We start from the raw sequence: 274,343 nt of genomic DNA, 5'->3' as shown, positions 1-274,343 counted from the left end.
GGGGCGGACCCGCGCGGAGTTTCAAACCCGCCGGGTGGGCGCAGAGCGGCTGCTTGGGGCTGCGGCCTGCGCCGGGGGCTGCCGGGTGAGCGCAGTCCGGGGCCCGGGGGCCCGGGGACCCTTGTGTTCCGACGGGACCTGGGCGGAGCGTGGGGGTGGGGCGGGTGTGCCAGTCAGGATGGGCACGCAAGTGGGGACGTCTGGGGACTGCGAGCTGCAAATCGGGGGGCTCTGGGCGACGGGAGAGGGCCCCGGATGGGGCCCTGGCCAGCCGAGGCTCGGCGAGGCCCTGTCCTGACCCTTCCTTCCCTCCCGCCTGAGGCAGAGAGCTGGGAGGGCTGGGTGGGAAGATGGACACGCAGCTGTTGCGGACAGTGGCCGCCAGGGACCGCGGGAAGCGCTGACCCCTCCTCCGGGAAGCAGCTCCCTTCCCACACCCACCGCTGCCACGTGCCCCCACGCCCAGCCCGGGCGACCTGTGTCTCCGTGGAGCCTGGGAGGGGGAGAGGGGATGGCTTGCTGACCTGCTTTTGACCTCCTCCCCAGGATCTGGTGGGCTGAGCAGACTCCCGACCGGGCAGATGGCTTCTAAGTGGCCGGGCGTGGGGGTCTCCGTGCGTCGGGGGCCGCTCCAGGAGCGGGAACAGCTGGCAGAGGAGGCGGAGCAGACTGCGGGCGGCCATCCGGAGCCCTCCAGCGGGGCCCTGGGCTCCCTGTGCAGACACTTCCAAAGGAGGCTGCCCCTGAGGGCAGTCAGCCGCAACCTCGGCGCGGGGCCCTCCTGGAAACGCCTGGAGAACCCAGAGCCAGCGCAGCAGGGCCTCCAGGCTGCGGCTCGCTCAGCGAAGAACGCCTTGGGCTCCGTGTCCCAGGTAATGCCGACCGGCCCTTAACCCAGGGCTTCCTCGGTGCCCGCAGCCGGTGCCTTCAAGGGGCCCCTGAGGAGGCCGACCCCATGAAGACGGGGACTTTGGCGTGTCCTCGCTGCGTCTCCTGCCCTCAACCAGCCGTGGGACGAACGGATGGGAAGGGCGTCCCGGAGGCCGAGCGGAGCCTCGCAGTATAAGATGCTAGAGCTGTGGTGTCACAGCGTGGCGAGCACGGGCGTCACGGGGACACAGCAAACACAGCGAGGCTTGCAGGGGAGGCCACCCCGCGGAATCGCCCGGGAAGGGGGAAGGAAGTGGGAGGAGAGCGTAGGGCGAGATGGCGCGGGTCCAGATCCAGAGCGGAGGGAGCGTGGTCTGGGGAGCCAGGAGGGGAAGGGCAGGCGTGCCGCGTGCCGAGGGTGTCTGGTTAGACTCTCCCAAGAGCCACCGGGGGCCAGTGGGGAGGATGTTCAACCTGGTGGGAATCCAGTCCGAGGAGCATTTAAGAGCTCGTTCCCCAGCCACCTGGTGGAAAGGGGGTGAGAAGCATTCGCCACTGGGGGGCCTGGGGGCCTGGCCCGGCAGAGGCGTGGACCTCGAGAGGTGCTCAGAAGGCAGGTGTGCGAGGATCTGTGTCAGACGACACGTGTGGGCACAAAGACGCCACATGGGCAGGCGTGAGGCGCCTGCGGCCTTGCAGGTGAACGGGTCCTCCAACCCGAAAACGGGGGCAGGTGTCCCCCGGAAAGGACCGACGTCATGGCAAGCAAAAGCCTCCGAGGAGAGAAGGGGGTGCGGGTACCTCCTTGGTGTCGGGCTGGGAATCTGAACCTGTTTACAGACCCTCTGCTCTGGGGTCTCTGAGCCAAAGGTCAGTACCCGACTAGGAGTCCCGGGACCACCTTTGTCCCGAAGGGATCACAGAAACACAGGTGCGCCCGCGGCCACGTACCTCACCAAACGTAACTCGTCCCGGCCTCTGGCCTCTGGTTTGCCTGGGCCGACATTCTGGCCTCGAGGAGCCAGCACAGCCGCCCGAGCCAGTGGGAGGCGCCCAGGAGCTAGGGCCTGCCCCCCACCCCCACCCCAGGCCCTGAGGAACCCAGAGGGGCTTTGAGCCGTCGAGTGTCGGGAGAGCTGCCCCTCGAATCCGCACCAGTGCGGAGGGCGACTTAGTGAGACCCGAGGCAGGTCCTGGGGGGCCTTCCAGGGGGCGCCAGGGTCTTTCCGTGTCCCGAAACGAGCGTGGACTCCACAAGCCGCTGGTTGGGCTGCTGACCGCCGCACCGGTGCCCTGGGTGGCCCTGAGCCGGCTCCCCGCAGCGGACTCGCTTCTCAGGGACCCACGCACCCCCCTCACCCCCGGGGCTCCGAGCCGTCTGTATTTGCGCGGCTGGGGCGCTGAGGGGCGGGAGGGGCCCAGAGACTCTGCAGGAGCTCGTCCTTGGCTTTGCGCTCACCTTCCGCGGTCCCGTCCCAGAGAATCCAGGAGTCCTGCCAGAGCGGCACCAAGTGGCTGGTGGGGAGCCAGGTGAAGGCCAGGAAGAGGAGGAGAGGGGCACAGACGGGCAGTCGTCCCCCCGCCCACACCCCGGGCCAGAAGAGCCCCCGGCTGTGTGGAGCCGCCCCAGCCTCCTCAGCCCTGGGCCCGCGGGAGAGACCCTGTCACCGACTCTCTGGGCACGTGGGCCCCCGCGCCCACCCACAGTGGCGGTCCCGGAGGGAGCCCACCTTCCGGAGCCCCTACTCCTCAACGGAGCCCCTGTGCTCCCCCAGGTAAGAGGAGGGGTGCCTTGCCCCCAGATCACTAGCTGGGCCCCAGCGGCTTCTGACCCCCTCCTGGGGCTCCCCGGGGGCATCTGGGTCCTGACCCAACTCTCCCCGTGACGAGGGGGAACCGCAGGGCTCACCTGTGCAGGGTCCCCGCCCTGGACCTGATGGGCCCTGGGCCACGTGTTCTGTGGCAGGTGCTCCAGGTCGCATGGGCTGTCACCTCCTGGAGGGCAGGGAGGGCCCAGACAAGGTGCTCCCGGCCCCCTCGGGGTGTCTCCGGGCCTGCGCGCACCCGGCCCAGCACCGGGCGGGAGGGCCTCGTGTGGCACATTTCCGCCAGTCGCTGCTGCGGCTTTCCTCTTTCAGTGAGTCTGACAGTGACCCGGAGCCTGTGGGAGCGGGACTTCAGCACCTCCAGAAGCTGTCCCGGCAGCTGGACGAGGCCATTGTGGCTGAAGACAGGTGAGCTGGCGGGTCATGCTTCAAAACGGAAGAGCTGAGGCAGAGGTCCCGTGCTCCTTGAGTCCGGCCAAGTTTTTACACCTCTCCGACTCGGGCCCTGACCTGTTGTGTGACCCCGGCCCGTCCGCGGCCCTCTCTGAGCCTCAGGCTGCTCACGTGCAACACGAGGGGGCAGAAAACATAGATCAGGATGGTGTCTGGAACGCATCCTGGATGTGAACGGCCCCCCGGGAGCCCCACCAGGCCAGGCACCTGGTTTCCGGAAGACCTGCCCTTCCCCCAGCATTCCCCATGGCTCCTCTGCGCCTGCCCGCCCATGGGATTGGGAAAAGGCCCATGGCCACTCTGGAGCGTCTGGCCTGACTGCCCAGGACCCTCTGGAGGCGGGGCCTCGGTGTGCGGCCCCCCCTAACTTGGGGCCTGTTCCCCATTCATACAAGGGCCCGGATGGGCTCTGGGGCAGGGCCCAGCCAGCTCTGACTGCGGGGTGGTAGGGCCCCTCCTACAGGTGACACCAGTCCCTCCCGCCTTCCTGTCTCCAGCGGCGACATGACCATGACCGTTTCTCTCATCCGTGACTGAGGACAGCGCCTCCAGGTGACGCCCGCCTCCCAAGCCTTTTCTCCAGGTTCCTCCTCCTCCTCCTCCTCCTCCTCCTCCTCCTCCTCCTCACCACGAACGTGTGGAAGAACGTAGTCTTTTCTGGAAAATCCTGAAGAGCGGATGGGCCCAGCAGCGTAGGAAGCATGCAGGCCTAGCCCACCTGCCTAGAGCCAGCCAACCTCACTGACCGCGTCCCCAGCCAGGCACGCCGGGCCGTCGGCGAGCCCCCTTCCATCCCCTCGTTCTGGGGAACCTGCCCCCGCTCTGAGCCCAGCCAGGGGCACGAAGGGGGCTCCGCACTGCAGGAGGCAAGCCACGGCGGACACCACGACCTCACAGCGGGACCCACGCAGCCCCACGAGCTCCCAAGGAGGCCCCGGGTGGGGACTCCCCCGGGGCCACACCTGGTTCTGCCAGTGGCCACCTGGCCCAGCCTGAGAGTGACCAGGGGGACGGGAGGTGGGGGGGGGGGTTCACTCTACTCCCCTTTTGGGCTCGGAACTCACCTGCACTTAGGCCACGTGGCTGTGTCCTCTCCAACGTGAAGGCGGAGGCATCAGAAGGGACTGGGGACCCAAGGGTGGGACCCCCGAGGGATTGTGCCCGGGCTCTGGGGAGCCCAGCCGCCGTCCCTTCTGCCCCCACCACAGCCCTGCAGGGAGGGGCGGGGGAAGAGATTCCCGGCCCCGAGAGCCTGGGCCCGCAGACAGCTCTTTATGCTCAGCACGGGGACCGGGGGTGTGCAGGGACAGGCATCACTGTTGACTAGCGACTTCTGCGCTTGGCCAGTTATCTCAGAAATCTGCTGTGTCATTTTATTAGAAAGAAACCCGCGTGTGACTTCCCCGGATAACACTGCTTTTTCATAATAAAGGCCGCTTCTGCGTCTGACACCTGTTCTGTTACGCACGCGCATGCGCAGACACGTGTGCACGCCCAACCACACAGGCACACGCACCCACGTGCCCGTGCGCACGCGTACACGCGTGAACGCAGCCGTGCACACACGCACGCCCACTTGCACACACACGTATACACCCCCACGTGTGTGTGCACACGCACCCCCGCTCCGGGCGACGGGTCTGCTTCGGGGCCGGGCTCCGCTCCTCTCGCCTCCCGCCCCTAGCGGCCGGCCCCCAGCTCAGGGAGAAGACACCCCGCACCGGGAAGGCTTCCCCGCTCCGCTCAGAACAAAGCACACTTTAAAGGCAAATCAGGTTTTTATTTCAGTGACGACGTTCAAGAGTTAAAAACCAGCTCACGTCAAAATCAAGACCAGTAGTAAAAATCTTTTAACCCCGTAGTGCTGTGTTGGTCGCTTTAGAAATCTGATATTTTACATTTCCTTTTCTAACGGATTTTGTACAAGGCAGCCGTGAGGAAGGGAGTAACCCTTTTTCACCACAGAACCGGCTGCCACTGGCAATACCGAGAGTCACACATTTGGGAACAGTCGGACCACGGACAAGACGGGACGGGCTGCCACCTCGCAGTAAACAGAGGACAGGGGTTCGAGGGTGGAGGTCCCCAGGGGCGAGCCGTCCTGCCCCTCCTCGGTGACTCTACTTCCCACCCCCCCCCCCCACCGGCCACCCTGGTGGGTTTCTCCACGGGAAGAGCAGGCCCCGGCCGGGCCTCCCTGCGTGGACTTAACCCCAGCTGTGTCTTAAGGTTCCCCCAAACCCAGAGGGAGGGGAAGGAGCGAGGGGTTACGTGTTTCGGCCGAGCCAGAGAATAGGTTTCCAGAGCACTTGGTGCCCAGACCTGGGGGATTCGGCGGGGAAGCTGGTTATTTAAGGCGGGGTCCAGCCTTGAGGCTCCTTTCCAGCTAGGGCCCCCCCTCCCTGGCGGGGCTGTGCCCATGCTTAGGGAGGGTGTCCACGGGAAACCAGAGCCGCCTGCTCGGGCCTCTGGCTTTCATTTCAAGATGCACGCCCTGTTTTGCCTGTAGGACACTCCCAGGCTGCAGACCAGGGGCTCCAAAGTGGTAAAAACAGTTCAAAAAGCCGGGAGATCCAGCCTCCCCTCCTTCCGGGGACCCACGCCCCCGTAACCTCTTTGGAATACGGGGTTCAGACGCGCTTTCTGTGGCCCAGCACCCAGACAGGAGGGCCGTCCGTCCAAGTGCATAAAAACGGTCCACTTTTTTAAACGCATGTTTTGTGGAGCCCAAGGGCAGGTCGAGATCTTCAGGAAAACCCCACGAAGCCAGAAAGGTAGGCCCCCGAGACCCCCTCGGGGCGGGCGCGGGGGAGGGCGGCAGCCAGGCCCTCCGACAGGGACGGCCACCAGACAGGGAAGAACGAACATGCCACGCGAGAAACGAGGAGCTCTGATCAGGCGGGAAGAAGGATGCTCCAGGTCCCGGGAGAGGGCGCACCGGGGACCGGAAGGGTTCTCTGGGAAACAGCCAGGCAGGCTCACGGACCCACTCGGGGAGGGGCGGCGGCACCCCCTCCAGGGAACAACGCAGCCTGCTCGTCTCCCTCCAACTTCAGCGCACGGACAAAGCCGCACAAACCATTCGTCCGGGAGCGCGCGTTAACCAACGCCAAGGCGGAGGGGCGCTCGCGCGCATGCGCACACGCCCACTAACCCGAGAGGCGGGCTCAGGACGCCGCCTTTCATCTCCCCAATCGCAGGTGTGAGTCGTCCGGTTCCACAAAGGAGAAGGGGTGGCCTCCTGCCCCCACATCCCAGCTCCGGACCCCCATAATCACAGCACCCTCAGAACCCCAGCAGCCTCAGAACTCTGCACCCCCAGAACCCCAGACCTCCAGAACCACGGCACCCCCAGAGTCCCAGCATCCCCAGAACTCCAGCACCCCCAGAACCACGGGACCCCCGGAATCCCAGACCCCCAGCACCCCCCCCAGAACCATGGCACCTCCCAGAACCCTGGACCCCCAAAACCACAGCACCCCCAGAACCCCAGATCCCCAGCCACAGTACCCTGCTCACTGGGACTCCAAACTCCCCAGGGTCCTGGTGTTCTCTCTCTGTGTCTCTCACTCCCAGCCTGGGGCTCACAGGGCAGAGGGAACCTAACTCGGGAAGACATAACTCCACTAAATTTATCAGTGGAGCCTGACGGCAGGGGCTTCTGGAAGGAAAGGGGATGGCGGAGAATACTCAGAGAATCAGAGTAAGTCCGCCCGACTTCAACGCAGGCTAGATTTCGGGAAGGACAGGAAGGCCTGGGGTGGCAGTAGCTGTGCCTGTGACCTCGTACCTTCTGGGGAGCCCCGACGACCAAGTGTGGAAGGAGGGATGGGCACCTGGGAACCCCGGAGGCAGGGCCGGAGAGCACACCCCCAGGGTACCTGCCCCTGCCTACAGGGGAGCCGCAGGGCTGGGGGAGGGGGGTGCCGCACACTGGAGAGAGCGGGGTGGGGGCCGGGAGCCCGGACCCCTCCAGCCCCAGCAGGTCTGCTGGGCAGGTCACAGCAGCCGCTGCGGGGAGGACGCCGGCCACACGGGAGCCGCGAGAGGTAGACGCGGAGCAGAAGCGACACGGGCCCACGCAGGTGCCTGGACTCGGGCACAGCCCCACCTGGAGGAGCCGGGCCAGCCTCAGGGGCTCCGAAGCAGGCCGGGGCGGGTGTGGGCCTGGGCTGGGCTGCAGGAGAGCCCTGCCGACCTCACGGGACGGCCCAGGAGGAGGGCGTGGGCCCCAAACCAAGCTGAGTGGCAGGCGGAAGGGAAAGAGTACAACAGTTTGAGCCAAAATGACACGCGCCCCCGGAACGCTGGGATCTCAGCTCTACGCCCTCCAGGAGCCAAAACAGAGTCAGCGTGAGCAGCGCTGGGGAGGGCGAGCCCGGCCCCCGGGGTGGGGGGTGTCCCTGCTGCCGGGACGCGTGGTTTTGGTTTGGGCATCAGTGCAAAGCACACTGCCTCACGGAGCCGGGACCCCTTCCCATCCCCCTCCCTCCCCAAGCGGTGGGGCGACAGTGAGGGCCCCCCCAGAGCCCCGCTCTCAGACAGTGTGGAAGGTGGAGCCGGGGTGGACTGAGGGGCCCTGAGGCCCAGAAACCCCAGGGCACAGAAGTGCAAGACAGAAGACAGCCCAGGAGTCAGAAACCGCGCACCAATCTCAGCCGGGGGGACCTTCCAATTCCGTAAGGAAGCCAGGGCCCAGAGAGGGCGACGAGGGGCTCAAGGGCTCTCAGCCAGCCCAGCCGGGCCAGCGCCCAGGGCCGCAGCCTCCCCAGGGAGGGCCCCAGGCAGGACCCCGGGAAGAGGAATGGCCGTCCTCTCGGGCCGCGGGTGAACGGCAGGAATACCGAGGACAAGACGGGGACAATGGACAGCCGCAGAAGGACAGACCGTCAGCACCAGACCCCGCCACCTCCCCCCACCCCCGCAAGGGCCGTGGACAGACAACGCGGACACAGGAGGAGCCCCGGGGGATGTCCCCTCCCTCCCAGAAAGTGGCCACTTTGCCACAGGAAAGCCAGGCCCATGAGGCTGACCCAGGATGTCACAGGGGGGCCGGCACGATGCCACTTGTCCGTCCCCCAGGCCGCTGGGAGGCTGCACCTGCCGGCGGCTGCTGATCCCCGGTCTGGCGGCTTCTCCCTTTAGGGCCTGCGTGGACCCCAGAAAGGTGGTCGACTCTGTCAGACCAGCCAGCTCGGGGCAGGCCTGCCCCCCAGGACTCCAAGGACACCGCCCCTGACGGGCTCGCGGTCCCAGGTCCCGCACAGGGAGGCAGCCGCGGCTGCGGAGACCCTGGGGTCTCACCCCCTCGTGGCCCAGGGAGCCCCCTCCCCGAGGCTCGGCAGGGTCCCTCCCCGCTCTGCTCGGACACCGCTGGACACACACGGGGGCGGGGAAAAGCAGGAAACGGCTCATCTCGGGGAGCAGCACCCCCCACCCCCGCCCGGCCCCGGCCCTCTGCGCGCAGCCCGGCTCTCAGGGCACCGACTCGAACTTGGGGGGCCCGCGCGCCCAGCTGAGCGCGGGCAGGGGCCGCTCCTGGTCCTTGTCGGACTCGGGCTGGCTCTGGGCCCGCTCGGGCTTGGGGTTGGCGGGCGGGTGGGGCTGCTGCACGGACATGGTCCTGCGCAGGTGGTTGCGCTTCCGCAGGAACTCGGGCTGCGCGTGCAGGCCGAAGCTGCCCTTGCGCAGCACCATCCGCGAGTTGTTCTTCTTCGGGCGCGAGCGGTGGCCGGCCTCCAGCGTCGCCAGGTGGGCCGCGTAGCCCTCGCTCAGGAACTGCGGAGGGGACGGGCGTCAGCCAGCGGGGTGGTGACCCGGTCCCCACCCCACCCCCCCCCCCCCCCCCGCCAAAATCGTTGCCGGGGAGACGGGGAGCTCCCCGCCCGCCTCTGAACGTCTGAGCTCGTCCCTGGGAGCTCCCTGCCCGGCTCTGAGCGTGTGAGCTCGACCCTCTGTACCCGCGGGGCACACCGTCCTTGTCACCTGTCACTGAGATCCCCAAACGCAAGTCTGCGCCATGTCCGGCTTCCGCCCCGCGGAGCTCCGTCGGGTGCTGGCCCCGCTGCTGTCCTCCCTGCCCATCACCCCCCCACCGGGTCCTCAGGCCCTTGCCCCCCCCTCCACCCCAGAAGGGGGCCGCGGACCAGCAGCCTCAGCGGGACCAGGGCCCTGACAGGCAGAATCTCAGCCACCGCCCCCCCCCCCCCCCCCCGCCCCCACCAGGCCTATGGAACCAGAGTCTGCACGCACGCAAGCCCCCGGGGGCCACGTGTATGCATCAGTGTCTCCCGTCTGCACCTGCCGGTGGCTCCCACGCCCCGCACTCAGCACGCCCCCAAAGGGGTCGTCACCTCCCACCCCACCCCTCCTTCTCCAACCTGCTCTCAGTCCCCGGAACAGCACCCCCGAGCTGATCACGCTCCCAGAAACCAGGCGCCACCCCTGGCCTTCGCTCCCGCTCAGCCCACACCTCTGACCCGTTCATTTCCAAGTCCAGTCCCTCCGTCCTGCCTCCGAAGTGACTCTGGGGCCCTTCACCTTCCCGCCGGCCACCGCCTCCCCTTGCTTCCCTCCCCCCTTCCTCTGACGGGCCTTCCCCCTGCAGCCTGGGGACCGCAGGAATCACGACTCACCCCCCAAGTCCCAGCCCGCCGAGGCTGCCAGGCACTGCGGGCCCCCCTCTCCTGCTCCCGCCCGGGGGGGACACCAGCTCTGTCACCTCCTGACCTTCACTTTCGCGGCGACCTCTGTCACAAATGCTCCTCCCACCTCAAGCCCCCCGGACAGTTCCCTCGAACCCCCCGAAGCAGCCTTGCCCCCATCGTCTCTGTTCCTCCCCGGGGGGGGGGGTCACGACCCCGTGCCCCCCATCATCCATTAGGCCTCTTGCCACGGGCACTGCCGCCTGGATGACGGGACATCCGACGGCACCAGGGCCTGGCCCAGGACCGGTGCCCATGGTGCACGTGGAAACGGCGAACGAACGGATGAACAGATGAGTGAGTGGGCAAATGAAGGAATGAACAAAAACGACTGAATGGACGGCAGACCCCGCCCACGCCGCCCCCACCCGGCCCGGCGCCCCCACCTGGCACTGGGCCTGGTACTTCTTGGTGGGCCGGCCCACGATGAAGATCTGGGAGGGCAGCAGACCCAGCACACTGTACACGGAGATGTCCTTAGTGGAGCCGTAGGCCGCGCTGATTCTGATGAAACACTGAAACACAGGGCAGCCCGTGGAGGGGCGGGCGCACACGGGGTCAGAGGACCCGATTCCGCACGGGGGGGGGGGGTGGGGGGCGCCAGGTCCCGGGGCCACCCCGCGGCAGGACGCGGCCCTGCAGGAGCTCCCCTCCCGCCCCGCCCTGCGCCCCAGTTCAAGGGCTCCGTCTGGGGAGGTCGGGACCACACCACCTGCTGACCCCGTCGGCGTTCCTAGGTCACTGGGTGACGGACAAAGACACGGACGAGGGAACGAGGGGCGGCTCTACGTGTCACAGGACTGGAGGGGTTCTGTCTGGGCCTGACCCCCCGCCCTGTGCCGTCCGCACCACCCCAGACTGGTGCGGAGTGCCTCCGTCCTGTGGCCGTGTCCCAATGCTCACTCGCCCCCCAGCCCCTCGCCCTCCGGCTGCTCACCTTGAGCCCCACCCTCTGGTCCCAGGTCACAGTTTCCCTGCCTCCTGAGCCCCATCAGCCCCAGGGGACCTCCCGCTCGCGGGGTGACCCATGAGCACCTCGGCCTCCCTCCTGCTATCTTCACGGCCAGCGGCCTCCAGGACCAAACCCAGAACCGCCCCTCTGGACTGCACGTCCCATCCCCACGCCAACCCTGCCCCTTCCCTCCCGTGCCCGCCTGGCCACGCCCTGGCCCGGGAGACTGCTCTCTCGCCACCTTCCCGGTTCCACGGGCTGGCCGCTGAGAGCCGCTGGAGGGCCACGAGGCTCCGGTCCTGAACTTTCTTTCTGCTGCCCCCAGAACATTCTTCCCCAGTTCTACCTCCTGCTGGGGGGCCGCCACCCAGTCCCGAGCATGACCTGACAATCCCCGCTCCCGATGCCGTTTTCTCCATCCCCGTGGCCGCCACTGGATTCCGGTCCGCCTCTGCCTCGCCTGGCCTCCCTGCCTCTCTTGTCTCACCGATCTGGTCTCCACACAGCCACCACAGGGCTCTTTCTGCAGCCCTAATCAGTCACTGCCGCTCCCCGGCTCCCCACTGCCCTCAGCGGAGTTCACGGTCTTGGCCAAGGTTTTCCAACGTCTGCCAACCCTCAGGCCCCCGATGACCTCCAGGCCTCTGCTCCCACGCGACCTGGGTCTGACCCTGTGCACACCAGCATCCTGCATGCCCGCAGCTCTAAGAACATCCGAGGCTCTCTTCTACCTCAGTGCCTTTGCACGTTCTGTTGGTGTCTGCCAGGCAAACTCCTATTCCTGATTCAAGACTCAGCTCAAGAGTTACCAACCCCTGGAAGCCTTCTCTGCCCTCCCCAGGCCAAGCTCCTCTGCATGACAAGAGGCCTTTACTAATCGCCCACTGGTAAAGATTTACACATCTTTCTTCCTCTGGATCAGGGATTGGTTGGCGTTGTTGCGAAAGACCAGATAATCGGTATCTCAGGCTTTGCGCTGTGCTGCAACCACACTCTTCCTTTGTGGCTCCGAGCAGCCATGCACACCGTGCCAGCAGGGAGCGTGGCCAGCAGGGAGCGTGGCCGTGTCCCAACGCATCTGCCTTCGCAGGCAGCGAGATCGGACTTTCGTACCGCTGTCGCATCATGAGATAGCATTCTCCTTTTGATCCCCGCCCCCAACCCCCAACCATTTAAAACTATAAACACCGTTCTCAGGCCAAGGTCACGTAGAAGAAGGGCTACCGGCTGGGCTCAGCCCCTGGGCCACAGATCACTGGTTCTCAAAATGTTACCATCATTGAAATCCCCCCGGAGGGTCTGTCAAGATGCAGACCGCTGGGCCCTTTCCCCAGTTTCTGATGCAGCGGGTCTGGGGTGAGTGGGGGCCGGGGGTGGGGGGCAGGGAATCGACATTTCTGAGCAGCTCCCAGGGGACACCGTGCTGGGGCCACAGGTCAAAGCTCCGGAAGGAGAGCAGGTGCCAGCCCGTGCCGCCGACGCCAGGACCCCGAAGGAGCGTGGCGGGCACGCGTCGGCTGAACGAATAACCGCGCGCAGAGACGGAGTTCGGGCTTTGGGGTCAGGAGGTAAAGGAGGAGATGCGGACTCGGGGATCGTGGGGGAGTCACCGAGCCTCAGGGAGCCTCCCCGCCCTCCTCTGTCCCCGCGGGTGACAGTGCCCACCTCGGGGTGGGGGTGGGGGCCGTGGAGGCTCCCAGCACCTGCAGGTGGAGGGCGGGTCTGGCCTCCGGCCCGCACTCACCTCCTGCACGAGGTTGCGGAGGAAGATGGCCTTCTGCCGCAGGGGGTCGTGCACCAGCCCGTCGGAGAAGAAGATCATGCCCTGTGGAAAGTTGTGCTGGCACAGCCAGGACACCACCCGCTGCTTCTGCATGTCCGGCCGCCCCGTGATGTAGAGGATCAGGTAGCCCAGATCCTGCCAGTGCCTGCGGACGGACGGCATCGCAGGTCCAGCCCCCCCGCCCCGCAGCCGCCCCCGCCCCCCCCCCCCCCCCCCCCCGCAGCCATCCTGAGCAGCGCCGGGACCCCGGGGGAAGGACGGTTGAGCCACACGCGGGGGGGCGGAGCCCCATGAGTCGGGACGTGTCCCTGGACGGCCCGCAGGCACCGCTCGCCCACCACCAAACTGGCCCCCGTCCCAGAGGCCTCCACGTCACTTGGGCTTCCCTGCCGAGGACAGGCCACCTCTGCCTCCTCGGCTGTCCCCGTCGCCCTTCCTGCTCCCGTGAGCGGCCTCCCGTCCAACCAGCGACCAGCAGGACCCGACCCCTGACCCCCTCCTGCTTCGGCGCCCTCCTCGGCCTTCGCTCACACCCCCACCCGAGTCCAGTCCGACCTGGGCCGTGCAACCCCCTCCAGGCCCCACCCGTGACGGGGGGACAAGATCTGAAACGAGGGCCGTCCCAAGGCGGGAAAGGAGGAGTCCAGACACGACCAGCATAGTGTGTACTGGACAGAGGCCGTGGCGCTCCCCCTGGTCCTGTTTCCATGGTGACCATCGCTCCTGTGCCCAAAGCCGTCCCTGGCTCCCCAGCGTCCCGAGGTGTCCAGCCCTCCGTGCACCTGTGGCCCGTCACGCTCTACCCCCGACCACCGTATCACCCCGGCCACACGGGGCTGCTTTGCTGCACCCACGGGCCTTGAGCTCCAGCTCAAGCTGGGACCCCAGCCGCGGACCCCTCGCCTGGACGCCCTTCAGGGCTTCATCTCCTCACGTTCCCATCCCCTCTCAAGGCCCCCTCGTGCAGGAAGCCCTCCCAGCTTCCCAGGCGTGATCAGTCCCTCCCCTGTCTGCTCCCGCAGCACGGTGGGATTGTGCTGTCTGTTGACCTCACACGGGACCTGCCTACAAGATGCCAGATGAGCTCGGGCCTGTCAGGGGCTGCTGTGGCACCGGCCACCCCCGGCTCACCGTAGACTGGGGGGCTCCAGACCTGGAGAGCGCCCCGAGGGGTCGGGGGGATGTTCCATAATCCCACACAGGCTCAGACGCCACCCTGGGGACTCTGGCTAGTTCTGAGCTGGACCCGGTAGTCCGTTTATCAGCAGCAGGGTCTGTGGAACACGGCAGGGACTCAGGAGCCCACGTGAAGACCACGGTGTGGGTCCCCGGGGGAGAGGACCACACCCCCCCCCCCACTCCCAGCTGTGGAAGGGGGGCGCTGATGGGCGGGGCGGTGGGAGACGTAAGAGGAATAAGCCACCCACCCTCACAGGGCGAGCTGGACACTTGCCAGGAGCTCGAGCCTGTCCATCCAGGGCCTGTTCCCGCAGGGCCAGGGGCGTCTGGAGGGGAGCTAACCCTGGGGTCCCCAGTCCAGGCTGGTCTGCTCTCCCCAGAGGGATCACTGCTACTACGCTGAGGCCCGGCATCGGTCCTGCTCACCTGGAGTCCGGGGTTAGTTTCTCATGCCTGAGACTGGTTTTCCCCGTGGGGCTGCCTTGCTCCTGGGCCTGGCCCTGAGTCAGCCTCACAAAAGGGTGGAGGCAGGGAGGGAGGGAGACAGGAAAGGAGGCAGGGATGGAAGGAGGGGTGGAGGCAGGGAGGGAGGGAGGGATGGGGGAGGGAGGGAGGGGGGCAGGGAGGGAGGCAGGGGTGGAAACAGGGAGGCTGGTAGGGAGGCAGGGAGGGAGGGAGGCAGAGAGGCAGGAACTGGGGGAGGCAGGGAGGGAGGTAAGGAGGGGGGTAGGCAGGGAGATAGGGACGGTAGGAGGGAGGGTAGGAGGGAGGCAGGGATGGGGGGAGGCAGGGAGGGGAGGAGACAGGGAGGGGGTAGGCAGGGAGGGCGGGATGGGGTGGGGGGAGGCAGGGAGGGAGGCAGGGGTGGAAACAGGGAGGCAGGGAGGGTAGCAGGGAGGGAGGTGGGGAGGGGGAGGCAGGGGGAGGCAGGGAGGGTAGGAGGGAGGCAGGGATGGAGGGAGGCAGGGAGGGTAGGAGGCAGGGAGGGGGTAGGCAGGGAGGTAGCGATGGGGTGGGGGAGGCAGGGAGGGAGGCAGGGGTGGAAACAGGGAGGCAGGGAGGGTAGCAGGGAGGGAGGTGGGGAGGGAGGCGGGGAGGGGGGAGGCAGGGAGGGTGAGAGGGAGGGATGAGAGGGAGGCGGGGAGGGGAGAAAGTGGCTCCTCCCTCACTCTCCTATGGTGACACCCTTCTACACGGCTGCTTCCAGCCCCACCTCCGGCCCCGTCCTGGTCTGGCCTCCAAAACCCAGCCACCCTGACCCCGTCCCACCACGTGCTCTGCTCTTCCTGTCCTTGTCGCCCCGCGGCCTCCTTCCTGGCCTATCAAAATCCGTTTTCTATTTTCCTCTCGCTTCCCCACGTTTGCTAATCTTTGTGCAGCGGCTTGGACTGAACCCGTCCACCCCTCGGGGACTCTCTCTGACGCCACCTCTCTCAGGAAGCCTGCCCTGCTCTCCCCAGTCAGCTGTACGAGCCCCAATCTTCCCCTTATCACTGCGCCTGAGTCAGGCTCAGAGGGTGGCCCCTGGGAGCCACGTGTCCCGTATTCACACGTTTAGGTGGTCCCTTCCCCGTGAATCCGGGCGGATCCTGCCACTACTCACGACCGGCGGAACACAGCGGAAAGGTCACTGTGACGCCCCAGGCTGGGTTCTGAGAAAGCCTGCGGCCTCCACCCGGGTCTCCACGAGACGGCCCAGGCTGGCCCCGCGGACAGAGAGAGGGCCCAGCCACCGCGAGTACAGAGGCCATCTCGAACCCCGGGCCCGAGGGGAGCCTGCGGATGAGCCCCGCCCCCAGCCCAGATGGCCACCCGGCCGTGAGTCACGGGAACACCCCATGTGACGACATGCGAGCAGAGCCCAGCCCACCCACGGAACCGCGAGAGATGGAATAGTATTCTTTTCGGCTGCTACATTCGGAGCCATTTCTCCCAGAGGCCACCAGAACACACCGATTGGACCCCGCCTGGAGTCAGAACTCGGGAGCCCAGGCTTGGCTGGCTGCAGAGATTAAACGGAGGCGGGAGGGAGGGGGAGCTAGCGTCCAGACGGTGGCAGGGCGTTTCTTGGGGACCCTCGGTACACGTGACCGGGACTCCCCAGTTCCTGCCCCGGAGATTAGTGGAATTCCGGAAAAATACACGGCCCGGCTCTCCCGGGGCCTCTGGGAAGGGACGGGAGGGAACACTCACCGGACAACGTCCACGGCCCCCGGCCGGACCTTGGGGTCACTTCCCATGATAGACACACTGGCCGCGAAGGACCCGTCGATGCTGAACACCACGCACTCCATGCCCCGGGGCAGCACCGTGAGGTAGCTCATCGCAAAGGTCTGGTCGCCCCTAAAAGGCACCTGCCTGTGGTCGGCCCGCGTCGCACTCAGCCCGTAGCCTGAGGCCAGGGGTCGGCCGGGGCCCCGGCTCAGGGAGCAGCGGGCCGGTATCTCCTGAAGCCACAGCTGGCCAGCTGGTCCGTCTTCCTCTCTCTCCCCCCCGCCCCCCATAAAGCACCCCCAGGGCTCCATCACCCGGCCGGCCCGGCTGGAAGGGCACCGAACGGCACAATCCGCCTGGGTCTTACCTGACGACCATCTTCACGGGGTAGACGCCCACCCCCAGGCGCCGGGGCCGCGGGACGCTGTAGGTGATGCGGCCGCTGCTGTTGGTGATCTCGGTGTCCAGGTGCACCCAGCGGCCCGAGGACGGCTCCGCCATCACCAGGATGTCCACCTGCACGCGGTGAGGGGCCAGGGGACGCCCTGAAGGCCGGGGGCTGCAGGCGGGGGCCAGGGGCCATTCGGCCGGCTCCTCGGCCCCCACGCCCAGCCCTCGGGCGCACGGACTTCGGGCCCTCCCCACCGCTCACCCTCCCGGCCCTGCTCCGCCCCACCACCCGGCCCGGCCCTCGCACCTTCTCTCCGGTCAGAGCCACCATGTCCAGGGGCCCGTACATGAAGCGCCCCACCAGGACCTGCGGGCCGTCTTCCGCGGCGATCACGTCGTTGGCCCGGTGGTTCGCGGTGACGTTCTGAAAGCAGAGATCAGCTCGGCCTTTGCCACTGGGGCTGGACTGTGAGCTTCCTCCCGACGCTGTCCTTAGGACCGCAGGGCACACGTGTCCCTGCCGCGTCACCCCTTCTGAGCCATGTGCTGTGGACCCCGGGTTCCCGCAGACGGACAAGCACCCTGATCCTGACCATCCCACGCACCCTGGGGTGGCGGCCGGGCCCCTGGCTGTCCTCCTCCCCGGCTCCTGGGCCGGACCCTGCCAGGATGCCTCCCGTTCTGCCTTCCACATCACAGGTCCCATCCCACAGCCACTTACCGTGTGTCTTCTTACTGGGAAATGTAAACGTGTCAGAGCGTGGAGAAGTGCGTGGGGACCCCGCCTGCGCCCCGCACCAGCTACGGCCTCCCTTGGGGTCCCCCATCCCCCACACTGCGGATCATTCCAGACACGGAGTCACTTTGTCTATAAGCATCCAGGGTCCCCAGGTTTCTCCACTTCTGGTTTCAATTCACCCCACAGCTCAAAGGCCCCCCTCGGCCCCCAGCCTCGCTCCAAGACCGAACCCCTCAAGCCGGTGACCGTTCCCATAGGCGTCTGTCCCCACCCACTGAGCTCCCCCTGGCCGGGGCTCTGCTTACAGCCCTCAGTGGGGACCCTCAGTCAACACAAGCCATGTCAAAGCACAGAACTGCCGATGCCCAGGCCCCCGCGGTGAATTCCGGATCCTGAGCTGGGCGTCACGTGCCCGGTGACCTGTCTATGGCCCCCAGTTGTCATGGGCCGGGCACTGCAGGGCCCCCCCGACTCTGTCTGCCCCCACCTCCCAGCCCACCCGCTACGGCCTGGCCCGGCCGCGTCCGAGAAGCGCCCTGTGGACCCCCGCCCTCCATTCTCACGGTGTCTGCATGCAATTCAGCGGACCCCCCCCCCCACCTGCACCGGCCCCTGGACTGGGCTCAGGGGACCCAGACCCACAGACGGTCGGGAGGGGGCACGGGCCACACCGCCAAAACTCCAGGGAGGAGAGACTTAACTCGCGGAAACAGACACACGGGAAGACGCCTGTGTCACCTATCTGCGGGGAGACGCGAAGCAAAACCACACGGAGAACCCGCCTCGCACCCGCCGGGGCGGCTGGATCCCACGAGAGACGAGGACACACGGGAGCCCAGAGCGTCGCCCACGATAGAGAAAAGGTGCGAACCGCCCGAAGGCCCACAGGTGACGACTGGGTAAACGGAACGTGTCCGTCCGCGGGAAGATCCTTGGCCGTCAAGCGGAATGAGGTACCCATGCCTGCCGCAACGTGGGCGCGCACCCAGAGCACAGGGCGGCGAGAAGGAAGCCGGACGCAGAGACAACACGCCGGATGGTTCCGTTACACGGACGGCCCAGAGCAGACAGACAGCTGGGGCCAGGGGCAGGGACCACGGTCGGGGGACGGTTACGGGGAAAGGGGCCTCTTTCCAAAGTGATGAGAAGGTCCTAAACTTGGCCGTAGTGATGTTTGTGCGCATCCGTGAACACGCTCACATCCACCGAACTGTCCCCCTTCAGCAGGCGAGTTGTAGAGAACGTGACCGTAGCTCAATAAATACGTTTGCGAGAACTGGGTTGATTCGCGGAGCACCGGTCCGCGCTCAGGGTCCTCAGCGTCCACGTCTGGTGCTCCCACCAGACGGCCCACTGGAGCAGTGGCTGCGTCTGTGGACCCGGCACAGGGGGCCACATCCACAACTGATGATGCTTTGCTGAGTACATACATGAAGTGACGCATACCACGCTCCTATTCATCCTTCAATACCCTACGGAGGCGACTCTCCTTCAGGGAAGCCCTGCCTGGTCTGCCCCAAGTCCTTTTCTCCGTTTTCTTCCTAATCTGCGCTTCCCTCTCTCACCGCAGACACCACCCCGGGCCGTACGTACTCAGAGGCGAATCATCAGACTGTGAGCCCCACGGTCATGGGCAAGACCCTGACTCACATCCGCGTCTCCAGAAGCCTGACATACAGCAGCCGCTCCACCCCCAGCGTCCTGGACCCCGCCCTGGTGCTCCCCTGGAGCTGGGCCTTCGGGAACCAGCTCCCCCACCCCGCGTAGCCCTGACCCCACCCCCACCTTCCCTGCCACCCGCAGCCCTCCCCTGCCACGCGGGTGCTCCAGCCCCCAGGGCACCCCAGCTGAGACCCCCACCCCCACCAGGACACGGTGCCAATGAGCACATACCCGCAGCTTGACCTGGGTCCTCTTGCGAAGCCACTTCTCACGGGGGTTGGCGGGGCTCAGTGCCGCAGGATCCACGCCCGCGTTCTCCTTGACGGTCACGTTCTCGTAGCGCATCACCTGACGGGCAGCCGAGCAGGGCTCCAGGTCGGCCGGGCCCACCCCGCTCCCTCCTTCCCAGAAGGCTGTCAGGGCCGGCAGCCTCCCCCCCCCCCCCCCCCCCCCGCCCTGTCTCGGGAGGCCGGGAGCCCCGGGACCCGTCTGCCGCCATCCTGACAGCCAGGGCCAGGCCGCGGGCTCTCAGATGCTCTGCCAGGGAGCAGCCTCTGTGCACGGCGTCCAAACCGCCCCCCCCCCCCCCCCCCCCCGCTCGGATCCGTTCCCTGCCCGCGCTGTTCCAGCAGCTAGCCGGTCCTCCCTCCCACCCAGCCCCGTGGCTCTGTCCCTCCCCCACTGGGTCACGCCCTTCCGCGTCCCCAGGACTGACCCTGTGCCTGTCGGAGCCACGCCCCACGGAAACCTCGTGGCTCCCACCCGCCTGCTCCCCTCGCACCTGCCCCACGCGGGCTTCCTCCAGACACCCCCGCAGCCCCTGGACTTTGTCCGGCCCAGCGCAGGGGCTCGCGCCCTCTCCCGGCTCTCCGGCACCTTCCAGGGCTCCTCCTCCACCCCCTGGGTCCCCGTCCCTGCACTTCTCAGCCTACAGCGACACCCTTGGCTCCCACGTGGGAAACCCAGATCCGGTCTCAGAGCTCCCAAAACCTCTGGAATCTCCTCGATGCCAGAGAGCCCTCAAGATGCCTTTTGTTAGTGAGGTGGCATCTGGACCCCACCCAAGGGGGGGCCGTGGACAGGAGCAGACCGCACGTGACCAGAGGCTGGCACCTCCAGTCCCACCCCCTGACTTCTGGGGACCCACAAGGTCCAGGTGGGAGGCATTCTGGAGGCCGCCCCAGCGGACGGCAGGACCCGAGGCAGGGTTGCCGGACCGTCCGTCTCAGGGGCCGGAAGCCCGGGCAACGACCTGCACCCGGAACCGGCGGGGCCGACGCTGCCGTGGGGTCGGCGGGGTCACAACTGGGCTACGCTGCAGGATGCCCCACTGGCGGGGAGAGCCGCTCAGTGGGGGCAAAACCCACCTCAGCATCGGGGTGCCGCGCCCGTCACCGGGACACCCACCACCGGCGACTGTCGAGCCCCAGCCTCCACTCGCCTCCCTTCGTGCTTCTCAGGCCCAGACCCAAGACTCGGTTTCCCGCACCCCAGCCTGGCCCTGCTCCTCCCCAACCCCAGGGAGCCCCCCAGGTGCTCAGGCGGGCGTCAGGCCCTGCAGCACGGCCCTCGGTCCCTCACGCCCAGATGCCAGCACGCCTTGCTGTCGCCCCATCCCCGGCCCCCTGGGCCTCCGCACCAGCTCCCGGCCCAAAGCCGGGCCCCCAGGTTGGCCTTGTAACGGGCCTGGGGCTTTCTCTCTGGCCCCTCAAGCAGCAGACACAGGACTCCCTTCCCAGAACATGGTCAGGCACGAGCTCTCTCTTTGCTCAGCCCTGCGGTGGCTTCTCGCGGGACACAGAACAGAATCAAACTCCCGCCCTTGGCCACCGACCCCGCCTCCCGGCCCCCTTCCCCGCCCTAGGCCCCCCCTCAGTCACCGGCCTCTCCGAGGACACCGAGACCCTCAGAGGAACAGGCATTTATGACTCGTCTCCAGGCGGAACACGGGTCCATTCTCCTGTGCGGTTTCTGTTTAATTTTCCAGAAAGTGCCATGCCATTGACCAGAAGCCAGTGCTCTCCATGAAACCCCCCGTGTGGCCTCGTAACCCCCACGCCCTCCCAGGGTGCAGTGTGGCCCGCAAGATACCCTGTTCCCCAGAGAGCAGGACGGGCCCTCCCGAGGGGTCCGGAGAGGGACAGCAGTACCTGTCTCAGGATGAAGGCTACCACGTCCGTGGACTCCCAGTAGCTGGCGTGGAAAAGGTGGGGCAGGGCCACGGTGGGAAAGGCCGTGAGGACGTCGGGGCAGTACAGGGCGTAGTCGATACGCTTGGCGCCCCACCACTTGGCCGTGACTGCGGGCCCGAGATCCAGGTGAGGACCGTGTGGCCCGGCCGGGCCTTGACCCGACAGCCAGCGTGGGGCCCCGGCACACGGACCCCGCGGTGAACGGGCCACTCGGGGCGCAGGCCCGGGGTCGGAGCCCCGGACGTGACCACTCAGCTTCCCGTGAGCCACCAGCCCCTTCTCCTGCCTGTCCCCAGGACGAGCCCTGCAACCCGGTCCCCAGCAGCGGTGGGGGCTGGCCCCGTGGAGACAAACGCTGGGGTCAAGGCTCGGCCCCGGGGCTCAGTCTGGATGGATTCCTTTTATCGCTCCCAGCCCGCCCTCAGCAGCCCCGGCGTGGACCAGCGCCCGCCCGGGGTGGGGGGGTCCCTGTCCCTCAAAGCAGGCAGCGCCCCGAAAACCCTCACTCACTGTGGGAGACGCCCGCGGGGGCCAGGCTGTCTGAGGAGTCTGAGCTGTCGCTGTGTGAGCTGTCCCGGCTCATCCTCCGTGCAGGGCACTGGGCCCCCGGGGCCTGAGGAGGCGGGGCGGGGGCGTCCGGGGGCGGTGGGCTGTCCCGTGAGCCGCCCTCCAGGAAGAGGCCGCTGTGGGCGTGCAGAGCGTCAGCTGGCGGGGGAAGGTCGCGGTCAGGGCCGGGCCGTGTGTCCGGAGCTGCCTGTACCGGGCGGGAGTCTGGGCTCCCCCGGTCCGCTCACCACCACCCCCACCCCACAGGCGGCTCGTGCCCCTAACCCCCCGGGGCTCGACGGGGCGCCTGCACCCCAGGGCCCGGCTGGGTCTCACCTCCTCTAAGTTGTGGGTCCCAACCATCCCCTCCGTCTGTGGCAGAACTGCCGAGGGCACCTCCGGAGGCGGACGGTCACCACGTGCCCCTCCACGGACCCCACTCCCCCCCCCCCCCACCGAGGCACAGAGGCCTGCGGCCCAGCCCGGGTGGGAACAGTCGTGTCAGCCAAGGCGCTAGGACGCTCTCCGGGGCTGGGCCTTGCCCCGCCCAGAGCAACGCATTTTCGGGTGCACGGGGGGAGACCTTCTGTGGAGGCTCCTGACGAAGCAGGACTTTGGAAATTAAGTTTCCATTAAAAATGGGGGGGGGGGGTGCTGTTTTTGGATCCTGAATGAGCCTCATGTGCGGCAGCCCCCCCCCCCTCCCCCAGTCTGGCCCAAACTGCTGAACAGGCTCTGACCAAACCTCCTCATCCAGGGTGTGGAACGAAGGCCCTGATTTCCCAGCCCCGACCGCCAACGCCGGCCTCCCCGGCCCGTGCCCGGTTCACTCCGTGTCAGCCCTGGAGACCACTGGCCTCCCCCAGCCCCACCTGCCCTCTTCCCGCTGCTCCTTCCACCTACAAGGGCCCCCCGACCCTCACCCTCCAGCTCTGCTCCGCCTGTCCAAATGCCGTGGCCAAAGGCCCCCTCTTCCATGATGCCCACCCGGATGACACATTCCTGGCCCCGCACCTCCAGGGGCGAGGCTGGGGAACAACACCCAGCACAGACCCCCGGGCTTGCGCTCAGGTCTGATGGCCCGAGCAGCGTGCCGGCCCCAGGAGCCCGTCAGGGGCGGAGCCTGGCCTCTGGGCCCCAAGACACCCCCGACAGAGCAGGGGTGCACACAGGTGAGCAGCTGTTTCCACCCCCTCCTCCTGCTCTGGAGCACGTGGCCCCTGGTCGGAGGGGAGTCTAGTCCCTCCTTCGGCCAGCGCGTGGAGAGCCTGGACCAGAGAGGGTGGCCCTGGAGTGCCACCCGGCGGGGCCCAGCCCCTGGCTCAGCACGCTCACACAACCGCCCCCCCCCCCCCAACCGCGGAGAGCCTACCCAGCAGGAGGGACTGCCCGTCGCCCAGCGGGAACCTCTGGTAGCGGGGCACGCTGACGGGCGGCACCAGGTGGAACTTGGGCTCCAGCAGGGGCTCCAGCCGCGAAGCAGAGGGGTCCGCGCAGTGGAAGAAACTGTAGACCTGGCTGCAGGCGGGACGCATCTGGAAGCCTGAGGGGGACAGAGAGGACGTGGGGGAAGCCCCTTGCCAGTTCCTGCTCCCTTGGGCCCAGCAGGCTTCCTTGAGTGCGGCTTCGGGTGGCCCAGCCCTCTGCTCGAGAACATGCCGTGGCTCCCTGCTACCAACAGGACCAAAGCCATCGTGCTGCGTTTGGCATTCAGGGCCTTGCCAACCTGCCCCACCAGGAGCGGCGCTCTAGGCCCCAGGGCTGCGGCCGGCGCTCCTCTGCAGTTCCCCACCCCGGCCTGCCGGCTGCCCCTCTCTATGCCTTTGCTCAGGCAGCCCCTCTTCCACGCAGGCCTTCCCTCCACTGTTTCCCCTGCTCGGTCTCCTGCAAATCCTTCCGGCGTCCGCGAACTCTCCGTGTGATCTACCAGGCAGACCCAGGTCTCTCAGTCGGAATCAGCGGCCCCTTCCCCAGCCGCTCAGCCCCCAGGCAGGCGGCAGACAGGGCTCGAGGCTGGCCAGAGCCGCAGGACACCTCTCCCCCCAGCCCGGCAGGTGTCTTCCCCCGAGGCCTCCCCGTGTCCCCCTCCCCCAGGGTGGGGGGACTGAATGGTCCGGAGTCCGGAGTCCTGGGAGACCCAGGTCCCCTTGCCAACTTGGAGGCGGCGTGGGATTCCGCCTCACCCCTCCCCACTTCAAGGAGAGCCCCTCCCTTCTCTGTCCCACGGTGGCGGCTGCTGGGGAGCGCTGTGGAAAAGGACTTTGAGAAGCCCTGACGTGTGGGCCTCGAGGTGCCCCCGCCTCTTGTCCCCTCAGACTCACTGCTAAACCACAGGCCGGTGCACATCACCTCACTGTGTATCTCAGAGCACTGGGGGCAGGCGCTCAGGCCGCGGGCACTAAGGTGGGCCTGGGACTGTGCGGGGGTCGGGGAGGTCGCCCCGGCCGCAGAAGGTCTGCCTGGGGGTGCCGGGGAAGGAGGGCGGCAGGAGGGTAAATGTGGCTTCTCCTCCTGTGGAGCATAACAACTGCCCACGTGGGGCATGTGACAGGGAGGTGAAACCCACCGGGGCTGGCTCACCTTTGTCCCACCCGGGGAGGCTGCCCCTCCCTCCCCCTTCCCCATGCCCCACCCCTCCCTGCCCCCCCCCCCACGGTCCCCTAGCCGGAGGCCCCGACACCGTGGTCCAGAGACACAAGGCCTCTCAGGCCCCGGCAGCGCCACCCACCGTCCAGTCCCGGCAGCACTGTCCTCCGCATGGCCAGGACCAGGCCCAGGGGCGAGCCAAAGAGGAAGAAGTCGGACACGTCGAAGTCCAAGCGACCCAGGCTGACCTCGGGCGGCGGGAGCCCCCCGGCCGCGGGGGGCTCGGCCTCGTCCTTCAGCACGTTCGAGTGGATGCTGCCCAGGGGAGAGAACCCCGGGAGGGCAGTCAGCGAAGGAGCGGGGGTGCGTAGGCTGAGCGGGGAGAGCCCAGCCCGCCGCCTCCGCGGCGGGGCCCGGAGTCAGAGCCCGCCGGCCAGCCCGGAGAGCTGACGGCCACCCTGGCGCGGGCCACCGGGGCCCGGCCGACAGCCCTTTTCCTCTGAAGGGCCAGACGGTAAATGGTTTAGACCGCGGGGCCGTTCGGCTTCCGTCACATCTACCCAACTCTGCCGTTGTCACCTGCCGGCAGCCAGAGACCGTACTTGGACAGACGCTCATGGCCACGATCCGGTAAAACATTTTCTCAGCTGGGCTGAGGGCCTAAGAGCACCTAAGCATCCTGCAGGCTGGCAGGCCTGCCCCATCGGGCCGGCTTCACAAGGGCCCCCGGTGAGCTCCCGCGCTGTCTGCCGGCGGAGCCTGGCCTGGCCGGTACGCAGGCCAGCCGGACGGAGCCGGTCCTGAAGAATCGGGCAAGTTCATTGTCACCCGGGTCCCAGGCCACCTGCAGAACCAGGTGCAGACAGCGTGCGCTTCCCTCCCGCACCACCTGCACAGGGAGCAGGGCTTGAAGAGAAAGGTGGGACACACAGAACTGCCCCCAGTCCCAGCCCGGGCGCCGCTGCTCCCGAGAGCCGGGCCGATGCTGTTCCGGACCCAGAGCGGCCACCGAGGCCTGGCGGGCAGGAAAGCCGGGCGCCCCTGGACCGTCCAGGTGGCACTTAAGTGCAGCTCAGGGTGTGTGTGAGACGATCCAGTGGGATCCCGTGATCTACGAATCAAGTAACTGAATGCAAATTCAACTAGAATATTCCAGATGGAGGAGAGAGGGAATTTGAGAAATAACAACGGAAAGAGCGCGGGCCAGTCCCCCGCCGGCCGTGCGTGAGGGGTCCGGGTAGCCGGATCTGAGTCCTCGGGCTCCTGTCTCTCCCCGCGAGGACAGCGCCGGCGTCTGACGAAACTGCCATCTGTCCCTACGCTAGAGGGAAAAGTTGGCTGTGCTGAACCGGCTACCAGAAGCCTCCAACTCCTTGTCGCCCTCCGGATTTGGGGCCTTCTTAAAGGACTTTTCAAGGGTGAACCAGAAAAGTCACGACCTCACCCTGCAAGCCTGATGCGAACTGAGGCTGACAGAGGGGCTTCGAATAGTCAGAGATTTGAATGTGCGGGGCCTTTGATGGAAGGATTTCTCTTCGGGAAACGAATGCACCCGAATGAAACAGGCCTACACACGCGCAAACGTTTACGCACGCTGTAACTTCCCAGAACTGGAAGGAGCCAAGTATCCAATTACTGGGATGAAGGGAGCTGTCCGCTCACCCAGTGAAACGCTCCCCGTTAAGAATATTTACCGAATACGTATCACATAGAGAAAGGATCAGAAAAGATCCCGGTAGCAGGGTTCTTTTTCCAAGGAAAACTAAACACAAAGGATGTACAAAATACGTACAAAGAGGAAGACCCCAAAGCGGTCACAGGGGACCTATTTTGCAAACCTCCTGATAGCCCCGTGACACTTGCCACTTGGGTAAGAAAGGAGTGAGGACAGACAGGGCAGAGAACGGAGGGACAGCGTGGAACAAGGCCTGCTTTCCTAGATGGGTCCCTTGTGCCCTGATGAGTGTGCCGGTAACTCACTCAACTCTGCAGAAGGGACCGCACCAGGGACCAGGAGTCGGAGTCCGGCCCCAGCTGCTCGGCGCTGGCCGTGTGATCCCAGGATGCTTCCCGGCCTCCAGGAGCCTCCACTGCCCCGTCTGACAAACAGAACGACCCCCGGAGCGGCTCGCAAAACACACCCGCATCCGCTTTTCCACCGCCTTTTCTTAAGCAGCAGTTGAAGCGGGCCGGGCGTAATTTTGCCTTTGCCAGAGCTTGACACTGAGCGTCTGCGACGCTGGAGGGCCGTCCCCTCCCTCCGCAAGTCGGGGCGGCGCAGGGACGGGGCGCAGGGCCCACGGGGAGTGGCCGGGGTCCCAGCCTCTCCGCGCCCGTCTACAGGCCTCCCGAAAGGGCCTGGGACCCAGGGCCGGTCCTCGCCGCCCCGGACGCCGCGCTGGAAGGAAGACGGGGCCCGGGAGGCGGTTACCTGGACAGGAAGGCATGATGCTGGCCGATGGCCTCACAGTCGTAGGTGGAGGAGTCGCTCTGTTTCCGAGGCAACGGCCTCTGGGGCTCCGAGGCGTCCTCGTCCGGCACGCCGGAGACGTCAATGCTGCTCTTGCTGAGACGCTTGCTGCCGGCCAGACCGCACGCCTCGTCCGCCACGACGGGGGCGTCCTTTGGGGTCACGCAGAGGACAGGAGAGCACTGCAGCCACCACAGACTCCGGGGCCCCGCGTCCTCCCCCGGGCGCGGATGAACCCCTTTCTCCCCAGACGTCAGGTCAGCACTCTTGCGAAGGAGCGCGGGAGCCACCGGGTCACGGCGGGGTTTCGGCCCGGGGCGACCCACCGGGGATCCGGACGTAGGCGCCCGACCCCGGCCTAAACCCGCCCTCCTCCCGTAGGGCAACACTTCGGGGGTAGCGACCGCGTACCGGGGTGAAGGCCCGCCTCACCTCCCCAGGACAGGCCCCTCCCCGCCCCCCACCGGCTGGCCCGCACCTGGGTGCTGCTGATGCTGCCCTTCCGGCTGCTGCCGCCCGGACTGTCACCCGAGGGCCCCGCGCTGTAGCAGATGGCATCGAAGGCCAGGAGGCCCCCCACACAGTCCCCGATGAGACACACCTGGGGCACACACAGCTGGCGCTAAAGGCCCGCCCGCCGCTGACCCACCGCCCCCGTACCCGGCCAGAGCACCAGTCCCCTGTCCCTGGCAGAATAAGGGACCTGTCCCGGAGAGCCACTGACAGAACCCCTGTGGGGGATGGGTGTTCATGCTGGGTCAGGGTCGGCCTGAGGGCAGCAGTCAAACTAGGGTCAGGGTCAGCGTAAGGATAGCAGTCAGGCCAGGGTCAGGGGTCAGACTCGGGTCAGGGTCAGCCTGAAGGCAGCTGTCAGGCCAGGGTCAGGGGTCAGACTCGGGTCAGGGTCAGCCTGAAGGCAGCTGTCAGGCCAGGGTCAGGGGTCAGACTCAGGTCAGGGTCAGCCTGAGGACAGCAGTCAGACCAGGGTCAGGAGTCACACTCGGGTCAGGGTCAGCGTAAGGACAGCAGTCAGGCCAGGGTCAGGGGTCAGACTCAGGTCAGGGGTCAGACTCGGGTCAGGGTCGGCCTGAGGACAGCGGTCAGGCTAGGTCAGGGCTGGTTAGGGAGGCAGGCTGTCATACCTGCCCACTGAAGCCGATTCCGTCAGGGGACTTGAGGAACTCTGTGTAGACCTGGTTGGCCCGCTCGATGACGGTGGCCACCGCGTCCTGGTACCGCGGAGAGGAGATGGCCAGCAGGGGCAGGGCGGCCAGGGGGACGTGGTCCTGGCTGTTGCCGAGACAGCCCTCATCGTGGCTGTAGGGGTTCAGGCTGCAGACAGGGTCAAGGTAAGCCCGGCCGGGCTCAGGCAGGGGCAGGTCTGGGGCTACGCACCGGGCAGAGGAGAGCACGGGCCGGCTGTGGCTAGGCCCCTGCTCGGGGCCCTCGAAGCAGAACCAGGCAGGAGCCACAAGAAACAAAGTGCAGGTGGGGGCATCGTCCCCGCGCCAGCCCGGGATGTGGGCCTGGTGTCTCCTGGCCGGCCACCTTCCCCTGCCCTCTTCTGCACGGCCCCAAGGGACACCCCGATTTGGAGGAAGCCGCCTGGTGTGGATCAGGGTGGGGACGTATCATAGCAGACTTCCCGGAGGAGGTGCAATCAGGACTAGGCCTCAAGGAAGGCTTTACGGACGCTACAGAGGAGGAGAGAGAGGGTTCCAGGCAAGGGGACCCGCGTCAGCCACAGCTTGGAGATGGACACGTAGCTGTGCGCATGACATGGTGTGCACCGTCCTGGGGCGAGGGTCCAGGGCCGCGGGCTTTGCAGAAAGGTATGAGCCCAGAAAGGACTGAGAGCTTGCTCTACGGCTGCCCTGCTTCCCCACGTGCAAGCCCTTCCCTCTGCTGTAGCTCAGACCCCTCGGGGACCAGCTCCTGCCCGGCCCCCACCCCCACCCTGCCTGCCGTGGTCCCCTGGGGCATCAGAGCCAGCTGGCTGGAGCCCCCGCCCCACCCCACCCCCACCCAGGGCCCAAACTCAGGTTGACCAGGGCCCGACATGACCCCACTGGGGACGGGAGGCGGGGGAGGAACCAGGCCCGGGGAGCTTGATGCCTTATCCCCTGTGGCCGGCTTCTCTGTGGGGACCCGGACACCCTCTCCCCGGCCCACTGTCCTCGAGAGAGCGCCATCCACGCTGGAGGACGAAGCCGCGAGTCACACTAGCACTCAGCGTCCTCACAAACACTCCACGCGGTGCTCCCGACGCGATCGTCCCCACGTTACAGATGACACAGGCCGGGGAAGGTTCCCTGGCTTTTCCCGGGCGTCCAGAGCGCATGGCCCGCCCGCATCAGAACACACACCCGCACCGGGCTCTGACCGTGCGGCGGGAAAGCCAGGCTGCCCGGGTTCGATTCCCGGCTCCATTCTCTGGGTAACCCTGGGGGCAACTGCTGGGCCTCCCGGGGCCTCAGCGTCCTCGGGGCCAGGGGACCGGGGCCTACTGAGCACAGGGAGCCAGCACCGCCGGGCTCAGCAGGGCAGGGCAGGGCAGGCCGGGTGCACACCTACTAACTGCTCGGGACCCTCGCTGACCACTCCCCGCCAGTGTGTTCATGGCCAGTCAGCGCCTGACATCCCGTGGACGCCCCGGCAGGCCCCCCCCCCCGCCCCCCCCCCCCACCAGGACAGCACTCCCTCGTCAACCCCACCAACCTTGGCCAGTCCACGTGGGCAGAAGGGACTCACTTAGAGACGAGCGAGAAGGCCTCTGAGCAGACGGCAGGACAGGGCACGAACTTGATGAGGATGTGGCCCAGGGCCGCCGGGAAGTGGGCGCGCGTGACCTTCTCCAGCACGGAGCCGAAGGTGTGGATGTCGGCCGCCTTGCAGGCCGGGTCCCCCGCACCCGTGTCCAGGACGTTGCCCCCGTGGAGCACCAGCAGGAGCACGTGCGTCTTGCAGGAGCGCCGCGGGCAGCCTTCCTGAGGAGGACATTGGGCGGGGTAGACACGGGAGGCAGGGAGAGGGGGCGCAGGTGCGGGGACCCTCGGCCCCTGGTGTGGCCCCCTGTGCACGCAGAGGGGGCCGCCCAGGCTGCTGGCGGAGCAAGCCCCTCGCTGTCAAGGCCCCAAGGGCCCCAAGAGACCCTTCTTGAGGGGGTCTGAGCCGGAGGCCCAGAGACAGACAAGGACCTGCCCAGGGTTGCACGGCAAGTCCGGTGAAGAGCAAGTCAAATGTCCACTGGCCTGGGGGTTCCCCTGAAGTCCTGACCACAGGGAGCCCAGACACCGCCAGGAGCCCCGCCCACCTCATTGTCTTCGTGGATCTCGATGCTGCCCTGGGCGGGGAACCTCTGTCTTCTCAAGGAAACCCGATACAGTTCTCCTGCGGGGGGACAGAGGACTCAGCACCTGCAGGCCTCCCTCCCTGGGGCCCCAGCGTCCCCGGGGCCCCAGCTGGAACGACAGCGTCCAGCCCCCGCCTCCAGACCAACACAACCAGAAGCCGTTGTCCCCCCAGGGCCGGGCCAGCGCACACGCCGTCCCTGAGGCCAGGGAGGGTGTCCCGGAAGATGCTGTCCTGCTTCCCTCGCCAGTAACAACAGCAACCATGTGCGTGCCATCGGGGGACCTCTAGTGAGGAACGGAAATGGGGGCCGAGCACCCTCCTGAAAAGTGGAGAGCTGCATATTTTAAAAATGTCTGCTTGGAGCCATCAGAGCCGTAGCAAGGCCTTGAATGAGGGGACCCGGGGCCCAGGGCAGGTGGACCCCCAGAGAGGCAAGGCAGCATTTGGGGGCCCTTGGGGTGAGGCCCCTGTCACCCCCCCCCCCCCCGCCAAGAAAGGCTGTCCTCATTTCCTTCAGCTGCCACCCCTCCTCTGGGGCCTCCAGGCCTGAGCCCCTGGTCCCTCTAATGCAGGGACCCGCAGGCGACAGCCAAGAAGCAAATCTGGCCTGCGCCCATCGCTGTTAATAAAGTTTTACTGGAACACCACTGGGCTCTCTGGTTCACATCCGTCTGTGGCTGCTCGCACACGGGCCTCAGCGACAGAGTCACACAGTTGCATGAGTCCTCACAGCCTGCCAAGCTGGGAGTATTTACCGGCTGGCCCTTACAGAGAAGGCTGTGTGATCTAACACCTACATTCCCAATGTCACCGTGCTGGGCTCTCGGGTGGAGAGAGACTTCAAAGACACCCCGCGGCCCCCTCGCTGCCCACCTGGGGCCGCCTGCCATCCTGAGGAACCCACCCACCCACCACGCTGACCTTGCTTCCTCTCTGTTCTCCCCACAAGGAGGATGTTACTTTGTATGTGTCTGGACCACGTGGTGAGACTGTGGACCACTCGTGTGCTTTCAGTGACGGGGAACTCACTCCCTCACTCCTAAAGCAGCCGGCTGCATGCTGGGACGGCCCTTTCCTTCTTTGCCCCCCCTCCCTCACCCACCCCACCCGAACCTGCTGCACCTCTTAGGGGTCATGTGGGGGAGGGTCCTTCCGGGGCTCTGCGGGCAGGGGTGCAGCAGGTGTGGGTGGAAGCCTGACCGAGGGTCTGGGTCAGGACACCCTCCCCCCACCTTCCTGGCCCCAGGGTACTCAGCAAAGAACACGAAACCAGAAGTGTAATTCTGAATGATTTGGTCCTTCCGGTTACCGCCCTGGTCTAAGGGTAACTGCTTTATGGGCTCAGGGCTCCCGCCCACACAGACAGGAATCCGTTCCCTAAAGGATGGAGGGGTGGCCAGGAGGAGGAGGAGGAGGCAACGAGGCCAGGCTTGCCCGGGACTTCCCCCCGTTCCTTCCAGCGGCTCATATCCTGGGGACCTTGCCCTGGGCCCCGTGCTCAGGACAGGCTCCTGACAAAACACAGAACTGGCTTGGGTTTTGCTGAGCACGTATTACGTCCCAGGCACTGTCACCAAGTCCCCACACCGCCCCTGAGCTCTGGTCCTCTGGGTATCAGCCCCATTTGCAGACGAGGAACCGAGGCTCATACATCCTGGCTCACGTGCCCCAGGCCGCAGGGTTAGGCTGAGCGGCCGGCACCCAAGTCCCACGCCCAACCCAGGACGGTGCTGGCGAGTGGTACCTCTAGGCCTGCCACACACACACCGCCCCAGAGCAAAGCAGCCACGTTCCGTGGGGCGTGTGACCTCGTGCGCGGCTCCAGGGCCGGTAAGACCAGGAGCTGTGTGCAGCTGAGGTCCCCTCTGGCCCCAGGGAACCCCTCACTCCTGAGGCCGGGAGACACCCGGTTCGGACAGCGCCCGCGTCCACATCTTGCCCCCGCCCACGGTGTGAGCGGACCCTCGGCTTCTCGGTTTCCTCTTCTGGACGCGAGGATGACAGAGGCCACCCCCGGGGCGGGGCCGAGGATAAACAAGCTCATACACACACAGGCCTCAGAGAGGGGCTCCTGGCTCCAGGTGGGGGAGGGGGGGCTGGGACTGACAGGGTCGTCCTCAGCACCCCTCGCCCCTTCCCTGGCCACGGCAGCCAAAGACATCTTGCTCGGGGGACAGAGGAGGGGAGGCCTCGCCCGCAGACCTAGATCCTGCCCCCGGGAGTGGGCTAACGTGACTGGAGGGCCCTCCAGGAAGGCGCGTCTCCAGCGTCAGCAGAGGCCCCTGTGGAACCCAGAAAGGCGGCCCTCGCCCCCCGCCCTTGCCCTGCCCACAGCGCTGTGCTCTCGAAGAGCCAGGCGTCCCCACCACAGTAATGGAGGCCACTGGTTCGCCCACCAGACACGGCAGGCTCGCTCCTCCTTGACTCGTGCTGAGCCCTGTGCCTGGGACGGCCTTCCTCCCCGGGCAGACCAGCAAACTCCTACCCGTCCTTCAAAACCCTGCTCAATCGTCCTGACATCTGGAAAGCCTTCTCAGAGCCACTGAGGCAGAGATGGAGACCTCACAACATGCTCAGCAGGGCCCGGCTCACTGTCATTGCTGCGATCAACTCGGGGCCCCTTGACAGCCGCGATCCCCTGCTGTCACGGTCCGGTGTGGCGTTTTTGGGAAAACTCGCTCCAAGCAAAGATCCCAGGGTGCACACGGCCCGTGAGGTACCCCTCTGCTCGTCAGCGCCGGGGAGAAATCGGGTTCGGGGAAGTGTCACCCGCTGGGATGTGCGTCTCCTGAAAGTCCCGGGGCAGCTGGCGTCAGGGGAACCGAACGAGTTCTGGGCCTGGGCCTCGTCGGTCCCCCTCCGCAGGCTCCCCCAGAGCCCCCGGGGACACAAGCCGCTGGCAGGGTTGTTTCCGCCAGCATGGCCCTGTCCAGGCGGGTCCCTGCCGAGCCCAGATTTGGGGCGGGGTGGGCCCCCGGCCGTCTGCTGACCCCGGCGCCCGCCCCCAGCACTCCCACCAGCTGAAGAGCAGAGGCTGCTTTTCCTTAATCGCAACCTTGGAGAGGCACACACTGGGATCATCCTTCTAATGACCCAAGTGCCACACCCCTCTTGAGACAGAGGCCGAGGTCGGCACCCACGCGCTTGGCACGAGGAGCAAAGCGGCACCGGCTTGGTCGAGGGGCCCACTGCCTCTGCCCCTCCCGCTGCCGGGCCGCGGGGACCCGCAAGGGCTGGGGGCTGGGGGCGTCCCTGGCTGGAGCCGGGCGCCCCGTCCCGTCACCCCTGCCCTCCAGGGAGCACAGCTGGGCCCGGCTTGTGACCGTGTGGCCCACAGGAGCACCCGGTCCTCTGTGAGCTCACGGACGCACACACACCACACGCTCGGCCGCAAGCGCGAATCCCGGGGAAGAACCCAGTGGCTCTGTGACCTCGCCCTGAGTGCGACGCGGGACGTGTCCCTCCCTGGGAGCTCACAGGAGGAGGTACAGCCTCACTGCACGGCCAGCGGGGGCTCCGGCCACGGCCCCAGGCCCCCAGGCGAGCGTCCGGGACAAGCACACGCAGCACGCGGGCGTGGACGGTCCAGGGGCGGGGGCGGCCGGCCCAGCCCGAGGGTGGTTCTTGTTGGATGGTGGGACAACAGCTGGTGGTTTTCCTAACTGTCCTGTATTTTCCAATTTTTCTCCGGCGAGTGAGCCCATATCTAAGTCTAAAACCATTCACGAGCACGTCCGCTGAGCACACAGCACAAATGTCTGTCACACTTACACCAGGAACGCCTTAGACAAGCCGCGGTCCCCTACTTTGCCCCACGCGAACCCCTTAGACAGAACAGGGAAACGCCCTGCCCTCTGGGAGCTGACGGCCGGCGGCGAGGGGACCCGAGAAGGACCGTCTGCGGACGGAATACACCTGAAACACAATCAGTGAACCAAGATCCTGCGTTTGGGCTCCAAAACCGGGTCGACACCATGGAGGCCTCCTGGTCCGCCGGCTGGGCCCAGAGACACCTCGATGAGCCTGAGGACCTCGGGGCCCTGGGGTCGTGTGACACAGGCCTAGGCTGGGCAGGGCGCCTCCGAGGCTGCGGGCACGTCCCTGCCCCCACAGCTCAGGCCGCTCTGGGGGCTCACGCGGGGCCCCGCCAGGGGGAAAAGCAGGCTCGAGGACCGTGGCACCTGCCCGCCAATCCCCAGGAGCTGGGTCTGGGTCACCAGACAGAGGGCAGAGCCCCGCCAACGGGGTGGGGCGGTTTCTGGGGGGTTCCGAGTCTCAGTACTCAGGAAAGGTTCACAGTCATCCAGGAGGGGCCAGGAGTAAGGAGCGAGTGGATGCGGGGCAGTGCAGGATGCGGGTGGACGCTGAGGCCCCGCCGAGACAACTTAACCCTTCCAGGGTCAGAACCCAACCCAGTCAGCCTGGATCCACCAGCCCACGGGGCCCAAACCCCGGAGGGCCACTCAGCACCCCACGGAGGCGCTGTCCCAGACTAAGATCCCAGAGGGTCTGGGCCCCAGATCCAGCCCCTAAAAGCACACCGTCGGGGGCCGTAGAGGGGCCACACACCCCGGGGGGGGGGGTGCCAGGCTCAGACTGGGGGAGGCACCATCTTGAGTCAGGCCCCAGGGAGAAGTCAGACACACTAGAGACCCTCCTGGCCCGGGCAGGGCTCAGCACCCCGTTCCAGTGCCTCCTCGGCATGTGCCCGGGGTCCCGGTCCTCCTCCCGGGTCTCAGGCCTCCCTACACTCACAAGGGAGCAGGGTGCCCTCCCTGGTTTACAGATGAGAAAGCAGGGGCTCAGGAGGGGCCGTGATCCCCGTGTGGGTGAAGCGCTGGGGACGTGGGCCCAGGCATGGCGTCGGCACAGGACAAGGCACCCAGAGCAGGGAGTCGCTCGGCGAAATGACCCTAAAAGGCCTTTTCCTCACCCCCCAGATCAGCAATCACCGTGCCGCCCAGCGTGGGGGGGACAGCCCTTCCCCATTCATGGTCGGTGACAGGAGAAACCGTTCGACCCTGAGCGGGGCGGTTTGGAACGTCATTCGAAGCACCGAGCACCCGCGACGCCCCGGGACGGAGCCTTGGCGCGGAAAGGCACACGTGCACGCTGAGCATCGCCACGCCGCTCGTGACACCAACGGAGAACCACCTGCGTGCCCAGCCCTGGGGGACCGGCCGGCGCATCCACGGCAGTGAGCCAGGACGCGGGTAGGGAGACCGGTGAGCCCCCCGCGGCCCGAGATGTGGACGTCACCCCGTGTGTCGTCCTCCTAGGGGGGCCGGGAGGGAAGGCGCCGTCTGCTGCCGTCTGCTCCCGTCTGCGTGCGGCACGAACAGAGACACGCACAAACGGGTGTTCGTGGAGGTGTTCGGTTCCCGGGGAATCCCGCTGCCTCTGGGAGGGGCCAGGTGAGCCCACGCACGCGTCGCGTCTGTTCCGCCAGGAATCCGACCGTCTCCCTGCGCTGCCCGCTCAGAAGAGCTTCCAGTGCCCGTGTAGCGGGCGGCGACTTTTCTGAGACAGTGATTCCGATTTCTTCCCGCTTGGGCTTCTGTGCCGCTGGGGAGGTCTGCCGCACGGCTTCCTGGGCTGTTTCCAGAAGCTCTTTTGTTCCCAGGAGAAAGGGATTTGGGGAAACAGATTCTCTCAGGCTGAAGACAGACCCCCGCCCCCACGCACGTTGGTCTCAGCCTCCCTACGAGGGCTCCGGACGGGGCCGGACCGCCGGCCGGGGCCGCAGAGCAGGACGCCGGGGACCGCCGGCTGGGGCTCCGCGGTGTGGACCGACGGTGGGGCAGGGTGCTGGGCCGCTACCTGCGTGCCCGTGGGTTTCCCTAAGCCTGTGAACAAGATCCTTTCAGGGGACCCTCCCCCAGTCCTGTGTTGGCACAGCCTTCCTTTCCCCGCCGGGACCCTGACAGAGTCATGCACTAAATTCTAACAGCTCCACGCAAATCGTGTGCTGTGGTCCCACCTCCCCTCGGAGCTCAACCCCTGAGCCGCAGGATGGCTTTCAAACCTCTCCTCCCTCTCACCAAGGGGCCTTTGCACAGTCTGCCCCCCAAGCCTGGACTCTCCTTCATGCTGCTGTGCCCAAATGTTTCCTATGAAACTTCCGTCCTTCCTGTCCTCCTCCCAAAGCAGCTGGCTTTCCTTCCCAGGGGGAGTCCTCATACTTAGCTCTGTGGTCACTCCATCTGCCGTCTCCTCCACCCCCAGGCCGCGAGGTCCTTAGAGGCTGCAGCCGGGCTCATTTACGTTCCATTTTATCCCCAAAGACTATGAAGATGCTGGCACATAAAAGATGCTCGTGAAATATTTTTCAAACAGACGAGGGAACCAACAATCTGTTCCCGTCTTAGACCCTTACGAGTGTCAAAAGCCGCAACGTGTCCCCAGCAAAGCGCAGACACGACACGGATAGACCCACGGGAACACACACGTATCCTCGTGAAAATGAACGCGCCGACACGTTAACATGCACACTGATGCACACACGCGCACGGGCACACGCTTACGTACACACGCGAGAGCGGACACTGTCGAACAGACATTCGCGCGCACACGCGAGAGAAAAGCTCCCAAGGCGGCCGTCTGCCACCCTGAGCTCATTAAATCCGGCTAAATATAGCACGTCTGCAGCTGCGCTCAGCAAGCTGCCCACACAGGCGAGGAAAAGACACCGGTTAGTGGGAGGGAGCCGGGAGGCCAGCTGTGGGCGAGGGGCCGCGGGCACACGGGAGGGGAGCCCTGAGGTGGCGGTCCCGGCATCTGAGCGGCTCCTCTGGTCGCCGGCCCCAGGCGGTGGGACGTGAGGTCAGACCCACACACACAGTGGGGGTGGGTGGTTCTGAGCATCCACGTCTTCTCCGTCCCCTTGGGGACGTTTTTCTGACAGGTGATGGGGCCTAGGAGCGGGGTGGGGGGGTGGGGAGTCAGGACGCAGCCCTGGACAAAGCCAGGCTCGCTGGCGGCCAGGGCAGGACGGAGACCCGTGGGTCAGACGGGAGCCTGTAACGGCACTCAGTCCGGACTGCGGTCTCCGGGTCCCGGTCTGGGGACAGGAGAAAGTTCAGAGTCCCCACCGAGTGGGTGTGGGGGGGAAGGAGAGCGGCAGGGAGGGTGGCCGGGGGGCCGGAGGGCCGCGTGGAGAGTGCGGCTGGTGCGGACCATGTGTCCGGGGCCCCTGCGCCGAACTCCACGTCAGACGGCTGGCCGTGCGCTGGGGGTGCTTGCTGAGCTCAGGGCAGCCGGGACCCGCAGACAGAGGAAACCAGGAGGCACAGAGAGTGCTAGAATGTCAGAGCCCACGGGGCTGCGTGGGCTCCACGTGCACGCAGGACGGCGCCTGTGGGCCGGGGGACCAGACCCTCCGTCCTCTGCCCCCAGGCAGGTCCCCCCCACACAGAAATCTGGTCCCAAATAACAGGGAAGCAGCAGGCTGCGGGCCGTGCAGCTGCGGGATGGAGTCTGAGCGCCCAGGCCGGCCCCCTCCCCGCTCACGTCCTGGAGCCTACACAGGACACACCTCTGTGCGGGGACAACCGAGCGGCCACAGCACCGGACGAGCGAGAAGACGGATCTCCGGAAGCCCCTCCGCCTGTCTGCCATTCTGGGAAGAAGACATTACGGTCCTCTCTCCACGAGGGAGTAAACTGAGGTTCAGAGACGCTTGGTGACCTGCCCAGAACGTCACAGCACTGAATGAAGGAACAGGGCTTCACCCCCAGGCCTGGCTCCCTCCCAGCTCAGAGGCTGCAGCAACAGCCCCGGGGCCTCCTGAGTCCTGGTCGGGGGGCCACTCGCACCTCCCCTGCATCTGGCCCCCAGTGAGGCTGCGTAAGGCCGGCAGAAATACTGGAACGACCGTGCGCGCGGAAGAACACGGCGAACGCTGAAGCGCGTCACGGGGTCACAGGCGCCAGGCGGACCTCCGCGTCGCCAATTCTGGATCAAGAGTAAACCGCGGCCGTCAACAACCCTCACTCCACAAACACAGAGGCAGCGAAATGCCGAAATCTGCGGGCGGCACGCATGGAACAGAACCAGCAGACCCGTCGGCCGGCCGTGTGGACATCGCAGGGAGGGTTGTCACAAGGTCGTCCTTCCCACTGTCCACACTGCTGGCCGTGTACTTAGGGCCACTGGCCCCGTTGTTATTACCCTTAACTCCCCGCTGGCAAGACGACCCTCGACAGGTAGAACCACAGAGGAGCCTTCAGCAGTGGATTCTGACGTCCATAACCCTAGTTTATTCTATTTTTTGAAAAAAAATTTTAATGTTTATTTATGGGGGGGAGGGGGAGGAGAACAAGTGGGGGAGGGGCAGAGACAGAGGGAGACACGGAATCCGAAGCAGGCTCCAGGAGCTGAGCTGTCAGCACAGAGCCCCACGCGGGGCTCGAACTCGTGAACTGTGGGATCATGACCTGAGCCAAAGTCGGACGCTTAACGGACTGAGCCCCCCGGCGCCCGCACAGCCCTAGTTTAAAGACAACAACAAACAGATTTTGTGTCTCTACTAAATATCCACGTTGCTCAGCCAGGTCCAGCCTGGAGCAGAGGTCTGGCCCCGGGTGGGCGGTCACTCTCCCTTTGAGGCTGGGGTCCTCCCTCCCTCCTGAGGACAGTGGCCACACCTGAGGGATGTGACGCAGGGCCTCTTGGGGGGACCGGGCTAACTAATCCCTAGAGAGGACACACAAGGTGCATGGGAACGGGCCCTCCACCCGAAGGCCACTAATCTCCAGCTCCGCCCTCCTCCCTCACCCCCTGAGCCAACCCTCCTCACCCAGGATGGGCTGAGGACACCCCGAAGGCCCACACTTGTCAAACCAGCCGCCATTCCCTAGGGAGACAGCACCCAGGCTCCGGCCACGCACACCCTGGCTTCCTCCCCCTCGGGCGCAAACCTGGCGCCTCCCAGTGGCTCTTCCTCTCAGGAAATGCAAACGCATTGCTCTCTGGGTCTTCGTTCAGCCACTGAGATTAGAATCCGGGGGCACACTGGACACACCCCGCTCCTGCTGAGCTCAGTTCCTTGCACGGTGTGAGGATGCCCTCCACCTCCCCCTGCCCCGTGCCCCCGCGGCCTGAGCTGTGGGGTGCCCCTGACAGAGGCGCCCAGGCCTCCCGGCCCCCGGCACACATTCCCAGTGCTGGCCCCGGGCCGGGCAGACCCCCTCCTGCAGCCGAGGGATGTGCGAGCCTGGAGATGGGTGGGCAGGGCGGGCTCAGCCCCCAGATTCCAACCACACCTCCAAGCGGCAGGAGAGAGAAGGGGGTTCACGCCCATCACGCGCCAGACCCTCCCCGACCCCGGCCTGCTGAGAAACTCAACGCTGCCGACCGCAGATGCTTGGCTGAGGCCGCCCACCAAGTCTGCCGGAGCCTCCGGGGAGGACTCCCCGATCGCGGTCGGCCCGCGGGCATCTCTACAGGGTGCCCCGGGTCCAGGCCTGTGGGAGGAGTCTTGACCCTGGCACAGCCTCGAATGAGGAGCCTCTGACCTCAGCACCACGTCACCCGGGACACACGGCGTCAAAGGCTGGGAAGGGCCCCCCCGTTCCCGTGCTCTCTCTGCCCGCACACAGATGACACTCTGCAGGGTCCCGCCCCCACTCTGGCTCTGCCGCCCCTGAGCTGCCCGGCGGGTGGGAGCCGGGGACCCCCAGGAGCTCAGCTCACGGGCGGGGGGGGCCCCAGGCCCGAGGAGGCTGGACCCACGGTGGCGGGGTGGGGTGGGGAGGGACAAGCCTCCTGGCAGGTCAGGGGAACTCACGCTGCTTCTCCTGGAGGGCGCTGGACGTGCACGGGGTGCTCCCATCTCCTGCGGAGAGAGAGAAGGCACATGAGCAGAGTCCCCGGCACTGTGGCCGGACGCGGGGAGGCCGCTGGTGCCCTGTCCTGTCCCTCCCGGCACTGGTGCCCTGCCCCGGCCGTGCCACTCCGGGCACTTCAGGCAGCACAAAGCACGAGCCAGGGAAAGCCAGGCCTGACCCCCCGACGGTCAGCGTGCACACCGCCAGCCCCTTTCCCGACTCCTGACCCTCATCGGCCGCTGCTCCCCCCCACGTCCGCTCAGATGTCCCCTGACCTGTGTGGGTCCATCCCCAGCCCTGCCTCAGCAAAGGCACCACCTTCTCCCTTCTCCCCCTGGGGCCCTTTCCCTCCCTTGGGCCCCCGTGGTCCCCAGGTCCTGGGGTGTCTGACTCTGAGAATTGGACCCCTCGCTGGAAGGGACGACTGTGCTGCCAGCTGGTGTCCCCACACCTAGAATGCGCTTCTCAGCCGACATTTGTGCAGTGCACGAAACGCACACCCTCCCCTCGTGCAGAATCCGCCCCTGGACTATGGAACTAGTTCTTTCCCGTCTGGGAACAGCTTTTTTCTGCAATCGTGAAAGTCGTACAAACTCCTCACTGAAAATCTGGAAAACACCGAAAGACATAAGGAAGGAAGAAAACGTCTCATAATCCCGTCACTGAGAGAGAACCCGCGATCCCCTCACGCCTGTTCTTCCGGGCTTTTCCGTGTTCCGTCTGGGCTTACGCCACCCGTCTCTGAAGTCCCACCAGCCAGACTCATCGCAAACCATCGGGAAGCACAAAACACACTCTCTGAACCGCGAGGTTGGGCGTAAGTTATTCCCCGAGTCACGAGGCCCCGTGTGAGCGAGGACAGACCCGGCCCACCGTGACCTCACCTGCTCCCGTCACTGCCGCCAGCCCCGCTCTCCTGGCATCCTGAAGCCCGGTCAAGGCGCAGGGACCCCGCACGAGGCCCCGTGGGTGCCGGCAATGCTTTGCAGGGAGGGTGGCCCCGACCCACTCCCCCCTCTGCAGGGGACGCTGGCTCTGCCCCGACCTCCCTCCCGCTGATGGGCCTGCAGTGGCTCCCCTCCTCGGGGTCCCACGTGATAAGCAGGCCTCTCGGGAAAGCGGCCCCCTCCCGTCCCCACGCCCTCCGCCCGCCAAGTCCCCTTCCCCGAACGCACCCCTTTCCTGCACAGGTGAGGCCGTGCCTGGAGCCCCACCCGCCCTCCCACCACGCCTCGGTCACATCCGCCGTGTCCTCTGAGAACCGCCCCGGCCGCATCCGTGAAGGCCTCCCATTCCCACCCGAAGCCTCGGTTCTCGGACCCCTGCCCTCCGGGGTCAGCTCTGGGCCCCCAAGGGGCAGTGTCGGCAGAGGCCAGCACCCCTTCCTCGAGCCCACTCCCCAACCACGGAGGCTCAGAAAGGAAACTAAGCCTGAAGCCCCAGGAACCGGAAGGTCCCCTGAAGAACCGCCCCCCCCCCCCCCCAGCCAGCACCCCCCAGCCTCCGGGGCGTTGCCTGTCAGAGCTCTACACTCGCATTTCCACCCCGCATGCTGAACGGCCCTCCTTCCAGAGTGTCTGCCTTCCCTGCTTCCGGGGCCAGGGAAGGGCACAGACATGGCCGTACCAGGGTCTGGGGAGACAGAGGCCGCGCCCAGCCTGAGAACCGAGGTTTCTCCTGAACGTGACCCTGCCCGCACATTACAGCTTCCCCAGCAGGCCTGAGTTCCCTGAACAAAAGGTGTCTGCAGCGTCCCCAAGGACCCCCGCTCTCCAAGGTGCCAAATCACTGGCACTTCCTGGGGCCCAGACGCCCGCCCCGCAGGGCTGCTTCCACGTCCGCCTCCCTCTCCGTCACCTCCCTCTCCGGGCAGGTGGTCCCAAGGTGTGTGAGGTCCCCGTGTGCAGTGGTGCCTTGGGCAGCACAGCACTGAAGTGCACCTGCACTCGGATCCCGGTCTCTCGCCTACGCTCTGCGCACCTCAGTCTCCTGACCTGCAGACTGGGGACAGCGGTACCCAGGGCAGGGCCGTGGTGAGCACTGGATGCTCACAGGTGTGAAACCCTCAGCACACGGCCAGGCGCACGGCGAGCACTCAGCAGGCGAGGACGAGGCAAGGTCACTGCTGTCTGGCTCCCGGTGACCCCAGCCTGGGTCCTCACGGCTCTCGGTGCCCCCAGTCCGGGTTGTCCCAGAGCCTGGGTGCAAGAGGGGGCAGACGGACAGCAGAGGCCCAGCCCTCACGGGGCACCCCGGTAGTGTGGGGAGGCAGCCAGAACCGCTTCCCAGCAGAGCCCTCAGACCCGGTGCCACAGGAGAAAACTGAGGCCTGGAGAGGCGGGGGGGCTGGCCCCTGGGACCCAGCTGCAGCTGTATGACTGGGGCCCCAGCACAATGAAAACTCAGGGGTCCTCGTCCAAAAAGCAAGAGAAAGTGTCGTTAGCGGTCCTAAAATAAAAAGGTTCTTCCTTTTCCCTGTGCGCTCTCTACCTGTCCTGGTGGTCTGTACGCGAGGGGGTCTCCCCGACCCGGCACACCCGACCCACACCGGCCTCCCACCGCCCACCGGACCCACACACCCGACCACGGTGAGAGCAGGAACGGTGGGACATACATCTGCCCTCCACAGGCCTGCCACCCCAGCCCGGGCAGACAGGTGGCCTCTGGGCACGCTGCAACCTTCCCGTCAAAATGCACCAGGTCCCCGCATGGGGTGGGTGACGGGCTGGCTGTCCTATAGGACAGCGTCCTATCCGTGCTCAGGGCAGGGATGGCCGCTCGGCCCTGAGACACAGGCATACAGCCCCAACCCCTGCTCCACCCTGTGGCCGGGCCCCTACCGGCCGGAAAAGGAGGCAGGGCTGGGAGCCAGAGGGCAGGAGACATCTGGGAGGCAGGGAGGGGGCCCGAGGCAGCGCCCGCCAGCCAAGCGCAAGCCGAGCCGGGACCCCATCCCATTTGGCCACACTTACAAACACAGACCCGAGGGTAAATTATTCAGAACTCACAAGTTAACCCCTAACCCAGGCCCTGCCCACAGCATAACGCCCCTGGGCGTTTCTTGGGCACCTACTGCGTGCCAGACCCCGGGGGCGGGGGGGCATCTAGTTGGGGGAGCGGCCGGGTCTGATTCATCGCCGTCCCGTCCTTGCGCCAAGGCCTGCGAGTGAGTTAACCTAGACGGTGTAGGAGACGCTGATTTCGTTACCAGGAAGGAGGCATGACTGCTTCCGGGCAGGATTTCAGGGGCAGGAATGCCCGGGGCGGGGGTGGGGGGGGGGCAGGGCCACTGAGGCTGGGGCCCGGAAGCAGGGCTGCGGAGCTGGAGAATCCAGGAGGGAGGGTCACTGCAAGGGCAGTGTGCAGGAGACACGGGTCACCTGGGAGGAGGAGGGATGCCGGGCAAGGAGGCAGGGCCAGCCCCAGGGGCAGGGGGCGGCGGGGGGGGGGGGGGGGGTGGGGGGGGTGGGGGGGGGCGGGCTCAGCTGCGCCAACTGAAAGCAGCAGCTTTACGGCTTCCCCACCCCCCACCCCACCCCCCACCCCGCTAGATCATCGAGATTCCACACCTTCGGGAGGAAGGAAACTGAGACTCAGAAGGATAAAGTCGTTACCTCATCCTTAAGGTTTGGATCTGGTCCCTTGTGACGCCCCAGTCTGCTGAGGGCTCTTGCCGCGACCTCTGCCCCACGGGATGGCTCCGGCTGGGGTCAGGCAAGCAGACAGGGCAGGGCTGGGGTCAAGGCAGTGGAAAAGGGCCTGTCCGCCAGGGAGGCTGGGCCGCCCCATGTCTCCGCACACCCGGGGCTTCTGCCGTGAAGCCTCAGCCGGGCGCCTGGTGGGCTGGCTCAGCTCCCCCTTCCCTCGGAGCCACCACGAGGGTCAGCCGTGAGCCAGGCTTCCTGACGAGCAGGCTCCCCAGACGACAGCCACCAGGCAGATGTGCCCCAGTTCCAGGCTGCCTAACAGCACCCCACTTGGCCCCACGGCCGCACCTCAGCGGAAGCTGCCAGAAACTCCTGCAGACAGGACAGGCTGTGCAGGGGGCCGGGACGGAGGCTTGCACATCTGGGCCACATCTTCCGCGTGGGAACGCGTCCAACGCCTGCCAGTGGTTCCCCCATGATTTCCTACTTCCTGTCCCAACCCCCGTCCAACAAACCGTGAGACCCCCCCCCATCCTCCCCAGAGTAAGAGCAGCTCTCCCACCAAAACCTGAAAGGGGAAGGCTGGGGGCGGGGGGGAGCATTCTGGATGGTGGGGGCCTTGGGGAGGCTGGGGGGGAGCATCTGGGACAGCGGGGGCCTCGGGGAGGCGGGGGGAGCATCGGGACAGCGGGGGCCTTGGGGAGGCTGGGGGGGGAGCATTCTGGATGGCGGGGGCCTCGGGGAGGCTGGGGGGGCCATCTGGGACAGCGGGGGCCTCGGGGAGGCTGGGCGGGAGCATTCTGGATGGCGGGGGCCTCGGGGAGGCTGGGGGGGGCATCCGGGACAGCAGGGGCCTCGGGGAGGCTGGGGGGGGGGATCATTCAGGATGGCGGGGCCTCTGGGAGGAGGAAGATGTTAGGAAATCCCCTCCCGAAGAGCCAGAGGGGGCCTGGTAGACCCCACGGTGGGGGGGTGGGGGGCGGCAGCTGGGGTGCGGGGCTTGCCTGGTAACGGGGCTCCGAAGCCGACAGCCCTCCTGCCCATCTCCTGTTCTGGTGCTCCCACCAAGCTGCAGGCTCAGGGTGCCCTCTCACCCAGCCCGCTGCACCCCTGCACACATTCCCAGGCCCTCCTATCATCTTCTCGTTGACTTCCAGAATAATTTTTCTAGAAGGTGGCTCTGGATTAAATAACCCCAAGGATCCCCAGCCGCCACCCCCAACACCGGTTAGCTTGCCATTCCAAGCCTTCGGCACCAGGGTCCCCTCCAGCCTCTTTCAGACCTCCCCACCCCCTCTCCCCACCCCCTCTCCAGCCCCCAGCCCAGCACCTCGCAGCCTGACTTCAGGCAACAAGAACCCATGTGCTTCTCCAGACTTCCTTGCTTCTCACACGCCCTCTGCATCTTTGCACATGCTGATCCCGCCCACGGCGCCCTAACGGGTCTGTCCAGAGCCCAGCAAGGCCTCCTGGGCCTGCGTTTCCCTGCTCACGCTCCATGTCTCTCCGACCCCAATGTCCTGTGCTCCCCCTCTTGTAGGCTGTCACCTCACTGGACTGTGCCTGCCCCGCCCCAGCCTGGAGCCGTTTCTGAGCCATCGGTGTGTCCCCAGGGCTGACCAGCAGAATTCGTGAGCCCAGTGCACAGTGGGGGTGGGGGGGAGGCTCGAATGTGGGGAGCCCCTCATCGCTGCAGGTGCAGACAGGTAGTTAAAGCACGCACCCTCGAAGGCAGGGCTGCAGGTAGCCGGCAGGCCGGCACCACCAGCGACGGCCCAGCCCCACGGTGCGGCCAGTTAGAGCCACACTAGGGCAAGGAGGTGGCCTGGGGGAGGCTGGGCTTCCGGAAGGCCTGCTGAGAAAGTGCTGGGCGGTCAGCCTGCAGCCCCCCAGAGGCTCTGTCTAGAGCACAGGCGAGCAGGAGAGGCGGGAGTGCGGCCTGGAAGTGAGACATACCAGAGTGGAAATCAGCCGTGGGACGGATCTGACAGTCCCTCGTGGAAGCCGGCCCGGGGCTGCTTGACTCCTACGGCGATGGTGAACTTACTATCCCCAGACAATGACAGCTGCTGGAGGGGGTGGTGAAAGCCACACCGATGGGCCTTCATGCCAGGCGGGGGTCCGCCCTTCATTCCGCAGACAAGGGAAACCCGCTGCCAACCTCACCGCAGGGCCACGTTACCGGGTCCACATCTCAGAAGCATCAGGGTCTGGCTGAATACAGTGAGCTCACTGCATGATCCGGGCCCTTCCTCCCGCCCCAAATCCCTAGAAAACGGCACTAAATATTTCTCTGCCAGTTGGTCTTCAGCAGTATCGTAAGGTAAGAAGGGCCGTCCTTCGCAGACCTGAAACCATCAGGCATCTGCGAAAGGTGGACGGCAGAGAGAACCCACGGAGGGGGGCAGGGCTGGCTACCGAGCGCGAGGCCCTCCTAGGGAGGTCTGTGTGACTGCGAAGGTCTAACCAATGTCCGTAACGCTGCCAGAGCAGAGAGGAGGCCACAACCTCAATCTTGCAAAGGAACGTCTGTGGCCAGAGGACAGGCCAGTGCGGGGGCGGAGAGCGGGCTCCTGGATGGAAAACAGGGGAGCAAAGGAAGCAGTGTAATGGCCTGGGCGTGCGTGGGCCCCGCCCCCCCGAACACCCGCTGTGCCAAGCAGAGGCATCTGCCCGGGTGTGGGAAGGGCTGAATGTTGGAGGCACGGGACAGCCCAGGAAGCTGAAAACACCAAGAAGAATAAGCTAGAAGCTCTGTCACCCTCCCCAATAATTAGATGGCAGCCGTTTGCGAAAACTAGACGCATCACATCACCCAGAGACAGGCTAAGGGGGAAGGGCAGATACAAAGCGGGGTACACGGTCAACTTCACTCAATATTGGAGGAAAGCTAAGTGTGGAAAAAAGAGGCCAAACTCAGTGACTGAGGGAGGGGAAATCCAGGAAAATGGATCTGTGGGCCTCTCGCCAGTTACTGGCCTAATAGCCAATGGCTATCAGAGGTCAGCAAGCACCCGAAGGATCTAAAAGGGTAGTTAAATCACGGATTCACCGAGTCTGGGCCGGGCTCCAAAATTCACACTTCTGACCACTTTCCGAGCGGTCCAGGGACCACTCTTTGAGAACCACATCACCTAGACACAGGCATCAGCTGGAGTCCAGGAGGAACTATGGGAAAACAGCCCTCTGCAAAGTTGAAGTAGGAGAAGCCGGTCGGGACACCTGTGCAGAGACCGCTTCCCTCCTGTCAGTAAGAATGTGGCCTTGGTGACACTCCCTGTGTTTCTAAAACAAGTTTGTCCCTTAAGCGACAGCTCATAGCCTGTTAGCATAAATTATTCTGAAAGACATGTGTAAACCCCGAGCATAGAAGATTAACAACTGTGGCAAGGACTGAGTGGAATCTCTCCAAGGAGCGCCAAGTTGTTCAACAAATGGAAACCCACCGCAGTAACAGAAAAAGGACAAAACCCACACAATCATCTCAACAGATGCGGAAAAGGAATTTGGCAAAATCCGACACCTTTTCGTGATAAAAGCATCGATCAAACCCAGAATAGGAGGGAACTTCCCTGACCAGATAAATGACAACTCCAAAAAAACCCCAAAGACAAAAACAAAACAAAACACAACCAGCTAACAAAATATTTAATGGCGAAAGATTGAAAACTCTCCTGAAGATCGGGAACAAAATGTCAGCTCTCAGCATTTCTGTTCGGTATTATACTAGAGATTCTAGCCAGGGATGCCAGGCAAGAAAAGGAAATAAAAAGGCATCCAGGTTGGAAAGGAAGAAGGAAAACTACCCGTTGGAAGTTGATATGATTTTGTACGTAGAAAATCCTAATGGGGCACCTGGGGGGCTCAGTCAGTTAAGCGTCCGACTTCAGCTCAGGTCATGATCTCACAATGTGAGTTCAAGCCCCGCGTCGGGCTCTGTGCTGATGGCTCGGAGCCTGGAGCCTGCTTCGGATTGTGGGTCTCCCTCTCTCTCTGCCCCTCCCCTGCTCACACTCTGTCTCCCTCTCTCTCCCTCTCTCGCTCTCAAAAATAAATAAGACATTAAAATTTTTTTTCAAATAGATAAAATGAAAATGAATTCAAAGTGGATCAAAGACCTAAATGTAGAGCTAAAATTATAAAACTCTTCAGGGAAAACAAAGGGTAAACCTTCATGACTTCACATTAACAGGTGGTTTCTTACACATGGCCTCAAATGCAGAAACAATAAAAGCAAAAATAGACAAATCGGGCTTCATCAGAATTTTAGAACTTGGCACTCCAAAGGGTATTATCAAAAAAAGTGAAAAGACGCCCCAAAGAATGGGAGAAAGTAATGGAAAATCATGTAACTAACAAGAGCCTAGCGTCCACAATATGTAAAGAACACTCACAACTCAACAAGAGACAAACAACCTGATTTTAAAATGGGCAAAGCATCTGAATAGACATTTCTCCGAATGATGATGAACAATGACCACCAAGCACACGAACACATGCTCACCATCATCAGTCATTAGGGAAGTATGTCCTCAAAACCCTGTACATGCTGACAGAACGGGAAAGATATTTGCAAATGACATGGAGGTTAAGGGTTAGCATCCAAAATCTATAAGGAACTTATCAAACTCAACACCCCAAAAACATACTTCTTTGGGTGAAGAAATGGGCAGAAGACGTGAATAGACACTTCTCCAAAGAAGACATCCGGATGGCCAACAGGCACACAAAAGGATGCTCAACGTCGCTCCTCATCAGGGAAATACAAATCAAAACCACACCCCGGTATCACCTCACGCCAGTCAGAGTGGCCAAAATGAACAAATCAGGAGACTATAGATGCTGGAGAGGATGTGGAGAAACGGGAACCCTCTTGCACGGTTGGTGGGAATGCAAACTGGTGCAGCCGCTGTGGAAAACAGTGTGGAGGTTCCTCAAAAAATTAAAAATAGAGCTACCCTAAGACCCAGCAATAGCACTGCTAGGAATTTACCCAAAGGATACAGGAGAACTGATGCATAGGGGCACTTGTACCCCAATATTTATAGCAGCACTCTCAACAATAGCCCAATTATGGAAAGAGCCTAAATGTCTATCAACTGATGAATGGATAAAGAAGATGTGGTTTATATACACAATAGAATACTACTTGGCAATAAGAAAGAAGGAAATCATGCCATTTGCAGCAACGTGGATGGAACTGGAGGGCATTACGCTAAGTGAAATAAGTCAGGCAGAGAAAGGTACCGAATGTTTTCACTCGTATGAGTGAAACTTGAGAAACTGAACAGAAGACCATGGGGGAAGGGAAGGGGGAAAAATAGTTTCAGACAGACAGGGAGGGAGGCAAACCCTAAGAGACTCTTAAATACAGAGAACAAACTGAGGGTTGATGGGGGGAGGGGAAGTGGGGGATGGGCACCGAGGAGGGCACTTGTTGGGACGAGCGCTGGGTGTTGTCCGTAAGCGATGAATCACAGGAATCTGCTCCTGAAGCCAAGACTACCCTGTGCACACTGTACGTTAGCTCATTTGACAATAAATTACATTAAAAAAAACCAAACCTGTACGTAAACACTTAGAGCACCGTGACTCATAACAGCAAGAAAGTGGAAACAGCCCAAAGGTCCAGCTGACGGATGGATGGACAGTATGTGCAACAGCCATACGGGGGCCTATTACTCAAGCGTGGAATGCAATGAAATTCTGGTTCATGCCACGGCACGTCTGAGCCTCAAAAACGTGATGCCAAGGCAGACCTCAATACCAACGGCCACATACCGTCGGGTTCCATTTCTACGCAATTCCGTGTTTGAGGAGAGGTAAACGGTGGGTGACTGCTGACAGGTTAGGAGGTGTCTTTCCGGGGAGAAGAAAATGTTCTGGAACCACGTAGCTGCTCAACTTTGTGCATCTACAAGATATACAGAGACTGCTGAAGTATACACTTGAAGAGGGTGGATTGTCTGGTATGTGAATTATGTCCCGATTAAAAAAAAAAAAAAAAAAACAAAACTTGGCAAGACCCACTTTACTTGGACAACGTCAATGGCAGCTCTGTGCTTCCTGAGATCACTGGAAACACACCAGTTCCTGTTCTGTGCCATAACCTCACTTAGGGATCTTTGGCTAATTAGCCCAAACTCAAGTGTGTGGGGGCCGTTTGCATCCACTTCTAGCCCACCAGGAGACTCCGAACTTAAAAAGCACAGGGAGGAGGGAGGCTGTGAAAAGCACAGAATGAGTCCACGGCACCCATGGACAGTACAGGTTGTATCAGTATCTGGAAAACAACCAAACAAAAAAAAAAAAAACCAACAGAGCGTGTGAAAACGAAGACAGGATTGCTTTAACAACAACAACAAAAAAAAACCAAACAAACTCCACAGAAGAGCTGACCAGAGGGATGGCAACAGCAGAAGAGAAACTGGTCTGGCGAGCTACTGATCGTGTTAGAGCCAAGGAAAGTTTCTAGAGCCCAGCAGGGACCAAGAAATAAGAACGGGGCCAGACAAGGTGAGACACGGGTCCAGCATCCGTCTAATGCAAGCTTTAGAAGGGGAATCAGAGAGAGAGAGAAACACTTGAGGGGCACCTGGGTGGCTCAGTCGGTTGAGCATCTGACTCTTGATTCCGGCTCCAGTCATGATCTCAGGGTTCGTGGGACCGAGCCCCACACTGGGCTCTGCGCTGACAACACAGGGCCTGCTTGGGATTCTCATTCTCTCTCTCTCTCTCTGCCCCTTCCCTGTTCATGCTCTGTCTCTCTCAAAATAAACAAACATTGAAAAAAAATTTGAAAAAATAAGTTGTGTGTATATATGTGTATATATACACATAAATATGTATATGTTTGAATATGTTTCCATGAATATTTTATATATCACATACAGACATTGATACATCATATTATGTATCACACGTACACACGCTAAACGTTTTATATTATATGCACACGCATGCACATACACCGTATATTCACACACATGTACAACAGATACTTACATAATTACACAAAATGTAAATCTATACACGTGTATATGCTGGACCAAATTCACCAACAAAATGCAAACCTGTAACCGAGCTCAAGGTGAAGAAGGGTTAATACACAAGTACCAGAACCAACAAGGGGAATACAACCCAGGGGAGAAAGCAGAGGGGCCCACGGAACGTGGAAGATTCCGTGGCGGATGGAGGCTGCAGGACCAGTGGCTGGAAACCACACCGTCACCCCGACAGCATGGCCCCAGCCCCTAGAAGGCGAGGCGCTAAAGTGAAGTCCCCATAGGGCAGGGGTCCCTGAGGTCTGCTCCGTCCATGATGGGACTTCAAAGCAAACCCACTCCTTTGGAGGAACAACAAAGGCACCACCCCCTTTGGTGGTGGGAGGCAGCCTTCTCCTGAAGTGCCCCCGGAGCCTCCCTCCTGAGGCCCTGAGCTCAGCCTCCTCCTGCACAGTCACAGTCACGGAGGCCGGGACCCCGCTCTTCCTTGGCCGTGAGCCCCTCCAAGCACTGTGCCCACACCCCGCCCCGGGGAAGCCCCTGTCGTGGCTGATAACGGTCGGTGAGTGGAAGGATTCCTCTGTCCTGCGGAGGAATCACACCATGAATCCCCAGGGGATGGGGACATGGCTGGTTTCCTCTTCCTCGCCTGCCCTGCCCCCTCCTGCTCGCCCCGGGGGGTGGGGGGGGCAGGCACTGCCTTAATGCACCTCTCCCCGGTGAGCAGGTGAGCGCCTATGGCTGTTTGCCAGAATGGGACCTGTCCCCGCACCACAACCACCTGTCGCTGAGAGCGCTTAGCCAACCACCGGCTCACTCGGTCCTCCCGACTTGTGTAGAAGCCTCACTCTGCCCACCGTGAACCTGCCCAGCCGTGAAGCCACGTTCAAGCCCAGACCACGCAGAGTGTAGCTTCGGGCCCTGTGTCCCTCTCTCTCCGCTTGCCTCCCTGTGCCTGCCCCTCTCCCTGCCTTTCCTCACCCCTCCCCGGCTCACACTGGGCTGAGTCACGCTCTCTGACTGCCAGCGGGCCGGCCTGGGAGAGGATGGCCAGATGGGTCATGACTAAGATCTGGGTTTGTCTTCACGGCTACAGAGAACCCGTGACCCCTTCTGGGCCCCTCCAGGGCTTGGGGTGAAGGAAAGAGCAGACAAATGCACGGCTGTGTCAAAGGGGAAGTCGTTTCTGAACTGGCCCGGGGAACCAGACTCGAGCAGTGGCCTGAGGGCCTTTCCTTGAAGCCTCTGGGTTTCCTGAACCTGACCACCTTGCAGAGGCCCCGGACACCGCCCAGCTGGGAACCAGGACACGAGGGATGTGAGCGCGATGCTGCCACCAACTTGGAGGGCCCTGGGCAAGACACCGCTTCCCCAGGCCTTGGGTTCTGCATCTGTGAAATGAACAGCCACCCCTGGCGTGTCCAGCACTGTGGCACGGGGACAGCACCGAGCCAAGGGGGAGGGGAAGGGGCTCAAGGAAAGTGGCTACAGACAAAGCACCAGCACCAACACGGCCGCTGGAGCAGCACACGTCCGGAGAGGGCGGCCTGGCCCAGACCATGACTGAGGAATGACGGGGCCAGGCCACCAGGAGGAGGGGAGGTGGGTGGAGGGCTGTGTGGGACGAGGGACAGAAAACAGCAGCCCCAGGATAACAGGTGCAGACGTGAGCACCGTGGACCCAGGTGGGTTCTCGATCTGTCTCGTTCCTGAGTGACCTCAATCAAATGCAGCCCCTCTATCGTTTTGGCCTTCAGCTAAGCTGCGTCCTCCACTTGTGTCTCCTAGCTTGGCCCCGTAGCTTCACTGCCAGGAACCCTTCCCTGCTCCCCTCTCCCGCCTCCCTCCCACCCCAGGCCCAGCAACCCTCAGCCCAAACCTCACCCCCTTACGTCCTGATTATACCCTGTCACGTGTCACGGTCGGAGATCTCAGCCACGTCACCTTCACTCCTCCTACCAAACACGCATACACAGTAGGTGCTCAACAAAAAATCTGTTAGTGATGCAAAATGGCCAAACGGGCGGGATGCCTGAAGGGCCAGGCCTGCTCTGTTGATTAAGCTCCTGGTCAAGCCCTCCTCCACGAAAAGTCTCCTGGATGAATCCCCTTCCCCAGGCACTCAGCCCAAGGAAGTTACAATCCCCACGACCGCCCTGCCCGGTGCCTTCTTAAAGGCTCCCAGACTAACCAGCGGACCCCCAGCCCACTCCAAGGAGCCTGGCCCCCGCCACCTGCCCCTCATAACCCATGCCCCCCGTGCTCATCCTAGGGACACAGGAAGTTCTGCCCGAGCATCTTGGAGCTGCTCTGCACAGACAGCCATGTGCAAGCACCCACGAGGGTCCCTGCAGGTCACAGAGCTCAGGGGGCACAGGTAGGGGGAGGGGAGGCATCTGGAGGGACAGAAGACTTTTTACAGAAGACCCGACTTCTGGCCCCGAGCTGTCCGCACCAGCACTCCCGCAGCACACGCGTGCACACACCCCGGGGCCTCACCCTGGGGCCCCTCCGGTCTCCCCAAGGACCCCATCCGCTCACACACACCCCGGGGGCTCACCCTGGTGCCCCTCCAGTCTCCCCAAGGTCCCCATCTGCTCCGCCAGGTCGTTAGAACTCCACTGGCTCATCCCGATGAGGATGGAATTCTTCCCTTCGGCCATGTCCTCTGTGGGGGAAGCAGAGATGGGCGTGAGCGGACAGGCTGTGTTCAGGTGACCCTAGCCGTTGACGCAGACCTCGACTGCTGGACGTGTCTGTCCTCTGGACAGTACAACACATTCAGGAAGCTTCCGCCGCAAGCAGGCATCGCTGCTGTGCCCCACGGGGCCCCCCAGCTGCGGCTGAAAAAAGTAACCAGGGGACAGTGCTGGGAAAGGGTGCAAACCCACACAAGTTTCCGTTCCTGGCAACAAGGGTGGTGTTTCCTGAAAAGAAGGAAAAGAAAAACTTTGCCACTTGCCAGGAGTTTTTCTTTGGGTAAGTGACTTGACTCCTCTGAGCCTCAGTTTTCCCATCAGAAAAACGGGACTGGCAAGGTCCACCTCGAAGAGCTGCCATGAGAATTACGTGAGCTAAGGGGGATGACGGTCTCGGAGCACACGAGGTGCCCACAGATAAAGACATTATGGTTTCTCCTCTGCATGAGAATGGGTTGCCACAGGTATCTGGGGTTTGAATGGGGCAGAAGCAGGTCTGCAGTAACCGGGGCGTGGAATTCTGGCTCCAAACAAGCCTTGAGCTGTACAGAACCACTGACTCTCATCTCAACCTTATGAACCTAATGATACCCCCATCCTCCTCACGCCCCCCCCCCAACCCTGTCTCTATCCGTGCCCTTACCCAACCTGAGCTCAGCGATTACTCTGAAGAAGTCAGTGGGGCCATATTCCCAAACCACACCAAACACAAGCCCCTGGGTCCCACACGACAGCTGCACACACCTGGTTCAGTCCCTTGTCCCAAGGCGGGGCGTTCCCTCAAGAACAAACCCACAGGTGTGCCCTGCCCCCGCTTGCAAAGTGACAGGCCTTCCTGGCAAAGGATGCTGTGCCCTCTCTCATGGGGCAGGTACTAAAGGGTGGTGGCGAAAATCCTCAAGCTCGTGACAACTGAGAATAAAGGGACAGGACCCATTTCACGGCCAAAGATGGAACCAACTTGGCGAGCACGGGGAGCTGTCCAGAGTTCTGACCGCTCTGGAGCTCAGCACTTTTCTCCCCCACTTCTGGCTGGGACACCTCGGCCAGCCTCATGGACTCGCCTATTTGATTTATTTAACAACGCTGATGAAATGTTTCTTCTGCACTGAGATGGTCATAATGCCTTACAAATACCAACTCACCCCACTCTCATCACGATACTGAAAAGGTACAACCCTTATCATCGGCATTTTATAGACGAGAGATCTGAAACACGGAGTAGCTCAGTACCTTGCCCAAGGTCACCGGCGAGAGCCAGGACTGAAGCCCAGGTACACTATTTCAAGAGTCCTGCAATCCTGGTGGCCTGCCCTGGACGTCCTGGATCGGCCGCCCAGCCCCCCGCCCAGGATCCACACCTGCCCAGATGACTTCCCGAGCCCCAAGTGCTCCATTCTGGCACATGTCTACACCTCTAGGCAGCGCTGTGTTCTGGGCAGGCTCCTGGCTGGATTCCAGTCTAAACTCTGCCCCACGTGAGCCTGGGCCTTTGCACGTGCCCTCAACTCTTCCTGTCTTCTCATCTCTTCCTTGGGAGTAACAGCTCTGGCTCTGGAGCCCTTTCCAACAGGCCATCATGAGGGTGAAGGAGAGTACTGTGAATCTGTAAAATCTACGGGGGCCAAGGTGCCCACCCCCAGACACCGGCTTCTCTGCTCCCACCCCTAACGGAGAGACAGGGCCAGGCTCAGGAACACGCCTGTGCTCTGCTCCCGGGATGGCTCCATCTCCCAGTGCCCACAGCATCAACAGCCCACTCGTCCCGGGGACAACCAGCCCCACCCCGGCTGTGTGCAACACCAGGGGGCCCGGGCCCCAGAGACTCACCTGGGGCCACACGTTGGCCAGTCACTGGCCCAACCTCTGCCCCTGGCGGCCTGCACCTGTGTCTGCTACCTCCCTTCCAGGTGGAGGCTGTTTGCCCACAGGAAAAGCCCAGAGATGTGCCCCCTGCTCTCCAGGAGACCGGCCACGGTCTGTAAAATCAGTGCTTTATCCTGTTCCCTTCGCTGGGAGGTACCAGGGATTGGAGCACGCAGCCGGGTCTCCACAAGACCGAGGGCAGCTCTCCGCCCGGCCTCGCACCAGGAGGGGAGCAGGGTGTCCACCGGGCATGGGGACAGCAGAGCAGGGGACACGGGAGATGAGGCGGCAGGCGGAAACCTCCAATGTCCCGCCCGGGGAGGGCTCCGCTGGGCCCCTGGTTGGGCTCGGCTGCGACCTCGGGGACCAGGCCGCTTGTGCGGGTCCACGGCAACGAGCCGGCTCTTGTCTAGATGTTGGGAGAGGGGACCGAGAGAACAAGCGGAGGGAAGGGGCCTGGGCCTCAGCAGCGGGTGCCTCCTGCTCACTCACTCACCCCTCCGTGTTCCCTTATGCTAGAGGGGGGCAAATCCTTCACTTTGAACAGCGACGCTGAGCAGAACGGCAATCAACAAACCACTCGTATTCACAAGTACAACTTGAGGCAGGCGTCTCGGTGGTTTAGTGGGTTAAGCGTCCGACTTCAGCTCAGGTCATGATCTCACAGTTTGTGGGTTCAGGCCCCGCGTCGGGCTCTGTGCTGACAGCTCGGAGCCTGGAGCCTGCTAAGGATTCTGTGTCTCCCTCTCTCTCTGCTCCTCCCCAGCTCACGCTCTCTCTCTCTCTCTCTCTTTCTCAAATAAACATCAAAACTAATAATAAAAAAAATGCAAATACAACTTGGTAGGTACTGACAATCGGACACACCCCTGACACCATCTCCCAAGTTTCACCCCCTCCCTCCCCCTGCCCCCTCTCCCCTTCTCCCCTCCAGTTTCTGCTTTTCGCTGTCTGCTGGAGTCTGCTCCCTTGCCTTACTTACAGCTCGCCTGTCTCCCACCCCCACCGCTGACCGGTGGCTACGGAAGCACGGGGACAGCGCCCATCTGCCACACCCCCGCTGTGAGAGGCAGCATCCCCGAGGAGCAGAGATACTCACAGGTGAGTGGATTCTAGCCCCTGCTTGGCCTGACCTCGAGTAACCTTGGGTGACCCTGAGCAAGCCTCCCAACGCTCTGACCTCAGTTTCCCAGCCCGGAGACGGTGGTGGTGGTGCCGAACTCCAAGACCTTGCGGGCCCCTCTGGGCCCCCCTGAGTCTTCCCTTGCTCTGCACCCCAGCCCTGGCAGACTGGGCCGTGGCCCCCAGATATCCTCTGACAGAAGGGAGGCACCTCTCCTGGGTCTGGGGACCTGGACCCCAACACCCACCCCGCGGCGCTCACCAGCCACGCGAGGCCCTGGGCCTGCCGCCGTGGCCCATGGAGCCGGCATTCTGCCCAGGGTGTCAGGGACCCAGACGGTCTCCTGCCCGAGTCCGGGACACTCACCGCCCGGACCTGGGGGCTGCGGACTGCCTGTTGGGCCTCGCCCAGCCCAGGGGACAGAGAAGGACAGCTTCACCTCTGACTGCCTGAGCCATGGAGACTCCAACGGCCTTGTCTCGGGGACAGCACAGAGCACACGGGGTGGGGAGGGCAACCGGGAGGAAGGGGGCCTCCGCAGCCTGTGGGGTGCAGGGCGGGGGCAGGACGTGCCCACAGCTGCTCAGGGGGCAAGCCGGTGAGCAGGCCCGCCCCCAGTGCCTCCTGCTGCCAGCCGTCCCGTCATCAGGGAAGCCGGCCCTGAGGAACTGCAAAATATTTTAAATAAAAGCGTTCTAAGCATCAAAATATTGACGTCACTGCTGTCACATTGTGCGCTAGTTGCTATGGAGAAGCAGTCCCGGCAGCCGCTCTGGCCAGACACCCCTGGGAGACAGCACACGGGTCCCACATGGGCCGAGTGTCGGTTGGCTTGGGGTCTGCCCAGCTGTGCCCTGTGCCTCCCTGAAAGGCACCTGAACTGGGCACTCCCCACTTTCGGAGGCACAGAGCTGACCTGGATACTAAGGCCCAGAGAAGGGCAATGGTGTGGCTGAGACCATGAGGCCACGTCCCCGGTGTCCTGCTGCAGGCCCAGATGTCTTCCCAGCACACGGTCTGTTTCTGCTTCGAGACCCCATCTCGCTAGGCATTTTACAGCTGGCTGTCCCAGGAGTGCGTCAGCCCCCCAGATACGGTGACTTCCCCGGTGGGGCCAAGCCGGCCAGGTGAGGACCGGGGCCCCTGGGTGGGGGAGGCAGCCAGGCGAGCGTGACCGTGGGGACCTTCTGTCCGCTGCCCTCTGGCGCCCACACCTGCCCTGCGTGCGCGCTCTCGCCCAGAGCCGGAAACGCGCACCCGCTTTGGCGCGCCCGTCCCCACTCCCTGCTTCCTGTTCTTCGTCCCCTTGACCACGCCCCTGCTGTCTGCCGGCCCCCTTGTACCCACTGGACGGGCCACCCACCAACCCCCCCCGGTGCCCCCTGGAATGCCCCCTTACGCCCGCGGGACGTGCCGCCCACCGGCCTCCCTCGTACCTGTTGGAGATGCCCCCCCTTACTCGCAGGACGTGCCCCCCTCTTACCCGCTGGACGCGCCCCTCTCGCGCCCCCTGGACATGCCCCCTTCGTGCCTGCTGGACGCGCCCCTCTCGCGCCCCCTGGACATGCCCCCTTCGTGCCTGCTGGACATGCCATCTTCGTGCCTGGACATGCCCCCCTCACGTGCCGTCTTTGTGCCCACTGGACGTGCCCCCCTCGCACACGCTGGAGGTGCCCCCCTTGCACCCTCTGGATATGCTGCCCGCTGACCCCCTTGTGCCCTCTGGACGTGCCCCCCTCGTGCCTGCTGGACATGCCGTCTTCGCGCCCGCTGGATGTGCCCCCATCCCGCCTTCTGACACGCCACCCGCCAGTCCCCTCGTGCCCCCAGGACGTGTCCCCCTCGTGCCCGCTGGATGTGCCACCCTCGCACCTGCTGGACGTGCCCCCCTGGTACCCACGGGAGGTCTCCAACAGTCCTGCTCACTGCCCCGCATCCCCTCTGCAACTGATCCTATGTGCCTGGCACAGGGTCTCAGGCAGGCGGCCAGCCTCTCCTCTGCCCCTCGTGCCAGGCCCCTGACCCCTGGTACACGGGCCCCTGGGTCCCTGGAAGGGCCACCGTCCTGCTTCAGTGCCATCACACCGGCCACCTCCTCCGTCAGAAGGCTCCTTCCCCTCGTGACTACGGAGAGGGCGCTACCAACCCCACTAAGTTAGGGACCTGCGTCCACTCCCTGCTAACACCCGCTGACTTATGCAGGGGCATCACCCCCTTGGGAGGGTGACTTCCTCCGTGTCACTTTTGGGTTTTGCCTCTCCCGCTAAACCACCAGCATCAGGAGGGCAGCACCCACGCCCAGAGGCCTCTACAGCTCAGCGAGTGCCTGTCACAGCCCCTGAGGTGGACCAAGGACACAGCCAGTGCCCCTGCCTCGGGGAGTCAGAATCGGGCACACGTGAAGTGTGGGGCACAGCGTCCAAGAGGGAGAGATGCTATTCGTGAGGCTTCTAGAAAGCTCACCCTGCCAGTGGCGGGAAGATGGAGTTCACTCACCTCTGGCATCAAAGAATTCATCGTCCGAGCTCTCCACTGAGTCGCTGAGGACGTTTCGAAGGTGCCAGGGGGCACCGCCGCCCGGGGGAGGGCCACCTGTGGAAGAGAACATACCTGTTAGCCAGTCCTGAGACCCAGTCCCAGCTGAGCGGTAAAGCTGCACGAACGCCACCCCCCCACTGCCCCGTGCTCAGCACCCCACCCCCACCCCCCCACCCACCCCCTGCGGGGGCTCAGCACTCCACCCCCCCCCCCCCGCAGCGGTCCGGACAGTGCTCCACGTGTGCCAGAACGCACAGCACAACGTGCAGGGTGAGCGCTGGACCTCGCGCTCACACACCGGCGGGAAGGGGCCTTGGTCACGGTGGCCGCTCAGAGGCACCACCGCCTTACAACGCCACCCTCTGCCAACGGGACGTCAAGGTCGGCGGAACAGGGGAGAAGGGCCCAGAAAATCACGCCGGTCGCGTGCACTTCCTCGCGCAGGGCGACGTGCTCCAGCGTGCGTCTCTGTCCGGGGCCGGTCAGGTGGCGCAGCCCGGGGAGGGCAGGAGGGTGCAGGAGTGGGGCAGCCGATACCCGGGCAGCATGTCCCGGCCAGGACCTTGGCCTCCGTCGCAGACGCACGGCCTGAGCCCCAGCCCCGCGCCGTCCCAGCCGCTTGCAACCTGCATGGCCGTCCTTCCACACCACACCCTCAGTTTCCCCACCTCTAAAGAACCGACCACCATCAGCCCGGAGCTCAAAGGATCAGAAGAGATGTACAGTCAGAGTCTGCATCTCAGACCTAGTAATTATGATGACTAACGTCCACAGAAGCCAGGGGCGGGGAGGGGGGCCGAGGGGTCCCCGGGATGGTCAGGGGAAGGGCGCACCCAGACCCGGAACACCCCCCGCCCCACCTCCACAGGCACCTGGGTCCTCACCGTGGACCAGCGGGTGCCCAGCACATCCTCCCCATCCCCCCGTCCCCAGGCACACGAAACCCTGGGCATTGCCCAGGGGATTGAGATCTAACTGCCAAAACTGAAACCAGAAAAGCGTCAGGACAAAACTGACCCGGTAATTTTCCTGAGGAAGCAGTCAGGAGTGCACGGTTAACCCTCGCGTTCTGGCAGCTCCAGGGCCTGGGAAGAAATCCCAGAGCCCGGGCGCAGGGACGGGGCGTGCGCGCACACACGCCCATAAAGGGACTTCTTCGCGGCGGCCGCAAGGACGCAGTCGCTCCTGGTGTGTGCGCGGGGAAGGCTGCCCGCTGGGTGTGGCTGGGAGAGGAGGGGGAGGCAGGTGGGTCCCGGGACGGCGTGTGCCGTGGGCCCCACGTCCCGAAAAACGCTCCCGCGTCTGAGGAGGATGCGCGCGGCGTGTTGGTCAAGAGCTCAGGTCGGGGGAGGAAGGGGCCAGGGGTCAAGCCGTGAGATGACAGAGGGCCCCCCACCCTCCGTGCCTCAGATAGCAGGGTGGGGGTGGGAGCCTGTCGGAAAACTCAAGCAAATTCAACACAGGGCCGCCTGTCGGAAAACTCAAGCAAATTCAACACAGCGCCCCTTAGCACAGGGCCTGGGGCACGGCCAGTGTCCACATCAGCCGCCATCGCACGTACATGCGGAGGCAGCGCCGTGGCGGGAAGGGCGTGCCCCAAATGCCAGCCAGACACTATCCCCACAGAGCAGAACCTGACGGGGGGAGGCCGGAAGGAGGCAGCGTTTACACGGAACACGTAATTTCACGGGACTGTTAATTTTATAAACCATCCTACCTTATCAGTTCTAAGGTGCACATTGTTTCACGCACTCCAACATCTTCAAAACCGGAGTGCATCTCGCTTTTTAAAAAATTTCTTTTAATGTTTATTTATTTTTGGGAAAGAGAGAGAGCACCAGCAGGGGAGGGGCAGAGAGAGAGGGAGACACAGAATCCAAAGCAGCTCCAGGCTCCGAGCTATCAGCACAGAGCCCGACACGGGGCTCGAACCCGCGGACCGTGAGATCGTGACCTGAGCCAGAGTCGGACGCTTAACCTCCTGAGCCACCCAGGCGCCCCATGGAGTGCGTCGTCCTTAACCCTGTGTCGTGGCTCACAGTGTACCCCCCACTCACACAGGGGTTTCCTCTTTCAATAAACACACTCCAGCACTGTAAATATAGCTTCTCTTCATGTAAGTTTCTTAACGTTTTCTCTTCTCCAGCTTTAATTTACTGCACTTATACAGTATGTAACTCATACCACACACAGAACACGTGTTAATCGACTGTTTCTGTTACTGGCGATGCTCTGGTCAAGGGTAGGCTATCAGTAGTTAAGTTTGGGGGGGTCAAAAGTCACATGCAGATTTTTTAAATTTTTTAAAAAATGTTTTTATTTATTTTGAGAGACAGAACCGGCAGGGAAGGGGCAGAGAGAGAGGGGGACAGAGGATCCCAAGCAGGCTTTGCACTGACAGCACAGAGCCTGACGTGGGGCTCAAACCCACGAACCGTGAGATCACGACCTGAGCCGAAGTCAGGGGCTTAACTGACCCACCCAGGGACCCCAGTCATATGCAGAGCTTTTACTGTGGGGGGATCAGCGCCCCCAGCCCCTGACTATGGGGGGGGGGTCAGCGCCCCCAGCCCCCACATAGTTCCAGGGTTTATAAAATAATAGTGCATCCTAGCTACTGATCGCATCTTGGATTCTGTGGCAAATGGTAAAACCACCAGGCACACAGGGTACGTCTTTCCTGGGGCCTCAGCCCTGGCCACCAGGCACACAAGTCTTGTGTCGGAGAGACCCGCACTCCTGTAGCAGCAATGCCCCTGCCTCGGTTTCCCCATCCGTGCGAGGGGAGAAACCTGACGGAGACTATCCGTTTTCAGTTCTGACTCATGTTGGAGGCGCCCGTCGGGGACACACGGCTGGGGCCAATGAGCAAGTGAGAGGTGGGCACTCTCCCCGGCCACGGCTCCCATGCCCCCTGTGCCCAGTCCCTGCGCTCCTTGCCCCGCCCCACCCCTGCAGGATGCTGGCACTGTTCCCTGCCCGGGGCCCAGACCCCAGCACATAAACTGTTCCTGAAGGGTGAGGCCGGCCCCGCCGGCCCAGGGACACCGCTTCCCGCCTGTCCCTCTTGTCCCACCCCCCACAAACTCCCAAACACACACCCAGCCTGGGCGCCAGGCAATAAGCCCTTTCTGAAGCCCGGAAGCCACCTCCGGGTGTAAAGCTGGGTCTGGGCCCCACTCCCCACGGGGACCCTCGAAGCTTTCGATTCTTACCCGCCAGGCGGGCGTTGTGGCACGGTGGTTGGCAATCTCCCGCTCACGCGCCCTGGATTTCCCACAGGGGATGCACCAAAACTGAGTACTTCCAATGAGGGGAGGGACTGTGTCCCTGAAGTAGGTGGAGGATATCCAGCCGGCTGTGAGACGGGGCAAGAAACAAAACTGCCTCTGTTCTCAGATGGCCTCATTGTCTACACAGAAAACAAAGGCTCAGGGCGCCTGGGGGCTCCGACTGTTAAGTGTTTGACTCTTGGCTTCAGCTCAGATCTCACTGTTCTTGGGTTCGAGCTCCGTGCTAACAGTGTGGAGCCCACCTGGGATCCTCTCTCTCCCTTACTCTCTGCCCCTCCCCTGCTCGCTTTCTCAAAATAAACATCTTTTTTAGAAAAAAGCTCTATGGGGTCCCCCGGGGGGCTCAGTCAGTTAAGCGTCCGACTTCGGCTCAGGTCATGATCTCGCGGTTCGTGGGTTCGAGCCCCACATCGGGCTCTGCGCTGACAGCTCAGAGCCCGGAGCCTCCTTCAGATTCTGTGTCTCCCTCTCTCTCTGCCCCTCCCCTGTCCGTGCTCTCTCTCAAAAATAAATATACATCCAAAAAATTTTTTTAAAACCTTGTTAAAATAAAAAAGTTCTACAAAACCCACAAACCAAAACACGCTATGAGAACAAATAGTTGAATATAGCAAGATCGCCGCATATAAGGTCAATATACAAAAGTCAACTGCACTCTCTATATTATCAACGAAGGATGAGAATTTGAAATTAAATAAACAATACCGCTTACAATATCACCAAAAAAATAGTGAAACCACAAAAAGAAGTGCATGTAGGTATAAATCAAACGGATATGGAAATTTCGGTGATACCAAAAGTACGACGAGATAAACTTCTGCTGAATTTACATTAATTTTATATGGTTTCTCCATCAACAGATACTAAAGGTCTAAAACCCACCACACACGCCATATTAACATGCCAACATCCCTTGTGGTCCAAATCCATCCTGTTCCCAAGAAGCGAGCACCTGGATGGTCAGGACAGTCATACTGGCCCCAAGATTCGGTCCCTGAGTTGGGGGGGGGGGCGCGCATGGGCTGCAAGCGTGTAAGTAGTGATGGGCTCATCTGAAGCTTTACCCGAGTCTCCCTGGTTCTTGAGCTTGAATAGCGAGGGTTCAGGTTTGGGAGAAGTTCCCAACATGGTGGCCCTCGCACCTGTTTGGGAGACACTCCATCCAAGAAAAAAGGCAAGGATGTTTCTGCTAGCTCTACACACACACACACACACACACACACACACACACACACACACACACGCTCTACAGCCTGAGAAAGAGAAAGTCTCCAGAATTTGTCACTCACACGCCACCCCCACTACGTCCCTTTGGGCCACCATCACCCTAGGTTGCTGCCACGCCGACGACGTGTGTGACGGGCTGGGCTTCGTGGGGGCCCCGGCAGGAGGGCCCGGCTGCGGGGAAGCTGGGCTGGCTCCGCTGGGAGAGCCGTTCTCCCCGCTGCAGGTGGGCCAAGACGGAGGGGGCTCGGTGTCAGACAGGGCTGCCCGGACCACAGGCACCGCGCTGGGTGCTGGGGACACCGCGGCGAGCAGGCGGCAGAGAGGGTGGGGACCGCACGGAGCTCACCTTCTGCGGGGGCGCGGGGGACGCAGAGCTGGGTCGGGTGACTGACAAAGATGATTTCCGCAGCAGAGAGTGACGTGGAGAAAATAGGACCCTGCCTCCTACCTCTGCCCCCTTCCCCGAGCAGCTGACGGTGGCATCATGGCCTGAAGAACAGGCCAGCACGGAGGGAGTTGTGGACATTGAACTCTCGTGTGTCTCTCCTTTCGAATAGACCCTCACCTGCCGGTTGACTCTCCTCTGTGGCCAAAGTCGGTACCCGAATTTCTGTTCAAAGGCACATTTTACCTTGTTTACGGTTTATTCTTGCCTTCAAAATGCATCCCTGCAGTGTTGGTTTTTTTTTTAATGTTTACTTATTTCTCAGAGAGAGAGAGAGACAGAGTATGACCAGGGAAGGGGCAGAGGTGGGGCGGGGGGGGGCAGAATCCAAAGCAGGCTCCAGGCTCTGAGCTGTCAGCCCAGAGCGCAACGCGGGGCTTGAACTCATGAGCTGCAAGATCATGAACCTGAGTTGAAGTGGGACACTTAACCGACTGAGCCACCCAGGCGCCCCTGTTTTAAAAAAATATTTTTACCGTTTATTTATGCATTGGTTTTTAAATACAGCAATTTTATGGCAAGGTCTGTGCGGACAGCTCAGAGCCTGGAGCCTGCTTCGGATTCTACGTCTCCATCTCTCTGCCCCTCCTCCACTCACACTCTGTCTCTCTCTCTCTCAAAAAATTTTTGAAACATACGGTAAGTTTGCTTGGACACCTGCAAATCCCTCCTCTCAGGCAGGGGCCACCGCAAACAATGTCTGGAAAGGGTGGGGTGGGGTCTCAGCTGTCCACGCACGCAGACACGAGAACCCATGAAGGCGGGCAGCGCCAAGCAGCAGCCATGACTGGCTTCCACGTGGGGGTGTGCCCTTCCCCTGTTCCTCCAGCAGATCTTTCAGCGAGGTACTATGTGACAAAGGGAAGCAGTGATGGGCGGGTGACTTGGGGGGGTGTGAGAGGAAGGCCTTTCTGACAGGGTGTCCATCGTGAGACAGGGCCAGACACACCAAGTGCGTGTGCACGTGTGTATGCACACATGCTCCTGCACACACACGTGTGGGGTACACGGACAGAGTGCATGCGTGCGAACATTCTTCCAGCTGGGCACGTCTGAGAGGCGGGAAGAAGCCGCGTGGCTGGAGCCGGATGGAGGGGAGACAGGTGCAAGGGGGGAGGGGGCCGAGCCGGGTGGGACATTGCCCGCTGTGGACAGGGGGCTCACGACCCAGACTCTATCACCCACACACTCGGGAAGAGGGGGACCCCGATGTCAAGAGGACCAGGGAGTCTCCCAAGCATGGGGTGGGGCCCACAGATCAGGTGCACTGAGGGCCACACCGTTAGCGTCTGGGCTCTGTGACCCCAGGGCTTGGAGGGTAAAGTGTCCTTGAGCTGGTCCCCACGCTGCCTCTCTCTGCATGCCGTGTCCAGCACAGGGTCCCGGGGAGGGGACTCCGAGAAATGTTGGGCAAATGGATAAAGTGACGTGCTGAGTCACAGAATGTGCCAGACACCCCACTTACCTAGAGGAATCCTAACCAGCCCCCCGAGGACACCGTGCATCCCCCGCTTACATAGAGGAACCCTAACCAGCCCCCGGAGCACACCGTGCATCCCCCGTGTACCTAGAGGAACCCTACCCAGCCCCCCGAGGACACTGTGTGTCCCCCGCTTACCTAGAGGAACCCTAACCAGCCCCCCGGAGGGCACCGTGCGTCCCTGTCCTGCACCTGTTTGCTCCAGGTCACAAAGCTGGTAAGTGACGGAGGCGAGGCCCGACCAGACGCCAGACCTGTCCGGCCTGCCCACCGGGTCTGCGGGTCAGCATCTGGGTATCCCCAGGCCCACGTGGACATCGGAAGGTGCACCTGCGTTCCTTGGAGAGCGCCGTCCTCCCAAAGCCCCTCCCCGTCCCTGAGCCGGTCCTGAAGACACACAGACTCACACGCGCTCCCACATCACCCCCTCCCCGTCCGTGTCCCTCATGCACACCTGCCAGCTCGCAGCCGCGGGTGAAAACATCACAGAAAGACCAGCGTGTAGCCGTGCAGCAGCACAAACCTGGGCTCCTCGCTACCACTTACGTGTCCGCGGCAGAAGCGTGGGAAGCTGGCGGGCCTCACCTTTGTCATCTGTGAGATGGGTAGGCGCTACCTCACTGTCGGGAGACTCTGCGCACACGGCCCGCGGCCGCACGCGGCATCCCGGCACTTGGGGGACGCTGAGCCCCTCAGGAGCCGGGCCGAGGGTCAGATGGGCACGGGGGCTTCCGGGGCGCCCTCCCCCCAGGGCCACAGACCCCTCTGCTCCTCCAAGGCCCAACAGACGCCCCCCAGCACACCCCGCATGCTCTCCTCTGGCCCCTCTCCCCCACCACACTGACTTAAAGGTCTATATCAGGACTGGAGGGAAAAGGGAAAACCCTTCCCCAGCCCGAGGGCAAGAGCCCGCCGGAAGGAGACCCCACCCTGCGCCCAGGAGCCCAGCCGGAGGGCAAAGCCCTGTAAAGCCAGGGACGCGGGCTTGGCCCGGTCTTCTAGGGCCAGATGGGGGCCAGACGGCGCCTGGAGGAAGCAGTTAGGGAGAGAGCAGTCCCTCCCCCTGGGACGCAGCCTGGGGACCCAGCACCCAGTGGAGCCCCCTAGGCCAGCCTGGCCCAGCACTAAATGTCAACACTGCGCCCCACAGGTGTGGACACAGGTCCCCAGGCAGAGGGCCTGCAGGCTGGAGAGCCTGGAGGCCTTCCCGGGGAGGGGGCTTCACCCGAGCCTTAAAGAGAGGGTGGGCAGGCTGGGAGGAAGGAAAGACATGGGTCAAAGCCATCAGGCCGCTTCTACAAGAAGCTGGATCTAGAACCTTCTCCAAAATGGGAAGTCTGGCTCAAAGGAGCAAGGAGGGGACCCAGGCGTCTGCCGTGACAGCCACACTCCGCAGGTGTTCAGGTAACACCTGCCAAGTCCCAGACCTCCAGGGACCCTCAAGTGCCCCCGAGAGGCTGGGGTGGGGTGGCCAGCACTGCACCTGCCCTCCCCCGCCCTGCCTGAGGCCAAGGAGACACATGCTGCGTCCCAACAACACGTGCCTCAGGGGACACGGGTTGAGAGAGAAAAGTGCTCTGCTGTGGCTCACGTAGGCCCTTGTCCCCATTCTCTCTGTGTCCATCACACGCACGGACACACATATGCTTGTGCACCTACACACACAAACACACGCACACACATGCACACGTGCACACCCACACGTGTGCACTTACAAACACACGTGCACACGCATGGACGAGAACGGCTCCAGAGTGTGGGTCTCGCTACCGTCAATGCTGCGGAAACAATCAGGCCACCAGACTCCCTGTGGGCGGTGGGGACCCTGGGGACACACAGAGCGCGGAGCCTGCATGTGGCTCGCACAGACACGCTCACACAGCTTCACACCCAGCCTCGCAACACGGAGCCACATCTCACTGCTGCTCTGATCCCGCCCGGGCTCCCAGGGGTCCACGAGCAGGACAGAGTGAGACGCAGGGTCTGGCGGGGGCCCCCCCTCCCCAGAGCCGGGCCCTCTGCCTCACGTGTGATGTGAGCCACCGTCCCGCTCACCCTCCCCCTTGGTGCTGGTTCAAGCCCCAGCCCTGCCGCCTGTCCGCTGGGCTTCTCAGTAAGTGTTACCACACCACGCCGTGCCTCAGTTTCCTCCTCTGTGAAATGGGGGTAAGGACAGGACTTACAGAGGGTGGCCATGAGGAGTAACTGAATGAAATTTTTTTAGAGCGAGTGTGAGCAGGGGAGGGGCAGAGAGAGCGAGCGAGAGAGAGAATCCCAGGCAGGCTCCACGCTCAGTGCAGGGCCCAACACGAGGCTCGAACTCACGACCCTGGGATCAGGACCTGAGCGGAAATCAAGAGTCGGACACTGAACCCGCTGAGCCACCCAGGCGCCCCTAAATGAACAGGTATTTGAGAGAGGCCGAGCACGGGGCCTGGCCCTCCACCGGTACACTCACACACAGAAACTCCGAGGGCGGCCCTTGTCCTCAGGCCCTAAAACTGGCGCAGGGGGCACGACAGGAACTGCTCCAAGCAGGCGCGTCCCCATCCCCTCCCCTGGTGCGGCTCCCCGCCCCCCCCAGCCTCTGAGCTCTCGGGGCCAGAACGTGCTCCCTGCCCCTGCCGGCCTGGGCCCCGGCAGCTCACGGCCTCTGGGAACTGCACTCCTTCCCTCCACGCCGTCTTCGCTCCTGCCCGTCCCTGCCCGTCCCTGCCGGTGCCCAAAGGGTCCCCCAGCCCACCCTCTGCTAATGCCCACCCATGCTGCCGGTCTGGCCCCGCCTCCTCCGTGCTCCCCTGAGGTCCCGCACCCGTGCCCATTCGAGCACCTGGGTCCAGGCCTGCCTGCCCCCGGGCTGTGGGTTCCCTGGGGCAGATACCTGGTGCGGCCCCCACAGGCCCATAGCTTCTCCCGGCCCACTTCAGGGGAGACCACGGGGGTGGGCCTCTCGGGGGAGCATCCCCCCCCCTCCCCGGCCTGTCCTCAGGCCCCCCCTGGGGTCAGGATGAGTCTGGGAAGCAGACCAATCCAGGGCAGACCTCACGGGGCTGTGGGGACACTAGGGAGGGACCGGGAGGCTCGGAGAAGCTGCTTCCAGAAAAAAAGCATCATCGAAGGAAACCAATGCTGGCTGGGGGTTGGTTGCTATGGAAACATGTCCCAAACTGCCGTATGCGCCACTGATGAGCTTATGGGGCTGAGCTGTTTCGGGGACACGCGGGGAGCCCTGGGAGGGCCTGTCTGCTGGGGCTCCGGGTACCCGGAGCCCAGATCCTGGAGGGCCCGGGAGGAGTCCAGCTTCTGGGGGACCAGGCAGCTCCATGCCAGGAGTCCAGAGTGAGCCTGAGACCAGCCACAACGCAACCTGGCCACAACCACAGCCCGCACCTGCAGCAGCCCACGTATGGAGCCACGGCCCTGAGCACAGATGCGGCCATGACCCGGCCACACGGCAGGCCACGGCCCCCTCTCCTTGCCCGGTCACAGAGCCAGCTGCCAATCGGGCACCACCGAGCAAACGCACTCGCACCGCCTTCCCCTGACTCCGGCCACGCCGGCCCCCGGGGAACCGTCAAGGGGCGTCTCCTCTGTGCAGCCAGGGACCCACACGGCCCGTGAGCCCAACAAGGGGGGGCAGGGACCCCCGCCTGCAGCTGAGAGCCGCACGGAGGAAGCTGGCCCGGCCGCCGTCACAGCCCCGTTCCCAGGCGCGGGCCAGAGCGGGGTTAGGATCCCCGTCTCCCAACAGGACAAGGCTGGCCAAACCAGTTACTTTGAAAAAATACGCTTCTTGAAGACCTGCGGGCACTCTCATAAATATAGCATTTAAATGCCCGTTAATCACGTTACTCCGGAGGCAATTAGCGATTAATAGCTTTGGCTACGTGTTGTACTTTTCACAAGTACAAGTTGACCTCCCGGTGGAAGCAGTGGTCCCCAGACGCCCCCCTCTGTCCCACCGGCTTCTTGCCCCTCCCACTGAGGGGAGCTCCCATAGCACCTGCCACGAGGGCTCCTCAGGAGGGCGGGTGGGGGACAGGAGATGGGGCGGGGGGCCCTCCTGCCAGTCCCCCCCAGGAGCCCCTGCAGGGAGCGGGAAACAGAGGCCCGGGCCGCGGAGGATGCTGCGGAGACCCCCACCTCGCTGAGCCGGCCCGGGTTTTCGAAGGGCACCACAGGCTACCTACCGTGAGCCCGAAGCAAGGAGCAGGGAGGGGAAAGGGTCACGGTGACCCCAGGTGGGCACTTACCACCTGCAGCTCCCAGGCTGCTACCCAGCAGGGTGGGGCCCCAGGCCGCCTCTGCCGGGCAGGCCCCCCATCGGGTGCTGATCCGCAGCCCCAGGAGCCGCGGTGGGGACCCTGGGGGCTGCGCGAGGCTCTCGCTGCTCCAGACGACACCGCACGCAAAGGGAACGAAGAGCCAACAAGGGATAGACACCCCCTGCACACTGGGCAGTAATGGGAAGGCTGAAAATAGCTCTTTTACCACCAGGGATGACTCCAGAGTTGCTCAGCGGGGACCAGCCTCCCCAGGGAGGGAGGGGGGGTGAAGGCAGGAGAGGGAAGCCTCAGGCCACGGCCCCAGGCAGAGGCATCCGGAGGAGGAGGAGGAGGAGGAGGAGGAGGAGGAGGAGGAGGAAGAGGAAGAGGAGGAGGAGGAGGAGGAGGAGGAGGAGGAGGAGGAGGAAGAGGAGGAGGAGGAGGAGGAGGAAGAGGAGGAGGAGGAGGAGGACGACGCGGATCCGGACTGGCTGGAGCAGGTGCACAGGAGGTCAGAGGTCAGAGGTGTGTGCGTGATGACGGGCGGCCGGCCGCGGATGCCGCAAGCCTCCAGGGACAGGCTCGCGGACAGCTGCTGCCCCTGCGGGCTCACCCCGCATCCCACACACCTAGGTCTCTCCCTGAGCAGGGCACACACGGGGCACCCAGCGCACGGGCCCCGGCGGCAGGCGCCTCCGAAGAGGCCTCTCTGCTCCGCCACATCTATTTTTGCTTCCAACCCTTGCTCGGCAACCCGGCTGACAGGCTGCTACCTTCCCTCCCTTCCAGAATAACGGGTCATCTGGGAAGGGAACACCTCCTCGCCGGCCCGCCCCGCTCAGTTCTGCAAAGGGGGGGGGGGGGACCCTCTCCAAGGAAGGCAGGCTCCAGACACCCCGCGGGCACCTTCCCCTGGAGGGTCAGCCCCGCGCTCTGCTCTGCGGCACTCCGGCCTGGGGAAGAGTCGCACCAAGAAGCCCAGGGAGCACCTGTCCCCGCCGGCCCTGACCACGCACACTGAGCCCCCGCGCCCCCCGCCCCGGGGCCTGAATTCGCCCCCCAGACAGGCCACCCCCGGCCTCAGGCCGAGCCAACAGGCGCAAGGGGGCTCTCAGGCCGCCGGAGAGTGAACCTTGTAAATGCAGCCCCGGAAGAGCCTGGAGGCGGGGGGCGGGTGCCTCGGCAGGGCCCCTGCTCCCACCCCGGAGCCGCTTACAGGCAGGAGGCTCCCCCCACCCACACGTGTACCCCGGGGACTGTGGCCACACAGCTGTGCAGGGGGGCGGGCGGGCGTGGGGCCCTGGAGGTGGCTTTACCTCCGGAGTGACTCACTACGGCTCCTTCCTTTGCAAAAGGGGTTGCAATGTAGCATTTTCTTTCTCTTTAGAAAACAAGAATTTTAAAACGGGGAGTCGAGAGAGCTCGAGGGCGCGTGGCGGGGGGGGGGGGGTGGTGCTGGGATCTCACGTGGCTTCCAAACTAACTTGCTATGCTCTCGGCCCCCTCCCACTCCAGCCCTTAGGTGGGGGACCGGCTGCCCCCTCCCCAGCCCAGCTGCAGATCTGGTGATGGGCAGGCCAGGCCCCCCAGAGGCATGTGCTCTCTCTGTCCTCTGCCCTGCCCCCCACGCCTCTGGGGGTCCCTGGGAGACAGGAGAGGGGGGAGGGGGCCCCCAAGGCACAAACCAGCGAGGAGGGGGCTGGTCCTGGCCCCCGAGCTCTCCTCCTCGCCTCCTCCTGCCCCCTCACCGATGAGGAAACCGAGAGACGGTTCAAGATCAACCAGCGTCTTCTCCGTGGCACAGCTTCCCCGCTAGGAATGGCGAATCCGAGAACAGACAAGACCCGAGTCCCACCTCCAGCTCTGCCTCTCACTTCACGGGAGTCTACAACCAGACCCTCGATCTTTCTGGGCCTCCGTTTTTCTCATCCACGGAATGGGAGCCACAGCAACCCTCATCGAAAGAGACGCCGTCGAGCCGCCCGGTGGAAGCATGCTGGGGACGGCAGCCGACATCACGAGCCAGGCTGTGCTCACCGACCCCGCGCCTCCCACCCCCACGCCTGGACTCCACGGGACATCCCCACACTCGGAGCCCCATGGGTCTCCGGGCGACCCCGTGCCTTTCTGGCCTCGGTCCCCCGCCCCGCACATGATTAACAGGCGGGGTCGGCCACCTCCAGACTTCTCCTGGGGGGGGACCATCACAACACGCTAAGACATCCACGAAACACGTCACGCCTCCTGGCCAATCCGATGTGGCCCCAGCCAGGGGTGTCTAGCCGTGGGCTCACACTCTGTGTCCCACCTGCGAACCCCGAACAACTGCCTCGCAAACAGGGGCCTCCTGCTGGGACAGGGGCTTGGGCCCAGACCTCGGGGCAGCAAAGGGTCTCTAGTTGGGGCCTGCCGGGCCGCCGGTGAGCCGCCGGGACAGGTGGCTCCGCAGAGGGCGGGAGACCCGCCAGAGCTCCAGCACTCCCATCGCTGCAGAGAAGGCGTCTCAGAGACAAAGTTTTAGACAAGCCATGAGTTGGGACGTTGGCTTCTGATTTGGACCCAGCGTTTCCTCCGAATGAATCTGCAACCTCCTTGCGGGACGCCATGCCCTTCCCAGACACCTACGAGCCATCCTAGTGCCCGAGGCCTGGGGGTTCCTCAGACTGGCCCCTTGAATCCCCCGGCAGCTTCCCAGAGTGCTGAGAATCCCACCCTCCTCCGAGAGATCTGGCCACGGCTGGAGCAGGGGGGCCCAGGACGCTGCCTGGCTTGGAGATGGTGACAAGCTGGGTGACGGCAGAACAAGGTCCGAACCGAGACTCTGGAGATGCAGGTTCGATGCCCGGCTTGCCACCACCTTTCTATGGCCTGGCCGGGCCTGCCGAGGGCTCTGAACAGGAGGATCTGGGAGTGTCCCCCTGTCCCTGCCACTGGACGATCAGTGCTCGCCCCCCCCCCGCCCCCCCAGAGTACGGGTTTGATGCAATCCAGCCCACAGGCCCTCGGAACGCGGCCAGCTCCTGGGAGCAAATAAACTGGTTCCTCCAGCCTGGAAGGCCCAGCAGCCCCCCCCTCCCCACCCGCCTTGGCCCTGCCCAGCTGAGAGGTCCCAAACCGCTGGGGCACTGGGAGTGGGGGGGGGGGGGGGGGCAGGGGCAGGAAGCCGAACCAGCCCTTCCCAACAGAGTGGGTTCTGCCACGCGGGTCTGAGCCGCCCTCGAAGCAGGCAGAGGGACTACCTCGCCACCCCGCCCCGCCTCCCATGCTGTTCTCTGTCCGGAGTTCTCTCCAGCCTCGCCCCTCCCCATGCACCCCTCCAGCACCCCAGCCCTGCCCCGCACGCCCTCCAGGGCCTCCGTGCAGGGCCAGACCGTTCTCCCCACCCTCAGGACCCCTCTGCCACCCTCCCTACCTCCACCCTACCTTGGCCCCTCCACGGGAAAATTCCTCGTCCAGCCCCTAGCTGACCCAAGGCCTGCCCCTCGCCACCTTCCTGCCCAAATCGGCCAGCTTCTGAGGCGCGGCTCCTAGAGAGCGCCAGCCCTCCCTGTTTCGAACCACCCCTAGTTTCTTCCGGTCTGTACCGCACTGGAGGATGACCACAGGTAGGCCTGGGTGTGAACAGCTGTCCCCCCAGGGAGGCCTCGCCCACCCCCGCCCTAGTCCACCGGACCTGGAGCTCCCACAGGGCCCTCCCTCCCCTCAAGACTGGACGCAGGGCACAACACTTCTGGGCTGGGTGACTGAAATCTCCCAGACGCTGGGAACTAGTAGTAACCCGTTTGAGATCCACACCCTGTAATTTATCCAATCCTTTCTGGAAGCTCACAGCATGTTTTCCTGCACCTGGGTCCCCCCGACCAAGTGAAAGTCCTTTCACTGCCTCCCTTCGGCGCCTGTCTGATATAGCTGACGGTGCCATGGCTGGCTGCTCAGGCGGTACACTGCACAAGCCCGGGGACACCATTCACTGGGCTACAATACGATGATCCCGGAGTCACGCACTGTGGTGGCTCTGGGGCCCAAACCGCACTAGGTGGTCCCTTGGCCAGTTTTCAGAGGAAATGTCTCCCAGGCCACAGAGCGTACCCTTGTAGGCTTTGCACCCCCACCTTCAGCCACCCTTGGTTCTAATGGCACCCCACAGTGAAGGCCTGATCATTTCTGATCACCAGTCTGCCCATCTGTGGTAGAGTCCCGAACAGCCAATCCTCTCTGTTATGTCCCCTCCTTGGGCCCTAGTGTCTCCAGCCGTGCAGAGAGGGACACCCCCCCCCCCCGCCCGCGAGGACACCTCTGTTCTAAAGCTCACCGATCATTGCACACGGGCTTTGCCACCGTGGGTCCCATACACGTGTTACCGGAAGCTGTTTTCAGGTCAGTAGGCTTAGAGCCTAAAGAGAAGGGACGTTGACAAAATGCAAAGTGACCCAGAAAGATTGAGAAAAGGAGGCGTAACCCCATCTCACTGGCTCAATCCCGAAAAGGCTCCTTGGAGCGGTGGCCGAGTACAGGCGCGGGATCCACAGAGGAGGGGTCAGGGCTGCCCTGGAGGGAAGGGCCGAACACAGAATGGCCCAGAAAAGACGAGATGTTAGAGCCGCACGAGGCACAGACGCTTGGGGCAGTTTTCACCCGGCACTGAACAAATGCCCACGGACTGGCAGCTGGGGAGCCAAACGACCCACAGGCCGCGGTAGAGGGACCGACTGCACCCCAGACCGTTGGTGCGGGGGTGGCCTGACGGGGCAGTGATGGAGAAAGCCTGTCACTCAGCACCCTTAGAGTCCGGCAGACCTGGCTGGGTGCCCAGGCTCTGCCCAGACCCTCTGGGCCACCTGGAGGGAGAGCTTCTCTGAGGATCTGCTTCCAGATGCCTTAAAGGGGGGCCAGGACCATCTCCACCCTCCCGGGATCACTGCGCATGTTGCCCGGAACCCAGTTCTGGCGGCACAGTTAGCCTCTACCGTGGTGACTGTACCCGGCAGGTGGTTTGTGCAGGGCTGTGCACGCACACGCGGAGCGGGGCGGCGGGCGGGACACACACCCTGCCATGTGCCCTTTGGGAGGCGAGGGGGTGGGTAAGGCCCCAGGCTCCTGGAGGAGGAAGAGGGAGACAGCCTTTTCCAGGAGGGGAAAGGGAGGGAAGTGAGAAAGGGGTGTTTAGATGCGTCTCACTCAGCCAGCCCCACCCCGGCAGGACTCCTCCGGGCCCTAAATCGCACGCCCAGCGTGCGTACAGGGGGGTCCGGACCGGCCCAAGGTTCCGAGCAGCACCCGTGGGGCGGCAGTGGACGTGCACACGGACCAGGGTGTTCGCCCGAGTGTGCGAACGGGCGAACTCACACTCATTCCATCACGGCCACTGCTTGCGGGTAGAGGGGTGGGGTTCGTGCCAGACCAAGGCCGGGTCCCCAGGGATAGCACCGCACCTGCCAGGGTCACAGGCCGGGGGTGAGTTCACGGTGCATTTACACACGCCAGTGTCGCCACTGTGCGCCAGCCTGGTGGTCTGTCCTCCCCCCGGGGCCTCTGGGGGCGCCGCCAGGCCCAGACCGGGCAGACGGGGGCAGAGCCGGGTGGCCGTCCTGATCCCCCCCCCCCCCGCGCCCAGCTCGGGTCTGGCACGCAGGACGCTGGGGAATCAACGCCTGGCTGAATGAATGAATGCAGGAACGAACGAATGACTGACGCCCACTCCCTCACCCCGCTGGCCTCAATGCCCGCGCCTGAGGGAGCGCAGAGCCCGCGGGACCCCACGGGAGGCAGGCCTGCAGACCCCGCAGACCTTCGCACCTGCGGCTCTGCGTCCGGGGTCGGTGGGGGAGGGGGCGGGACGGCGCGCAGTACCCCTCCTTCCCCAGAAGAAATCTGGGTCTCCTGACTGAGCTGGGTGGCGCGGGGGGAGGGGGGGGGGAGGTTGCCGCGTCCCGGATGGAGCGAGCGGCGGCACTGGGGGTGGGGGTGGGGGGGCGCGTCCGGGCTGACGCTGGGGGCGCGGGAGGGAGCGGTGGCCTCAAGACGGCCCCTCCGGTGCCCGCGCGCTCCGGGGCTGCCCGGAGAGCTGAGGGGGGGTGGCGGCCGGACGGGACCCGGCAGCCGCAGCCCCGGCCCCCCCCCCCCCACCGCCGCCCGCGGCGCCCCTCCAGGGACCCGGGGGCGCAGGAAGGACGCGCGGGGCCCGGCCCTCCCGGAACCTCCGCCCACCTGTGCGGGGGCTCACCTGGGCCGCGCGCGGGTCCCTCCCCCGGGCCGCCGGCCCTGCCCTCCCCGCGCCCGCCCTCACCTGCGCGGCCCGCCTTGGCCATGTCCCGGGCGGCGGGCTCCGGCTGCGCCGCGCGCGCTCCTCGCCGCTCCCGGCCCGGCCCCGGCCGCCGAGCCTCCTCCGGCCCCGAGCGGACTCCGCGCGCCGCGCCCCGCGCCCCCGCCCCGCGCGCCTCGGCCGCCGCAGCCGCCGCCTCGCCGCTCCCTCCCGCTGCCTTAAAGGCGCCGAGCGGCGGCCGCCGGGGAGGGACTGGCGGAGGAAGGCGCCCGACGCCGCCCCCGCGGGCCCGCACCCCCGCCCGGCTCCGGCTCCGGCTCCGGACACCGCAGCGCGCGAGGGGCGCAGACGCGGGCAGGCCCTGCGTTGAGCGCGGGGGCGCGGCGCCGCCGGGGAGGCACCCCCGGGGGCAGGGGGAGATCAGAGGAGCCTGGAGACCCAGGGCCCCGCGCGGAAGGGGTACCGAGAGAGGAGAGGACAGGGAGGTGGGGCCGGGGGGGGGGGGGGTTGTCACCGGAGGATTGGGGCCCTCCGTCAGCCCCCAGGCTGGCGTCCGGGGTCATCTCCAGGGTCTGACCCGCCTGGGACGGGGAGGGACTTCAGTGCCTTTAACTCCGCAGGAACGCGAGCGGCACACGCCAGTCCGCTTGCAGCAGTCTGGAGTGGGGGGTGGGCAGCGGCCCTTCCGCGTGCCCACGCCGGGCTGCAGACGTTCCGGCGAGCAGGCCGGTTGGAGGCTTCGCAGCCAGGGCTCTGCAGGCCAGCCCAGCCCCAGGCAGCAGAGCCCGGCTGGCAGCCCGGGAAGGGCTGGGCTGGGTCCCCGGCCCTCCAGCTCTCGTCACAGGGCAATGCCACCCTGCCCCCTGCAGCGGGAAAGGTCGGGGTCGCTGGTCCTCAGGGCTTCTCCACCCGCCAGGCCCTGCCCTGAAAACAAGCCCTCGGCAACTTGTGAGGAATCCACAGCCAGGCACCCACCCTCCCTGCCCCACCCTCGCCTCCTGGGGGAAAAGGTGCCTTATGTGACCCCCCACCGGCTAGCCTCGGTCCTTACTCCATCAGCCCCTCTGTGGGAAACTGGACCCAGGTGGAGCCACCAGAGGTCTCCGTCCGTATCCAGTCCCCGCACCCGCTTGGGTCTTTGACTCCATCCGCAGGATTCTCATCAAGTGGCCTGCACCTCCTGGTTGATTCCATCCAAGGACAGGGTGCCCAGCAGCTTGGGCCAGAGTTCTTCTGTCTTTGGATGGTACTGTCCGTGAAAACGTTTTTCCTCGTTTGAGCTGAAACCTGCATCTTGTACGACCCACATGTGGGTCCTTCTGACTGGTGTCCCAGCTAACAAAAGCAGGGCCTCCTAAGGCCCTCCATCCAAACTCCCCAGGGCAGCTTCACCAGAAGCTCTGAAAGTCCCCCAGTACCGGGAGCTCTGGATCCCGGAACCAGACGGCAGCGCTGACTCCAGAAGACGGAATTTCAGGAGCCCCAGGGACACAGAGCCACAGCTGTTCACCGGTGTGCCACCGGTTCCCCCCCCCCGCCCCCCCGGAAGAGCGTGAATGGATTCCTGCAGACCCTCCCCGTTCCTGGGGTCTGGTGGGGATGGGAACAGCAGTGAGTGCTGGCCGGACGGGCAGTGAGCTCGCGGCTTCATCCACAGCCGGTCTGTGGACCCGCAGGTGCCCTCGGAGGTGTGCTGTGCAACCCAGCTTGTCCGTGAAGGAACGGAAGTGAAGGTTCGCTGTGGGCCGTCCGCAGGTTTGGGTTGCTGGCCTGTGCTCTGCCCGCTGTGCCAGGCTGCCCTCACCCTTCCCTGCAGGCGGGGCACGGCCAGAGGCCTGGGCCCCCGCAGAGAGTCCAGGTTTGGCCACCTGGGCTGTGGGGGTGAATGGCCACCGAAAGGCAATAAACCTGCCTCGGTGGGGGGGGGGGGGACACACCGGGCCCGAGCGCCTCCCCGGGGCCCTTGGCTTACAGCAGCAACAGTGACTGCAGTTTGCAGGGACCTGTGATTTCCCGGCACTGCCGTGTGTGTGTGTGTGTGTGTGCGCGCGCGCAAGTGTGGGTGAACAGGTGCGTACAGGTGTGTGGATGTGTGTGTATGCGTGTATATGAGAATATGTACGCGTGTGTGTGGTTGTGTGTCCGTGCGTGTACCTGTGCGCAGGTGTTTTTAAGCACGTGTGTGCATGTATGTGTGCAAGTGTGCAGGTGGGGGTATGTGCACGTGGGTTTGGGTGGGGATGTGCACAGATGTGGACATATACGTGTGGATGTGTGTGTGGATGTGTGTGAGGGTGTGTATGTGCAAGTGTAGGTGAACAGGTGTGTACACGTGTGTGAATGTGTGTGTATGCGTGTATATGAGAATATGTACGCATGCGTGTGTGTGGTTGTGTGTCCGTGTGTGTACCTGTGCGCAGGTGTTTTTAAGCATGTGTGTGCAAGTATGTGTGCAAGTGTACAGGTGGGGGTATGTGCACGTGGGTTTGGGTGGGGATGTGCACAGATGTGGACGTATACGTGTGGATGTGTGTGGGTGTGTGCGCGTGCACACACACACACAGGCAAACGCACCCTACTCAGGGGAGGCGCACCCTGCGGTGGGCACGGAGACCCCTCCCCACCGCTCTGTGCAGGCGCCGCAAACCCCTGGGAGAGGACGAGAGGGCAGTCAAGGGCCGGTGTCGCGTTGGTGGGAAGTGCACACATCCCGTGGCCGGACCGCCCGCGCCCCACGCTCGGATGGGCCCCTGCCTCAGGACAGCCGCCCCGGGGCTCTGTGCTTCCCCAACCCCGGCCTGCCTGGCGTTCACCCCGAGGGCTGCATGCGGTCCAGCCGGGAGTGCACCCGGCCGGGTGGACCTTACCAGCCCGCGAGGAGGTTCCGGCCCAGCCTCCGGGCAGAGCAAACACTTCGGGACGCTCGGGGCCGCTGGACTACCTGCTGGGGACTAACTTCCTGCCTCAGAAGAACCACCGTGTTTGGAGAAAGAATAAGCAGCCGTTCAGAGGCGCTGCCCTCGGCTGCCCGCAGGAGGGAAGCAGGAGCCAGAAGGTGTCTGTGGGCCCCCAGCTCTGTGGCCGGTGTCCCGGGCAGGGTTCCAGGCCGACCGTGGGTCCACAGCGTGTCCCACTTCTGCCTCCAGAGCCCCCGCGGCTCCCAGGCCCCACGAGCACAACGGCCCCGAGAACCGGTGAACGGGTGCCCAGGTCAGTGCCGCCCACCGCCCGAGAACGCGTGCGCCGACCGGACAGACCGAGAGCTCCAGGCAGGTAGGCAGTCCGGGCCTGGACCCGGATCCGGGACAGCTGGTGTCCACGCATTTGGAAAGGTAAGTGGCCGTCATCAGGAGCCAACACGGGCCCATAGAAAGGCAGGCACGCCCGGCTACACTCATTTCCTTTCCGGACGTGCTGGCCGGTGGGGTGGGTACTGCGGGGCCTGTGGGGCCTGGCCGGCTGCTCCCGGCTCCCCGATGGGACACCGGGCTGGCCCGGTGCCGCATCGCTGCCCTCTGCTGGTGGATGGCAGGTGGACTGGGCCGCCCCGGCCCCGGGCAGAGAAGCCCCCCCCCCCCACCCCGGTCTCCCCTGAACCTCTGGCAGCACCTTCCCTCCCTGGAGACTCCCGGCCCCTCCTCCCGGGTCCCTAGGTTGTTGTCACCGCCGCGGGGGCCGCCTCCACTCACAAAAGCAGCCTCGGAAACAGATGCTCTTTTCTGGAGCCTTCCAGGGAAGCTCTGAGAGTGGCTGCTCCCAGCCCTGCCTGCCACGCGGGACGCCTGGTGCACCGTGCTCTTCCATCGGCAGCCCCCCCGGCCCTCCTCCTGCTGATGTAGCCTGTTCGCGCTTTCCACCCCAGGAGGGTCAGGACCCCGCCCGCCCCCACCCTTCAGCAGGAGCCCGTTCTCTGCCACGTGGATGACCACGGCCTCACCCTCACAGCAGTCTGTAAAGGAGGCGCTGGGTGGCCAAGGGTCTCATCTGCCATCTGCAGAGGCCAAATGAGCCCTCGGGGGTGCCCTGGACCCCACGTGCAAGGACCCCCGGCCAGGGCAGCCCCCAGCCTGGCGGACCAAGCCCAAGGCTCCGTGGTGACACAGAGTGTGTCCCGTTCCGGCCTCCGACGGGGGGTTCCGGGGTCAACATTCCAGTGCCATATCCTCAGCGTTTTCTACAAACACCCACAGAACCCGTTGAACGGGGCCATGTCCACCTGGGCTTGAGCGCAAGGCCACTGAGGGTCAGGTCGCTGCTCGGCCTGCTTCTCTGTCTCACCAAGCAGGGTGCCCATCACAGGGCCTGGGAGGGGCTGGAGGGGCTGAGGGGCAGGTTCTTCAGGGGGCGACAGCTGGACGAGGGGGAGACGTACCGGCTGCTCCGAGGAGGTGCTTAAGGAGGCTACGCTGTGGCGAACGACCCCCACCCCACCCCCCCCACCCCCATCCACGGTCGGGGACGCCAGCGACACTGCACCTCCTTCTTCGGCCCTGCAGGGGGGCTGCGGTTTATGTTTGTCCCACGTCAGGACTGCTGACACTGGCCCCGAGCAGGCCCAGCCGGCTTCAAGTTATACGTGGACCAGACACGAATTAGGACCCGGCTGGAAATCGACCGCTGGTGGTGGGTGTGACCGTCCCCATCCTGCAGCACCGTCCACACGGCCTCACCTGTCCAGCCCCAGCCCCACGCACAACGTGGCTCATGCACCAGACTCCAGAACACGGGAAGCCAGACACTGCCGTAGACAGCAAGGCACCTAAGAAGCAACAGGTCGACGGGGGAACCAGCCGGGGCTCCGCCACTGAGGCCGCCGGTCCAGCGAGGACGGGAAATCACAATCAGACCCTGCGTCAGTAGGCGTGGCTTCCCCTGCACCGAGCACTCGTCTACACCTGTTGCGGCTCCCTCGCGTGCACACCGGGCCTCGGGCTCCCCTACTCGGACGGGTCCTCGCTCCGGCTCCGGCCACGCTGTGTGGCCCTGTTTGTGTGCGTCTCTCCTGCTCTTAGCTGCCCTCCCCTCCCCTCCTCCAGTGTCTGCCTCCCCGGTCTATCTGCGGAGGCTCCTTCTGTGTGTGTGCACGACATCACTCACCTGCAAGTCTGCATCCGGACCGTCGTGGTCCCGGCACCTGGGCGGACAGCTCGTTCCCCGCCCTCCCCTTCCCTTTGTGGTGTCTGAGCTCTGTCCGCATCGATATTTGCAGAGTTGCCTGTAGCCCCGCGTAATACTTCACAGCATGAAGCCACCTCCCCTTGTTGTTCTGACCCCCCCTCTGACGTTTTATTATCATATTTTTGAGACAGAGCGTGAGTGGGGAGGGGCGGAGGGAGGGGAACAGAGGATCTCCAGCAGCCTCAGCGCTGTCCGCACAGAGCCCGACGTGGGGCTCAGACACACGAACTGGGAGATCATGACCTGAGCCGAAGTTGGGCGTTCGACCGACTGGGCCCCCCGGGGAGCCCCGTTTTCCAGCCCTCTCAATGGCCACTTAGGACAGCTTCTCGCTGTGCGGACATCGCCCTGCACTGTGTGCTCTCTTCTGGGAGACTCCGGGGCACACGCGGAGCCCTGGGATGGTGGGGCGTTGGGAACACGCAGATTTCCCTAACTGCTGCATCACAAATCGCTCTCAGGTGGTCCTGTCTTCATTTCGGACGGAAAGACCGAGGCCGCAAGCAGTGGGGTGACTCACCCCAGTTTGAGAACCTGACTTGCAGCCCGGGCCCCACCGCCCCCCACCTCCGCTGGGACACGAACTTCATCTCCCTCCCCCACATCTGAGCACAGTGGTGCCCACCAGGAGCCTCCCAGGGCGGTGCTGGGGAAGGAGGCGGGAGGTCTGAGCTCCGGAGGGAGGGGGCTCCTTCGCGGCGGGAACAAACCCTGGCGGCCCGGTCGCCCCGTGCGGCTCAGGTGCGGCGCGCACTGGTCTCGGCTCCGGGGAGCACCCGCTGCGGGGGCTCACGGGGCTCGGATGAGCCAGAACAGGGTCCCTGGGGGAGGGAGCCCCGGGGAGGGGGGTCATCCTGTCCACCCCTCTGCCCCCAGAGCCTAAGCCGGGAGCTCTTCCTGGGGCCGCTCTCGTCACCCTGTGAGCACAGCAGCAGCAGATACTTTCTGTGTGGTTCCTGTGCCCCCAGCGGCCTTGTTCTGTCCAAGCAGCATGAACCCTCCCACTTCGCAGACAAGGAAACTGAGGCTCAGAAGCTACCCATCTTTCTTTAGGCCCTGAGTGGTGGACCGGCCCGCCCCCTGGCGTCCACGCCCCCCCATCAGCACGTGGGGGAGGCTGGGCAGGTGGGGCCGCCCGGCCCAGGAGGGGCCCTGTCCCCGCAGACCCTGCCGCGCTGTGCACCGATGGCGAGAAGGCCGAATTTTACGAGGCTCTAAGAGTGAATTGACGGCACTCATTACGGACATACTAGATTACCCGCGGAGTGAAAAGGCACCCCGGGGACCCCGGGCCGTGCAGCCTTCGGCGAGGACGGGAACGGCCCCTCTGAGCTGCGGCAGTGAAGCACGTGCCCATTCGGTTACCAGCCGAGGGGCTGCGGTCCGCCCGGAGCTGTCCGGGGGCTCACGGGGGCTGAGGGTGAAGGAAGAGGCGGTTCCAGAAATAAAATCCCTTTTTCACGTAAATCAGCTGCTGAAGGCAGAAAGCAAAGCCCTGCAGTGGGCAGTGTCGGGAAGGCCAGGGGCCAGGGGCTGCGGAGGAGGCCACCCGCTGTGCTCCTGCTCAGACTGGGGTCTCGGGGAGGCCAGAATCCTACGTCCTCTGTGCCAGCGAGGAAGGGGGTGTGGGAGTCGGAAGGACCCCAGGCCCCACTCAGGGATGCCCCATGCTCAGCGGACACGTCTTGCTGCACAGGTTGGGACGCTGGGCCCAGGTTCCGGGGAGTCAGACGGGGCTCCTAGCACTGGGCTCTCTCCTCACACCCCCGGGAGCCCCTTCTGCTCTGTCCTCGTCCTGCCCCCCGCTGGCAGGAGCAGCAGTGAGTGCCTGCTTACACAAACAGCACGCGGTGCAGGCGGTGTGCACAGGGCACAGGCACGCACACGGCAGGGTGCTTCCTGACCCTGTAGGCACACGCTCAGGCTCTCAGGCAGAAGGGGAGTTTCCTAGGGTCTGAGAGACCAAAGGAGGCTTCGCTGACTAGTCTGGGGGGCAGAGAGGAACCCAGGCTGCTCAGAGCCAACACCGTAAAGCGCAGCAGCCGACTCCCCCAATGGCCCCCGTCTACACCACAGGTGCCCGCACTGCTCACGGGACCCCCACCTCTGCTTCGCTCATTCAGGCCCGGCTGGTTGGCCGAGCCGGGACACGTGAGTTCTCCCGGCTTCAGGGACGGTAGCGGGAGGCGAGTGGGCCTCACAGGTACATTGTCAGGACAGTGGGGGTCCCGCACGCTTCGGAGGGGAGGCCGCATGCTGAATTCCAAGCTCCGTAGACGCTGGGCCCCTGTGATCCCCAGAGCTCGCTCCTGAGGCCCCGCCAGAGCGAAGGGCTCCCGAAACCTTCTGGAGGGCGTGCGATCTGCTGTCGGGGCGCTTGAGCGGGGCTGCCGGATGCATGGGGTCCGGGGGGCAAGTGGCTGCGGACGGTTTTACGTGTTTCGGCATCCCGTTCTTTCATACTCGGGGAGTAAGAACACTTGTGATCGAGTCCAGCTCTGTTTCGAGCTGCACAGAGTAAAACTTTCGCGAAGCCTCCCTGGCGGACGATGCAGGGAATCGGGCGCGGGGCGGGAAATCCTGGAGCCGGAAGGGAGAGGTTTCTCACACGTCAAGAGGGAGAAAGGGATGTGCACCAGACCCGAGACCTTGGATCCGGAGCCAGTGTCACCGCTGACTCCTGCGAGCCCTGCACGCGCTCTGCAGGAAAGGGCAACAAACCCTCCTGCGTCTCCCCCAGAGATGAGAAGATGCCTCCAGAGGCACCTGGGAGGCTCAGTCGGTTGGGCGTCCGACTTCAACTCAGGTTCGTGATCTCGCAGCTCGTGAGTTCGAGCCCTGCGTCGGGCTCTGTGCTGACGGCTCGGAGCCTGGAGCCTGCTTCGGATTCCGTGTCTCCCCCTCTCTCTCTGTGCCTCCCCCACTCGTGCTCTCTCTCTCCCTCAAAAATAAATATTAAAAACAAATTTTTTTTAATGCCCTAGACAGCCCCTGAGAGGCACACGATGCATCAGGGAGCACGACATGGCGGGGGGGGGGGGGGCCTTCCAGCAGGCCTCCTTGACCAGGTGTCCCACCTGCCTGGGTCTAGGGGTTGGGAGCCCCCAAAACCGCAGCTGTGTGCGTACGTGTGCAGATGTAAATGCGTACGTGTGTATACGTGGTGTGTGCCTGTGCGTGTGTACGTATGCGTGCGTGCGACGTGTATCTGTACACGTGTATACATGTGCTCTGTCATGTGTATGTGTGCATGCATGTGCACATGTGCACTGTGCGTGCGTGTCTGTGCATGTGTGTGCAAGCATATCTGTGCACGTGTGCGCACGTGTTACAAGTGTATACGTGTGTGTGCATTTTCTGAGGAAAGGTCCGTAGCCTTTACCTGATTTTTGCAGGGGTCTTGACCCTTCAACAGAAAGAACTTGGGTGAGTCGATCCCTTTGACTAACTTAGGGGCTGGGAAACAGGCCCCTAAGTGCGGGGGATCCGGGACGTGCTTGTCTGAAGCCGGGAACAGCCGTGAGCTCATTAAAACGCGCCCCAGCGGCCCCTGCGATGTGGCCACGCGGCCATGGCACCCCTGCGTGTGGGCCTCGCCTCCCTCCAGAGGCTAGGACGACAGCGTCCTCACTGGCAAAAAGTCACACCGCACTGTCCTCGCGAGGCACCCCCGCTCAGCGGCCCCGCATCGGGGATCTCTTCGCAACACCGACGCGCGTGTTGGCTGGCTCTGTGGGCCTTGGGTCACACCGAGCAGGTAGAAAATCCATCACCAGGAGCTGACACGAGAGCAAGCCAAGAGGGTGCCCGTGGGGCCCGCAGCCTCAGCACGTGCCAGGCTGCTCGCCCCCACGGATTCCCTCTGTGCCCCATGTCCACACTGGGGAAGTGAGGCTGATCCCCACTGTGAAAGCCCGTGCCTGCAGACCCCACACGTTTGTCAGGGCTGGGATCTGTGAGGACGGACTGGGACCCCGGGGCGAGGGCAGTCTGGGATGCAGGACCAACTGGGACGCCGGGGCGGGGGCGGCCTGGGGCGAATCCACCCCCCCACCCCCCCACCCCCCCCCCCCCCCGCCATTGTGCTCCGGCCGCGCAGGCCTGGCCTCCACTGTCCCTGCGTCCCCGGTGCAGGCAGTGAACCTGCGTGAATGTTAGTACAAACTGCCCATCTTTCTGAGGTGCCCCTGGCAGGTCTGCCCTCTTGGCCGTGCGGTCCTGAGGCTCAGGTAGCGGGGCCTCGCTTCCCCTAAGGGAAGCTGCCCTCACCTGTGGTCCATCCGTCAGGCGAGTGCATGATGCAGGTGGGTGAGAGCTGGCGGGTCAGAGCCCCAGGGTCGGGCTGGAAAGGGCCTGTGACAGCCCAGCCCGCTGCCCAGCTCCCCTGGGGACCGTGGGGCCTTGGCTGCTGCTGTGCAGCCCGTCACCAGCTGGGGGTGCTGCCTGAAAAGGCCGCCTCCAGGACGAGAGGAGGAGACCAGGGCAGCGCTGGGAATGCGGGGGTCACTGAGGCCACCGGGTGAGGAGCAGCTCAGCAGGACCCGGTGGGGGCGGCGAGGCCACAGGGGCGCCTGTGTGGCGTGGGCACGGGCTGCCCCTCGACTTCGGGGTGGAGCGGCTCCTGGTGCTGGCTAGGGGAGGGGCCTGGATGGATGCCAGGGCCCTGCAGGCCGCCTCAGGCAGTGGACGGTCACCTCCTGGCCGCTTAGGCCCCACCTCACCGGGATGTGGCTCTACCCGTGAAACGTGTTAATGATCCCCGCCTCGGTGTTTGCGTCAGAAATGGTGAGGCTGCTGGAAACCAGGCACCCAGGACGCGGGGGACGGCAGCCGCCACCCTCCCTGGGCTGCGCTCTGGGTCCAGCTCCGGCAGGGAGGCAGGGGCTCACCCGGGCGGCTGGGCCGTCTGGGCTGGCGGGAGGCTAGGATGTGCGAGCCCAGGACTGAGCAGGGTGCCCGGCACAGAAGGACCGCGGTGCCTGCCGGCCAAAAGAGGCCGCATCCACGGGTGACGTCTGCTAAGGCCTGTGGCCTGACTAGGAATCATCTGCTTGAGACACAGACAGAAAGCAGAGACCGGGCTGGAAGTCAGAGGGACGCTCGGCGAGTTTGCTTCGTCACTGTGTCTCTAGGCCCCCAGGCGGACCCGTGTAAGCGTGCCCCAGATGCGTCTCTGTGCCCCGGGCCTGGCAGGGTTTCCGCTGCGTGCCTCAAGGAAGCGGTCCAGCCACGGTCTGGGCTGGAAGGTGAGGCAGGGAGAGACAACGGGATCGCCAGCAGAGGACGCAGAGGAGGAGCAGGGCGACAGGCAGGCCCCTGGGAACTGAGGCCACGAGGCCAGCCTCCAGGCTCCCTCCTGTAAGGGTCCCGGAAACACGCCTGAAGGTTGACATCCACCCACAGCTTACTGTCTGCCACGCGTGTGCGTGGAATCACTTCCCTTAATCCTCCAGTAGCCTGAGTCCCAGATCGGGAAACTGAGGCATGGAGGTCCCAGAGGAGCTCACGTCATGGCTCCGGACCCTCCACGAGCCCAGATCTGCAGGCACACAGGCCGGGTGGGGAGAGACAAAGGACATGTGAACTGAGGGCGTACAGCAGGCGGGGGGGGGGGGGGGGGGGGGGGAAGGGAGGGCAGCTGCCTCTCTCCCAGCCTCTGCCGGGGGCTCTGGGTCATCAGCCCAGGCTCAGAGGAACCCCCCCATTTCTCCCTTCCGCGAGCAGGAGTAGCCGAGCAGCCAGGCAAGGAGATATGGCCACTGGGCCTGAGGGTCCCACCCAGTGGGGCGGGGACTTCTCTGGCAGGGACCCATCCCCCCACCCCCAGGCCCAAGGGAAGAGCAGGAGTGTGGGAGGGGCTGCAGGGAAAGATCCCAGGGTCTTGGGGCACCTGGGGAAGCAGAGGGACGGTAGGTGGGGGTGGGGAAAGACCCCCAGGGGGCAGGCAGGAGAGAGGGGGAGGGAAGGAGAGGGGTTCCGCCCGCCACTGCCTCTCTGTGACGTCTCTGGGGCCCAGGAAACCCTGAAAGTCCCCAATCCCGTCCTCAGCCCCTTCCTGTCCCACTGGCGCCAAGGGCTTCAACTGAGACCCTCCTTGGCCTTCAGCCCCTCACCCGGAGAGAAGCCCTCAGGGACAAGAAAGACACCCTCGCCGCCTTCCCTCCCCCTTGCCTTCCCTCCCAGGTCCCGGTGCCGCCGCAGAGGGAGAACGGAGGACGCGTCTGCGGCCGCACACGTCTGCTCTCAGATGTGGCGTCCCCCGTGCACCAGCCTCGGACGCGGGGTCTGCGGTTCAGCCGGTGGCGACCACGTCACGCCACGTCAGGCTGACACGTGGGACAGACCCTCCCCCCCCCCCCAGAACCTTTCCCGGGAAGGGGGCTTTCTCCTTGTGTGGACCTAAGAGAACCCACTGGGCGCCAAGTACGGGTGGGCGGAGGCCCCGCCCTCAGAGCAGACAGACCAGAGAGGCAAGTGCACAGGCCGGGCGCCCGGGACCCACGTCTCCACACACGGGGACACCGGCCACACGGGGGGAGTGCCAACGGGCTGTGCGGCTGAGAGCCACACGCACGGGCCCAGAGAACCAGCACGGGGATCGGGTATGAGGCCTGGAGGCTGGGGTGCAGGGCCACCAACGGGGGACTCCCCGTCAACAGCTCCGCACCACTCGCCGGCGACCCCGGTGACTTCTGGCGGCTTATCCCTGCGTCTCTGGAGAAGGCTTCTCGGCGGAGACTCGCTGTGGGCCGAAGCTGTAACGCAGGCCCCACGTGGAGGCAGGGGGATGGCATTCCGGAACAAAGGGCAGTCTGGGTTGGGCGCCCCCTCGGACAGGGACACGGTGCTCGGGCCGCGCTGCCTGGGGCCGAGGAGGCAGAACACGCCTGAGTGAACTCTGGACACGGGATGTCGTGAGCACGCAGCCCTGAACACAGGCACGGCCTCCCGTCCCTTCCCGCCGCACCCCCCCCCCCCCAGTCTCCCGCACAGACGGGCAAGTACGTGAGGACGAGGAGACAACGCAGGCCTGCCTGGGTTCCGTCAATCACATCTCTGTCCACGGGAAAAGGTGTGAACCATCTCAGACACGCCCGTCCTTTAAGATCCTGAGTTTATTTTACAAATCACAGCAAACGCTAGCACACAAACGACTCCAGCTTCAGACGGCAGACGCCCCGCCAAGTGCACACGCGCCCCTCGCCTCGAAGACCTTCCAGTAACCTGGGAGCACTTTCCCTTCGGAGGCTGTGTCACGTTTAGGAGCGTGCGCACACGAAACAAAGCCCAATTTTGCACAGGTCGCGTGACGGGGCAGGTGCACCGCTCCCCGAAACACGTGTACTTGGGAGAAAAGTCCCAGATGTGACGCCATGCGTGTCATGAAGATGCACGTTATCCTGGGCGCGAATCCTCCCCTCGGGTGGGTCCTCAGCAGGGCTCCGGTCGAGGAAAACTCATGCACGTGCCTTTTCCGTTTCTGAAAAATCAGAGGCTTTCCTCTTGGTGAATCCTGACGGAGAGGGGAGGGGAGAGGAGAGGAGGGACGAGGGCACCGAGCGCCCCCCGCTCTCAGGTGTCTTCCTTTCTTGGCGGGGGGGGGTGGGCAGCACATCCAGGCCCATCCGTCCTCCCACCCAGGCTGCTCGGTGGGTCTGGAGGTGGGGGAGGTGCGACCCCGCAGAAGGGACATGAGCTGGGTGCCCTCCCGGCCCCTCAATTCAAGGTCTGCGTCCATACACCCCCCAGGGCGAGACCGGGGACCACGAGGGGCTGAGAGAGCCAGAGGAGGTGCCGCACACGGGGACTGGCAGGCTCACGGCCGGGTGACAGGGGCTGACGGGGGGTGACGGGGGGTGACGGGAGCATCTCGACCCCGGGAGTGAAAGACGTCTTCCACCACCTGCCAGGATGCTCGCGTCACCGATATCTCAACAGAAAAACCACAGTTTGGAAAACACCGTCTCGTCAGGCGATTCACGGTTCCTGGGCAATGAACGCCCACCGTCATCAACCACCGGCTCCACCGCCACGACGACGCGGAGACGCACGTCCTTCCTCTCCGAGGGCAGCGGCCTCGCCCAGAGGGACAGCCGAGGCCAAGGCCACCCGTGGGCCCCGGGGAGGAGGCCCACCACAGAGACGGGCTTCAAGCGGCGGCCTCCAAGAACTCCGATGTGAACACGGCTTCCGCGTAGTCCTCACACGTGTCCTCCAGCTCCGCGGCCACGGCGCCCAGAGCCTCATCCACCAGCTCGTCGGAGAAGCTGGAACACAAACCACGGCTGAAGGCGGCCGCCACGCGGGCCCCCACCCCCCCTCCCCCCTCCCGGGCTGCCACGCGGGCTGCTCCCTCCCCTGCTCACCCCTCCTCGTGCGCTCACCCGGAGTGGCTCACGTGCAAACTCGATCCCAAGGTGAGAGGCCCCCGCGGCCAGGACCGGACCGCGAGCGCACCCTCCACACACGGACGCCGACACATCGCGCTCCGGACCCACCGACAGACCGCCCTCAGACCTGCCTCGTGCCCCGCCGGCGCCCGCTCGCAGCTCACCCTGAGCCTGGGAGCCTCCCTCGGCCTGCCTCTCGTGACCTTGCCATTTCCCAAACGGCAAGGCCCTCCTCTGGGGAACGACCCCCAATCTGGGCTCCTCTGAGGTTTCTTCGCAGTCGCTCAGGTCATCCGCCTTTGGAACAAGGCCACAGAGGGGCCGCTGAGTCCCCTCAGTGCGTCGTCCGTCTGTCTCGCCTCTGACGGCGACTCTTCTCACCTGCGGTGAGGCCACCGCTCCCCCCGCGAACCCCGGGAACGGCTGCACGATCGCAGGGGGCATCGAGACTTCTCCTCCCACGTGCCCGAGTCAGCCGGCCGGCCAGCCGCGCAACGGCCGCGCTGTGACGCGGAGCCCTCCCCACGCGGTCCTTCCCTCGCTCGCTCCCGTGTGGACGCGGCCCCGCACGCTCGAACCCGGCACTTCCCGAGGCTCAGTGCCCCGCGCCGGCCAGAGCACCCGTCAGGCTGGCTGCGTCCCCTGGACGGCCCCGAGCTCAGACCCCACTTCCCGGCACGTCCTTCAGGCTCGCGGCCTCAGCCCGAAGGGGCCCCGGCAGCCCGGCCGGCAGAAGGGCGCTCGGAGCCGCGAGCTCGGCGCTGCTGGAGGCAATTCTGACACACCCGAGCTCCTCCTCCTGAGACGCTGTTCTCTGTCCATTCGCTCTCCTTCCTTGCCCGCCTCCAATCTCGGGGGGTCTTTCACTTACGTTTCGTCCTGGCCGCTAGCCTGGATGTCACGCACGCCACGCTTCCCTTACCGGCAGTCCCGGACCTCAGCGCCGCCCCTGACCTCCGGCCAGCCCGACCGCGGACGTTCCAACGGTTTTCCCAGACAAGCCGTGGGCCTCGGAGCAGCGCGGACGCTCCGAGGGGTGCTCGTCCGCACGCGCACCCGGGGAGACACGTTCGCTGTCTCCCGCAGACGACGTTCGCTTCCCCGCGCACTGACCTCGGACACCTCCGTGGCTCCCGTGTGGCCCACCTCTCTTCCGGGACCGTTTCTGACCGGCCCGAACCACACCCGTCTACCGTTTCCCACGGCGAACGTGTCCTGGTGAACGTTCTTGGGGGGGCCTCCGCCGGCTTCTCCGGGACCCCGGGCCCCTCCGCGTCGGCCGGCAGCTTCCGGAAGCCTTCCCGCACGCGTGCTTCCCTTCAACATAGCTTGTGTCCTGAGTTATCCTGAGCGAGCCGAGGGCACGAGCGACCGCTGCATTTACTCTGCCGCGCTTCCTACGTCCCTACGTCACGAACCCGCCCAAACTCCCACAGACACACAAAGGCGCTCTCGTGCGCTCAGACGCCCGAGCTCCCGGCCGGCTCCTTGCTTCCCGCCTTTGCGCCCCACGCGCTCCCGTCCTCCCTCCACCGGGCCAGCCGCTCGCTGTGTGTGCTGAAAAGCTCCCCCCGTGGAACCAGCTTTCCCCTTTTCTCTGGAGGTCCCGAGCTGGAGCTCATCTCCGGTCCGCCCCTCGCTGGTGCACACGCCCTCCGCTAGCTCAGTCACGAACAGAAACCAAGTTCTTGGACCCTGCGCATCCCGGAACGCGCCTTCCTTCTGCCCACAGACGCCTCAGGCGAGCACAGAGTTCGGGGTTCCGATACCTCGTAGCCGTTCTTTCTTCTGACGCGGGAAGGGGCCTGATGAACCCTCTGGAACCTTCTGTGCTCCTCACACGCCTTTCCACGGCGACGCCGTGACGTGCCTTCTGCTGTGTGCGCACACGCCTCACCCACACACCACGACAGGCCCCGTCCTCACAGCCGGGAGCTCCCGCCGTCAGACGAACGTCTGTGTCCCTGCGAGGTAAGTAAGCCGAAGCCTCGGCCCCGGGGGCGGACGGGCACTCAGGCCCCCAAGGACGGCTGCCGCGGGTCCAGAAAGCAGGTCGCCGACACCCACCGCACGCGGCCCTGCCGCTGAAGCCACGGTCTGTGGCCCACCTCCCGACACCTGAGTTGGAATTGCTGCACAATCCTCTAACGCGTAACATCTTTTCTTGCCTTTTTATTCTCCTCCGGAGATGAGGCTTTTTCTTTGAAGCTTTCCAGTGAATTCACTACATTCTTGACGTTTTTAATTGCTGATATTTTTACTCTCTAGAAACCTCTTTTCTCGGCTATCCATTCGTTCCCTGGCATGACCGTTCCCTTCGCTTCTCTGGGATGTGATTCTGGGCGCGTGGTGTGGAGGCCGCCGCCTCCTCCTCCTCCTCCTCCTCCTCCTCAGGCTGCACGGGGCAGTGGCCCAGGCCCTGGCGTGGGCTGCCCGTCTGGTCACAGCTCTGTGGCGCTGGGGGCGGGGCCTCCGCGCAGGCCTGGCGCCCTCGTCCTTGGTCCCAGCGCTCGGCTCCCTCGTTGGTTCTTTCCCGTTTGCCGTCCTTCATGGTTTTATGCCTTTCACGTGGCCGCCCGGTGACGTGGCGCCAGGCCACGGATTCAGGAAGGAGATAAACACACGGCTCCCACCCGCCCTCTCCCCACAAGTCTCCGCGGCCGCTGGTGAGTCTGCTTCCCCTGAAAGCGTCCCGGCCCGGGCCCCCTCCGGCCAGCACGCTACTGACACCGAGCCCGTGTCACCTGCTCCCTCTCGTCACGGGAGCAGCACGTTTCTTCGGGCGTGAGGAGGGTGGACACGTTACAAGCAAGAGAAGGGCAGAGCTCGCTCCCCTCCCCCGAGAGGCTACCGGACGGAGCCGGCCGTCCTGGCTGCTCCACCAGGGCCCGGTCAGCACGGGCCTGTCCTTGGGAGCGCCTGCCCGAGGAACAAGGCCCAGAGACAACAGAGAGCCGGAACGTTCGATGCACGGTGACCTGAGGGTCAAGGGCACCAGGGGAGACGTGTACAAATCATTCCTTCCACGCTCAGGCGGCGCTGCCCTACGTCCGGAGAATGACGAACAAAATGCACCACGAACCACGGGACGGGTCCGTCTTCCCCGGCTTGTTGTGGATTCCCCATACGCCGTCAGCCTCACGAGCCCTGGCAGCTTTGGGGACACGGCACGCCAGTGAACACGAGGACCCGCGGCGGCCTCCCCTCCTCCCCAGAAAGTAAATGAGCGAAGGTCTCCACGCTCCGGACGGCACCGCGTCAAGGGAGGTCTTGGCACCTCAGGGTAAGCCTGAGGGGCCGAATACAAGTGGTCATCCCCGATCCCATGCAAGAGCCCACCGCGACGGGAGACGGACGCAAAAGTCTCCAAGCAGAGAAAGGATGGAAGAGCGGAGGGGAGACGGCCACGACCTGGGGAGGACAGAAGGCAGGTGGCGGAATCGGAAGGAAGAGGAAGCCGGAGGGTCTGAGGAGAGCGATGCCAGGGAAACGCGAGCTGGCCGTCCCGCCGAAGGGGACCCCTGGCAGGTCCAAGCCCTGCGAACGACGGGGGCGGGCGGAGGCGAGGGGCTGGGAGCCGGTGAGTGTGCGAGTGTGCGGGAAGTCCGGGAAGTGCGCAAAACAATCAGCAGGTGAAAGGGGCACCAACTCCACCAGCCTGAACCTGCCCGAGGAAGCGCAGGCCACAGCTCGGCACCCGCTCAACGGCGGCGGGCCACAGGTGTGCAAGCAGCGACGCCCAGAAGGAATCTCATTTGGGGCTGCATTTAAGAGGAGCGGATTCAGGGGCGCCCGGGGGGCTCAGTCGGTTGAGCGTCCGACTTGGGCTCGGGTCGTGATCTCACAGTTGGTGGGTTCGAGCCCCACGTCGGGCTCTGTGCCGACAGCTCGGAGCCTGGAGCCTGCTTCGGATTCTGTGTCTCCCTCTCTCTCTCTGCCCCTCTCCCACTCGTGCTATGTCTCTTATAAATAAATAAACCTTAAATAAGTAAACAAATAAAAAACAAAAATTTGGATTTACACGTCTTTTGATGAACCATTTGAATACCGGAAAAGCCTCCGTCCTCAAGTACTCCAGCAGCCCCACCCGCGACCTCTGCGCTCCTGACCGTCTCCTGCCTGGTAGCGTTCTGTGTCCCGTCACTGACCTGACGGGACGCCGTCTCCCCCATCCAAATAGGCGGCGAGCAGAGGAAGCCCTCCGCCAGCCTCTCTGTGAGCTGAGGCGCGGCACCCGCTCCCCAAGCGGAGGCCGTGATGCTGTACTGACCTCTCGGCCATCAGCCAGGGGTTGAAGGCGCCCACGGCCTCGTGCGCGGTCATGCGGAGATACTGCTCGAAGCGGCTGCAGGAGTCGCGGATGCTGCGTCGCATGCCCGGGGGCACCAGGAGGGCGGTGCGGCCTTCCTGCCGCAGAGACTCTTCCGGAAGGGGCGGAAGGGGAGCCTCCCTCTTCTCAGACTCCTCGCCAGCGTCCACACTTGCATCCAGGGAGCTGAGGGGACAGGTGGCGAGCTCAGATGGCCCACGAGCAACAGCATGCCGTTCCTCCCACCCGACGAGCCAGGGCTAGTCTTTCTCTCTCCCCGAGCAAAGCCAACACCCCCGCGGCCCCCGACGCCCGCCCCGTGTGGGCATCGCTGTCCCGCACGCCACGGGGCTCTGGGGGCAGGTGTGCCACGGGATCCGCACAGCCGGGCGGTGCCGCCCCCCGTAAACACTGCCTCCGGCACGGCGCTCACCGGCCCGTCTTACGGCCTCACCGCTTCACCGGGCCTCCCTGGAGCTCGGCGACATTGGGCCCCAGGCCCCGAGAAAGGATTTCCTCGTCTTGAGGGAAGCAACGGACTCAGGCGTCTCACAGCACCGGAGGCCGAAGCAGCCTGGGCGCCACTTACTTGCCATTGCGAGGTCTTTCCAACACGATGCTCGCGCCCGGGTCTTTGCGCGCGGGGCTCTTTGCGGTCCCGACTGGATGAGGAGAGAGAGGCCTTTCACCTACCGCCGGGAGCGTCTGCTCTAGAAGAGAGGCACACAGCGGCCGCAGATAAACACCAGCCCACGGGCCCTAGAGCGGCCCCAGCGGCCGGCCCGTGAGGTCGCCGCTCGCACCTCTCCCAGCCTGGCGGCCGGCAGCGCAAACTCGCTTGTTTTCAAGGGAAAGGTGAATTTAAAGGCACGACGAGGAATCAGTTTTAAGAAACCACGGGCTCCTGGGGCGCCTGGCTGGCTCAGTCAGTCAAACGTCCGACTCTTGATTTCAGCTCAGATCGTGATCTCAAGGTTCGTGAGTTCGAGCCCTGGGTGGGGCTCTGTGCTGTCGGCTCAGAGGCTGCTTGGGATTCTCCCTCTCCCTCTCTCTGCCCCTCCCCACCCCCTGTCAAAATAAGTAAACGTTAAAAAAAAAAAAAAAAAGAAAAGAAAGGAAACCATGAGCTCTTCTGGAAGCATCCGTGACCTCTGAGGACACTCCGGGAAATGGTGGGTGCCAGGCTCTGCGGGCGCTGATTAGGTCCGGCCACCTGTTCGAGGAGTCTGAAGGGGTTGGGGTCGTTTTTTAACCTTTAAAGGGTTTCATTATGGGGGAGGGAAAAAAGCAGTTACATCTCAACCCTGACTCGTCCCCGGGATGAGTCTTTCGCTGGCAGAAACCTGCACGACGACGGTGAGCGTGCGAGCCCAACTGCACTGCGGGCTTGGCGGCTCCCGTGAGCGGTGGGTTATTTATAAACTCAAACGAATCAAGTGCACTCCAGGCACAGAAGAGAATGTGTCCTCAGGCAAGGAGCGTCCGTGAGTCCAACCACTTCCCCCGATCCACACGAATGTGCCTGCGATTCCCACATCAGTCGGTTTCTGTAAACATACGACTAAAAACGGTTTTCGATTTTTCACACACCGAAGAGAGAAAATACGGGAGTAGACACCGCACTCTGCAAAAGCCAGCTCTAAATTTGGTTTTGTGGTGCAACTGAGCACAGCGCCAGACTGACCAGAAACAGGATTCTCACTGGGATGCAAGCATCCAGACCCTGATCTCGGCTCTCAGGGTCCCACAGAGCGCACTGGAAGCCATGCGGTCGTCAACGTGACTGGTGATTTAAAGTGTCCCCGAGAAAGGAACACGGAGCCCTTGATAAGCCGGGCTTCTGCACGAGGCAGTCCCACTTCGGGGCCAGGGGCCCAACCACGGGGCGACCCCTGCCCCTCCTGTGCCTCTTCTGCTTCCACACGGCGGACTCGCTAATAAGCGGTGGCTGGGAGGTCCCCCTGCGAGGCCCGCGCTAGGCGTGCGTGGCAGGACGCACAGGGAGGAGGATAAACTCTGGCCCCAAGAATCCGCGGCTCAGCCGGAAGAGGAGATCGGCTCGCAGGTGAGGGAGCACGGGTGGGGTCGCATGACCCCCACTTCCCGAGCGTCCCCTGTCCCCTGCCCTGGGACGGTGACGGGGGTTTGGAGGGCAGGCACTGCCACAAGCAGAGAGCCAAGCCTGGACAGTCACAGACAACGCAAAAGGACCAAGTCAGCACCATGTTGGGACAGCTCGTCTTTCTGCCAAAACTCGACATGCCACACGCTCGGTCCAGGCTGACGCCCCCGGGCTCCCGTTTCGGAAGCTGCAGGGACTCGGCTCGGCAGCGAGCCTCCCACCCCGACACGCGGCGTTCGCTGCCCGTGCGACAGCGCTTCCCCGCATCCAAGAGGGGGACAGCCACTGCTACGAAACGCGCGTAAGCATGATTCTCAGAGGTGAACAGAAGAGCGGACGCCTTCCCAGCGACCGGCACGAGAACAAAGGGACCTTCCCCTCTGCACACGTCACAGGCACTTTGCTTCAGGGCAAACCGCCGACCTACACACACGAGCTAAAACCGCACGGCTTCTAGAAGGAAACGAGGCTCTCTTCTCAACTTGGGAACAGGCAAAGATTTCCTAGATCAGAAACGGAAAATCTATACGAGAAAAAACCTATGTTAGGCTTTTCAAAATTAAAGATATTTGCCTATAAAGAAATACGTTTGAGAAAATACACAGGTGAGCAAAACACAGGAGATGTCTGCCACGTCTGTGGAGACTCGTGGCTGCCGGGGAAGGGGAAGCAAGACAAAACAATTTTTAAACGCACAAAACATCTGGACACCTCGCGAAAGAAGATATACCAGTAGCTAATACCAACAGGAATCACTATTCGTCAAGGATCCGTGAAATTGAAGCCACAATGGGACATCAGCGTGTGTCCGTTAGAGCGGCTACAATTAAAGACCGCAAACATGCAACACAGGACGGCGCCTCAGGGAAAGACTCGGCAGTTTTTTACAAAGTTAAACACATACCCAGCCCCATCACCTGGCCAGTCGGCTCATGTGTTTATCCAAGAGAAGTAAAAACTTACGTGAGCACAAACTATCCATAAATATACTCGTGGTACATGGGATCCCCCGTGGACAAGAGCACACGAGAGCATGTCCACAGGGGACCGTCGTGGACAAGAGCATGCACACACACGGGGACCCCCCCCCACCCCTCCCGTGGACAAGAGCGCACACACACACAGCATCCCCTGTTTGTGAAAATTCTAGAACTGACAACCTAGCCTGCAGTGCAAACAACACACTGGGTCCCGGGGTGGGGGTGCTGACTGGAGAGGAGCACGGGGACCCTTCCAAGGTGACACGGTGGCCCGAATTCTGACAGGAGTTTGGGTAACAAGGGCATATCCATTTGTCAAAACCCATCCAATGACACAACTAAGATCTGTGCTTTTTATTACACGTAAATTTTATCTCAAAAGGAAAAAAGTCTGTAAAGACACACGAAATCCTAGCTGCTGAGACACACGTTGCAACATTCAGGACCGTGCCTGCCGGTGCCCGGAACTTTCTCTGGAACGTGCATCCAAAAACGGGACGGACGGACGGACGAAGAGCAGACACACCATAAAACGAATGGAGGCTATGGGGCGCCTGGGTGGCGCAGTCGGTTAAGCGTCCGACTTCAGCCAGGTCACGATCTCGCGCTCCGTGAGTTCGAGCCCCGCGTCAGGCTCTGGGCTGATAGCTCAGAGCCTGGAGCCTGTTTCCGATTCTGTGTCTCCCTCTCTCTCTGCCCCTCCCCCGTTCATGCTCTGTCTCTCTCTATCCCAAAAATAAATAAACGTTGAAAAAAAAAATTTAAAAAAAAAAAAAAAAAAAAAAAAAAAAAAAAAAAAAAAAAACGAATGGAGGCTAGAAGGTGGCAGGTATGCGCGTGTCCACTGCCAAGGCTTTTCAACTTTCCTGCGTGTTTGAAATTGTTCAGAACACAATGTGGGGGGGACACTCACCACTCTTCCCTTCCTGCATCCACAGACGGGGATCAGCATATACAATTTCATTGTATCTTCGGCGAACCATCTCCTGGTATTTCTTCAAAAAAAAAAAAAAAGTTTAAGTTACGAGAAAAAGATTAGTTTCATTACAAAGCAGGTGTCGTGGTTCAGCAGGCCCCACTGATACAGACGCGGCCAGAAATGGGCACGTGCCTGGCCAGGAAGCGAGTCAAGTTCACGAGGCAAAGTCTAAAAGGAAACGAAGCGGTTAACCTGACGGATGGAGACCAGCACCGTCCGCGAGAACTCACTGGCAAGAGGGAGGCGTTCCGCCTGCCGCTAACTCCTGAGCCCCCAAAACCCGGGCTGTGTGCGTCAATAGTCTTCCCTGATGTACAGTTAGGTCCACGCGAGTCTACAGACGGCCACGCTGGACACGGCAGGTCCCACGTTACCCCCGAGAAGGGAAGTCGGTTCCGTGATCGCTAAGTTTCTACTTAGGGGCAAATCCAGGATGCAGGCAGGAGGCAATGCTGCTGTGGGGGTCCCGAGCCCCCAGGGGACTGTACCGGCCGCGGCCACACCACTCCCAGCCTCGCTGTGGGTCAGCGCCCTGCTCTGGACCGTCCAGGGCCTGGGCTGGCTGATGTCTGGGGCTAAAACCCCAAGAGAAAAGAGTCCCAAAGCGGAGCCCCAGATGCTAAGCAAGGAAGGATGGTGTGATGTGTGGGGAGACCACGCTCGGGGCCGGAGGAGTCGAGGGGCGCAGACTCTGGTCCCTGTGGTTCTCCAGCTGTCCGTCGGGGGCACCACACGTCACTTCCTGAGTTCTGTGTCGGGAGGGCACTGACACTTCAACCCCATTGTGTCCGAATCACCTGACCCCGGGCCCTACACTTGGCTGCAGGTGAGCTGCGGGGCGGCCCCTGACCTCACCTCCATCTCCTCCATGCGCAGCATCATGGTGTCCAGAAACGGGCTGTCCCTGCCACCTGCCCCGGGGGCCTGGGCTTGCGACGCCAAGACATCACAGCGGAGCGCGGTGCCTTCCAGACAGTCGCCCTGCTGGCGGAGGCTGCCGGGCCCCCCGTCCGCAGCCACAGCCTACGAAGCAAAGGAGGGGCAGAGAGGCGATGAGAACCAGTGGGCCGCAGGGAAGCAGCCCCGCAGCGTGTCCACGCCGCCGCCCCCCCCCCCGCCCCTCCCGTGGCCACGCGCCCGAAGCCGTCGCGTCCACACAGTCTCCGCCACCGCCATTCAGACGGCCGCACTAGCCAATCACCGTGCTCGCCGTCGATGACAAGGCTCGGGGTCGCCGCCCCTGCCGGTCGGGAAACGAACGCCTTCCCTGCGCTACACCCAGACACGGCCGGTGTCTCGCGTGTCCTGTCCCGGAACACGGACCTACACGGATCTATTCCCTTCTGGTTCAACGCTCCCGTGACAGGTTCGCGACACCACGAGGGCCCTCATCCTGCGCCACGGGCCTGGGAGAGCTTGCCTGGCGCCTCCCGCCCTGCGTGCGCGCCCCCGTAGGCGGAGCGCCGCTGCGTACGCGCCCTTGACTCTCAAGTGCGGCTGGAACATAGAAGGTCTGCCGGAAGTGACAGCGTTGGGCCCTGGACGGGACAGTTTCGGGGCTGCGGACCCTGGCTCGACCCACAGGATGCGTATGCACCGTGGTCGAGCCCCCTGCGCCTCCCTCTCACCCTCGTCCGCCCTGCGGAAACACACGTCCGGCCTCAGAGCTAGCAGGGTGGGGCGCGCACGTGTGCCCGGGGACATGCAGGGAACAGTTCCCGCCAGGGAACCTGAAAACCTTCCAACAGATCACAGGGGGAAATGTATCAACGGCCAATAATGACAGAAGGAAATGCCCAACCTTAAAGTTATGTACAATCAGGTGAGTAATCAATACAATAAAATTACAAAAACTCTAGAGAAAACGAACCCAGGAACTCAGGTCTCCTTAATGGAGATGCGTTTGCACATGTAGCCCTTCTCCTCTGTAAGGACCGTGAATCAAGGATACCGTGTGTGGGGGCACCTGGGTGGCTCGTCAGACTCTTGATTTGAGTTCAGGTCTTGATCTCACGGTTCGTGACTTTGAGCCTCGCGTCGGGCTCCGTGTCTCCCTCTTTGTCTCTCCCCCTTCCCTGCTCATGCTGTCTCTCTCAAAAATAAATATCAAAACAAAAATTAAGAAAAAGAAAAAAGAGGGGCGCCTGGGTGGCGCAGTCGGTTAAGCGTCCGACTTCAGCCAGGTCACGATCTCGCGGTCCGGGAGTTCGAGCCCCGCGTCAGGCTCTGGGCTGATGGCTCAGAGCCTGGAGCCTGTTTCCGATTCTGTCTCCCTCTCTCTCTGCCCCTTCCCCGTTCATGCTCTGTCTCTCTCTGTCCCAAAAATAAATAAACGTTGAAAAAAAAAAATTAAAAAAAAAAAAAAGAAAGAAAAAAGATATACCGCGTGCCCTTAAAAATGATAAGGATGCTGACTGTGCCCTGATGTGGAGGCATCGCCCCAAGGTGAAAAAGCCAGGTACAGAACAGCATACGGTGCTCGTTAGCTGGGTGGTCTAACCTCTTACACTTCTGCCAAAGCGTGTGAATCTTTAGGCAAGTGCATTTCAACTTCTGATTGGGAAACAAAAAACAAAGAACAACTTGTGCCTTCTGGAAAGACCCACTCCAGGCGCTCAGTGGGTGACCAGAGCGGCAGCAGACGGACGCACGACGCCAACGCCTCCGCGAGCTCTTTCCTGGCGTCGGAGGTGGTCGCGTCCACCAGGAAACCCGTCGGGGTTGTATTTCACTGGCGGGGTGCCACCGGTGAAGGTCTTCTCCGCTCTAGGATGGGCCTTCTGACAGTTCGTGTCGCGGGCCCCACGGGTTCTCTACGACTTAACACGGAAAACGAGACTTCCTACAGCGTCGTGCCAGCTTCGATGAGGTTTCCTGCTCGTTCTGCCCCGTCATTTACACACACAGACTCCCGGGTGCCACGGGGGGCGGTCTGCGTGGCGCCGACGTCTAACCCCGAGTACAACTACCCCGCGTGGCTCTAACGGCCACGTCGCACCCACAGAGCAATTCTCAAGCGCCAGGCCGGCCCGCTTGCCACGCGCGGACTCGCCGACAGCGTGGGGGGTCACTCGCGACACCTCCCGGGTCAGGCGTTCTGCCGGGAAGGGAGCGGCACGTGGAGGCCACGCTGCACGAGGCACGGCCGGTGGGCACAAGCTAAACGCAGGCCTTCCTCTTCCGCTCGGCGCAGCCTAACCTCACACGCGCCTCTGTCACCAAACGCCGGGGCGGTAAAACGACAGTTGTGAAGATCGGGCGGTGGCGCGGTAGGGAGGCCCCGGCCCGGCCCCCAGAGCACACCTGCCGTGCCCTCGTCGGCCCCGAGCACGCGCAGCAGGAGCACGGCGGGAGCCGCCAGCCAGCGCCCAGGCCCACACAGACTCGGCAGACAGGCCGGCGGTGCCCACCTGACGGCCCGAGCCCAGGCAGGGCAGGAACGGTCCCACAAACGCGGGACACAAGTCCCCCGGAGGACCGCGCGACCGCAAGACGTGCTTCTGTCTGTTCGGACGGTACCGCCTTCTCCCCGGCCGGCTCTTCCCCGAGCTAGGCCAGACCCCGGTCGTTATCAGGCGCTCTACACGCGCCCGCCTGACAGCGCGTGCCGGGCCCTCCACACAGAGACCGCGCCACGCCCGAGCAGAGCTGGGCTGGATGGGAGGGCAAGAGGCGGCCAGCGCCCGGCCGTGGCGTGTCCTCCGGGAGAGGACGGAGCCATGGACAGAACCCCGTGGCTGCAGAGGTTGCCGTGAGCACCAGGGGGCCTGACGAGTCAGAGGAAAACCGACGTCCTGAGTAGGATCTGCCAGTGCGGTGACATCCCCACCGTGGCCACACCGGTGCACGTACCTCGTCCGTAGGCCGGGCTGTCGCCGTGTCTGCCGGCGGCCGGTCCTTCGGCACCTCTGCTTCCAGTGAAGAGTTGACTCTCTGTTAAGACAGACAGGCACGTTTGTGATTACACAAGTCTGCGGCCCGTGTGCGTACAGATGAACTGTGACAGGAACCTCTGCGTGGACCTGCTCATCAGCTTTGGCTACATCAGGCTCCCCAGCAATTCCAGGCACCGTGTCCTCATGAAAATAAACACCACGTGTGGATCCTGGTTTTCTGTCCCTTTTTTTCCCTCAACTTTGGAAACACGTCTCCGCTCCAGTCTCCCCAACGATGAAACGGAGAGACGGGACGACAGGGTCACTAAGAGCACTCCCAGTCCTGCACCCCGGAGACTTCCAGGGCTCCCAGCCCCGCACCCCGGAGATTTCTGGGGACGCCAATAATAATTACACATTTCTTAAACCAGAGGCACAGAACTCCGGGGCCTGTTCAGGGACCCAGAACATCATTCGTTCTGTGTAAGATCACGACAGTGTCCGTGGGCTCGTCTGTTCACACGGATGGCACCGTTTCCACGGCCGGCAGATCTGAGGGGCCACCTCCTCCTCAGGAGAGGGCAGCGTGTGCACAGACGCGGTCCCAACATCCCCTCCCTCGGGAACCAGCCAATCATTCCAAAGCACTGAGGCGAGACTTCCCAGGACTTCTGCGGAAGCAGGTAACCGAACACCAGAGTCATCAACAGATCTATTTGATTAGGAATGCAAAGTGTCGCCCAAACTCGTTCCCCAAACTAGAAGCTCCCCTTTCTCAAAGGTGGGACTTTGTCTGTCTTCCCCTGGTCTGTCCCTCACAGACACCAAAGACCCATCAGTGGCGGCAGTGGATTGCACACACCCGCACGGGCCTGCAGGTCTGCGCGGCACCGCGGCCCCCAGCCGCCTCCGAAGCGACCCCCCCGTTATTCCAGCACTTCCAAGCATGAGGAAACGAGACGCGCTGGATTACCTGGGCCTTGACCAGGAGAGGCTTCAGACGCTCCAGAACTGCCTTCTCTACCTCGTCTGCTAACTGGGCAGCAGAGTCACTGGGTCGAGACAAAATCAAAAATTAAAATCAAAAGCAGAAGATACCCTATTTTGTGCATTTACGTACTACCCCGGGTGGAGGAAATGAAACGATTATAAAATCAAAGTGCTTCTCCAATCGTGAAGGCCACGCAAAGTCCCCGGGGGCCTCTGTAAAATGCAGACCCGCAGTCGGCCGGCGGTGTGAGGCCCGAGACTGCGTTTCCAACAAGCCCCCAGGTGGCGCGACGTGGCTGGTCCTGGACCCACCCTGAGGACACTTCTTCACCTCTGAAGACGTACGTTGGGCTCTCGGTACGTTTTAAAAAATAACGGCTGCCTTTAAACAACCGAAGAGGACAGAACATGGAAGAAATCAAGCTAATCCTGCTCGGTCTCCAAACCCCACAATCGTGGAGTCAGACCTAAGCCCCCAGAGACAAGGAGAAGATGGAAAACAGGACAGAAGTGATGAGGAACCGAGCTGAGCCGAGAAAGCCGAGAGCACGCAAACCCCCGCGCGCCCCGCTGACCACACGGGTGCAGGGCTGGCAGGACAGGCACGGGGGGCCTGCGGGGCTGCGAGGTGAGTCCAGGATGGCTGAGAGGCAGGACCCGGGGGCCCTTCCCTGCCTGGCACAACTCACACCTGCCCGGTTCTGCCTCAGGACGTCTGGGGGCCCCTCCTCTGCACGAGCAGCCGCCAAACAGGGTGTAGGGGCAGGTGCCCTCCCGGAGAGAGGGGGCCCCGCAGGCCGGCTGGGCGCTCCGGGGACACCAGGTCTCGCCCTCCGGGGTCTTCTCTGCACACGCTCATCTCTGACCCGCCCTCAGGAAAGGCCCGAAGACCGACATGAGGGTCCCTGGCGAGCAGTCCGCCAACGCGCCCCACGGAGTAGAGCTCGGCCGGGACGGCACCACAAGGGCAGGTCTCCGCGAGGAAACCAGCACACTGAGCGGTGCCTCATCTCACACGGGAACTCGGTCAGGATGGACGGCGGACAGGAAAATACGGCTCAGACTGCAGAGCAGTTGGAAGAAGACGCAAACGAACATCTCAGGGCCCTAGTGTTGGAGGGGACCCCTGAGACCAGACACAGAACGAGCTTAAGTGAAAAATAAAAAAGTGGGAGATTGGTCTTATCAAACCTTGACATTTCTTCCTCAACAAGATACCGCTAGGAAGCACACTCGCCACCGCGCCCCACCTGCCTGACTCACCCCTGACCTTGCCCCTGACCTCCTGGGACACAGGCCCGGACCCACCATCTTACACCAGCAGCTCTAACCCTGGTCTGCGCTCGCTTCTCAGATCTCAGGACCGCACAGCGTCCGTCAGGGATACATCCGTAGGGACAGACATCCGGGTGGAGGCGATGAAAGGTGACGGGGTGAACAGGGGTCGGGACGGCATTCGCTCTGGGGAGGAGGGGGTGGCCGAGGAGGGCGCGTGGGGACAGCCCGTGACGGCCTGTTCGTGGCTGGAGCCGCTGTCCACGCACATTTACCACGTGTGACCGCTCGAGGGACAAGCGGGCACAGTGGGCTGCAGTCTGGCCATCTGGCTGGGAGATGGTGGGTAGGAGTCCTAACGCCCTGCCCCGCCAGAGACAGTCCCATCACAGAGGCTTCGTAGGGACGTACGGCCGCAGGGCCCAAGAGCGTCGCAGGAGAATGAGCCCCTTCCAACCCTAAGGTCCCATGACTTCACTACCGATGGGGCCTCTTTCGAGCGGGAGGGTCGAGCGTCCGTCCTGATGGGTGGCAGGATGCACTGTCCCAAGAGAACCCCACTCGTCTGACCTCGGGGCGAAGTGCCGTCCGTCACGGCAGCAGAGTACCAACCTCCTCTGCAAACCTCAAGAGCCCGCTCGGGCGACTTGTCTGCGCAGGGTGGACCCTGGAACGCCGTGTCCGTGCACTCAGCCGTGTGAGCTGGACACACGCATCAACCTCCTCTCGCTGAGAGCGGGGTCCCCTGGGCCAGACAGACGCAGGCCAGCCCCTCAGGCGGCTCCCCTAAACTGCCACCTTTGCTCAGTATCAAACTCCACACGAGACAGATACTTCCGAGCAAACACACCACGTAAGGACACGCGGGCAGGCCCACGCGGTCCGGGGCGCAGGCACGCAGCCTGGCCAGGGCAGGCGAGCGCTCACCGCTCCTCAGGCGCGAACGCCACCCGTTGCTGCGGTCTGGGGTTCAGTCCCGCCCGCGGTCGTCCCACTAGAGCCCACGTGGAGCCGAGCGAGCCCAGCGGACGGGGCGGAAGGACACCTGACGGTCCCCGGCCCGGGGGGCTTCTCAGGAGCAGACAGCCCGTCGGCGCATCCACACGGGAAGCGTGAGCACCCCAACGGCCGCGGGAGGGGGCGGGCCGGACCGTGGCTTTCCGCACCGGAGGCCGGCTCACCTCTGCCTGTGCGCGCCGTCCGCGCCCGCGGCTTTCACCTCCTCCAGCTCCTTCAGTGTTTTGTGAGCTTCAGCGTCGAGCCAGGCGAGTCTGGAGAACGGCAAACAGAGTGAGACCCACCCGCCCGGACCTGCAGGCCGCCATCGCCACGGACAGGCACCCTGCGGGTGACACCGCTGCCTGCAGAGAGCTCCCCGCCCGGCACTCTGTGCAGCGACACTAACACGCGGAGGCCCTCCGGTCCGTGGGGACGGCGCCCCGGACGGCCCACAGCTATCCTCAAGAAACTGAGCCCTCGCCGTGCTTAGGATTTCCTGTCCGACCACCAAGTGACCCTGCTGCTGTGTCTTCCAGTTCGGACAGAGAGGCCCCCCCCACCGCCCTCCGGAGGGCACGGTCATAGCCGAGTCACATGAAACCAGAAAGGCAGAACAGACCCCGAACAGATTCGGGGGACGGGGGGCGGAAGGGCTTCAAACCTGCCAGTCAGGGTACGTGAACAGCATCCAAGTGCTTAATGGCCCACATTCATTTTTGCTTTCCCATAACACAGGGGCGATCTCGGCCACGCAAACAGAGCCCTGTCGTCACTGAGCCCCTGCAGGATGTTCTCACCTCACCCCCCACTCAAGTCCATCCCCGGGTCCACGAAGCCCAGGCCTCTGCAGCAGGGAGCGGCCGGCCCCCTCCAGCCCTCACCCTCCCGTTCTGCCTCAGACCACAGACATGCCCATCCATGACTGCACATCACGGGGCTGGGATCGTTTTGCCCCGTTTCTAGAAGTGTTCACAGAGTGCACCGCTGTACCACAGACAGAACAGGAACTGGTGGACCACTGATGCACACACAATGTTTGAGTGAACGAAAGAAGAAGGATTGAGGGGCGCCTGGGGGGCTCAGTCGGTCGAGCGTCTGACCTCGGCTCAGGTCATGATCTCACGTCTGTGAGTTCGAGCCCCGCCACGGGCTCTGCGCTGACAGCTCGGAGCCCGGAGCCTGCTTCGGATTCCGTGTCTCTCTCTCTGCCTCTCCCCCCGCTCACAGTCTCTCTCTCAAGATAAAGACGTGAAAAAAAATTATTAAAAGAAAATAAGGGGTGAAAGGGAGAGTCGCTGTCTACCCTCTACACTTAGACAGGAAAGTCGGGGGTTACGCGTTCTATAACTGGCTTTGCGCGCGCGCACACACACACACACACACACACACACACACACACACACACGAAAGAAGAGTTCACTCAAAGATTTGGAAAACAGCGGCACAAACCTCATGGCTTCGTGCGCAACAGCACCTGTCAACGCACTGGCCTCCTGAGCCTCTTCCTGCTGGACAGACCGCTCTCTGGCGGCATCTCTGGGGCCGGGCCTCACCTTCAGCCAGGCGGCACTACAAAACATGGAGAGTCACGCCCTGGGGACCCCTCCCGGGACAGCCTGCCCCGAGGACACGGATGCAAGCAGGAGCCCGGGCTGGAGGAGGAGGGAGCCGCCCCAGGATCCAGGCTCAGTGCCCACGGAGATGCTTTCCTCCGCCCCCCACACGCCACCGCGTGTCGAGTGGAAGAGAGCTAGGGGTGAGCGTCAACAAAGCCCCGCTAGAACCCAGATTTAACGTGACCCAATTACTTTCCACAGTGCAGAGCGGCCCTCTCCCGCGGGCCCGACCCAGCACCATGACCCACCGCCTTCCCCGCGCTCTGCACACACCCAGGTCTCTCTGGTCTGCGGCATAAACTTCCACCGACTGACATTTTTTTGAGCTTCCACGTGAATTCGCGGCTTTGTGCCAGGACACACACAAAAGTACGGAACTTCGAGCAGAGGGATAAATGCAGCAAAGCCCGCAGTGACATCAGGACGCCTGACTTGAGACCCGCTCTACTACAGAGGGCACCGGACCCTCTCCGTGCTGCCGTGTCAACTTGAAAACGAGGGCGTATGGGCACGTGTGTCATTCACACGACACCGCAGGAGTCCCCAGGTGGGCCCATCCTCCAGGCTTTTCCCCGTCACCTGCCGGCCTCCAGAAGGGTGGGCCCTCCTCCCCACATCCCTGCTCCACCACGCTTCCAGCAACTTCCGTCCCACGGAAAACAAACGCCGCTCTGTCCCGATCGATAGTCTCCCTCGGAGACTACTTCCACCTGACCGGACCCCGCTGCCCGGGAGGGCCCGCCTCCCCCCAGCCCTGCGATGGCGCCCCGTCCCTGCGTGCAGTGGATGAGGGGACGGCGGTAACGTCCATGTTACCCTCACGTCCCCTGCAGTCAGTGAGATCCGTACAGTTTTATAAGTCGGCATCTTGTCTTAGAGTCAGAATTATTTCTAAACATTCACTCATTCAGCAAAGATTTAGTGATAGCCCCCCAAGGACCGTGAGGGGTCAGGCCCCGCGCCAGCTGTGGGAGGCGCACGGCTCCTGGCCTCAGGTCACTGAATCCACTGCGTGGAGACAGGTGGGGGCGCGCCTGCGACCCCCACACGGGACCACACGCCCACGGCGGGTCGGGGCGGCCCGCTCACCCACAGCCACGGAGGAGAGAGGAACCGTCATCCTTTAGACACAAAGCGCTCACGTGTTTCTCACCCAGCTAAGCTTTTCTTCCTCACGGGAACCACAGCGGCCGCTTCACCAGCTCTACGCGCTAGGTCACCCTTGACCCGAGGAGGGAGAGCGTGATCACGTACCATTTGGGGGACGCTGGCGGGGACGTGGGGTTTGGAGGCACCCAGGGGGCCCTGAGGTCCCTCACTGGCTGCTGGCTCCTTTTCAGCCTGGATGACACGGTCGTGCGCTGCAGTCTGCTTCTGCCGCGGCCTTGGGGCGGCTGACGGTCCTCAGCTCTGAGGGGTCCCTGTAGGAGAGAAACATGAACCCTGAAGCCAAACGCGTATCAAAGAGGCTCGTTTTAACCTCTGGCTAACGGGAGCTTCGGGCGTCCCCACGCTGCACCAGAACCCTGACTGGAAAGCGCTGTGGCAAATTTGGGGGCGGGTGCACGTCACACTGAACCCCCCAGGTGGGGGCGGGGGTTTACAGGTGGAGCCCCTGGATTTGCCACCTTTTAATATGTGTGTGTGTGTGTGTGTGTAACATACACGTATGTGTGCGTATATGTGCATGTGTGTGCGTGTACAGATGGAGTCCCTGGATTTGCCGCCTTTGTGTGTGAGTGCACGTATGTATAGCATATGTGTGTGTACATACGTGTTGCACGTGCATAATATGCATGCGTGTGTGTGCGTGTACATGTGTGTGTCAGTCTAATATACACGCACGTATATGTATGCCGTATAATAAACATACGTATCGTGTGTGTATAACGTACACGTGTGTATTATGTGTGCGTGATATACACGTGAGTTATGTGTGTGCGTATGTGTACGATATACACGTATGTATATGTATATATATGTGTGTGTGTATATATATTTATGTTTACGTTTTTCTCTAATTAAACAAACACAAAGAAGAGATCATCCGCATGGTATTCTTGGTGAAGACCCTTAACCTCTGAGTCTTAGGTGTCTCATCCATAAAATGGGAGCTGCTTTCCCGTGTTTCCAGGAGGCTGGACGGGCCGCTGTAAAAGCAGCAGAAGGCGCTCTCCAGGCTAAAGCTCCGGCTACCCTCGGACAGGCTGGGTCCTGACCTCCCAGCGACTGCCCTCCCCGCCCCAGGACTGTGTGGAAAGGAACAAGGCCTGACCCAAGCCAGGGTCTATCAGTCACCGTGCCTGGGGCCACCTGACCACACGCAGGGCAGGGTGGCTGTGGAAGCCCGCGCTCGCCCATCCAGTGGCAGGGACTACGTGAGGGGTGGCTAGGCGGGAAGGCGGTCTTCCGGCTGGTTCGGCCACACTGTAAACAGAAGCTTAAAACGTAACATAGCCTCAAGCCAGCTGGCTCCCAAAGACCTGCTGGAAAGCACTGACCCTTGGACGCCTTTTCATACCGAGTGGTTAGTATTTATCGATATTTATCTTCAGCAGGAACCAAATCTCAAGCCCCCCCAATTTCACACTTCCAAAGCAGAAGCAGAAAAAAACGAATGTTAAAGTAGCCTGCCCAGTCAAGACCTCGGAATCAAATTCGTTCCGACCTCTCCAAACCAGGACGGGAGAGAACGTCTGGTGGTCACAGCAACGTTAAAAACCGTTATCTTTTTTTTAAAAAAAATAAGGAAAAAAACTATTGGGAGCCGAGCAAAGTCAGCTCAGCCCGGATGGTGGGCTCAGGGGCTCGGGCGGCACCGCCGACCAGCCCGTGACCGTGGCTGCGCAGCCAAGGGAGGGAGCGTCCCTACCTGCGGCGGCCCCACCGGTGCCTCCTCCTTCCTGGGCGGTATGCTCCCCGCCCCGGGCCTCCAGGCCGCTGCTCCCGCTCTCGCCACGGCCACGGGCTCTGCCGTGAGGCTCGCGCTGTGGTCCGGAGCAGGAGGGGCTCCTTCCGGACGGATGTCCGCGCCCCTCACACCAAGCCCGTTCCCGTTCGCGGATCGCTGGGTCGCTGCAGGTGCTGCCCCAGGCTGACACTTATCTGCAGGGACAATTCAGAAGGACAAACGGACGTGCAACTCAAGTTGGTGACAAGCGAGCGTCCCCTCAGACGAACTCCAGACCTCCAGCCCGGAAACACAGAGGCGTTCTGCTGCCAAGATCACTCCTCGCCCTTGACTCCCACGCGGACCCACACGGGGAGACACCGAGGCTCACCTCCCACGTGCGCTCCTTCCTGTGACTATAATAATGCCGGCTCCTGACCGACCCCTTCTTTGTCCTCGATCACCCCACCTGGCTACCAAGTGTGGTTTTGCTAAAATGTAAATATTTAACTGTCACCTCTCAAAACTTTCACTGGCTCCCAATTTGACACAGAATCAAGTCTGAACTCCACATGACATTCAACTTGTGAGGAGAAAAGAAATAAAACCATCTACATTCAGGGCGCCTGGGAGGGTCGGTTGGTTAAGCATCCAACTCTCGATTTTGGCTCAGGTCATGACCTCACAGTTTGGGAGTTCGAGCCCCAGGCTGTCAGCGCAGAGCCTCCTTGGGAATTCTCTCTTTCCCTCTCTTTTTGCCCCTCCCCTGCTCACTCTCTTTTTCTAAATAAATAAATACATACATACATACATACGTAAATCATACGTACATACATACATACATACGTACATAAGTTTCACTTAAATTTAAAAAGAGGGGAGGGCACCTGGCTGGCTCAGTCGGTGGAGCATGCGACTCTTGATCTCAGGGTCTTGAGTTCAAGCCCCACATTGGTAGTGGAACTTACTTAAAATTAAAAAATTTACGGGGCGACTGGGTGGCTCAGTCGGTTAAGCAACCAACTCTTGATTTCAGCTCAGGTCACCATTTCACAGTTTGTACCTCCCTCCAATGGGGGACCCACCTCCACGGAGGACCCTCCCTCCAACGGGGCACCCTCCACAATGGGAGATCCTCCTCCATGGGGGACCCTCCCTCCAACGGGGGACCCTCCTCCATGGGGACCCTCCCTCCAATGGAGCACCCTCCACAATGGAGGACCCTCCTCCACAGGGGACCCTCCTCCACGGGAGAGGCTCCCTCCAACGGGGCACCCTCCACAATGGGGGATCTTCCTCCATGGAGGACCCTCCCTCCAACGGGGAACCCTCCTCCATGGGGACCCTCCCTCCAACGGGGCACCCTCCACAATGGGGGACCCTCCTCCACAGGGGACCCTCCTCCATGGGGGACCCTCCCTCCAACGGGGCACCCTCCACAATGGGGGATCTTCCTCCATGGAGGACCCTCTCTCCAATGGGGCACCCTCCACAATGGGGGACCGTCCTCCACAGGGGACCCTCCCTCCAACGGGGCACCCTCCACAATGGGGGACCCTCCTCCACAGGGGACCCTCCTCCACGGGGGACTCTCCCTCCCCTGTGGGAAACCTTCCCTCCCCTGTGGGGGATCCTCCAGCTTCCCACCCGAGGATGTGGCTGGCTTGCTACTGGCTTTGGGGGTTCAAGTGCACCTGCTGTGGACCAGACACGCACAAACATTTCAGGACACATACCAGCAAGAAGCCTGTTTGCCCTGGAAGGTTGTCGCGCTTCCTGCAGAAGTATCTCCTTTGCTAGGAGGGGTCTCCTCTCGCCTTTTGGCGAAGAACTCCGCCATCTCTCCAAGGCCCTGTGGCCACCAACGGGAAACCTGGTCTGAACTTCCGGGAAACATTTCTTCACCTTTTTTGGTGACAGTTTCTTTTCCAGGAGGGACTCCAAAGCCTGCCACGAAACCAGTGTTCTCTTAGTGTCTCACAAAAGTCTGACTGCTGATCACAAAACTGAAAGCGAGGTCTCCGGATGAACGTGCCGTTAAACGGCCAACTCTCATGGTCGTCCAATTGTTGTTTAACTTAATCTGAAAACTTTTTTACTGAGGACATCTGTCTAATCAGAAGGATTCTGCACGTTCTTTTACACGTTTAGTTCGCTAAAACCAACGGCAAAAAGATAAACAATGTGACTACTTTTAAAGGCAACCAAAGGGGCGCCTGGGTGGCGCAGTCGGTTAAGCGTCCGACTTCAGCCAGGTCACGATCTCACGGTCTGTGAGTTCGAGCCCCGCGTCGGGCTCTGGGCTGATGGCTCAGAGCCTGGAGCCTGTTTCCGATTCTGTGTCTCCCTCTCTCTCTGCCCCTCCCCCATTCATGCTCTGTCTCTCTCTGTCCCAAAAATAAATAAACGTTGGAAAAAAAAAAATAAAAAAATAAAGGCAACCAAATCTTAAAAATAGGGATCACCACATTTTAGAAACTAACCATAGTCTTCAGAACATAACGCTTTACAAGCATTTTAATTCTCAATAAACATCTCATACACTCCAACAGTATTTTCAGCGTGCAAACGAACCGCATTTTATATACGTTTCCATCAACTACTCCACATGCCCAGCGACCTCGGTCACTCACCCACCCCAGAGGGAGGACGCCTGTGCCCCCTTCCTAAAAGAGACGCACGCTCTCCTGAGTGCCCCCACCCATCGCCTGGTCCGGACGCATCGGGCACAAGTGAGCATGGCAGGGAGACGTCCTCCGGGTGGCAGCGGGCCGTGGGACGGCACGGCTCCTCAACGAGACAGAAGGAACGTCCTGCACTACCGAGGAATTCCAAAGTCGGAGTGGGCGGACATCGTGTTTAGGAAAGGTTAGGTTCCGGTACCCCTGCAAAGTCGGGGAAAGCACCGGGTAGCCCCTTGAGGCCCTTTCCAGAATTGTAAACACGTGTCCTCCGAGCAGATCAGCGTGGCCAACAAATGTTTCTAGTGGGCAGAGCACCCGTGGCCTGCCACGCTGTCCGCAGGTCTGAGCCGTCCCAGAGCGAGCTCTCCCTACACCACCTGCAAACCACACGCACCGTGCCGGCTGCCGCAACGGTCAGGGCAGAGGGGCCACGAGGGCCACCGAGGGCGTCACCCACCCGGAACTCCCCCTCCAAGCGCCCCCTCCCTCCCAGGTCACACTGACACGGAGCTCGCCTTCCGTCTGTGGGCGGACGTGCGGGGCAGTGAGATCCCGCTGGCATCTCAGTGACCTGTCACCAGGACACAGCGCTCCGGAAACCCCTGCAGCCCACGGGCCGCGTCAGGGACGGGTGGCAGCCTCACGTGGTGGCACTCGGCAAGCTTCCGAGGGCCACGAGGACTAAGGCACTGTCACCGGCAACCACACAAGACCCTACCCCATCCTGACTCGCACCTGCCGGCTGTGGTTTCCAGAGGTCTCCAGCCACAAGCCTCGAAGCTGTGCGCTCATAGACAAGTATTTCTTCTTGCCCCAAATCGACCTTTCTTGCCAATTTCTTCTTGCCCACTAGCTGCCCGCTGGTGCCCTCCTCCAAGCACTGACAGAAGACTGCTGTACTCTCTCCTTTCCTGTGCCAGTAAAATTCTTTCCCGGATGGTGTGGTCAGGGAATGGAGCGTTCTGGTTAATCAACGGACCCGGTTAACGGTCGCTGTGTGTTCTATACCGAGCCGCCCGTTCTCAAACAAGTGAAATGCAACTTAACAGACCCGACTGTAAAAGCCACAAAATAAAAACGAAGGGCTGCCCCCGTCCTCTGCAAGGCTTCACCGCTAGGCGGCCGGTCTGTCTGGTCGTCTCTGTGAATCCCAACGAAACCGGGCGATGGAAAACATTCCTTCCCTTAGACGCAAAGCACTCTGGACAAAACCTGGAGTCCGCTGCATCGTACCTCGATTTGCCGCAGGATGTCTATGACCACCTCGGACACAGAGGAGTCGGCGTCCAGCTTGGCGGAGCAGAGGGAGAGCTGGCGAATGAGGCCGCCCAGCTCCCTGCACCAGGCAGGGAGGGGCCGCTCCCCGCGGTCGGCGAACTGGGTCACAAACACCTGCAGGGCCCAGATGGCGCTTCGGTGGGCAGCCGCCAGCCGGGACATCGCCCACGACTGGCGAGGGGGGACAGATGGGAAGTTATTTCGAAACTCAGAACTTGTCAACATTAACCCACCCTCACCGACATTTACGGCCTGTTTTCCTTCTACAGACAACTGTTTCTGTTGTGAAACTTCTTCACGGTAAAGGGGATTAAAACGTTGAAACCTTCTCTCATGGCAAAGGATCTTTTCCTTCCTATTGTCAGTTTCTTACACCAGCAGCAACAAGAGCAACAAAAATCTATTTTCAGACTCTGTTCCTTGGAAGGCGACCCCGAATTCAGAATATTTACTCTGCTCGGCCCTCACTAAGGCTCTGCAAGCGAGCGCAGGGCACCCCTACACGGTACCCACCAAACACCGGAGATGCATTTACAAGGAGTAAAGGTCAACCACACCAATCCACAGCCTACCTTCTCAGTATGTTTAATCTTACGTGGACTCAATTTATCCAATTCTTCCTGGATTTCTTTCACCTGTTTCATAAAGGGGGAGAAGTGAAAACTCAGTATCTTTCCACACGACTTTTTGGTAAAAGAGGACACAGCATGTCTTGTCCAGCTACGACCACTGTTTAAATCACGGCACTTGAATTCACACAAGGCTCTTCACTCACGTACCCGGAGCAGCGCCCCGGCTTGGAGCCCCAGGTGGTGAACACAGCACAGTGCCCACCTTCCACCCCAGGTCCCCGGCATCGCGGGAACATAACGTGAAGGAGCGAAGGTGGAGGCGGCCCTGGAAAGGGGGGAGGGCCACGCCAGAGCACGGGGTCCACCCTGTGCCTCAGAGAGCTCCCACAGGGTCAGATGCGTGTTCCGGAACAATCTCTATGGCGGCAGTGTGGGTTCAGGACTGAAACCAAACCCCAGAAGAATACAGAGCAAAATCAGACTAGGGCACTTCCTTTCAATGAAAACATCCAGTTTCTGGTTCAAGCAATAAAGCCGACATGGGACTTAAGTGACTGGAAATGCAGTAAACGTCGATTAAAGAGTGAGGCACCAAAGTTAAAACAGACATTTTTTTTAAATTTTTTTTTTTTCAACGTTTTTTATTTATTTTTGGGACAGAGAGAGACAGAGCATGAACGGGGGAGGGACAGAGAGAGAGGGAGACACAGAATCGGAAATAGGCTCCAGGCTCCGAGCCATCAGCCCAGAGCCTGACGCGGGGCTCGAACTCACGGACCGTGAGATCGTGACCTGGCTGAAGTCGGATGCTTAACCGACTGCGCCACCCAGGCGCCCCAAAACAGACATTTAAGGGGCGCCTGGGTGGCTCAGTCCGTCAAGCGTCTGACTTCGGTTTAGGTCATGATCTCAACGTTCGTGGGTTCAAGCCCCACGTTGGGCTCTGTGCTGACAGCTCAGAGCCTGGAGCCTGCTTCCGATTCTGTCTCCCTCTCTCTCTGTTCCCTCTGCCACTTGTGCCCTGTCTCTCAAAAATAAATAAATGTTATGGGGCGCCCGGGTGGCTCAGTTGGTTACAACATAGAACTTCGGCTCAGGTCATGATCTCGCGGTTTGTGGGTTCGAGCCCCGCGTCGGGCTCTGGGCTGACCGCTCGGAGCCTGGTGCCTGCTTCGGGTTCTGGGTCTCCTTGTCTCTGCCCCTCCCCGACTTGTACCCTGTCTCTCTCTCAAAAATAAATAAACATTTACAAAAACAACAACAACAGATGTTTAAAAACAATCTAGCTGCAACATAAAGAACGTGAATGTCTGTTTATCGCCATGAAAGGCATCCCGACACCCTCAACACGGCCCCCATTCCTCACCACTGGGTAAAGACAACCAGTGTTTACTGTTACTGCGTGTCCAGTGCGTCACAGACACGAGATTTCCTCTTGGGCTGTGGCTTGTAGCTGGGACGGGGGCTCCAGGGTACCTGACCGGCCTGTGTCCGCAGAAATACGTGCCGTACAAGCACTGTTTTCCGGGGAAAGGACTCAGCGCTTTTACTGGATTCCCGAGAACCTATGACCCCAAAAAGCCAAAAACCGCTGAAGAGTTGGGCCGTATGCACGCAATACACAAACACACGTAAAGGCAGGTGGCAAAAGGAAAAGGAGTCATATGTCCGCACGTCCAGGAGATTCGGCCTCACAAACGACCCAGTGTGCTAGCGCTCCAGAGACGGCGGGGCCCTGGCGGCCGGCGCCCCCACCCTCCGCACCTGCTGCTGCAGGGAGTACAGCATCCGGGCACAGCGCACGGCCTGTTCCTGCCTCCTGACGCGGGCTCGCTGCTCCTCATCCGGTTCCAAAGCTTCTTCCGTTCTATCTGCAAACATCGTTTCCCCGAAAGTGGATTACTCACTACAGATGGAAACTTATAAAATTTTCAATTATTCCCAAAGATGATACAGTTGGAGACCTCTGCTTTTATTAAAAAAAAAAAAAAAAAAAATGGGGCTCCCATAAAACACTTTTCACCAGCCAAGAAACGAGGACCGTGCGGGCGTGTGCGTAGCGCACGCACGGAAGAGGCGTGAAGGCCTCGGAGCAGGCCCTCCACGTGGAAAGGACCGCAACCAGACCCCAGTGGACAGTCTACACCACCGTGAAGCGTCACTTACCGCTTTAAAATTCTTCCTATCGAGCCAAAACCTGTAATGCTTTCTAATTTCTCAAAAATCCTTTATCGGCTTATTTTTACGCTTGCCAAGATTCCTTTGACCCTTTCTCATCCTGAATCTAAAAGAGAAATCTTTGCACCGACACAGTAAGGCTGCTGGGCTGCCCACAGCCTTCACACGCTGCTCACGGAGCACACCCTGGTCCACCGGGCACTCCACGTCCTCCAAACACGGGCTCAAAGACTCTGCTTCTGGAAGATTCCGAGGGGCATGCAGGCATCCCTTCCTCTAGACGCGGTTCCCAAATACGTTCATCCAAAACCAGCTCTTCCACAAACTCCAGCACACAAAGCCGGAAAAGCAACGTTTTCCTCGTCCAAGTGTAGTTTATAAACTCAAGTATTCAACACTTACTCACCAAAAAGCCAAATGACGAGAAACGTTCATTTTGAAAAAAGCAAAACTCTGAAATCAGGAGTTGTAGATACAGACGCTGTCTCCCGGGAGCCCGGGAGCCAGACCGCTTGGGTCTCGTGTGGGCTCGCAGCACGGGCACCGTGGACGTAGGGGACGGCATCCGGCTCAGGCGGGGGGGTGGGGGGGTTAACGGAACAGCCGGTGTCCGGCCACACCTGGGAAGCACAGCCAGGCGCGTCACAGCCCCTGGAGGGACCCGCGGACGGGGCGAGCTGCTCCCAGTCCGCAAGCAAGTGCACACACCTGATTCAAGTACGCACTGTAGGTTTTTGTACCTATTTGCTGTCGATCGTGGTGATGTTGTCGCTATAGTTTAGAAGGTATGGGGCGCCCGGGGGGCTCAGTCAGTTGAGCGTCCAACTTCGGCTCAGGTCATGATCTCACGGCTCTTGAGTTTGAGCCGTGTCGAGCTCTGTGCTGGCAGCTCAGAGCCTGGAGCCTGATTTGAGTTCTGTGTCTCCCTCTCTTTCTGCCCCCCTCACCCACTCATGCTCTGTTTCTGTCTCTCTCTCAAAAATAAATAAACGCTAAAAAAAAAAAAAAAAACAAACAAGGTACGGACTTGCGACAACTTGAAATGTTAAACTAAAAAACAAATGAGCAAACACCCGACTCAGTCCCTCCCCAGGGCTTGGGGAGCTCTCTCTAGTGCCCGCGTCAGGCCGTATCATCAGAGCAGGGCCCTGTGGCTCTGTCCCCCAACAGCCCGGACTCCGCCAGAGCCCCGAGCAGCAGGAGCGCTGTTGAGCTGGCGCGAGGGTGTCTGAACCGCGCCCGGTACCACGCTCTTCACGGAGACCGCAGGGGGATGTCCCTTCTGGCCCAGGACGGACAGGAACTCTTTTCCCCACGCAACTGTGTTTTGTCTCAGACCCTGTAAATTCTGCAACTGTTACTCCCCCGTGTCCCCCACCGTTAGCTGGCCCCACGGAAGGTCAGAAACAAGCATCACTTTTCCTGGCCACAACCTCCTCAGCGACGTATCTCTGTTCTAGCGCATCCAATCACAGCTGGTTTTGTAAGAGGCACCTTGCCCCCCTCCTGACGCACGCACAAGACGTGCACGGAGTCACCTGCAAGGCCCAGGGCCACAGCGGACCCCGAGCGGATCCCAGCACCGGCTCCTCGAGCCCCTGCACTCAGAGCAGCTAGCACAGCCCTAGCCCTCGCGCCCCAGGCAAACGCGGGGCGAAAAGAACACTGAACAGCTGTGGAACCGGTCTGTGACGACCACGCGCCCTCCCTTGTGGCCGGTGGTCAGCGGTCAGACTTCCCACACGCCCCAGCCCCGTCACTGCCACGTTTTAAAACAGACTTTGTGGAAATATGCACACATCACGCTCCTTGTTCAACAAAGCACAAACAATCTTGCCAGAAGGGCTTCTGGATGAAGAAGGGTCGCCTGCATCCAGGAGCCGGAGGACCGCGGGTGGGGGGGGTCGGGGGGCCACCTGCAGGAGCGAATGGCCCAGGGGGGCCTCTGCCGGGAGCAGGGGCCAGGCCGGGGCAAGGTCGCCAGGAAGAAAGCCCTCCCACGCGCGCGTTCAAAGTCCGCATGCCTTGTTACCGGTGCTCAGGCTCCTGGGGGTGGGGGTCCCGAGGGAGTGTGTGCTACCCACCCCCACCCCCCCACTCTCGGCCTCCCATCCAAGTGACAAGCCCTGTTGCTCTCACCTCTTTTAATTACTTCTTCCATCCTACGGACGCAAGTGGTCAGCTCCTCCTGGAGTCTCTGCACCCCCAGCAGGCCCCGCGGGCCACCCGTCCTGGCGTGCAGCTGGGGCCCCGGCTCCAGGGCGGGGGGCTGCCCCGGCTGAGGGGTACACAGGTGAACCTTCGCACCCGAGCAGGAAGCTCCCCGCCCGCACGTCTCGTGGCTGCAGTGACACATTTCCCGGCTCCTTGCCTCCTTCCTCTGCTCCCTGTGCTCAGGCACCTTGTGCTCGGGGTGTTCCCACCTCTGAGAGGTTTGGGGCTCGCTTCTGAGACGCTGCTGTCTCGCGTGCTGTTCGAACTGCCTGCGCCTCACGTCCCTCTTGGCCAGGTGGACGGCATAGCTGAGCCTCTCCTCGGAGATGACGGAGAAGGAGGCCGAGCCGCTCACGTCGGGCCCAGCTCTGAAGCCCGGATCCCCGCCACGGTAGGACTCGCCGGACGAGTGCGTCAGTTTCTCGATTCTGATCGCGTCGGGGCAGGAATAGCGCGCGGCCAAGTTGCTGGAATGTGCAGGAACACTCCTGTTAAATTGCAGCTGGTTCTTAAAAAAAAGGCAAACAAAGGTGGGAGCACGTGAGAACACACTGCACCACGTGGGAGGGTGTGCTCTCCCCACCCGAGCGTCCCTGTTGAGACGCATTCTCCTTGTGCGTGGACAGAAGCGGCCACTCTCGCACGCCCCCGGCTCCCCCGTGTCCCCACCGCTGCCCGGCAGCACGCGGGGTCCTCCTCCGAAAGGCAAAGCCCCACGCGGCGGCCGGAGAGCCCCTCGCGCCCTGGTCTCTGCCTCGCCTCCAAGCGCCAGGTTCCGGGAGAGGCGCCGCCGTCCATGCTGAGCCTGGCAGACGCCGCTGTGGACGCCCAGCCGCCCACCTGCTGGCCGCGCCACCCCGCCCTGCACCTCAGCACACCTGGTCCCCACGGTCCCCGCACGCCTCCTACGCGGGCTTCAGTTTTGGTCGGTTTTAATCCTGACACAAGTGAGTTTTGTTTTGTCTTTCCCTTAATGAACACGGGCACTTCCGTAGCCTACTGTTTTATCTTCCATGGCTGCACTTTCCAAACTCCCATGAATGGCCTTTTCAAGCTCAGCTGAGCTGTAACCCTGTGAACCATTTACGCGGTTCTCATTTTTCCAGCAACGGACACATTACTTCCATCAACATCGCCACGCATTTATTTTCCCTCATTTTAAAGCATTTCCTACGACGAAACACCTGTTCTGGGATTACTGAGTCAAGGGGAACGAATGATTTCACAACCACAGGCCCCGTGCAGCAAACGGCCCCGAGGGTCTGTGCACACTCCATGATGCCTTTAATCTGGGGACGGCCTCTGGGCTCTCTTAAGAAAGTGCACACGTGTGATCACGTGACAAAGAGTCACTTTCAGATAAACCCCCCGTAGGGGCGCCTGGGTGGCTCAGTCGGTTAGCGTCCAACTTCGGCTCAGGTCACGGTCTCCCAGTTCGTGGGTTCGAGCCCCGCGTCGGGCTCTGTGCTGACAGCTCGGAGCCTGGAGCCTGCTTCGGATTCTGGGTCTCCCTCTCTCTCTGAACCTCCCCTGTGCGCATACTCTTTCTCTCTCTCAAAGAGAAATAAATACTAAAAAAAAATTTTTTAAAACACCATAACCAAAATCAAAGAGCTGAAAACTTAGAAGAAAAGGATTTATAAATACAAAGTGTCCCCTATATAAACACATGTTTAAAAGGGAGGTGAAAAAAGATCACAACAGTAGGAAATGGGAAAACACAGGAGCAGACCAATTATACAAAAAGATACAAACATGACACTGTAACATAGGAAAAGTTGGTCAATCTCATAAAAACACAAATTAAAAACACACTGAACCAGCAGCCGACTGCAACAAGGGAGAGGGGAGGCCGTGCTGTGGCAGGTATAGCTGTAGGCAGGGCCCAGCCCCGGGGACAGGCCCACAGGCACTCCCCCCCACCCCCCCGCAGCCACCACACTGGTGACAGGGGGTCCCCGCACAGCCCCGGGGACAGGCCCACAGGCGTTCCCCCCCCACCCCCCCGCAGCCACCACACTGGTGACAGGGGGTCCCCGCTGGTAACTGCAAAGTGCAGAACCCACCTGAAGGTCCATGTAGGAGAGCGGCCGAGTCAGCAGGGAGCACTTGGAAGAAGGAAGAAAGAGTGAGCCTCCGTGTGCACCCCTCTCTAAACCCCAGCAGGCGGTGCTGAGACACCCTGCTCCGTGCAAAGGGCCGGTGCACAAAGACGGTCCGTGACTGCTACCCTTCGAGCGGGGAACGGATCTCTCATGACAAGATATACGTGCGTCTGATCACTTGTGCCAAGAAACCTAGGAAAGGAACATCAGAGACTGACTTGGTCAGGTACGTGCGTGGGGTGTGGGAGGGCGGGACGGAGGAGGTGCGGGAGGGGATCACACTCTCCGACGCCTTCTGGCGTCGGCACACGGGGGGCCCCGCTAATGTGTCACATGGAGCAGACAGGGAGGCAGGAAGGGAAAGAACAAAATCCGTAAGAATAAAGGAAAACCCTGAAAATGAATACTAACAGAAACCCGTGCGCCAAACTGAATTTGTAATGAGTAACATAACCACGCAGTGAGGGGTAAGAAAAATAAACCTGAGTAACTAGGTTATGCAGCCTCGGGTTAAAACAATGCTGAGCTCTTGAGGGCGGGGCTCTGCCTGGGGAGGTACAGACGAGATTGCGGCAGTGAAATCCCTGCACGTTCTGAGACCGAGCAGACACGACATGTGGATAACTGGGTTGATGACAGGAGTCACAAAAGGGAGGTGCCGGGCTGCCACGGACAGCGTGCGCGTGAGCTGGCCCGGGCTCGGGGGCGGGGGAGGCGGGGTGCACCGCCCGTGTCGATCTCCACGCGGAAGTGCACAGGCACACGGGTACGGACGCCTGTCCCCACTTCTGTCCTCCAGGACGGCCTCGCACGAGAGCCCCCGGGAATCAGTGTGCCTACTCGGTACCCACATGTGAGTTCTAACTTCCATTCTCCACCAGAGGGAGGAGGATGGCCCATTCCGGGGCTGGGACAGGGGAAAAATATGCTGGCCCCGGAATACCTTTTTTTATACCAAATGTGGCCACAGATCGACAGAGACGTGTGAAGGGGCAGCGGAGTCAGCCTGGAGGGGCTCCCACTTGGCCGGGTCAGGGCCCTTCTCAGTACCCTCCCGGACACGGCCAGGCTCGATGAATCTGCTCTGATACCAAGAGGTCAGTCACCACGTAGCAACCATCAGGGTAAAAAGTACCAATGAAGGCTGAACTAGGAGATCAGTCTAGGGGTGAAAGGGTGTGAACAAGGTCTCAAAGTCAGACACCCCCGACTACGGAAGGTGAACGGGCCAGCGACTTTACAGGGGAAGCCTGGCGGGTGCCACCGTCACCCTCATCCCGGGGCTGGAGTGAACGCTGCCGGGTGGGGGACTGACGAGATCGACACGCGTACCTCCCAACGGGACACACGAGGACTCAGCATCACATTGGGGTTTTCCCGCCACGGGTGTGTAACCCGAAGGTCACTAGAAAGGTCGGGCAAACCCAAACGGATGGAAAGTCGCCCAATAACTGGCTTGCATTTGTCAAGAATGTTGATGTCGTGAAATACAAAGTCTCAGAAACTGTTCAGACCCGAGGAGCTAAGCAAACATGATGAGTCCCGCAGCTCAGTGACCCTGGTTCCTTTCACTGTAAAGGACATCATTGGGCCAACTCACAAAACCTCAGGACGGCCTGAACATCACATGGCCACACCGTCCTCACGTGTGCTTCCTGATTGCCATCACCACGTTATGACTACGTAAGAGAAGTCCTTGTCTTCAGGAAATACACACCAAGTCCTTAGTGGTAAAAAGGTATCGTGGCTGCCACTTGTACTTTGCCAGTTTAGAAAATGCGTGTGCATGCGCATGTAGATGTGTATGTGCGTATGTGTGAGCACGTATGCATGTACGTGTGTGCCTGCAACACGCGTGTGTAGAGAGGGAGAGACAGAGAACGGAGGGAGGGAGGGAGGGAAAACGTAACAGAAGTGTTAGCATGTGGGGAATCCGGGAGTAGGAGCAGGGCACCCAGGAATTCTGGGTACTGTCACTGTAACTTTCCTGGGTGAAAACCACACGGAGCAATTACGCCACGCCCACCAGAATGGCCCTAATGAACACAAACACCGCCAGGCTGGCAAAGGGGCCAGGGTGCCCATCGCCGCCGGGAGGGACGGGAAGCGGCACAGCCCAGGAGAAAGGTCCGCTGGTTTGTTAGAAAACTAAACACACCCCTGCCTTGTGACCCAGCGATCTCACTCCCGGGCATTTACACAACAGAAACGCAAACATGTTTACAAACGTGTACAAGAATGTCCACGGCAGCTTCATCTGTAAAAACCCACACGAGAGGTTGGATTGTTACAAAGCAACAGACCACGACCCACGTAAGGACAGAGAGAGGGTCACACCCACTGAAAGAAGCCTTACGTCAAAGAGTAGGCGCGATATGGTTCTACTTAGAATGGGCAAAATTAACCCACGGTGGAAAAAACCAGAATGGCTGCCTGCGAAGGGTAGGAAGGGGCGTGAGAGAACTTTCTGGAGCCATGGAAAAGATCTCTATCTTGACAGAGGCATGAGTGACACCTGTGTACACGTTGGTCTAAACTCAGCAAACGTGACAAGATGTGTACATTCTGAGGTATCCAACTCAGACCTAAAGTTTGCATTGAGGGAAAGCGGAAATTCGGAGAGTAAGTTCCAAGAGTCAGTTCTGGAGGGCGACTCCGCACGGCGCCGGGTCTGCAGCTCACGCTGTGCATTTCAGAACATGCGACGCGCCGGTGAGTGGATTGTGGAGGACAGACTGGAGAACAGACACGCAAGGAAACTAGCGGGACAGTAACGGAACTTGGGCGTTCCCTGTAGAACTCGGCTTTGCTGTGTGAAGATTTTCCTAAGTTCACTGTTGGAGGGAAACGTATTTCGGTAGCGACCAGGTGAAGCCGGAGGGTAACTGGTTATTAAGTGATGTTACGGAATCACCTTTGTCCATTTTCTTAGGTGTGATAGTGCGTAAGCAGGAGTGCTCTAAAATACTTAGCAGTGGAGTGTGCTGACGGCCGCAGCTGGCTTTGAAACGGCTCCCCAAACACCGGAGGGCAGAACAGCACACGCCGCTCAAAGTGTCAGATCTCGAACGTGGTTTAAAAGGCGTTGGCCGTCTTTTTCTTGCAGCCTCTGTTCCAAACGCGTCGCGCTAAAAACCTGAAGACAAGATGACAGAAGTACCTGGGTCTGGCGCTGCCTGGTCACTCCTCCCATCCAGTGGGACGCCAGGCTAGATGAGCACGGTGGGGAGCCGGCCTGCCCCGGCCCGTTCCGTCAGAGGGCAGAGCGCTGGCGAGAGCCCACCTATGGTCATCGGTCATCGGTCGTCGCCTGCAACGGGAGGAGGCTGCTTTCAGACCAAGGGCGATCAAACACCGGAAGGAGGGGACACCATGCCACCCTCAGAGGACAGTACTCTAGAGGAGGCCCGCAGCAGCCTCGCGCTGACCAGCGGGTGCTCCGGGAAGGTACCGGCCAGGGTCCTCCACAAAAGCGTCTTCCCTTTTGGAATCCTCCTTTCCAAGAGAACGGGGGACACCGTGTGAGTGGCTACCCGTCGAGCCCAAACCTCAAGGGCCACCAGTGAGGCGTTACTCCAGAAACGGCTCTGCCACGGGAACCAGGCAGCCTTCTGCTCACAGTCTGCATGAGCAAACCCTAGCCACTCGGCGAAGGGCGGCGTGCTCACTCCCTGGGCTAGCTCGACAGGGCAGAGCCGACCGGCTCCGGGTGAGGCCTCGGGGTCAGAACACCGAGATCCCTGCCAGGATCTGCCACTGAGTAGCGGAAGGGCCCCCAGACCTGCAACCCCACACCCCCCACACGCACCCCGTGAGCTGACAGCCCGGAAGGCGTTTTGTCAGGATTTGTAGGGACGTGGCCGCGCTCACCCCGCTGTCTCGGACCGCCTCCTCAGACGCCGATCACGCCTGCCTCGCGGCGTGCCGACCACACACCGGTCTCTGTTATTGATTGACCTACTTCACGGCCAGGCCCCAGCCTTCCAGCTATGCCAGCTTCCCGGGGGGCCGGGCCCAGTCCTGCTGCTCTGAGATTCCCCACAATACAGGGTTTTGAGCAGAACAGATAATTGAACTCAACGTCTGTTGAATTAAGCTGATTTTCCACAAACCGATTCATTTTAGACGTACTGGTGTGTTTGTGCTCTCAAAGAATCCTACAGCAAATCAATTGGGAAATCCAGGTTTAAAAAAAAAAAAATCCCTAATTTAAGTTTTTGAGTAAACCCAAGGTCTGTAGACTGGATTTGCTTCAAGACAGATACACGTGTAGGAACAGAAGGGCAGCTGTTCAAGATTCCCTGTTCCCACAGCTGCAGAGACGAGAGCGACAACGAAGACGGGAGGGCACGGGGGCGAGGCAGTCCCGCTGACTTTTGTCACCACGGTCACTACAGTCCAGGGCAGCCGCCGCAGAACGGAGGAGCCCGCAGAGCTGGGGCCGGGGCCCCGCGAGTTCTATGTGGCCGACACTTTCCCCAGAAGCCAAAGGCCTAGGACTCAGGGCTGCACTAGGGAAACACTAGGTGACCGCCCCCCCCACCCCGCCCCGCCCCGGCCCCCCGTTGCAGGATACCTCGAGTGACTGACACACACACACACACACACACACACACGTACACAGAGTCCGGTGACACCCACCCCACTGTTCCCCTATACACATTCCTGGGACGCCCCTCTCTCTGCAACCTGTCCCTTCCCCACTGCTCCAGGACACCTCCTAACTTGTCACCTGATAGACCCAGGAAGCCTCCACAAAGCATCTGTCCCAGATCCCCAAGACACCCCTACGGCCTGCGCCTCCGTCTACAACCCAGGACCAACCTCCCCCCAGCCTGTCCCCTCCCAAAGAGCCCAGGACACCCCCCACCCCGTTCCCTACACGTGCTATGAGAAGGCCCCCCTCAACCTGTCCTCCCCCAAAGGGCTCCCCCGGACCCTCACTGCAGACGCTCCTCCGGCCTGTGCCCCCCCACTCTGCTGCGGGTGACCTCTGAAATGGCCGATGCCCGTCTCCTGCCCTGCAACCGGGGGCACAGGGCCTCTTGTCCCTGAGGCCGCAGGCACGTTCTCACAGTGGCTCTCTTCCCCTGGGGGCCGCGGGCAGCTCCAGGACCGGGTCCCACACCCGTGGGCAAGAGGCGCCCCCACTGCCTGTCTGCCTCCCGCCTCCCCCCACGAAGCCCCAGCTCCCTCCGCAGACGGCGTCCTGGACGCTGGGAGGCCGGCGGCAGCCTCGGCGGCTTCTTCCCCGGCACACCCAGTCACCCACACCACGGCAGGCACGCGCCCCGCTGCGGGCACCCCCACAGCCGCGAGCACCCCCAAAGGCAGGGGCACCCTGGCAGCCTCAGGGACCGGCCCGCTGGCTCTTCTCCTCCACAGGCCATCCACAGGTCCCTCCGTCACCGGTCTCTGTCCCCACACGCCCGAGACATCCCCACAGCTGGCATTGGCCATCATCGGCCTGGGGGCCCCCGCCGCCGTGGGCACCCCCTCGGCCCCAGGCATCTCAGCAGCCTGCCCCCCTCCCAGCGAGCCGGAGGGGCCCCCCGGGCCCAGCCTCTCCCCCGTGGGCCCAGGCATCCCGGCGCTGGGGGACAGACCCACCCGTGAGGGACCCCTGGCGTCTGCGGGTGCTTGCACCGTGTCCCTCTCCCCCCACAGGCCTGCGACACCCCCGGGGGTGGACTCCTCCCGGACCAGCCGGGGCGTCCTGGGAGCCACGGGCACCGGGGCAGCGGCAGACGCCCCTGCACTCGGTCTCCGTCCCCAAGGTCTCGGCACACCCCCAGAGCCCGTCTCCTGCCCCGCAAGCCCGGGCGCTTCAGGACCCCCGATGGCCTGCCCCCTCTCCCACGGGCCTGGGAAAGCTGCAGAAGCCGCAGTCTCCCCCGCAGACCACGGCCCCTCGGGAGCCACGGGTAACAGGGCAGCAGAGACGCCGTCGCACAGGCTCAAGCCACCTCGAGAGCCGCCGTCCTGGCACGTGGAGCCGGACACCCACACGGCAGCGGGCACGGCCACAGGCGCCCTCGCGAACCCCCCCGGGCCGCACCTGTGCCTGGGCAGGACTGCGGCCCCAGGCAGCCCCTCTGCCTGCCTCCTTCTGCACAGACAAGACAGATCCCTGGGGCCGGCCTCTTGACCCGCAGGCCCGGGTGCCCCCAACGCTGCGGGCAGCAGGGTCTCCTGCTCCCCCAGAGCCTGCCTCCCGTCCCACAGGCTCACAACACCCCCACAGCCTGTGTCCCCCGCAACCACCCCCGGCGCCCCCAGGGCCCGCTGCCCGTCCCACAGGCCTGGGGCAGCCCCGTAACCCGCCTGTCCTCCCAGGGCCCCTGGTCCCGCCACCGCTGCCCCCACCGGCTGCTGGGTCCCCCACACACCAGGGATGCTCCCGCAGCCCGTCTCCCTCCCCAGGGCCGTGGGCACCCCCAGGCCCTGCTCCACACTCCACAGGCCTGGAGCGCCTCCAGGGCCCACCTGCAGCTCGGCAGGACCGCATGCCTCTGCGGGGTGTGCAGCTGCCCAGGAACCCGGGTCCCCTCCAGAGCCGGTCTCTACCCACACAGCCTGCCCCCGTTCCCTGAATCCTGGGTCACCCCCACATCTAGCTTCCTCTTCAACAGCGCAAGGCACCCCCACGGGCTGTCCAGTGCCCCACGTGCCAGGAGCACCCCCAGACCCCATCCCCTCCACGGCCTGTCCGTTCCGCCACGCGCCCAGGGCACCTGCACAGCTGGCTTCCTCCTCCACCCTGCCGGGCGCCCCCACAGCATCAGGCAGCACCCTCGAAGCCTGCCCCCCTCTCCATGAGCCCGGGGTGTCCCCACAGACGGTCTCTGGGCCAGGAGCCCCCAGCACCTGCAGGGACTGCCCTCTGCCCCACGGACCAGGGGCACTCCCCCAGCCCCTCTCCCTGTCCACAGGCGCGGGCCACCCCGCGGCCTGTCCTCTCCCCAGCAGGTAGGGCACCATCCCAGGCACACCCCCAGGCAGCAGGCCAGCCGCCTGTCCCCGCCCGCACAGGCCTGGGACCCTCTCACAACCCGCCCCGGGCCCAACGCCTGTGGACACTCCCGAGGCCCGGGGCATTGCCCGAGCCTGTCCCTTCACCCAGGGCCCCGTGAGACCACCCCGGCTCGTCTCCACCCAGGAGGCCCTGCCGGGGACGCCCCTGTCAACCGGGCCCTCTCCCGCGGGCACCGGGTGGAGCTCCACTCTGCTTCCCTCCCCGCACCCCGCCGCCGCCCGCATAGCCTGCACCTTCAGCCACAGCTCCAGGATGCTCTCGTGCCCCATGGATCCCGGGCGGCCTTTCCGCTCACAGCCCCGGGGGCTCCGGTAAGGCGCCCCGTCCTCCTCCCCGCCGGTGCCCGTCACCCACACCGACCCGACAGGCCCCACCACCTGGGGCTCCCCCACCGCGCCGTCCACCCACACGGCGCCCGGGTCCCCCGCGGCCTCCGCCGAGCCTGCGGCGCCGGGGGTCTCCGAGGCCTCCGGCCCGTTGGCCCCCGCCGCCCCGGCCGCGTCGGCCTCCGCTCTCCTCCCCCGGGGCCGCCGACAGTCTCGCAGCCTCTCTGCGCTCACGCAGCGCGTGTCCCACGCCGAGGTCGTCGCCCGGCGCCCCGCTCCCCGGCCGCGCGGCGCCCCCGCGGCGCCCCCCTTCCCCCACGGCCGCCCGCGCCCGCGCCCCGGCCGGCTGGGCCCCACGCAGCGGCCCGCCGCCCCGCTCATGGCTGCAGGCCCGCCCGCGCCGCCCCGCTCGGCCCCCCGCCCGCCGCCCGCCGCCCGCCGCCGGGGCCGCCGCACACACGCACGCACGCGCTCGGCCCTGGCCCCCCGAGCTCCGCAGGAGCGGCGGTGACGGGGCCCGCGAGCGGCGGGGCCGGCCGCGGCTCAGGGGCTCCTGTCCCCCGGGCCCACGAGTCCGGGCGCGGCTTCCCAGAGTCCCCCCGGCCCCGGCCCGAGCCCACCTGGCCTGGGGCGCGGCGCGGCTACCGGGGAGCGGGCGGGGGGGCCGGCTAGGCCGCGCTTCCGGCCGCTCGCGCGGTCGCCATAGCAACGGGCGCAGGGCGGCCTGGGAGCCGTTAGGGCTCCCGAGCCGCCTAGGGGTCCCGGGGCTGCACGGCGGCAGGGGGGGCAGCCGCCGCCCATGGGGCCCGGGCCGGGGCGGCTGGGGCAGAAGCCCGGGTGCCTGCGCAGAGCCAGCACGGAGGGCACGGGCCAGCCACAGCCGGAGGCGGGACGCGGCGCGGAGGCCTTCTGGCCGCCCCAGGCTCCCGTAGCGCCCTGGAGCCCCGCCGGCCGCGCCCCCGGAAGCGGCCGCTCCCCGCCCCGTCCCGCGGCGGCGCCTCCCGGAGACCCGGCCGGCGGTGCGCGGCGCGCCCTCCCGATGGCCGGCTACGAGGTGGTGAGCGTGTCCGGCTTCGAGGAGTTCAGCCGGGCGGTGGAGCAGCACCACGGCAAGACCATCTTCGCCTACTTTACCGGCTCCAAGGACGCCGGCGGGAAGAGCTGGTGCCCCGACTGCGTGCAGGGTGAGAGGCCGGGACTCGGGGCCCGCGGCGTGGGAGCCGAGCGAGAGCCAGACGAGGGGGCTCGCCGACCCTCCCCGCCGCTCGACCCGGATACCGCGCGCATCCAGTCCCCGAACACCTGTCCCGTCCCCGGTGCGCCTCGTGTGTCCGGGACAGGGGAGCCGGTCGTCCGCCGTCAGCGAGGACGTCCCGCAGCGTTCTAGGTGCCCGTGGCGCGGGGGCCCATCTGCCCTCGGATTTGGCCCTCGGCCTTCACGTGGTTTTCTGGTCGACCTCAGTTACAGTCTGAGGACTTGAGCGAAGACGGAAGGGAGGGGGGAGGGACGCTGTTCCTCGGTGCCGGATTCTAGAGCCGATGAGTAATTATTTTATATCAACTTTTGTTTTAAAGCGGAGCCAGTCGTGCGAGAGGGGCTGAAGCACGTCAGTGAAGGATGTGTGTTCATCTACTGCCAAGTGGGAGAGAAACCTTAGTAAGTGCCCGTGTGCAGTCCCTCCTGTCCCGGATGCTAGACTCGCGCACTTAGGCGGAAGGGCCTCGGCGACTAAGGGTCTGCATGCTTAGGGCGGTCGGGCAAGTCAAACAGACACTATTAGAGTCCTAGTCCTCAAGCTTTTACAAACATTTACCAAGAAACCAGTGATTACTGAAAGACTAAATGTAGGAATCTATCAAATATTAAATGGGGAGAAACCAAGTAAATGTTACCCATAATCACTTTTTCTTTTTCGAAACAGTTGGAAAGATCCAAATAACGACTTCAGAAAAAACCTGAAAGTAACTGCGGTGCCTACACTCCTTAAATACGGAACAGTAAGTGTCTGTCGTGTCATTGTGGCGGGACTACAACTCCCCCCGTCAAAACTCCTGTTCTGGATTCAGATTTTAAAAGATCTTGATGTCTGTTCCCAGTGGGGATCTATTAAAATGCACAGCTCGGCTGTCCATCCCTATGGGCAATCAAATAAACTATTAGAAATGCCAGTATCTTAAATATTAGGTCTTTTTCATGCTTTGTGAAAGCCACTGTTTTAAAATTCTCTAAGCACTGCTCAGGAAAGTTGGTTAACGTAATTCCTTAAAATACTAGCATCAATGGTTGTTTTCTACTGACTTCAGGATTCTGGCTACAAAGAAGGCCCCTCCTCCAGTTTGGCCATGGCCAAAACTAACGAGTTCTAAACTAACGAGTTGAGGGAAGGCGATGGTGCTGGGCTTGCTGTCTCTTGTTTTAGTCCATGGAGCTGAGTATTTTAATGATTTATCTTAAGGCAAATAGTTATTAGAACTATCTCATAAGACTTGTTACAACTAGATGATGGTCTTTGAATAGCATGGTTTCTCCATCGTAAGATTTGTGTTAACTGAAGGAAGAACAAGTCCTTCCCTCCCTAATGACATTTTTGTAGCTGTGGGTTAAGATTAGACTGCTCTTCTCTTACAGCCTCAAAAACTGGTGGAATCCGAGTGTCTCCAGGCCAACCTCGTGGAGATGTTGTTCTCCGAAGATTAAGAGTTGATGATGACAGTTGTGTCTTGATTTCCTGATCTGCTCTGGCATAAAAGCAGTTGCGTACTTGCTTTGAATTCATGTTAGCAATAAATAAATAAATGAATGACGATGTAGAAAATAGTTTATGTCTAAACAGTGCTATTAAAATGCTCACAGACCCTCAGTTTGCCTGTAATATTTGGGAATTTCTTAAGATACAGGTAAAATACGCCTTCAGGAGTGACAGTAACAGCACTGGGGATGCATTATTGGAGGTGAGAGAAATATCTAAAAGTCCCTACCAGTAAAGGCAAATTCCAAATCTCCAAAGGAGTTAGGATCTTTTACCGTAAGTGCCACAAATTTACAAAGAATGGCTCCTAAAACACCCGGTCTGGCTTTAGAACGTACCACTTCCCGTAGCCAGTGTCGGAGAGCACAGCGCACCGAATGCAGCCTCCCTACTCACTGCTGGTGGTTTTGCTCTCCTGTCTCGAGAGGCTTTCTGGCTCTGGCGGAGGCAGGTGGCACAGGTGGGTCAGAGACCATGTCGTCGAGTGGTGGTGGCCAGAGTCCCAGCCACGAGTCAGTCACGCCGATCACCACCGCAGACAAGCTTCTTAACCTGTCTGACCCTCAGTCTCCTCCTTTATGGACGCGGGTGGTTCTGCAAGTGACACGAGAGCAGGACAAGGCAGGTAACGTGGCCCTGGGGTGTAGTACCGGCCACGGATGATCACAAGTATTTGAGGCTCCTCATCTTTATTCTAGTCCAAGGTCCAAGGGTGCAATGAGAAGTTATCCAACAACCTTCTCCTTCCGGTCACGGGGTCAGTGACACGCCGCCTGTTCCTTTAAGCCCTTTTGCAGAGCAAGTGGGGATACGGATCAGTCCTCCTTTCGGGCAGAGTTTAAGAACCTTTCTGCAGTTCCTGCTCTGATTTAAAGAAATCATTCACAGGGGCGCCCGGGTGGCTCAGTCGGTTAGGCATCTGACTTCGGCTCAGGTCACGATCTCGCAGTCCGTGGGTTCGAGCCCCGCGTCGGGCTCTGGACTGATGGCTCAGAGCCTGGAGCCTGCTTCCGATTCTGTGTCTCCCTTTCTCTCTGCCCCTCCCCCGTTCATGCTCTGTCTCTCTCTGTCTCAAAAATAAACATTAAAAAAAAAAAAAAGAAATCATTCACTCTATTCCCCTCATTCTGTAGACAGAGGGTAGGCAGGGTAGCTGTTCAGACGGACAGTTAAGAAGGAGGGAGACGGACTTGCCCAGACCCCACCACGTGTTAAGGAACAGAGCTAGGCTTATTAGAGTTTGGGACATTTGGTGGCCCTCCCCTTGCCCCCCTCCCCACGACTCCTTAAGCTGGTTTAAAGCACCTAACGTTTCTGTTTTTATTCAGTTGGTCAAGTACTAATAATAACTTACAAATCCACAGGGAAACCAAAGGAGAACAATTCTGGTTGGACAGAAGTAATCTATTAGCAAAAAGTTAGCTGCATTAAACAGTACACTACAGTTCTAGGCGCTGCCCCAGGGAAGGCAGCCAGGAGAGTCTCTGTGTTCTCTGCACGAGAGCAGTATGGACGCGTCCCAGAAGCCAGTCCTGGACTCGGCTCTCACTTTCCCGCTGCGTTATTCTGCTGCTGCTGCTCCGCCAGGGCTTGCTGAAGGCGCATCCGCTTCCGGGAATAGTGCTGCCAGTGCAGAATCTGCTGCTCGTCGATAAACTTGGCGCACTGAGCGTTCACCAGCTCCTTGCGGAAGTGCTCGTACTGAAGCAGCTCGAGCATGTGCAGACACTGTGGGTACCTGGGTGCGAGTGGACAAGTTAACGACCGGCACGGTCTAGGTCAATCGCGCCAGGCTCCAACTCAGTTTCTCGCTCAAAACTGATGTCGTAGCCTACCATTTCTAGAACATTCGTTCACTTTGGTAGTACGGGTTCTGTTTTTCCTGCTTCTGCAAAGAAGCCGCTCATCAAAAGTCAGCATGAAGCAAAAGTTTCCAAAGGGAAAAAAACTTAAGTTCAGAAAGACTGAATAGCCCGCCCAACACTACACGGGAGCTGGTGAGCAGAGTCAAACTTTGGGGGCAATCATTCAGTTCTGTGGTGGTGTCCAAGGTGAGGACCATAAACACTTGTTATTTTAGTCATCACCTGTTTATAGTTGATAACTACCGGTTTTCCGTCACTAGTGAGAGAGACAAGTTTTATTCAAAACCGACTCCGTTTCAGAAATAGCTGTGCACCAGCCCTGCACCCCACTTTCCACAGGGACGTAACAGTTCTGGAATTGCTTCACAGGTACTCTGAGACTGAGCAACTGAGTACGTAAGCACACCTGAGATCAACAGAGCCAGGTCTCTGACTGTGAGGAAGGTTGTGACACACAAGGATGGCGGGGGAGGCTGGAACGGACCCTTGTTAAGGAGCTGCAATTGGAAACATCGGTATGAACTCCTGGCTTTTAATATAGAGACACAGAAACAGACAGGGATTAGAAGTACGTATACACACACACACACACACACACACACACACACACACACACACTTCTTAGCTGTGTGTCCTGAGAGGGCCTAGCAGCAATGACACTGGTACCAACAAGCACACTCAGAGGATGGATTGTGAAACACCATTTTCCAGGGCCCCCGGCGAAATGGCTGGCTCCAGGGCTAAGGCAGGGAAGGTACAAGATGAGCCGGGAATGTTATGTAGTGCCCGAAAGAGGAGTGCCCAGAAAATCGTGGGGATGAGTCACAAGGACTCAGGAGGCAACCCAAAGGGGCTCCTAGTGGCCAAATCTGGAACCGTTACAAGAAAACACAATTATAACCCAAAAAATAAGAATCCAGGAGTCCATATTGATGTGACTCTTTTAAATGAATAAATAAATAGGGAAAAGAGGAATGATTCATCCTCATACCTAAACCACAACTGATAAACGTAGAAAGTGACAGAATTAGAAAATCAAGTAAAAACTGCTTCGGGCAGGTATCAACAGCCGCCAAAATTAGGGGGTAAAAGTATGACATGAAACAAAGTATGTACACAGTCTCGAAGCATTTCCTCGCAAGACACTTATTAAATACAAAAGGAAAACTAGTAACTTGATGTGGTAAAACCTGGCAGTTACCACCTGCCTCAACCAAGTGGCCAAAATTAACATCACTAGTAGCAGGTCAAATTGACTTCCTCCAACTCCTGACAGGATATATACCAAGAAGTTTAGAAAATCACTTCCGGGTCACAGTTGGGGGGGGGGGGAGCAGAGGGGGGAGTGCAGGGGGAAGGACCAAGAAACTCAAGATTAAAGACTTAAGGAGGCATAAATACAAAATATAGCACAGGAACTTAAACTGGATACCGTCCCAGACACAGGTCATTAATGAGACAGTGGACAAAATCAGAATGAAGTCTGCAGACTACATAATATGTTAATGTTAATGTTCAGATTTTGATCACTGTCCTGTGGTTACAGAAAATGTTAACATTTAAAATATCTGGGTGAAGAATATATAGGAATTCTCTTTATGATTTTTGCAGCTATTTCATAAGTGAAATTATTTCAAATAGAAAAGAGAGGAGATCTGAGTCCGTTAAAAAACCTTCAACTGTAAGAGAGCTCGGAGCCAGACTTGTGCAGGCGGTATAGACAGGACGGAAGGATGAAAACCGTATATACCGCGGGGTGCTTCCCACGTCTTCACGTGCACGTAAATCACTCCCTGAACGCAGACTCTGATGCAGCAGGTCTGAGGTGGGGGCCTGGGTTCTGCATCTCTAACAGGCTCCCAAGTGACAGCAGGGCTGCTGGTCTGGGGACCACGCTGAGGAGCAGGGCGCAACCCCACTGCTGTCCTTCCGAGACAACATCGGTATGCTATCGGCACTCCGCAGACACAGCTGCTTGTAGCTGTTGGCGCCTGAGCCTGAATGCCTTGCTCACACCCAACCTCTTTCCTTCTCATGCAGGCATCGGGACGGGGAGAGACCTGGGTTTGAATACCAGCCCCGCCACTCACCAGCTGGCTGGCCTTGGACAAGGTTCTCAACCTCGGGCAGCTTTAGCTTCCTCACCTGTAACCTAAACCACCGTGACAACCGAGAGAGTGGTCTCAGGTGGCATTCGGTCAATAAGCGGAACTCGGACACGCAGTGATCATCTCTCAAACTTGTAAAGACAACGCTCAGAGTAAGTATTTTCACAGGCTACGACTCTGGCCTTAACCGACAAGAGGAAGTAAGAGGTACCAAAGGAAAGTTGCCCCTTTAGATTTCGGAAAAGTAAATGAGGCATAAACGGACAACTCAGTTAACAGCACTGATGAAGACAAGAACAGAGGAGTTGGAGTTGGCTTAAAGCTCTCAGTGAGTCGGCGATGTGAATCCCTGCCCCCCCCACCCCCCATGAAAAAGTAACAGGAACTCAAGTTACACTTACTGGAGCGTAACGTCCCACCTGAAGAAGTGTGGCTGGTCCACCGCACCCTGACTGCACCCGAAGGCCTGCGTCTAGTTCCTGGCAGACAGCGGAGGGCACGGTTGCAAAAGACCCCAGGGAGGGCGCGTGACAAACAGCTGACAGCGGCTGAGAAAGCGCGGGTAAGGGCTACGTCGCAGGGGCGGGCACCGGCTACCAGGGAAGCAGGACGCGCGGTGCCAGGGTCTGCGCGCGGCGGCCGCCCCTCAGGTGAGCCAGCCCCAACGGGGAAGGGGGAAGCCCTGCGGTGAGCGGACCCTCCGGATTTAGGGAGTAACTACAAGTCTGGATTATTATACGAAACTCTCCGACCTTGAAGGTCAGCAACTCTTTTTTTTTTTTTTTTTTTTCAACATTTATTTTTGGGACAGAGAGAGACAGAGCATGAACGGGGGAGGGGCAGAGAGAGAGGGAGACACAGAATCGGAAACAGGCTCCAGGCTCCGAGCCATCAGCCCAGAGCCCGACGCGGGGCTCGAACTCGCGGACCGCGAGATCGTGACCTGGCTGAAGTCGGACGCTCAACCGACGGCGCCACCCAGGCGCCCCAAGGTCAGCAACTCTTAAACAAAAGCCTCCTGCGACTGATGACACACACCCACAGCGGTTAGCCTGCAACCTCTCTTGAACGCAAACATCTGAAGGGCCGTTGCCTCAAGGGGTCACAGACGGGTTCCGGATTGACTCAGGGGCAAAACTGGAGATCTGGGTTGAAGCTGCACACGGGGGCATCATAGCCCAATAAAAGGAAACGCTTCCCGTCACGCAGCCAGCAACGGAACTGGCTGTCCCTAAACAGAGCAACAGGCCCTCCCTGGAGCCCTCCAGAGCGCAGCCAGCCATCCCGCCAACACTGGGGGGACACAGAACTCCCCGTGCCTGTGGCCCCGTGTCCACACAGAGTCTCCAAGTCTACGTACACACACCACCTAATAAAGTCTTCACTGTGATTATTAAATAAGTGGCTGTTTAAAAAGGACCAGTAAGGGAGCAAAGGGGTCCTGCAGGCAGAGAGATGCGGGCTTCAAAAACCAGTTATTAGACACAGATCAAAAAAGTGAGTTGGATAAAGTACAAGTTTGAGTCATTTCCCTCTCAAATGTGTTTGTTTAAAAAAGGAAAAGACAAGAAGGGCGCCTGGGTGGCTCAATCGGTTAAGCATCTGACTTCGGCTCAGGTCATGACCTCGCGGTTCGTGGGTTCGAGCCCAGCATCGGGCTCCGTGCTGACGGCCCAGAGCCTGGAGCCTGCTTCACATTCTGTGTCTCCCTCTCTCTCTCTCCGCTCCTCCCCCACTCATGCTCTCGCCCTGTCTCTCAAAACAAATATTAAAAAAAAAATTCTTTACGGGGCGCCTGGGTGGCGCAGTCGGTTAAGCGTCCGACTTCAGCCAGGTCACGATCTCGCGGTCCGGGAGTTCGAGCCCCGCGTCGGGCTCTGGGCTGATGGCTCGGAGCCTGGAGCCTGTTTCCGATTCTGTGTCTCCCTCTCTCTCTGCCCCTCCCCCGTTCATACTCTGTCTCTCTCTGTCCCAAAAATAAAATAAACGTTGAAAAAAAAATTAAAAAAAAAAAAATTCTTTTCAAAGAAAAAGACAAGGGAAAGAAAAAAGACAAGTTTCACTATTGCCTTCTGATTACCTAGTTAAAGAAAAGGCCTGAGTTCAAGGTTTAAAGAACACAGGTCTTGCACATACGAGGCTCTAAAGAAAGACAACAGCTACAGACATACTGCCTTTTTTTTCTTTTACAAACTAAAGGTTTGTGGCAACCCTTCATCAAGCAAGTCTGCCCGCACCATTTCTCCAACAGCATTTGCTTACCTCGCGTCCCCATGTCGCATTTTAACAATTGTCACATTTTAAACTTTTCATTATTATTATATTTGTTATGGTGATCTGTGATCATGACTTCCTAAAAGCTTAGATGATGGTTAGCATTTTTTAACAATATATTTTTTTATTAAAATATCTACCTTTTTTTTTTTTTTTAACACTATTGCACACTTAATAGCCTGCAGTATTGTGTGAACATAAGCTTTATACACCGGGAAACCGAAAAATTCATTTGGCTTGCTTTACTGCAGGGTTCACCTTCTTGCAACGGTCTGGAACAAACCCACAGTAGCTGAGATGTGGCCGTAATAAGAATCAGATAAGGTCACCCCCTCCAGAAAATCTTGCTGATAAGTGCCCTATGTTCTTCAGTTTTCAGCCGCCGACTATGCCATTGCCTTTAAAGACTGTGGGTTCGTTGGGGTCGGAAACGCAGAGAGATGGGGTGAGCAGTACACGTACAGTCAGACAAGACAGAGCCTGAGCCCAGGTAAAGAGAAGGGACTCTGTTCTGCATGGGATGGGAGGGCACTGACAGGCTCTAAGCAGCAGAGTGTCCTGTCGTAACGTTTTTGAAAGAGCAAGATGGCTTCTGTGTAGAAAATTATTTTGCTTCCTTTGGCTTGGAGGCGGGAGGACACAGGATGAGGGTAAGAGAGGCAGGGATGAGCAGTGAGATTGCACAGTAACCCAACTTAGAGATGAGGCAGAGAAACTAAAGACGTAGAGGGGTTCAAAATACATTTTTTCCAATGTGAAACTACAAAGTCTGTTAAATGTCAGTGTCTTGGAATATAATACACTACATACATATTTAGGACTGTAAAAATTAAACTTACTTTAGATACTTGGCATATTCTGGTTCTTTCCAGTAAAGCAAGTACTTAAGATAATTAACAAAAGCTTTGTCTTTGAAGTAACCTCTTTGGGCAAGAACTGAAAGGCATAAAAACAAAAAATATATCTGTAGAGCAAACCAATCCTGGAAGTACCGATCGATGACCCCTAGCATACAGAATCTACGTATGTAAATCCCCACCACCACCACACACTGAATTCAGAACATAAGTCCCAGTCCGTTCAGACACACACACACACACGCGCACACCCGTTTAAGTGTAGCAGTGATCCCACTGAACTGAGCATACATAAAAGTAGACATTATTACGAATTGCAATTCTTCTTGTCAGAGATGTTAACAGGTACTCAATTCCATCAGGCGCCCAACAACTTACAATTAAGGTAATTGGGGTTGGCTAAACACTGCACGAATTCCAACTCCAACTGAAACCGAAGTCGATTTCCAGCATCATCTAGGACGGAATACAGCAAAAGTCACCCAAAATAAAGGTCACCATCTAGAACACTGACTTGTAGAAAAAGACGTGACTGCCGCTGAGAACGTATTTCTGCAAAAGTAAGGGCACGGCGTGGTTTTCCTAAACTGGGCGTGGGGGAAGGTGGCCCTTCCCCACTAGTCCGGGGTAAGCAGAGAGCGCTCTGCTCAACGAGATCAAGTGAGGCGCTCCTCTAAAGACAAGAGCAAAAGGCGCACCCACGGGGCAGGACACCCACCACCCGGGAGCCAGGACCCGAGATTTCCAGACTGATCAGCGGGAGAAGGTCGTAATAACCGCGCCTCAGAGCCCCGCTAAGTACCCCGGGGAAAGTCCAGAATGCAAGCTGCAAACGGGCCGACGGGACGTGCGCCGATTCGAGAAATGTCAGGGGCAGAAAGGCTCACAGTCGGGCGACATCTCACACTTAAGCACGCTCATCGGGGACGCGGAAAACCAGCGGCGGAAGGGACGGTTCAGGAGCGCGTCCTGCCGCTGGGGCCTCGCCGGGAGGCCGATGGGGTCGGCGTCCGAACGGCAGAGGTGAGAAGGAGCCGCGGACAGGAGCCCCGCCGGAGCTGCGCCGCAAAGGAGTCCCCGGGGAAGCGGGAAGAGATGTCTGGCCCGGGGCACCTGTGTTTGCTAGGGTCCCGAGCGCTACTTACCTGTCTCCATAGCGACGGCCGCGGCCATCGCGAGCAAAGCAGCTCCGCTGCCACCGGCCCCACGAGCAATCTGCCCGCAGGTTCCGGAAGCGGCGGCCCCTCTTCCGGTCGCGGGGCAGTGTGGGATGCGGGGCGGGGGCGGCCCCGCGCAGGCCCCGCTCTCCAGCTCCGGCTGCGACCCCGCCCCCCGGCCCTTCGCAGGCCCCTCCTCCGGTTCCTCGCAGGCCCCGCCCCCTGGTTCCGCGCAGGCCCCTCCTCCGGTTCCTCGCAGGCCCCGCCCACCTCGGGAGGCGGTGCGCAGAGGGTCAGAGGCAGAGCCGTGGCTCCGGCAGAGGGGGAGCTAGAGGAGACACGGCCGATAGGGACGTGTTTTGGAGGCAGAGCTGACATGACTGATGGACGTGGAAGGTGAGGGAGAGGAACAAGAGAACCAAGAATGACTCGAGCGGTCCGGTGCGCGGTGGTGCCAGTTCCTGGGATGAGGGTCACTAGGGAAGACAGGTTTGGGGGGAAACCCAGTTGAGGTGTGGCATGTTGAGTCTGAGATGCCTGCAGAATACCCGCAGACGCAGAGGGGCGGCGGGGTGCAGGAGGCTGGCTACCGTGACAGGTGAGGGTTGGAAATACAAATTGAGAGCTCGTGGGTGCATGGGTGGCATTAAAGCCACGGGACTGACTGTCACCTGCCAGTCTGTCCCGCTCCTTTTATGCCCCGTGAATGGATTCGCGAGTACCAGCTGGCTGAACACCCCTTCCCCTCTCTCAGCCCCACAGGGACCTGCCACAATTTTTCCTTGCCCAGAGCCTCCTGGTGGCCACCAATAAGGGAGAAAGTTTGCACTAAAATGGTAGACAAATCTTGGCTTTCACAGGCTACTACTGCTCCTGGGAAGGTCTCGAAGGTTCATGTCCTGGGTTTTTGGTTTTGTTTTTGGCGGGGGATGCGGGGGCGGGGGGTGTGGATATCAACCTGTCATCCTAGTCCCAGGTCCTCATGGGAGGGCCAAGGCCACCTGAACCTGTAACAGTGGTTCTCCACTGGGGGCACTCTGGCCCCGCAGGGGACCCTTGGCAGTGTCTGGAGATATTTTTGTCACAACTGTGCGGGTTGGAGGCTTCTGGAATCTAGCGGGTGGAGCCCAGGGATGCCAATAAACGTGCCACAATGTGCAGGACCCCGCCCCACCCCCGACAATAGAGAAGCACTCGGCCCCAAATACCAACGGTATCAAGGATGAAAATTCTGAAGATTCTAGCAGCTTAGAAGGCTAGAGCGTGGTCCGTTGGGGGAAGCACCCCACTTGGTAGAAGGATTTGCTGCTGGAGAGGGTTAGAGGCAGTGGCCTCTGTCACATGTCAGGACAGGTGCTCCGAGAGAGGGAGATGTTGATTTTGAGGAGACCTTACCTGCCTGCTGTCAGTGACTCCTGTGACATTTATCCCTGGAGGGAAGGTGGGTGGGCAGTCCCATCTAGCAGGTGTAGGTGACCTTGATTCTGCAGAGCCTCGCGGTGGGGTCGGGCACTGGCCATTGCCAGGCACTGTGCTAAGTCATTACCCACACCACTTCATCTAATCACGGGGCAGTGCCCTGGGCTCAGGGGCTCAGGGGCTCAGGGGCTCAGGTCAGGGGGGTGGTGTAAAACCCCAGAGGCTACCCTAAAGCTTCTGACTCATAAAACTGATGCTGTAAACTAACAATTAGACTTTGGAATTTAGTCTTTGGTGAGCTTACTAATTCTTTTTAGCGTGACAGACCATGTGCATTATATACAAACACTCTCTTAATCAGTGTTTTTTTAAATTCATTAATTAATTTATTTTAATATTCATTTTGAGAGAGAGAGAGATAGTGTACTAGTAGGGGAGGGGCAGAGAAAGAATCCCAAGCAGGCTCCGTGCTGCCAGCGCAGAGCCTGATGCAGGGCTCGAACTCACGAACCGCGAGATCATGACCTGAGCCGAAGTCAAGAGTTGGGCACTCAACCGACTGAGCCATGCAGGCGCCCCAATCAGTGGTTTTTATGTTTATTATTTTTAATTTTTTTGTTAAAAAAAATTTTTTTACTGTTTGTTTATTTTTGAGAGACAGCAAGAGACAGAGTGTGAGCAGGGGAGGGGCAGAGAGAGGGAGACACAGAATCGGAAGCAGGCTCCAGGCTCCGAGTTGTCAGCACAGAGCCCGACACAGGGTTCGAACTCACAAACTGCGACATCATGACCCAAGTTAGACGCTTAGCCAACTGAGCTACCCAGTCGCCCAGAAATCAGTGGGGTTTTTAAACATTTTTTAATGTTTACTTATTTTTGAGAGAGAGACAGAGACAGAGAGAGCATGAGCGGGGGAGGAGCAGAGAGGGAGACAAAGAATCCAAAGTAAGCTCCAGGCCCTGAGCTGTCGGCACGGAGCCCGACGCGGGGCTCGAACTCGTGAACCATGAGATCATGACCTGAGCTGAAGTCGGATGCTTAACCGACCTAGCCACCCGGGTGCCCCAGAAATCAGCGGGTTTTTTTTTAATGAACAAAGTAGTTGCTTTTCTTTAACAATGTTCCTTACTGACATTTTTATTACAAAGGTGATATGTGTTACGTGTAACAAATGAAGATAATTCAATGACGTGTAAAGAAAAATTTAATAATTTGTCATCATTCCTTTCCATTACATCCTCTGGAAATCATTGATGTCAGCAGCCTGGTGCATATCCTTCTAGACATTTCTGCATTCACCGCTTCCGTACCCCTTCATAGTAGCACGGGGAAGACGGCTTGGAAGATTACCGGAAACGCCAAAGACTTGATTTCCAGATGATTGGTTCTCTTGAAAGGATACGGGATTCTGGGAGCTTCCTTCTCTTTGTTATGATCATGCCATAAAAAAAGGGGTTTTATGTAAGTTTGTCCTTCCCAATTTCACTTATCCGTGCTTCAAAGCTGAAACCCAGAGAGGCATACACAGAGCAAGATGGCATTCAAAAAAAGACACGAGTTATGAAGGAAAAGGATATCACAAGGTATTTGTCACGTACTCTGCTTTACATCTGCGAGTCCACAGGTTTAAAATGACCCCGTGTGTTGGGGCACCAGGGTGGCTCCGTCGGTTAAGCGTCTGACTCTTGATCTCAGCTCAGGTCATGATCTCACGGTTCGTGAGTTCGAGCCCTATGTAGGGCTCTGTGCTGCTTGGGATTCTCTCTGTCTCCCTTTCTGCCTGTCCCCCGCTCACACACACACACACACACCACACTCTCTCTCTCTCTCTCTCTCTCAAAACTAATTAAACTTAAAAAGAATAAATAAAATGCCCCGTATGTTAAAGAAGTTTCTATCGGTCATAATGTTTGAAGCACCTTCTGTGTACCTGTGTGCCCTCCCCCCACCACACACCGTGGGAGCTTCTGTACCTGTGACGTGGATGTGAGGCTGAGCCCAGCAGGTGCACAAGAAGCAGAGAGCAATGCTGTCCCTCCGCCCCTTCCAAGAACGCCCTCCGTCAATGGCTCCATCTACTAATCCCTTGGGTTTATCGAGCTAGGTAGCTGTCTGTGGTTCTTGCCGACCAGGTTAGTTTGGAAAACTAAGCAGGTACAAGTCAGCACCTGTCACCGTCCTCGTAATCCATCCGCTTAAATGTAAGCTGAGGGCAGCTCAGGGACTCCAGCATGTGCGTAACCGCGGTCAGCTGTGTGGAAAAGGCTCGAAAGAATGCCCTTAACAGGACCCTCTTCCCCGCCGCCCCCCCCGTCACACAAGCCACGGGAAGAACCAGTGAGGCATCTGGTCTGTGCTCTGGGCATCCTGCCCTGGATCCGTGACCCAGCTTCTAGGGGCTTCCGCATGCTGTGGCCCAGAGAAAGACTTCACTGTTTAAACCCACCCCACCCCCATTTTTCCCCCATCACAGTCGATCTTCGTGGTACAGATGGAAAAGCTGAAGTCCGCAGCGGCCGAAGGCAGTTTGGCCGGGAGCAGACATCCTTACAACCACTGCTTCCTGCCTCCTGGGACGGTTTCTTGTCATAGCCAAGTGGAGGTGAGTGTGAGCGTGGTGTCCCTAAGGTGAATGTGCAGAGAGCACCGTGCACGAGACTAAAACCAGAGGAGGAGGAGAGACAGGAGCGACACTTCTATGGAATTCTCCAGACACTCTCATTCCCAGGAGACTCTGTAAACAGCTCATTACACCTTTGAAGGTGTTATTAGGTACAGAAGCGTCATCATGTCTCGTTGATAAATTGGCCCTTTATGGGTAGGAAATGCCCGTCTTCCCGTGTATGGAGGACGTGCTGTATCATGTAGCCGGATCTTGGTTTTTTTCTCCTAACGTAATCGTTTCAGCCTTTAACTCGGGATGTGTAGGCAGCTTCTATTTTCTGTGATTATTGACGGGGTTGGCCGATTTACTCTTTCTGTTTCCCGTTACGGGTTTCGTCAGGGTTCGCAGCGCCCGTTTCGGACCACGCTGTGCCCACACGTGGATGCTATGTGCGTGGCATGCAGCACGGGAGCCTTGGAGGGTTCGCCCCCGTCCCCCGCCTCCGCTGCTGTCCTCCTGTGTGTCCCCCACGTCGCAGACCCCGCGTTCGTGGCTGGCGTATTCGATGATGTTTTCTAGAAATGTCAATAACAACTTCTGAAGGTCCTATTCCCTCGCACCGTCAGGGACACTGGAGGCCCGTCCCTTCGCGTGGGTGCAGAGGGTCTCGGTCCCCTCGCACCTTCCTCCCTCCTGCCCGAAGCCCTTTGTCAGTGCAGGTTTCCCGGTGTTGTATGTCCAGTAAAGCTGTGAGTTTGTCCTCGTGTTTGAAATATATTTTTTCCTGGACAGAGAATCCTTACTTTCTTTTTCTCTCTGTACATTAAAAGTGTTATTCCAATGCCTTCTTTTTTTTTTTTAACATTTATTCATTTTTTGAGAGACAGAGTGTGAGCAGGGGAGGAACAGAGGGAGAGGGAGACCCAGAATCCCTAGCAGCCTCCAGGCTCTGAGCTGACAGCACAGAGCCGGACGCGGGGCTCGAACTCAACGAACCGTGAGATCATGACCTGAGTGGAAATCGAGAGTCGGACACTTAACCGACTGAGCCCCCCAGGCACCCCCACCCTCTTCCTGTTTCTCATTCGGGGTTCACTGCGTGTTTGGGATCTGTGGCCGGAGCTTGGGAAGCGAGGGTGGGCATTCAGCACACTAAACTCCAGAAGAAAATCTGGGACTGTGACGTCAATTCTGTGGATGGCAACCTGCATTCTTCTCATTAACGAAGCGAACACAGAAAAGTGCGGAATCTGCCCGAGTGTTCACACACCGTAAAGGTGAGAAGTGCCTGTGGAGGTGCTGTGTGCTGTCACCTTGTGGGACACGCTCACACTGGGAGTCCCCTCAAACCCGTTGGAGGAAAGCGCTATCCGAGGCCTCCTCCCGCTACAGAGCCCCTCCGAGTCCGTCCGCGCCATGACAGGCAGTGGACAGCAGAGGTCAGGCCATCCCCGCAGGGCGGCCGAGGCCCGACCTTAGCCAAGAAGCAACAGGCCCGAGGTGGCAGCTGTTGATAGAAACCCCAGCTGTCTTGCCTTGGGGTGACCACTTGGGAGAGCCCGCCGTCCTCCCCCCGGCGAGGCCTTGCCGCAGGACCCTTCCCCCTCCTCTACCCCTAGACCGGGTTCTTTGGACGTCAGAACACCCCCGGATACTTCAGGGGAAGGTCCTGGCATTGAGGCTTGGGCCCTGGCCACATTCACTTTGGAAAACCGGGATTCGGGACCGTCCCCGGCCAGCCCCAGGCCCCACTAGTGCAGTTTACCGTCCCCCACCGTCCCCTTCCTCTCTGCTGGCCCGTCTGCAAAGTGCAGCCACGGGTGCGTTTCTGAAACGTTTCACTCTTCCCTTCCCACGTCCTCACACCCTTGTGGTGCTTCTGCGCCTCCGACACGGCACGCAGCCTGGCCGCGGGCTGAGCGCCGTGCTCCCATCACACCCTGCGGGTGCTCACTCCTGTCCGGCCTGTGCTCCCCAGAGCCGCCGCGGAGGGAGACAGGGCCACGGGGGCCGGCGTCGTGTGGCCTGTCCCCCGTCCTCGTCCGAGCCAGCGGGCACTGTGGGTGGGGCATGGCGTGGGCCCCCACACGGGCAAGCCTGTTGGATCCAGCCCTGGGGCCTTGTGCTCGTGGCAGGAGCCTGGCGGAGGTGCGGGAACCCTGAGCCTGAGCCGGAGCCCCCCAGGAGTCAGCACCACGACCCGGGGGGCTCCCCGCCGCCTTTGCCCTGTGTCCCGGCTCCCTCCACCCTTTCCCACCTCGCTGGCCTCGGCTAATCCTCAGGGCCTGTGCACTTTCCACGGCTGTTGCCTGAGCGCTCTGCCCCGGATTTGGTAACGATCTGCCCCTTGGTGTCCTTCAGGCGCTCGATCACGTGCTGATTTTACCGATTAAATGCCCCTTCCCCCACCTCCGGCGCTCCCAACCCCAGCCCTGAGGATCTGTGCACGGCACTTACACAGCCCGCACTGGAGTTTGCGCGCCCCACGGGAAGAACAAGGACCTCGGCTTGCGGGTCACGACTTCCCGTCCCCTGGTGCAGAGCAGGCCAGCACCGTGTTCGCCCTAAGGACGGATGAATGAGTGAACGAATGGTCAGGAGGGACTTCAGGACCCTCCGCTGTTGGGACTCAGACCGAGGCTGCCCCTGAATCCCCGTGGGTCTGCGCGGGGTCGCTGGCTCCTCCGTGGGCGGCCGGGGGGGGGGCCCAGGTGGACCCTGAGCAGACGCTCGGATGCTCCTTCTGCTGGGTGGCGTGCAACCTGTCCCGAGGCCCTGCCCAGGCCTCCCCGCACCCCCGAGCCCACCTGCTGGGTGTTCCCACGCCCCCGCTGCACCTCCCCCCACAGCACCCGTGTGGCTCCCCCTGGGACGCTGCCTCGTTGACCTGCCCCCGTGCCTCCCGGGCAACTGGAAACCCATCAAGGGCAGGGACCGTCCTAAAGCCTCTCTTTGTCCAGTGAGCACGCGTGGACCAAACGAACGAGGTTAGGTTGGTGTGGACACAGCCGCGTCACCCAGCGTTCCTGGCCCCTGTGCGGCAGGCACAGGCTGGGCCGGCTGGCGGGGTGCAGCCTCGTGGGAACACCGGCAAAGGGCATCTGGAGGCAGACGGGCTCTGAATAAGGACACACTTGCCCGAGGGGACGTGTTCATCCACGCACCGCGCGGTCCTTCCCGTCCCCTCCCTCTCCCCAGCGTGTACGGGGTCCCTACGCGGTGCCGTGGGCCATGCTGGTCGCCAGGAGCGCAGGGCGATTCGGGCTCAGGTCCGTGCCTGCTGCCGGGTAGGCCGGGAGGGCTCAGTCCGTGACAAAGCGCCGTCGCCCCGTGACGCTGTAGCTGGGCGTCCGGACTTGCGCGGGCTTACCCAGATGGTTTCGCCTGCAAACAGCAAGAGCCTTCAAAGCCATTTCATTCATCCCTTTTCTTTTTTTTTTTTAAATTTTTTTTTAATGTTTATTTTTGAGACAGAGAGAGACAGACCATGAACAGAGGAGGGCCAGAGAGAGAGGGAGACACAGAATCTGAAGCAGGCTCCAGGCTCTGAGCTGTCAGCACAGAGCCCAACGCGGGGCTCGAACTCACGTGTCCGCGAGATAGTGACCTGAGCCGAAGTCGGACGCCCAACCGACTGAGCCACCCAGGCGCCCCCATTCGTCCCTTTTCCTAACCCGACACCCAGCGCCCCCGTATCTGTTCTGGTTTGGTGCCTCGAGGTGTGAGCTTGGAATGACTTAGCGGGCATCACCCAGACCCCGTGGGGCCACCAGGGTGAGCTGGCCGGGTGGGCGGGCTCGGCCGGGACTGTGTCCCCACCAGCCTGAGGTCTGCGGCTTCGCGGTTAGAGAGCCCCAGACAGGGCACAGCAGGGCAGGCCCCCGGGGAAGACAGGAGTGTCTGTGTGGCCAGCGGGGAGGCACAGACCACGTTCACCAGCAGAGGCGGGGCCGCCCCAACGTCCCGGCGGCTGCTTTACGTAATTATTAATTTTCACGTGTAGGTAGTTTTATTTTCTGCTTGTTTGCAAGGATTCTTAAGGATCCTTAAACGTTGTCAGATAGCCTTCATATTCCCTATGTCTAAAAACGCTCACGGCGGCCACACTGGAGCACGTCGGACACGAGGGTTGTCCCTGCACTCGTCGGCTCCTACGGACAAGTCTGCCATTTTTCGGTTGAATTATGTGCTTCCCACACGTTCCCGGCGGTGGGATTACCGCGGAAGGTGGGATAGACGTTTTAGTAGCCCTGGCAACACGCATTGCCCAATTTCTTCCCTACGAGGCTGTGCTAACTGACAGGCCCCTGGCAACGTGTTTGCGGATTTTATGGTTTTCCCGCTGTCTGGACGGCACGAGGTGCCATCACCTCCTCAGCGTGTGCTGATTTTGGAGGGGCGCGTCGTGGGCACCGCAGACGTCTGCCCCAGGGTGAGCGCGCTCGGCCGGGGGCGTCTTCCGCGTCACAGCCTCTGCGTCCGTCCTTCCCGCTCCACCTCCCTCTGAGGCCTGTCTGTCTGTCCGTCTCAGCCTTTCAGCTTCTGAATCCTGTCCGTCTTCAGCGGCTGACTGGGCAGGCACGGGTCTGGTTCACGGAAGTCCCAGGCGAGCTGCCAGCTAGACCCGGACACTGGCCACCGGCCTCTGCAGCCCCACCCCTCGTCTCTGCAGGCGGCCTCGTCTGGGCTGACCTACCGAGAGGCGGCGGGGAGCGACCCTCGCCGGGGAGGCCCCGGAGGCTCCCTACCCTCGTGACAGCTCGCCAGGCGGGCCCGTGTGTCCTGGCAGCTGGGGATGGGTGGTCCAGCAGAGCCAGGAGGGGGTCCCCAAAGCCCAGATGTGTGGGCAGCAACGGGGCCGCCCGCCTAAATGGCAGGGAGAGCTCACGTGTCCGGCGGAAAGCCCACTGGGCCCCGGGTGGGTGGGGGGCCACGGGCGCTCCGTGGTGCAGCAGGGGTGAGCTCGGCCGGCGGCTGCCCTGCTTCCAACGGCTTTGACGTTTCTCGGGCGCCTGGGAAGATTTTAGAAGACCACTAATCTCCTCAGGCAGACACGTCTGGGGAAGCCCCGCGGTTGGCGGATCGCTGACTCCAGGCGTGGGACCTGTCGCTGCCCGCCACCGAGGCAGGGGGAGCCCCGGTCTCCGCGGTCACCTCGCGGACCCCGAGGACGGCCGGCGAAAGCTGGACGGGAGCCCGGACGGCAGGTCCCCCCTCCCTACTCATCGTATTTGACGTTTTTCAACACTCAGCTGTTTTACGGTTGTTATTACACCAGATATAAAACGTTCGGAAAATGGAGAAAACATCCCCAACGAAATTCGATCCTACAGACTCGCCACGCCCTTCCCTCCTGTGGCCGTGCCGTGCCATCGCTGGGGTCGGACAGCGTGCGCGCTCCTGTGTTTCACTTTCTGTCGTAGGCTTCTGCCCCCCAGCGAGACGTGTGCCATGACCTCGAGGGGCCGCAGAGTGAGCACGCTGTAAACTCCTGCTGTCGCCCGGGCCGCGTCTGTTTCTCTTCTCAGCCTTTCAAGAGCATCAAAACACACCGCGGTGAACCTATTTTGACCGCAAATCTCGGTCCCTGATTTATTTCCCTCGGGTGGGATTCCTCCCCGAAGGAATATGTGTGCAATTCTACTTTTTCTTTCCAGAAAGGCCGAACCGACCCGTGCCCACCTCACCACACACAAAGACACCGGGGAAAACGCCGTTAGGAAACATTGATTCGAAAGGCGGTGCGTCTACCGCTTGCTTTGAGCGGGTCAGCTGAGGCTTGGGGAGGGAGAGGGCTTGCGTGTCTGTGGCGGCCCTGGGGTCGCCCCAGGATGCGCGGCCTCCTCGTCGCGACAGAGCTGAGCCCACGCATCTGTTACCTGCTGGGACTCTCCCACGGCTGGGCGGACGCGGGGCCCAAGTCTGAGCCCACGGCCGCACGGGCCACGCGCAGTAGGGAACACTCGGGGTCTGGGGAGGCCTTCCTTGTGCCCTGTTCACGGAGCAAGGGCCATTTTTATCCGCTACACGTCAGGCAAAACCTGTGCCAATTGCCAAAGACTCCACTTCAAATCTAGCAAATAAGAGAGAGGACGGTGTGGATTACGTTATATTTAAAACAAGCCCACACAATGCCTGTAATTTTTCATTCTGACTCCGTGATTACAGCCCGGGACCGGCCGGATCATAGTCATCCACACACCGACCCGCTGTTGGGACACATCGAATTAAAGGCTTTGCTGCAACTCGAGATTCTATTTTGAATGCCAACCACTGGCAGGTAACGGGCCTCTCACAGGGCCAGTCTTGTTAGAGCCAGAGTCAGCTGTCAGAGTCAGCACCGGCCTCGGTCAAGACCACCGATGCTTGTGAGCAGACGAGACGCCCCGGCTTTGCCCGGCCTCGGCCTCGGGCCTGAGCCTGGGGCCTGCCGAGCTGCTGAGGGGGCCGGGGGTGGGGGGGGGGTTCCGTCCTCGGTCAGGGTGATCTCAGCCTCTGCCCTCTGGAAGGCTCCTGAATGCTGCTCTGCCCCTGCCCCTCACCTCAGGGTCAGATAGGCCAAGTCCTGGCCATTGGGGACAGTTGTCACAGACGGGCTGGCATTGCCCAAAGGGGCCCCGTTCAGAAAAGAGAAAAAAGCCAAAGGAGCAGAAAGGGGCCAGACCTGTCCCTGGACCCCCCCTCCACCCACCAGGGAACAGCCCTTCTCAGCCCCACGGAGACACCCCTGAGGGGGCAAGAGTGGGACTGGGCCCTCGCCCGCACACCTGGAGCTGCACCAGCCCTTTCCCCGCAGGGCCCCCACACTGTCCTGCGTCCTGGTCCCGGGAGCCCTGCTGGTCGACTGAGGGCCCTCCCCATGTGCCCTCGTCGCTGTCACCCCTGCCAGGCAGACACAACTGGAGTCATCATCTCCGCTTGAGGCTCAAGCGGCGGCCTAAGCCCCTCCGTGCACCTGTTGCCCCCCTGGCCACGCCCACCGCCCCCTGCCCCAGCCAAACCCCAGGACGAGCCAGCTGTGGGGACGATGGCTCCCTTGTGTTGCCTTTGACTCCTCTCCTGTCTATCGTGATGTACCCCCTTGTCACCGTTCACGTGACTCTCCTACCAGAATCCTCAGGCCAGGGTCCGCGTCTGTCTCTCTGTCACTGGTTTGATATTTGGCACAGGTGTTTACCGCTTGTTAAGAAGAAAGAAAGAAAAAAGGAGAATCTGCAAAAGTGTGCATCCTTCAAAACTCTGCTTAGAATGGATCCCGGGAAGCTTTAGCTGATTCACACAGACCGAGGTAACACGTGCCCTCCCATAGTCTGTGCGGCCGAGGGCTGTTTCCCGGGTCCACCCTGGACGGCAGGGACAGAGCCGGATTCTTCCCCGTGACCCCATCCAGGCGCACACCAGGCATCTGGCAGGGCCGGCGAATGGAGGACTGAATCGCTCCTTGGTGCGGGGACCCAGATTCAGGGCACGGTGACCTGAGCCAACCAGCTGCCCGTGTCACCAGGCTGAAACCACCAGGGGCTGCCAGGGCGTTTGCGGAGGATAGAGTGCTGAAATAAGTCCTAACTCTAAAAAAGAAACAGACCCAGAAGTGTTCTATTTATATGAAAATCGGCTCCATTTTTAGGTAGCTGTCCTGCCTCACCTCCCCAAGGTGGCCCTGCCCTCCCACAGGCCCGCTCCACACCCCACCCCATAATCAGGCCCTACCTGCACCCGTCTTCTCCCCTGATTGCTCTCAGGAGTTTCCCTGGATTGTAGGGTGTGAGCTTCCAGACGCCCAGAGGCCCGACTCATGCCTGGCCCCAGACTCCTTCCCTCCTCCCTCCCTGACCTGACTTTTAATCCCAGAGTTCTCCAAGAGCAGGCCAGAGTCAGGGCCCTGGGTTCTGGGGTGGGTGGGGGGCAGGGGCAGGCCAGAGTCAGGCGCCAGCGTCCACGGGGGGGGGGGGCAGGCCAGAGGCAGGCCCCAGGGTCCAGGGGTGGGTGGGGGGCAGGGGCAGGCCAGAGGCAGGCCCCAGGGTCCGGTGGGGGGGGGGCAGGCCAGAGGCAGGCCCCAGGGTCCGGGGTTGGGGGGGGCAGGGGCAGGCCAGAGGCAGGGCAGGGAGCCAGTCTGTGACTGGGTGAGCCGCAGCAGAGCAGAGTCGAGGCTGGGCACAGGGGAGCCAAGCCCTGCCCCTCCCAGGTCTCAGGCCCACGGGACCTCCCTTCCACGTTCAACACAACTCCAGTCTTCCCAGTGCCAGCAGTGGGCTTTTGGAGTCAGAACCATGTCAGGGTCGGCTCTGCCGGGGCTGGCGTGTTTGGACCCCCCGCCCGCCTCCTCAGCCCCTCCCAGCCCAGCCCCTCTCTGGCCGGAGGGAGACGCGGCTGCTGCCCGTGTGTGCTGAGGGCCAGCCAGGGCAGGGCCGCGCAGGGCCGCAGGGTCTGAAATGCAGGTGGGGCAAGCTCACCGAGGCCCCCCGAGGCCCCTGCCCCTGGCATCCAGCCCTCCCGCGAGCCCGTCTCCAGTCCGTGGCTCCCTCACCCCTGCACCCGCCCCTAGGCCCGGAGTGCCAGAGGTCCCGGGGGACGGGGGGGGGGGGGGGGGGGGGAGGGGGGCCTCAGCACCACGGCAGCTTCCCCAGCCTCGAGCCAGGTTCTAGAAAGAGCTCGGGGCGAGCCCGTGGCGGGCGCCGGGCCTCCCTCCCAGCTCAGTCAGCCTCGGGGCTGTGGCCAGCTCCCAGCTCACCACAGCCGTGCTGTCCCCAGAGCCGGGCCCCACCGCAGGGACAGTGAGCCGAGAGGCTCTGTGGCTATAAATGTCAAGTGGCCAACCGCGGACACCACAGAGCCCGCCGTGGGCAGGAGCCCCGGGTCCCTGGAAGCCGTGTCCCAGCTCCGAGGCTGAGAGGGCCGCGGGAGCCGGTGTAACGCCCGGCTGGGGGCAGGGCAGGCGGGACACCGCACAGCGCTTTGCACACCCGTGTTCGGGGCCTCTGCACCACCCCCTTCAGCTTGGTTTATATGGTCTTTCTGGAGCTGTGTTCTTCTGCAGGTCTGACCCTTGCCGGGGTAGGTCCAGGTCACGGCTTCAGACCCATCTGGGGGCTGCCCCAGGCATGGTCAGGGTGACCTTGGGGTGGGCCTGGGGCCTGCTCCCAGGCACTGGTGAACAGGGGGTCCCACGAGAGGCGGCGATGATGGCCCAGAGCTCTCAGAAGCCTGGAGAGGTCCTTGTGACCCCTCACAGGCCGGGGGCCACCCCGGGAGGAGGGGCTGGCCTCCCCCCACCCCCACCCTGCAGGCCTGGGCGGGAGTGTAGCACCAGGTGGGGGGCAGGCCCGGCCAGAAGGGTCTGGGAAACGGAAAGGGAAGGAAAGGCTCTCCTCTAACACCCCTGCCCCACTGGACAGTCTGTCCCTGGCACAGACCCTCCCTTCAGGCGAGGGAACCGGCCGAGAAAGGTCGCTCTCCGACCAGTCACCTGCCCCGCAGCAGAGCTCGGAGCTGAGCCCCTGGGTTTCTGGGGACGCGGCATGAGGTGGGACCCGCTTCAGCAATCTCTCTTCCGTGTCCCCGGGCTGGAGCCCCACGGGGAGGGGGGCGGAGATGCGCGCTGGGAAGCTCGGTCAGCCGAGGAGAGAGACCAGACCGGGAGGGGTCCCGGACACGACCTACCCCGGCCGAGGTCAGTCCTGGGGCCCGTCCCCTGCTGGCAGCCCGTCCCCACACCCTGTGAGTCGGAGGCCCAGCTTCCCAAGCCCACTAACAGGGAAAATAGAAACAGGCTGGACAGATGGTCACCGCGAAAACCATTTACTGCTGCTTATTTACAGCGTATTTTGCACCGGACGGGAGGGCATAGGAGGAGCTCGGATACGCGGGAAAGGGCATCCTCTGTGCAGATGTCCGTTGTCATCTGAGTTCGACTACAAACCTATTCCGATTTACTCATTTCTCCAATTTAAAAACAGAATGAGCTCTTGAACGGAAACAGCCCGAGTCAGGCTACACCAAGTGCCAGGTGTGCTCCAGGCTTCGGGGATGCGGGAGTACAGAACAGCCCACATCCCCTGCCCTCGCGAGGCTGGCACTCCTCAAGGTGCAGGGGACGCCAGCGAAAGAACTCGAGGAGCAAATTATACTCTGCCGGAGGATGGACAGCCAGCACAGAAAAATGAAGGAACGTATGGAGCGCGTGGGGCCACCGGCACAGAGTGTGGCTCGCCTGGCCAGGGAGCAGCAAGGGGTCCGGCGCAGCCAGATCGGCTCTGCCCGCGGTTCCGGACGCTTGGCAACGTGTGGAGTCGTGTTTCACTGTCCCGGCGGGAGGGTGGGGGTGTGGGGCTGCTCTTGGCATCTGGTGAATAGAAGCCAGGACGCTGCTGAATATCCCACAGCACAGAACGATTCGGCCCCAAGTGCCAACAGCGCCGAGGCCCAGAAACCCTGGAGGGGGAGGGAGAGCAGTGGGAGAGATGGCCGGAGAGGTAAATGCCCACCGGGTTGTTTTTGGAACTAGAGAAGCTGAATCAGAAATTCTTATGGAAAAGTTTGTGAGAATCGCTAGGGCAGGGGGTGAGGGAGATTACAGAGAAGAATAAGCAGAGAGTAACGAGCTTCACCAGATCTTAACATAGACTATGAACATTCCTATGCCAAATGACTAGTGTCCTTAATATATAAAGAGTTCTTACAAATGAATAAAAAAAGACCTTTTAAAAAAACTTACTTTTTCATGTGTATTTGAGATAGATAGTGAGCTAGAGAGGGACGGCGGCGGGGGGAGGGGGGATTCCAATCTGCCTCCGTGCTGTCCGCTCAGAACCTGACGTGGGGCTCCATCCCAAGACCCTGAGATCATGACCTGAGTTGAAATCAAGAGTCAGACAGATGCGGGGCGCCTGGGTGGCGCAGTCGGTTAAGCGTCCGACTTCAGCCAGGTCACGATCTCGCGGTCCGTGAGTTCGAGCCCCGCGTCAGGCTCTGGGCTGACGGCTCAGAGCCTGGAGCCTGTTTCCGATTCTGTGTCTCTCTCTCTCTGCCCCTCCCCCGCTCATGCTCTGTCTCTCTCTGTCCCAAAAATAAATAAAACGTTGGAAAAAAAAAAAATTTAAAAAAATAAAAAAAAGAGTCAGACAGATGCTCAACCGACTGAGCCACCCAAAAAAGGCCCCAAGGAAAGGCCTTTTAAAAAACTTTTGAAGAAAAATGGGCAAAGGGGGTTCACCAAAAAGAGACACAAATGGTTTATAAATATGTGGGGAAAAAATTCATGTTCCTTGTTCTACGTAATTTCAAGAAATCGAGGGGCGCCTGGGAGGCTCAGTCGGTTAAGCGTCCGACCTCGGCTCAGGTCACGGTCTCACGGTTTGTGAGTTCGAGCCCCGTGTCGGGCTCTGTGCTGACAGCTTGGAGCCTGGAGCCTGCTGTGGATTCTGTGTCTTCCTCTCTCTCTGCCCCTCCCCTGCTCATGCTCTGTCTCTCTCTCTGTCTCAAAAATAAATAAAAACATTTAAAAAATTTTTTTAAAAATTGAAAATCATGAGTTAGTATTCTTCAATGGTCACATTAGCGAAGATTGAGAAGCTTGATCGTACATGGAGTTGCTAAGATGTGCGACAATAGGGCCTCACACAGAGCCTCTTTGGAAAGCCGTTGGGCAGCATCTGTCCCAGATTTAAATGCACACACCCTTCCCTGCAGCCTGCCGTCCTGGGAGAGTAGGTTCATGCAGATGTAAGTCCAGGCACGTTCACTACAGCGTCGGACGGTACATTCTTACAACGGAGTACGATGCAGCTTTTAAAAAGCCTGGGGCTTACTCCTAGGCCCGTGCCCAGGCGAAACGAAAACCCACGTCCACAAACAGACCCGTGCAGAGAAGGTAACGGCTTTATTGGTAATAACCCCACACTGGAACACCCCAAAGGTCCACCCAAGGACAGTAAACAGACTGTAGCCTGTTCGCACGACAGATCGCCACTCAGCAACAGCGACCAGCGTGAGTTACCAGAAGCATTCGGTTCAGCAAATACATCAGACACAAGAGGGTGTGTACTTTACGGATCCGTGTGTGTATGAAGTTCAACGAGCAAAGCTAGCCCGCGGTAAGGGAGGTTTACGGGAACAGGGGCTGCCTGGGGGAGGGGGTGGGTTACGGGAAGGGCCACGGCCTTCCAGGCGGAGGGAGGCGGGAACGTGGGCCGGGGTGGGGGGTGGGGGCGGCGATGTCGCTTACAAGGTGTAGACGGTTGCTTAAAACACTGAGCTGTATACTCAAGACCCGTACAATTCACTGGATTTAATTTCACCTCAATTTAAAAACAAAATTAACCGCAGAATGGAAAGACATAGAAACGAGTCAAACCTAACATGCCCTGGAATGGAATGATCTCTAAATAAATTAAGGGGAGCGGCGGGAATAAGGACAGTGCATACAGCATGCCCCGTGTGATAAGGAGGATGTACATCTATTTCAACAGCTCATATATATGAGATGTTTCTGGAAGGATGTGGAAGACACTGTTGGCGAACCCCTTTCCGGAGGGGCTGGAGGCCCTGAGGTCCGGCGTGGAGGGCACATCTCAACGCTGTTTTGTACCGTCGGAATTTCTTGTACCGTGTTGGTGTTAACTTTTTAAATACAAAAACCAGCCAGACTTTCCCAACTGGGTAACAGCATTCCGAGACTCAAGTCTGGGATTTCTCTGGAAGCGGGGCCATAAACGCTGCCTTACGGTGGCCAGCCGGGGGCAGCCTGCGTCGCTCAGGGTGGACGTGGGCATCTGGACAAGCAGACCAGGGAAGGGAGAAGCTGAATCCTGAACCAGGGCACCAAGAGAAATAAACCCAATACCGGACTGTGAGGATTTCAGCCCGAGATGGTCAGATTTCCACTGAAGAACGTGAAAACCCAGCTCGTGGCACGGGGGGGGGGGGGGTTTATCTGGTGGAAACTTCTAGTTTTTTGTGTGTGTGTGTGAGAGGAAGCTTCCCTGGTGGGTTGGGAGGTACAGCTCCTAAGAGGCCATAGGACCTGAGGGAGAAGCACCTAGAAGAAGGGGTTCTGAGCCACGAGCAGGACCTCCAGACAGTCCTGGGTCTGGTCTTCACTTCTCCGAGGACAAGCCACCAAGCAGCCCACTGAGTGTTCACTTTGAGCTCATCCCTGCTCGGAGCCCAGAGCAGATGACTCACTGTCCCTCGTCGGCCACCGTGGAACGGACGGTGGGGAGGAGGGACCGGTCACCCGTCCCGGGGACACGTCGGCTCAGTGGCCCTGCCAGCGGGGGAGGCTGGGGCCTTTCCCTGAGGAGGCTCTCAGCCTAGGGGACGGGGGTAGACACTGCACAACCTGGGCCATGCGCGGGACCCCCGTGGGGTCGTGAGTCCCCGGCCACACGGCTGAGAGCGCCGTCCCGGTCAGGACCGCGTGCTCAGTGAACCTCGGGCCCAAACGTCCAGGCAGGTGCCAAGAAGAGAGAACAAGGGTCTTGGGCAGAACCTGTCAGAGGCAAAATGTTGAAGGGGCAGAGGTGTGAGAGGCCTTCCGGCAAATGGCGAAGACCGGGTGGGGGCGGCGGTGGGTGAGGGGCGCCGTGGGTCCCTTGGGGGAGGGCCCAGAGTAGCCCTGTTGGTCAGCGGCCCAACAGCACCCCCACCGCTTTCCTGCCAGAACCCCGACGTTGTGGTGGGTGGAGGAAACGTGGGCCCATTCCCCAGGCCCGGGAGAGGAGTCCCGACTGGTCTCCTGACGTCCTGACGACGCTCCGGTTGCCCTGGGTCCGCGACCCGCCTAACGGTGGCCTGTGGCCACGTCGTGGCCGGCAGCCCCTGGAGGGGAGACTCGGGCCTTCGGAGAAAGCGTTTGCTTTCCTGGTAAGAGGGGAAGACGCAGCAGACCTCACGCCCCCTTCTTCCCGCCTCCAGTGCCAGGGGCCGCGGGGGCAAGCGTCACGGTGAAAGCTCCGCGTGCCCAGGAGTCCAGGGCTATCGACCTCAGACTTCCCGTCCCGGGGACACCACACGCCCGACGGTTACTTTGCAGCCGAACGCAGTCCTGGCGGGCACTGGCCATAATGGGGCGCGCGCGGCTTCGGGAGAAGTTGTGTAGAAGCAGCTGTGGTCAGGGTCCCCAGCCCGAGGGTCTGCTCTCCGGAAGCCCCCGCCCAGCTTCCTGTCAGCCAGCTGGAGCCCCCCTGCCCCCAGCCCCCAGCCAGGCCCCCTGGACGGCCTTCGTGACCTCGCTCAGGACCACCCTCTGGGCGTGTCCACCGGCCGCACCCACAGCGGCCCCTCTGGCCCGGCCAACGTCCCAGCTCCCGGCCGGCGGGGGTGCCCAGGCCCTCGGGGCCGCCGGACAGGGGCACGGACACGTCCCCTCACCTTGGAGGAGCAGCTGGCCATCCTCACACTCTCCCCAACTGGACACTTTGCTCCCTCGGACACAGACGCCCCGTGCTGTCTTGAGCCCGCCTCTGAGGAGGCAGCGGTGGGGGCCCCGGTGCGACTCTCTTCCCCGAACCCGTGGCCCCCCACTGTCCCCGACAGGCCCCTGGGGGCCAGGCCCTTCTCGGCCAGACGGGGAGCAGTGGACACCAAGGTGGAAGGTCCAGATGGAGCCCTAACTGCCGCCAACCTGGACGCAACTTTGGACACATGACTCGGCCCCTCGGAGCCCGTGTCCTCGACGGACAAGTGAGGATAACACCGGCCCAGCCCACGTGGCTGCCGCGGGGACCCAGGTACAGATCCCGGGGCAGCACCGGGGACGGGAGGTGGGCGGCCAGTAAGGCTCACTCACCCACCTGCCCCCTCCCAGAGCCAGCGCCCCTGCCCGTGGAAGGCACGCGGGGCAGGGCCCAGAATGATCCCCTCCCGGGAGCGTGGTCCCCGAGGGCGTTGCCCTGAGTCCTGAACGGTGTCCTGCCCTGAAAAATGCCGTCAAGGATCCTGACGTGCTTCTGCTTCCAGAGTGGCCAAGGAGGCTGGCGGGCAGGGGTCCCCGCGCCGCCCTGCCGTCCTCGCCCCCGGCGGCACCAGATGCTGTCAGCCCAGGGACCGCCGAGCACTGCTTATCCTCAGCTCTGTGGCCACCAGTCAGCGGCGGGGAGCTGAAACTCCGGCAGGGAGACCCTGTGGGGACCCGCTCTTGGCCGTCAGCAGCTGTGTCCACGCCGGGCCTGCGGGTGCAGGAGCACCTGGATCCCCACCGGTGGCCCCAAAGGGGCCACGGCCGCCCGTACGTGGAGTGTGGCCACGGCCACGTGGGGTATCAGGAAAAGCACCCCCAAGGCTGGGCTCACCGCCTGCAGGATCAGGGGTGCAGGGGGCCCCGGTCCGGGGGTCCGAGCATATGTGGGCCCGGACAACAGAAGGGGTGCGTGGGAGGGCTGCGCAAGGGTCCGCGTCGTCCGCTGACACGGGGCGAGGCCAGGAGGGGAGATTAGCCAGCGGTGTGCGGTGGCTAATGTCAGCCGAAGTGCTCACCCTCGGGTGGCCGCAACACGGTCCCCACGGGTCCCAGAGGCTCCGACCCCAGCGGCCGTCCCCGGGCCGGGTGGCCCCTGCCGAGTGACAGGAAGGAGCGGAGGAGCCCAGGAGACGCCGGAAGAGGGACGGGCTCTGGAGGCTGTTTTCTCGCTTCCCAAGATGCGATCAGAGTCCCCCTTAGATGACGCCAGACCCCAGCCTGGGGCCGGCTGGCGGCCGAGCTGGGACAGGAGCCTGTGTCCTGATCCCTGTCCCAGGAGTGACAGCAGGCCCCCGGGAGGGTCCCCCCTCTCCCGCCCTGCAGAGCCCTCCCCCCCCCCCCAGCTCTGCATGGAGCCCCCAGGCTGGGTCTCCGTGGGGGTGTGGGCATCACTGGATCGCTTTGGGGAGCGAACCCCAAACTTGTGCCGGGAGGTGTGCTGGGAGGTTCGTGTCCTCAGGAGGGTGGGGGCGGTGTGCCGGGTCGCGAGGCTCTCCCTAGGTCTCCGCGTGTGTCAGGTTAGCCCAGTCAGGGAAATGGTCCAAGTCAAAGATGACCCGTCCCCACGTGTTGACAGCCAGAAATACACAGAAGACTCCGATTATGTTCATCATGAGTCCTGTTTTCACCTGGAAAAAGACGGGTCAGAGTCAGCACCCCCGGGTGGGCCGGGCCGTCAGAACAGCCGTGACCGGCTGGTCTGCTGGGCTCCCGTCCCTGGGCCGTGCTCTGTGCTCTGTGCTCAGCCGGCCCCCAGGCAGAGCAAGGCAGGTCGGCAGGTATCCTCGGTGCTCAGAGCCTCCGGGAAACCTCCACACCCAGGCCAGCATTTGGAAACAGCCTCGGGGAGGCGGCCTGAGGCCCAGCGGAGGCTCTGTGACCACGAGGGCCTTCCTTTCTGGCCTCCCCCTCCCATCCCAGGTGATGGAGCCAAAGCAGAAAGGAGGGGGTCGTCCTCTGTCTGCGTTTGCGTCCAGGACATACATCCCCCGCTCCCAGGCGGTGGCCTCTCTCGCCCCCTCCCTGCTTCTCCTGACTGTCCTCGCGGGCTCCCGCTGGTCTTGGAAGCCCGTCACGGCCTCGCGGGACCCCCGCCCTCACCCTTTCCGAGGGCTCAGTGAGGGCTCCCCAGGTGAGAGCTTCCACGCCTCACCTCCCACCTCTGGGGGCAGAGCGGTCCCCGGAACGTGAGAACGTCTCAGAAAAGAAGCAAAGGAGCACATGCATGCAAACGCACAGGTCGTGGCTGTCACCGGTCGGTACCCCTGACGCCAGCCGGGAGTCGTGCGTTACCATGTCAGAAACCTTGAGGTGTCCGTAAGCAAACACGATGGCATTGGGCGGGGTGGCCACGGGCAGCATGAAGGCAAAGGACGCGCTCAGGGTGCAGGGCAGCATGACGTACAGCGGGTTGAGGCCGATGGAACGTGACTGGGGAGAAACACGGCGCCACGGGTCACACACGCAGGCGCCGAAGGCTCCAGGGACCGTCTCTCTGAAACGCGTCCCCCTAATGCGCCCTGTGCCTCTGTCCCGCCGGCCCCTCTTCCTGTCGGCACGGGTCTCGATAAGAACCTTGCTGGGCCCTGAAGGCTGAACCCGCAGCCACCTCCCGGGGAGGCCTTCCCGAAGGCCCCCTCGGTCCATTCAACACCTACTTCCTGGGCACCAGCTACGTGCCACAGACCATGCCGGGTGCTCAGGCCGCACCGAATCTCGCGGCGTCCCCGCGGCCCACGTGTGCACATGGCTGTCCGTCCTGCCACGGACCTAGAGGGCCCGCGTCTCCTCACCTACGCACACACGTGCTCTTACACATGTCTGGGATCGTTTTGCATACGGAATTCGATACCTCTTTTTACTCTACAGCTTAAAATTCAGCCACATCAGACAGCGCCCCGCACCGAGTGGATGTTCGTTAACTGTTTGCTGAATGGACGAATGCTACAGCTCACAATATTTGTTCGTGTCTATCGAAACTAGCGATGATCCCTCGTGCAGATTTATGTGCACATGACGACAGACGCCTGTGCAACATTAAATCAGCAAAGCACTCAGGAGACAGACTCATCCCTAAGCCGGTGGCCGCAGAAGCAGGCTGCTTAAATGAAAACATACCTACAAACAAGGGGACAGCTTGGGGCTGTGAAGAATGACAGCACAGGAAAACAAAATTCAGGTGCAGAGCAGGACCACAGAATGAGGCCATTGGTTTAAAAAGAGTGTGTGTGTGTGTGTGTGTGTGTGTGTGATACATCCAGAAAGATACCTAAGAAATGAATAACAGAGGGGCCCCTGGGCTCAGTCGGTTGGGCGTCTGACTTTGGCTCAGATCATGATCTCATGGTTCATGAGTTCGAGCCCCAAGTCGGGTTCTATGCTGACAGCTCGGGGCCTGGAGTCTGCTTCGGATTCTGGGTCTCCCTCTCTCTCTGCTCCTCCCCCGGTCGTGCTCTGTCTCTCTCAAAAATCAATAAACATTTAAAAAAATTTTTAAAAAGACGTTAATAACAGAAATGGAAGCTGGGGGGTCAGGGTCTGGCGTTACTGGACATTTGTTAGCCACGTGTAAGTATCATGTTTTCAACTCTAAATACCCTTCAAAGCTGTGATCCCCCGCCCATGCTTGATAGTATCATTCCATATGAATATATTTAATCTCCCCAATCCTCTACTGTTATGAAAATATTTTTGTAACAAGTAACTCTGTGATGGGTTGTTCTGGAATGAGCACCTCTGGAGATCTTCCCGAGATACATTCCCAGACATGAAATTGCTGGGGTGGACCTCAGGTTAGGGTTCCTGTGGGTAAACAGGTCTCAGGAAAGGCCACGCCCAGGCACACGCCCTCTGGGGAGGGCTGAGAGGCCCAGGCAGGGCCCCCGTCTGTGTCCTGACCCCCCTTTCGTCCTGGCCTTGGATGTGCATGGTGTATGCACCCCACGTGCCTCTGTGACCCAGCTTGGGGGTCGCCGCCTGCCCCCTCTCCTGGGGTGGGTGCTGAGGCCGGGGCTCCGGGGGCCTCAGAGGTACCGTGGGCTTCTGCTTCTAGGAAAGCCTGTTTTCCAAGGGCCTGGCCACACCCCCAGGTGAAGACCTCCATTTGTCTGGCTCTGGGCTGGAGGCCTTTCCCGGGGACGGGGGGCGCTCACCAGCGCTGGCCCAGCAGCCTGCTTAGGGGAACCGAGTTCCAACACTTTCATCCCTGCCTGGAACGGAAGGACAAAACCACTGGGTTTTACTTCCATACACGCGGACGCCGGGGCACAGAGTGGAAATCTACTGACTTGAATCCTGAGCTCTTGGCTCAGACTCCTGACTCCAGGGTGACAACCACGGTCTCTCCCAGGCTCGGGCTGTCACCCACAGAAGATTTCCACGGCCCCCCTCTTACTTGGCCCTAACCACAGCTTGGACCCAGGTCCTCCGACCGCCAGCCCAGCCTCCTGCTGCACCACCCTGAGGTCGGGACCGCCGCGCGATGGGCGTTGGAAAGAAGCGTAAGAGATCACAGCCTCTCCGTGCCCTGCCTCCTCCTGAGTTCCGGCTCGCACATGCTTGCCCACAGCACAGACCTCTAGCCTGGCACCGCCCCCCGCCCCCGCCCTGACCGTCCTCTCCCTCCCACCTCCCCAAGACCCAGTCCCCCAGGCTCTCTTCCTGGCGGCCCCGCCCGGCCGCCCTCGTGCACACCCCGGGCTACATGCTCCAGACCCTCCAACACCCCCATGACACTGGCCCGCAAATCCTGTCTCCTCAGCTTGAGAAATAACCAGCCACATTTATAAATGGATTTTGAGGGCCTGGTTCTTGCTGTGCACTTTGGGGACCGCGGAGGACCCGAGGACAGAGACCGAGGGTCATCAGAGGCTCAGAGGCCCAGGCCCGCAAAACGTGTTTGGGCTCCGTGCCTTCAGGGACCCAGGACACGGTCCCAGCTTGGCGGCTTCTTGTGCCATGACGGCTAAGGGTCCCCTTCCTGGTGGGTCACTCACCATGGAGGCGAAGATGGGCAGGAATAGGGTCGTGGTGGCCACATTGCTCGTGCACTCGGTGAACACGGCAACAAGCAGGGACAGGATCAAGGTGATGGCCGCCGGGGGCACAGAGTGCAAGGGTTCCATCTGCTCCCCCATCCATTCCGACAGCCCCGAGGCCTTGAAAGCAGAGGCGGGGGGGGGGGGGGGCAGTCACCGAAGGCTGCAGGCCCGGGAGCTCAGCCCCTCCTGCAAGTCTGACTCTCTCTCTGCATAAGAGCCACGGGTGGGCTCCACGAGGCCACACCCTCAATCCCCACCCTCACCCTGCTGTCTCCTAAATCCATTTCCAGCCCAGCTGGTCTATAACTGAATTTTGGCCCAGTGACACTCAACATGCCTCTACCTGAATTCACTCTCTCTGGCCCAGAGTCTGCTCCCCGGGGCTCCCATACACCTGCCGCCCACCCTGGGAAGCTGGACACCGCCCTGGGGTCCCTGTCCCCTTCTTCCTTATGCCCACTCAGCCACCCAGTCACCCAGAGCTCCTCATCACCATCTCCTCTCAGCCCCCGGTAGCTCTCCACGCTCAGGAGAGGGATCCGAGGCAGACACTGGGGATTTAGAGCAGGAGCGAGTCTCAGGAGAGAACAGCTCACGGGCCTCACGCTCTGAGACTGGGTTGGACGACCGACTGTATGGGGCGCCTGCTGGATCTCCCTCAACGCCTCTCTGCTAGGTCTACTCGACCTCAGGGTGTTTTCCCAAGTGCAGATCTGACTGATTCGCCGTGGCCACCACCCTTCAGTGGTCACCCACTGTCTTCACAGTAAGTTCACTCTCTCTGTTATAACCCCCGGCGGAGTGGCTGCACCAGCCTCCTCTTCTGCTGCTCCTGCACTAGAAACGGCACACTTCCCCCTTCACTCAAGTGTCACTTCTCCCTGACATGCTTTTCCAGATACGTCCCCCTCGCCAGGCTGCAAAGGCCTCAAAAGCAGGGACATATATCAATCTCCTCTGTAATGCTCAGACTGATTTAACAGGGACATAAAGGGAATGTTTGATGAATGAATGAATGAATGAATGAAGGAATGAATGAATGGGAGATAACAGATGGATGGATGAGGTGACCAGATGAATGCATTTGTTCATCCAAAAGATATTTATGTCCTTGCTATGCACTGGGCTCTATTCTAGATGCTGAGGGAACAGCAGAAATAAGATAGACCAAATTTGTCCATGACATTCTATTCCTGGATGGATGGATGGATGGATGGACAGATGGACAGATGGATAAATGGATGGATGGATGGATGGACAGATAGTTGGATGGATGGGAGGAAAAATAGATGGGTGGATGGATGAATGGATGGATGGGTGGATGGATGATGGGTGGATGGACAGATGGACAGAAAGAAGGATGGATGGATGCACGGATGGATGGCAGATGGACAGATGGATGAATGGATGGATAGATGGATGGACAGACAGACAGACAGTTGGAGGGAGGGAGGGATGCAGGGATGGAGGGATGGAAAAATAGATGGATGGATGGATGGATGGATGGATGGATGGATAGATGGACAGACAGCCAGTTGGAGGGATGGAAGGAAGGAAGGAAGGGAGGAAGGAAGGAAGGAAGGAAGGAAGGAAGGAAGGAAGGAAGGAAAAACGGACGGATGGATGGACGGACAGGTGGATGGATGGACGGACAGTTGGATGGGTGGATGGATATCAGCATGAAGCTGGCTCATCTCTCCCTCAACCTTACTTCTTCCCTACTGGGGAGGAATAGAAATAAGAAAGTTTCATTTGTGTGTGTTTTCTCCTAAACGCCAGTCCTCTCCTTCTGTGCTGCTACATACCTATGTAGAGAAAAATGCTTAAATGTCAACTGTATCAACAAGGAACTCATCAAGTAAAAGACCCAGGTGTAGCGGTGGAAGTGGTCACAGGGACTCGAAAGAAAGACCTCCCAGAACAAATCAAAGCAGAGATCATTATCGCCAACCCCCGGGGCAGCCCTCACAGCGTCCCCGGCCTCTCTTGGTTGACTTATTCTCTTGGTCACTTATTCACTCGTTTCTGCAATTTTTCAAAGAGCACTTTCTCTCTTCCAGGCACTGCCCGTGTTGCAGGGCCTCTCGGTGACGAGACAGAGTCCCCTGTCCTCAAGACGCATGCAGTTCTGCGGAGCAGACACAGAGCCACAGAGCACAGAGCAGGGGTGTGGGCAGAGGGACACCTCAGGTCTCTGACGCCGTCTTGTGCAAGAGGGGCCCTGGCGGCCGGCAGCCGGGGGCGTTACCTCACATCCTTTGGCCAGTGCGAAGCCGCCCCCCAGCAGCAGCACGATGCCCCAGGGCACTTTCTCCTGGGTCACCTTCCAGGTCAGCAGCGCAGGGGGATAAAATGGAGCTTTCCTTTCTGGGAAGAAACAATAAAAGACACACATACACAAGCCAGAGCAGCAGCGGGAAGCAAAAGAGGTCGATTCCAGGGGAATCAAAGCCTGTGTGGACCAGGGACGCCCTCCCAGAGCGAGGTTTCACATCAGCTGAAACTCACAATGAACGCCACACCCAGTGCTGGTGAAAAATGCTGGGTAACGCTGTCACCCACTCCTGGGGAGCATACGCATTGGCCCAATCTTTTTGAAAAGCCATTTGGCATATATACCCTTACAATAACACGACTCCTGGAAATTTATCCTAAAGAAGAAACACCTAGGGGCGCCTGGGTGGCTCAGTTGGTTAAGTGTCCGACTTTGGCTCAGGTCATGATCTCACAGTTCGTGGTTCAAGCCCCACGTCGGGCTCTGTGCTGACAGCCCGGAGCCTGGAGCCTGCTTCGATTCTGTGCCTCCCTCTCTCTCTGCCCTCCCCTGCTCATGCTCTGTCTCTCTCTGTCTCAAAAATAAATAAAAACATTAAAAAAATTTTAGAAAAAGAAGAAACAAACTATGCACCTGAAAACACTAATTGATAGCAACGGAAAATTCCAAATGGCCAGAACGTTCCACAAGAGAGAACAGTTCCGCCCGTCGATGCGCTACGATGCCGTAATTAGAGAAAATGGACGTGAAGCCTGTGGCATTAACAGGAAGTGATCATACCGTAAAGACACGAAAACCCAAACAACCGAGAAACGGAATCTGAGCGGCCCGTGTAACACACATGCATCCCAGCAAAGACCGGAGGAGAGAAACCGGAAAAAGCACGGATGGCCTTGCGGGAAATTGGAAACGTCTGTCGGTTCTCTTATAATATTGCCAAGGTTTCAAACGTTTGGAGGGCACAAGAGAAGAATTTGCAGAAAACAGTCCCCAGGGAAGGCCTGACGAACGCTCCCGGGGCCCTTACCCTCCTCCGTCTGGCCACGGAAGTTGAACTGGGGCCTCTGCGAAGGCACTACGAACAGCAAGGTGGCCACAAAGGTGGCCACGGTGGCGTCAGACACGTACCTAGCAGAGAGAGCACACGGACGTGCCCAGCTCAGTTTTGGGACCATCACCACTCGACGAGCCTGCTCTGCGTCTACAGGCTCAGCCGAGCGTGAGGACTGGAGCCCTAAGGGCCGTGTAGACGGAACCCTGGCTGGAAACCAGGATGTCCACATCTCTGCCCAGCTCTGCCCCCAGCTGGGTGACCCTCAGCCACTGGCTTCCCTCTCGGTCTGTGCTGCTCCGTGGACGAGCCTCATGACCTCTGCTCATCAGACTCTCTGGAATCCTGGGTTCACCAGGGTGCCCACGAGGGCTTTGGTGATAACTCAAGAGCCTTCAAATGCCACAGGTGGCCACAGGCAGCTGTCCGCCCGCCCGCATGGCCTGCCTTGTCTGGGACACGGGTGTTTCTCAACCTTGCTTCCTTCTGGCCACAGAACAGCTCAACCTGGAGGGAGGCAGCACACATCCTCCGGGCCAAAGAGGCCCTGGACCCCGGACTCCGTCTGCTTTCAGAGGGAGGAGAGACAGCAGAACGGAAGTTTGCAAGCTAGAGCTCCGGGCCCAGCAAGTCTCTCTCCGTCACATCCCGGCCACCTTGCCTGGCCAGCGGGAACTGTCTGCGGGCCTGTCGCGAGGACTGGGGAGAAGAGAACCGGCCGGGAACCGAGGCAGCGCTGCAGAAGTCACGCGCGGGGCCGGGGAACCCGTAACTTACTTTGTCTCGCCCTCCTCCCAGGCCAGCGACACCCAGCCGGGCATGAAGCCGGGGTCCCGGGAGAACCACAGGCCGACCAGCAGGAGGAAGCAGAGCAGGACGTTGGCCTCGGCGAAGGAGAACGGCCCCAGCTTCCTGTACTCCCGCCGCAGCAGCTCACACACGGCCTTCTCGTGGTGCCTGCTCTCCAGCCCGCGGCCCCAGGACGCCTTAAAACTGGAGGTGCAGAGGCAGAAGGCGGCGAGGCCGGCCGGACAGTCAGACGGCGCTGCCTGTCCCCCACGGCGGCCCTCACCTGCCGGCCCTCCCCCGCAGGGCGCGGGGCGGGAAAGTCTCTGTTAGGTGTGCCCAGCGCGTGGGCCAGGGCGCCCCCAGAGCCGGAGGGGGCTCCCCGGGAGCCTGTGGCCACGGCCACCGCAGTGCGCCCTGCAGGACCTCACCCGGAGGTGCTGGCATGAGGGACGAGGAGGAGGAGGGATCCCTGGGCAGCTGTAAGGGTACCTCAGCCGTGGGAAGGGCCGGCCAGGGCCACAGGGCCCCGGACACGGGCCCACGGGATTCTCCGGGCATTCCAGCCCCCGTCAGCCTGAAGGCACTGGGCGAGGCCAACAGGACTGTCCCCGGAGGGCCCTCCCTGGCGGGAGCGCCTCCTGACCCCTGGGGCACACTTCCCGGGAGGGCGGGAGTGCACGGAATCGGCACCAAGGGCCAGTCTGTGAGCGGTTCTCGTGAGGCCGGCTCCCGGGATAAGGGGCCACTCGGTGCTCTCAGCTGCCTGACTCGTGTCCGGTGCCACACGTCCGGCACCGACTCCACGGCGGCTGCAGATGGGACTGCCTCGGGCAGGTGGGCGTCCGTGCCGGCCCCAGCCGTTGCCACCACGCCTCCCAGACGCCCCCTCCCTGACATGAAGCGGTTCACTCCCGGCTCAGGGCTAATCTGGCGGCTGCCGGGCTGGCACCCGATGCCGGCGGGTGGGTCGGGCTGCCCGCGGGAGACCCGGGCCGGGGGGTGCAGGGTCCTGTAGGATGGCCGCCACAGAGCCCCTGACCCAGTGCTGCAGAGCCAGGGCGGGGAGGCCCTCGGACCCCCAAGGGCGTCTCCGGGGAAGGTGCGCAGAGGAACCCCCATCCCTGGCCCCGGGGATAGGAAAGCCGGGTACGAGCCGGCTGTGATGTCCCGTTAGTGCTGGGGGCCTGTGGACCCCAGGGCTGGACGTGAACTCGTGAACTCGGAAGGCGGCTTCCCGGACGAGCTTCCTAGAGGAGGCTGGAGGCAGCCTCCCTGAGGTCGTGCCCCACGACCTGAGGTTGATCCCCACGACCATCCAGATGCGGGACCCGGATGAGGGCACCGCAAGAGGCAGGTGCTACCCCTGATCCGGTGAGGGCATCTAGGAAGCCTGGGGCAGGGGCCCCCGGGGCCCGAAACACTCCAGGCACGGCCTGCTGCTCCCACCATCGGGGCTGAGTGGGAAAAGCTGTCCCGGCGAGGCTCCGGGGAGCTGCCCACCCACCAGGCTCCGCGTCGGGTTAGCAAGGACCACGGGGCTGGAGCCGCGGGCTGGCAGTGTGGGCACGGCAGCCCAGAACGCAGAAACAGGCGGCCGCCCTCCTCAGAAGGGCGGCAGAAGCCTCGCCAGGCTGGGGGGCCACAGCTGGGGTTCCTGACATGGCATCCCCTGACGCTGGCAGTGCCCCTGTGGCCTCGGGGCCAGCCCAGCGCCCCCTGCTCTCTCTGCCAGGAGCTCAGCGGGCCTCGGGGCCCCGGGCAGCCCCCCAGCTCAGGCTGGCGCCCCTGACGCCTGGCTGTACCAGGCCTCGTGGCAGTCAAGGGCAGTAACCCTCGGCCTCCCCAAGAGGGGCTCTTATGGACTCCGCTGTGTCCCCCACGTTCGCATGTTGAAGCCCTAACCCCCGGCCAGACGGGCTTGCCTGAGCCTCGTACGGACGCACCGGACCCGCTCACCTGAACCTCATATAGACGCACTGGAGCCACAGCCAGGCCAGCAACAGCATCACCAGCATGTTGGGAAAGGCAAAGCCAAACCAGGAGGCGAAGTTCACCAGGTCTTTGCTGTCTGGAAACAACCTGAAGGGAGAGACACAGAGCTGTGCACGGTGGCCCCGGGGTGGACGCTGAGACCGGGCCTCGCCACACACAGAACAAGACCGGGGGGTGGCTGACCGCCCTGCCTGAGCATCCGGGCCCCCCTGGGGACCTCGCAAAAGTCAGGGCCTCGCCTACACACAGGAGCCGGCCAACAGCTTCAGGGCTCCACGGATGAGGTGGGGGAGCGGGGGGGCCCTGGGAAAGCCACCCTCCCGATCCTCCTGGGGCTGGCGGAGGGTCACTTCTGCGGCGGCCGGCCCTCTGCCCCCAGGCACCGGCTCCCTTAGACACAGCCTTCCCCACTCAGCTGCCTTTCCCAGAGGAACGCCGGGGAGAACGGTAAGGCCATCATTATAGAAGGTCCTCGAAGATCAAAACAGTCTGCGTGTTGGGCCTCAAGTGTCTTCGGGCTAGGCTCCTTCCCGCCTCCCAGCTGTCCTGCCTGCTGGCCTGGTCCAGCGGGTAGCTGCCCGTCAGGGCCCCTCACTCGGTGATCCCAGCCCCACCCGCACCAGCCGGGCCCAGGATGAGATTCCTCAAGGCCTGTGTCCCTTTGTGGCCAGGGCGGGAACGTGCCCACCAGCCCTGTGGTTTTTCTGCAGCCCCTTCAAGGGCGCTTAGAGGCAACAAGTAACCCGACCTGTGACCCTCCCGTAGGGCACCACCGTTAACAGCCGGGGTTGTTAACAAATCGAGCCCGCTGCGAGGGGGCTTCTGTGTCTGTTTTCTGCAAGTTTGACGGGGACCCGGCCTCTCGCACCACACTGTCGTTTCCCTCGACTTCAGCTCCGTATTCAGGGTGCATTCCCGTCGGAGCGAGAGCCTGGGGAGGAGGGCAGGACTCGCCCCAGAGCAGAAGCCAGCCTGTGGGGTCTCGAGCAGGTGCAGGGCTGTCCGGCCCCGGCCCCAGCTGAGAAGGAAGGAGAGCTGGGGGCCCCCCGGCCCCGGGCCCTCCTTATGTCCCCAGAAGGCAGGCCCGTGACTCACTCGCGCATCTGGCCCAGGAGCACCACGTTGGGCCCCGTCCCTGTCAGTGTGGCGGTCCCTCCGATGCTGGCCGCGTAGCACACGCACAGGGTCATGGCCTTGCGCACGCTCCTCCGGTCGCGGTCGGCCCGCAGCCCCTCGGGGGGCCCTTCGAAGGTCACTTGGCTCCCTGTGGGGGGCACGCGGCAGGCTGAGCTCCAGCGCCCGACCTTGCCCCGGGCCCCTGCGGCCAGCCTCCACCTCCTTCCAGGAGCTCAGCTCCACACAAATCCGGCAGCTTCACACATGCCCTTCTCTCCTGGTGCCCTGTCCCTGCTCAGGCTGTTCCCTCCGCTGGGGGACAGGGACAGCCCTCCGAATCCACCTCAGGGCCCTCTCTCCCCGCAAGGCCCGTCCCTCTCCAGCGCTCCCTCGGCGTCCGGCCGACCGCCGAGGCATCCCTGGGTCAGATGAGCCTCGCCGGGGGCCTCCCTACCCGGCCTGCCGGGCTCTGCCGTCCCCGGGGAGCGTGTCTGTGCACCTCTGTAGCCGGAACCCGGCCCGGGGCCCGGCGACAAGGCCATCGCCCCCCCACCCCGGGGACGTGCGGTGAACGCGGCAGAGAATGAATGAGACGGGTGCTCTCTGGCCCGCCCCGGGGCCTCCCCCCGCCCCCCGATGCCTGTGGGAGCAGAGGCCCCCCGGGCAGGGGCAGGTGCGGGCAGGGGTGAGGGGCACCCGGGCCGGGGCTCACCTGGCAGCTGGCTGGCCCTGCCCTTGTCTGCCAGCTCCAGGGCCCCCAGGCCGGCCTCGGCGGAGCCGGCGGTCTCCATCTGCTGTAACATGGCCTCCACGATGGGCACCATCATGGCCGTGGTGGCCGTGTTGCTGATCCACATGGAGAGAAAGGCCGTGACGCCCATGAAGCCCAGCATCAGCCTGTTGGGGGGGGGGTGGCAGGGAGGGAGGTTCCCAGCATCAGCCTGCAGAGGCGGGGAGGGGAGGGAGGCCACAGGTTCCCCCGGCCCCCCCCCCTCGGGAGCCAGCGGGGGATGGGACGGCCCTGCAGGGGTGGCAGGGGCCGGGGCCAAGGCGTGGAAGCCGGTGTGAGACCGGATGGTGTCGGAGGGGGTCACAGCTATAGTGCCTCCCCCCACAACCCTCCCCACAAACATTCTGACACCCCTGTGCTGGCTACGGGGTCACCGAGAGCCTCAGACCCAGTCACATCTGTAAGGGGCTTCCATCCAGCAAGTGAGCGCCAACATCCAGGTGGAGCCGGCCCAGTGGGGAGAGCCAGCCCCAGAGTGACCAGGCTGGGCAGCCAGCCCTCAGGGGTGGGAGCCTGCCCCCCGCTCCATCCACGCCCTCTGCCCCCTCCACTCGGCAGTAGACCAGGACCACAGACTGTTCTGGAAACATGTCCCTTTACTGGTAACACCCCACCTTCCCCAGCATCTAGACTGGCTCCTCGTGGAGAACCTGTCGGACCGCAGCCTTCTCCTCGGCCTCCCTCCCAGCTCCCGCCACCAGGGCCCAGCACATCCCCTCCCCCACCCCCCAGCCTCCCTGGGACATTCGTCTCTGGCCGGATCTGGAGGAACATTCCCACATCTGCTCCCCCTTTGGCTGTGAGCAGGGAGGGTCTGATTCTTCCCCGAGGCTCCAGGGCCGGGACTGGAAGGCTGGGGGGGAGGGGAGGTTGGCTGAATGGGACTCCGCTGCTGGTGGTCTCCGTGCTCCTGTGGGCCAGACCCCTCCCCGAGGTCACCAACCGGCCCAAGGAAGGATCCAGGGAGGTTCAACAGGTGTCCACGCAGGTGGGCCCCATGGACCCAGAAGAGCAGAGGCCAGGAGGAGGCCACGTCTGCATGAGTCAAGACCCCACGGAGGCTCAACAAAAAGCCCCCCCAGGACGGGCAGTGCCGTGGACGGCCGGAGCCCGAGCTCCCAGGAGGAGTGGAGACCAGTGTGTGGCCGTCCCGGGTCTGGAAGGCAAATCTGTGCGGCTCACTCCAGAACGAGGTCCACCTGCTTGTGGAGAAGCCACACCCTCCAAGGATCCCGAGAGTGAGGATTCTGAGAATTCTAGAATTCAAGCCTCTAGACTACGCGGGGGCTCTGCATTTGACCCCGTAGAAGCTCCCTGCAGAAGCTCCAGGGAGCATGACAGATCGGGGGCCGGGGTCTGGGAGCGCCCGGCACGACCCCGGCACATGGACTCCCCAGGAGGGATGTACCGGGAATTCACCAGCCGCTGCCTCCGGAGGCCGGGCTGGAGACACAGGGACACAGGCCTGCCTTCACTGAGGGAGCCCCAAGAGAAAGGTGCGGCCTGAGTCCCCAGTTAGAGGCTCAGGCCGGTCCGACCCCCATGTGGCCGTCAGCAGTCTTTAGCCTGAGGGCAAGGTGGCAGGTGCTGCGGTCAGGGTCAAGTGCTCCGCCCGCCTGGGGTCTGCAGGTGCTCTCACCACACCCAGGGGGTCCCGCTATCGTCACCTCCATGGGATGGCGGGAAGAGGCCTGTGGCGGGCAGGGGGGACCTTGCAGCCATGAGAAAGTGAGGTACTGAGTGAGGTGGGGGGAAATGACATAGTGGCTTCTCTGCGGCGGGGGGGCGGGAGGGGTGCATGTGCCAGCTTCGGAGGGGCGGCCTTTCTGTTTCCCCTCGAACTGGGCTGTTGACCCGCCCATTTCCTGCTTGATCCAGCCTCCACCCGCTCGGTTCCCTGCGGGACCTGCAACCCCTCCCCCAGGTCCTCTGAACACACAGGGGCCTTCCCTGCCCAGTCTCTTCTGCATTCAGAGGACCTTTACTCCCCGCTGCTCACACGCCCCACCCAGGGGTCCACTGCCTGCCAAGCCCTGGCGGCCGGCCCTCGCCCGCGGGGCATCTGGTGTGGCACGTCCCGCCCCGGCCCGGCCGTGCAGAGCCCTGTGCCGAGAGAGAGAGAGAGAGAGAGAGAGAGAGAGAGAAAGAGAGAGAGAGAGAGGGCGCTCACTGTGCTGGCTTGGCCCCCACCCACAAGAGCGTGCGCAGGGCTATCCTCTTGTGCAGATTCCAGCGCTCCACGGCCACGGCCATGATGAGGCCGCCCAAGAACAGCATGTTGGTGTCCTTCATGTACTGGATACACACCTGGAGGACAGCACGGGGCCCATTAGGGCCACCCCGGCCCCGAGACCGGCCAGCAGGCCGGGCCGCCCGAGTGGGGACGGAAGGTCAGGAGGTCCGTCCGCGGGCCAGACACGTCGGGTCCCCAGGGGGCCGGGCAGTTCTGACAGGGGCTCGGGGAGTGCGCCACGGGGCAGACGCAGCATGCCGCCAGGGGCCCCCGGGGGCGCTCACCTGCTTGGAGTCCAGAATCTTCAAGAGCGGGAAGAGCAAGGCCGGCATGAGGGAGGTGACGGCCAGGGGGATGACCTCCGTGCACCAGTACACGGCCATGAGGATGATGACGTAGGCACACCTGACGAACTGAAGGAGCAGCCCTGAGGCCTCGGCACCTGGTGCCCCCTTCCCCCACCAGGCACCCCCCTCCCCGCCAGCGGCTGCGGGCACAGCCGGAGCAGGCTGCCGTAGTCAGAGGGCCTGCCCTCAGGCCGCCCCACCGGCACGGCCTCCCCGGCCCAGGACCCGAGGGGACCCAGGACCTCGTGCCCCTGCCTCCCAGCTGGGTCCTGGGCAAGGCCTCGCACCTGTGCAGGACAGATGAAGAGAGGGGGCGCGGAGGAAGAGGGGGGAGGAGGAGGACGACGACATCGAGGACGAGGACAGAATACAGAGGTCCCTGGCTTCCCACGGTTCGACCTAACGGTTTTTCGACCCTCCAAGGTGCCAACGTGGCCACACGAAGTAGGATCCGTATTTAGAATTCCCCGGGCTCCGCGCGAGCGGCCGGCCTCCTCTGTGACCTTGGCGACAGCGGCCTCAGCTCAGAACAACCGTTCTGCGCCCCCACGGGCCTCCTGGTTGTCACTCTCGGGACCGCACTCCACGAATTGCACAAGACATTCAACACTTTAGGTCGGAGAGGCTGGTGCCCGACTGCGGGGCCGGCTGGTGAGCTCCAGGCGCCACGGCAGGGGCTGAAGGCTTTCTCCGCCTAGATACCTTCCACTGGCCGTGGGTTGACGGGGACACAGCCCCGTCCCAAGTCCAGGAAGATCTGCACCTGTTTAGTAACGCGCCGGTCACGCTCACAACAGCAGAGGCGACGGGGATCCTGGCCCCCTGCCGTGGAGGAAGTGTTTCTTCTCGGCCGGGAGGTCGGGACCGCCCCACGTTCTCCAGGGGACCCGCTCGCCCCAACTCCTGCTTCGGCTTCTCATTGCCATCCCAAAGGGCTGCCCGGAGCGCCTGCTCCCGGAAACTAGCTGCCAACCAGCCCGTGCGGAGAACCACTGATGCAGGGTATTCAGGCTTGTTTTTATCACTGGGCTTTCTCATCAGCACCTCCCGTCACAAAGGCCTCGAGCTTCCGCGTGGAGTCTAACCCTGGGCGAACCGTCCGTCGGTGCCGTTAGCCGCGTAGCCCCCGGGACCTCGGCTTTGCGGTGAGACAGGCCTGGTTCCGGCACGGGCCAGAGGCCGGCCGCTCACCAGCTGTAGGACTTGGGGCCTCGGCCCCATCGCCTCCTGGGACGGGGATGACCTGGCCCGCCTCCCTAGGCTGGCATTTGGGGTGCCCACCCAGACCGCCCTCTCCCCCCTCCCGGCCCTTCCCCCGAGTCAGCCACACCGGCCGCCCCTGCCCCTCACTGTGCCACCGCCCCCCTGCACCCTTCTGACCTTCCCACGTCCGGCCCCGCACACGGTGGCTCCCTCTCCCAATCTGCGAATCTGTTCAGGGCATCCCCCGTTTAAAAGCCTTCTGTTGCCTTCAGGACAAAACCCAAATGCCTCAGCAGGGCTCGGGAGACCCCCTGTGAGGAGCAGGCCCTACAGACACCGCCCCCCCCCCCCCGCCCTGTACCCTGAACTTCTCTGGCGGTGACTGTCACCACTTTTCTCTTGCACACAAGCTACCCGCCCCCCCCCCCCCCCCCGCGCCTGGAGGGACCGCTGGCTGCACAGCTCCGGGGTTCTCCCTGGCCCCTCCCCCGCCCCACCCACCCTGCGTCCCCAGCAGCTCGCACCCTGGGCTGTCACGGCTGGCCCCCACCCAGCACACACACCCAACAGCGACCAGCTTGGGGGCAGAGCCCAAGCCCGTGGGTCACTCTGTCCTCAGCACCCAGCACCGGCTGACACTCAGGGGCCGCTGGCCGAGAACCAATGCGGGGACAGACCAGCCGAGCCTGAGCCGTCCACCTGACGGCAGATGCACCTGTGCACGGTCACTTTCTCGTCACCCAGGAGACCACCTACTGTGTGCAGGAAACATTGCACCAAGACCTGGAAATTCTCCATCTGGACGGTGTTGCCAGTCATAAAAAATAAACTTCCTTCGGCCTCCCAGGAGCACCCCAGGGCACTGCCCGACGGCCCGGCCACTGCCGCATGGGGACCAGCGGTTCTGCGGGGGACCGAGCCAGCCTTGAGCTGTAGACGCAGCATCCGTGGCCTCTGCCCCCACTAGACGCCAGTAGAAAGGGCCCTCTCCAGGGGTGATCGTAAAAATGTCCCCAGACTTTGCCAGACGTCCCGGGGCCCGGGACCTGTGGGGGTCAATGCTGGTTGGAGTCACAAGGTTCAAGGTAGGACTGCAGCGCGGTTAGAAGCCCAGGCTTTGGTGCTAGACAGACCCGATCCCTGTCTACTGTCTGCCACTGTCTGGCCTTCAGGGTCCCTGATGTGTCTGGACCTTGGTTCCATGGCGGGGGAAGGCTAGGAATGATCCCCTCCAGTGGCGGACAATAAGGAGGTACGTTGTAGAGACTTTAAAAACAGCAACGCTGTCCCCAAATCCTTCTCTTCGTCATCATCCTGCCGTAGCAATGCTCAGCAAGGTCGCGGATACACCCCCCGCCACTCTCAGCCTGGCCCTCTCCCGGCTCGTGCCCAGCCAAGAGCACCCATTAACGTCCGGTGTGCAGAGAGGGCTGGGTGTGACTCATGTCGTCTAAACTCAGCAACGTGACACGTGTAACCACTTTTCACGGCCCGGTCCCTGGAGGCACCAAATATAACCCGCTGGGAATGCGTCTGGAAGGGAGCTTAATTCCGAGAGAAAGGTGGACAGTGGGAGTCACAGGGCAGTGCCCAGCACGCAGCGGGTCAACAGCCGTCTGCCCGATGCTCAAGTGAATAAAACCATGGCTCATTATGAAACTAATTAACAAGCAAGGGTGTCTGTGACACGGTGCTTAACGGGGAAACGTGGGTGAGAGCACATCTGTGCGTGGGTGTGTGTTAGGGCACTTAAGGGTGTTTTCATGTTCATATTGTATGTAACAGACCTTGCAATTAAGAATTTTTAAATAATTTTGGGGCACCTGGGTGGCTCAGTCGGTTGAGCGTCCAACTCTTAGTTTTGGCTCAGATGGTGATCTCGCGGTTGGTGGGTTCGAGCCCCGCGTCCGGCTCTGGGCTGACACTGTGGAGCCTGCTTGGGATTCTCTCCCCCTCTCTCTGCCCCTCCCCTGCTCGTGCTCTGTCTCTCTCTCTCTCTGTCTGTCTCAAAAATAAACATAAAAAAAAAAACTTTAAAAAAAAAGAATTATTTAATAATTTTAACAAAACAAACAATAGGATGAACACATTGTTTATTTTGTTAAAGATCAACCTTCTCGGGGAAGGACCCAGAGAAAACTCCCAAGAAGTGGAGCAGAGATGAAGCCAGGAAGGATCAAGGTGGAAAAAGAGCAAAGCCGGGGAGAGGGCCGGGCACCAGCAGAGAGTGGCTGCCTGGGAGCCGCTTCCGCAGGCTCGGGGACCGGGACGGCCACCCACGCTGCTGACCGCCCGCCCGCCGCCTTCCCGGAAGCCCTGTCCCCGACAGGTGCACCTGGGTTCCTTGCACGAGGGGGTGCTGTGGGGGCGGGGCAGCGAGCTCTTTGCTGGTGACCAAAACAAGATGCACACGGGAGGGAACAAGAACACAGGGTCCGGACGCCAGTTGGGGGGGGGGGAGGGGACAGCACGGAAGGCTGCCTGTAGGACGCCTCTCACAGGGTCTCCCCTTCCTCGCCTGATCCTCGCTCCCAGGGCGGGTTGCTGATGTGCATACACACCCCGAGTTGAGGGTCCCATCAGGACCCCCCTGTGTGCACTCATGCCGGCGTGTAGAGGTGTGTGGGGGGGGGGAGAGTGGGGGGGTGGGGTCTCAGCCACGCTCTCTCTGAGCAGGAAGGTCAGCCAAGCTGCTGTCACCCTCCCAGGAACTTCACTCCCTGCCAGCACAGAGAAAAGGCCAGCTTTCCTGCCTGGCTCCCTCGCCGTCTACGAGAAAATACGGCTTCTTGCAGCTGGTGCGGCACTGAAGGGCCCCCCACGGTTGGATCTGAGGCCCTTGGCCGGTCCAGGGTCACGCGCAGCCCACCCAAGGGTCCTTCCGGCGTCCCTCCCCCATCCTAGGAACTGGCATCGTCCGCTTGTGGTGCCCAAAGTCCGAAAGCGTCAGAAGCACACCCCCTCGCCCACTGTAGAGATGAGAAAACCAAGGCCCAGAAAGTGCGGGCTCTTGGGTAAAGCCGCACAGAGAAGGCGGTGGTGGAAGTGAAATCTGTCGCGGGTGGGCTCCCCGAACTCCCAGCCCAGCCCCCCCTACCTCCTTGGCCCCCGGGGCACCCCCTAAAGAGCTCCTCTGTTCCCCTGAACCTGCCCCCTGGTGGGGGTGGGGAACCGGAGGTTTCCTGTCTGGGCTCAGAGTGAAGGCGCTCAAAGAGGGATGGAGGAAGGAGCAGCCAGCAGCCACAAAAGGCTTCAAAGGGCTTCGGGCCTCTGCCAAACGGGCTCCACGGCCCAGCGGCCAGGGCTCCCAGCCCGCCCCCGCCCTGCGGCCAAGGCCATTCATCCAGGCCTCCCTCCCTGAGCGCTGGGCAGCCGGGTAAGGGCCGCGGCTTCCCCGAAGCCCTGGGTCGTGCCACCCAAGGCGTGAGCCTGGGAACGCGCCCGCCTCCTGCCCGGAGCCGCAGGCCAACTCTGACCAGCCTCTCGGCCGGCGGCTTCCCGGCCTCGGAGCAGGGAAGAAATGTGCATCGCTGAGAGGGAAACTGAGGCTCAGAGAAGGGCCAGGGAGAGGCAAAAACAGCCCTTCGGGATCCACTCGGGGGTGATGGTTTTGCGAGCGTCCCTGACTGGCCTCGGGAGCCCCCCACAGCTGCGAATTCCTCACTTGCTAAGAGGGAGTGGGGGTACACAGGCGCCCAGGCTCCCCGTGGGTGCGGGCGACACTTGAGGGTGAAGTGGAGGGAGATTCCGAGCCAGGGGCTGAGCCCATGGACAGCCTGTGTGGCAGGATCCCAGCTAGCTTGCGGGTTTCTGCGCCCTGGGGTCTCCGTGCCCCTTGACATTGTTTGTGGGCACCTCCCATCTGGCCCCCGGAGCTCCCGCCAGAGTGCGCGCCCGGGGATCCCCGCGCTCCAGCTCTGTGCTCCCGGGTAGGTGCCCGCGGCCCGCGCAGGGCGCAGGGGGTCGGCGGGGCCGCGGGGAGACACAACTGACCTTGGCGGGCATCAGAATGACGAGTGGCAGCAGCAGGAGCGGGGTGAGGAACAAGATCACGAAAGACTTGAACCTGGAGACATAGGTGCGCGCCGCCGAGGCCATAACGCAGGAGGGAGGCGGCGGGAGAGGCGAGTGACGGCAGCCAGCGACCCGAGGGCTTAAGAAGGGGCCGCAGCGGGAAGGGGAGGGGGGGCAGTGCCAACCCCGCCCCCGTAGCGGGGCCTCCCCGCGGCCCCAGGGGCGGGGCCACCGCGCGGGGTCGGTGGGGCGCGCCGGCCCCCAACTCCGCCAACCCCGCCCGGGAGCGTCCTGGGCCCGAGCACCCGCCGGCTCTCCAAGCCTTGCCTGCGCTGCCCAGGACAGAGGCGCGCGCGGGGCTGCCGACCAGGGGCGATAGGTCGTTCGTGGTGCCGGCTTTGGCGTGAGCCCCCGTCCCCAGAGCCACCTGCAGCCTCCTGGTCTCCGCGGGGCTCCCAGACGGAAAGTCCTCGCGAGCCCCTGGGTCCCTCGGAACTGACGCCCCGGCCGCTCCCTCCTTTGCCGGTTACTCCCGCCCCCGCCTCCCGCACTCCAGAAGGGTCTCTGGCGGAGACGTCCCCGCGCCCTCCTCGCCGCCGGCCTTGCGCCCGCAGGTCACCCCGGCCTCCCGGCCCGCGTCCGCGCTGCGCTGGGCTCAGGACCCCTCCCCCCCTCCGCGCGCCCTCCCCGACCCAGCGCATCCCGCGCTCTGCAGCGATCGCCGAGGAGGCCGCGCTGAGGTCCCCGAGGGCCGAGCGCCTTTCGCCCTCCAGCGGACACCAGCCGCCTTCGGCTCCCGCCTGACCCAGGCTGCTGTTGCCAAGTTACAGAAGGGACGGCGGCCGGCGGGGCAGGGGGTCTCCGGTGGAAGGGCCCTTCGAACATTCTCTCTCCTGAAAACACTTACTCAGCACCCGTTGTGCTCTGGGCCCCTGGCTGGGGCGCTGGAGACCAAGGTGCAGACAATACGGCCTCCTCACTGCCTCCTTCCCTCCCTTCTCCTCCGCAGGCTGGTCTCATCCTGCAGCTTTCTGTTGGTGAGTCGCACCCAGCCTGGGCTTGAACCCCAGCCTGCCCCTTAGTGGTCAGGCCGGGTCTCATCCAGTCCTGGTGCTGGAGCCCCGCATCGCATTTCCAACCTTTCCCGCCTGGACGCACAGCAGGACCTAAAACAACACATCCTAAGTCAGGCCTGTGACTTTTCCCGTGACCCTCACCTAAGGAGGTCCCCCAGACCCCTCCTGCCTCTGCGAGCCTCCTGCCAGCACCCTCCTGCTTTGTCCTTCTCAGAATTTCCCCCCTTGCCTTCCCCACCCCCAACCCTCTACCCCCACACCCTGCACACTCACCACAATCTGTACCTTTATGTTTACTGGCATGGACTTTCTTTAATGTCTGCTTTATTCCTCCACCGTCTGCCAGCCAGCACCTTCTACGTGGCTGGTGCGGTGCACTCTCTCAGAGCCTTTGCTCCGGGACATGTGAATGAGACAAGGAAACCATTTCAGTAGGTAATACAACGGCTTTCCAGGGGGCACAACCCGGGTAGAGGTGGACCCCGGAGCCGTGCTGCCTGGATCTGTGTCCCGGCCTTATCACATGAAGCTCATTTTTTCTTAAATCACATGAAGCTCATTTTTTCTTAAATGGGGGTAGTAACACCAACTGATGCCAAAAAGTTGCCTTGAAGGTTGCAGGAGTCAACGCTCAGAGAGCTAACATGATCTCTGGCATCCGAGAAGCAGTCGGGATAGATTTGCTCTTACCAGTATCCGAAAAATGCTCTGAGTTGCAGCAGCGATGGGGGAAGACTTCATGGAGGCGGTGACATTTGGGCTGAGACCTCGGAGCTGAGTAAGATTTGCCAGGCAGCAGTGGAGGCTAGTCAGAATCCATCAGTGAACGAAAAAATAACAAAGTTGTTGAGAAAAAAAAAAACTTTAGAAATTTAGTCCTAGAACGTAAGTACTGTGACGAGAAAATAAACCACGTGGATGGCGGGATTATATCAATTCGTGGACGGGAAGACCAAACACCGTAAAGAGACACGCGTCTCTCAAGTCAATCAACAATTCCCATTCGATTCCCGTTAAACCCCCACGGAGTCTTCATCTCACAAGCGGTCTAGAATTCAGACGTTTGCGGGGAGTAACGGAAGGAAATTGCCCTATCAGAGTTCAAGGCTTACGAAGTCATAGTAATTGGTGCCATCACTCACTACTGACATAGGGACAGAAAAAGTAGGTCACCAGATTAAAGAGCCTAGAAAAGGACCGTGCACGCTCATATGGAACCTTGACGGACAAGGCAGATTGATGGATATTCAGTGCCCACTGGCAGCTGTTAGACTAATTAGTTTTTAGCAGCAGGGATATTTGTCTTTCGCTAAACATGTTGACCACGTAGGAACAGCGTGATGGTAATATCTAATAAATTGATGAACTTATTTCCCATTTTTGTATTCATGAGTTTTATTTAGTTATTTCCAAAAGCTGAACGTAAAGGTTCGATTTTCTAATGCAAATATATTTACCAACAGAAAACTCTGTTGTTGTTTTTTTTTTAATTTTTTTTCAACGTTTTTTTATTTATTTTTGGGACAGAGAGAGACAGAGCATGAACGGGGGAGGGGCAGAGAGAGAGGGAGACACAGAATCGGAAACAGGCTCCGAGCCATCAGCCCAGAGCCCGGCGCGGGGCTCGAACTCACGGACCGCGAGATCGTGACCTGGCTGAAGTCGGACGCTTAACCGACTGCGCCACCCAGGCGCCCCTCTGTTGTTTTTTTATCAAACTCCCACTTACAAAAAGCTTAAAGCTTAAAAAAGATTTTTTTTAATGTATTTATTTTTGAGAGAGAGGGAGAGAGACAGAGTGCGAGCAGGGGAGGGGCAGAGAGAGAGAGGGAGACACGGAATCCGAAGCAGGCTCCAGGCTCCGAGCTGTCAGCACAGAGCCCGACGTGGGGCTCGAACCCACGAACCGTGAGATCACGACCTGAGCCGAAGTCGGATGCTTAACCGACCGAGCCACCCAGGAGCCCCCAAAAAAGCTTATAATTTTAGCCTGTTAACATCGCATGATGATAAATGAAGTAATGAAAAGGAGTGTATCAATTTATAGCTTGTATTGGTAACTTACCGAAAAATGGATTAACTATATTAGGTGTCAAACGTCATATCTCAATGTGGCTGCTTGGAGTAACCTACCCCCTCAGGATCTGTTCTGCATTGTTTCCCCTTGGGGCTTTTTAAAAATGATGTTCCTCGGGGCGCCTGGGTGGCTCAGTCAGTTAAGCGGCCGACTTCGGCTCAGGTCGTGATCTCGCGGTCCGTGAGTTCGAGCCCCGCGTCGGGCTCTGTGCTGACCGCTCAGAGCCTGGAGCCTGTTTCAGATTCTGTGTCTCCCTCTCTCTGACCCTCCCCCGTTCATGCTCTGTCTCTCTGTCTCAAAAATAAATAAACGTTAAAAAAATTTTTTTTTAATAAAAAATAAAAAAAAATAAAAATGATGTTCCTCAAGATATGGATTCAAACATTAGGATATATTTCTTGAAGATAAAAATAAACAGTTCCCTAACTAAAAATACGTTTTTACTGATATACACAAAACTAAAATTATTTTGGAATATTTGGTCATAATGATATATCATCTGTAACTGTGTAATCAACTTTTATCCCCATCTGAATAACTTAATAGAATTTTAATCCTTTTAATTTTTTTTTTTTTTTGAAGGAGAGAGAGAGAGACCTAGCATGAGCAGGGGAGGAGCAGAGAGAGAGGGAGACCCAGAATCGGAAGCAGGCTCCAGGCTCTGAGCTGTCAGCACAGAGCCTGACGCGGGGCTCGAATCCAAAAACTGCAAGATCGTGACCTGAGCCGAAGTTGGACGCTCAACCGACTGAGCCCCCCCAGGCACCCCTAATAGAATTTTAATCTTAACACCAAGGCAGTGGGGCACCTGGGGGGCTCAGTCAGTCTGTTAAGCGTCTGACTCTTGATTTTGGCTCAGGTCATGATCTCATGGTCCTTGAGATGGAGCCCCACGTCGGGCTCTGTACTGACAGCACGGAACCTGCCTGGGATTCTCTCTCTCCCTCTCTCCCTGCCCCTCCCTGCCCCCCTCTCTCTCTCTCAAAATAAATAAATCAACATTTTTTTAAAAACTGAGGTATATCAATTTGACCTCAGTTTCAATTTGCAGTTACTACTTTCTGGTAAGACATAATGGGCTTCGTGTGCAATTTAAATTTTTGAAAATGTACCAGCCTATGGGTGAATTTCTAAGACATCGAAATGGGGATGTCGATGAAAACAGAGATGAGAATTCCCTTAGATACCGTGAGGCGGCGGATGCGACGGCCAGAATCAGACTCTAGAAATTACACAAATGTAGTAACGGCTTTTCAATCCCATAAACCCAGGTGCAACCACATCAGAATTTACAGAACGCTGTTCATGCTGAGCCCTGCAGGCCGCCTCCCCAGCACACTTGTTCATTTACGAAACCATCTATCGAGCAAAACGGCTTTGCAAAACAGCCTCCGAAAGCACACCTATCGATGTTCTATGAGAAGAGCTGAGTGATGATGAGAATGTAAGGCAAGCGTAACATCTTCACAGGCCGTCGCGGCTCTGGACACTCATACAGACCAGCATCACTGGGGGCCAAGACTAGGATTGTCTTAAAAATATTTAGAGCTGAGGACGCCTGGCTGGCTCAGCCCGTTAAGCAACTGACTTCATCTCAGGTCATGATCTCGTGGTCAGTGGGTTCGAGCCCCGCGCTGGGCTCTGTGCTGACGGCTAAGAGCCCGGAGCCTGTCTCACATTCTGTGTCTCCCTCTCTCTCTGCCCCTCCCCCGCTTGTGCTCTGTCTTGCTCTCTCAAAGATAAATAAACAGGGTGGATGTCATCTATTGGCCCCATATGCTTTCAAATCCACTTGTCTGTGGCAAAGATAAAAAACGTTGGCTTTCGATTACGTTTGCCTTGAAATGAGAATTTAAAAAAAGGTTCTGGCCCGGTGCTGGCGAGGGCACGTCGCACCTGGGTCTCTCCCACACTATTGCTGGGAGTTTATGGCAGCCTAGATGTAGAAACAGTCTGGCTTATAAAGTCAAACATGCATCATCCTGGAGAAGAGCCAGCACGTTCACACATCAGCCTGAGTGTCAATGTTCGTAGCAATGTCGTTAATGACGGCCCCAAGCCAGCAACATCCCCTCGTCCCTCCACGGGTGAGGGTGTAAACAGCCAGCCGGCCGTGCGGCAAAATACCATTCAGCCGGGAGAAAGAACGTATCCGGATGGATCTCAAGGGGATCCTGCTGAGTGAACAAGCCAGTCTCAAAAGGCCCCGTACCGCATCACTCCGTTTATCTGACATTCTGCAAGTAAAGAAGTTAAGAGGGAGAACGGACCAGCGGCTCCCGGGGAGCAGGGTTGGGGAGCATGTGGCTCCAAGCAGGTGACTGGGGGGGAGTCTCCGCGGTGACTGGACATTCTCTATCCTCGTTGCGCTGACGGACGCACCAAGTCTCACCGCGTGATAGCCTTTTAGGCTGAAAACGTGCCATGTCGTGCTGTGGGTTTGCTCTGGGCTACAGACAGACGTAGGAAAAGACGATACAAATAAACATCACGTTGGCTCTAGTCTTAACCCGCTGGGGAGGCGGCCGCTGTTCGGAGCGGGGCCCCCACTGTGTCTGAAACGTTTTATTGCCTCGCGGGGGACACAGGGGTGTCCGCCGTGTGGTCCCCGCGCTTCCTCGCATATTTTGAGTGTGGCAAAGTGAGCGTGTGTGACGTTTTCGGAGGGGCCTGCACACACACGGAGCACCAGAACGGCAGGAGTGAGGCTCCAGGCGTAAGAGAGAGGAAACAGCCTTTCGGACGAAATAACTGAAAGCTGAGCCGCCCCGCACCCCAGAGCCCCGGGGGCGGAGAGCGGCCGAACCGTGTGTTTTGGAGCGAGGTGAGTTTTGTTTTGCTTTTATCGCTGTGTCCATCAGTGACATCCCGGGTAGAATGTGCACTTTGATCCCCCTTCCAGGTCGGTGCCGGGTCCAAAGTTTCGTGTCGTGAACGAGTGACGCTGGCTTGACGGGCTGGCACGCGGGTCCCTCTGGGCTCCCGGACGTCTCAAAATTTCCCCTTTGCCCTAATTATTCAGATCCCTTCGCGCTGAATGCCATGGAATTCTCTTCGTGAGTCCTTTTCTTCTCCTCTCTGTCAGGTCCGTCCATCGATGGGGAGGAGGAAAGCCTTGGTTTCCATGGCCGGAACGTGTGCTTTTATGGCACATTGCATTTTGTTGTTAAAGACGCCAGATAGCGGTCTCTTCTGCTGAATTAAGTGACAAAATCGCGTTGTGCAGCGTTTTCTTTTAAACATTAAAAAAAAAATGTTTTTTTAATGTTTATTTATTTTTGAGACAGAGGCAGACAGAGCACGGGCGGGGGAGGGTCAGAGAGAGAGGGAGACACAGAATCCGACGCGGGGCTCGAACTCACGAACCGTGAGATCATGACCTGAGCCAAAGTCGGAGGCTCAACTGACTGAGCCACCCAGGCGCCCCTAAAAAATTTTTTCAATGTTTATTTATTTTTGAGAGAGAGAGAGAGAGAGAGAGAGAGAGAGGAGGAGGAGGGGCAGAGAGAGGGAGACACAGAATCCGGAGCAGGCCCCAGGCTCCAAGCCGTCAGTCCAGAGCCCGACGCGGGGCAGGAACCCACAAACTGTGAGATCATGACCTGAGCTGAAGCCGGACGCTTAACTGACTGGGACCCCCGGGCACCCCTTGTGCGGGGTTTGCTGTAACAAAGAAAATTGTTCGGAATCCCGAGTGAGACCTGGGTCATGGGCATGGAGGGACAGCACCCACGAGGTCCTCTCCCTACTGACAGACCCTCCACAGGGGGCTCAGCACCATCCCTGTCCCTGCAAGGCCTCTCCCCCTGCTCCCCCCTTACACCTGCTTTTCTCCACCTTCCCAGACTGACCGCTACACTCCTGCCTCCCAGGAACAGAGAACTAGAACCACTGGTCTACACCCGCGGCCCCCAACCTCTCCTCCCACCCTTAAATCCAGGCCAATGTGGCTTCTGTTGCCATAACTACACTGGGACAAACTGACCAGTGTCCCCACCTCACTGGTTCTAGTGACCCCATAGGGTCTGCGCTGGACTTGCTCCTGGCAGCACCTGACACGACCGAGCTCTCCCCGCCCCCCCCCCCCCCGCAGCCTCTCCCCTCCAGCCCCGGGGCTCCCCCACGACGGAGCTCTCCCTCCCGCGGACCCTCCCCTCCACCTCCGGGACCCCCCACGACCGAGCTCTCCCTTCCACCACCCCTCCCTCCAGCTCGGGGGCCCCCCCACGACCGAACTCTCCTCCCCCGCGGCCCCTCCCCTCCAGCCCCGGGACCCCCCACGACCTCCTTCCCACCACCCCTCCCTTCAGCTCCGGGACCCCCCCAAGACCGAGCTCTCCCCCCGGGGGCCCCTCCCCTCCAGCCCAGGGGCCCCCACTCTCTGGTCCCTCCCACCCTGGTGGCTCATCCCTGGGCCCTGCTGCTATGTCTTGTAAAGCTCTGAACATTCGAGAATCCCAGGGCTGAGTTCCTTCCCCACTCGGTCAGTGGGCTGGCTCACTGTCACTCTATGACGTGGGTCCATCTCCAGGCCACCCCAGGCCTCCTCTGGAACAGACTTGCATCTCCAGCCGCCTACCTGCTGGCTCCCCTTGAACCCCTACACACGCCCGACACATAAACTGTCCCCATTTGGGCAGAGCTTCCCCCCCCCCAGCACCCGCTGCTGTTCTGGCTGTTCCCCGACCTGGGAATGGGGTCCCCAGTGTAGCCGAATGCCTCCCTGTCCTCACCTCCATGGGGACCGCCCCATCCCAGCCCACAGCCTCCCTGCTTCCCCGCTACCTCTCCTGTGCGTCCGCAGCACAGCCCCCAGATGACCTCAGCCACCTCTCCTCTCTGATGAAAACCCTCGTTAACTTTCCACCTCGCTCACCGTGGCCTCAACCGGAAATGGTCAAGGTGTCGTGTGGCCTGGCATCCCAGCACATGCGTCGCCTCCGCGAGCCCGCTCTATTCCAGCTGCTCACCCCACCAGACCACACCTGCTCCCGCCGTGGGGTCTTTGCAGATGCCGGCCCTTCGTCCTGGAGAACCTTCCAGGCGCCTACCCACAGGACGTGCCCCTCGCTGCCTCCCCACCTCTGATTCCCGCCGCCAGGTGAGAAGCCCTTTCCCGTCCGCCCGCATCAACGGCGTCTCCAGGCACAGTTCACAGCCCCTTCTGTGCGTCTCTTCTCACCTCTCCCCACAGCTTTTGATCGGGTCCGTCCCCGACTAGAACACGAGCTGAGGGAGCAAGAATGTGTCCACTGCCCTGTTCACCCCTGCCTCACACATAGTAGGTGCTCAACAAAGCCTGGCTGAAGGAGGAGGGAGGGAGAGGGAAAAGCCAGTGTGACTTTCAGCTTTCCAGCTTGGGGGCGGGGGGGGGGGGTGCTGGCGGGTGGCAGTGTCGTTTACAAATAGGCGCATATTGTGACAACTTTAACACCAAATCCAGGCAAGGACGGTTCGTAAGGGGAAAAGCATATGCCTGCAGATAAACACGTACGTGCCCCAAATAACTCAGTGTAAAATCAGTCCCACAAAGCAGCAAAAACGTCTTTTCTTTACCCTTTTATTTTTGAGAGAGAGAGAGAATGAGAGCCTGAGCAGAGGAGGGGCAGAGAGAGAGGGAGACACAGAATCCAAAGCAGGCTCCAGGCTCCGAGCTGTCGGCACAGAGCCCAACGTGGGGCTTGAACCCACGAGCCACGAGATCATGACCTGAGCCAAAGTTGGATGCTTAGCCGACGGAGTCACCCAGGTGCCCCTAAAAAAATTTTTTTTAATGTTTATTTATTTTTGAGACACAGAGGAGAGGCAGAGAGAGAGAGAGAGAGAGAGAGACATAGAATCCGAAGCAGGCTCCAGGCTCTGAGCTGTGAGCACAGAGCCCGATGCGGGGCTCAAACCCACAAACTGTGACCTGAGCCGAAGTCGGACGCTGAACCCACTGAGCCAGGAGCCCCAGCACCAGAGATGTCCTCACACGACACCCCTCCTCAATGAGCAGTGTGGCCGAGTGAAGAACTCTATGCTGAAAACCGCTTTCCCTCAGAAATGTGAGAGAATTTTCTCCTCTGTCTTTCAACATCCAGTGTTTTTATCAAAACACTAAGTCCATTCTTGCTCTGGGTTAGTTTTAAGGGAACCTGCTGTATTTTCCTCTCTGGAAATTGACAGGCTTGTCCCCAGGGTTCTGAGATTTTCGAATCGAATGTTTAGTTTTGTGTGTGTGTTAAGCTTAGCAAACTGACGTCCTTTTGTTCTGGAGATTTTTGTTAAATTATTTCTTTGATTGTGTCTTCCTTTCTGTTTCCCTCAACTTCACCTTCGAAGATTCCTATTGAGCTGGGTTGTTTTGTTTTTTTTTTTTCCACTATCACATTGTTCATTTCCAATTAACAATAGTCTTTTGTTTTGCGTTCTCTTCTTGTTCCTGAAAGCATCTTTTCAAAAATCTCTCCGGATCTATTCACAGCATGCACACGCACACGCGCACACACTCTCAGGCCTCACCTCCGCACGAGGGCAGCCAGACCTGACCGCCTCCAGCATCCCTGCTCACCTCCCTGGTGAGATGATTTCTCGGCATTTACAAAGTTCACGTGCATTCCTTCGCTTTGGGCTTTACCCCTCTGGCCTGCGGGCGCTCTGAGCGCACAGCCCCCGAGCCAGGTGTTTAAAGGCCTTTTGGCTGTCAAATTAATTAATCAATGAAAGAAAGTGGAAAATTCAGGAGCCTAGCCCCTCTCTACTGTATCTCGTGAAACAAAGCAGGATAAGGAAATAATTCAACCCCGACTGTGCCTCCTGCCTTGTAAGGTCGTTTCCCACCGCCTCCGCCTGCTGCCCCGCCTTACTTTTCCCAACGACACGCACATATTGGCTCTTTACTGATAGTAAAGAGATGCCTGGGTCTGAATTTTTTCTCTTCCGCCCCAGACAAGTGACAGGAACAGACTCGACGTGCGTGGTCATTTGTCCCGTGTCCCCCGACACGGCGTTTGGCAGCAGCGAAGGCGGCCGTTGTGTCAGTGAGACCGGAGGCCCCCGAACACCGACCCTGAAGTGCCCCTCAGGGCCCCGGGAAAATGCCCGTCTGGGGACAAGGAGAGGCGTGTCTGCTGGGGGGGGAGGCCGGGGAGGGTGCAGCAGGTGCTGTCACCAGTGTGTGAAGAGAGACCTCAGACAGACGAAGGGCAGGAGAGTACCGGGGACCAGGGCACACACGGAGTCCTGGAGCCGTGGCTTCTCGCCAGGGGCCTAATGACAAGGTTCCCCTCCTGCGCCTGCCGGCCGAGCAGGAGCCAGGAGGGCACCCCCGGACTCCGCTGCCCATCGGGGCCCCGGGGTCAGCCCCAAACACAAACACCGAGATTCCAGGGCTTGAATTCCATCCAGAGACCGGTCATTTCGTGCAATTGCATGCGGTCTGAAAAAGAAACTCCCACCCCCACACACTGCCCTCCGGCAGACAGCAGCCTCCACCATCGCGTCTCGCGGGGCCCGGGTCCATTCTGACCACAGGATCCTCCCAAAGGCACCACCGAGGGGCAGGCGCAATCACACCGTGTAATTTCCGTCTGGGAAGCGAAATGCCTCTGCCGTTACATCATTCCCCTTAGCGTAGCGGTCCCGGAAGAATAACGCCCGACATGGTTCTCGAGGCCGACGACTGAAGTCTTCCTGTTGTGATTTTCCCTCCTGCCTCCCGTGGCCCCAGACCCCCCTCACACACAGTCTCTCACTTGCCCTCAAGTCCACGCGCGGAGGCGAGCGCTGTTATCCCGCTACCTGGTCCAGCCCACTGCCCCCGTGCCCTCCTCCCCGCGGAAGGGGACATCTGCACGACTCAGGTCAGGGGCAGGGCTCCCGTGGCAGCCCGGACCCCTCCCGTCCCACGGCTGGACAGCCGCCAAGCGGGCGGCCACAGTGGCCTGGAGAGGAGTCCTAAGCTCACGCGGGGCGTTTTGCATCTAGTGTTTTACGGGACGAGGTTGGGGAGGCTTGGTGGCCAGCCAGGGCCGGCTGGCTGAACGATGAAGTCATGCGAGCCCGCGGACCCGCTCACGTCGTGGTGGGAATGGGGACAGGCTTCGGTGCCAGCCAGAACGCGCCCACTCACCCGCTCAGCGGTGGCTCTGCAGCGGGCCCGGCGGTCAGAAAGAATTCTTGCTTTGTCTGTAATATTCTAATTTTTTTTCAGTGGAAGCATGTTGGTGCGTTAGTGACATAGTCATGAGTTATGTTTAAAATCAAAGGACCACGGCCGTCCTGCTGCTTGGAGAGCCCTCGGGGTCTGGGAGGGGCTTCTAACTTCCGCTCTAGTTGACTCAGATGCGCACCCTTCACACCCGTTCAGGCCGGCCAGCGCCCGACCTCCCGCCACAGGCACCTGGGCACCACACGCGGGTCCCTCTGGCGGAAGGCGACCAATCAGAAAGCCGCACGGGAGAGGCCTTGACTCTCCAATCGCTCGTGCAGACAGACCAGCAGCTAACTACAGCCGGGGCAAAGGAGGGCGGCCCCGACCAGTGGTAACATAGGAGTCGTCCGCAGGGGAAGGGGGGGAGCGGGGCGGGACAGTCTGGAAAGAGGAAGCATCTTGGAAGAAAAGTAGGATGTGGACGAGAAAGCTCGGGGTCACTTCCAGTTCACCCCTCTCCCACCGGGAGGCCTCACCACGTGCCCCCTTTTGGGTCTCAGCCACCCCTCCGTCCCGGGGGTCCCCACGGGAGACAGGACACCCTGTGACGTCTCATTTTTTTCATTACGGTCAATACTCACCAGAGCTCCAGGAGACGGACAAGGGGGGGCAGCAAAGGTCGTCGGGATCGAGGAAGGAACCGGGAGGCTGACCCGGGTCTCTCCTGGCCCGGCGCCCCCTGCCCACGTGTCCAACAAGGCGGGCTGTGACTTGCTCGGGCGCCCAAGTCCTGGAGTCGCACCAACCTTGTTTGAACCCAGCTCCGACACTCGCCGTGTGACCTTGGGCAAATTACATAACCTCCCTGTGCCTCCGTTTCTAGAGCTGCAAAATGGGGCTGTTAACGCTTACACCAGACCAGCTGGGCGACGAAACGAGACAGTGCCTGCAAGATGCTTGGCATAAGCCTGGAGAGCCCACCACGGGGTCTCTGGTTCGGTGCCTGAATTTAAGAGGAAGGCAGGAGACCGGAGTCTGATCCGGGCCTTTCCCTCAGTACGCTGGTTCGCAGCCCTCCGTTAGCACGGCTGCTCCGGGCTGGGGAAGGCTCTGAGACCCCAGGGGTACGCACTAGGAGGGTACGCACTGTCACCCCCTTCTCTTCCAGGTGAAGCTTACCGGCACCTGGGGGGGGGGGGGCTGCCCCGCACGCTCGCCCACGGCATCCCGGCCCCCCGGCCCCCTGCCCCAGCCTCACTCCTGGGGCCGGGTCCCCTCCGTCTGACGAGTTCATCCAGGGCCAGGGTGGTGACGGGGACCTCTGCCCTCTGCCCCTCTCTCCTCTGCAGCAACGCAGCCCAACTTTCTTCTACGAGCTCCAGGTGTCTGTCCCCACCCTGTGCACCTGCACCTCCAGACATGTCAGCGAGCTCATCCGCTCCCGTCTTCTTCTTGCTCTGATGGAAAGGCCAGAGGCCAAGGCTCAGCTCGGAGCCCCGGCCCTGGGACTCAGAGCCAGCCTTCCCTCCTACACCCGCGGCACACCGCATCCCCGCACCTTAGAATCCCCCGGGACCTCTCTCAGCCTCCACAGCCCGGGCCACATGCCAGACCAGGGATGTCACACTCTCTGGGGTCGGGCGCATCAGTGGTTTTCTGCAGGTTCGCCGAGCGATGCCCCCCCCCCCCCCCCCCGGTGTGGACAAGATTGGGAGGTCATGCCCTTGCATCCAGCGCCGAGAGACCCGAGCCCGGCTGACCAAGGGCGGTCGGTCATTAGTACCCAGCGGTGCCCCCCAGAGAACCCTGTTTGATTCCAGATGAGGGAGAACGTCTGCAAGTTGTAGCAAAAAGCTGCCATTGGAAGTTACGCATGCAAGCTCCCCGAGGCCGAAATAAACGACAGTGTTTCCACAGATACGCGGCCGGCCACGTTCAACCCTCTCCAAGGCTCAGGAACGTTCAACCCTCTCCAAGGCTCAGGAATTTCCTAATCGTGTTTACAAACCATAAAAGGTGAGTATAAATTGTGAAGCTAATTACACACGGGCTTGACTTTTTATGAATCAAATTCTGGGGAACAGAAAAATTCCCTGAACGTTTTTAACATGAAGCACCTAGTATCGAAATGTTTCTAACAGAGTTGCAATTATCTGCAAATTCTTTAAGTTCCCGCTGAGCCATGAGATGTGCTGCCCCCACGTTTTGATTTGTCTAACTGCCCGCACCTCCTTCCTGTGGAAAGACCACAAGTAGTGCGCAAAGAAATGTCTTCTATTCAGTTGATTCAACTATGCACGTGTGACGTCTGTTGCCTGTAACAGAACTTGATTTCTCTGAATCTCAAATCTTTGGGCCACTCAGCCTTGTCCGTTAGGAATTGTCGGGCTGTGGATGCCCCCCAAAATGCTGACCGTTCCTCGGGAAAAGGAACACGCACTCGAAGGCAGCTTTGCGCACAATTTCTGGGAGCACCTGCCCTAAACCCCCCCCCCCAGGTCCCCAGTGGAGTCCAACAAAACAAGAGGCCCCAAAAGCTAAGTGCACTCTCAGGATTTGAACCCAGACCTCCCGGCCCTGCAGCCGTCCTGGGGGAGACCAGCCCAGGCCACTCTGCCAGGGTTCAGGGTCTGAATCTGCTGCCTGTGGACACACGCCTGCTACCTCGCCCCTCCGTGCACGGTTTGTCTGAAGCCGGGATGATGACCTTCCCTGTTGTCTCTAGGCTCATCAGCGATCGTGTTTGCTCTACAGATGCACCTCGGGGACACCGTGGTTCCACGTGGACCATCCCGATAAAGGTGGCGTTGCAATAGAGGGAGTCACGTGAATTTTCCGGTTTCCCACCATGCATATGAGTTACATTCACACCACTCTGGAGTCTATAAAGTGTGCAATAGCATCATGTCTCAATTTTGAGGCACAAGTAAAAATACTTTATTGCTAAAACATGCTAGCCATCCTCTGAGCGATTAGCGCGTCCTGATCACTGCAGATCCCATCCCATCGCCAACATCATAGCGAAAAGTTTGAAATATTACCAGAATCACCGAAAGGTGACCCAGAGACAGGAAGTGAGCAAACGCCGTTGCACCAACAGCATGGACAGACGAGCTCCCCGCCCGGCGGCCACAGCCCTTCACTTGGCCGAGAGCGCGGTGTCCACGAGGCATGCCTGTCGGGATTCAGAAGCGAGGGAAGAGCCTCCCGGGGAGGCGGCCTGCTGGCGTCCTCCATCGCCAAGCTGCTAAGTGACGTGGCTCCAAGCCCCACATCTTGGCATGCACCACCCTGCGCCCCTGGTCCCCAACGTCCCCTGGGGACGTTGTGGCTTGGTCCCCAGTAGGACCTGCCTCATCATCTTCTGTTCCTCGTGAGAGTCTGTCAGCCTGTGAGCTCCTGGCCCTGTCTGCCCTCAAGGACGCTGACAAAGAAGGGGACTCCGTAGAGGCCACTGGCGGGATCGACAGGCGGGCAGGGAGCACTCACGGGCACCTCCTCAGCATTGGCGTTTCCCGGCCACTCTCCTCGTTGGCAAGACGGAGCACTTTTCCTCTGGGGAAGTTTAGCAAGGCTTCTCTCCGAGGATCTTGCCTCCTTGCTTATCCTCTCCTAACCCTTCGACTCAGAGAGCTAGAGAGCACCGCGACTAAGGAGACCCGAGGCCGACCTAGGTCCTTCCCTGCTAAAACATACACAAAATTCACCGAGTTATGTGACCACCACCACTGCCTATTCCAGAACATTTTCATCACCCCAAAGAGGAACCCCCTACTCCTTGGCCGCGCCCCACCCCCTCCGTCCCCAGCCCCTGACAGCCACGCATCCACTTTCTGTCTCTGGATTTGCCTGTTCTGGATGCTTCGTACGAACAGAACCGTAGAATATGTGGACTTGCGGCTTCTTTCGCGGAGAAGGTTTTCAAGGTCCACCCGCATCGTGGCACCTCTCAGTACGGCATCCGTCCTATGGCCTTTGTGCAGCCACCCCTCACGCTCCATCCGTCCGCTGACAGGCGTTTGGAGCTTCTGCCTCGTGGTGCTGGCTTTTCGAGGTGTGGCCCGTGGACCAGCATCAGGATCACCGGGGAGCCTGTGAGAACTGCAGGATCGCAGGCCTCCCCCCTCCCCCCAGAAATGCCCCTCCACAAGATCCCCAGTGTTCCCAGCTTGGGGAGCCCCAGCCACGCGGGTCCTGGGCTCAGCGGTGCACGGACTCGCCAGTGTACCTGTTCCCCTCACCGCTGGGGCCTTCTCCATCCCGTACGTGGTCTTGCGTTGGAATCGGGAGATACTTGGTGAGCCGGGGAACAAGACGTGGCGGAGGCCTCCCCTTCAAACTGGCGACCAGAGGTTCCCACACACCAACTTGGGGCTGGAGGTCCGCGATTTCAGCTCCGCTCTGCCATTTGCTGGCCGCACAGCTTCCCGGAGGCTCCCTCTTGAGGTCAAGGGGGCTGTCTAGTGCTTCCCAAGGAACCCGTGGGCACTCACCACGGATGTGCCACCAGACCAGCATCCACACGCACACAGAGGCGCTTTTCTACGCCATCGGTCAACTGCCAACATATCATGTAATGTACTTAATACTGTGGCCACTTAAACGCCACTACCTCCTTAATGCTACCCTCGCCCCACACGCAAATACTCTGCTTTCCAACCTTTTGGACTGTTTCTTCTGGTATTTATCTCTATACTTCTCAAGCACCTTCTTATGCTGCTGTTTTTTTGCTTTCAATTTTAGGTATTATCGATTAATCCATAAGGATGTAGGGATACGGATTTCTCTCTCTTACACCACCGATCCTATACACACTGCCAGGCTTCTCTCTCTCCACTCTCCCATGCTGGTTAAATCAGCATTCAACGTTAAATTACTATGACCATGTAAATACTATAAATGATGACACCACACAAATTATGATTATATCTACTTTCTTCCATAACTTTTTGTTTTTCCTGGAGTTGACTATTGCTCCAATTTTTCATTTTCTTCTCTTCGTAGGTAACTATAAATCATTCCTAGAATTTTCTACTGGATTAGAAAGATTTCTCCTTGGCATAATCAAACACAGTAGTCTTCTGTCCATTTCATTTTGGGGGCATGTGTTCCCCAGACCTGATGAATAGCTATCATTCTGGGAATTTCTTCCACCCTCTCCAGTGTCGAGTTCTGTTCCCAAATTTCAGGTTCAGGTCATTCTCTTTCTTGTTTTGCCCCTTCTTTGCTAGAGCATATCCTCAAAGAGTTTCTTAAGAAAGAAGGCACAGAAAGCTAATTTTTGAGACCCTATTATGTCTGAAAAGGATAGCTTGGATGGCAATAGAGTCCCTCTACTACCTTAAGCCTTTTAGAGGTATTACAAAAATTTTCAAACAAATATGAAAGTAGAGAGCTAATATGATACAATATTCATCACTCAGATACATCAATTGTCTTAATCCTTTCCAATCAGCTTATTTTACAGTCTGTCTCCTACAGTTCTATTTTCTCAAGTTTCCAGAGAACAGCCCTGCTCTTGCCTGTGCCTCTGACTCTCACTCAAGGAAGAGTGTTTCCTTGTGAGTCTGAACCCTGAGCCTCCATTCAGTGGGACTCTACCTGGAAGAATGACCTAGTTTGAGCTGATGTACCTTCCAGAGGGATTTTTCTGATTGCTTCAGCCAGACTTCCCAATTTTTATGTTAATTCTTATGATGGGCGTCCCGGACCACGAGGCTAATGTAAGTCTGAACCCCAAGTACACGAATGGCGTGCGCCCGTGATTCTGAGGTTTCAGGAGTGTGAGTGTTTCTTCCCCACGCTCAGATCCCAGCTCAGTGTAGACGAGCTGGCATGCCACGTTCCCCTTCCACTGAACTGGTTCTTCTCTCTTAGCCACAAGTGTAGCCTCTGGGCTCCCAGCTCCACGCAGGGGAAGGGGAAGCTTACTTCCAGCCCCCCACCCCCACCAACTTTGTGTGGACAGGACTTCTCTCTCGTCCAAGCCCTTATTATGACATGGGGACCCACGTCTCCTCCGTAAGTGCATGTGCTTAAAAGGTCAGGCCTTCATTCCTGGGACGTGGACCTTTAAAGTTTCCTTCTTTTAAAGTCAGCTGTTGGCTTAAATGTTTGCCACGTCTCACCAGGCATTTCTACATGCACGTAGCGGGAGCTTTGGGGTTATCTAGTTTATCGTGTTGTCCGACTGTTAAAGCCAAAGCCATTGTTGTAGTTCACCGCATCACTCACAACTGCAGGGTAAGTGTGGGATCCCAGAGTCTGTGAGACATTTTCTCTGCACCCCTCCCAAGTCAAAGCACTGAGGATCCAACCTCCAAGGCAGAGAAAGGCGTCTGTCCAGAGATGGAGAACAGGGAGTCTCTTCCTCTTTCTGAAAATTCAACCAAGCAAGCGGCAAGGGGAACAAGCAAAACGGCGAGCCCGCCTTTGCGGTGTGAGCACGGCCCGTGTCCGCCCGCAGAAGACCGTGGGAGCAGCCTGGCACAGCCCGAGCGCAGTTCTCAGTGTGACCCTGAATCAACACCAGGCCCTGCCTCTGTTCTCTCCTTACCTGGCCGTGAACTATCTGGACCGTGTTTTAAAAGCCCCCAAGAGCTGCCGGATGTTTGCAGACACGGCCGCCAGCCCTTCTCCAGGCCCCTTCTCCGCGTGCCCAAGTGGAGTCTCTCAGAGCACCCGATACCTGCTTCGTCGCGTGAGCTCCCGGAGACCGGGCCGCCTTCGAAGGCTGAGCCGGATCTCTGAGCGTGTGCCTCCGGCTCCGAGCCCGGGGACGGACGCCGCGAGCACTGCACGCGTGCTGAGGGAGGGAACGAAGCGGAGGGCGCCGGGCCGGCTCTCGTGGTGGAGCGGGCAGCAGAGGCCCAGAGAGCCAAGTCCTGGGTGGGATCCAAGCTGTCGCGGCTTGCCTCCAGCAGATCGGGGTTTGAGGCCGCTGAGTTTTTACATCCTAAATTATTTCCTAGTAATAATAAGAGTTGGCATTGGAGCTACTGGACCATCGTGTGAACGTGGTTCAACAGGAAGCTCTTTATAAATGGTTAATCAGCCAAGGAAGCTAGACGGAGCCGACGGGGAGCTTCCCTGGGATTATACGAGGAAAGGGAGGCAGGGCCCAGCGTGGAATCCACGTGGACGGAGTTCCGAAGCTTACACACCGGAGGCCTCATTTAAAAGACAAAAGCAGCAGTGACCACAAGCTTTCATTATCGGATGTTTTTCAAAACACAGAAGTACGAGATGTGGTGGTAACCGGCTGATATAATGTCACACACGAGGGGAAAGCTGACAACCTCCCCTCCCCGCCCCGGGGCCCTAGGACACCCACACCGGCAGTCTGGTCAGTATGCTCTGAACACTTTCCCTTCGCTCATGCAAACCCGGACAAGTTCACGTGGGGCTTAAATTGTTTCTCATTCCCCATATATTATCTCACTATACTCATTCCTCTGACGTTTGCCTTTTTTTTCTTCATATATGACACACGCTCCTTACAAAAAAAAAAAAAAAAAAAAGACCTAAACGTTCCTTTCTAACTTCTTTAGCTACTTCTACGAGCACACGAGGGCACCATTTTGCAAAGGCGGCGAGCTCCACAGCTGGTGGGGGTACTGGGGCCGCACACCCTGGCCACCCACGATCCGCGTTTTCTTTCCACGCTTTCCCCCACCCCTACCCACCCCTACGTCACGGGGTTGCCAGATCCAGCAAGTAAAAATGCATTACTTGGGACAGAAACAGTTACAGAATAATTGCATGGGACGCAGTTATACTAGAAAAATGTGGCCCTGAAACTCAAATTTCACGGGGAACCCTACATCTCATCTGGCAACCCGATTATATAAACACGCACACTGGGAGTCCCACTATAAACACTGCTTTGTCCCTCTGACCCCAAACACCCAAGGACATGTCTCCAGGCCAGATGATGCGGCTCTTCTCTCTTAACAGCCACATAAGAGGGCACAGTGTGGCTTCCCTAGTCTGTCCCTTCTGTCCCAAGCCCCCAGAAGGTTCCTCCGTGTCTCCTCGGTGCCACCTGCAGCTCAGGGTTTGTGCTTTGGGGACCGGGGACAGCAGCACGGAGACATAGCCCAGGAACTGGCTTTTGCACTTTAAACACACCAGGTTTTCTATACGCATTTCTTCAGGAGAAATGCTGGCGGCCGGCTTCACGGAAAGGAAACCGAATGAGAACCTCCCGCTAACCTGGAACAGAAAAGGTGCACAGATGGAGAAGACTGCGTTTTACACCGTCTTCCTGCGCGCCCCCCCCCCCCTTTGGCAGTCTTTCCCTGTGAAAAGGGAAGGATTTTCTTCTTGGGTTTTTTCCTCTTACAAGAAAAGGTTTAACTATTTTCCTTCGAACGGAGATACTGGTTTGCCAGCAGCCGCAGAGAAACCAGGAGAGAGGCCCCCGGCTCTTGGGCCTGGGAGTCCCAGGTGTCAGGCACGTGGATGGGACATCCGGGCTGTAGTCTGGGCACCTGGGGAACCCAGGCTTGTCTCTGGAGACTGAAAATACCCTTTCCTGTCCACCTTTCCTGAGATTCCTCACTGGTCCTTCCCGGTCAGAGACCCCGCGCTAGGAGCGGGGAGGATGGGAAGGGACAACGCGCAGGGAAAGGCAGAAACGGAAGGAGGCAGGGAGGATGCGGCTGACGGGGGCAGGCCGGGGCTCAGGACGCACACCAGAGCCAGGAGGCTGGTGTCAGAGGCTCACATGCACCCCCCCCCCCCCCCCGCCCGCAATCGTACACCCCCCCCCCTACCTTTTTGCCTGACCTTTAGGGACACCCTAGGGCGGCCAGGGAGGGGAGGGCCATGGAAAGTGGGTGCGTTAGACACCCACTCACGCCTTGTCTTAGGTGAGTCAGATGGACCAAGGCTTTCCGGTGGGAACCACTTCCGAGTTGGGGGAAGGAAAGCGGGGGGGGGGGGGGGGGGGGATGGGGGGAGGGGGGGGGCAGAGCGCAGCGCCTCCTCCCACAGGCCGGGCACCGAGCTCCCGCACAGCCTCTTCCCCATCGCAGAGGGAAGCCCACCCTCAGTCACGCGCACGCAGCCCCCAGACACGCCCGGACCCCGCCCCTACCCTGCGCTCCGCCTCCGACTCTGTGACCCCGGCCCTCTGCCCTCTGGCCCTCCCCAACCCCGAGCCCCATCCACGGCCCAGACCCCGCCCCCACTCCTCCACCCCCCCCCCCACCTCCTCCACCCCGCGACCCGGCCCCCAGTACTCTCTCCGGCCCCCTCCCCGCTGGTGCCTGAACCTACCCCCTTCGTATTCCCGGAGCCCACCCCCCACGGACCCCCAGCCCCGCCCCACGCACCTTTGCGCACGGAACCGCCCTCCCGGGACCCCCGGACCAGGTCCCCCCAGACCCCGGCGCGCGTTCCGGGACACTTGGCGGGGCCGTCCGGCCCCCTGCACGCACCGCGGGGACCCTGGCCACCCCGGGATGGGGCCTCGCGCCCAGGGCACAGCGGAGGCCCGCAGGCCTGGGCGCGTCACAAAGGCTCATCGCCAGCGAGGGCGCGCGTCCCGGAGGCCTGCGCGGAGTCGGCGTCGGAGCGCAGGCGGCGCGGGAGCAGGCGGGCGGCTTGCGGTCCCCGCAGCCCAAACCGGGCGCACGAGCGGGGCGCGGTGAGCGGGTAATGGGGCCCCTGCCGCCTCCTCCTGGAAACAGGCGTCCTCGGGCACCTCCGGGCCGGGCCGTGGGTGACGCGGCTTCCTTAGGTTTCTTCCCGGGCTGGCAGCTCCCCGCCTGGGGGACAGGTCTGTGAGCCCTTGGGGTGGGTTCCGATCCCTTCCCGCCCTCTGCAGGCGTTCGCGGGGAGACTTTCCCAACTTGCAACACCTCTGTTTCCCCACCTGCAAACTGGGTGTGTTCACCGCGCCCAGCAGGGACCTCCCCCAGAAGCGCCTTGGCCTCCACTTACCAGGCGCAAAGCGGTATAGCCTCTGATATGCACCAGGCACCTGCACGGATCAGCTCATTTAATCCTCCCGCCGCTAAGACAGAGGCGCCACTATTATCCCTGGTTTTCAGATGTGGAGACTGAGGCACAGAGAAAATTAACTTGCCTGAGGTCATCCCTAGCAACTGATGGAACCAGGACCCGACCTCTGAGCTCCGCGGCCTGCGGCTGGCGAGGTCGTTTAGGAGGGGAGGATGTGCCCAGTACCCACTGTGGCTTTTGGCTTTCCCAGCCCGCGGATCGGTTCTGCCCACACCACCCCGTGGTTCCGTGTCTGAGAGCTCCTGCGCGCAGTGACTGCTAGGGCAAAGGGTTTTGCTCAGCTCTGGGAGTGGCTTGGCCTCTCTCACGCGCCTAGCTCCAAGCAAAGCGCTGGGGACCCAGTTCTGTGAACAAAGAGATGACCCTCTCTCTTCCTTTGTTCAGTGTGCAAGTGCGACTCACAAGAATGAGGCCGTCCCTGGTCTCAAGGGGTGTGTGAGTCCCGCGGGAGACAGGCTGGGACGAGGATCGTGGTCAGGGACGGACACGGGCGAGAGGGGAACCCTGGGCGGGGCCAGGCCGCTGCCAAATCCCGCGTGCAGGTCTGCCTGGATCCGGAGGTGGGGGAGGGCGCCGGGCCCCAGAGGACGGTTGCACGCGGATCCTAGATGCAGCCGGGGACAGGCATGGAGAGCAAGTGAACGACGTTCACGAGCTCACGCGCAGACACACGTCCGTCCCTCATTGAGAAATGTGATTAACGTGTCCCTCGGCTCCTGAGGGCTGTGTGACCACAGGCAGGTGCCCTCACCCCTCTGGGGCTCAGTTTCCATCTGTAAAGACATACTTCCCAGAGCTCCTCCAGCCCTGTGGTTTCGTGAGCCGTGAGGATAATCTCGGGCCACTTGGTAAAGTAGCCAGCAGAAGCGTTCTGGGGCCACAGGGCCACAAGCTTGAAGAGCGGGGCCTCTGGGAGAGACAGGGAAAGGGAAAGAGGAGAAGTTTCAGGCCAGGGAAACGTGGAAATCAAACCGTCAGGAAAACTTCAGCAGATGGCTCCTGTAGAAAGTCCCAGGGCCCAGCACCCCAGATGGGCGGTGGCCGGGCCCTCCCGGGGCCTCCCTAGCTTCGCAGAGGTCTCGCCTGCAGCCCGGCTGCCAGGTCGTCCCCACTTCTACGTTCCCAGTCACCGTGTCCTGCAAAGAACGCATAAACCCACGCATCCCCGCGGTCCCGCTGCCCTAGCCCCAGGCTCGGAGCCCAAAGTCTGCTCTGGCCATTCATCCTCCCCCTCCCTGGAGGGTCCTTTCTAACATCAGACTGACAACACCTGTGGGCGCAGGATCCTTGGCCCTTGCCCGGCCCCAGCGGCCTCATGGGAGGCTCTCCGCCCGTGACCCTTGATGTGCCGCTAACCCTTTGAATGCAAACACCCACATCGGCAATTCGGTGCCAAGCTGCCAGGGTCCCCATCCCCAGAAGGGGACCCGGCATGTCGGAATTCCAGTCTTGGCCCCTAGGACGCAGCCTCTGTCTGCATCGCTCCGGGGCCCCTTGACCCGGCACCTCCCCCCTGTTCCGGCTCCAACCCCCGCCCCCACAAGTGAAGTGACAATTTTTAGTTCCCCGCACGTGAACGGATCCCATTCGTTCCCAGTTCGGTGGCTTTGCGCCACGGTGCCCTCTGCCCAGAGTGCGTCCGCTCTCCTCCAGCACCGCCAGGCCGACCTGGCCTGCCTCGCGGCTCCCACGCAGACCGAGAAGGCCCTCCCAGATGCCGCCTCCTCTGAACAGCCCTGTCCCCAGGCTTCTCGCTCCTGGGACTGTGCTGGGCGCGGGTCCCGGTGTGCGTGTGTCCGAGAGACCCCGACGGCCCGGGTCTCTGCGGGCCTTCACGGCGAGGCTCACCCCTCACGGAAGGGCTGCACGTGCGGCCGGGCTGCGAGTTCATTCAAGGGGGTCTGGTTTCTGTTCGGCAGGTCTCGGTGCTTCCTTTTTACTCCCCACAGAAGACGAGCGGTCGCTTTTGTTTCCTCGTTTTTGGAAGCCCCTGCCTACCGCACGGCTGCTCTGGACACCCCGGCTCCTCGATGGACGAAGAAAGCCAAGCCGTCCAGCCCCGAGACCAGAGCTGCTGGGCCGCCCTGCCCGACGTGTGCCTGCGTCGCGTGTTCTGGTGGCTGGGAGACAGGGACAGGTCCCGGGCCGCCCTCGTCTGCAGAAAGTGGAACCAGATGATGTACTCGGCTGACCTCTGGCGGTACAGGACCATCACGTTCAGCGGGAGACCCTCCAGGGTGCACGCGTCCGAGTTCGAGTCAGCTCTTTGGTACGTGAAGAAATTTGGCCGCTATCTGGAGCACCTGGAGATCAAGTTTCTGAACCCTTACAATGCCGTGCTCACCAAGAAGTTCCAGGTCACCATGCGAGGCCTCCTGTCCTGTCTGGGCAAGAACAACAACCGCCTGAAGTCACTGTCCGTGCAGCACCTGGAGCTGGACCGTCCCGTCTGGAGGAACAGCATCCGCGGCTCGCTCATCAAGAGCCTGAGCTTCTTCTTGAAGAAAGCGGGAAGGCAGCTGGATCACCTCAGCCTGAAAGGGGCCAGGCTGACCGTGGAGCAGGGCTGCGCCGTGCTCGGCTCCCTGAGCTGCTCACGGGGCGAGAGCCTGGTGTCCCAGCTCAACATCGAGGACTACTTCAGCCACCACCTGGCCGTCTACAGCAGCCCCCAGTTCAGCAAGACCATGGCCACGTTCCGCAGCCTGGTGTCCCTGACCCTCAACTACAACTGCATCTCGGACGAGCTGCTGGACGGCCTGTGCGAGAACAACGCCAGGACCCTCTGGACCATAAACATCAAGTGCCACGTCCACGACCCCCACGGCCAGGTCATCTGGGGCATGTCCTGGGCCAGGCTGGCCAGGCGCGCCTCCAACCTCAAGGTGAACTTCTTCTTCGAGCGGGTCATGAAGCACGAGCGCCTGGCCCGGGTCCTCCTGCAGGAGATCCCCGTTCGGGGCCTCAGTCTGAGAAGCTGCTACTTCAGCGACCCGGACTGGTCCATGAGGCCCACGCTGACGGATCTCCTGCCCACCTTCCGGCACACGCTGCAGGTAGGGGGGCCGAGGGCCAGGAGGCTCCCCCAGGGCAGAGGCCTCTCCTCTGCTGCCTGCTCCCGGCCGGGCCTGTGCCCACTCAGACCGACGCTCGGGCTATGTTCCCAGACTACGCATCCCCCCCCCCCCCACGCCCCGCCCCTGCCCCGGCGTCACAGCGGGTGACAGCTACTGCTCACCTGTGCACGCGCAGCATGAGGCATTTTTGGGTGGGCTACCCGCCAGGGAAAGCCCTCTGTGCCCTCTCAGAGCCTCTCCAGGTTGAGGGCGGGTCTGAGGCCGCTTCCTCCCAGCACCGGGTCCCAGCAGCACACGGGAGTCTGACTCCAGACCAGACCCACCAAGTCACTGAGGAGCCCAGGGGCGTGCGCGGCCCTCTCCCCTGGCTGCTTCCCCATCTGTAAAATCGGGGTCATTGTGTCCCTCCACGGACCTCCAGGGAGGCTGGGACGATTGAGGTCAACTGATACAAATACCACCACCACCAACGAGGGCCTCTAAGTGCCGATAACTCATTTGAAGCCTGCCTGTTACTGTCCTTCCGTGGGGGGGGTTGGGGGTGTGGCCGTCTGGTGGCCTGGCCGGGAGGCTGAGGGGCTGGGACCAGCGCCTCGGGCTCTGAGCTCCAAATGCCTCTTGCAGATTGGGTGAAATCACCCACACGTCCCCGTCTGTTACCTGCGGCCCTGGGGCCACCGTGGTCGTCTGACCCACAGCCGGGCCGCAGGCATGTTGTGGGAGGACCCAGCCGGTCCCAGCATCTCTGCCCACTGCACCACCCACCCCCCCACCCCATCTCCCCTTCGCTGCCTTTCCAGAAACTGACGTTTGAGTTCAACAACAACCACGAGTCCCTGGACGAGGAACTGTGCTTCCTCGTCTCATCCTGCAGGAAGCTGTTCTACTTCAAAATCTGGGCTTTCCTGGACGTCAGGTTCGTGGAGCGGATCCTGAAGAGCCAGGAGGAAGGGCAGTGTTCCCTACGCACTCTCAAGGTGGGGCCCTGGGTCTGTCTCCGGCGGTACCTGCACGGGAGGGGGCCCAGAGCCCCCTCTCCCCAGCAGCTGGCTTTGGGCTGTGCCCAGCGATGCCTGACCGTGCGCGCCCCAGGCTGGGACCAGCGTGGGGCCGGCCTGGTGCAGTCACGGTGCGTGTGTCGTGTTTCTGTGCTGCGCAGGTGCGAATTTACACGAACAGGTACGAGACCAATGACGAAGACAGGACGCTGCGTGAGATCCACCGGAAGTACAGGAAACTCATCGACTCCGAGCTCAACTACTTCGTCATCGCTTACCCCATGATGTAGGGAGCACTCTCCGAGGGCGTCGGAGCCCCCCACCGGTTCCCACAGAAGGACCCGGAACCCCCCCTCCCACCCCCCCGTGTCCATGTTGCCAGTTCCACCCCATCCGACGCCCCAACAAAGGCTGGGGCCGCTGGTGATGTGCCTTTAAAGTGCTATCTTTACCAACTACCCAGGGCTGGCTTCTCCTTGGTCCCTGGGCGTGGGCTGCATGGCCTGCCTCAGGCGGGAGCTGAGAGCCCGGAGCCACACAGAGCAGTGCCTCGCCCGACTCCTAGAACACCTAGAACACCTCGGGGGGCAAACAGAACCACGCTTTCCCCCGACTGGCCAATTCGGAAAAGCCTGGTGTCCCTGGTGACCGCAGGAGCCCCAGCACCAGCTCAGCTCTGGGTTGGAAATGCACGCCCTCTGGGAGGTGGGGAAATTCCCGCTTGTAAGTTTTTTTTAACTTTTATTTATTTTTGAGAGAGAGAGAGAGTGCGCGTGTGAGCAGGGGAGGGGCAGAGAGGGAGACACAGAATCTGAAGCAGGCTCCAGGCTCTGAGCTGTCAGCATGGAGCCTGATGTGGGGCTCCAACTCACGAACCCGAGAACATGACCTGAGCCCAAGTCCAGTGCTTAACCGACGGAGCCACCCAGGTGCCCCCAAACTCCCGCTTTTAAATGCAGCCGCTCAGAACTGGGCCCACCTCCCCTGACCCCTGCACAGTGATCCCACGCCAGCGGTGCTGTGGCCGTCACTCCCACTTACAAAGAATTGTAATGTTCTGGGGACACATCCCTAATTCGGTGTTAAGTGAGAAGGCCAGGACACAAAGCTGCATGTTTGGTGGGATATCAATCATGTAAAGTGTGTAGGGGGGCGTTTTGAAAGCAGAGAAGAGCTACCCCAGAAATGTTAACAGCGTCCCTGGGTGACGGGATTATACGTGGTTTTTGTTTTCCTTTTTATGCTTTACCCCACTTCTCAAACTTTCTACAAGGGCTGTGTGTTATTTTTAGAATGAAGAGGGGTGGTCTCCTGTGTTTTAAATAGGAAGTGATTACAAATCCTTGGGCCCAGGCCCCAGACATGTATTAATCCTGGTCTTTTGAGATTTTTGTGCATATATTTGCATATAGGGTTTTTTCCCCAATAGACCTCAATTAATAAAATTTCAGAATACCTTCGACAAGGGTCTCATTGCAGACTTGATTTGCGTAGCCTTCTGTGTGCTCTGTCCGCATCTGTGCAGCTGCCCAGGCCTCTGTTAGAGTTCCTGTGGATCCAGTATTTTTGAGGTCCCAGCACCTCCGTGGCCACGGCCCCAGGAACCACCCTGCAGCTGCTGGGTCCACGTGGCTCCTGTCTCACTAGCATTCAGGATAGACCAACACAGGCGAGGGGGTAGGTCCCCCTGTTGGGGCACCAGAGGGGCCCTGGGAGCCACAAGGGCACAGCCAGCTCAGTGAGGAGAGCCTCGGCTAGAATGCAGACCACCTGTAAGAATGACTGGCTGGTTGACTGATTGGCTATTTGGTTGATTGGCTGGCTGATTAACTGGCTGGTTGACTGACTGATTGTCTGGTTGGTTGACTGATTGGCTACTTGGTTGACTGATTGGCTGGTTGATCGACCGATTGGCTGGTTGATCGACTGATTGGCTGGTTGGTTGACTGACTGGCTGGTTGATTGGCTGGCTGGCTGGTTGGTTGACTGATCATCTAGTTGGTTGACTGACTGGCTGGTTGGTTGACTGGCTCGTTGATTGACTGATTGGCTGGTTGATCGACTGATTGGCTGGTTGGTTGACTGACTGGCTGGTTGGTTGATTGACTGATTGGCTATTTGGTTGATTGGCTGGCTGATTAAGTGGCTGGTTGATTGATCGTCTGGTTGGTTGACTGACTGGCTGGTTGGTTGGCTGGTTGATTGACTGGCTGGATGGTTGGTTGACTGATCATCTGGTTGGTTGACTGGCTGGTTGGTTGACTGGCTGGTTGGTTGACTGATTGTCTGGTTGGTTGACTGATTGGCTGCTTGGTTGACTGATGGCTGGTTGACTGACTAATGACTTCTCGGCATGGACCAGTTTTGGACAGCTTGCTTTCATCTCCAAACATGGAATCTGAGTGTAGAGGAGTCTCATACAGAAAACACATTAACACATTTTGTGGACACGTTTTCCAAAGAAGTGTGGGCTCAGTTTACAGTCCAGACAATCTTAAGTCTGGCTCAATAGTTAACCTGGGTTTCTCATCCCTGCCTCTGCCATCTGTTTAGACATCACACGCCATGCAGCCTCTGGAAAACTCCAGAGAGAATGAGTGAAAACACATGTAACATCTTGGTGGTGGTGTTAAAATAGTTTGACCCATGGGTCCCCTGACGACAGTCTGAAGGACACCGGGACTTCCTTGGCCACACAGACATTCCCATTCCCCATGGAGCTGAGGCAGGACCCCCAGCTGAGAGTAGGGGAGCCCCGGGGAAACACAGAGCACACGCGGTCTGTAACCCGCATGCTCAGGGCCCAGGGGTGGATGAAGATGGCCACAGGGTTGTGACCTCCGTGGGCCATGGCCGCGTGTCCCCGCCTGTCCCCTCTGGCCAGGGCACGGGAGCCTCGCCCGGCTGTGGGTGCAGCAGAGGAAGCCCTGGCGACCGTGATGGGGGCCAAATCCTCCAAATTTCTAAATGCGTGAGGAAAGCAAGACCGCGGTCCCCTGAGGCGCTAGACCACCACCCACAGGCAAGGCGACAACAAAAACGCAGGCTTTGTTTCTGAGAAGACTGAGTGAGGGGCCTTCAGCTCTGTGGGCAGGAGGGCCCTGATACCTGTGACCTCCGTCCCCTCGGGCCATTGACTGTGTGACCTTGAGTTCTGTACCTGGTTCAGACATGCTGAGCTCCCCAGCATGCAAATAAAGCTGGGACGGGGTCCAGGAGGCTGCATGGAACTGGGAAGGGCCACGTCTGTCGCCTGGACCCAGAGTTGGCCATGGGCCGTGAGGGATTTAATATGTGCATGATAGAACACAGACTCAGAAGAAGAGGTGGCTATCCCGGGGCCACACGGTCAATTAGTGGCAGAGCTGACACCAGAGTCCCTGACTGAAATGCAGGACACTTTCTACCCCCCACCCCCATACAGTGGGAGGCGTCCCCAGACGGGGCGGAGTGCTCAGTGTGTGTGTGCGAGGTGTGGGTCACGGTTTCCTTGAATCCATGTAACAGCCCTGGCAGGTGGACACCATCCTCCCTCCTTCAGAGATCAGGAAACAGGGACTTAAGAGTAACCTGCCCGAGGTCAGGGGTGCCTGGGTGGCGCAGTTGGTTAAGCGTCTGACTTCAGCCAGGTCACGATCTCGCGGTCCGTGAGTTCGAGCCCCGCGTCAGGCTCTGGGCTGATGGCTCAGAGCCTGGAGCCTGTTTCCGGTTCTGTGTCTCCCTCCCTCTCTGCCCCTCCCCCGTTCATGCTCTGTCTCTCTCTGTCCCAAAAATAAATAAACGTTGAAAAAAAAAAAAATTAAAAAAAAAGGGGCGCCTGGGTGGCCCAATCGGTTAAGCGTCTGACTTCAGCCGGGTCACGATCTCGCGGTCCGTGGGTTCGAGCTCCGCGTCGGGCTCTGGGCTGATGGCTCGGAGCCTGGAGCCTGTTTCCGATGCTGTGTCTCCCTCTCTCTCTGCCCCTCCCCCGTTCATGCTCTGTCTCTCTCTGTCCCAAAAATAAATAAAAAAACGTTGAAAAAAAAATTAAAAAAAAAAAGAAGTAAGAGTCAGCAGAAATAGCAGACATCAGAATTTGACCTGTGTATTTACATGTTAGAATTATTGGGAAAATACAAAATAACTAAACCTAATACGTTTAAATAAAGAGAAGATAATTTTAAAATATGAATGAGAAGGGGCGCCTGGGTGGCCCGATCAGTCAAGCGTCCGACTTCAGCCGGGTCACGATCTCGCGGTCCGTGAGTTCGAGCCCCACATCAGGCTCTGGGCTGATGGCTCAGAGCCTGGAGCCTGCTTCCGGTTCTGTGTCTCCCTCTCTCTCTGCCCCTCCCCCGTTCATGCTCTGTCTCTCTCTGTCCCAAAAATAAATAAACGTGGAAAAAAAAAAAAATTAAGAGTAACCTGCCCGAGGTCACTCGCTCAGGAAGTGCCAGAAGCAGGAGCGTCAACGCCAACCGGAACTTAGAGCCTCTCCCTTCATTCTGGCCAACTGCCTCCCACGCAAGGACATGTGGAGCCCCTGCGACTCCGGAGCACGGGAGCGTCGGACGAATCAGAGAAACTTCCGTTTTACTATGTGTAGCTGAGAAATGCTGCCGTGGAAGATGGAGTTCTCAAGAACCAAGGTTTATTTTTGTTTTTTTTTAATGTTTATTTATTTTTGAGAGGGAGAGGAAGAGAGAGAAAGAGTCACAGAATCCGAAGCAGTCTCTGAGATGTCAGCACAGAGCCCCGACGCGGGGCTCGAACCCATGAACCGTGAGATCGTGACCTGAGCCGAAGTCAGACACTTAACCGACCAAGCCACCCAGGCACCCCGAGAACTAAGGGTTGTTTTTTTTTTTTTTTTTTTTGAGTAAAATTGAAAGATAGGAATACGTCTTCATGACGTTAGGATGACATGTCACTGTTCCAGAAAAAGTGTCGCCAACTATAACCTGATGGAAGCGATTTCTGTAGACACAGAATAACCCCTCTCCAGTGGACACTTGCCCCTTCACACTTCCGGCCACCCCAGAGGAGGCACCTTGCAGGCTGAAGTCGCAGAGTCCTGCGTGTTCACCGGCTGAGCGTCACACGTGGTGAGAGATTCGCGCGGCTTCCCTGGCTGGCGCTCGGGTGATGGACCTGATTCCCACTCCTCTGCATCTGCCCGAGTTCAGGCTGGAGACAGACCGGCTCGCTGCGCGCTGACCGCCTGAGAGCGAGATCGCGAGGAGGCGCCCTCCCCCTCTGTTTGCACAACCAGTGGTTTCAGAGCGACTCGTTTTGCTCGTGCTGTCTTCCTGAGTACCGAGACCCCACCCTTTTTAAGCATCGGGAACAGGCGCCAGTGACACGGACACCGGGAGCAGTGGATGGAACCACCCCATCGAGTCCTCTCCGACCACACGCCGGTTTACTGGTCGGGATTCACTACTCCCAGTTTACCCGTGGGCACTCTGGGAGCCGGGGACCTGTGGGGACCAGGCAGGTGACGGGGCTGACCTGAGCCAGGTGGTGACCTCAAGGAACCACGGAGCCGCTCAGAGCTGTTTTCACAAGAAAGGGTTTCCCGCTGAGTCCTCCCACCTGCTGACCACACGCCCTGGGATCATCCCAAGTCTGCACAGACACCCCCTGCCTCTCACCTGGGAAGGGGCTCCGGACCCTTCCCAGCCAGACCAGAGGAGCTCCCGGGGGCGTCCCCAGGGCAGAGAGGAGGGGGTCCCTCCTCATCACCCGGCAGGAGACATGCAGCCCCTGGGCAGGCAGGTCATGGCGCAGGTCGGCACGAAGCAGACGCCCTCAGCCTCAGAGAGGTTAGGGACACCCCTTGCCGGCCGCACAGACGCTCCGGGCCAAGGAACGCTTAGATGCTAAACCCCGAGGGAGTCGGGCCCGCGTCTGACACTGTTCAAGACATCGCATCTGGAGCTGGGCAGCCAGATTCAGGGAACATCAGAGACGGGAAGGCCCTGGGCTGTCTGGCCGACTGTCACCTTGCAGGGGGCCCTAAGAGGAGGCGGGGCTCGGCTGGCCATGTGGGAACTAGAATCCAGGTGCTGACCCTGGGCGCGGGGGCTCCGCCCTCCTGGCCAGTGCGCCCCCCCCACCCCCCGCACCACCGAGTCAAGTGTGAGCACCGAGCGTGGCAGCGGCTCCGAGCAAGGCGCCTGGACGTGAGCCCCGCACTTGCGAGGTGGCCCTTTGACGTCAGAATGAGGGCGGGTGGCCAGTCCCCGCAGCCACCACGAGGGAAGAGAGGTCATACCTCACCGCGCCTGAGCCGTGAGCACAGCTGTGCAGAAGCGACGCGGGTGTGAGGGCAGGGGGGCTGTCACCGCGGCTCACGCGGCCGCGCGGCGCCCCCCCCCCCCCGCCCCGAGGCGGGCAGTGGGGGGGCCTCGGCCCCCCTGCGTCTCCAGAGCTGCCTACTCGTCCAGACACAGGCTTGAATCTGCGGCAGAAACGGGGAACGTTTTTCCTTTCTCCTTTACTGTTACTTGAGTCTGAAAAAATGATTATCCGTTGGTCTGGAGACCGTCACTAAACTCACACCCTCCGTCTGCATCCATGGGAGGAAGGAGGCTGGGAACCCCTCCCTGAGCCCGGGGGCTGAAGGAGGCGCCCTCTATCTCCCTGGGTGGCGACCTGAGACCACAGCCTGCCCTGCCTGACAGCCGGCTCTGCAACAGACGCGCCCACTAATGACCCCTCCGGCCGGTGAACCAGAGGCGTCCTCCCCACCCCTCCCCTGCCCCCGAACCGCACGACCCCACGCGGCAGCAGGCGGGCCCCTCAAGCCCCAGTACTCAGCCGACTTTCTAGGAGCTGAGGCCCCTCCGTCCTCTTGGGTCTCCCAGCAGAAAGGGGCTCAGAGAGACGCCTGCAGGTGCGGGTAGATCCAGGGCCTCTGCTCTCATCTGCTCTCTGGGAGGCTTGAATAGTGGGTCTGAGTCAGCAGCCCCGGCGTGGTTTCATAGGGAGCGGGGATGGTGGCACCAGAGAGGTCCGTCCCTCTCCCGAGTCTGCGTAGGGGATCCAGGACCACACTGGGCGGAATCAGAACTAAACGTCTGGGACCCCTCCGCCCCAGGCCCCGAGTCCCGTGATGGACGATTGGACCCGGGCACACGGGGTGCAACTGGGGAGCCACCACTGCCCAACCAGCGGCCCGGAGCCGCCCCCCAAACCTCGGCCCCGAGGCCCCGCCCAGAGCTTGTGTCTCTGACCGCAGTCCCGCCTCCCTGAAGCGAGAGCTCTGTGCCACCGATCGATCGTGAAGTGCTTTAATCAGCATCTGAACCGTGGGCACAATCAGCACACGGCGTCGGGGCGGGGGCCCCCCGCCCACTCGCCCTGGTCGCCCCCGTCCCTCGGGGGGATGGACTTCCTCATGTGGGTGCACAGCACCTCGTCAATGTAGATGGTGTTTTCCTTCACCTGGACCTCCTCCTGCAGGGCCAGCTGCCTGCAGTTCAGGCCCTTCAGCTCCGCCTGAGCCCGGGCCAAGGTCTCCTTGAGTCTAGGAGAAGAGGGAGAACCTGGGGCGCTTTTCCCGGGGCCGGGTGCGGGGGGGGGGGGGGGGATGTGTTCATGTGTTCGGGACAGAAGCCAGATTGATAGTTTCCTCCCCACAGAGACTTCAAAGGGGGCCAGATTCCCAAGGCAGAAACCCCCACCAACTGCCAATGCTTAAAACTGTGGATTTTGGGGGGCCCCTGGGTAGCTCAGTCGGTTGAACGTCCGACTTCGGCTCAGGTCATGATCTCGCAGTTCGTGGGTTCGAGCCCCGCGTCGGGCTCTGTGTCGACAGCTCAGAGCCTGGAGCCTGCTTGGGATTCTGTGTCTCCCTCTCTCTCTGCCCCTCCCCCACTTGTGCTCCGTCTCTATCAAAAATAAATAAAATATCTTTAAAAAATTAAAAAAACAACTGTGGATTTTTACCTAAACGTCTGGATTTGGGCTCCAGAAAAATTTAAACCTTGGGACCCATTTTCTGCGTGACAGCAAGTGGCCGCCCTCTAGAAAGGGAGCCCTCGAACTTTACCGGTGCAAATGCACTCATGCCCACGTGGCTCTGCCCAGCCCTGTTCACGGTCCACGTGCACAGTCCTGTGCACCCCGAGTGCCGGCCATCCCCTACCTGGCGACGCCGTGGGCGATCTCTTGGACCTCCCTGACCAGCCGACACTGCGCGGCATCGCGACACAGCTCCACGTTAGGCCGGTGCGTTCTGGTCTCCAGGCGCGTGTGAGCCACCTTGGCGGGTCCTTCCTGGTCAGCGATGGCCTTTTCGAGAACCGTGACATTTTTCTCCTGGCAAGCAATCTCTTCCATGACCTTGCAAGTGGATCGGAGACAGTGAGGGCGGGCTGTGCCGTTCAGCACTCGGCCGCACACACTCTCACGTCTGCTGTGATCACGTAGGTGAGCAAGGCGGGACCTCAGACTTGCGCCCCCGCAGGGCCCCGGGACGCGCCTGACCTCTCCTCCCTGCCGAGGGCACAGCTGGCCGGTGAGGAGGCTCACCGACCCTCAGAACCTCGCCGGTGGGATGAACGAGGCCATTGTCGCCTCACGTCCTTCCCCGGGCACGTGGGTTCCCTGGAGAATGCCCTGAGCGTGGGCTGCAGGCTGCCCGCCCACCTCGGCCGGGTGCCCTGTGCCGGGAGCAGAAAGCTGCCCGTTTCCCTGTCGGTCTGCCTGTCGGCCCGGGGTCCACCCTAGAAGCCCGGAGAGAGTGGACGAGCTGCCTCGGCGTCTCTTTGATGGGGGCTTGTGCGCAGAAAAGATCACTTAGAAGTGACTTGGGGTTTTAGATGAATACTTAACTAGTTTGAAATTGTATTTCTTCCTTAAGCTTTTTTGTTTTTAAACTTTGTATCATGGAAATTTCCAGAAGAACACAGAAGTAGAGATTTTAGTGACCCCGGTGGGCCCCTCATCAATTTAAGCAGCAATCACTATATGGTCAGCTCTTTTCCATCCCAGCCCCGCTCATCCACTCAACCATTTTAAAGCAAATCCCAGATATTATATCACATTAGTCTTAAAAAGTTGAGTACATGTTTTTAAAACATAAGACCTCTTGGGGCACCTGGGTGGCTCAGTCGGTTAAGCATCCGAGTTCGGCTCAAGTTATAATCCTTTAAAAACAGGCTACATTCTCTTAAATTCCACAAATGCTTAAAATACCCAAAATACACACAGATTCCTGAAAACAAAATTAGTCACCATGGGTTAGGTCAGGACTCAGCAGTATGGCCAAACCCAGTCTGATGCCTGTTTTTGTTTGTACACAAAATTTAAAAAAAAAAAATGTCTTTTTAAGTAGCAGACTCTTTTCAAGAGCAGTTTTAGGGTTTCAGCCAACAAGCAGCATGTCCAGAGTTCCCATGTACCCCCTCTCCCTGGAGGGCGGATTTCTCCATCATCAGCGTCTGGCATCAGTGTCGTGCGTTTGCCACAATCGGTGAACCGTGCTGACACGTTAGTAACTAGTCGACGGTGACGTTAGGGCTCACTGTGCACAGCCTGTGGATCTGGACACATGTGTGATGACACAGGTCACACGGGATAACTTCACTGCCCTAAACCGCCCCCCCCCCATGCACCTCCTGTTCACCCCTCCCCCTCGCGGAGACGCCGACCACATCGATCCCTGTAACCACACCCGCTCCAGAACATCACGTGGGTGAGATCAGACAGTGACTAGCTTGGCTTGGATTTCAGATGGGCGCCTCTCATTTAGCGATCGCTGAGGTTCCTCCACATCTCTCTGTGGCCTGACAGCTCGTTTCTCTTTCTCTGGGTAACATTCCATCGTGTGGATGGACCACGGCCTCTCCGTCCGTTCATCTATCGAAGGACACCTTGGTTGCTTCCAAGTTTCGACGATCATGAGTAAAGTCCTACGAACGTTCGGATGCAGGGTTTCGTGTGGACATAAATTCTCAACACATCTGGGCAAACGCCCCGCAGCGAGACCGCTGGATTTACGCGCGCGCTCGGTTTCCTAAGACTGCCGAGCTGCCCTCCCTGCTCCCACCAGGATGGACTGACAGCCCGTTGCTCGGCCTCCTCGCCAGCGTTTAGCGCCGTCCACCTGCTGGATTTTCTGCAGGTGCGCACGGTGTCCCGCTGCCTTCACAGGCGCCTCCCTGGTGACCTACCGCGTGGTGCCTCTTTCCTCGTGCTCAGCCACCCGTGTCTCCTCCTGTGACGTGTCTGTTCACGTCTTTTGCCCATGTTTCAGTTGGTCTGTTTGTCTCCTTCTTGGTGAGTTTTAAGAGCTCTTTGCCTATTTTGGGTACTGGTCCCTTATCGGACGTGTGTTTTGCACGTCTTTTCTCCGAGTCTGTGGCCCATCTTTTCTCTTTAAAGGAAGGTTTTCACAGGGCGCCTGGGTGGCTCGGCCGGTGAAGCGTCCAACTCTTGCTTTCGGCTCAGGTCCCGATCTCACGGTTCACAGGGTCACGCCCTGGCATCGGGCTCTGCACTGGCAGCATGGAGGCTGCTTCGGATTCTGTCTCTCCCTCACTCACACATGCTCATATGCACACACCCTCTCTCCCTCTCTCGAAAATAAGTATACTATAAAAAAAAAAGTGAAAGACAGGTGTTCACGTATATAAGTGGTTGAAAAAAACAAAAGAAGAATGAGATTTCACGTCATGTGAAAAATATATAAAATTCAAATTTCGGTGCCCATAAATAAGGTTTTACTGGAACACAGCCACGCGCATTCATTACAGGGGCTCCTTCTGGACTACGGTGGCGGGTTGACAGACGGCACGGGCCGGGCTGTCACCACTTTGCGCTGCCCCAAACATCACCAACCCCAAAGCCACGGTCGTGACCCGACGGCGCGACTTCCGTGGCCACGCACTGCCACCTTACCTGGTACACCAGCGCACGCTCATTACGGTAACACAAGGAAAGCAGCCTTTGCGTTTTGCACGTTTAAGGCGCATCAAGGGGGGGGGGGGGGGGTTGTTAATCAAGGAGCCTGCACAGCAGGGCCGGACGTCTGCGCCACACGGCGCAACATTCCCCGCCCCCAGGAGTGGGATTTCTTCACAAAAATGAAACTGAGGATCCGAGTGAGGCTCGAGCAGCCCTTCCGTCAGCTGCGTGGGAAGGCTGCTCCCCGAGGGCGAGTTAATCAGGTCGCGTTCGATGGCGGCAGCTGAGGAAGGGCGGCCCGAGGATGCGAATTTGCTGGTGACCCTCGGTCCTTCTGCAAGAAGGGTTGAAGCGCTAAGCGCGTTAGAAGCCCACCGATGGTCACTCGAGGGACGAGGCGCGTGACTCGGACGGTCCGTCTTGTTCCCCGTGAGCTGCCCGGCTGGGCCTGAGGCTTTTTGTCTCAGAGCCAGACGGTGCCGGCAGCCTCAGTCACCCATTCAGAGCGCAGGCTCCCAGACGCCGAGCTCCCGGACCCCATGGCTCCCTGGCCCTGCGCTCTCCGACCCCTCCGCTCCCTGACCTGGGGGATCCCTGACCCGCCACTCCCAGGGCGAGGTCACCAGCCCCCACAGCAGTCTTGTCTCTGATCCGCCCATAGGAGAGGGGACAGTCCCCGTGCTGACTCTTGTGAACATCGGAACGATTGCAGGGTGCGTGTGGGTCGCCTCCTGTGACACGTGGCCCGCGTCCCACCCCCTCGGCTGTGCCACCCAGTCACCCCCCACGTGCCCGCCCATCCCTCCCACGCGTGGGGTCAACAGAGACACAGCCTTTGCGGTCGCCGTGACAGGAGGCAGTGACGGGAGCCACCCGGCCCGGGCTCCGCGCCCGGCGCTGTCGCCCGTGAGCCCGTGAGCCCATGAGCCCCGGGGCCGTAATAAAGCTGTCAACCTTTCTGGCCTCAGCGTCCCCACCTTAGAGACAGGGACCACGACGCTGCCCCTCTCATTGTCGCGTGTACTGGCGGCAGTCCTGCGGCTGAGGCCCCACCCCCACCTGCTGCCCCCCAGGCCGCCCTGCGCGGTCTGCCGGGTCTCACTGAACCGGACTCCCCAGCCTGTCCAGATGGCTGGATCCCTTGTGGTCTCAGCACCCCCGGGTCCTCAGCTCCGGGGGCCACGACCCCTCCTGCCCCAGGCTACCCTCCCCCTCCTTCCTGCCTCAGACCCGCCTTCCTTCCGGGGCCCCCACCAAGCCTCCTCCTGCTGCTCCCTGGCCCTTAATACCACTCTCGGCGGCGGCCGCCAATTTGTACCGGGGGTACGTCGTATGAGCCACATGCACGTGCGTACGTAGACGCGTGTAACTCGTGTGCGGCACGTCCTGGGGGCCTGGCCGGGGCTGTCTGGCGTAACCCTGACCCACCCAGACAGCTCCCGACTTTATCAGCGAGGAAGATAAGCATCGGGCTCAGGTGGATTGCGCACGCTGTCAATTTTCTGTATGTTCTGATGTTCTGCCATCAAAACACAAACCCTTCCCGGTGGGGAGGGCCCGGCGACGGCGAAGGGGCCGGCCTGCGCTCGCTGCCGGCAGACTGATGGTCTGGGGCTCGGCCCGCTCTGTGCGCCCCGAGCCCGGGGGGCCGTATCTCTCCGCCTCAGCCTCCCAGGGCCAGGGGCCAGGGACGCCCCCGAGGCCCAAAGAACCTCTCACATCACTCGGGCCGGTCCCGAGCTGCTCTGTCGGCCCCGCCGCGTCTGCCCAGGAAACCCCAGGAAGCCCGGGCCCCTCACGCCCGCCGTGGGCCCCGGCCACCCGCGTCTCCTCCCGACCCTGAGCGGGCGTCCGCCTCTAGGGCCCGTGGGCCTCGTCAGCTGTGTCTCCCCGGCTGCTGCACCTGGGGGTCCGTCATAAAAGTGCACAAACGTTAAGGGGGCTCCCCAGCGCCACACGGGCTCCATCTGTCCAGGGTCCACACGCTCACCCGCCAGGCACTTCTCGCTCCCGCGGTGCTGACTGAACCCCACCAGGTGCTAACTAAACCCCGTGGTGCTGACTGAAACCCGACAGGTGCTGACTGAACCCCGCCAAGTGCTGAGTGAATACCGTGGTACTGAATGAATCCCACGGTGCTGAGTGAATCCTGCGGTGCTGACTGAATCCCGCCAGGGGCTGACCAAACCCCACCACGTGCTGACTGAACCCCATGTGGCTGATTGCATCCTGCCAGTTGCTGACTAAACCCCACGGTGCTGACTGAACCCCATGGTGCTGACTGAACCCCAAGGTGCTGACTGAACCCCGCCAGGTACTTACTGAGCCCCACCAGGTGCTGACTGAATCCCGCCAGGTGTTGAATGAACCCCGTGGTACTGACTAAATCCCGCGGTGATGAGTGAATCCCGCCAGGGGCTGACTGAACCCCGCGGTGCTGACTGAATCCCACCAGGTGCTGACTGAACCCCGCCAGGTACTTACTGAACCCCACGGTGCTGACTGAACCCTGCGGTGCTGACTCAATCCCGCCAGGTGCTGACTGAATCCCATGGTGATGATTGAACCCCGAGGTGCTGACTGAATCCCACCAGGTACTTACTGAACCCCATGGTGCCGACTGAACCCCGTGGTGCTGACTGAACGCCGCGGTGCTGACTGAATCCCGCCAGGTGCTGGCTGAACCCCGCGGTGCTGAATGAACCCCGCTTTCTGCCCATGTGGCTCCTCACGCAGCTGAGCTGTCTGACGGCCAAGGCCTGGGTTCAAGGTCCGAGTGCAACTCTGCCGGCCCGCTGCCACGTAGGCGGCCTCAAGTACTTACACCACAGAAACCGGCAAATGCTGAAAGTCAGGGCCCCGTAGTTCTAATTTGTCCCGAACGCCAGGTCAGCAGCCCAGCAGCGGGTGACCGAGAGGCACGCGACGCCCGAATCCTGAAACTCCGGCGGGGATTGGGGAATCGGCGGCATCCGACAAACTCGTGGAATTTCGGAGTCACAAAGGACATGGCCACCTCGCACGCGCGCGGAGCCGAGGTCCAGGGTGGGCAGACGGCCTGCTCTTCGTAGAGACGACGCAGAGGCCCCGAACGGGGCCAAGTCCCCTCCGACCCCAGAAGCCGAGCCCTGCGGCCGAGCTGGGGGGCCGAACAGCCTTCCTCCTTACAGACCACGAGCACAGGCCGGGGGCCGGGCTGGTCCCGCCGCCCGCCCCCCGCGAGCCTCCCGCTTCCCCCGCCGAGGGGCTCACCTTGGCCAGGTGAGCGGCCAGCTTGTCCCTGGCGCCCTTGGTCTCCTGCAGCCCGTCCCTGAACGCCGCGTCCACCGCGTCACACTGCCTGCGCAGGTCGCCGGCCGTCTGGGACAGGATCCGGTCCACCAGGGCCTTCAGCGCCAGGGAGCTGCTCCTCTGCTTGGCGGCCTTCTCCACGTTGGCGTTGGAGAACTCCAGCCAGTCCTCCGGGCTCACGGAGCTGAAATGGGAGCCACGCGCTCACTCGCGGCGCATCGGGCTGCAGAAGGGGGTGTGCACAGGCGACGGGGCCCCGCGGATCTGTGGAAGCTCGGCCTGCCCCCCCCTCCCCGGGTCGGGAGCACGAGGAAGCCCCCCTCTCTAGAAAGAGCCAGCAGCGGTCCCTCCGTGGCCACCTCTGTCACTCTGGTGCCGGGCGCCGCAAACGCGCACCTGACTCGGGCTGTGTCCGCGGGTGTGGGCCCGAAAGGGGGTGATTAACGTGCCCCCCGTACATTTAAAACAGGACAAGTTCTCACTGCTTAGAGATTTTGTATCAGACGCCCCTGAGGCGCCCCCACCCCCGCCCCGGGCCGCATCAGGACGTCACCCGGGCCGCCCTCCGTCCAGGGCCACTCACTGGGGCTCCACCCTCACGGCGTTCTCCGAGCATCGGATGTTCGGGGAGTTGTTGTTGAGGGAGAAGCAAACGTCGTCGATGGTCAGGGCCACAAACTTGTCCTTCAGGTCCTTCTCCAGGTTGTACTTGGCCGAGCGGTTCAGCCTGCAGGAAGAAGGAAGCGGGGTTCCCTCTGCGACGCCCAGGCGGCCCCCGCGGGCCCCCGGAGAACCTGGGACACCAGCCACCGCGAGCCTGGCGCAGGACACGGTGCCTGCTCCCCTCCCGCCCGCCCCCGGCACCACGCTCACCACTGGGTCACCCACCCTGGCCTTCCAGACCCTCCCTCCCACTGGGACGGCTCCTGATGTCAGCGCGGAAGAGTGCGGAACGTGAGGGCTGAGCGCTGGCGGGAAACGGCTCGGTGTCCTTTGGGGTGAATCCCTGCCCCACCCCCCGTCCCCAGCCACGGCCAGGGGGAGGCTGTCACGTAGGCCTGATTATGCGTGTTCCCGGGCCACTTGGGGCCTGTTTCCTGGGCACACCCCGGGGGGACGCAGGCGGGCCGCACAGACGCACCTGATCTGCTCGGACACCTCCTCCAAGGTGCGGGTCAGCAAGGCCGTCACCCCGCGGATGATCTCGGCCTCCTTCACCAGCTCCTGCTCCACCTTATCGTGCACCAGGTCGATGCCGACCCGCTTCTCCCTGGACGAGAGGAAGGGGCTGCTCATCCAACGGGTCGGGGACGCTGGACACGCCGTCTGTCCGGACAACAGGTTCGAGCACGACCAGACCCGTCTGGATGGCGTGGTCGGGACGTGCACGGGTCCGTATCTGCGAGACTTCAAAATATCCAAACCACAAGGAAGCCAGACGATCGATTGCTCGCTGCTCACGATGGATACACTCGTCCCCTCAATTTGGCCTTCATTCAGAAGCCTTTTCCTTTTTACTCGTTTGTTAGAAACGTCGTCTTTTGACTTAGAATTCCAAACACGCCTGTTTCCTTCCTGGAAACAGGACCCAGTCCTGACTGTTGCCAAGGATTTGAATCCAGAAAGATGCCCTTCGATAGTAACCACGACGCAAGCTCGCTATTCCCACGCTGGGCGTCCGTGACACCACAGGTGTCGTGCCGACCTTTTCAAGGGGATTTGTGACGTGCCCTTTCCAGCAAACTCGAGGAAACGGCGCTTCAGAGCAAGTATCTCACCCAGTGTCACGCCACGTTCCCCCCATTTTTCCCCCCAGAAGGACCCGTCCCTGCCGATCTCTCTGTCCACCCCGCGTGGCCGTGCGTGGCGGGAAGGCCCCACCTCTTCCAGCCGCGAGGTCTCAAACTCTGCACACCCGACTGAGCCCACCCCACTGCTGGGCGTGAGGTGAGGGTCCGGAGAGGTCCCTGGGCTCGGTCGCTAGGACCCTGGGGGCTCTGGCCAAGGAGCTGCCACTTGATCTTGGAGGCATCGGGTTGGAGGGAGAGGACTGTGAGCCCAGGGGGGCCCCGTGAAAACTGGAACAGTGTCTCCCCAGAGCGGACAGCACCGCCCACTCCCAGGACTGGTAGGAGCAAAGGGACAGTAAGAGGTGTGTCTGCACAGGGCCCTCTGGGTGACAAAATGCTCCCGTGTGGCTTGGTGCACGGGAGCAAACCCGTCCTGGAGGAGCTGGGCCTGCCCTGCGCGTCCACGCTAGACCGCTGGTGTGGCCATGTGACTAAGCTCTGGTCAGTGGGATGCAGGTGGAAATGGCAAATACCAAGCCCTAATTATTCCTCCTTGCGGGAACACAGACGAAATGGCTGGAGTGCCGGCTGCCGTCTGGCGACACGAGGTAACCTGGGGGGATGAACGCATGCGGCAGGGCACGGGATGGCAGACGCCCGGAGCCTAGCACGGCGCGCACTGTGCCAGCCCTGGGCCGTCTGCAGACTCCCTAAGTGTGAGGCAGACAGAAACCACCCTATTTAAATTCAGCACCGTTTTGCCGTGCACAAACCCAGCCCTAACTTCCACGTAACTTAAGGCAGACAAGAGCTCCTTCTGCTGCCCGCCAGCTGCCCGCCACCACGGGAGGCCAAGAGAACATGTCCTCGTTTGCCCCTGGCGACCCGCCACCCAGCACCTGGTGACTCCCAGCAGAGGTCCCTCGGGGAGCCCCCGCTCCGCCCACCTGTACTCCAGGCACATCTGGGTGATGTGCAGTGGCTCCTTCAGGCTCTCCAGCGCGTTCTCCAGTCTGGTCCGGTAGGTGAGCAGGTCTTCGGTGGTGCACACCAGCTCCTCCAGCTTGTCATCCAGCTCCTTCTTCCAGAACCTGACCTCCTCGAGCCTCTGTTCTGAGCACACAGAGAGGACACGGAGTCACACAGGGGCTAGCCCGCTCCTGGGGCCACCGGCTCTGGGATTAGAGACCTAAACCGGCCGGGACACGTTCTCTGCTGCTTGGGGCACCTTCGGGTCCTTGTTAGGTGCTGACTGGGGGAGGGCAGGGTCGGGCGGCAGGAGGGAGGGAAGGGATCTCTTCTTACAAAACCAACGTGGAGTTCGTGCAAACACCATCCACGCGGGTCGCTCTAATTCTTCAATACCTGTGTTTTTCATAACGTTTAATCTGATCAAAGCTGGAAACCTACGGTGTTTGAAAAGTCAAACAGACCAAGTTTTGCAGACCCTTCCCCACCCAATCCCGCTTTCTGGAAGCAACTGCCTTCTAAATGCTTTTAGAATTTCCTCCTGCATTTGCTCACACGGCTGCTTGTTCAGGATCACTTTCAACGACGTCGGTCAGTTTCCTGTGGTGGAAAAGACCAGGATCGGCGCTCACACAACACGTCCCTGACCTTCTGTCTTCCCGATACGGCCGCATTGGCTTCTGGTTAAACAATAATTTCACACTTGTTTATGATACTGCAAATATGTGAATGCTACTTACACCTGAGCCAGGCAGCGTGCTAATATCAGTTTCTTCTCTTACACATTTTTGTTTTCGGAGGGGCTGGTAGTTGTGTTTTTGTTTCACTTTCCAGATACCCATTACTAACTTTTCCTTCAACTTTCTGACAGAATTATGACCCACAGGTATATTCAAACCCATCAATTAGCCAACGGCTTTGCTTACTCCCCAGGACCTCTGCCCGGAGTGCTTTCTCTGCCTGCCTGCTTGCCGGCGATGCCTGTCTCCTCCAGAACCCCTGACCCTGAGCACAGCCACAGCCCCCCAGCTGTCTGTTCCAGAACCCCCACCCTGTGCACCTGCCGCAGCCCTGTCCCATCTGTCTCCTCCTCCTGTTCACGCCCCTCCACAGGTGAAGCAAGCCCTCCTGAGACACGGGGGCACATGACCGGAAATTTTTGAAAGCCTTCGTTCTACCTTCATCGTTTGACTTTGGCTACGTGTAGACTACAGGCTGTGATTTTCGTTAGAATTTTGATGACGTCTCTTCACTTCCCTCCAGGGTCTGGAGCTCCTGCGGAGAAGTCTAAAGCCCTCTGGATTCCTGATTCTCTGTGTGCGGCCCAAAAGCTTTCCGGGGGTCTCTTCCCTATTCCCCTCCTGTCAGCCTTACTCGAGTATGCCCGACACTGGAAACAGACCCTCCGGTTCTGGGGAACTTCCTAGGGCCCCCCTGCGTCTTCTCTGTGCTCCTTCTGAATCCCTGTCAGAGACAGAGCCTCCCCGCAGGGTCCCCAAGTTCTTACCCCTCCTCTCCTGTTATCCAACTGTCTGTCTTGTTTTTCCCCTACATCCTGGAGATTCTTCCACTTTCTCTTTCAATCCTTCTTTTAATTTTTAAAAATGTCCTGCTCTGATATTTTTAGTTCCCAAGAACACTTTCTCGTGCCCCGAATGTTCTTTTTTAAGACTCTCCTTGGTCTGTGGACACAGTGTCTTCTCCAAATTTCCTGAAGACTTTATGGTATAATTTCTTCTCTGGCCCTGTGTGCGTCTGACCATCCGTCTGTCTGTCTGAGTGTCTTGTCGTGTTAGACAGATGTCGTGTTGACTGACCCTCAGCTGACTACATCTGAGACTGAAATCCTGGCTGGAACCTCTCTCTGCAGGCACAGGGCTTGTCCGCCCCCGTACCTGGTTCTCTCCTCGGATGATCCCGGGCCCTATCATCTGCAGATGCCCCCTGTGGGCCTGCTGGTGTTCACACGGACTGAGGCCTGTGACTCTCCACTGGGGGAGACAGAGCCACAGTGGGGAAGGGGCTCTTTGTAAACTCTTCCAACCAGTCTCGTCTCCAGTTCTGCCCTGGACGTCCAGAGCCGGAGGTAACTGACGCTTAGGTTTTAAGCATCACACAGTGTCCACAGCATGAATCTGCTACAGGCCCCAGCCAGCATCTTCCTGTCCCCACCTGCACAGGCTTCCTGCAGTCCCTACGCCTGTTGCCTGGACCTTCTGCTTTCTGTCCCCAGAATCTTCTCTCCACAACGTTTCCACTTCACTCCCTTCCCCCACCAGCTCTCACACTCTTCATCAACGCCATGCATGACGTTGTTGGAGTTTTATTCTTTTAACGTTTAGTTATTTTTGAGAGAGACAGACAGTGCAAGCAGGGGAGGGGCAGAGAGAGAGGCAAACACAGAATCCGAAGCAGGTTCCAGGATCCGAGCTGTGAGCCCAGAGCCTGACAGGAGGGTTGAACTCACGCGCTGTGAGATCATAACCTGAGCCGAAGTCATACGTCCCACCGACTGAGCCCCCCAGGCGCCCCGACTTTGTTGAAATTTTAAAAGGGAGGGAAGGCAAACGCGTGTGTCCACCACGTGCCCTGATGTCCCCCGACGCCTGCTTGTACCTGACCACCACCCTCACGCTGCGTCGGCCGCTGCCCTGCTGGAGCTGTTACCCACAGGTCCCCGGTTCAATTCCTGCTAGTCCGGCTCTCAGCCTCCCTGACGTTTGCACAACCACCAACACGGTGGAAGACCTCCTTGCCCATGACAGCATGGCCTGGCTCTCCCCTTTCTGCCCTGTGATGACCCCGGACCGCCACCTCTGCCCCACATCTAACTGGCTTCCCACCGAACTGGGCCTTCCCAACCCACGGCCGTCCTTGGCTGGGCCAGCCTCCCTCCACCCCGCTGTGTGCACACCAGGAGTGCTGCACGCCTCCCGCCTTCGTGGCTCCGTCCGAGCCACCTCCTCGCTCAGAACGCTATCTCCTGGACTCCTGTTGCTAGAATTTACTCAGGAACCCAATGTGCTGATTACCAGGCCCCTACCGGGCGTGAGGTCCAAGAGACACAATGGAAAGACATCGTGAGGCAGACGCGAAAACAGACAGTTTCAATTCAGTGAGTCTGTACTCTCTCTCACCACGTAAAAAGCACAGTGGAGGCTCAAAGGAGGGAGGCTGGGGGTCAGGAAAGGCCCCAGCACTGACGAGCCCCTTGCTCTGACCTCTAGACTTGAACCCTGAGAAGGTCTCTCCAGACAGAGTGTGAAAGATGCACGGAGGCAGGGGTGCACTCAGTGAGGTCCTGCAGTGACACATGTAGCACACGACGGGAGGCACCTGTGGGTCGATGTAACTGCCAGTACTCTGTGTGTGTGGCCTGATTTGGATACGGGGTCTTTGCAGGTGCAACCAAATTCCCCACCAGTAGGACTGCTGTCCCCACACAAAGACAAGACAGAAGACGCAAACACTCAGGGGATGTCACCGACAGTGGAGGTGGGAGGTGGAGGGCTGTGTCTACTCCCCAGAGCCCGCCGGGAGGGCGCGGCCCCGCCACACCTCTTCCCTCCAGCTGTCACCTCTTTGGCACCTGGGAGGTTTTGCCTCATTTCATGTTTATGTGAGTTTTGCTCCTTTAAGGGCACTGCCCTTTAAATCGTGTCTGATGCTCTTAGGTGTCCAGTGAGTGTGCCTGGAATCCACAGAGGAATGGACACCAGAGAGCTGGAAAGCGGGCTAGGTTACCGGGCCTCTGTCTTGGGGCCGTGAACTTAAAGCCGGAAGCTGAAGAGCAGGCGTGTCTCCCCCGCTATTCCAGGGTACTTCCTTGCCACTCGCGAGCGCCCAATGCAGACGGCACTGTGGCTGGGCCTCGCCGGCCACATCCAGGCACGTGCGAAAGTGCGGCGCGTGGCCTGCCTTACCTAGTTTCTTGTTCACGTCGCTTTGAGACTTTCTTGTGGTCTTTCCGATCTCCTCCACAAGCCTCTGGCTTTCTGCCACCAGGCGCTCGGAGCGGGACCTCTCGGCCTCCGCTCTGTGGTACTGGTTCTCGTTCGCCATGTGCCATTCTGCCGGCAGGAACTTGGGCGGAGGTTGCAGAAGTCTGGCCATTGCAGCTTCCCAAAGTCCTGACCACAAAGGCAGACCCTCCTTTAGTTTCGTAGAAAGCAATCTGTCCTTTTTTTGATGTCACTTTGCATGAAAGTGTGACATACATACCAAAAAGCACCTAAATCATAACCTGTATGCACCTCACGCTCCCTTCGAGTCACTGTCCTTCACCCGTGTTCCCACGGGGCAACCAGTAGTCTGACTCCACTCTAGAAACATTCTGGTGTTTCTGAACGTGCTATAGGTGCAATCAGACAGCGTGTACCCTTTGACATCTGACCGCCCCCGCTTAACCTTATGTTTGTAAGATTCACCCGCATCGCTCACCTAGATGTGGTTTGTGTGAGTGGCTTGTTCAGTACGCCGTGAATGTACCTGTCTTCTCTACTGTGTTTGGGTGTTTGGGGCTCCAGCGTGGGGCTATCTGGAGTGTGCCAGGAATATTCTCACACGTGTCCTTTGGTGACCCCGGGCATGCATTTTTAAGACTCCTCAGAATGGCTGGGTCCTGGGCAGTGTTCACTTTTAGTATGTTCTGCCAGCAGAGGAACCCAGCCCCGCTCCCTGGACAAGCCAACACCTGTGACATCTGCACCCAGACAGCTGGGTCTGGAGCCTGCTGGGCAGGTGGAAGAAACAGACCCTCCTCTGCACGACAAAGAAAAGGGAGAAGGCGGCCTGCGGGGGCCAGAGCGCCCCGACCCCCATACCTGCTTCTCACGCAGCACGCCCCGGAACACCTGTCCGCACACGCCCCTCAGGAGCCAGAACCTCCAACCCTCCCACGGCCCCCCGAGTCCGTCCGGATGCGGGCTCGAAATGCACCCCAAGACCTCAGTGCGTCCAAGCAGCCCCCGGGAGATGGATAAGAGGCCGGACGGGGAGGGAGGGTGGGCGCCCTGCACTCACCTCCGGGAACCACCGATCACGCGGCTCCCGGGCGGCGCCCTCACCCACCTGCAGCTCCCGGCTCCTCAAAACCTACGGGTCAACGGCGCGTCTCCGCGGCAACCAGGGACGCGTTACCCAGGCCAAGGGGGCGGGGCTGCGGCCGGGAAGCTTGCGCAGGCGCAGACCCTGCGGCCTCGCTGCGGGGGGGCTGCGGCCGCGAGGCTGCGCAGGCGCGGACCCTGCGGCCTAGCTGCGGCTGGGGAGGTGGGCCGGGGGCTCGGCTGTACGCACCTCCCACGCCCGGCGGGGGGCGCCAGGCAGGGGACAATGACCGTAGCTCCGAGTCTGGGGTGGGGAGCCCTGCGCCTGGCCTGGCCCTGCCGTGGCGCCCCTGGGGCCCAGCGGGTTGGGCCGGGACCCGAGGCCGCGGGAGAAGGCGCAGGCACTGGCAGCCGGGAGGGTCAGGGGTTGAGGGTCGGGGGCAGCTTGCCCGGCTATGGAATGAGAGCACAGCGCTCGGGATATGTGCGCACTAACAGAAAATAAACGAGTTACCCAGCTGGGGGAGAAATGCGGAATGGTCCTCGTCCACACAACCCGAATCCCAGAAAATGGGCATTCAAATTTCCCGGCCAGGAGGCGGACTACTTTACCGCTTGACACCAGCCAATCGAAGGCAACCTCCCTCTAAAAACAACCAATCAGAGGAGGCTTTGCCTCGTGAAGCCCGCCCCCTACGTCTCGCGAGCCGTCGGCGCGGCCGGGAGACCAGCGAAGCGTCATGAATATTAAGCAGCTTCTGTCCAATGGCATCCTGGGGAGCTGATATTGTATATTCATATCCCCGCCCCCGAGAAGCGTCTATTTAAGGAGCGAGCTGGGCGTCCTCCGGTCAGTGTCCCGGCGAGAAACCGGGTGTTTTGTCTGTGTTGTGGGGTTCCCGCTCGGAAGGCGAGCGCGGGGACGGGTGGGAGTCGTGTGGCTCCCGGGTGTGCTGGACTCACACACGCGGGCGAAAGGAGGGGGCGGTGTCCTGGGAGCTGGTGGGCCTGAGGCCCCACCCACCATGGGGGCGTCCCCAGTTTGCAGACCCGGAGGCTTCCCAGAAGTGCTGGAAAGAGGGTAGAATGGGCAGAAGTACATGAAATGAGTTGTGAGTCATGATCGTAGGTCACCGTTGTATCCGCACCGATGTGCAGAGGTAACCCTCGCCCTCCCCGCCAGGTGGAGGGGGCTAGAAGAACCTGAGACCCTCACCCGAGAACCGACGCTAGGGGTGAAGTGAAGCCGGCCCCCTCCGCTGGAGGTCCGCCCTCCAAAGGTCTAACTCTGCTGCGTTTCTCGATGTGCTTAAAAAAGAAGGAGAAAGGACTGACTCTCCAGCTATTTATTCTGGAGTTCCAATATAATTGCAAGTATTTGAAAACATTTTCAGAAGAAACACCTTATTTTGCACTCACAAGCCAGCAAAGGAATGAGCCCGATAGAGGAAGCCTGGAAGGACTGGTCACCGATTGATTGCTCCGGGGGGGCCTGGTACACGGCTGCGGGCTGGATGGACCCTATAAAGCACACGTCCAGCACAAGGCTTAGAATTTGCTAACTTAACAAGCATGCAGCCAAAGCTTACAAACTAGAATATTCAGGCAAGGTGTATTGAAGCTTTAAGTGATTCTGAGATTTTCGTTGGTTGGAATAAAGCCGTGTTTCCCAAACTTGAGTCATTCTGGTACCAATTTATTAAATTTTGGCCCTTCCATGTACCACCCATAAAATTATTTTGCGGTTTTCCTTCAACTATACTCCTTTTCACATGTAAGGATAATTATTTCATTTATTTTTTAATGTGTATTTATTGTTGAGAGAGAGCGCGAGAAGGGGAGGGGCAGAGAGAGAGAGAGACACCGAATCCAAAGCAGGCTTCCGAGCTGTCAGCACAGAGCCCAACGCGGGTCTTGAACTCAAGCACCATGAGATCATGACCTGAGCTGAAATCGGATTCTTAAGGGACTGATCCCCCCGGGCTCCCCAAGCATAATTATTTTAAAAGGAGGCTTTATATCACCATCGTAAAGGGAAAATTAGTATCACTCGTATTATAGAGAGTAGTCATAAATAATATGGTACATTTATGAATCCCAATTATCAAAAACTAAAATACACTTCAACACCTTAGAAAGCACACAGGTTGTGTTATTTTGTCGTTCCTCGTGGTTACCTTTTTGGGGCCTGTGCATGTCCTGGCTCCTTTGGTTTCGATGTACATTTCTGATGGCTTAGGTACGGCTTAATATAGTTCTAGTCCTTCAAACGTTCTAAGCACTCAGCATACGTGGGGCCAGAATTCTCCTCCCCTTTATTTCATTTCACGTGAGAGAACTTTGGAAAGCAATTTTGGTAGTTTTTAAATCTATGGGTCTACTTTGGGATTTTTGGAATATCTTTTAAGAGAATCTGGGGGCGCCTGGGTGGCTCAGTCGGTTAAGCATCCGACTTCAGCTCAGGTCGTGATCTCGTGGTCCATGAGTTCGAGCCCGCGTCGGGCTCTGTGCTCACAGCTCAGAGCCTGGAGCCTATTTCAGATTCTGTGTCTCTCTCTCTCTCTGACCCTCCCCCGTTCATGCTCTGTCTCTCTCTGTCTCAAAAATAAATAAAGGTTAAAAAAATTTAAAAAAAAGAGAGAATCTGATTCTTGGAACTTGAAAGGTTGTCTGGTCCAATCGGACGTGGAAATGTCCTCTGCAACATCCGTGCCAAATTGTTGCCCAGTGCTTGATCATGCCCAGGGACGGGGAGCTCATCACCTCCAAGACAGTCCTCCTTTGGGCTGCTGTGCTGGTAAGTCCTTTCAGTAGTTTCCATCCATGGATACAAACTTTACGTATTTAAAAAAATTTTTTTAATGTTTCTTTATTTTTGAGAGAGAGCGTGAGCATGGGAGAGAGAGAGAGGGACAGAGACTCCCAAGCAGGCTCCATGCTGTCAGCACAGAGCCTGACACGGGGCTTGACCTCATGAACCATGAGCTCATGACCTGAGCCGAAATCAGGAGTTGGATGCTTAACTGACTAAGCCACCCAGGTACCCCTGCTCCTCATTTTTAATCTGAGAAAGAGGGCACTATGTGACCCCAAAAGCCGAGTGCTACATCTAAAAGCGTTTTTCATTAAGAAGGGTCTATTCAGGGGCACCTGGTGGCTCAGTCCATTAAGCGTCCAACTTCAGCTCAGGTCACGATCTCACGATTCATGAGTTCAAACCCCGCCTCGGCACAGAAGCCACTTCAGATCCTCTGTCCCTCTCTCTCTCTCTGGCCACCTCCCCTGCTCACATGGTCTCTCTCAGGGTCAGTTTTTGGCTGAAGAATATATTGGGTTTGCAAGTCTAGAAAATGAATGTCATTTGCTACCACTTATCTGTAGGATTTTCTCATTATTATACAGCTAACTGTTCTATTTAATTTTTTATATTTATGTATTTTTCAGCGAGAGAGAGATTTGGACAGGGGAGGGGCAGAGAGAGGGAGACACAGAATCCGAAGCGGGCTCCAGGCTCCGAGCTATCAGCACAGAGCCCGACGCGGGGCTCAAACTCACGAACCGCGAGATTGTGACCTGAGCTGAAGTTGGATGCTCAACCTCACCCAGGCGCCCCTAACTGTTTTAAATAAGGAGAAATAATAGATGTGGAAGCTGATACGATACTGTCACTGGAATCCCAGTGCCGCCTCTTTTTAGCTGAGCCGACCTGAGCCAAAAACTGGGATTTCAAGGACATAACGCTACAGCCTGTAACCCTAACCCTTGAGCCCGTCGTCTGAGCCCTGCAGTCAGTCACTCGCGTGCTCGGGAGGACCTGCCGGGCATTTCCGAGGTAGTCCAAGGTGGCCTTCTCCAAGTAGAACGCCCGAGGCTTGATGGAGACCTTTCTTGAATCTGGCAAGGCGTGTAGCCCGTATCTGCCTTCTGGAACCTGAGCTGAGTGGCCGTATCACGTCCCTCATCGTGTGCTGTCCTGGTTCCCTTAAAGAAGAGTGGGCTGTGCGAGTGATCCTGGGAGAGCCCCCGTCACCGCGGGAGATGTCGTGCAGGCTGCTTCGCACGGTGACAACCTCCGGGCAGGGGCCCTGCTTCAGGCCGTCCTACTGCCCGACGCCTGGGCTCCTGAGTCCCGGCGGAGTCTTGGCGGTGCTTTGGCCGCATGTCCCTCGTCTCCAAAACTGCTGGATCAACTCTTATGAAACGCCTTTTGTTTCCGGCCTTTTCGGGTTTAGCTTTGGAGACGCTCGGGGGACGTGTGTCTGATCAGACCCACAGCGCTTGCCCCAGGCTGCTGTCCCTGCGAGCAAACCAAAGATGGAACACGTTCAACATTCGGGGCTCCGCCGGGCACTCCGGGGACGAGGCCCGCACGCGGTGGCATTCACAACACCATCGGCAGTAAAGACCGGGAACTTGAGCCGCCCATCGACAGGGGGCTTGTTAAAGAAGCGTGGGGTCTCTACGACTGTGAACTGTGAACGTAAGAGCAAGGAAGCGAAAGGCTCTCCAAGGGTTAATGTTCAACGAGGAAACAAACAGCAAGAATCAAGGTGCGAGCCTGTTGGTATCGGACGCCATCGTTTGCGCACGAAACGGGGGGAAGGAAACGGATATTGTGATTTATGATAAGAGAGTTGTATTTGGTCTTCGTCCCTGTTCCTCGCGCGGGGCCCCCGGAACCCTCGTGAGCCCCCAAGTGACAGAACACCGCATGCCTCTTTCGTTCCACTGAGGCGACTCTGGCTGGGCTCCTGGACGGGGACTGGTCAGCGGAAGGGCTGGAAGCTCGGACCCCCGTCCTCCGGAGAGGGGAGAGGGGCCGGAGACGGTTCATAGCCGGCCATGCCCACGCGGGGAAGCCCCTGTAAAGCCACGGCAGTCGGGGCTGGGGAGCCTCTGGGCTGGTGATCGTGTCCCCCCGGGGAGAGTGACGCCCCCCGAGTCCGCGGGGACAGGGGCTTCCGTGCTGGGGACCCTCCCAGACCTCACACCGTGCGTCTCTTCGTCTGGCCGCCCCCCGGTGGCCTTCGTCCACGACCCTTAATAAGCTGGCAAACAGAAGCAAGGGCCTCCCTGAGTTCTGCGAGCCTTCTGAGCAACTCATCAAGTCCAAGGGAAAAGAGGTGGTGAGAACGTCTGATCTGTAGCCAAGTCGGACGAGAGCTGCGCGTAACCGGGGGACCTAGTCCTTCCCACCGGCATCTGAAGTGGGGCAGATTCGTGGGACCGAGCCCTCAACCTGCGCGACCTGGCGCGATCTCTGGGCGGACAGGGTCAGAATTGGGTTAAATCGAAGGACGCCCGGCTGGTGTCGCGGAGTTGTTTGCCGTGGGAAAAACGCCACAGGCCCGGCATCAGCGGTGCTGCGAGCGTGACAGTCACGTGAGAGCAGTCACGTGAGAGGAAAGACGACTCTTTTCCTAAAGCAAAAACATACACATGTTTCCTTGTAAATGCATAAATATCCCGGGAAGGATACACCAGGAGCTGGTGACCCCGGCCGGCCCTAAGAGAAAGTAGGCAGCTGGGGGGGCCGCCGTGGTCGGGAGGCCTCCCACGAAATACCCTTCTGTGTCTTTCGGATTTTGAACCACAGACATGTACTACCTTCGCAAAAAATAATTAAATGTTTAAAGAAAGCTAAGCACAGAACAGTAGGAACAAGACAGATAGTCCTGTAACAGAGTCACTGCGTTCGGTCATTTCCAGAAAAGAGAGTGGAAATCCAATTTCTGCTTTGGTGAAGCCATTACATAACCGACATGTGCAGGATTCCCTTGAAATTCCGGTTCCTAATAATTATTTGTTGTCATTGGGTGCAGCCCCAGAAGCGTCCCCGCCATAATAATGATAGAAATTTTGTGGTTTTCCTGAACATGTAATTAGTAATTACATGCCTGCAGTTCAGAAAACTTTTTACCTTATTTACACACGTGTTTAACAAATCCCTTTTGCACTCCGCCTTTTTGCACTCCGCTAGCTGCATAGCACCGTTCTAGATGCTTCAGGATGGGCAGCATGCGGCCAGCCTCTGCCGTCAGACCTGAGTTCAAACCCAGTTCAAGCTCTAATCACCAGGGAAATGTAAATCAAAACCACCATGAGATGTCGCCTCATACCTGGCTGTGTGGCTAAATGAAAACGATGAGGTGGGGCGCCCGGGTGGCTCAGTCGGTTGAGCGTCCCACTCTTGATTTCGGCTCAGGTCACGATGTCACAGCCATGGGATCGAGCCTCAGGTTGGGCTCCGCACTGAGCACGCAGACTACTTTAATTCTGTCTCTCTCTCAAAGTAAATAAACATTTTTAAAAAGACGAGAAACAGGGGCACCTGGGTGGCTCAGTCACTTAAGTGTCTGACTTCAGCTCAGGTCATGATCTCACGGTTTGTGGGTTCAAGCCCCGCGTCGGGCTCTGTGCTGACAGTTCAGAGCCTGGAGCCTGCTTCAGATTCTGTCTCTCTCTGTCTCTCTCTCTCTCTCTCTCTGCCCCTCCTCCACTCACGCTCTGTCTCTCTCTCCTTCGGAAAAAAGTAAACATTAAAAAAAAAAAAAAAGATATGCGATGAGAGGCAAACTCCCCCACTGCCGTCCCCTTCCCTATCCCCGCCCGCAGAACGTTCATTTTTCCCAAAGACATGCGCCATTTTTTCCCAAACTTTTTTCTCTGTGTTCTTTTTTCCATTTCCATGCTGCTGTGAGCCCATCCCATGATTTTTACATTTCCAATATTTCATTTTTAGTACTAGGATTCCGCCACTTGGTGATTTTTTAAAGTTTCCATTTCTCTGATGGAATTTCCTATTTTTCATTCGTTAGGATTCGGTGCCCGCCCCTTGGAAAGATATCTTCCGCGTTTACTTAATTCTCAGATGGATCCCCTGTTTATCTAGAGAATGAAGATTTAGGCCCAGCGACCTTCACAGGAAGAAAGTCGTTCTAATCTCTTAAAATCCTTTCGTCCATCTTGCAAGGAATTTTGAATTTCAGTTTTTACTAAAAAGCAAGTATTTCACTGGGAAACTATAGCGTGCATCTAAGATAAGCGAAAACAGTGTATATTCTGCCAAGTTATTTGGTAAGAATACACCAAACACACTGACTGTTGCATATTATTTTGTTGGACGTTGTAAAGTTCTCTCCCGGCGCCTCATTAAGGAAGGTGTGGAGCTGGCCAGGCGGGCCTCGCAGGAGCCCCAGGGGCGGGCAGAGGCCTTGTGAGGACAGGAACACGACTCTGCCATTTGCCCTGGGGTTGCTGGACCAGGGCTGGCCCCCGAGTCCAGCAGCAAAGAGGACACAGGTCTCTCCTCCCGCTCCTTGCACGGGGGAGAAGGAGGCAGACTTCTGCAAATTAATTGCTTTTGAACTTATTCCATCTTACATTAGTCGTGGGAAACTATACGACACATAATCAGTGTGTACTCTATTCCCTGAAAATCGTTTTAAAGTTTGGGTAAGACTGAGAAGAGCCCCTGGAACAAAATATCCACTCAGCAACCTTCCTATTTAAAGACATGAGTTCTCGGGGCGCCTAGGGGGGCTCGGTCGGTTGAGCGTCCGACTTCGGCTCAGGTCATGATCTCGCGGTTCGTGGGTTCAAATCCCGCGTCGGGCTCTGTGCTGACAGCTCGGAGCCTGGAGCCTGCTTCGGATTCTGTGACTCTTTCTCTCTCTGCCTCTCCCCTGCTTGTGGTCTGTCTGTCTCTCAAAAATAAATAAACATTAAAGTTAAAAAAAATTATATATATGTGTATATATATATATATATTTAAAAGCACATGAGTTCCAAAAAATTAAAAAATATATGATTACACAGGATGGTATTTCCTAATGAAAATACCAGAATTCTCCAAGGAAAGTAAAGTGTGAGGGCTTGGATTCGCATGTATTTTGTATTTAGCAGATTTAATAAAGAACAGGTCCCTAAGCGGCAGAGTATATCCAGACACGGCGGTTGTCTCTGTTCTTTACGATGAGATTATCGATCGCATGGGGACCCGGGACCCAGGAGAGGAAAAGCATAGTGACGCAGGCACCAGCCAGGCCTCCCACAGAAGTCTGAGCAGCCTGGCCCCATCCCGTGAGCTGTAAGAGATCCTTTTAAATTAGCATTGCATAGTAAAAATTACGCTAATTATTCCTTGTTAATTGTGTTAAATGTCAACTGTGGAATTATTAATTGCATAAGTAATGACTATCTCTTCATGTTCTATTTCAAAGTACAGTTCAGGAAGCCACAGGCACGTTCGCTGTTGGGAAATACCCCTCTGCTTGCGTGGACGTGGGCCAGGCAAAGTCTGCGTGGGCCAAACCCTGGAAATTGTAAATATATTTACTCCTTGACGACCGTGTCTGGCCTCGGGCTCCTGGTAGTTCTAACGGGGGTGTTTCTGGAATGCGGGCGGCCCTCAGGCCTCGGCATCAGGACCACCCACCCCCTCACTGGGGAGGCCTGTGGGTTCCCAGCCCCACCACAGGACCTGCCGAATAAAAACTCAAGTTGCAGAAACCTGGACCTTGGGGGTCCCTGCTGTGTCCGACCGGTGGTCTTCCCCCGGGGAAGGAAACAGGACACAGGAAACAGAACATAAGCCTCAAATTGTCTTTGCACTTGGACCAGTTCCCTCTGTTGATCTGACTCAAGAATGGCTTTTTGTACGGCAACGGTGAGTGTGTTGAAAAGATCCCTTGTGTTTTAGGAGAAGAAGTTTCGTGCCTCGATGCTCACCATCACCACTGGCACTGGTAGCCCTGAGGATAAACCGGCTTGGATTTCACCCTCGAGTATTAACATTTCACAGAGCACATAAAGCCACTTGAAAGTCAAGATGAGGTGACGCCAAGCGTGCACTGCGCTCTTTGTGTGGTTGGTTTCTTGTCTTTGGCCATTTGTCGGGCACCGCGGCTGAGGCTGCTGAGTTGGATAAAGCAGTGACATTCAGGAGTTGAACCAACTGCAAGATATGCCCCTGGAGGGTGGAGCAAAGCCTGCTGACCCACCTCCCGCCCTTTGCACAATTAGGTCCACACCCGGGATCGTAGGAGAGGGAAAATTGATCTTCTATCCTCTTAATATCAGTCGCTGGGTCCTGCAAATTAAATAGGAAACGACAGGTTAGCAGGAGAAAAGGCATACCATTTTCATTGATGTTAATATTTCACACGATGGGGGCTTCACCAAAGAGAAGCAAAAACTCAAAGAAGTGGCTAGACTTGGGCACTTAATGCCATTTTTGGAAGGGGCAGTAAATTGTGGGAAAGTGAGCAAAAGATCTGGGGGAACTAACGGAAGATAAGGACTATTTTAGGAAGGTCTGTTCGTGCAGATTCACCTTGATGTGACCCTCAATCTCGTGATAACAATCTCCTTCTCCCGGTGGAGGGGACCTCTCTCAAAGGAAAATCAATGCGTTTAGGCAGATAAGAGGAGGGCAACACACTGTTCCTGACCTGCTGATTCTCAGTTACCTTCAGCTCAAAATAACCCTTGTGCCGCAGTGGCCTATGTCAGGGGGGCGTTTCCTGACCCCCTTCGACATGGCCAGCTCGCCCAGCCGGGGAGAAGGCGGTCAGGGCTGGCACAGGAAGTGACTGCAGGCAGCGTCTTTGTTTTTTTTTTTTTTTTTTTTTTCAACGTTTATTTATTTTTGGGACAGAGAGAGACAGAGCATGAACGGGGGAGGGGCAGAGAGAGAGGGAGACACAGAATCGGAAACATCAGCCCAGAGCCTGACGCGGGGCTCGAACTCACGGACCGCGAGATCGTGACCTGGCTGAAGTCGGACGCTCAACCGACTGCGCCACCCAGGCGCCCCTGCAGGCAGCGTCTTTGAGGTCTCACTGCAGCTCCCGCGCAGGACAATTGTCCCATGCTCTGGAGAGGCCTGTCTTCTGCACTGTGCCAGTGTGTAGGGCCACCAGGCAGAATCTTAGGTGGTGAAGGCAGACCCCACAGTTCCAAGGATTGAAAATGAAATAATGGGTGATTTTTAGAAGCGTTTTGCGAAACGTGTGGATACGCTGTATCTTGAGATAGGCCTTATGTTCTGAATAATAACTCAGCGAGTTATTATTATAATAACAATCCAGGCGAGGCCCTAAGCGCAAGGACACCGTTGTTCCACGAGAGGGCGCCGTGGGCGGCCTGTCACCTGCCTCCGAGCTCACAGGCTGGCGGGAAGGAGGCGGGGAGCTGGCAGCTCCTGGAAGGATTGGGGGGGGGGGGGGGGAGACAGCCCTCCGTGACACAGACAAGATCGACAAGATCAAAGCCCACGGTTGCCACAGGGGCGTGCGCACGGCAGAGGACCAGTCAAGTGGTTTCAAGGCGGAACGACACTTTTTTCAATGCAGTCCGCCGTCTTGAACAAAAGGGCTGTCCCCCGGTTGCTATGTTGCCGTTGCTAGGAGGTCCCGGGAGACCAAACACTCAGCGAGATCGCATTTCCTCTGCCTCAGCCCTTTGCGAAGCCTCACCCGCCAGGCGTCCTGGGCGCCGGAGAAACCAGCGTGCAGGGTTTCCAGCGGGGAGGATGATCCAGGGGGCGGCTGGCGCCCTGTGAACCGGGTGAACCGCCAGCCTGCCTGGGCGCGGCCCCCTCCCCAGCCCCGGAGGCCGGAGCTCAGCATGGGACAGACGGGAGGCCCGCGGAGCTGCCCCTGGGGACTGCGTGCTTGCCCCGGAGGACGCGGGCCTCACGCAGGGCCGGGGTTCCAGCCTGGGCCGCTAGGGTCTAGGTCCTGAATTGAGGCTATTTCCAGGCAATCAGTGACAGAGACAGAACTGGAACCCAGGTGTCTCTGTGGCAAACGTAACAGGGACTTCGGTGTTGAAAAAGAACCATCCGGGCAGGAGTGGGTGGAACACTTTAGAAGGGGGGCGAGGGGGCGCAGAACGGCCGTTTGCAGAGAGACGGGTTCGTGCGGGGAGAGGGAAAACTCCAGGCTGAGCTGGGCGCCCCACGTGTCATTGCTGTGCGCCTGACCAGGGGGTCCGAGACCAGAGGGAATGCCCTTCTCCCCTCCGGGTGGGCGCACTTCCCAGAAGGCCCCGGAAGCCTGCCTCTTGCTTCAGGGCAGTTAGACTGCACCCCCAGCGCCTCTAGTCAAGGACACCCCAAAATTATACTAGTGTGTGTGAGCCCCGCCCTCCAGCATTCTCATGACACACGTGGCTCCAAGAAGCACCACCTGTCCTCACCCTCCCAACTTCCTAGATCCTGCAGGGGGGGCATCACCTTGTCCTCACCCCCCCCCCCGACTTCCCAGACCCTCAGCGGGGGCACCACCTGTTCCCATCCCCTACTTCCTAGACCCCACAGGGTGGGTGCCAGGCGCGTGTAGGGGTGGGAGGTGCGGGCCCCCCCGGGGAAGGACGCGCCCTGAGTGAGGGTCCACGTCCTGCACGCGGACTGTGTGTCCCAGTTCCCTCCCTTCTCATTGAGCAACACAAATTCTGGAAATTAAAGGCAACCCAGGTGTGAGCAAACGTGGCCGGCTGCCCACTCCGCCTGCAAAGCGTCACCAGGACGCGGTGAAGAAGTGAACACGCGTGTGCACACCTGGAGGGAACGACGGCTGAAGGCACGGTGTGGACGAGTGAGTCCCGCGGGTGCCTGGAGGACGCAGAGGCCTGAGGACCAGCCTGTGGAGCCCGAGGTCCGGAGAAGGGAGGCCAGGATCCGCAGGAGGCGGGAACGTTCGAGGAGGCCTGGCCCTAAAATCGGGATAAAGGCTGTGTCTACCTCCTCCTGCCTCCAGCAGCCTTGCCGGCCCCCCATGGCCCCGGGGCAGAGGGTCCCAGCTCTGAGGTCACCTGTGCAGGCCCTCCCCCCACAGACAAGCCCCCGGCCTCCCTCACCTGCCCAGGAGGTCGGGCTCAGACAAGAGTGCACGGCCGAGAGCACCAGGGGTCAGCTTGAAGATAGAGACCCCCCCACCCACGGCCAGCAGAGAGGACCCGGAGGAGAGACACGTGCAGGGACAGGAAAAGAACATGGACGCCAAGATCGCTTGAAGAATTCGGTCAGAGAAGTACCGATGTTAGGCCCTCTCAAGAAGAAATAAATGTTTAAAAAAAAATTGTAGGATCTGCAGGGAGAAACCCGCTCTGAAGACCAGAGTGGCAGCCGGTGTCTCAATAGTCACCGCACAGCGAGGGGAGCGGTCCCCACTGCGAGTGAGAGAGCCCCCGCCGCCATCGTGTGTGAGAGCGAGCTACGGACCGAGCGCTCCGACTTGCTCGGACCAGGTGACCAGGGAGGCAGGGGAGCGGAATGCACGTCTCACACGCGCTCTGGCTGTGTGCCCGCCGGGTGAGCAAGTGCACGGAGCACAGGGCTGTGGGAGGGGACTCACGGGCTCCACACAGCCGGGCACCGACAGGAAATGCCGGGGTGACCGCTGTTGGAGACAGACCACCCAAAGGATGGGAGAAAACGACATGCCTGTGGCATGGAAACCAGCACCAGAAACACTGAAGCACTTGGGAAATTAGCGAATGGTGCGTGGAGCACTGGGCAAGTAGAACGTCAGCCGTAATTATTGGTTCCAGGAAATAGATGACGAGCATGTCTTGTGCAAAGGGCCTGAGGTACATTGTGTTCTAGAAGGAGGGGGCGGGACAGAAGGGGGGGCAGGGGATGATGTCACAGGGTAGGAGGGGCCAGGACAGGCTTCCACTCCGAGGGACAGGGACTCAGCTGCTGCAGGGAGAGGGGGGGTTGCCCTGACTTACCTGTCGGCAGGAAATTTCACGTGCTGTGTTGAGAATAAGCCAGGGAAGGAGGGAGCAAGACACTGGTACAGGTAGGAGGCCACTGCCGTGCTCCGGGGCAGGACACGATGGGGCTCGGACCAGCTGTCGGCCCTGCAGGCCCTGCGAGGTGGCTGGGTTTGGGGTGGACTTGAAGGACGAGCCCAAGTATTCCATGACATACTAGTGGTGACGTGTGCAGAAAGATGGGGTCAAAAATGTTTCCCAGGCTTCGGTCTGGAAGGATAAAGTTGCCCTCAGTGAGGCGACCAGATCAACGTTCCCATTACCGACTGCGGAACCAGCCCAGACGTAGAGCACAAAACAACAACAATCACATTATTATTATTAACGCGCGTGGTTCCAGCAGTTGACTGGGCTCGGCCACGTGTGTCTCACTTGGTGGTTGGGGCCGGGGCCCCTCGAAGATCCCAGGAGCTGGGGCTGGACAGCAGGGGTCTGGACATCCCTCCCTCCCTGCCCCAGTATCTGCCCACGATCTCCTGAGTGTGGTGCCTTCAAGAGTGGCCAGACTCCTTACGTGGTGGCCCCGGGCTGCACAGACGCGCTGAGAAGCCACGTGGCCTTTATGCCCCAGCGCCAGCAGCAACACAGCACGGCCTCCGAGTCTGTTCCCTGGAATCCAGTCACCGTATTCAGTAGGGCAGGGATCAGTTTCCCTTCTTGATGGACGTGGACTCACAGAACTTGTGAATGCTTCCGAAGTCACCATGGCAGGTCTGGGGAAGAAGAGAAGAATTCAGCCGGGGAATGTTTTGAGTCGGACTCGCAGAGACTCTCACGGTGACTTAAACCCACGCTCGAGAGGTGACCACACGGGGGGGACGTGTGGGGGCCACAGAGTGGGACAGCCCGGCCCCCACCCCCACCGTGGGAAATCCGTGGATGCATCCAAAGGGAAAATCGAGAAAGAAAGGTAAAACAAAGCCAACTAGAGATATGGGCAAATGCAAAGGGAATCCACGGAAAAGGGACCGTGAGGAGGCCTCCTGGCAGGGGTCGGGGTTGGGGGTGGGGGGGGTTGGTGAAGGCATCTTTCCCACCATTTACTCTCTGCACAAGTATTACTTTGCTAACAGAATTAGCACCCTCTTAAGAGGGTGTTGATTTTGTCTCAATAAAACTGATTAAAATTTTTTTTTAATGTTTTTATTTATTTTTGAGACAGAGAGAGACAGAGCATGAGCAGGGGAGGGGCAGGGAGAGAGGGAGACACAGAATCCAAAGCAGCTCCAGGCTCCGAGCTGTCGGCACAGAGCCCGACGCGGGGCTCGAACCCACAGACTGTGTGATCATGACCTGAGCTGAAGTCGGGACTGAGCCACCCAGGCGCCCCTCGGTAAAACTGATTTTAAAAGGGTTTAGGATAGAACACCCATATGGCACGGGCCCCCTCGTCTGTGTGCCTCCTCATGCCTGGGCCCGCAAGGACCCCAGCGTCCGGCCTCCCCCAGCCCCCCGCCCCCAGGCTCGCAGGGCGGGCCCCACCCACTCGGGAGAGGGGACGGTGCAGACTGGAAGCCCCGTCTGCCGGCTGGGGGCTTGGCGGCCTCTGCACTGGGAACACGAGGTCACCCTCCCGCGGGTTACGGGCGGGAGGGGTGGGTGGGGAGAGAGGAAGGGCCATGTTCTTGGAAGGGAAGTGCATCCTCTAAATTAAGTGCATTATTTTTCCTGAATAAAAACACACCTGTCGTGAAACCGGCCGGTCCAAAGACACTTGATGCAGCAGCTGTGGTGGCCCCTGGCTGAAAATACCCATTTCCCCTGAGTCACCCTGCTCCGGGAGGGTGAGCCGTGGATAAAGTAACAAAGAAACACACAGATCTCCTCTGAAATAGAACTCCTCGGCCCAGAGGGAAACCGCCTGGAGCCCACCCCTCCCGGGGGCAGAGGAAACACCAGCGTGAGGCCGCTGCGAACCGTTTAACCCTCCACACACCATGAGCCCACGAACCCCCCGGAACCAGCTCCGTTATTACAGCTACCGGGTGGCCTGGCGAGCGGTGTCCCCGCAGTTCCCCAACGTGCGAGCGTGGCCGTGACGGTAGCACAAGGTCAACAGGTGGGCAGACCAGGTCAAAGGGCCACTGAGCGCCTGCTGCGGCCAGCTGGGCCCGACACAGCGCCCTCGGCCCCTGGGGAGCCCACGTGGACGCACCAAGTGGCTCCAGAGCCTTCGCCGTGACTCCGCACGTGCAGGGTGGTTGATCCACGTGGCCCCGCCACGCCGGCACAGGCCCGACTGTTCACTCTGCTGGGCTCTTTGGCCTCGGGGAGCACGGCCCCCAGACCGTCGTGCGGGTGCAGGGGCGGCGGGGGTCCCGTGTTCTGAGTGCAGCAGCCCCAGAGGGCGGGGTCCCCCGGGCTCTCACCAAAGGTGATTTTTTTTTTTTTTCCAGTCTGGGGATAATGGCCAGGAGATGGTGGTCGCCCCGTGACGCTAGTAACTGTCCCTCTTCCGAGGCCGTGACGCTGCACCCTGGGCACAGAAACGTGAACCAGCGGGGCCCCAGTCAAGTTACCTTCGGCCTCACGTATGAACATCTGCTGAGTAAAGCAGATACCCACAGGAGCACAGCTGTGACCCCGGGGCCGCCTTTCCCGGCGTCCAGGAGCCCCCCAGAGCGGAGCTGAAGCCCTCCCGAACAAGAACGTCCCACTGGAGAGAAAGGCAATGGCACCCGATTAATTCTGAAAGGAAGCACTCAGCCTTCAGAAACTTGGGCCGGGTCCACGGGCCTGAACAAGGGCTCCATTCAGCCAGCTCCTCCCGTGTTCACCCGGCACTGAGTTCACAGCCTGGCCACCCCTCCGAGACACTCCTGGAGCCCCCACTATGTGTCAAGCACGTGTCAGGCCACAGGGACCCCCGAGGAAACCAGGCACCTCTGTCCTCCCGAGCTCACGGCCTAGTGATCGAATGAGGTGGTCGGTGACGGGCAGACCCAGCTCGTGACGTTCTGGGAGCCGAGGAGCAGAGGGCGTCGGTGAGGTTCTCCCCGGGTGTAGACTGAGCTCTGGGCACCAGGTAAGAGGAGTCGGGTGAACGGGGACAGCAGGGCAAAGGGAGAACTGTGGCTGGACTCGAGGCGGGTGAGATGGCCTTCGATGCCCCGTGAAGGAATTGCTTGTCCCAAGGACGTGAGAATGCACTCAGTGGAGGTGACATGATGACACATATTGGAGAGGCTCTTCCTGGGGGCGGTGCAGACAACGGGGGCCGAGGGGGGGAGGTCTGGAAGCCAGTTAGGAGGTCATTACAATCCGAGTGAGAAGTGATACAAACCAGACACGGTTCCGGGGCCGAGGGGACGGAGAAACCAGCACAAAGAGATACAGAAGTCCTCCTCGTATATAAAGAGCTCTTAAAAATCAAGAGGAATAAAAGAAAGATGGACAAGAGAGGTGAACAGAGGGAGGTCACAGGAGAAGACACAGGAGTGGTTCACATGTATATAAAAACGCTCACACGACAAGTAAAAACAGACACAACGCTGACAGCCCCTGTCGCCCGGGGAATGGCGGAAGTCCACGAGGCTGAGCACGCTCCCTTGCGGGGAGACAGGTGTCCTCACACCTTGGCGGTGGGAGTGCAGGTGGCACCACCGGGTGCAGCGAGATTTGACCGTTTCCGCAGAGACCCGCGCGGCGTTTCCAGCCAGCAATCTCGTGCCTGGGCTTTCACCCCGAGGACTCGTCCCCACGAGTGTGAACAGCACACGCACCGAGCCGAGAGCTCCCCAGCAGAGTCCCTGGTGCCGGCGGCCGGGCGCCCCCGAGTAAAGCTCAGCGCGCACAGGCTGGAGGGCCCCGCGGCTGTGCTGTCCGGGGGCGGGGGACATCTGCCCTTGTTTCTTTTTTTAAAGATTTTTTATTTTGAGAGAGGAGAGAGAGAGAGAGAGAGAGAGAGAGAGAGAGAGACCCAAGCAGGTTCCACGCCGCCAACATCAGAGCCCGACGCGGGGCTCGATTTCCTGAGCTGAAATCAAGAGTCGGAGCCCCAAACTTCACTTGTGAACCAAAATGAAAAGCAAAGTCCACAGAGAGTATGTGCCACGCTTTCTGCTGTGTAAGACAGGACGGGAAATAGAGGCACGGTTTGCATTTGCTTCCTGCCGCGGGAGGGGAAGGAAGGACGGACGGACGGACCGGCGACAAGCACAGCAGGGCTGGGTGGAGGACGAGGAAATAAACCTCGTTTGGTCGTGATTCTGAATTAGCCGAAGAACTTCAGATCCACGGAAATGAAATAAAATGACGGAGACAAACCCTCGACTGAACACAGGCGGAAACAAGTGAAGGCAACGTGCGTCCAATCCGTAACTTTGAACCTGTTCTCTGTGCTGCCCAGAGGCCTCCGGGGACCTCACTTAGTGGCCTGTTACTGGCAGTGGCATCGGCGTAAAACCACGGCAGTGTTGTCTGTGTCTTGAGGAAGAAATGTGCGGACATATGGACATCGTGGGGAATCAGAAGGGTCAGAGAAAAGGAAATGGAAGAAAAGAGGCCAGTCGGCTGAGTCGTGCGGTGCGGGATTTAAACGGGAGGCACTGTGGCCTCTGCGGGCATCTCTGCACAAAACGTCCTTCCCGTGACCACCGCGGGACGCCCACATCCTGCGTTGAACACAGCCAGCTTCCGAATCTTGATAAATAAATCTGAGTCCCCTCTAAAAGAGGCCGGATTTCTCAAGGAAACGACTGATTCCAAGTTTAAGTCAAAAGTCAGCTGGGAGCACCTTGTGCCCAAAGCAGGAGGTGCCCGGAGATGCCTGGGGACGCGTCAAAGGGACCCCAGAGCTGACTCCTTCCAGCGGGCAGGCCGGCCTTGGACCATTGTGGTTACAACCCACCAAACGAAACAAAAACAAACAATAAAAGAACTCGTGAGTTTGAGTGGAGTTTAAAAATCACCAGTCTGAGGCGCCTGGGCGGCTCAGTCGGTTGGGCGGCCGACTTCGGCTCAGGTCGTGATCTCGCAGTCCGTGAGTTCGAGCCCCGCGTCGGGCTCTGTGCTGACAGCTCAGAGCCTGGAGCCTGTTTCCGATTCTGTGTCTCCCTCTCTCTGACCCTCCCCCGTTCATGCTCTGTCTCTCTCTGTCTCAAAAATGAATAAACGTTAAAAAATAAAATAAAAAAATAAATCACCAGTCAACGCCCGGCATCATTACAGATTCAGGTAAAAATCATCATTCGATGACCCTAAAGGCGCGTGTGCAGTCGAACCCCCCCACGGCAGAGGGCGGGCCAGCCCACAGCGCGAGCCCCTCACCTGCCACCACGCTGGGTGTATTTGTGCCGAACACGTCTTGTCCACGTCTGGTCGGGAGGAAACAGAAACGTGCAGACTGGGGCTCGGCCGGGGAGGCACCCTGCCCGGGCTCTTGAAAAGGATCGAATGGAAAATAGACCGCAGAGAGTGGGAAGACTGTTCTAGATTAAGACGTTAAAAAGACGTAACAACGGAACGTGGCGCGTGAACTTCTACGGGACCCTGGGGTTTTTCAGTTAACAGCCATGAAAGGCATGTGGGGACAATTAGAGAAATTTGAAAACAGGCTGTACATCAGGTGAATCAATGTCTGATTTCTGGAGTGTGCTAACAGACACGCGTGCGGGAGGACGTGGGTGTCTCCGTGGATGTCCAAGTGCTCGGCCCGAGCGTCGCGGTCTCTGTGCCGTCCTACCCACGGCTCGGCAAGCAGGAACGTGGCACAGTGCTCGCAATCCACGAAAGGAGTACACCTGTCCGCCGACCTCGTCTTCCCGCTTTTCCGTGAATTTCTGAACCAGAACCTTGGGAACTTAATGGCTCTCTGCCTCAGGACACTGATGAGAGCAGGGGGGCCACGACAGAGGCCGGGAAGACGGGGGAACTGGAGGTGCGGGTGAGGCCTCGGGCGGCAGGAAGAGGGTCCAACATTGCCCCCGCGTCCCGTGCCAGCACTGGACCCAGTGGAGGGATGGCCGTGGCCGGTCTGGACGCATCTCTCTGCTGCCACCAGCCCTGTCACCTGCCCTACTGTTCGGGGCCCCCTCGCGGCCCTTTATCACACCTGGTCGGACGGCCCAATCCCACGGAGGCTGCCTGGATGCCCCGGAGAGCCCAGAATTCTCGGCTCCCTCCTTCCTCGGTGTTCTGCCTTGCTTGATGCTTCCTAGGGATGAGGCATGCCCAGGCATTTTTTTAAAAAGTTTCTTTATGTAGTGAGAGAGACACAGAGGAAGTGAGCAGGGGAGGGGCAGAGAGAGACTGCCCAGGCATCTTTAATGTGCTCTTCAAAGGACAACAGAGGCTGTTGGATGTCAAAGCAGGACGAAGAACCAAGAGATAAGACATCAAAGGCGCTAGAAGCAAGGGAAATGGGATGGACAGTCACACCGGAACATTTGCCATCAGCAGCAGCCTGAGAGCAGGCTAAGAGAAGGGAGACAGAAGCGTCAGCCGTCACCAGTTCAAGAATCCCAGTCTGGAGCTGCGTCGGCTGGGTGGGGAGATGTCCCACCCACAACCGACCGACTTAACCAGCATTTTCAGCTGGCCACCCAATCGCCTGGAGTCCGACAGACCCGGCGTTGCAGCAAATAGTGCCCCCCACTCGCCTCCTCTGGTTACAGAGTCCTGAGCACCGTGGCCTGGGACGCGGAGAACTTCTCATCCTCTCCACCATTTGCGAAATTCATTGGCTTTAACAAACTGTTCCCCAAACACCTGGCCTGTACGTGCTCTGCTAACCAGCATGTGCTGTATCATATTCAGAAAGTGCTTATAAGCTCTCACTTGCCTTGAGAAACAACCCATCAGCTGTCAGAAAGGCTAGAGCCCATGCTGGCTCTGGCGAAACGTTCACGTCAGGGAGACACAAGCCAGTTTGGTCCGACTTAATAAGTTTTAACAAAAGCCAGGTGAAGGAATCTAGCTGGAAAAGCGAGAGGATCTTAGAGGCACGCTGAGAAGTAATTCTCTCCGGGGAGGGAAACGAAAAAAGACGTGAAGCCATTTTTGTACCTGAAATTGGATTTCGCAGACGGAACTTCTAAGTAACCCTGACCTAAAACGATGGTTTCCTAATGTCTTGACGTGGTGCAGCCTTCCTGCACTTTCTGCCCAAGCCCGGGAACCGTCAGGCTCTGTCCTAGAGGTAATGAGGTTTGAAACCCCTTGAGGTATCCGAGATCTCCCTGAAGACCACAGACGAGATCATCACAGACAGACCCTGCTTTAAACGGTACCCGCTCTGTATCGTTCTGAACGTTGAAGAGAAATCGTTCCTTGTCCCGGCAGGATCTGCTCTGTTTTATGAGCGAAGGTGTGCGGCCACATCTGCAATTCCGGAGAGTTCCGTTTAACATGCGCGAATACTCAGTCACATATAGAAATGATTTTTATAGGGCTCTTGTGTTCCCACATCGGCTTTAGGTTTGAAACCCTAAGCTGCAGTATGAAGAAAGAAAATACGATAAAAAACGGGCCCTGCGTCTTTGCTAACAAGAGGGCTCCCCGCCCCTCTCCTGGTTCCCTCTGTGGGGAAATCCAAAACGTGGAACAAGAATTTGTCCCGAAGAAGCGAATCTGCTGAACCTACTGCTCAGCCCCCCCCCCAAAAAACCCCACCACGTTCCCCCTCACGCCCCAAAGAGCTGTTCCCCTGCCCTCCCGACACACGGGGGACACGCATGTGCGTCTAGGCGGTCACAGAAGCCCATACTGCACCAGCTGAAGAACATACTAGCTGCTTGAAGGGAAATTCTGCAAGCACGTGACTGAAGTCCAACCGAATTAGAAAATGGTTCTTGGGGTGCCTGGGAGGCTCAGTCAGTTGGGCGTCCGACTTGAGCTCAGGTCATGATCTCGCAGTTCCTGAGTTTGAGCCCCGCGTCGGGCTCTGTGCTGACAGCTCAGGGTCTGGAACCTGCTTTGGATTCTGTGTCCCCCTCTCTCTCTGCCCCTCCCCCCCCAAAAATAAATAAACATTAAAAAAAATTTTTAGGGGCGCCTGGGTGGCTCATTCAGTTGAGCCTCCGACTTCGGCTCGGGTCATGATCTCACGGTTCATGAGTTCGAGCCCTGTGTTGGGCTCTGTGCTGACAGCTCGGAGCCTGGAGCTGCTTCGGATTCTGTGTCTCCCTCTCTCTCTGACCCTCCCCTGTTCATGTTCTGTCTCTCTCTGTCTCAAAAATAAATAAACATTAAAAAAAAGAAAGAAAATGGTTCTTGAAGGAGCTAAAGACTGCACCTGGCAGGACCTAAAGATGTTGTTAGAACCCTAGCACAAATCGCCGTGACTATAGAGCAGCGGCCGAGGTGGGCTTCCTCCACACGTGGGCCACCGTTATCACAGACCCACCAGCCAAGGCCCAGAGTCCCCTGGAAACCCGAGGGGAGTTCCAGACCACGTCCCCCGGCAGCAGGGACGAGGGAGCCCGACTGACAAGTACGTGGACGTGGTTGTCAACTTCCTGGGCAGCGATCTAGGTGCAGAAGCAGAGAAGGGGGGGATTTGAGCAGATTTTCACCTGGAATGCATGCAAACTCTGTCGTCCACAGGCCCCAGGTGTCCCGAACAGAAACAACCAATCCAGAGCGAAGTTTGACACATCTTTTTATGTACAAACGGCCAATGGTACATAGTTACTTTTCATAAATATCTCCAGCAAATCCCCTAAAAAAAGATGTGAATAAAAACTACCTCTATGCACAAAGGGTCTCGTCCTCCCCCAAAGCGTTAACTTCCCGAGACAGGGAGCTTTGGGGACCAGGTGACGGCCTTCCCACCGCCCAGCCAGCCAGGGTAACTTGAAGGTCATCTGCCACCCAGGACCTGGGGGAGACTGAACGGTTCCGCGTCAGGCTGGGCTGGGGCGTCCTCCCTGCTTCCCGGCAGAGGCCCCAGGGACGGCGGAAGGGAACCCAAGATACAGTGAGAAAGTAAAAAAAAAAAAAAAAACCTCTGGGTATTTTGAGCACACACACTTGGTAACCAGTGTAACCCCGTGAAGCCAATGTATCAAATTCGCCCAAGGGAAAAGGGATCTCACATTCCAGAATCCACAGGCAAGCCTTTTATTTGCAGGGAGATAATCACGTAGCACCGAGCGCGCTCCCTCCTCCTCGGAGCCCCTGCGCGCGGGGGGCGCATCAGCGACACAGCGGCCAGGGCGCGCTCACACCAGAACGCACGCGACTCCCGTGGGGCCGCCCCACAGTGTCCTCCCGGGCCTGCGCCCTGGCCACCCAGCCCCCACGGGCTTCATTCAAAGCGACGCAGGTGGTTGTACAGAGACTGAACGTAGGTGAAGACACACATGGGGTCCGGCTTGCGACCCATCACCATCATATCCTCCACCTCGATGAGGCGCTCACAGTTGGCCAGATTCCTGAAACACAGAAGCTGGGTCAGGACCAGGGTCCCAGCCACCGGCCAGCCCCGCCACCCTGGGGAGAGAGGAGGGGTGTCCCCACAGGGCCTTCCATGACCCCGGGAGAGCCCAGGAGACCCCCCCCCCCAAGAGATGCCTGAAGACCCCAGGAGACCCTGGGAGACCCCCCCAGCAGACCCCTGGAGACACCCGGAGACCCCAGCAGACCCTGGGAGACCCTCGCAGACCCTGAGAGTCCCCAGCAGGGCCCTGGAGACACCCAGAGACCCCAGCAGACCCCGAGAAACCCCTTGAGACCCTGGAGTCGCCTACTCGGAGGCGGGTTGCCCAGACCCCCGCGTCCAGGAACCACTGCGACAACTCACGTTTTGACTTAAGTAGACTTACTTTATTGCAAGTTTCAGTGAAATTTAATTTCACTTTGAACTTTTCACTAAATCCACTTAAAAAGTAAATGCGAGTCAAAACTTTGTTAGTCAAATTTCAGTTTAATTTAAAAACTAAATTTCACTAAAAACTTCGATGTACGTCAGCAGCCGTGGGAAATCAGCACGAGCTAGAAAAATAAATGTAAAATGAAGTAAAACATAAAAGTCACCCACACGGCTTCTCAAACCGTCTTTTAAAACTTTTCCAAGACGCACCCTTGGTGATTTCCCACCCCAGGTCAGCACGTGCACGCGGAAAACGCTCACAAACGTCTCACCACCGAGATTTCCTCCGTGGCGTTTCGTGTCTCCTGCCCCACACTTGTTCCTGAACGCTGGTCACGAAACACTCACCTGCTGTCACTACCTGCTGACGGGTCACAAGCTTAGAAACCTGCCTACCTCCACTTACGACCCCTGGGCCTGTGCCTCGAGCTCTGGGAAACATGCGTGCAGACACTGCCCTGGAAAGAAAGCGGCTGCCCCGCTGCCCCAACTCCCACGACCCACGAGGCGGCGCCCACAGCGGCAGGGGTCAGCGCCACGCCCTGACATAACAGCGGGTGTCCTTCCGGAGGCTGAGGCGGGCTTCCCCAGGGCGCAGAGCGGCGGGCCTGGGGGACCCAGCCCGGAACAAACTCCCACACCTGCTCCGGTCCGTGACCACCCCTGCTCAGCAGCGAGCACGGGGCACTCCCCTGCTTCCAGGGACCCCCGCCTCCCCCGTCAACAAATGCATGACTGTCGGGGTTCACGGCCGGCCCCGTCCTCCCTGACTCTGGCAAGAAAGACACCTGGCTTCTCCCGGGCTCCCGGTCCCCCACGTGGAATCATCTCCCCTGCATGGGGCGGGGTGGGAGTGCAGGTCGCACGGCGGCTTCTGTGCCTGGAAAGAGCTCAGTACACGTCCCCGGGGGTTGCCATTTTCGTCAGAATTTGGGACCTAAACAGCGGAGTTCAGATCCTGGGTCTGCTAGCCGTGTCCTCAGCAGAGATCAGACCCCCACCTCCAAGGTTGTGGCCTGTACCCCAGAGCCTGCCGACCAGATCTCGCGGGTGGATCTTGCGCTGGCCATGTGCCAGACGTCCTATCACTAACCAAATGTCAGAGCAAATGGGGACGTCTGTCCCAGGTCCCACTGCCCTCTCCCCCTCGGTTTGGAGCCGGTGGCCAATGGCGGAATCCAGCGGCTTTGTGAGGTGACGGGGGCCTGGCATCCCAGACGGGCCAGGGCCAGGCTCGGGGTCAGGGAAGCGCGAGCTCTGACAAGGGCAGGCATGGGAAGGTGCTTTGTTAATGGCGAAGAGCTGCAAATCCAAGTTCTCCGGCCTGAGTTCACCTTCTGAGCCGTCAGCACCTGCTGCACTCCGCTCCTGCCTTCCTCCCAGGGCCGCCTGCACACCCGCCAGGTGCGTGTGAGCGTGCCCTGCAGGGGCCCTGAACGTGCACCAGGTGTGTGTGAGTGAGCCCTTCCTACACACCAGGTGTGTGTGGGCGGGGCCACGTACGGGTCAGGTGCCTGGGGGCGGGGCCCGAATTTGCACCAGGTGCGTGTGGGCGGGCCATGCATGTGCACCAGACCATCACTCCCCGACGACGCTGGCCACAGTGGTCCCCAAGTTAGAGGAGGGCCGTACTAAAGCCCTGACCTCGGCCTCGGAAGAGAACCGAACGCACCCTGCAGACACGGGGGAGTCCGGCCTGGCCTTGCTCTTCTCCAGGCTCAGGCCACGGGCCCCAGGGCCCCGCGGTCAAATCCCTCCGCAGGTGGCTCTTGGCCAGGAGAGTTTCCCTCCTGTTCCCTATGCTCACTTGCCGCTGGGTGCTTTCTACGGATGGCCCCACAAGTCTGTTCTCTGCCTAATTTCTTCCCCACCAAAGCCTTTCACGCGTTGGAAGAGAATCTTCACATCACGTCTTTCCCCGACACCACATCTCTCTGGTTCCCTCACTGGGCCTCCAAAGGGCACCTGGGACCCTCTCCTGTGCCCTGCTTCTGGTTTCTTTTCCCGCCCACAATGGCTAGGATGTTCCAACCCGCGCAGGGAGGGTCCACTGACCCCCTTCTGCACCGGCTCCCACCCACGGCATCCCTGCCTGGGCAGCGAGGCTTCGCCCTCAGGGCCACGGTCAGGGTGGGCACTAAGGCCTTACCCCGCCGTCACCCCTACAACCCAGGCGAGAGGTCGCGGGCAAGGCTCTGGCTTCCCGGTCCCCACCCCAGCAGCTACAACGGTAACCTCACGAGTCCTAAAAGCGGCACACGCGGGTTGAATGAAACTTCAGAATCAGGGTATGACTTTTATAAAAATACTCAAGTCTCAAAATATTAGAGGCCCCAACTGCCCTTTTTAAAGAGTTGAGGTGCGGTTAAGGCAGAACACTATTGGGCACACACCCCATTGCCTTTCGAATTAAAAGGAAGCAGGTGTGTCTGTAACAGCGATGGGAGCGTAACTCCCGCGCCGCGAAAAAGCCCAAAGGGAAACGCGCAAGGCACTTCAATGGCACCGTGTAGCAAGAACCGGGGTGACACCTGTGTGCCATCATTTCTGAGTGAACGTACTGAGCCCCACCTTGCCTGGGGCTTAAAAGCGAGGTTCCGAGGATTCTCCTGCCCCGGCTCTGTCACGATCTGCGGTCGGCACGGGGCTGGCCTGTGAGGGCGAGGGAGGAGGGGCTCAAGGGGCTATTTTTATTTGTTTAAGCCTTCGCTAAACGCAGATGCCAGGCTCGGACTACAGCCTCCAGTCTGGTTTTAGACAGAGACACATGGACACTACAAATAGCCCGAAGCCCCTTCTGCTTGGGCGTAACCCGAGAGCAGGACACATTCCCTGCAGGGCAAGCGGGAGCCTCAGGCCACACGTCCGGCTCTGGGCGGGCGCTCGGCCTGGAGATGTGGGGCGCAGGGCGCAGAGGGCAGGGCCCCCGCGCACCGCCGCACCCCTTCCATAAAAGGACCGGTCTTCCCGCTCTCCAAGCCCAGGACACCTGTCCAACAAGGGCTCGTACTTTGCTGTCAACACTGCATTGCTCGCACAGATTAGGCCGCGGGGAATCTTCGGGGCCGGGAGTTCCCGGGAGGGGGGGTAGCACACGGCTCACGCCACCCAGTTCCCGGTGCGTCTTTGTGGTTTTAAGGCCCTCGCTCGCAGAAGGGTCTGCAAACGGTTCCTTCCTGATGTGTGTGTGTGGGGGGGGTGAACCCCCTGTTTGAGGGGCCTGTCTGTCCTCTGTTCCTGTGCAAAGGCTGTGACCCCATGGAGCCCAGACCCCTGTCACCCCGCACAGCCTGCTCCTGCCGCCTGTGGGCCCATGAGTCTGCCGGACCTTCGCTGGCAAACCTGGGGAGTGTCTGCTAAGAAACTGGTAGCCAGAACCGTCCAGCAGGGGTCCTGTGCTTTCCTTCCAGCCTGTTGTCCCGGGAGCGAGCCAGGTGACCCAAGCTGCTGTCTTCTTAGGAGGCCACCTTCCTACCCCCCCCCCCATATCTGCGAGGTCACCTCTCCCAGGGACTCCCAGGGGAGGTCCCTTCCCAGGCCCCAAACAAGCTCCCCACACAGGCCTGCCCTGGGCCCCTAGCCGGCAGACCACCCTCCCCTCCCCAGCCATACTCAGGCCACAAAGAGGCAGGGCCAGGCAGGGCAGGGCAGACCCCCACCCCCACCCCACCGTTTGCTCTGGGGAGGAGGGAGGCAAAATGTGGAGCAGCCTGCACACACCCTGACCCTCCAGGCTGGGAACAGAAGGAACGTGCTCTGTGCTCCGAGACTGGAGGTGCCCACGTCTGGGCAAGCACAGCCACAGAGCAATCTGGCTCTGGCTGTCGGGGCGGGGCTGTGCTCCCCACCATCTGGGAGGCAGGGCCACCACCCTGAGGCCCAGGGCCCCCTCTCCCGGCCCAGCCTGGTCTGTGGAAGAAAACACCAGGGGCCCGAGTGGGGCCTCGCCGGCCCAGTTTCCGGGGTGGGTCCTGGGGTGCGGCGCCCACACCAGAGCCCCCGCCCTGCACACTCAGTCTGCTCTGACAGCCACCGTCTCTAGGCCCGAGCAGCCGGGCCTCCCCCTGCGAGGTGTCCCTCCCCGACATTGTGCTGTCCCCCTTGGCTCTGGTTCACCGCCGTCTGGGTCCAGTTGCATAACACACTCCAACCAGAGCTGTTTCTGCGATTAGGAAGACAGCTAGCTCGAGCAGCCAAGAAAGAGAAGGAGTTCTGTGACCCCGCGGGGGCCAAGAGTCCCGGCATGTCACCTGAGACCACTGCATGGGGGCAACGGCAACATTCCCACAACTCAGGCCGGCTCCCCTCTGCCCCCAGGACTGACCCGTAGGCTCCGACCCCTTCCCCGGCCAGGGCTGGGGTCCAGGAACGGAGTACGGAGGGCACACAGGTCTGGAGCGAGGCCTCCCCCTGGTCAGGGCAGCGGGGATGCAGACCTGGTGGGCAGGCGCTGCTCACGGGCTTACGTCCAGGCACAGAGGCTGCGGCAGGAGACAAACATTCCCTCCAGGAGACTGCGCCTTCCCTCTCACCTTCCTCCCCCCCACCCCCCCCCCCCAGCATCCCCTGAGCATCCCCTGAGCCCCGCCCCCAGGCTCCCCTGAGCCTCTGCTTCTGGACTGTGACCAACCGACAGGAGGCCCTCTGCCCCAGCTCCCTGCCAGCCGCCGTGAGCTGGTCCAGCCGCTGCCCACACGCACAGCCCGTGAGCCAGCCCTCCCCACACAGCTGCTCTCCGGGCCCCACAACGTCAGGCCGACCAGCCCCAGGGGACAGCCTGCAACCCCCACCTCCCGACCCCAGCTAGAACCCCGATGCCCCAGGGGCTGCCCTGAGCCACCAGCCAAATCCCAGACTGGCTTCCCAAGTGCCAAGGGAATCCCAGAATCTCTCCCCACCCAATCGCCTCCCGGAGCCAGTCTTAGGAACACAGACGATTTCGTAGCAAACGCTAGGACAACATTTAGGGAAGTAAAATCTACTTATTGAAGAATTTTTAAAAATGTTTCCGAGGCAGACATTATTCAACATCCTGCTTGCCCAAGCAACAGTGTCTCCCCACCAACCCTGAGAGGACAGGCTGGGTGCCCTGGGAGAGCCCGCCCCGCAGTCCCTCACGCCCGGCCCGTGGCTGGCCTCCCAGACCACACAGCAGAGGCCAGGCACCCAGCGAGAGGGGCAGGTGCACCGAGTGTGGGCGACCCCTCAGGCCTCAGTCTCCCCATCCGTACAGGAGGCCGTGGGATGGCCTCAGGACCCTTGCAGACGACTCCCCCAGGCAGGAGCGGGGCTCAGCACCCGCCATACTCACTCGGCCATGGTGAAGGCCAGCTCGAAGTTCTTCTGCCTCTGGGCGGGGCTCAGGGCGCCGTAGTCGAAGGCGTCGGGAAAGAATGAGTGCACCAGGGCGCAGAAGGCCATGCCGTCGCTCCAGCTGGACGAGAAGTTCTGCAGGTCTACGTGCTTCCGGAGGGCCGGGGGCAACACAGGGGCGTGAGCGGGGGTTCCGTCCCACCTCCGCGCCCCCCACCCGATTTAACCCATCAAGCAGATGCTCCCAGCCTCTCCCAGAGCAGACCAGGGGCCCCTGGGCTGGGGCGGGCCTAGGCCCACCTGGTAGCCAAGGGTCCCCCCCCACCCCCACCCCCAGGCCAGGGCGGGGTCTGGACCCACCTGGTAGCCAAGGGTCTTCTGCCGGCACCACTCCAGCAGGAGCTGCTTGATGCTGCTCGCACTGGCCACACCGAAGCTCTGCGACCGTTTCAGCTTGGCCCGCACCTCGCCCTTCCCCCTGTGCAAAGAGCGCCTGCCTGCTGTGGGGCCGCGGGTCCCCACTGCTCGCACACCACCTGCTCTGCTCACCCCGGGGAGACGCCCCGCTGGCAGGACCACCCTCCCTCCGGCCGCCAGCCCGCATCCATTTCCCACACTGGGAATCGGGGGTCACCTGGCAATCCTGGGACAGAGGACCGCAGCCCACGTGGCCTCAGGCCCCTGCCCTCTGCTCCCTTCCCTTCGTCCCAGCTGCCCAGATGTAACCCTCACTGACAGCTCCCTTCCTAGCCTCCTAGCCCCGGGAGGGTGGTCCCCCTGGTGGCCCCAAGGACACAGCCCAGATCTGGCTCAGCGGGGAAACTGCCCTGGTCGGTCTCCCTCACTGGTCACAGGAAGCTGGGGCTAGGGGCATCCTCACCACACGGGCTGGGACCCCACCCTGCACCCAGCAGGTGTCATGCTGATGACTGGATCCCTGTTCAAAGACCAGCCCTGTCCCTAAGGGGGGCAGGGTGTCACCCCACAGCCCCCCCCCCCCACCCTGGAAATCCTAACCCACTATCCCTTGTGGTCTCCCCGTCCTGCCAGGCGAGGCGGGGAGGGCGGCCTGGGGCACCTCTGGAACAGGGCAGGCGAGGGGCTCTCATCATGGGCCCTGCCCTTGCGCCCGGCCCCCGGGGAAGAGGACTGGGCCGGCTTTCCTGCGCGGCCTGGCTGCCACGTGGGTCTGGGCGCGAGTGTGCGTACTTGCCCGCGGTGTCGCGCTCCCACTTCTCAAACAAGGCCTTCCGGGCCTGCGCCCCAGACGTGCGGGGCAGCGTCTGCGACCTGACCAGCTCCCGGCGCCGGGCCTGGGCGGTGGCCGGTGGAGACCGAGGCGTCACCAGGGGTGGGCTGAGGAGAGAGAGAACCACCGAGTCAGGAATATCCCAGCCCACTCGAGCCCAGGGCCCCCCTCCCCCCAGTGGCCGAGGCAGGAACAAAGGAGGCACGGCAGCACCAGGCACAACCTGTTGGGCAGGTTCTGACTGAGAGGTCTGGCCCGCTGCAGGGGGCACCCAATGCCTGGCATAATCACCCCTCAGCAGGTGTCAATTCCTGGGGCAGAAGGTGGACCCCGAACCAGCCCCACCAGGCCCCTCTCCACCACTAGATAAGACCCTCTTTGTTTCCTCCTGAACGGTTTGCCAGAAAGTCACGATTTTCCTTTATTATTAAAAGAAAAGCCAAGCGAGCCCCCCACCCCCAGCCAGCTGGCCTGGGGGAATATGGGGACAGCTGCAGGCTGGGGGAGGGGGTCTGTACCACGAGGGGGGCAGGGCCTCTCTGGGCACCCGCATGGAGAGGCCCTCCCACCCTCCTTCCTCTGTGGGGACGGAGACACCCCCTCCCACCTCCACACAGACCCGCTCTGCAGGGTCCACAGAGAAGCCAGCCTCGGCCACATTTCTCCAAACGAGGCTGTCCAGCGAGCCCCGCGGCCCGGCCTCCCCTGCAACCTCTGCCCGGCTCTCCAAGGTCCGGGTCAGCACAGGGAGCCCAAGTCCCAGGACAGCACAGCCCACCCGGCCGCCTCACCCTGACGCACCTGTCGCTCCTGCCGGCCGATGCTGCCCCATAGCCAGAGCTCAACCTCGGGGTGGAAGGACTCTTCTCTGCAGGACAAGGAGAGGAACAGAAGTAGCCACGGCCTTGGGGAGGGCCAGCCACCGGAGCCCTTCCCTGACCCAACACCGCTCCCTGGATGGGCAGCCCCCCCCCACTAGGCTGGCCCCCCATGGCCAACAGTTGAGGGAGAGGGGCTAGGAGCTCAGAGCTCGGACATAAAAGGTGTTGTAGGCGTTCCCGGCTGCTTTGGGGAGCACAGGTCCCAGGGTGCAGCACGCTTTGTCGCCAGACCCTCATTTTGGAAGCCCCACCCCAGCACACACCACAGGCCCTGACCACAGGCCCACAGCAGGCTGGTGGAGCCCTGCCAAGTGCGCAGGGTGCCAGCCACGTCCTCACCACAGCCTGACCCGGAATGAAAGCCACGGTCTCCCCGAGGGAAGCCGCCAGTTCACGGCAACTCTGGAAGGAGTCAGGCAGGGAAGGGCGCGTCACAGGGACCGGGCACAGGTGGGCAGCTCCGTCCCAGGTTTTCCGAGTCTCTCGCCAGCCCCCCACCCCCGTGGGGTCTGCCCCCAGGCTATGCTCTCCCACTCCTACCGCTGGGACCTGGAGTCCGGGGTGCGGTGGCCTCACTGGGGCTCGGGCTGGGGCCCCCCAGGATGGCGGCAGACGTGGGCGAGAGAGCCGCGGCCGAGGTCTCCCCTGAAAACCTCTCCGAGACCCGAGTGACGGCCGTGACCGGCTGGTGAGGCAGCTGCAGGGAGAGGCTCACGGGGCGAGGCCTGGGGGGCTCTGGTGCTGGTAAGGTTCCAGCGGCTTCTGGGGACCCATCGCCCAGACCTGAAACATGAGGCCAGTGGGGAAGGTGGGGGGAGTCAGCCAAGGCATCTGCAGGGGCCTCAGGCCGCCCCCCACCGCCCAGTAGGACTCCAGCTTCTGTGAACCCTCCTCCCACCTCCTCCAGGAAGGCCTCCCTGACCTCCCTCTTCTGGGGACGCCTCAATGCAACCGGAGTTTATGTCTGTTCCACACTGCTGTCACCATCAGTTCAGTAAATACTACCTAGCCTGTCGGCCACGCTGTGCTGTCCACTGCGTGGACATCTCCTCGGGGCCCACTTGCTTCCTCCGGAAACAGGGAAGTCCATCCCCTCGAGACCTCCCATTTGCCTCTGCGTTGACAGAGGTCTACTTCACCCCGAGTGAAGCCGCCCTCCGGGCAGCCTGTCGGCCTGCTGGGGTTCAGGGCCACGTCCCCTCCCGGCCGCGGGATGGCCCCCCTTGCCGTCGGCCCCTACCTGTCCCAGGCTGGTGCCCGTTCTCAACGATGCACGAGTCTGAGGCCTTTCTTGTGTCCACCTCGCTGGCTTCGTCCTGGTGATCCACGCTCTACAGAGACACACGCACCAGGTGGCCCAGTCAGGCAGGGCCGGCTGCCCACTCCCGAGATTGCTGTCTGAGGCCCCCCCCAGTTCTGGGGACAAGTAACACTGCCGTGTGAGACAGCCCCTGGGAGATACGGTACTGGGCACAGGCCACACAGCGAGCTGGCGTGGACCCAGCCCCGGCTGCTGAGCCCCCACGATCCTGCCAGGCAAACGACTCTCCCGGGCTCACCCCAGACTCCAAAAGCACTAGAGACAAAGATCAGAATGGGGGTCCTGGCAGGGCGCAAAGTGGCCCACCCTTCCCCTGCCTGGACCAGATGCCCCGGCAAGAGCCTGGCCCTTCTCACCCCCGTGTGGCCAGCCGACACGGATGCCCGTGTAGGGGCGCTGAAACCAGAACCCTAAGGTTCTCTGGGCCAACAGCAGGCACTGGGGCCTTCGTGCTGAGGACCTTCCATGGGACGCGGTCACAAGATTTGCCTGGATGCCCGGGATACGAGGGTCTGACAGGCTCCGGGGCCCTCCAGCCCCCCCGAACCTCAGTGGAGCCAATACCGGAGCCCCTGGGGGAGCCGGGGGTCAGGTCATGCCGCTGCTGGGTCTCAGTGTCCCCGTCTGAGATAAGGGAGGTACACTGCAGAGCATCCATCGAGCATCAGGCCCTTTTCTGGCCACACCAGTTACGCCAATGTGCTTCCATCCTCTCAGGTGCGTGCTAACACCCCAACGCGGCAGGGAAAGCCCACGGCTCCGAGAAGAGGTGTCCTGTCCACAGTGACACATGAAAATCACCTGTGATCTGTGGCCTGGAGGGACGTCCTCCTGCACTGAGCTCCTGCCTCTCTCAAAGCGAGGGAGGTGGGGAGGGCCCGGCATGTCCACAGGGCTGGCGGGGTCTGCCTGGCGGGAAGGGGATCGGGGCAGACCCCCAGTACTAAGGGCCACTTGGAGGCTGGCTACACCTCTCCCGAGACACCTCCAGGCTGGCTCTTGCCTGCAAGGTTCCCAGATGACTAAAGACCACCCCTGGCCCCAGATGGCTCAGCGGCCCCTCAGCCAGTGCTAGGGGTGGCCACTGCGCCATGGGGGGATCGCTCTGGCGGGGGAGCCAGGACCTCGAGCAGAGCCCGAGAGTGCGTCCAGCCCAGCAGGTCAGGGAGGGCCCCCCAGAGGCAGCAGTGCCCAAGCCGGGTGTAGGGTACGCCAGGTGGATGAGGAGGGGACAACTAGCGTCTGCACAGACAGACGACTTGGAGTTGTGACGCGTTCTGATGGGCGACTGCAGGGATAAGTGACCTGAGGGGGAAGGAAGGGGCGTTGGTGGAAAAACAGGGACTTCAGTTCGGGCCACATGGAGTGTAAGGTGCCCCTGGGAAATCCAGGAGGCGAGGTCAGGACACAGCTGTGTGTCTGGGTCTACAGTTTAAGAGACAGGACAGAAGGATGGAGGGAACAATGAGGGACAAGCAGGAGTCCTGTGTCCCCGGCACACGCCCAGAGCAAGAAGTGGCCAGGGGTGGAGGGGGCCTGGGGGGAGAAGAGGGGTCTACAGAGGGGCAGCCAGAGGTGCAGGGAGAAAACCTGGAGAAGGCTGGGTGAGGCAGGTAGACACATTCAGGAAGAACACAGGCGTGCCTGGGGCGCCCAAAGGCGGCCTCGGGTCAAGGAAATGGTCGAGATGAGATCTGAACAGCGCTCACTGGGTTTAGCAAAGAAGAGGCCGGCAGGTGATTTAGGGACTGAATGAGGTAGGGGTGGGGCGGGAGAGGGCAGAGGGGGGAGAAGCTGGGAGGACAGGGGAGGAGTTGGAAGGGGCTGTCCCTCTGTGGGGTGTGAGTCCCTGCAGAAGGAGGAAAGGACAGGACTCAGAGCCCTGGTGGGGGGGGGGGGGCCTGGGAGAGGAGGGGACCCCTCAAGTCCTGACTCAGGAGGACAGAGAGGGAGGGGCCAGGCTGTGGAGAAGGGGGGCCCCTGCGGGCACCCCTAACTTGAAGCCAAATCAGCAGCAGAAGGAGAAACAGCCGGTCCACCCTGAACTCCAGCCCCTACCTGTCACCGAGGCCAGCTCAGCCTGGGGTCTCCATGTCCCCCCACCCTCCTACTCTGGCCCAACCGGTGCCACAGGTCTGGGTAGGGGCCTGGAGGGACAGGGTGATGGTGAAACCACGTTCCCAGGAATGGGGGGCCCCCAGACGCATGCCCCTGCACGTAGCAGGTCCCCCACCCCCATGACGCCCCAGGGGACCAGGAGCCACAACCAGACAGGAAGTAGGTTCTGGACCAGCCAGATTCCTGGGTCTCCTGCCCGCCACCCCCCCCCCCACTGCCACTTCCCCTCGACTGGAACTACCCCTTGTCCGGTCAGGCCAAGGGGTCGTTGGGAGACCACCCGCCAACCATCATCACACAACCCGTTGGCAGGACGGGCTGGGGAGGGGTAGTGGAGTGGAAGTTTGGGACCCGGGTCTCCTACCCCAACCTGAGACTTTGTCCACAAGGCACTCTGGCCTTCCAGAGAACAGAGGACAGCTCAGGACAAACGTGTCCCCCGGGACCTGGGGCAGGGCGGGTCCTGGTCCCCGCCAGACCTGTCTTAGCCAGATGAGGGGGAGGAAAAGGGTTAACAATGGGATAACCGTCCCAGCAGGACCTTTGCAGAACAGAGGCCTTAAACCAAGGACTTGTCCTGGTCCCCAGGCACACCCTGGGACCTCAGACACACTCTCCCAGCGTCTCCCGGCACGGGGGAGGAGGGCTGCCTCACCCCCAGGAAGAGAACCGGGGCGGGGCAGCCTCTGTGTGCTGGGGCAGAAATCACCGGTGAGCCCTGGGAACAGGAACCAGCACAGAACGGTCCCCATCTGGGCTTTAGGAAGAGCCCCGCCCCCCCCGCCCCCCCCCCCCCCCCCCCCCCCCCCCCCCCCCCCCGCATAAGGGAGCCCAGGCCTGAGAGCATGAGAGGGAGGCGCAGGGCGACACAGGTCTGATTGCAGGGACTCCGGGAGATACGATCCTCTCACTGGGAACTTTGCAGACGCTTCGGGAGGGTGGGAAAATTTCAGGCATTCTCAGTGCTGCCGGCCCCATGCGGGCTCACGTGTGGGGGCTCACGCGTGGGCACAGGAGCCCGGGAGGGGCCAGAAGCCCGTCCTGAGACTGCTGCCCATCCCCCACTCACACTCGGCTTTCAAGACTCAACCCAAACATCTCCCCAAAGCATTTACCTCTCTTATCACACAGTGTGTCTGGGAAAGGAAGGCAGATAAGGGAGTCTGGTTTCTTTCACAGCCGGCCGGCCTCGACCCAGAACTCCTGGCAGCCGGCCCTGAGGGCCTCCGCCAGCGGGGCCCGGGCCTCCAGCCCAGCCGAGGACATTTCCAAGGGCCACGCTCCAGGCCCGGCCTGGCCTCAGGCTGCCGCCATACCACAGGCCCCCACGGGCTCCCTCTGCCTGCGAGGCCACGGCTGCGGCTCTGTGGATGCTTGTGAACAGACCCTGCTGATGTCACCGTTATAAGGAGCCAGTCGGCTCAGAGTTGAAGGGCCCACCCAGCCTGGCCCGATCCCCCTTGGTTTAGATCCTGAGAAACTGAGGTCGACCTTTGAGGAGGTGCTCCCCAGGCCTCACAGCAAACATGACAAAAGCAGCTCCTGTCTGCTTCCGGGACTTGGGCCTCCTACAGGAAGTCCACCTTGGTTTCTCCCACTCCATGGCCCTGCCCTCTCCCTCCTCCTGGAGCTGCCCTGGCTACTCTTCTGTCTCCTTACCACTTAGCAAGGTCAAGGCTTGTCCACTCAGAAGTGGATTCCATGATCGACTCTTTCTGCACGGAGTTCAGGACCCATTTACACGCTAAGTATGATACACTTCCAACAGCCCCAAGTTTGAAACAGCAGAAACCAAAAGATTCTCTAAATGTCACCGCTTATTACAGAGGGGCGGTGTACCACCAGGCCCCGCTGGCCTCACCTCGGCTGGAACTGGCCCCTCCCCGCTGTGACACAGACCCGGGGCATGAAACACAGAACCAGCCACCCTGGGTCCCAGCCTGGAGCCCTGACTCCCAGGTCGTGACTGAGCACCCAGTTGTGGGCTGCTGGAGTGGGGACATACAGATGTCTCCACAGTCCCCTTTGCCACCAGAAACTGGCTGGAGGCCGCCCGTCAGCGCTCCTGAGAGGGGGCTGCAGGAGAAGTGGGGACAACGCTTCTGAAGCCAGCAGAGGGGGTGCTGCCTCGGCGCAGGGGGCTGCACGACCTCTGGCCCCCTGGAGACCTTGGCCATCCTCCACCCAAGTGCCCATCTATACCTTTCTGAAGCCCACACCCACTTCCCATTCGTGACTCCACCCCTGTCCCATAAAGAGCCGTGGCGTCCCTGACCCCTTCCTCCAAGTGCTGTCCCCTTGACTTCTAGGGGCGGGCTCTCTGGGACCCCCTAGCTGCCCAGCAGCTCCTCCCCGTCCTGCTGCACAATTACCTGAACACCTTACCCACTTCAGGGCTCCGCTGTAGGCTCTGCCCTGATGTCTCCCTGAAGTCCAGCCTTGACTCCTCCTGGCTCGCCAGATCAGGGACTACACCTGCTCTGGGACAGCTTGGCCTGGATGTCCCGCGGCCCCTCACACTGGACAGGACCCAGACAGATCCCGGCATCCTCCCCCACCCCGATCTGTGACCCAATAGCTCCCCAGGCACGGCTCCTGTCTGTGCCTCCCTGCCGACTCCCCCTTGAAGATCGTCTCCTCTCCTTGGACCATCCCACTCAACCCACCCCGTCTCCAGCCACCCTCCAACCCGTCATCCATCCTTGCCGGACCTTGCGGAACAAGGAGAACCTTGTCCCTCCCTGCCCAGTGCCCCTCACCCACCACCCCCGTGATACGCAAGATGACTAAGTCACCTGAGGTGAGAACGGCCAATTCCCACCGAGACAGCTGGATGACGGGAAAGCCTCCTGTCACACATGCATGAGCACGCACGTGCGTACCTGCGGTCACACACATATGACTGGGACGTTATGTCTCTGGACACTTGGGAAGCTGCTTCCGTGAGCAGACAAGTAGCAAACGTGTGTTAAAACCCAACTTCAGAAACAGCCGATGACACAGTTGATTAGGCACGTGTGGGCTCACCGCACCGTGGTGATTTTATACCATGGATGTGTAGTATGTTGTGCTCATGGCACAGAATTAAGTGTCTCCACATTTCCAGACCCTTCACACGGAGCACCGGACACCAGGGACAGAGCCCAGCTCCCTTAGCCAGCTCCCAGAGGGCCTTCACAATTCAGCCCTCCCCTCTCAGTCCCACCAGCCCCCCTCTCCACCCCCCCACCCCCGAAAGCGTCGCCAAGCCTGCACGTGCACAGTCCCCATCGCACCCGCACCTGCAGCAGGAGCTACAGCCAGCCCTGGGCTTCCGGCACAGAAGCCTTCCCGGGACACCCACCTGGAAGGGACCGGGGCCCAACATCCGGTCCAGCTGCCTGCACTGTTGGCACTGCTCTGTCTGGGGCCACCTCCCACCCGGCTGGGACCTCCAGGGGCTGATGGGACCCCCCTCCTCCTGGCCCCCGAGGTGCAGCCCAGCCCACACAGGAGATCTGCACGGATGACGGATGGAACCAAGGAGGGGCAGCAGGTGCAAAGCGCTCAGACCCGGACCCTGGAAACCGCACCCCAGAGCACATGCCTGAGCAGAGTGGAAAATCCCACCTAAGGCCACCGCGCACACCATGGAAACATTCTAACCTGCCTCTCCAGGAGGCCCCATGCTGGGCGTGCTGGTCCACACCGGCCTCCACCCCACCCCCACGCGGGTCACTGACCCCAGGAAGCTGGAGACTGCTCCAGGCTGGTTTCCCATCTGTCTTTACCCCCTGCGAGTTCCCAAACGCTGCCGCCCCGACCACACTGCGTCCTCCTGGCCTCCCCCTCACATGCGCGCGCGCGCGCACACACACACACACACACCACACACGGGCCTGAGTTCTCAGTCTGGGTTAATTAATAACGAGAGCCGTCAGGCCTCAGTGAAGCGGCGACGCAGGGGGCGCATGAATGGAGGTGGGGGAGCCGGGGGCTGCCGGTGAGGCCCAGGCGGTGTTGAACCGGTCAGGGGCCGAACCTCAGCGCCCGAGCCCTCAGCGTCATGGGACAAAGGGGAGAGGGAGTCAGGACTCGGGGCAGACAGGGCCTGGCTCCCAAGAAAGGAGGGGGCCGGGAGCCGGAGACAGGTGCAGCGGGCAGGCTTCTAGGGCCCTCTCCCACCCCGGAGTGGGTCCCCGCGCGGCCGGCAGAGGCCCTGCCCCCAGCCCAGCACCCCCGCGTCCGCGGCCCCACGCCCCCGGCGCCCGCGCCCCCCGCCCCGAGGCTCACCTGGCCGCGGCCGGACAGCGAGAAGGTGGCGTGGCTGGCGAAGCGCGCGGTGCCCAGGCGGGGCGCGCGGCTGGGGACGCCGGGCGCGGGCGGGGGGCTGGGCGAGCCGGGCGAGCCGGGCGTTCCGGGCGCGGGGGACGGCCCGGTAGCCAAGCCCAGCGCCTCCACCTGCCGCGTCAAGCGCTCGAGCTGCGCCTGCAGCCGCTGGTTGTCGCGCTGCAGCTCGGCCACCGTGCGCGCCAGCGGGCCGGCCAGGCGCAGAGCCTCCGCCACGCGCCGCTCCACGCCGCGCTGCAGCCCCTGCATGTCCTCGTGCAGCGCGCGCACCGCGCCCTCCAGCGCCGCCTCGTAGCGGCCCAGCGCCTCGCGCACCGTGCGCGCCTCCTCGGGGTCGGGGCCCTGCTCCATGGCCGAGCGGGCGCGCCGTCCGAGCGAGCAGAGAAGCCAAGCTCCGCAGCTCCGGGCCGCGACTGGCCGCCCCGGGCCGGGTTCGCCGGAGGGGCGACGGGAGGGGCGGGCGCAGGGCGGGTGGGGGCGGGGCCGCTGGCGGTGGGCGGGGAGGGGGCGGGGCCTTTGGCGGCGGGAGGGGCGGGCACAGGGCGGGGGCGGGCCCGCGAGCCCCGCGACTGGGCGCCGCGCGGGGGCGGGGCCTCGGGAGGCGGGAGAGGCGGGCGCCGAGGGGGGCGGGGCCTCGGGTGGGGGGAGGGGCGCGGAGTCGCCGTAGGGGGAGAGTGGGGCTCTGCTGCCCGGTGGGGCGGGGCCGCAGGGGGAGTGCGGTGTCCGAGAGCTCCCTGACCCCGCCCCAGAGGAGCGACGTGCGGCCTGGAGAGAGGCTGCGGCCCCCGAGGGGACTTTACCCCGGAGACCACTGACGTGGGCTGTGGGTCGCCGGGCTCTCCCCCGCAGGGCCCGGTCCCGCTGGGGGTGGGAACTCCCCCACTGGTCGAGGAGACCTGAGGGGGGGAGCAGTCCCCAGAACTGTCCGGTCCCTGCCCCCCTCCCATCACAAGAAAGGGAAGAATGAAAACAATTGTGCCGTAAGGAGGACAGGATGATGGGCAAAGATACTCTCCTGTAGTTGTAAACTGTAAACTGACTTAAATTCAGAATGGAAGGAGCGCCCGGGGCGGGGCCGGCGCTCAGCCGTTGAAGCATCCGACTTAGGCTCAGGTCATGATCTCGGTCCGGGAGTTCAAGCCCCGCTTTGGGCTCTGTGCTGACAGCGTAGAGTGTCTGGAGTCCGCTTCAGATTCTGTGTCTCCCTCTCTCTGCCCCTCCCCCCCCCAGAATAAACATTAAAAACTTTTTTTTTACTGTTTAAAAATGGGAACATCCCACCTTTTGCACAGAAATTTTTCCTGACTAGGCTTCTCCTTACCAGGCCAGGCCCACCTGAAGGAGGCCCAGTGCCTGGGCAGGCACAACCAGATGACCTCAGGAGCACGAGGTCCGAAGGGCTTGTTCCTGTCGTGTTAGGCATTCAGACAAATCTGGAGCCACAGACCTCCCGGACTGGTCCACACTGCCCAGATGCTCAGATGCTGAGAGCCAATCCCTCCACCCCCCACCCCTCCCCGTGCTCCCCTCCACCGTGGGGACAGGAAGGAACGCTGGGTTACCTAATCCAAGGAGCCTTCCAGCAATTATTTCATGAGAAAGTCAAGTGCCAAAAGGCGTGCGTGTTGCATGTGTGTGTGAGTGTGTGTGAGTGTGTGTTCCAAGAAGCCGTCGGCACAGAGTGAGCCAAACCACTCCCTGCATTCTTTCTCCGGGTAGAACCTTTGATAGAGGCTGGGAGAGACACTGGCCCCTGCAGGTCTGACCATGGGAGCCTGGAGATCAGAGACCCCGTCTCAGCCAGAAAAGCCCATTCTATTCTTCTGCAGGACCCACGGAAGAGCCATGTGGGAAGGCCTGGGAGGCGTTAGGCAGTCTGACCCCTGGCCCCACAGGCACAGTACATGTGGGCGTGACCTCCCCTGGCAGCTTCGTGGGGGCGGGCACGGGGAGGGGTCCAGCCTTCCGGGCCATCCTCCAGCAGGCAGGCTGGCCAGGTGTCTGGGGCTGAAACCCTACAGGAGGAGGAGACAGTAGACGGCAGAGAAACATCCTGCTCCCACCTCAGGTGTGTTATCTGCTCTGTCCCCATCCACCAGAACATTCGGAGGAACCACCGCAGGCGGGACAGGGCTCCGTCTGCCGCCGAAGTGGGGCCTCTGTCGAGGGCAGAGATGGAAGGCACTGTGGGTTCTGGGAAGGCAGACAGTACAAGAATCAGGCCTTCCCCCTTGGCTCCTCTCCCTCAGCAGTCAGACCACAGAGTGGGTAACTGGAGATGAGCCTAGCAGAGGAAAGATACACCAGGAGCGCAAAGAAGAGGGGCGCAGGGGCAGGGAGGGGGGAAGGGGTGATTCTGGGGTGGAGGGGTGGGACCAAAGCGGGCTCTAAGACAGCCTGGGGGGGAGGGGCGCCGCTGGGCTCCAGCCCCGCCCCCCAGCTCAGCCCCCACCCTGTACCAGGCCGAGAGGGAGGCAAGCGCTGCCTAATGAATGGGGCTGAACTCCCTCCACATTCACGGGCCCTGATGTCAGCGGAGCTGGTGAGGCTGACCTCCCACCAGGTCCCGGGGGCTCTGGTGCTTCCGGCTCCCCCTCACCTGGCTCTGAGCCCTGCACTGCGGGCTGGGCCCTTGATCTGTTCTTTTCCTAGGCCAGAAGCAGGCCCATCCCAGCCCCGCTGCCTGTCACTTCTCAAAATCACATCCTTGCCGGGCCAAAACCATGAAGCCAGGGAAGTCGGTCACGGAGCTGAGATGGGGAAACCGAAGCCCCGAGAGGAAGAAGGACTGGCCCCGGGCCACACAGCAAGTCAATGCAAAGACAGGACCAGAACCAGGGCCCTGTCCCCGGATCTGATACTTGTCCCAGCGTGCTGGTCCCAACACAACTCCCTGGGCAACAGCCACATCCAGCCAAGGGTGGGCAGCTCCCCACTACTCCTGGGGCTGGCTGGAGGCTCCAACCCCCTGGCATTGCTCCCCAGAGGTCTCCAGCACCCCCACCCATGGCTCTCTGGAAGTAGACCCCCAGGACCACATCCTCCTCCTCTCTCTCTTAACTCCCTCTCCCGGCCTCGCCCTCCCAGTGACCTTCCTGACTGACTGTTCTGTCCCTCATCCCTTAACCATGGTGGGCCCTGGGGCCCTGAGCAAAGCCCCCATGCCCCTACACGCCCCCTACCCACACCTCCCTGGGTAGACTCACTCACCCCTACAACAGTGCTGATGACTCCCACTTCTCTGCCTCCAGCCCAGCCCTGCTCTATACCCACCGGCCTCCAGCCTGCTTCCCCCCTTTCTGACCCCTCAGTTCCTGAGATCGCAGGTCAAGTCAGCCTTACTGGTTGGGGGAAGGACGTAGGAAGTGGAACGGACAGCCGTCACACTCCTCTGCCCACTGGCTGGTGCCGCCCCTCCACCCCTGCACCCCAGGTTCACGTGCATGGGCATCGCGTGCACATGTACTCAGAGAGCAGGGTCTCTCTGTCTCCACCCATCTCCACTGGGATTAACAACTGGCCTTGGAAAGTGCTCGGGAAACCCTGGGTGACTGAACGCCGGGGCAAAGAGGGCTTGCTGGTGAGCCAGCAGGGCCAGGAGGGATGATGCTAGGTGGACGGACAATGGGCAAAGGGAGGGAAGAGGGGCAAGGGTGGCCCCCTTGCTGGCTGGGTGCCTGGGGGGTAGGATGGGTCACAGAGAGGGTGTGTGGGAGGGAATGGCGAGTCCTGGGGACTTACAGGTGTGGCCCACGGCCCACGTGCTGGGTCACATCAGCCTTTGCACTAGGGATCCCTCCAAGCCCCTCTGCCCGGAATGGCTCAGGTTAGAGGGTCACAGGCCAGGCCAGACCTGATCGGCCCTGCACACCCTGCCTGCAGCCCTCAGCTCACAGGGCAGCTAACCGGCCTGGCCATCCAGCCTTGTGACCAGGGAGTGCGTGAAAGTGGGTCCACAGCTGCAGGCTCCCAACGGGAACCAGCTAACAAGAACCCACTCCAGGCCTGGGGCCCCTGGCAAACATCTCATCCCAAATCCTGAAGGCAGCCTCCGGCCTGGAAACCACTGCCTTATAAGAGACCCACATGGGTGGCAACACGGGGCTTCTGTTTCCCTCGTCCTGCCTGGTTGTCGGACCCCGGAGCCGAACAGGGAGGTGGGACCCTGGTAGATGCTGTGCAGGAACAGAAGTCCCAGGTGGGCAGGCCTTGGAGTCTTGTCTCCGGCAAGGACCCCGGAGGGGGTGCATGGGGCTCTGCCTGCTGGAAGCTGCAGCGGTGGGGGCTGATCCTAGAGCCCGGTGGCCCCTGGGAGGCTGGGAAGGGACTCCTGTCCCCGGGTCACTCCGACCAAACCTCAAATTTTATCCCTCCTTCCTAGGGGACGCTCTGCCAGCCACACAGAAGTGTGCGATGCCCATCCTAACCCCCGTACATCTGAGGGCGGGTCTGTGCACGCACCAAGCTCGCACGTACGGGTTGGGTGTGTCTGTGGAGAGGAGAGGTGTGGGCACGGCGGAGTCTGTTGTATCTGCGCAAGTGCCTGCAGGGTACCGTGTCTGCAGGAGGGATTCTTGCGCATTTGCTTCTGGGTGGTGAGCATACATTTATGCACACACGTGTGTGTGCCTACAGAACACGTGCCGACGTTGACACTGGGCTGTGTCCTCGGCCGCTAATGCACACGTGCATATCCTTGCGTGTCCGTCCTGTGTCTACACAAGCTTACCTAATCAGATGTGTGTGGTTGTGTGAGCTCCATCATACGTGTCCCATGCCCCCGAAAGTCGGTCTCTAGAAGGTGCAGATCCCGGGTGTCGGGGGCCACTCTGAAGACCCCAGCGCACGAAATGCCAGAGGTGCCCTGGTTTGGGGAGGCAGCCACACTGAGCAGTGCTTCCTGCCTCCGGGACCGTGCTGGGCCTCTGGGTCCCCTCCCACGGGCCTCTGCTGGGGCACGGGGCCCACAGCACAAAGCACATCCGCCCCGGCGTGGAGGGGCTTGCGGTCCTGCCCACGGAGGCAGGGGCTGTGTGGGGCATGCAGTGGAGACAGCTGTCTCCCCCCTCCCCCCAACCCAGAGAAGGTAGTCGGGCTCACATTTTCTATCTCCAGGAGTCCCAGCCCCTGAGCCCCGGCCGCACGGCCTGGAGAGGCCTCCCCGGCTCACCCTAGCTCCCTGCCCGCACTCTGGGGACTGCGGCCCCAAGAGGGGACACTGAGGTCTGGGAAGAGCCAGCACCGCCCCCCCCCCATTGTTTGTGCTGGGCCCCTGTGTCCCTGGGGAAGTGGTGTCTAGGGCAGCGCACCCTGGAGCCCTCCCAGCTCCTGTCCCGACACTCAGGCCTCCAGACACCCGCCCAGGAAGGCCCCTCCCTTTTATAACACGAGTCTCTGAGCGGGCACTCACTCTGCCCTGCTGACCCTGGCCGCTCCGGCCCAGAGGACCCCGCGAGGCAGAGGCCCAGCTGTTGTCATTTGGGGGCAGAGCCGGGCCTCCAGCTCTGGGCTCCTCCTGCCTTCTCCCCACCCCCTCCACACCTCCCACCCGAAGGCCTGGCCCCTCCAGCCCTGCTCAGCCCGCTCCCCTCCCCCCTTCCCGGACTATTTATAGAGCCTGGCTCAGTGGCCTCCAGGACAAGAGGAACCAGAGGTCCAGGGCAACGGCTCCCGGCTCCTCGGCCTTCCCCAGGGGCCCCGCAGGCTGGCCAGTGTCCGCTTTCAGCCCAGCCAAAGGCCGCTAGCTCAGAGTGAGCAGTGGGGGTGGGGAGGCCAGGCCGAGGTGTGGGGCCTGCCCAAGCCGAAGCCGTTTGTAGACCAGCCGGCTCCCTCAGGAGCGTTCTGGAGACTCACTAGGGCCGGGGCGTCCACGGGAGATCTCAGGGCCCGCCGGCACCTCCTCGCCCCCTCCCCTGCCAGCCCCCAGAGGCCCCTTGCTCTGACAAAACCATCCCTCTGACCCACGGGCCCCCTCCACCAACAGGGAACGCCTTAGAGTGCCATTCAAGGCCCCTCCGGTAAAATGCGCAAAACTCACTCGTGCACTGACGCCTGTCCTGACACCTCTGCCTGAACCACCCCTTCTGCTGGTGGTCCTGTCCGGCAGACCCCCCTCCACTCTCCATTCTTCACATCTTCAGAGCGCATCTTAAATGCCACCTCCTCTGGGAAGCCCCCCTGAGGTCCCCACTCACCTCCCCTCCCTGTCCCACTGTGCCCGTTGGAATACGTCCCCTCTCTCCTGCCCTGCCTCCCTCCTCCCAAGTGCAGCTTCTGTCTTAAGGAATGATCTCTGTTTGGGGTGTGGGCTGGGGGTTCCTGAAAGGGCAGGACCCTGACTCGCTCATCCTTCTGCCCCCGTGCCCAGCTCCATCAGCCAGTGCTACTGCAGGGGTGAAAGAGGGGGTGCACGGACCAGTGACTGAACCGAGGTGGACACAACAAGGGAGGGGAAGGAAGCAAGAAAGACCCCCCCCCCCGCCGTGTCCCCTGAGCCCCGATTAACTGCCTGGTGTCCTGGGGCAGGAAGGCGGCAGGGGCAGCCCAGGCCAGGTCTCAGTGGCACGGCGCGGCCCTGGGCAGCAGCCAGATTGGTCACCCTCATTCTTTCCAGATCAAAGTTCCCCCAGGGAACAGCCTGGAACATGACACTGGCACTGGGGGGCTGGGCCAGCTGGCCCTGTCCAGGAGGAGGACGTGGGGGAGCGGGACACCTGTCTCCAGCTCCAGGGACGTCAGGCCAGCAGCCAGGGAGGGGACCAGACACACGCACGCGCACCTGCTCCGGCCCCAGCCCCACCCCCTCACGAGGGCCCAGCCCTCTGTCCCAGACCCCCAAGGATTCCAGGCCCCCAGGGGCTCAGCGCCTTGAGATGCCACCCCTGCCGGTGACCTCTCCCCTCCCCCAGAGAGACTTCCATCTCAGACGCCCTCTGGGTACATTTCTCTGTCTCTGCGCCCTGTGCGGCTGTGTTTCTCTGCATTTTCTGCTCTCCCCTCATAACCCCACGTCTCTTTCCATCCTCTGTCTCTGGGAGGGGGGTAGCCATGGGGTGGTGTGTCGGCCCTTGCTTCCAAGGATGAGCGGTTGTCATGTTCCTCTCCATTGTCCAGATTTTCCCTGATGGAGGAAGAGGGGGAGAGGGGAAGAGGGCAGAACCCACCGCCCCTGCTGCAGCCAGGCCTCTTTGATGCCCTCCGGCTGCTAGTCTGAACCGGCGGGGAGGAGGTGGGCAGAGCTGGTCGAGGCTCCTCTGTCCTCCGTTCTACTTCACTGTGGAAAGTCCTGCCATCTCAGAGTGTGACTTCACACCCCTGTGTGCAAGCAAGCACGTGCAAACACATGCACACACGCACGGACATGCATGCACGTAAGTGCACATGCCCATACAAGCACCCATGCATGCACATGCACGCCTGCACACACACAAATACGAGCACACACACATGCACGCCTGCACACACATCCAAGCACCCATGCATTGACACGCACGCCAGCACACACGCAAATAGAGCACACACACAAGCACACACATGCACGCCTGCACACACACAAGCACCCATGCACGCACATGCACACCTGCACACACGTAAATACGAGCACACACACAAGCACACACATATGCACTCCTGCACACATACAAGCACCCATGCACGCACATGCACGCCTGCACACACGCAAATACAAGCGCACACACAAGCACACACACATGCACGCCTGCACACATACAAGCACCCATGCACGCACACACATGCCTGCACACACACAAATACAAGCACACACACATGCACACCTGCACACACACAAATATGAGCGCACACACAAGCACACACATGCACGCCTGCACACACAAGCACCCATGCATGCACACTCACGCCTGCACACACGCAAATAGAGCACACACACAAGCACACACACATGCACGCCTGCACACACACAAGCACCCATGCATGCACACGCACGCCTGCACACACGCAAATACGAGCGCACACACAAGCACACACACATGCACGCCTGCACACACACAAGCACCCATGCATGCACACACACGCCTGCACACATGCAAATACGAGTGCACACACACACGCATGCCTGCACATACACACACACCCATGTGTGCACATGCACACCTGCACACACCCAAATACAATCACGCACATGCACACACACATGCATGCCTGCACACAAGCACACACACAGACAAGCGTGCACGCGTGCACATGCACATACACACACGTGCACATGCTCACACACGCGCACACATGCACACAGATGCACACACGTGCACACAACCACCCATGCATGCACACTCACGTATGCCCGCACACACATGCACATACATGCACACCTGCACACACACATACAAGAGCACACACACGCGTATGCCTGCACACACACATGCGCACACATGCACACACAAGTACGTGCACACACAAGGCCCATGTACGCACACGCACGTATGCCTGCACACACACATACATGCACACTCATGCACACACGTGCATACACGCACACACACGTAGACAGGACTGGCTAAGAGCCCTGGACTCTGGATCTTAGTCATGGCTCACTACCTGTTGTACCTGTTTTCTTACTTGTAAATGGGGATTATGGTAAGACTTTCTGCATCCTAGGATTGTCTCTGTTTGTAAGGCCCTTGTGTCAGGCACAGAGCATGCGTATGAGTTAAATAAGCTCAGCAAATATGTATCCATGCTTCAAACTTGGCTGTCAGTGAATAGGACAGCTCCTGTCCACCTTTACGTCTTTGCTCCAGGCTGAGCCAGACTCGTCACCAGCAGGTCCAAACGGCCTGATGTGAGCCGTGTAGCTCGAGCCAAGGAATGACACATAGCCCACAGGTGTGATTCTGCAGATCCTCTGTGGAACCACATTCAGTCACCAGTGGTTGCGCCACATGTGGCAAGGTCGCCTTCTCCTTAAAGATGTCTAGAACCTTCCGCTACAAACCCGAGACGTGAGATTTTCGAAAGTTAATAACATGAGAGGACATGTTTGTAGATAGGAAATGGAGACCAGTTCTTCAGAGAAAGGAGACAGGAGGCAGAGGCTGGCAGTCCATGGGGGACGGGGTATGGGCCACGGCATAAGCGCTGAGCTGGACGGGGCTGCGGCCCGGCCAGCGTGGGGACCAGCACCACCTGTGAATGAAGATAAACCAGACAGGCACGTTCACCCTTTAGGGCCCTGGCAAACACCAAAGGCTCAGCAGAGCCACCAGGGTCTGAGGGACTGTCCCACAGATGCATCAGTCACATGACGTGCAGGCCCACAGCAGTCACTTCTGGGGAAACCCTGACTGGGAGCCCAACGAAGGCGGCCAGCAGGTGGCCTTGGGTTTTATAGCATCTCCGAGTGACCACATGACCAGGAATCACAGAGCCCTGACGAGGCAAACAAATCTGCCAAACGGAAGGACCGCTAGCTGAGAAAACCGAGTTTTAGAGCAATTCGAAAAGCACTTTATTTTATTTTTTTTTTCAATGTTTATTTATTTTTTTGGGGACAGAGAGAGACAGAGCATGAACGGGGGAGGGGCAGAGAGAGAGGGAGACACAGAATCGGAAACAGGCTCCAGGCTCTGAGCCATCAGCCCAGAGCCTGACGCGGGGCTCGAACTCACGGACCGCGAGATCGTGACCTGGCTGAAGTCGGACGCTTAACCGACTGCGCCACCCAGGCGCCCCTCGAAAAGCACTTTAAAGGAGACATCAGCAAGGCCCTCAAAGAAACCGAGGGGGTGGCAACCATGAAGCCACAATGGGAGGACGAAGCACGAGCAGGTCAGGTAACAAAGTCCATCAGAATATGGGGAGTTAGAGTCGGAGATGAAAAATTCAAAAGGTGGGCTAGCTTCCCGGAGCAGAGCGGGGCAGAGTCACCGTGGATGCGAAGACTGACCTGAGAAAACACCAAGGACGCAGCCCCAAGAGACAGAGAGAGGAGGCTGCGACAGAAAACACTAGGCACAAGGAGACAGAAATAGATGTTTCCAGAGCAAAGACATAGAAGGGCAGACGGAGAGAAACTACAGAAGAACTGACGGCAGAGGGTTTTCCAAAAACGAGGGGGAAAAAAGTCCTTAGACCGGAAAAATTTTCATCACATGCTAAGCATAACAGACAAACAAATCCGTGGTCATTTCATGTTTTAGTGAAACTTCAGAACATTAAGGATCAAGGGGAAAAAAAAAAAAAAATCCCAGACCCGGAAAACAAGATTACGACGCAGAGTCCTCACGGGCGACACTAAAAATCAGAATAAAATAACGTTTTCGAAGGAACGAAGGCAGCACGGCGAGCTTTCACAGAGCTGTGGGCACAGCACCTTGAGAGAAAGAAATGGTAACAACTACATTTCCGGGCATCACGTGAAAGGAACTGGGGGGGGACAGCTTCCCCGGCAGTCAGGAGGCCTGACTCCCACCGTCCCGCGTGTCAGCCAATGCTGCAGCCGGCGACCCATCCCTGTCCCCGTCCGTCTGTCCCTCCCTTGCCCACCACGTCCCCCCCCCCTCCTGTCCCCAGGGCTCAGCTGACAGGCCCTCACTCCCAAGTGTTTCACGTTCTGCTCCGGGGCGTCTGCAGTCACCGCCTGCAGGGATGGGAGCTGGCCGCAGGTGCCTGTCCTGCCCACCCCTCAGGGCCTCACAAGGTCCCCCAGGAACTGAGCCCAGACTGCCCACAAGAGGCCTCAGGAATACACTCACAGTGGCCTTCCGGCCACCCTCCCTGTCCCGGCGGCCTTGACGGCCATGGTGCTGGTGCACGAATTCGGGGGGGGGGGCGTCAAGCAAGGGGGGACGCGGTTTGTGACAACACCTGATGGAAGGGGGGTTTCCCAGGTCCCCAGTGCAGGACTCCAGTCAGCCCTGCACCTGACTCAGGCTGGAAGTGGGGCGGCCGAATCCGCAGAAACCGTATTAATCACGGTGCCGAGTCTTAGCCTGGACGAAGGAGCGTCGGTCTGCCCCTCCCACCTTTCCATCCCTCCCCTTCTTCCCTGGCCCCCCACCAGGCCCTCACCCCTTCCCTGCAGCCCCAGCCCAGCACCCTTCTATCCCTCAGCTCCTCTCCAGACCCCAGACCCTTCGGGACAGCCTTCCGTATCCTCAGCACCCGTCCCGCCCACGTCCCCCCCTTTCCCACTGTGTCCAGCACCCCACCCGGGACCACAGGCTGGAGACTCTATCCAGCACCCCACG

General features: G+C 60.7%; 10 protein-coding genes and 3 long non-coding RNA genes across 28 annotated transcripts; 5 read left to right on the top strand and 8 right to left on the bottom strand.

Annotated features, from left to right (window-relative positions):
• The first annotated feature begins 18 nt into the window (after positions 1-18).
• Positions 19-4,598, top strand: PIMREG (PICALM interacting mitotic regulator). 2 transcript variants are annotated; one of them, XM_086685663.1, is made up of 5 exons: positions 19-85; positions 547-872; positions 2,350-2,645; positions 3,009-3,104; positions 3,647-4,598. In XM_086685663.1, exons 2-5 carry the CDS (start codon positions 582-584, stop codon positions 3,684-3,686), a joined length of 723 nt encoding a protein of 240 aa, XP_086541789.1. In that variant the 5' UTR covers positions 19-85; positions 547-581; the 3' UTR covers positions 3,687-4,598. The 2 variants fall into 2 exon arrangements, with proteins under 2 accessions (XP_086541789.1, XP_086541788.1); XM_086685662.1 differs by having other exon boundaries at positions 3,599-4,598.
• Positions 4,599-6,609: 2,011 nt separating this feature from the next.
• On the bottom strand, positions 6,610-75,765 carry PITPNM3 (PITPNM family member 3). Of its 2 annotated transcripts, XM_086685656.1 has the most exons (20): positions 75,621-75,765; positions 58,583-58,678; positions 52,959-53,066; positions 39,708-39,755; positions 29,880-29,956; positions 29,318-29,553; positions 27,709-27,898; positions 27,045-27,167; positions 26,528-26,718; positions 24,239-24,411; positions 22,883-23,053; positions 21,475-21,669; positions 20,923-21,071; positions 19,004-19,120; positions 16,679-16,795; positions 16,349-16,497; positions 15,961-16,110; positions 12,550-12,733; positions 10,240-10,368; positions 6,610-8,927 (listed from the first exon to the last, which is right to left on the bottom strand). In XM_086685656.1, exons 1-20 carry the CDS (start codon positions 75,640-75,642, stop codon positions 8,625-8,627), a joined length of 2,928 nt encoding a protein of 975 aa, XP_086541782.1. In that variant the 5' UTR covers positions 75,643-75,765; the 3' UTR covers positions 6,610-8,624. The 2 variants fall into 2 exon arrangements, with proteins under 2 accessions (XP_086541782.1, XP_086541783.1); XM_086685657.1 differs by lacking the exon at positions 52,959-53,066.
• A 12,106-nt stretch (positions 75,766-87,871) lies between these two features.
• KIAA0753 (KIAA0753 ortholog) lies at positions 87,872-120,325 on the bottom strand. Of its 3 annotated transcripts, none has more exons than XM_086685660.1 (17): positions 120,192-120,325; positions 118,051-118,633; positions 115,498-115,604; positions 113,734-113,796; positions 113,117-113,332; positions 110,936-111,146; positions 109,182-109,414; positions 107,564-107,730; positions 106,143-106,262; positions 104,876-104,965; positions 102,403-102,481; positions 101,407-101,487; positions 98,410-98,577; positions 97,489-97,570; positions 94,063-94,183; positions 93,435-93,659; positions 87,872-89,041 (listed from the first exon to the last, which is right to left on the bottom strand). In XM_086685660.1, exons 1-17 carry the CDS (start codon positions 120,201-120,203, stop codon positions 88,924-88,926), a joined length of 2,676 nt encoding a protein of 891 aa, XP_086541786.1. In that variant the 5' UTR covers positions 120,204-120,325; the 3' UTR covers positions 87,872-88,923. The 3 variants fall into 3 exon arrangements, 2 of the variants coding, with proteins under 2 accessions (XP_086541786.1, XP_086541787.1); XM_086685661.1 differs by lacking the exon at positions 87,872-89,041 and adding an exon at positions 89,143-89,461; XR_015243783.1 differs by lacking the exon at positions 87,872-89,041 and having other exon boundaries at positions 93,532-93,659; positions 94,063-94,178.
• On the bottom strand, positions 119,247-128,206 carry LOC147573951 (uncharacterized). Of its 2 annotated transcripts, none has more exons than XM_086685658.1 (4): positions 124,039-128,206; positions 123,391-123,540; positions 120,192-120,422; positions 119,247-119,696 (listed from the first exon to the last, which is right to left on the bottom strand). In XM_086685658.1, exon 1 carries the CDS (start codon positions 127,971-127,973, stop codon positions 125,118-125,120), a length of 2,856 nt encoding a protein of 951 aa, XP_086541784.1. In that variant the 5' UTR covers positions 127,974-128,206; the 3' UTR covers positions 119,247-119,696; positions 120,192-120,422; positions 123,391-123,540; positions 124,039-125,117. The 2 variants fall into 2 exon arrangements, with proteins under 2 accessions (XP_086541784.1, XP_086541785.1); XM_086685659.1 differs by having other exon boundaries at positions 124,101-128,206.
• Positions 128,207-128,345: 139 nt separating this feature from the next.
• On the top strand, positions 128,346-130,453 carry TXNDC17 (thioredoxin domain containing 17). The gene is made up of 4 exons (XM_025920390.2): positions 128,346-128,776; positions 129,168-129,249; positions 129,515-129,590; positions 130,222-130,453. The coding sequence occupies exons 1-4, from the start codon at positions 128,392-128,394 to the stop codon at positions 130,288-130,290; spliced, it is 612 nt and encodes a 203-aa protein (XP_025776175.2). The 5' UTR covers positions 128,346-128,391; the 3' UTR covers positions 130,291-130,453.
• A 1,184-nt stretch (positions 130,454-131,637) lies between these two features.
• On the bottom strand, positions 131,638-138,722 carry MED31 (mediator complex subunit 31). Its single transcript, XM_025920389.2, has 4 exons — positions 138,592-138,722; positions 137,825-137,902; positions 137,429-137,525; positions 131,638-132,080 (listed from the first exon to the last, which is right to left on the bottom strand). Exons 1-4 carry the CDS (start codon positions 138,617-138,619, stop codon positions 131,888-131,890), a joined length of 396 nt encoding a protein of 131 aa, XP_025776174.1. The 5' UTR covers positions 138,620-138,722; the 3' UTR covers positions 131,638-131,887.
• A 156-nt stretch (positions 138,723-138,878) lies between these two features.
• Positions 138,879-143,468, top strand: LOC112857146 (uncharacterized). Its single transcript, XR_003223301.2, has 3 exons — positions 138,879-138,999; positions 142,496-142,624; positions 143,027-143,468. It is a non-coding gene; the product is annotated as an uncharacterized LOC112857146 (long non-coding RNA).
• Positions 143,469-158,214: 14,746 nt separating this feature from the next.
• Positions 158,215-179,523, bottom strand: SLC13A5 (solute carrier family 13 member 5). 3 transcript variants are annotated; one of them, XM_086685649.1, is made up of 13 exons: positions 179,296-179,523; positions 178,842-179,100; positions 172,655-172,783; positions 172,308-172,444; positions 170,060-170,244; positions 169,327-169,495; positions 168,196-168,318; positions 166,228-166,443; positions 165,427-165,527; positions 164,373-164,491; positions 162,080-162,241; positions 159,378-159,515; positions 158,215-158,713 (listed from the first exon to the last, which is right to left on the bottom strand). In XM_086685649.1, the coding sequence occupies exons 3-13, from the start codon at positions 172,751-172,753 to the stop codon at positions 158,582-158,584; spliced, it is 1,581 nt and encodes a 526-aa protein (XP_086541775.1). In that variant the 5' UTR covers positions 172,754-172,783; positions 178,842-179,100; positions 179,296-179,523; the 3' UTR covers positions 158,215-158,581. The 3 variants fall into 3 exon arrangements, with proteins under 3 accessions (XP_086541775.1, XP_086541776.1, XP_086541777.1); XM_086685650.1 differs by lacking the exon at positions 179,296-179,523 and having other exon boundaries at positions 178,842-179,102; XM_086685651.1 differs by lacking the exons at positions 178,842-179,100; positions 179,296-179,523 and adding an exon at positions 177,914-178,023.
• Positions 178,216-180,387, top strand: LOC147573950 (uncharacterized). Its single transcript, XR_015243782.1, has 2 exons — positions 178,216-179,441; positions 179,625-180,387. It is a non-coding gene; the product is annotated as an uncharacterized LOC147573950 (long non-coding RNA).
• On the bottom strand, positions 179,561-225,931 carry TEKT1 (tektin 1). 4 transcript variants are annotated; one of them, XM_025920416.2, is made up of 8 exons: positions 225,828-225,931; positions 224,192-224,398; positions 220,247-220,412; positions 218,651-218,779; positions 218,093-218,236; positions 217,471-217,693; positions 211,457-211,653; positions 210,585-210,835 (listed from the first exon to the last, which is right to left on the bottom strand). In XM_025920416.2, exons 1-8 carry the CDS (start codon positions 225,889-225,891, stop codon positions 210,628-210,630), a joined length of 1,338 nt encoding a protein of 445 aa, XP_025776201.1. In that variant the 5' UTR covers positions 225,892-225,931; the 3' UTR covers positions 210,585-210,627. The 4 variants fall into 4 exon arrangements, with proteins under 4 accessions (XP_086541781.1, XP_025776201.1, XP_086541780.1 ...); XM_086685654.1 differs by lacking the exon at positions 225,828-225,931 and adding an exon at positions 225,367-225,453; XM_086685653.1 differs by lacking the exon at positions 225,828-225,931 and adding an exon at positions 225,291-225,388.
• Positions 198,779-203,783, top strand: FBXO39 (F-box protein 39). Of its 6 annotated transcripts, none has more exons than XM_086685643.1 (5): positions 198,779-198,873; positions 199,635-199,792; positions 201,200-202,306; positions 203,128-203,304; positions 203,487-203,783. In XM_086685643.1, exons 3-5 carry the CDS (start codon positions 201,281-201,283, stop codon positions 203,613-203,615), a joined length of 1,332 nt encoding a protein of 443 aa, XP_086541769.1. In that variant the 5' UTR covers positions 198,779-198,873; positions 199,635-199,792; positions 201,200-201,280; the 3' UTR covers positions 203,616-203,783. The 6 variants fall into 6 exon arrangements, with proteins under 6 accessions (XP_086541769.1, XP_086541772.1, XP_086541770.1 ...); XM_086685644.1 differs by having other exon boundaries at positions 198,789-198,881; XM_086685645.1 differs by lacking the exon at positions 198,779-198,873 and adding an exon at positions 198,895-199,005.
• Positions 225,932-231,926: 5,995 nt separating the features above from the next.
• LOC147573949 (uncharacterized) lies at positions 231,927-239,012 on the bottom strand. Its single transcript, XR_015243780.1, has 4 exons — positions 238,611-239,012; positions 238,052-238,306; positions 236,877-237,031; positions 231,927-234,404 (listed from the first exon to the last, which is right to left on the bottom strand). It is a non-coding gene; the product is annotated as an uncharacterized LOC147573949 (long non-coding RNA).
• A 7,666-nt stretch (positions 239,013-246,678) lies between these two features.
• On the bottom strand, positions 246,679-263,570 carry SMTNL2 (smoothelin like 2). Its single transcript, XM_086685641.1, has 8 exons — positions 263,062-263,570; positions 256,591-256,681; positions 255,891-256,133; positions 255,271-255,337; positions 254,430-254,576; positions 253,581-253,698; positions 253,219-253,370; positions 246,679-247,470 (listed from the first exon to the last, which is right to left on the bottom strand). The coding sequence occupies exons 1-8, from the start codon at positions 263,467-263,469 to the stop codon at positions 247,344-247,346; spliced, it is 1,353 nt and encodes a 450-aa protein (XP_086541767.1). The 5' UTR covers positions 263,470-263,570; the 3' UTR covers positions 246,679-247,343.
• Between the last annotated feature and the right edge of the window lie 10,773 nt (positions 263,571-274,343).

This window comes from Puma concolor, chromosome E1 (genome assembly GCF_028749965.1).
Source record: "Puma concolor isolate L17-30 chromosome E1, mPumCon1.1.hap2, whole genome shotgun sequence".
Classification (NCBI taxonomy): Eukaryota; Metazoa; Chordata; class Mammalia; order Carnivora; family Felidae; genus Puma; species Puma concolor.
The sequence above is the reverse complement of the archived record's forward strand: the minus strand, read 5'-3'. Positions and strand labels throughout refer to the sequence as shown.

Excerpts from the sequence above, each read along its gene's own strand:
- PIMREG (XM_086685662.1), top strand. The coding sequence starts at position 582 with ATGGCTTCTAAGTGGCCGGGCGTGGGGGTCTCCGTGCGTCGGGGGCCG. Across the intron at positions 873-2,349 it reads CCTTGGGCTCCGTGTCCCAG|AGAATCCAGGAGTCCTGCCA; the intron begins GTAATGCCGACC and ends GTCCCGTCCCAG. Across the intron at positions 2,646-3,008 it reads GAGCCCCTGTGCTCCCCCAG|TGAGTCTGACAGTGACCCGG; the intron begins GTAAGAGGAGGG and ends TTCCTCTTTCAG.
- PITPNM3 (XM_086685656.1), bottom strand. The coding sequence starts at position 75,642 with ATGGCCAAGGCGGGCCGCGCAG. Across the intron at positions 53,067-58,582 it reads TGAATTCTTTGATGCCAGAG|AGGACATGGCCGAAGGGAAG; the intron begins GTGAGTGAACTC and ends CTTCCCCCACAG. Across the intron at positions 23,054-24,238 it reads AGTGCTGCCGGGACTGGACG|GCTTCCAGATGCGTCCCGCC; the intron begins GTGGGTGGCGCT and ends TGTCCCCCTCAG.
- KIAA0753 (XM_086685660.1), bottom strand. Across the intron at positions 102,482-104,875 it reads GACGGCGCGCACAGGCAGAG|TGACTCTGCTGCCCAGTTAG; the intron begins GTGAGCCGGCCT and ends GTCTCGACCCAG. Across the intron at positions 93,660-94,062 it reads GAAAGACCTCGCAATGGCAA|CTCCCTGGATGCAAGTGTGG; the intron begins GTAAGTGGCGCC and ends CTGTCCCCTCAG.
- LOC147573951 (XM_086685658.1), bottom strand. The coding sequence starts at position 127,973 with ATGAGCGGGGCGGCGGGCCGCTGCGTGGGGCCCAGCCGGCCGGGGCGC.
- TXNDC17 (XM_025920390.2), top strand. The coding sequence starts at position 128,392 with ATGGGGCCCGGGCCGGGGCGGCTGGGGCAGAAGCCCGGGTGCCTGCGC. Across the intron at positions 128,777-129,167 it reads GTGCCCCGACTGCGTGCAGG|CGGAGCCAGTCGTGCGAGAG; the intron begins GTGAGAGGCCGG and ends TTTGTTTTAAAG. Across the intron at positions 129,591-130,221 it reads CACTCCTTAAATACGGAACA|CCTCAAAAACTGGTGGAATC; the intron begins GTAAGTGTCTGT and ends CTTCTCTTACAG.
- MED31 (XM_025920389.2), bottom strand. The coding sequence starts at position 138,619 with ATGGCCGCGGCCGTCGCTATGGAGACAG. Across the intron at positions 137,903-138,591 it reads GGCCGTCGCTATGGAGACAG|ATGATGCTGGAAATCGACTT; the intron begins GTAAGTAGCGCT and ends ATTCCGTCCTAG. Across the intron at positions 132,081-137,428 it reads GAATATGCCAAGTATCTAAA|GTACCCACAGTGTCTGCACA; the intron begins GTAAGTTTAATT and ends ACTCGCACCCAG.
- SLC13A5 (XM_086685651.1), bottom strand. The coding sequence starts at position 178,018 with ATGGCCTCGGCGGCGCGCACCTATGTCTCCAGGTTCAAGTCTTTCGTG. Across the intron at positions 172,784-177,913 it reads TCATTCTGATGCCCGCCAAG|TTCGTCAGGTGTGCCTACGT; the intron begins GTCAGTTGTGTC and ends CTGCTCCTTCAG. Across the intron at positions 158,714-159,377 it reads ACCTCAAGGTTTCTGACATG|GTGAAAACAGGACTCATGAT; the intron begins GTAACGCACGAC and ends GTCTTTTTCCAG.
- FBXO39 (XM_086685643.1), top strand. The coding sequence starts at position 201,281 with ATGGACGAAGAAAGCCAAGCCGTCCAGCCCCGAGACCAGAGCTGCTGG. Across the intron at positions 202,307-203,127 it reads CCTTCCGGCACACGCTGCAG|AAACTGACGTTTGAGTTCAA; the intron begins GTAGGGGGGCCG and ends CTGCCTTTCCAG. Across the intron at positions 203,305-203,486 it reads GTTCCCTACGCACTCTCAAG|GTGCGAATTTACACGAACAG; the intron begins GTGGGGCCCTGG and ends TGTGCTGCGCAG.
- TEKT1 (XM_025920416.2), bottom strand. The coding sequence starts at position 225,891 with ATGCCCATTTTCTGGGATTCGGGTTGTGTGGACGAGGACCATTCCGCA. Across the intron at positions 220,413-224,191 it reads CGACGTGAACAAGAAACTAG|AACAGAGGCTCGAGGAGGTC; the intron begins GTAAGGCAGGCC and ends CTGTGTGCTCAG. Across the intron at positions 211,654-217,470 it reads TGGCCGCTCACCTGGCCAAG|GTCATGGAAGAGATTGCTTG; the intron begins GTGAGCCCCTCG and ends TCCACTTGCAAG.
- SMTNL2 (XM_086685641.1), bottom strand. The coding sequence starts at position 263,469 with ATGGAGCAGGGCCCCGACCCCGAGGAGGCGCGCACGGTGCGCGAGGCG. Across the intron at positions 253,371-253,580 it reads AGAAGACCCTTGGCTACCAG|CACGTAGACCTGCAGAACTT; the intron begins GTGGGTCCAGAC and ends GCCCTCCGGAAG. Across the intron at positions 247,471-253,218 it reads CTGGCCTTCACCATGGCCGA|GAATCTGGCCAACTGTGAGC; the intron begins GTGAGTATGGCG and ends TCTGTGTTTCAG.